The sequence below is a fragment of the Artemia franciscana genome, unplaced genomic scaffold, assembly GCF_032884065.1.
Source record: "Artemia franciscana unplaced genomic scaffold, ASM3288406v1 PGA_scaffold_47, whole genome shotgun sequence".
NCBI classification, from domain to species: domain Eukaryota; kingdom Metazoa; phylum Arthropoda; class Branchiopoda; order Anostraca; family Artemiidae; genus Artemia; species Artemia franciscana.
The window spans coordinates 1-225,766 of record NW_027062688.1 but is presented as its reverse complement, the minus strand read 5'-3'; the positions used below and the strand labels follow the sequence as shown (position 1 = coordinate 225,766).

General features: G+C 34.9%; 1 protein-coding gene and 1 long non-coding RNA gene across 3 annotated transcripts; one reads left to right on the top strand and one right to left on the bottom strand.

Annotated features, from left to right (window-relative positions):
- Positions 1-4,896: 4,896 nt before the first annotated feature.
- On the bottom strand, positions 4,897-8,840 carry LOC136041857 (uncharacterized). The gene is made up of 2 exons (XR_010621117.1): positions 5,410-8,840; positions 4,897-5,319 (listed from the first exon to the last, which is right to left on the bottom strand). It is a non-coding gene; the product is annotated as an uncharacterized LOC136041857 (long non-coding RNA).
- A 7,954-nt stretch (positions 8,841-16,794) lies between these two features.
- Positions 16,795-162,451, top strand: LOC136041859 (mitochondrial adenyl nucleotide antiporter SLC25A23-like). 2 transcript variants are annotated; one of them, XM_065726634.1, is made up of 12 exons: positions 16,795-16,908; positions 32,617-32,821; positions 47,257-47,465; positions 59,227-59,353; positions 67,002-67,089; positions 84,768-84,879; positions 142,714-142,875; positions 146,147-146,407; positions 151,387-151,554; positions 152,795-152,942; positions 154,618-154,763; positions 162,242-162,451. In XM_065726634.1, exons 3-12 carry the CDS (start codon positions 47,265-47,267, stop codon positions 162,314-162,316), a joined length of 1,488 nt encoding a protein of 495 aa, XP_065582706.1. In that variant the 5' UTR covers positions 16,795-16,908; positions 32,617-32,821; positions 47,257-47,264; the 3' UTR covers positions 162,317-162,451. The 2 variants fall into 2 exon arrangements, with proteins under 2 accessions (XP_065582706.1, XP_065582707.1); XM_065726635.1 differs by lacking the exon at positions 32,617-32,821 and having other exon boundaries at positions 16,850-16,908.
- Positions 162,452-225,766: the final 63,315 nt, after the last annotated feature.

Here is a 225,766-nt window from a genome sequence, read left to right as displayed (position 1 = left end):
AGGGACACAACTACAATGGCGCGTAACCAATATGGCGCGTAACGACTTACGCACCTGGGGGGCTTGGGGGGCGCGAAGTGCCGCCTCCAACTAGGTGTTGGGGTAAAATGTAAAGACTTGGAATTGCATATATATTTCGAAATAGTTTGACAATAGATTAAAGTAATTCGAAAACCTTAAAACAGATACTTCAATATTAAGGTTTATTATAAATTGTTGAGCTTTAGCAAGCTTAGCACGTAAAGAGGAATTTTTAGTATAGATCTTAAAATGACAGAAGAAACAGCCGAGGAAACTGCTCAAATAGTTAATTCAAAGAGAAATTTTAGTATAAATCCTACAATGACATAAGAAACAGCCGAGGAATCTGCTCAAAGGGTTAATGCCAAAAGGCTTGCGGCTAAAGAACGCAAAAACGCGCAGTTAGATGAAAATCCACCTGGACAGCAAGAGTCAAAACGTATCAAAACTGAAAATGATAGCGATGATGATTGGGTTTGGGATTTTGACTTGGATAAGGTCATCAATGCCTACCAGATTTTAGTTAAAGAAACAAAGGTTCGGCGATATGTATTTCATAATGACGCCGAAAAATAAAGAAGAAAAAGAAAACTGAAAAAAGAAAAGTGGTAAAAAACTAAAAAGAATAAACTAAAAAAAAATAAAAAATAAAAAAAATTTAAAAAAGAAAAAACCTAAAAAGAAAAAACGTAAAAAAATAAAAAGGTAAAAAACTAAAAAGAAAAAAAAGAAAATAAGCTAAAAAACTAAAAAGGAAAAAAACTAAAAAAACTGGGAATCGCACAAATATTTCAATATAATTTGACAATAGACTAAAGTAATTCGAAAACCTTAGAACAGAACCCAAAACTTTATTATAGATTGTTGGAGCTTTAGCATGCTTGGCACGTAAAGATTTTTCCAAGTGTCAATCTTAGAATGAGCATTGACAAATTAAGGAAAACAAATCAATAAAAAGAAGAAACTAAAAAAAGAAAAACTAAAAAAGAAACTGTATCTATATATGTATAAATAAGTTGTATACATGCATGTTTGTTTGTTTGTGGGTTTGCATTTGACGTCATTATAAGCATATAAGGGTTTGTATATGACGTCATTTTAAGATGACACTACAGACTGGTACACCGGGATACAAATGACGACTGGGACACAGGGAATATAAATGACGACCGGGGCACTCAAAGAGAAATTACAGACCGGGACACGGGGACACAAATGACGACCGGGACACAGGGAATATAAATGACGACCAGGACACAGGGACACAACTACAACGGGGCACCAGGGGCACAGGAGGATATATAAATGACGACGGGGACACAGGGAATGTTCGATTAGCAATCACCATCAACAAAGCTCAAGGGCAATCATTAGAAAAATGTGGTATAGATCTGAATACGGATTGTTTTCCCATGGACAATGTTTATGTTGCATGTTCAAGAGTTGGTAAACCTCACAATCTATTTATATGGACAGACAATGGGACAGCAAAGAATATTATATATTCGCAAGTATATATATATATATATATATATATATATATATATATATATATATATATATATATATATATATTCACAGGTGGGACACAGGGACACAACTACAATGGCGCGTAACTAAAAAAAACTACAAAAACGTAACTAGAGCGCGCGGGGGGGGCTTGGGGGGGCGCGAAGTGCCCCACCAACTAGGTGTTGGGGTGGCGCGAAGCGCCACCCTAATAGCTAGTATATATATATATATATATATATATATATATATATATATATATATATATATATATATATATATATATATATATATATATATATATATATATATATATATATATATATATATATATATATATATATATATATATATATATATATATATATATATATATACTAGCTGTTGGGGTGGCGCTTCGCACCACCCCAACACCTAGTTGGTGGGGCGCTTCGCGCCCCCCAAGCCCCCCCGCGCGCGTAAGTCGTTACGCGCCATATTAGTTACGCGCCATTGTAGTTGTGTCCCTTTGTCCCACCTGTGAATAGAGATAGATATAAATATATGTTTTTAACTACGTAAAACATGCGAATATACAACATTCTTCTCTGTCCCATTGTCTGTGCATATAAATAGATTGTCAGGTTTACTGACTCTTGAACATGCAACATATAATTGTCCATGGGAAAAACAATCCGTATTCAGATCTATACTTCATTATTCTAATGATGTGTCCCTGTGTCCCGGTCGTCATTTATATTCCCTGTGTCCCGGTCGTCATTTGTGTCCCGGTGTCCCAGTTTGTAATTTCTCTTTGAGTGTCCCGGTCGTCATTTATATTCCCTGTGTCCCGGTGTCCCGGTCGTCATTTGTGTCCCGGTGTCCCGGTCTGTAATTTCTATTCGAACAATCCCTGTGTCCCGGTCGTCATTTATATATCCCGCCTGTGCCCCCGGCGTCCCCGTTGTAGTTGTGTCCCTGTGTCCCGGTCGTCATTTATATTCCCTGTGTCCCGGTCGTGATTTGTGTCCAGGTGTCCCAGTCTGTAATTTCTCTTTGAGGTTCCCGGTCGTCACTTATATTCCCTCTGTCTCGGTCGTCATTTGTGTCCCGGTCTGTAATTTCTCTTTGAGTGTTTTTTTCTTTTTAGTTTTTTTTTAGTTTTTTACCTTTTTTCTTTTTTCAGTTTTCTTTTTCTTCTTTATTTTTCAGCGTCACTATGAAGTACATATCGACGAACCTTTGTTTTTTTAACTTAAATCTGGTAGGCATTGATGACCTTATCCAAGTCAAAAACCCAATCATCATCGCTATCATTTTCAGTTTTGATATGTTTTGACTCTCGCTGTCCAGGTGGATTTTCATCTAACTGCGCGGTTTTGTGTTCTTTAGCCGCAAGTCTGTTTTCTTGCTGTTCTTGTGATTCCTCGGAACGCTTTCTTTTCTTACTTTCTCTATCAGCAGCAAGTTTTTTGGCATAGACTCTTTGAGCAGCTTCCTCGCCTGTTTCCATTGTAGGTTCTTCAGTCATTTTACAATTAAACACTTTTCCGTGAACGCATGTCTTAAATACCATTAATGACGTCACCGTCATAGCAAAAATGACGACAACTAATTTCATGACGTCAGTCGACACAGAAACATGACGTCACCTGATCCACAGACAGACAGACAGACAACTTATTTTTATATATATATACTAGCTGTTGGGGTGGCGCTTCGCGCCACCCCAACACCTAGTTGGTGGGGCGCTTCGCGCCCCCCCAAGCCCCCCCGCGCGCGTAAATCGTTACGCGCCATATTAGTTACGCGCCATTGTAGTTGTGTCCCTGTGTCCCACCTGTGAATAGAGATAGATATAAATATATGTTTTTAACTACGTAAAACATGCGAATATACAACATTCTTCGCTGTCCCATTGTCTGTGCATATAAATAGATTGTCAGGTTTACTGACTCTTGAACATGCAACATATAAATGTCCATGGGAAAAACAATCCGTATTCAGATCTATACCTCATTATTCTAATGATGTGTCCCTGTGTCCCGGTCGTCATTTATATTCCCTGTGTCCCGGTCGTCATTTGTGTCCCGGTGTCCCAGTTTGTAATTTCTCTTTGAGTGTCCCGGTCGTCATTTATATTCCCTGTGTCCCGGTGTCCCGGTCGTCATTTGTGTCCCGGTGTCCCGGTCTGTAATTTCTATTCGAACAATCCCTAAGTCCCGTTCGTCATTTATATATCCCGCCTGTGCCCCCGGCGTCCCCATTGTAGGTTCTTCAGTCATTTTACAATTAAACATTTTTCCGTGAACAAATGTCTTAAATACCGTTAATGACGTCACCGTCAAAGCAAAAATGACGACAACTAATTTCATGACGTCAGCCAACACAGAAACATGACGTCACCTGATCCACAGATCCACAGACAGACAACTTATTTTTATATAGATAGAAGATAGATATATATATATATATATATATATATATATATATATATATATATATATATACTAGCTGTTGGGGTGGCGCTTCGCGCCACCCTAACACCTAGTTGGTGGGGGCGCTTCGCGCCCCCCCCCCCAAGCCCTCCCGCGCGCGTAAGTCGTTACGCGCCATAATAGTTACGCGCCATTGTAGTTGTGTCCCTATGTCCCACCACCTGTGAATATAGATTATATATATATATATATATATATATATATATATATATATATATATATATATATATATATATATATATATATATATATATATATATATATATATATATATATATGGTTTTAACTACGTAAAACTTGCGAATATACAACATTCTTTGCTGTCCCATTGTCTTTGCATATAAATAGATTGTCAGGTTTACCGACTCTTGAACATGCAACATATAATGGTCCATGGGAAAACAATCTGTATTCAGATCTATACCTCATGATTCTAATGATTGCCCTTGAGCTTTGTTGATGGTGATTGCTAATCGACCATTCCCTGTCCCGGTGTCCCGGTCGTCATTTACATCCCCCTGTTTCCCCCGGTGTCCCCGTTGTAGTTGTGTCCCTGTGTCCCGGTCGTCATTTATATTCCCTGTGTCCCGGTCGTCATTTGTATCCCGTGTCCCGGTCTGTATATACATTCGTTTTTTAGTTTTGTTTTTCTCCTTTATTTTTTTCCTTTTTTTTTCTTTTTTAGCTTATTTAGATTTTTAGATTTTTTAGTTTTTTTATTAGTTTTTAGTTTTTTTTTCTTTTTAGTTTTTTTGTCCCGGTCGTCATTTATATCCCCCTGTTTCCCCCGGTGTCCCCGTTGTAGTTGTGTCCCTGTGTCCCGGTCGTCATTTATATTCCCTGTGTCCCGGTCGTCATTTGTATCCCGGTGTACCGGTCTGTATATACATTCGTTTTTTAGTTTTGTTTTTCTCCTTTATTTTTTTCCTTTTTTTTTCTTTTTTAGTTTATTTAGATTTTTAGATTTTTTAGTTTTTTTATTAGTTTTTAGTTTTTTTTTCTTTTTAGTTTTTTTGTAGTTTTTACCTTCTTTTTAGTTTTGTTAATTTTTTTTTTTACTTATGTCCTGGTCGTCATTTATACTCCCTGTGTCCCGGTGCTTTGTTGATTGCTAATCGAACATTCCTTTTGTCCTGGTCGCTTTCGCTTTGAGTGTCGTCATTTATTTTTTTCTTTTTTAGTTCTTTTAGTTTTTACCTTTTTTAGTTTTTTTTAGTTTTTTAGATGAAAATTTTTTTTAGTTTTTTCCTTTTTTTCTTTTTAGTTTTTTATTGGTTTTTACCTTTATGTTAGCTTATTTTTCAGTTTTTTCCTTTTTTTTAGTTTTTTTTATTTTTTATTTTTTTTAGTTTTTTACCTTTTTTTAGTTTTTTTAGTTTTTTTAGTTTTTTAGCTTTTTTACTTTTTTTTATTAGTTTTTAGTTTTTTTGTAGTTTTTGCCTTTTTTTAGTTTTTTCAGTTTTTTTTTTAGTTTTTTATTGGTTTTTACCTTTATTTTAGCTTATTTTTCAGTTTTTTCCTTTTTTTTTAGTTTTTTTAGTTTTTAGTTTTTTTAGTTTTTTACCTTTTTTTAGTTTTTTTAGTTTTTTAGTTTTTTAGCTTTTTTATTTTTTTTATTAGTTTTTAGTTTTTTTTGTAGTTTTTGCCTTTTTTTTTAGTTTTTTTAGTTTTTTAGCTTTTTTATTAGTTTTTAGTTTTTTTTTGTAGTTTTTGCCTTTTTTTAGTTTTTTTAGTTTTTTAGCTTTTTTATTTCTTTTATTAGTTTTTAGTTTTTTTTGTAGTTTTTGCCTTTTTTTAGTTTTTTCAGTTTTGACGTCACCTGATCCAGTTTTTTCAGGTGACGTCACCTGATCCACGATCCACAGATCCACAGACAACTTATTTTTATATACATAGATAGTTTTTTTTTTTTACTTATGTCCTGGTCGTCATTTATACTCCCTGTGTCCCGGTGCTTTGTTGATTGCTAATCGAACATTCCTTTTGTCCTGGTCGCTTTCTCTTTGAGTTTCGTCATTTATTTTTTTCTTTTTTAGTTCTTTTAGTTTTTACCTTTTTTAGTTTTTTTTAGTTTTTTAGATGAAAATTTTTTTTAGTTTTTTCCTTTTTTTCTTTTTAGTTTTTTATTGGTTTTTACCTTTATTTTAGCTTATTTTTCAGTTTTTTCCTTTTTTTTAGTTTTTTTTTCATTTTTTATTTTTTTTAGTTTTTTACCTTTTTTTAGTTTTTTTAGTTTTTTTAGTTTTTTAGCTTTTTTACTTTTTTTATTAGTTTTTAGTTTTTTTTTGTAGTTTTTGCCTTTTTTTAGTTTTTTCAGTTTTTTTTTTAGTTTTTTATTGGTTTTTACCTTTATTTTAGCTTATTTTTCAGTTTTTTCCTTTTTTTTAGTTTTTTTTAGTTTTTAGTTTTTTTAGTTTTTTACCTTTTTTTAGTTTTTTTAGTTTTTTTAGTTTTTTAGCTTTTTTATTTTTTTTATTAGTTTTTAGTTTTTTTTGTAGTTTTTGCCTTTTTTTAGTTTTTTTAGTTTTTTAGCTTTTTTATTAGTTTTTAGTTTTTTTTTGTAGTTTTTGCCTTTTTTTAGTTTTTTTTAGTTTTTTAGCTTTTTTATTTTTTTTATTAGTTTTTAGTTTTTTTTGTAGTTTTTGCCTTTTTTTAGTTTTTTCAGTTTTGACGTCACCTGATCCAGTTTTTTCAGGTGACGTCACCTGATCCATCCACAGACAGACAGACAACTTATTTTTATATAGATAGATATATATATATATATACTAGCTGTTGGGGTGGCGCTTCGCGCCACCCCAACACCTAGTTGGTGGGGGCGCTTCGCGCCCCCCCCCAAGCCCCCCCGCGCGCGTAAGTCGTTACGCGCCATAATAGTTACGCGCCATTGTAGTTGTGTCCCTATGTCCCACCTGTGAATATAGATATATATATATATATGGTTTTAACTACGTAAAACTTGCGAATATACAACATTCTTTGCTGTCCCATTGTCTTTGCATATAAATAGATTGTCAGGTTTACCGACTCTTGAACATGCAACATATAATGGTCCATGGGAAAACAATCTGTATTCAGATCTATACCTCATGATTCTAATGATTGCCCTTGAGCTTTGTTGATGGTGATTGCTAATCGACCATTCCCTGTCCCGGTGTCCCGGTCGTCATTTACATCCCCCTGTTTCCCCCGGTGTCCCCGTTGTAGTTGTGTCCCTGTGTCCCGGTCGTCATTTATATTCCCTGTGTCCCGGGTCCCGGTCATCATTTGTATCCCGGTGTCCCGGTCTGTATATACATTCGTTTTTTAGTTTTGTTTTTCTCCTTTATTTTTTTCCTTTTTTTTTCTTTTTTAGCTTATTTAGATTTTTAGATTTTTTAGTTTTTTTTATTAGTTTTTAGTTTTTATTTCTTTTTAGTTTTTTTGTCCCGGTCGTCATTTATATCCCCCTGTTTCCCCCGGTGTCCCCGTTGTAGTTGTGTCCCTGTGTCCCGGTCGTTATTTATATTCCCTGTGTCCCGGTCGTCATTTGTATCCCGGTGTACCGGTCTGTATATACATTCGTTTTTTAGTTTTGTTTTTCTCCTTTTTTTTTTTCATTTTTTTTTCTTTTTTAGTTTATTTAGATTTTTAGATTTTTTAGTTTTTTTATTAGTTTTTAGTTTTTTTTTCTTTTTAGTTTTTTTGTAGTTTTTACCTTCTTTTTAGTTTTGTTAATTTTTTTTTTACTTGTGTCCTGGTCGTCATTTATACTCCCTGTGTCCCGGTGCTTTGTTGATTGCTAATCGAACATTCCTTTTGTCCTGGTCGCTTTCTCTTTGAGTGTCGTCATTTATTTTTTTCTTTTTTAGTTCTTTTTGTTTTTACCTTTTTTAGTTTTTTTTTAGTTTTTAGTTTTTTTAGTTTTTTACCTTTTTTTAGTTTTTTTAGTTTTTTTAGTTTTTTAGCTTTTTTATTTTTTTTATTAGTTTTTAGTTTTTTTGTAGTTTTTGCCTTTTTTTAGTTTTTTTAGTTTTTTAGCTTTTTTATTAGTTTTTAGTTTTTTTTGTAGTTTTTGCCTTTTTTTAGTTTTTTTAGTTTTTTAGCTTTTTTATTTTTTTTATTAGTTTTTAGTTTTTTTTGTAGTTTTTGCCTTTTTTTAGTTTTTTCAGTTTTGACGTCACCTGATCCAGTTTTTTCAGGTGACGTCACCTGATCCACGATCCACAGATCCACAGACAACTTATTTTTATATATATAGATAGTTTTTTTTTTTTACTTATGTCCTGGTCGTCATTTATACTCCCTGTGTCCCGGTGCTTTGTTGATTGCTAATCGAACATTCCTTTTGTCCTGGTCGCTTTCTCTTTGAGTGTCGTCATTTATTAGTTTTTTCCTTTTTTTTTTAGTTTTTTATTGGTTTTTACCTTTATTTTAGCTTATTTTTCAGTTTTTTCCTTTTTTTTAGTTTTTTTTTATTTTTTATTTTTTTTAGTTTTTTACCTTTTTTTAGTTTTTTTAGTTTTTTTAGTTTTTTAGCTTTTTTACTTTTTTTATTAGTTTTTAGTTTTTTTTTGTAGTTTTTGCCTTTTTTTAGTTTTTTCAGTTTTTTTTTAGTTTTTTATTGGTTTTTACCTTTATAGTTTTTTTGTTTTTTAGCTTTTTTATTTTTTTTATTAGTTTTTAGTTTTTTTTGTAGTTTTTGCCTTTTTTTAGTTTTTTCAGTTTTGACGTCACCTAATCCAGTTTTTTCAGGTGACGTCACCTGACACATCCATCCACACATCCACAGACAGACAGACAACTTATTTTTATATATATAGATATATATATATATATATATATATATATATATATATATATATATATATATATATATATATATCTATATATATAAAAATAAGTTGTCTGTCCGTTACGCCAGATTATATCTTCTATATGTATAAAAGAAAACAAACTAGAATGTAAAAACTGGAAATTGCATAAATATTTCGAAATATTTTGACAATAGATTAAATTCGAAAAAAGAAAAATGGTAAAAAACTAAAAAAAAAACTAAAAAGAAAAAACTAAAAAAAAAATTAGAAAAATTAAAAATAGAAAAAACCTAAAAAGAAAAAACGTAAAAAAATAAAAAAAGATAAAAAACTAAAAAAAAAAACTAAAAAAAGCTAAAAAACTAAAAAAAACTAAAAAAAGGTAAAAAACTAAAAACTAAAAAAAAATGAAAAAACTAAAAAAAGGCAAAAACTACAAAAAAAACTAAAAACTAATAAAAAAACTAAAAAATCTAAAAAACTAAAAAAACTAAAAAACTAAAAAAAGGTAAAAAACTAAAAAAAACTAAAAACTAAAAAAGAAAAAAACTAAAAAAAGGAAAAGACTGAAAAATAAAAGAGAAAAAGAAAACTAAAAAAATATGAATAAAAATACAAAAAAATAAAAAAGATAAAAACTACAAAAAAACTAAAAAGAAAAAATGAAAAAAAACTAAAAAAGCTAAAAAAATAAAAGAAGCAAAAATCTAAAGAAGGTAAAAACTACAAAAAAAAGTAAGAAAACAAAATAAAAAAATCTAAAAAAGCTTAAAAACTAAAAAAAACTAAAAAAAGATAAAAAACTAAAAAAAAAAACTAAAAAAAGGAAAAAACCATAAAATAAACTAAAAACTAATAAAAAAAAAATAAAAAAAGCTAAAAAACTAAAAAAACTAAAAAAGGTAAAAACTAAAAAAGGTAAAAACTAAAAGAACTAAAAAAGAAAAAAAACTAAAAAAAGGAAAAAACTGAAAAATAAAGGAGAAAAAGAAAACTAAAAAAATATAAATAAAAATAAAAAAACTAAAAAGATAAAAACTTCAAAAAAAACTAAAAAGAAAAAAGAAAAAAACTAAAAACCTAAAAAAAGGTAAAAACCAATAAAAAAAAAACTAAAAACAAAAAAAGGGAAAAAATTAAAAATTTATTTCATCATAAGTTTTCAACTGACGAAATTACAGACCGGGACATCGGGACACAAATGACGACCGGGACACCGGCACATAGGGAATATGAATGACGACACTCAAAGAGAAAGCGACCGGGACAAAAGGAATGTTCGATTAGCAATCAACAAAGCACCGGGACACAAATGACGACCGGGACACAGGGAGTATAAATGACGACCAGGATATAAGTAAAAAAAAACTAAAAAAACTAAAAAAAAGGTAAAAACTACAAAAAAACTAAAAAGAAAAAAAAAATAAAAACTAATAAAAAAACTAAAAAATCTAAAAATCTAAATAAACTAAAAAAGAAAAAAAAGAAAAAAGGAAAAAAATAAAGGAGAAAAACAAAACTAAAAAACGAATGTATATACAGACCGGGACACCGGGATACAAATGACGACCGGGACACAGGGAATATAAATGACGACCGGGACACAGGGACACAACTACAACGGGGACGCCGGGGGGCACAGGGGGATATAAATGACGACCGAGACACCGGGACACATGGAATATAGATGACGCCCGGGACACTCAAAGAGAAATCACAGACTGGGACACCGGGACACAAATGACGACCTGGACACAGGGACAAAACTACAAAGGGGATGCCGGGGGGCACAAGGGGATATATAAATGACGATGGCGACACAGGGAATGGTAGATTAGCAATCACCATCAACAAAGCTCAAGGGCAATCATTAGAATCATGAGGTATAGATCTGAATACGGATTGTTTTCCCATGGACCATTATATGTTGCATTTTCAAGAGTCGGTAAACAATCTATTTATATGCACAGACAATGGGACAGCAAAGAATGTTGTATATTCGCAAGTTTTACGTAGTTAAAAACATATATATATATATATATATCTATATTCACAGGTGGGACATAGGGACACAACTACAATGGCGCGTAACTAATATGGCGCGTAACGACTTACGCGCGCGGGGGGGCTTGGGGGGGGCGCGAAGCGCCCCCACCAACTAGGTGTTGGGGTGGCGCGAAGCGCCACCCCAACAGCTAGTATATATATAAATAAGTTGTCTGTCTGTTTGTCTGTCTGTCTGTCAGGTGATGTCATGTTTCTGTGTTGACTGACGTCATCAAGTTAGTTGTCGTCATTTTTGTTATGACGGTGACGTCATTAATGGTATTTAAGACATGCGTTCACGGAAAAATGTTTAATTGTAAAATGACTGAAGAACCTACAATGGCAACAGCCGAGGAAGCTGCTCAAAGAGTCTATGCCAAAAAGTAAGAAAAGTAAGAAAAGAAAGCGTTCCGAGGAATCACAAGAACAGCAAGAAAACAGGCTTGCGGCTAAAGAACGCAAAACCGCGCAGTTAGATGAAAATCCACCTGGACAGCGAGAGTCAAAACATATCAAAACTGAAAATGATAGCGATGATGATTGGGTTTGGGATTTTGACTTGGATAAGGTCATCAATGCCTACCAGATTTAAGTTAAAAAAACAAAGGTTCGTCGATATGTACTTCATAGTGACGCTGAAAAATAAAGAAGAAAAAGAAAACTGAAAAAAGAAAAAAGGTAAAAAACTAAAAAAACTAAAAAGAAAAAACACTCAAAGAGAAATTACAGACCGGGACACAAATGACGACCGAGACAGAGGGAATATAAGTGACGACCGGGAACCTCAAAGAGAAATTACACACTGGGACACCCAGACAAAAATCACGACCGGGACACAGGGAATATAAATGACGACCGGGACACAGGGACACAACTACAACGGGGACGCCGGGGTCACAGGCAGGATATATAAATGACGACCGAGACACAGGGATTGTTCTAATAGAAATTACAGACCGGGACACCGGGACACAAATGATGACCGGGACACCGGGACAAAGGGAATATAAATGACGACCGGGACACTCAAAGAGAAATTACAAACTGGGACACCGGGACACAAATGACGACCGGGACACAGGGAATATAAATGACGACCAGGACACAGGGACACATCATTAGAATAATGAGGTATAGATCTGAATACGGATTGTTTTTCCCATGGACAATTATATGTTGCATGTTCAAGAGTCAGTAAACCTGACAATCTATTTATATGCACAGACAATGGGACAGAGAAGAATGTTGTATATTCGCATGTTTTACGTAGTTAAAAACATATATTTATATCTATCTCTATTCACAGATGGGACACAGGGACACAACTACAATGGCGCGTAACTAATATGGCGCGTAACGACTTATGCGCGCGGGGGGGCTTGGGGGGGCGCGAAGCGCCCCACCAACTAGGTGTTGGGGTGGCGCGAAGTGCCACCCCAACAGCTAGTATATATATATATATATATATATATCATATATATATATGTCATATATATGTCATTTCTGTTTTTCTGAAAAGCAGAAACACTGCCGATGCTTAACGAGAATTCAATGTTAGACTCATTTCTGCTGTGTAAGGGCTTGAAACCATAGAAGGTATATATATATATATATGTATATATATATATATATATATATATATATATATATATATATATATATATATATATATATATATATTCACAGGTGGGACACAGGGACACAACTGCAATGGCGCATAACTAAAAAAAAACTACAAAACGTAACTAAAGCGCGTGGGGGGGGGGGGGGCTTGGGGGGCGCAAAGTGCCCCCGCCAACTAGGTGTTGGGGTGGCGCGAAGCACCACCCCAACAGCTAGTATATATATATATATATTTCATTTCTGTTTTTCTGAAAAGCAGAAACACTGCCGATGCTTAACCAGAATTCAATGTTAGACTCATTTCTGCTGTGTAAGGGCTTGAAACCATAGAAGGTCTACAACTGAAGCCTCCATGATCGAAAAGCCTTACACTGATATCTAATATCCCCTTCCCAGTCGCCTTTTCAAGAGGAGAGCAAAAAAAAAAAATTAAAAAAACTACCAAGTGAAAAAAAATCATTTGAATACAATGCTGATTTTTTAATAATAGAAGCTAATTATTTTATTTCAACATTAAAATTAATCACGAAATAAATTCTTGGAAATTACGAAAAAGTACTTAGTACGAAAAAGATACCCAAATATGTGTCCTTCTTCTCTTTCTTTTTCTCCAGCAGTAGCCGGTCACTGTAACATTATAGGGGCTTTCACGGAATTAGTTTTTTATTTCCCTCACCTTATAAAGGTTTGCTTTAAATGATGACTTGTTTGCATTAATAGCGCTAATATATACTCTCTGTTGACAAAAAATTATAGCTTTGGATACAAGACAATGTTATTTTAGGTATGATATCATATTTGAGTGACCATGATGTTTCATTCCCAGGGATTCGTCCTTTACACTATTCAGCAATGCGATCTCTCTCACGACGAATGAGTTTGATAGTAGAGTAATGATGGTGAGGTAAAGTTGACAGCACTACATCATAGTCCAAACCCTTAGGACTGATCTCTATTTAATGGTTCTTTAGCCAAGAAGTGTAAATGGAGGCTGGAGACCAGCCATCCAGAACTTTTGTAAACGTGTTTTATAACAGAACCTTTACACGATAAATAGTTATAATCTCTGTTGCAACATTTACCATTTTCTTTGCCGCATAATCCTAAAGTGTAAATGAATCGCAATTAGTTTTACAAACTTCTAGAAATATAGTAGTCTATTTTACTTTTAAGTTAGCTATTTAACTATTAATAATTTGGAAAAAGTTCAGCATCATGCAGAAGTTTCAGAATGAACTAATACAAATGCTGCTCGAATGTGTCCAATAAACTGAGCTAAAAATGAAGGAAATTAAAAGTTTTGCACAAAACCTGCCTTGTGAAAACCCGTAATCTGCTAGAAACTTCCAAAATGAAATACATTCTGAGACATCTGTAGTCGAAAGTTAAGTCTCGAAACTCGACTACAATTTCTTTTGTAATAGCTTCAGCATATGAAGTGGGCACAACATGACTGGAGGAGCAAATGCACCACGAGAGCTGCCATGGGGAAACAATGTTATTGCTAATATCCTTGGAGATGAAATTTATACACAGACGCTTGAACAACTGAGGTCTCATCGTAACAAATTGAAATTGAGAGGAACAACAGGTTATCACCAGCAGCAAATTGAGCAAGAGAAGGTGCAAATAGACAAATATATCAAATTCATGGTCAAAAATAATAAGGACTGATGGCATACAGACATCTGAATGGATAAGTTTTTGGTTTAAATGCTGTGGGCCATACCTGCTTTTAAGTTACTAAACCCATCTGACGAAAAGGAAATGAAAGCCTTGATTAATAATTCCTGTTCACAAAATATAGAACGTCTAGTGCATCAAGAGTTTCCAAACCGAAAATCAGATTGGATCAATCTACGAATACTGAGAATTCACGCCGAGCAGATATTAGCAGAAGATGAAAAATTTGAATTTTTGGAGGCAATCAAGACTGAGGTTGGCAGTACTTTTGAAAAAAGTATAGGAAACTTGCATAGACAGCATCCAAGTCTAACCTACTTTGAACTAAAGGTCGGCCCTGGTCAATTCCAAGACCGTGTGAATAATTTAAGGAAAAATATGAAATGCACAATAGTAAAACATACAGCACAGTTGTCTTATAAACAAAGTTAGGTTTGTTCGAATGTATCCAATGAAGTAACTGAGCTAAAAATGAAAAAAAAATAAAAATCTTACACAAAACCTGCCTTGGGAAAACGAGGTCTTCGCTAAAAAAATCCCAAAAGGCAAGACTCGGTAAAACTGCTGCGTTTACCGACCAAGTTCAACTTCCGATAAATGATATGTCAGTATTTTTGGAGTCGTTATATAACCGAAGAAAGAATTTTAGCAGCGTTAGGAAAATCATGGCGCTCCGTATCACGATTTTACCGTATGTTTTTTGTTACCAATTGACCAAAACATGGAGAGGGGGTTTCCCTCTCGCCCCATACTCCAAGGCCCTGGTGGTGCCTGTTCGTTTAGTTTGACAGCCTGTTTAGTACTTTTTAAAATTTTCAAATTAATACCTACAGCTGTTCCTTAGACATCGCAAATACACGCTTTTGACACAGAAACACGTGATGTCTTCGCATTTAGTTTAGCATTCCCCTTAGTATACACTGAAAGTTAAAATTTTACGTTTATTGCTGCTCTTGCTATTTCGCTCCAGTCCATTTTTTTCACAATAAAACATTTGTTGAGACATTTGCTAATTTACAATGTTTATGACCCTTGCCACAGGGCCTGGTGTGTCTTGTCATTCCCTAAGATATATTTTTGAGGCCCTTTGACTATTTTTAACAAAATTTTTCATTCGGAATTTTGAGTGAATATCTTTTGAAGAAAGTGGCAAGCTAGAAAAAAAAATAACTTAGGATCAATTACTCTCTGATTACTTTTAACTCTGAAAAGAGGATCTAGAACTATTAATTCCGGATCGTTTCCAGTCAACTAAGTCCCTCCCTCACTTCCTGAAAAATTTTAATAACTTCAACATAAAGCAACCCTTGAAAAACTGGACAAAAATATATTGCTTTATAATAATATCGACGCAAGTGTATTAAGAACCAACTAATGTTCAGTTAAGCACTGGAGACGTAATTGCATTATAATTTAAACATTCCATTTATCTTTATTAGTCGTTTCCGGACATTTTAACTATTACACTGATTTAACTTTATGTTACATTGGCTAATGTCTAAAAATTAAAGCACACTTTTCGATTTACATTTGGTTTTAAAGAAAACACAAATCACGCAATAGCAATCAGAATGTTTAGAAATTTTAGATTATAGAATCTATGCTATGAATTAAAATAAAGGTACGGTGAAGCCACGATGTAAACTGAACAACACATTAGAGCAAAGTTCAAAAAATATTGTTTTTCAAACATTTTTGAAATGATTAAGGACCTTTCTTTAAAATTTAAGATTATTGATATATACTACAGGACTTCAATTTTTTTTTCTAGGGATAGACGATAAATTTCTTTTTCTCTGAATGGAATGGAACCTTCTGGCCAAGTCAACAGAAAAATATGGGATCTTGGTGAGGAAATAAATTATTAAAATATAAAACTGTTTTGATTGGTTTGTGACATCCCAATGAAACTTAGATTTGTTTTGGCTAAGATCAGATTGAAAATTACAGGACATTTTTGGAGGGCAATACACTAGATTGATCTCTAAAATAAAGGGACGACAATACTTTAAAAAAAAATTGAATAAGGTTTGGTCCGTGGCAGAGGCGCCATTTGGGGAGGGGGTCAGGGGTGGGTAAATGCCCACCCCAGATTTTCCAGGGGGCCCAAGCTTCCACCACAAAGGGCCCTTTTCCGGCCATAATTATCCATTATCTCCAACATAATCCATTCTGTTCAAATGATTTGAACTAACTTAACGCCTATTAGCCAAAGAGCGTAATTCCCTGACGACCCTTGGGGTAATTACGCTATTTGCTATTAATCATTGTAAACTTTGAAAGTAGGTTAGATTCATAATAAAAGTCTCAAGTTCTGTCAAATGCCTCATGTCCACCCCAAGATTTGGCCCAAATGGTGCCTCTGTTCCGTGGCCCAAGATCAAAAGGGAAAAAAGTATAAAGGGAAAAATGAACATATAAGGAAAATAGTACTCTGATAAAAATTAGATTGTATCAATTCGTGAACTATTTTCTTTGATTGGAATGAACCTAAATTTTAGATAACTGAACTTCGTTGAAATTGCGGTTAACAGGCCTGCAATTGGTCAGCCAACATAGATCATTACCCATTAAAATCATTCAAACTTTAATAATCGTTATAATTTAAATTTTTATCTGAAATGCACCGTTCCCTAAAGTAAGTTGTATAACATCACTTTTAGAAGAAGGAGACCAAACTAAAAAATAAAAAGGAAGAACTGGGACCCCTGTCTTATTTACAGTCCAAATAGTGACTAGTAAATCTTAATAAGGTCTGTTTTTAAGACTATAGTAGGCGTTGACTAATTATTTATAATTGTGCTTTAAGACTCCTTCCAAGAAGAAAACTTGGCTTTATGCAAGAATTCCTTGTCTGTTGGCAGGAATTCCTGCATAGGTATCCATGAAACTAGATTCTCAGGCTAGCTTAAATAGCAAATTGAGAATGGGCTATAATAATAAAATAAGTTACAATTAAATTGTCATAACCCAGAAGAAATATTCGTGCTAAATGAATTATGAGAGACAGTTGTATTTGCAAGTGAACTGATTATCATATTTGGAAAAGGTATATTTATAGGTTTCAACAATAATTTGGCTAGGAGTAATTTGAATACGTCTTTAATATGTGCTTTTTTTAATATGGTAATCAATTGAATTTTTAGCCCTTAATAGAGCCCCAAAAAGTGCCAGTCCTTAGTAACCTAAAGTTTAAAAACATGTTTCTAAAAAATATTCTAATGAGAGAAAATTGGCATTTGTAGCTGACTCAGGAATGGTAGGCTAATTAATAGTAAATTGTGGTAAAGCTTTACTTTTGTCACAAGGTTTTTGAAAATGTTACTGCACATAGCAAGATTTTCATGATTGCATATTGTTTCTTTGACATTATTACAGAAGCACATCAATTTTTAGCTATCTTAAATCCTCTTTCACAAAACTAAAAAATGTGGAAAGTGGGCAAGGTTTTGAAGCCAAGGGAAATGTTGGGGTTGGGCAATATGAATGAATAAGGACATAAAAACAATATGGAATCATCAGAATCTAGCAATATAGAGTAATTCAGAAAAGTAAAAAGTAACAAAAAACTAAAATATCCTCCCTTCAAACTTTTAACACCACAGAAGCTTGCCCTTGACTAACTGTAATTTTCGGGGAAAATAAGGGTTCAGTGATGAAAGATGACCAAAACAAACAAGATTTAACCAATCAGACCTTACCCCATTACCTGCAGGGCTCATGGACTAATACACTTTTCTCTATAAGTAATTTTACCTGTAAATTAAATTGGATGTTGCACTGCCTACCTTTCATAATATTTCTCTAATTGCTCTAATTTACTGGTTCAAATTTGTCACAGGCCAATGTCACAACAGCTACTATTGCAATTATTCAGAAATAGCTGGCTCATTTAAACTTGAAAGTGAACCATTTTGGACAATAGCATTAATGGAAGCATGGGTTTTTGAATTATCTTTAGACTTCCTACTATACCAAAATCTCCAGTGATGACTGGAATTGGTATTCAAAATATAATTTAATTCATATTGTATAACCCCAACTTTTCCCTTGGCTTCAATACCCTGCCCACTTTCCATATTTTTGGTTTCTCCTATGGAGAAGGAGGGTCAACCAGAAAGGATACATTTATAGAATTAGCATTTCTAAGTGCTATAGTCCTTATTTTCCAAAGGCATAGCTATTGGGTCTTTCAACTAGGGCTATGATGAACAATATGATTATCTCAAAATTTTTATTGGACAATTTTTGGGAAAACAGGGAAGGGGGCCTAGTTGCACTTCAATCTGTTTGGTCATCTAAAAAGAGCACTAGAACTTTTTATTATCATTCAAATGATCCCTATCACAATGTTCTAGGACTAATGAGTCAATACAGTCACCCCAGAAAAAAAAATGAACATAGTTTGTTACCACAAACTGTTTGATAAAAATAAAATCCTAGGATATGAAGTCTAAAAATGAAATAAAATAACAAATGGACAAGCTTTGGTTATAATATTTTTGTAAATTATCCAATTAAAAAAAAAAAACTCATTTTGGAGGTTCTACCCAAACCCTGTCTACAAGTGAGTCCCTTTTCAAGGTCCCCCTTCTGTCTTGTTGAAGACAGATTAATCAGATATTCCACCAATCTCCCATATCGATGTAGTACAAAGTTGTTCCTTACAGTGTAATAAAATTAAAATGCTAATACATGAAGGCTCCCAAAAAAAAGGCATATTCAGGGGGAGATTAGTTTACCAGGTTTGATTCTCCTCCTTCCCCCTGCCAAAATAATCCATCTGACTCATCCAAAAATAACAAAAATGCAGAAATTTTTTTTTATGAGTTTTGTAAATTTTTTTGTACCTCTCCCCCCCCCCTCTGAACAAAAACCCTGGATACATTCTTGCTCCAAAAACAAGAGACATTTGAAAACTTCCAATTTAATGGTTTATTTATCTTTGCCCCAAGTTTAAGCTTTTAATTGATTAAATTAACTTACTTAGATTAATACTGATTAAAATAAAAATTGGTTTATTCAAACTTACTTTTGAGCTTCTAACTAAAAGCTCATGCATGTGTAAGATTTCTTTTTCAATGACAGTCTGTCTTGGTCCAAATTTTGGCAATAATTTACTGATTGACTCCACATACCCAGATGAGGTGTCCCTATGTGATGAAGTAGGAAAATTACCAAGTTTCCTTTCTTCTTGAAATGCATTCTTTCTTTCAAATGTTCATAGTGACTAAGCTGATGTCTTACTGAGGTCCTAGGTCCTACTGAGGTCTTCTCTTCAGATATATTTGTTTCTTCTTTTTATCTTGTTTCTGGCATATGAGTTAATAGAGAAGAGTGATCTCAAGGTGAAGCTTTTGAACATAGCATTCCAGGTTTCACTATTTTATCCACAAGGTTAGTCAGTAGATGAACTTTGTCAAGCTTAAAAAGAGAGAAATTTATTTTTTGGCTTAAAGGTAATGGCAAAAAAAAAAAAAAAAACAGTAGGGAAATGGGAATAGCAAAGTAGGAAAATACTCACTAGTTTCACCATATTATCTACAAGGTTTATCAGTGGATGAACCTTTTCAAATTGGAAAAAGAGAAATCAATATTATGACCTAAAGGTAAAAACAAAAAAAAGGAAAAAAAAAAAACAATAGGAAAAAGGGGAAAAGGAGTAACAAAGTAGGAAAAAGTTTCTGACTTCACAACATTATCTAGATGATCAGTTCTGATCATTATCTGATCAGTGGATGAACTTTGTCAAGCTGGAGAAAAAGATAAATAATTTTCACCTTAAAAGCAAAATGGAGAAAATAATAATAGGAAAAAAAGAACAGCAAAACAGGAACTTCTAGAAATCAAAGTGGAAAATATTTTTGTTCAATGTAACTTAGTGAGTTTAATCAAGTTAAACTTAGTACAAACCCAGGATATTATTTTCTGGGAGGGGAGTATTTTTTTGGAGGGGATTACAAAATTTTGTCAAAAACATATCCAAAATTTGTTTATTGTCATTTTGTTACTTTTCTACAATCAGATAAAAATTCTAGAGAGCAAATTCAAACTTGGTAATCCCCTCCCCTGGGTACAGCCTTGGCTGATACACAAGAAAGGTAATGCCAGTGACACCTTGTCTACCTTCAGATCAATGTTCTACTTTACACTCATGTTCCCAATTACATCTCTGCCCATTCAATGAATAGGTGGAGACTTCCTGTGCCAAAACTTGTTCAAGAGAAACTCCATAACTTCCATTTTGCCTTTATTTTTGAATGTCATTTCAAGGCTGTATCCAGGGGGTTAGGAGGTTTGACCCCTCCCACCCCCCAAATGTGTGTCTGACTTTTTTGCTGTGAGTAAAAAGTTTTGAGTAAGAAAAGTTTGTTAGTTAAGGTTAAGAACCCTGGCTGTTCAGAACAGTGGTGACAAGCTAGAACAAACAGAGAGGGTTAAATTTGTAGTTGAATACTTTTTGTCAATTGATCCTCCCCTTTAAGTATTCTCCAAAAGATTCAACTTAATACCTGAATCAATTCTTGAGATACACCCTTGGGACAATCTACCTATGCATCGTTTGTTTTGATTTAGTTCAAATTTCCCCTCAATATTCAGTCAAATTTTCACCTTCATATGTATAGCCTTAATTGTTATAGCATCCTGTGGTAGCATGGTAGTAGTGGGAACAGTAGTAGTAGTAATAGTGTATAATTATTAGTAGTAGCAGCAGTATTAATAGCAGTAGGAACAGGTTGGCTGCATTTTCCCTTTTGGTCAACTGAACATCCCACTCACAATTCTGCTGAAGTTTCCTCTTAGTATGATAAGCTGTTCCAAAATATTGCTGATATGCCCATGTCAGTAATCTCTATATGCATAGTATGTTTTGATTTAGTTTAAATTCCCCTCTATGTTTCCTCGGATTTTTTTTTAATATCCTCAATCTTAGTTATACTTGCTACCTCTTAGTTTAGTGATAGTAGTGGCAGTAGTAATAGTGGTTGAGGTAGCAGTAGAAGCAGCAGTAGTTGTAGTATTAGTAGCATGCAAATATTGCCTTTTTGGTCAATTGATCATCTCCCTTATCATATCCTGAAAATTCCAAATTAATGTACTCAGTCATCCCTGAGGGACACTCTTTTGATAACCCATGTGTGCATAACATGTTGTGATGTAGTTCAAAGCTTCCTTCAATATTCCCTGAAAGACTCATCTTAATGTCCTTCACATTTTGGAGCAGTACATGCATTCCTCTTCTCAATAACAAATACTATATGTAAAGAAATGCATAACTTGCAGCCCTTGCCTTGAAGCCTCAGGGGGGGGGGGCATCCCAAAACACATAATTACCGAGCTTTTCAACAATGCTGAAAAAATTGATGTCTCAAAACTTTGTTTGGATGTCTGTCATGGAAAATGATAGGCATGGGGGGGGGGGTCTCTCAAATTACTTTGACTCTGAAAAAGGGCTCTATAACTTCTAATTTAAAATCGAGATCATTCTGAATTTAATACAACCACCATTTCCATAACAACCCTATATGCTCTGAGTGCATCACTTAAAGCACTTGCCCCAGGGCTATGATGGGTTGTTCTAACCTTGGAGACATTGTTATGTGTTCTTTGGACTATTTTAAACAGAATTGCCATTACACAAATTCAATCAGATACATTTGGTAAAAATAGGGGAAGCTGGGGGTGGGGGGAAGGCTAGTTGATCTCCGTCACTATTGACTCTTAAAAGGGAAGTAGAACTTCCAGTTTAAACCAAATGAGCCAAGTAAAAAGTTTTACAGCTATCCTTTTCATTATAACCTTAAATGCCATAGGGCCATAATTTACAACCCTTGTCCTTAGGCTCTGATGGTTTGCATCAACCTTGAAAGCCCTGTTATATGATTTTTGGACTATTTTGAATAAAAGGCCTGTCTCAAATTATTTATTGGGTGCATCTTGGGAAAACATGATGTGCTTTTGTGTGTGTGGGGGGGGGAGTAGCTATGCTTTGATCAGTTTGACTCATAAAAAGGGCTTATTTTAAATCCTGACCGGCATTAAGCCTCTGATTTTCCTTTTAAATCAACCTATTGATTCTTAGAATTTAGTTAGAGCTCTTACCATTTGATCTCTTGGCTCTTCTTGCCTCGTCACAAGTGAAATATGAGCTCTTAGCTCTATTAACTTTTAATTCCACCATTTGAACATTGTCAATACTTTGTAATAGGACTTCTCTGATATATTTAACACAGTCACAAATTCCTATGGTTGTACAAAGTTGACAAGAAATAAGCCAAATTATAATTTACTTTCAAATGAATAAATGGAATAAAGTGAAAGAATATTGAAAATAAAGAAATGTTAGTGAAAAAAAAAAAAAATCAGAATTAATACTGCATTTTGCATCAAGTGGAATGCTTTTACCTTAGATATTTCCACTTAGATCTAAGTTATGAATAACTTAAAAATAAGAATTAAGGTGCCACTTTAAGGGTTTCTTTTAGGTCCCATAATAGAATATAGAAGGGTGGTAGCTCATATAATTTGAAAAAGTGATTATAGCTGTTTAGTTGTACATTCATATCTAGGAAGCAAATCAGTCAAGACATTCAAAAAATTACCAGCCTAATGTGTTCTTGCCTTTCCATTTTGGCTTTGATCATTGCACATGACACCTAAAGTGATTTGTGTATAATTGCCTTTAGTAATACATGTATTTAATACTTTTATGCATTATTATTATTATTATTATTATTATTATTATTATTAATTTATTACCTGTCAAAAACAGATTAGATGGAGTATATAAAAGAAAAAGAAAGAAAAGCACAAAAATTTAAATTCACTTCCACTACAAATATGATAAAATAACACTAGTCCAGAGGTGGTTGGCTCTTAAAACATTGGTACTGAATTTGGAGATTCTTCTCTCTATGGCCATGGAAGGGTTGGTGACCTTATATTTCCTCGAGATGTCGCCATTGCTGTGACTCAAAGGGAGATGCAGGAGAAACTTAGCATATCTGTAAAATGCGCTGAAAATGGCTTTCTTTTCGGTAGCTGTGAATATTTTCCAGAAGGGAACCAGAGCAAGCAGATGGGGGGTAGTAAAAGCATTGTATAGCCGGGCAAGGAGAGGATGGTTAAAACAATACTTATTGGCAACAAGTAATCTGTAAGACGTTCGTAGATGGGAACAGAGGTGGTTTGTCAGTGCTGAGCGTGTGTCCTTCAATTTAGAAGAAACGGGAAGGCCAAGATACGCAAGGGACTCGCAAGGCTTAATCAGAGTGTCGCCAATTTTAACGGAGAGGTTGATTGAAAGCTCATTTTTTGAACCATTGAAGAAAAGAAGTTCTGTTTTAGATTCGTTGAAGGAAAGTCCGATCTGCTTGTATGCTGCTGCAAGTGAGTCGTAATTTTGTTGAAATAAAGATATCGAATGAGAAACATGAAGAATGTCATCAGCAAAGTTGAGCAGCAAAAGATTAATCCCACGGAAAAAGCACAAGGGATTCATTACTTGTTGTGCTTTGATAATAGCGTTATTAAACAGTGATGGAGAAGTTTTGCCACCTTGACGTACACCCTTCTTGACACTCAGCATTTCTTTAGAAGGAGAAGCCGGACTGAGAGGGGACCAGGATGACAGCCAAGAGCTTGTTGTACATACTGTAAACAGGGGAAAGGATGCAAGACGAAACACCTCGCTGAAGGGCTTTGAGCAGAATATGGCCATGTATGCCAGAATCGAAGGCTCTACTAACATCAAGTGCTCCAAAGACAAGAAGATCACCATTTTTATCTGCATCAATAAGGAGATTTGCAAGAACGCTGTGAACGTGTTCCCGTCCTGAGTGCTTTTTGAACCGAACTGGTCGTCTGGAGTAGTGCATCAAAGTGCAATTGCATCAAAAATAAGGGATTTGAATAGCTTACAAAAAGTAGTTGAAACAGTGATCGGACAATATGAAGCGCACTGGTCAGCTGGTTTACCTTTTTTGAGAATAGGATGGACCAATCCAACACCAAAGCTGTCTGGAACGATGCCAGTAACGAAAATCATTTGAAATAGCAGAGAAAGGTTCTCTAGGAGAAGATTGCTGGCAAAGCTTAAATGGGTACCAGATATACCATCGATGCCCTTAGATTTCTTTTTTTTTTAACTTATCAATTTTGGAACGCATCAAGGACGGAGTGACCAGGACACCAATATCCTTAACTGCAAACTGAAGCTCCTTATCGATGGCCTCGCAAAAGGTGTTATCTAGGTAGGAATTAGGGGCTGAAAATTGGTCTCCGAAGTAGTCGCACCAGTCTTTTTCTTGCATGCAGGGCGGCCATTGGATGATTTGTTCTTAGCTCGAAGATGCCATAAAGCAGGTGCGAATTATCGACAATCTCGCTGGTACGGGCAATTTCGTTAGCCTTACGCTGTGCAATGGCTTTGGAAAACTTACGTTTTGTGTAAATACGAACAGCGTTGACTACTTCGGAGCGCGGCTTCCCACAATCTGCCCATAATTCTAGCCAGAATTTTGCTGAATCACATGCGGCCAGGAGATTAGGATTATTCCGCCAGTTACGCACTTTCGTGCCGTGGCGAATTTCGCGGACCGGAACTGCAGTTTTCTCAGCTGTATGGATAGCATGCGTTATGTCAGAACAGTAGATGTTTAGTAGGATGGTTTTTTCTGAGTCTGCTGTCATGTTCGGACAACAGAGAAGTGCGAAAGGAATTCGGATCTTCGACAGTTTGTAGTCACATGAACTCTGGTAGGAATCGATTTACTTTAACTTTTTATATCCTCTCCTAAAGCATGACAGTGCAATTATTACTAAAAATTACCTAAAATTTGTTGTCCAACATATAGATAGTAAGCCAAAATATGAATTCTTATTGAGAAAAACTTACAATTGTACATGAAAAGGTGCAATATTAAAAAAAGTTTATCTTAGTTAATCAAGATAGTCTGTCTGTGCATTTAGAACAGATGACTATGCAATGTCAAATTATCAATGAATGTTGAATTGAGTGGAGGGTTTATAGTTATAAATACAGAATAATAATAAAAACAACAAAAATGTGGACCAAGGTTTTAAAATTGAACATGTAATGGTGCAAACTGTTTTGGAAAGATTACTGATAATTATATCAAATGCTATGTTTACCTTTTAGCTTGTAAAGTAATATGGGATACATCTACTACTACTACTACTTACGCAAGGGGTATTAAAGGGAAATTTTTAAGGGAACATTTAGGAGGATGTTCGACTAAATGAAAAGCACTAAATGCAGGTTGTTTCAAAAGGGGTGTATCAGTAATATCCCAGCAACAGCCTAGGAATATTAAGTTGGAAATTTCAAAGCATATTATGGGGGTTGCTGAACTAACCAAAAGGCACTGTGTCTGTACCACTACTGCTACTGCTACAACTGGTACCATTACTACTAATTACAACTGCTACAACCACTGCTAGAACTACCGCCACTAATGAAGCTAAGAGTTGTAAGGTGAACCTTCTGGAGAATGTTGAACCAAATTGAAACACTATTTTGGTGTAGGTTATCAAAAGTTGTAGCAACTATATTCTAGGAACAGCTTTGAGTTTGAACCTGACATGTTCAGTGCAAACTTAGGGAAATATTGAACCAACCTCAGTGTACTATATACAGGAGCACAGCTCCAGCATTTTTACAGGGGGGGGGGTCAAGATCTGGAAAGTCCAGGGGCATGAGCTATATGGTAATTTTTTCTCCAGTTTATTGCGGGGAACTGTCTTCTTCCCCTCAAACAACGCCACTCACTATACACATACTGCTACTGCTACCGCCACTACTGCTGATACTGGGGCCACTATTAAGGCTAAGGGAATTGAGGTGAAATTTTCAGGATTTGTTGATGAGTCTGTTGAGTCAAAACATGTTGTATGTATCCAGGTTGTCAAAAAGACATATCAGCAATAGCTCAAGAATAGCCTAGAGTATGAACCAGAAACTTTCGTTGCATGTTTAGCGGAATGTTGAACTAACCCAAAGGTACTACATGCATACTAAAACTACTTCTTCCACTAGTACTATGGCTTATACTATTACCACCATTCAGGTGAAATTTTCAGGAAATATGATGGGGATACTGAATTAAATCAAACATGCTATATGTATTTAGGTTTTCAAAAGGGCATATCAGCCATTAATCAGAAACAACTTGTATTATTAAGTTGAAACTATTAGGATGTATCAAGGGGATATTGAGCTAACAAAAAAGATGCTATGAATACTACTACTTATATAAAAAAAGGGCACATTTGCAGTATGTTAGGAATTTATGTTCAACTTGACAAGAAGTGGGAGAAATAGTAGTGGAGATTCGACTGGCAGTCATCAACCCAAGAGCACTACAGGTCTGGAAGACCCTAAAGCTCTCAGATGGATTAAGGTGATATAGGTATTAACTCAAATCTATCAGGAACTGTTAATTGGGACATTTTAAACTAAATATGGATATTAAAAGAGGGTATCTGCTCTATATGTGAAATGACCTAAGACATTAAGATGAAAATTTCAGGAAATGTTTTGGTATAAGTTGAACAATATGATAATGCATTATATGCATGCAGGTTGTCCACAGGGTGTATTAGAAATATTTCAGGAACTGCTGAGGTTATTAATTTGAACCTTTCAGGGGTACTACTACTGCTACTTCTTTTTCTATTACTACTACTACTTCTTATACTACAGTTACTCCTACTGCTACTATCGAACAGTTCGTGGTAACGAATCAAACAGTTCATGGTAACAAACTGTAGCAAGGAGCGACCTGGCTCAATAGTAAATGAAACTCTAAAAAACGGAATTTTGATGCTAAAACATACATCAAAAGAATCGGATTATCCATCAAATTTAGTCTTTGTCATCAAAAGTTACGAGCCTGAGAAAATTTGCCTTATTTCGGAAAATAGGGGGAAACATCCCTAAAAGTCATAGAATCTTAACAAGAATCACACCATCGCATTCAGCGTATAAGAGAACCCTATAGCAAAATTTCAAGCTCCTATCTACAAAAATGTGGAATTTCGTATTTTTTTCCATCACAGGTGCGTGTTTATTTATTTTTTTTTCTTTCTTTCTTTTCCCCAGGGGTCATGGTATCGACCAAGTGGTCCTAGGATGTCACAAGAGGGCTCATTCTAAAGGAATTGAAAATTTCTAATGCCCTTTTTAAGTGACCAAAAAAATTGGAGGGCACCTAGGCCCCCTCCCACGCTCATTTTTTCCCAAAGTCAACGGATCAAAATTTTGAGATGACCATTTTGTTCCGCATATTCGAAAACCATAATAACTGTGTCTTTGGGGATAGTAATGGTTATTGGGAAGTGCACAGACGTTTTCAGGGGATTTTTTTTTGGTTTGGGAGGGGGCTATGTGGGAGGATCTTTCCTTGGAGGAATATGTCACGGGGGAAGAGAAATTCAATGAAAAGGGTGAAAGATTTTCTAGTATTACTATAAAAAAATAATGAAAAAATAAACATGAAAAAGTTTTTTTAATTGAAAGTAAGGAGTAGCATTAAAACTTAAAATGAACAGATATTATTACGCATATGAAGGGTTCTTCTCCTCCAAATACCTCGCTCTTTATGCTAAAGTATTTTTTAGCTATTTCAACTATTTATTCTACGGCCTTTCTGATTCAGGGGTCATTCTTAAAGAATTGGGACAAAACTTAAGATTTAGTGTAAAGAGCGAGGTATTAACGAGGGGACAAACACCCTCATATACATAATAAAAATATAAGAATATAGAAGTTTGTTACGTAAGTTAATCCTTAAGTTACATATATTTTTTACTAATAAAAACGTTCGTTAAAAATTAAAAGTTCTAGTTGCCTTTTTAAGTAGCGGAAAAATTGGAGGGCAACTAGGCCTCCTTCCCCACTCCTTATTTCTCAAAATCGTCTGATCAAAACTAAGAGAAAGCCATTTAGCCAAAAAAGAATTAATATACAAATATCATTTTAATAATTTATGTGCGGAGAGCCAAAACTTGTGACTACAGATACAGGCAACTTTGACAACTTTATACTGCAACTATGACTACTTTCTGCTGCAGTTATGACTACTTGCGACTGATACTACTGCTAATATTACTTTTGAACGAAATCAAAAGAATTTAGGTTCATAATTTTTTATAGAAGAAAAAGTGCATCCAGGTTGTCAAAATGGTACAGATGCAGCATCTCAGGAATAGAAAACGGTATTAAGTTGAAACTTTCAGAGAAATTTGAGGGGTATATGAAACAAAATCTTTATAAACACTGCGTATTCGGATTGTCAAAAGGGTGTATGTCTAATATCTCAAGAAAGCTCAGAATATTTTGTTTGAGATTCAAGGTGCATTTTTAGGCATGTCACATTGAATCAAAAGACACTATGTGCGTTCAATCTTGTCCAAAAAGTATATCTGCAATATCGCCAAACAGCTTATGGTTTTAGGTTAAAATGGTTTGGGTATGTTGAGTGGGGAATGGAATGAATCGAAATGCATTATATGTATCCAAAAAAACTTAGGATAATTGTTTATTTCGTTATGTCCATTAAAATGAACAAAAACAAAATTCCACAAAAGAAGCTTTTCAAAGAAAACTATACAGTTGCATTAAACCAAAGATGAGCATAAACCAAGTTGAATAATCATTCAAGCACAAAACCTGGACAAATAATCTGTCAGTAAATAAATGATACCCAAAATGAATAGAAATTATAATAAAAACCAAGTAAAACTCAAAGCAGAAGGAAGCTAAAGCCATCTCTACCTTCTAAAGACCTGAACATAATTTTGCACATAACTGAAAATTAAATACATTTTTTACGTTTTTCTCTTTTATAACTTCAATAAACCAAATTTTTAAAGACTTTCATGAATGAATATCAGTATATATTTAACTTGATGGACATCCTCAATAGGCAATTTACATTGATATTTACTAGTATACTAAGACTTCAACAAGACCACCAATCCTTATAACTTACACCCAAGACTATCTAAGAAGCTCCCTAAAGAAACCGTACTACTGCTATTTAATGTATTCTAAGTATTGCTTGACTTAAAGCAAGGTACCTATAGACTGGAAGCTGATCATGTTACCCCAATGCTCAAGAAAGGTGACCATACTAAAGTAAAATTGCAGACCCATCAGTGTGACCATAGTGGTGACTCATCTCCTCAATAAACACAGTGTCCCCTGACCAACAGGGCTTTTGAGATTTATCTTCTCAAGAAATACAACATCATAATAGATTTTTTTGGATAAAGGAATGTCTGCTGTAGATCTGATTATATTGGACCTTGTCTAGGCTTTTGATAACGCAACAATCTCAGGTTGAAACTCCTGGCAGCCTGTATCTATATGGATTGTGTCATAGATTTTTTGACTTGTCAGACTCAGCATGTTCAACTCATAATTGGTTCCTTGTGCATGTGCTTTTGTTTTATTTGTTTGCTTGTTTTTTCCTCTTTGCTTTTTTCTCTACTCTGTCTTATCATGTTATGTGAATTATGGGTGTTCAATAAATAAATGATGACATAGTTTTCTTCAGGCTATGTAATCTTTGAAGTGGAGTCCCCCAAGGCACTGTTTTGGTACATCGTTTTCTGTTTCCATCAACAACATGATGAACCAAACAGAAAATGGTTTTTCTTCAGGCTATGTGATGTTTGAAGTGGAGTCCCCCAAGGCACTGTTTTGGTGCCTTATTTTCCGTTTGCATCCACAACATGGTGAACAAAACAGAAAGTGAGATCACTCTTTATGCTGATGATTCCAGGCTGTTTGGTTTCCACAAATCAACAAGTTCTGAAGTGTAACCTTCATGAAATTAAAACATGAGCAAATGATTGGGTGTTTTAATTTAGTGTACCAAAGGAATATGTCCTTCACTTTGGTCCCAATAATCCCCATCACCAGTACATCACCTTCGATCCTAATTCTCTGTCAAACTCAGTAATAAAAACAGGCTCTACAGAAAGAGATATAGGACTGTTGATTAATGAGTAATAGAAGCTTCATGACCACTGATAACAAGCCTTTTCAAGAGTAAAATCAAAGATATGGTTTTTCAAATATACATGATATAGACACTCCTCTGCAGTCTTTCTAAGGTTATAGTCAGATCTGTTTTGGATTTGAAAGCCTTGCTTACCTCTCCTTCTGTGAAGAAGAATGCTAGCCCTTTAAAAAGGGGCCAACATCAAAGCGTATAGCTGCCCTACAAGATCTCTCATACCACAAATGCCGGGAATGTTTGCAGCTGTCACCGCTTATCTTCAGATGCTGGTGTAAAGACATGATGCTGACTTACAAGTATAATATACAAATAATTAACGTCCTCTTTACCAAACACTCAAGGCAGTATCAAGGCCCCTCTGTTGCCAACAGGTGGCCCCTATGAAAGCTACCAAAACTTCCTGTCAATACACGAACACTGACAATATTCGCTATCCAAGCATGTTGTCAACAACTGGAATGTCCTCAAAGTGGAAACAGTGACTTCACCCTAGATTGCATCCTTCAAGTTTAGACTTGACAAAGAGTGGGACAACAAGTCATGACAATGTGATTGGGACTGTCTGTTCCATTGAACCATCTACTGATGTGACTATTTTGAAATCATTGTCATGAAGGGACAGAAAAGACATAATATGAAGCTTACTTTTCACTCAAAAGGTGAAAATAAAGCAATTCAGCTACAGTAACAATATTAGGCTTCTACGTATAGTTTCCCCTCCCCTTCTGAAGGTCACTGAGCTTTGTCAAACTTTGTGAGACAAAAGTAAACGTTTCAGAACTTTATTTGTAGTACAAGCAAGGCACAAGGAAAGTGCTTAGGCTTCATATCTTGACCAAGTCCTGATTTTTAAGGCTTTAAGGAAGCCTTAAATTTAAGGAATTTCCCTGTAAATTCTTACATTGATGCAAGTCCAATTCAAATTATTAAAAATTGTGTTTCTAAAATTAAGAGCTAAAGAAAAGAACATCAAAGCAAAAGTCAATGAATTTGTTGTTTTTATGGTTAAAGCAGGGAAGTAGAGCTTTAACAACCTTACTAATGTATAATTTAGGCTCTCAATTTATTCCTGAAAGTTCTAAGTTCTTTTGAGTCCTACTCAAAAACTTTTAAAGATGTGAAAAGTGTATAGGACCGAATTTTTTTTTTCAACATAGTTTAAAATTTTCATATTCGTTAACTATCGTATCAAACATTATTAACATTATACCTTTACATTATTTTTAAAAAGTGTAAACAATATTGAAGACACATCAACATTTTAAGCAATTTAATGGAATCCTAGAATTAAACTTTGATTAAATATAATGCAGCTATTTAAGAACATGAATGAAATTGTGGTAATAAGAATTAGTTGTCTTGGATTTCTTAGAAAAAATTACACTGTTTCCAATAATAAGTAAGATTTTTTTTTCATTTCATGTTTTAGAAAATGACTGTAAAATTACTTGCAAAAATATCTTTTGTATTATATCGGATTAACGACGCTTCTTGACTACTAAGGTCCCTGCGTCGGCCCTGCAGTGCATTCCTGCAGCATGGTTCGATCTCTGGGTCCCATATTACCAAGCTAAGGTCAAACCCATTTCGCCACCACAGGACTTGCAAAAATATCTTCTCATCTCCTATTTCATGCTCAAGAATTATGCCAAAAGTATTTCGCCTAGGCTACTTCAAAAGTCTTGATCGCATTTGATGTTCTTCAATCACAATGGTAAGTTCATCAACTGATAAAAATTTATAAAACTGTTTTTAATATATTCGAAAAACACCAAGGCTTGGGTGATTTATTTGGTTTTTAGTCTATGAAATATCAATTAAAACAAGCTTTAAGCGAGAGATGCTTCTAAACAAGGGCAGTAGATCTACAATCTAAATATAGCTCGCAAGAAGTATTTTTACCCTTAAACATCCTAACTGTTTCTATTTTTAAGGTTTTAACTATTTCTTTGAAAACAGATCTGAACTTTTTGCAAAAACCGGAAATGTATTTCTAAACCTAGTTCCTGAATTGTCAAGACCTATAGCCTAAAAGGAGCAGGATCCACAGTCTCATTCACAATGATTTAGCTTTCAAAAGCTGCCTCATTCATAAAAGTCTAAGATGAAGTTGAATTTGTTTGTTAGGAAAAGCCAATTTGTTGGAATTTAAAACTTTACCCTGCTCTGCCCTTAATCTGACTTTCACCATCAAATTTTTATCCCCAACTAAGATAACTTGGATAGTAAATACCGTACGGTACTAGATGAGCTAGAAAAAATAAATGTAGACTTTTACTTGAAAAGAATTTCACTTTAGTACAGAAAGATATAAGGAATTTTTTAAGTATTATCTTGTTCGTAATTTTAACCATTCATTTTATTGCTTAATATGTTATAGATGAAGGCTAATTTAGTCTAAACTGTTTCCAGGAGATCATTGTTTATACCTGTTATCAACAAAAGTTAATGAACAAGGGAGAAAGAAGAAATTAGAGACAATATATTATTTATAAGGCTGAAGAAAACTTTTAGAGACATTTGGAGAGACAAACGTCAGAAGAGACATTCAAGGAAGAAATTGATCAGCAAAGTCAGAACTAGGTCCTAGCATTTTATTTGGCCAGAATCTTGAAAAGTAAGTATGTTGCTATGATGTAAAATGCATAATCTATATCAGCCAACTGAATTGCTTTTTCAATAGGTTTTACTCCTCCCATAAAGCATGAATTTTCATCAGTGCAAATTGTGTAGCATAAGGAGAAGTGGGGTCAGGGATGGGTAATGCTGGCTTATAGAATGAAATATGTGTTATGAAAGCTCGTGTGTGCTTTAATCTGAGGAATTACTGTGGAAAGTTACTATAAGTAACGATACTGTGGAAAGTTACTGTATGAAATGAACCGTATTTTCAGGAATAGATTCACAGGCTGACCAGGATTGACCAGGGTTAGCTAATAACTTGCTTTTTGAAATTTAGATTAAAATGTGTTTTTTTCTGTCCTTATTTTTAAATTTCACAGGGGTGTGGTATTTGAATATATTTCTGCAGTTTGATATAATGAGATAATATATTATAAGTGTATATATATTAATATCTTTATAAGCGATTAAATAATTATGTATTTATTTATTTTTCTTGAAAACGGCTCCATATTTTTTCTGGAAAATTTATATCCTGGGAAATTTTGAAAAACCGATCTAAATAGGTTAGAAATTTGAAAAAATTCGTGGAGAGCCTTACTTTTGGAAAAAAAAATCATGTGACTAATGTTATTTTTGTATACGTAAGTATTGCAATGAGCCCCTGGGCTGAACAGCAAGAGGGGAGTCGACGTCAAGTATTGCAATGAGGTTGCTACACTTACGTGGAAAAATTTACGATTTTCATGCATGGAGAAGTTTGCATGTCTTAAAAGAGCAAAACATTGGTAAGGGCAAATATATTTGCCTATATTTTATCAAGGGGTTACAACAATTCAAATACCTTAAAAAAGAAAAACAACAGTTTGAAACTTGGTTGAAAATCGATGTTAAAATCTGAACTTCCTTTAATAATCAAATATCTTTGAAAAGACATATGTATGAAAAGATATATCAATGTGAAAAACTTGTCTAGAGTTAGACCCAAAAAACGAAAATTTACAAGTTTTATAAATGATTATTCTTTGGAAGAAAAAGAAAGTTTTGTCCTGAACCTGAACAATTCATAAATATCTAACCTGGACCATCATGTAACACTAAATTTATGAGGACAGCTAAAGCAAAGGTTATTGGCATCAAATTCATAATGGGTGAAAATCAACAACTTGAACTATCAAATGAGGCAAGATCCCCAAAAAAACAAACATTTATAAGTTTTATAATTAATAATTTGTTGGGAGAAAAAAAACACTTGTCTCACCACCTGAACAATTAGTAAATCTGCAACCTGGATCATAATGTCAGACTAGACCAATTAGGGCAGCTAAAGCAAAGGGCATTGGCAAATTGTCTGAAGTAGTGAAAAATCACAAAGAAGAAGAAAGGTTAGGTTCGGAAAGTGACAGCAAAAACCAAACGTGTCAAAATTGGAAATAATAGTTATATTTAGTGGGTTTTTGATTTTGACATGGATAGGGTCATCAATGCTTACCATGTCTTTGTTAAAAAAAGAAGAAGAAAAACAAGGTTTGGCGATATGCATTTTATAATGACAAAAGACAGGCCAAGCCAAAAGTTAAAAGTCCAATAACAGTTTTTTTTTCACAAAGTTGCTAATTATGTTTTATGTCATTTAGAATGTTTAAGGGGTTGATTGATGAAAGTGAAGCACCAATAAATGTGATTAAAAAACTAGTGAAAGTGAGAATTCCAACAGTTAAAGAAAAAAGTATGGAAGAAATGACAGCAAGAATCACATTCAAGTGTAAACGAAATTCTTAACAGTGACTTTTGGTTGGAAACTGAAAAAGATGTCTTTGTTTATCTGTGACGTCTTAATAAATTAAATGAGATGATATATGAATACAAACTGCTAAAGCAAAAGGTGTGGGCTTGCTTCCAAAATGATCTAACTAGGTCAGGACTTTGAGGAAGAATTTGTATTTTTCTCATGGTATTGTAACGAACCTTTGGTGACGTCATGACATCAAGAAGAGGCTCACGTCTGTGGTTAGAAGACAAGCCTGCTTGTCTTCTAACCACTACCACAGGCAGGCGCAGGCCTGCCAAGTGCCAGGGTCCTGCGGTGAAGCCGCAGGGCTCCTATTACTATAGTATTGTGCATTTAACATAATAATATAATGTATTGCAAGGTCTATGCATAAACATACAATTATAATTTTTCTTTATGGGAATTCGAAACTAACAACATTGTCTACATTAATATATGCAAAAACCATGTCACTTGTAATTGAACAGAAATCAAATATTAACTAGACCTACGTTGCCTAAGCAACGCGAAGCGTTCCGGAAACCTCTCTCCGGCTTCGCCTATTAAATTATTGCGAGAGCAACACTTTGGTTTTGTTTCTTTGCTATCGGTTAAACGCTGAAGTTGTCAGCCTATCGAAGCTTTTAAAACTTTATGTTCAAAGAAGAACTCGATCAGTAATCACATGATCAAAGGCTATTCCTCAGCGTTGAAAAAGCAACAATAACAAAAGAATATCGAAAGAAGAGAGTAAATTGATTTTGCAGCCATTTGAACTTTATCCTTTTCAATCGTAGACATCGTGACGGATGAAAACTTGGAACAATATCTTATATAATCTAGTTGGTATTAAAAAGCTATCCGTCACTTTTCAGGATTAAAATACCATAGGTGACACTAATTATTACGAAACTACCTCATTGTTTTACGTTATCGTTTGTACCCGTTGCGTAAACACTTAATTATAGGTTATAGTGAGTATGGGTAACCTATACAAACTAGCAAAATTTACAAACCCCCGCTTCACTGAAGATGATTATAGCCTAACAGACGATTATTACTTACAAGTCCCCTGCATGTCTTATCACTGGAACCAAATTGGTCTTACCATCAAATACACCAGAAACAAATAATAGGTATACCAACTAGCCAAAGTTGCAAACCCCTTATTGACGAAGATGATTATGGTCTAACAGCCAAATGTTGCTTACAAGTCCTCTACTTGTCTCACAATTGGTATCGGCCTATTGTTGGTTTCAGTGTGTACCCTACTATTGAAGTTATCAACCCCTTGTAACTTTTCGTCCATCTTCAATTTGAAAGTGGTCCCTGCCTGCTTGACTGCTAGAACGGAGCTTTCCACTCGAAAGCAGAAACATGGTTTGATGAAACGAAAGCTTGGCTGCACAACTTCAGATACTCCTCTCTGACAGGCTATATAACTCCACTTCACTTCGCACACCATAGGCTCTGGCTCGTGGACAAGCAAAATCCATCCTTTTTGGCCCCAGGCAAGAGTTCTGCAGAGCTTTCCAAAATGTAATGTCATATTCATCAATCCGGTTTGAGGTCCACACTTTCCGTAAAAACCGCATAGGTTAAACCCTTACCAGTTTCCAGGAATAAGCCGAGATCGGAGGCATAGGAAAAAAAAAAAAATAATAAACCGGGACAAAACCAAAGTGTTGCTCTCGCAACACCAAAACATGGCTTTTCGGAAAAAAGTTAGGGATCAAATTTTAAACGTAATTAGGGCTATAGTACCAAAGCTTCATTGGAGTAGCTAAGTAATGCAAGCAATAATGTTTAGTAGGTTTAACTCATACCATCCGGGTGCTACCGTGCTAAAACCTACCCAATTAGAGTGAAATCCCAATATATGCATGTTGATTGATAGATTTTTAGCTCCTGGTCGTTTTTGTTAAATTAATTTTTTCCAGCCTAATTAGTAAGTTGGTTGATGAGAAGAGATTTTGATTCACCTTGCACCCCTATCCCCTCCTCTAAAGGAGTGAAGTGGTTCTGGACTCCATAAATAAGATAAAAGGACAGTAGTTATTCTAACTGCATTTAGGTATGACACCCTCTACTGAAAGAAATCTTAATGAAAAAGATAAAGGTTGTCCACAGGGTTTAAATCAGACCCTGACCGAAAAGGCTTGACTGATAACCTGATAACAAAGGCTTTATAACCAGGCTTGACTGAGCACCAAAATCCTCTCTCAAAATTCTCTCACCTGAAATAGAGAACCGCCTATAGAGTTGAGGCTGATTGTTGATCTCAAAATGAAAAACGAAATAATTCTAAAAGTGTACCCAGGACAAGAATTTTAACTTCCCATATATTTAGTTAAACTTGATCACATCTTCTGTTGAATGCCCTGATGACAATAATTTATAGACCCAAGCATCCCTTGTAGGTTGGCACTAATAGTAGTACTAGTTGTAGAAGTAGAAGTAGTAGTATGTACATAGTAATTCTTGGTTAGTTCAGCATCGTGCTTAACATGCCCTAAAAGTCAGCTTATACTCTTGACCATTCCTTGGATATTGATGAAACGTCCTCTTGACAACGTTCATGCGCAGAGTGTGTTTTGATTTAGTTTAACATCACCTTAAAGATTCCCTGAAAGTTCTATCTTCATTCTCTTAGCCTTAGAAGTAGTCGCTGTAGTTAAATTATTACTGGTTGGGGTATCAGCAGTAGCAGCTCTAGTAGTAACAGCAGTAGTAGAAATTGTGTGCAGAGTGCCTATTTATACATTTTGATTAGTTTGACATACTTCTCAATAGACTCTGAAAGTTTCCACTTAATATGCTTTGGCATTAAAAAGAAATTGATCTTAGATTCTATTGGCAGCCTGAATGCGCGTAGTACTTTTGATTTAATAAACATTCCCCTAAATCCCCATGTAAAATTTCATTTTAATTCTTCTATTCACAGTAGAAGTAGTATTTGTATCAATAGTAAAAGTAGTGATAGTGGTAGCAAGCGCATAAACTTTTTCGTTTTTTCAAAATCCACCTCGGCATACCCTTGAAATTTCAACTTATTGCTCTAAGCCACTCATGAGAGATTGTTGGCACACCTATTTAACAATCTACACTTTCAGAGTGTGTTTGGGTTAACTCAACATCTCCCTAAATATTCCCTGAAAGCTTCACCTTAATACCCTTGGAAATATCAACTTAATAGCCCAAACAGTTCCTATGAAATTGCCGATACTTTTTTTACGATAATCTTCACTCACATCATGTGTGTATTTATTTAGTTCTACGTCCTCTTTACATCCTCTAAAATTTTCATCTTGATGCTATTTGCTTTAGTAGCAGCAGTAGTATTTGTAATAGTAGTAGCATGCAAATATTGCCTTTTGGTCAACATCCCCTACAATAAGCCCTGTAATTTTTAACTTCATACTCTAAGCCACGTCTAAGAATTATTGATGCGTCCTTTTGCTATCTATATGTTTTAGTTCACTTTCCTTTTCATTATTTGCTTAAATTTTCACCTTAAGACTCTTAACCTTAATGGTAGTAACAGTCACAGCAATAGGAGTAGGAGTATCTGTTGTAGTAATAGTAATTGCATAGTAGTAGTACTAGTAGCTGTACTAATTTATCCATAATGCTTTTTGATCGGTTGAACGTCTCTTTCATTATGTCCTGGGGGTCTCAACTTAATGCTCTAAACCATTCCTGAGACATTGCTGTTACTCCTTTTGAACAACATCTATGCAAACCGTGTGCTTTAATTTAGTTGAACATCCCCCAAACATTTCCTGTAATTTTCAACTGAATGCCCTTAGCCACAGTAGTAGTCTAAACAGAGGTAGTAGTTGAAGCAGTAGCAGCAACGGGCACATATTGCCTTTTCGTTAATTTATCCCCCTCCCCTCCCTCATCATTCTCATAAAGTTCCAACTTACTATCCCCGATCCATTCCTAAGATGTGTTTATTTGACAACCTGGATTTTAAGATTTTGGTTTGATTCAGTTCAACGTTCACCTTAATATTCCGTGAAAGTTTCACATTCATACTCATACCCGTAGTAGTAGATGCCATATTAGTTGTGGTAGTGCCAGTAGCAGTTACTAGCGGAAGCAGTAACATTAGCAGCAGTACTAGTATCCATAGTTTCAATTCAATACCTTAAGCCGTTCCTAAGATGTTACTGACACGCCTTGTATAAACCTTTATGCACATAGTACATTTTAATATAGTTCTACTTTTTCCTCAATATTTTCTTAATTTTAACTTTATTACCCTTAGCCTTAGTAGTAGGCAAAAAAGAGTTAGTAGTTGGAGTAAAAGTAGGAGTATAAGTCGTAGTATTAATATTACAAACAGTAGTTGTAATAGTGGGTACATATCGTCTTATCACCGGCAGACCATCCTACTAATCAATCCCTGAAAGTTCCGACTCAATACCCTTAGCCATTCTTGAGGTTATCGCTTTTGACAATCTGCATACACAGAATGTTTCTATGGCACTTGGTATTAACCAAGTGACATATAGCAATCGCAAATTCTGTCGGTCTGTCTGTCGGTCCCAGTTGTGCTACTTTAGGCACTTCCAGGTAAGCTAGGACGATGAAATTTGGCGGGCTTATCAGGAACTGGACCATATTAAATTAGAAATAGTCATTTTCCCAATTTGACCATCTGGGGGGGGGGGGAAGTAGGGGGCCGGTTAATTCGGAAAAAATAGAAAAAATGAAGTATTTTTAACTTACGAACGGTTGGTCAGATCTTAATGAAATTTGATTTTTGGAAAGATATCGTGTCTCAGAGCTTTTATTTTAAATCCCGACCGGATCCGGTGACATTGGGGGGGGGGATATTTGGGAGGGGAAACCTAAAATCTTGGAAAACACTTAGAGTGGAGGGATCGGGATGAAACTTGGTGGGAAAAATAAGCACAAGTCTTAGATACATGATTAACATAACCGGAACGGATCCGCTCTCCTTGGGGTAGTTGGGGGGGGGGTTAATTCTGAAAAATATAAAAAATTAGGTATTTTTAACTTACAAACGGGTGATCGGATCTCAATGAAATTTGATATTTAGAAGGATATCGTGTCTCAAAGCTCTTGTTTTAAATCCCGATCGGATATGGTGACATTGGGGGGAGTTTGGGGGGAACTAAAAATAATGGGAAACGCTTAGAGTGGAGGGGTAAGGATGAAACTTGGTGGGGAAAATAAGCACAAGTCTTAGATACATGATTAACATAACCGGAACGGATCCGCTCTCCTTGGGGTAGTTGGGGGGGGGGGGTTAATTCTGAAAAATATAAAAAATTAGGTATTTTTAACTTACAAACGGGTGATCGGATCTCAATGAAATTTGATATTTAGAAGGATATCGTGTCTCAAAGCTCTTGTTTTTAATCCCGATCGGATATGGTGACATTGGGGGGAGTTTGGGGGGAACTAAAAATAATGGGAAACGCTTAGAGTGGAGGGGTAAGGATGAAACTTGGTGGGGAAAAGAAGCAGAAGTCTTAGATACGTGATTGACATAATTGGAAAGGATCCGATCTTATGGGGTGGAGGGGGGCTAATTGTGAAAAATTTGAAAAAATGACGTATTTTTAACTTACGAAGGAGTGATCGGATCTTCATGAAACTTCATATTTAGATGGAACTCGTAACTCATATCTCTTAATTTAAATTTCGACCAGATCAAGCGTCATTGGGGGGTAGTTGGGGGGGGAAATCTTAGAAAATATTTAAAGCGGAGAGATCAGGATGAAACTGGATGGGAAGAATAAAAACAAGTCTATAATACGTGAGTGACATAACCGGACCGGATCCGCTCTCTTTAGTGGAGGGGATGGGGGTAATTCGGAAAAATGAGGTATTTGTAGCTTACGAACGGGTGACCAGATGTTAATGAAATTTGATATTTAGAAGGATCTTTTGCTTTAAAGCTCTTATTTTAAATTCCGACCAGATCCTGTGACATTGGAGGAGTCGGAGGGGAAAACTGGAATTCTTAGAAAATGTGAAAATTGGGGTATTTTTATCTTACGAATGGGTGATCGGATCTTAATGAAACTTGACTATAGAAGGATCTTATGTCTCAGATGCTCCATTTTCAACTCGAATTGGATACGGGGACATAGGGGGTTCGAGGAGGGAAACAAAACGCTTATAGTGGAGAGATCGGGATTGAAATTGTAACAGATCTGTTGTCTTTGGAGGAGCTGGGGATGTTAATTTGGAAGAATTTGAAAAATTGAAGTATTTTTAACTTAAGAAAGGGTGACCGGATCTTATTTAAATTTGATATTTAGAAGGAATTCATGTCTCAGAGCTATTATCAAATCTCGACCAGATCTGTTGGCGCTGGGGGCAGTTGGAGGGGGGAATTGGAAATCTTGGAAAACGCTTAGAGTGGAGGAATCGGGATGAAGCTTGGTGGATAGAATAAGCAAATGTCGTAGATACGTGATTGCCGTAACCGTGCTGGATTCGCTCTCTTTGGGGGAATTGGGGGGAGGGGTTCTATGCTTTGGCGAGTTTGGTGATTCTGGACGTGCTAAGACGATAAAAATTGGTAGGCGTGTCAGGGAGCTGCACAAATTGACTTGATAAAGTCGTTTTCCGAGATTCGACCATCTGGGGGGCTAAAGGGAGAGGAAAAATTAGAAAAATGAGGTATTTATAACTTACGAGTGGGTGATCGGATCTTAATGAATTTTGATATTTAGAAGGACATCGTGACTCAGAGTTCTTATTTTATATCCCAACCGGCATTAAGCTTCTGATTTTCTTTTTAAATCAATCTATTGATTCTTAGAATTTGGTTAGAGCTCATGCCATATGAGCTCTTGGCTCATAGCTGTTCTTGCCTCGTCACAAGTGCCATATGAGCTCTTAGCTCTTGTTTTTTTTTTATTATTTTGTTCAACTTTCCCCTCAATATTCTTTTAAATTTTTACCTTCACACTCTCAGCCTTAATAGTAATAAAAGTCATAACTTACTAGCAAAAAAAGGGGTAGCAAAGTAGCAAAGCTACTTGGCAGTTTTCAAATTTGTTAGCAGATTTTGCCTGAAAATACCATTTTTGCATATGAACAAACTTTGCTCAAAGAAAAGCTGTCAAAACACAAGTTGTGCTACTAAAGTGTCGGCAGCTTTTTGAAGTCTATCGAATTCTGCTACTGCTAGGCAGCAGCTATGGAACTTTTCCCTACCTGAACCCCCCCCTCCCTAACGCTCAAATATATAACCCAAATTATATATTTCCCATTATCTTTTCTGGTTCTTGATTTGTCACAGTTGGTTCAATTTATAGTTACACGGTTCTAAACAAGAGTGATGCTAACAATGTTTTAAATATGGCAATTTTGAAAAGATTTATAAATTGTTTTTTTAATTGGGTCAAGATGAATCAATACCTCTGAATTTAAAAAATTCAACAGAATGGAATTATAACCAAATAGTGATACTTGAAACGATACTCGAAACGATACTTGTTGTTTAAACGAAACACATTCAAGAATTTTGCTTATGTATCTTTAGAATCTTCTTATACAAAACCTACTTTTTTTCTGTCTACATCCCAAATATGGAATGTTTTATATTAAGTACTATTTGAAATTTCAAAATTTCAAAATTACCCCCCCCCCTCCCGACCCACCCTAAAAGGAAGATGCACATTCACAATAGATTACAGATTTTTAGCTAGTAAAACTGTCTTGAGGAATTCAACTAATTTTTATCCAGGTCGTTGCTTTCAAAGTTTGTCAGTTCATCGAACTTCTAACTAATGTATTTCAAGGTCTGTGCTCTTGTTACTTTTTGATATACTTTTTGTTTCCCAAGTAACTTTTTTCGCTCCTCTCTTTGAGGATTTGTGCTGTTGACAACTTACGAATATTGCCACTTTATTTAACTTTATTTACGCTCTTTTTGTATTTAATGTAGCTCTACTTTTCTTTGAAAAACCTTTTTTTTGGTAAAATTGAAAAAAAAACAAAATTTTAATTGTTCCAAAAACTAAATGGATGCTGTATTTAAAAGCCAGTTTGTCAGAAACTTTTCATAACATTTGTTCATTTCTAGGCATTATAGTTTTCAATTTTTAGTTTTTTTTTTCTTCAAAAGATAATAAAAAATCTCAGCTTAAATGAAATAAGAATTGTCGCATTACATTGAAAAATTCAATAGTATTATTATTTTATAATAGTATTAAATTGAGTATACCAAATAAAAAAGTATACCAAAAAGTTACTCAGTGAACATAACCCCTTATTTTAATTTTTAATTGATGATATTTTACTTATCAGAGAAAAATGGACTTCTATAAATACAAGCAACTGATCCTCAAAGCAACTCCATAGCCTGTAAAGGAGGGGGAAATACCCATACTGTTTAAGCACTAACTCATTTATGGTAAATAAAAATAAACAAATGAAAAAATAAGAGTGAGAGGGGAATGGAAAGGAAAGGGAGATAGGGAGGAATTATGGGGCAAAATTTGGTATGGAACAGGGAAAAAGTGCCCTACAGAACCCGGTTTTACACCCAGCTGAAATTTATGTGTTTCTTTACACATTTGATATGTGTTTCTTTTTTGTTTAGGCTAGCCTTTTTTTGTATTTTTTTTTTCGTTGATATAAGCTTCGAGATTCAAAGCCAAAATATTCGGAGCTTTCGTTATTATTTCAGTACTAAAAAATGGCCACACAAAACCAGTTTCATAGCATACAAGTGACTGGTGGTAGAATGTATTGGACTTATAAACTCTGGGCTATATACTTGCACATTGGGGGGAAGGGGTGTAAACAGTGGAGTAAAATACTAACAATGCTACTTGGCAGTTTTCATGGCCTAGTAAAATTACCTAAGTTCATTTAAAGTAAATAAGTAAGCTGATCTAAAGTATTGGTTCCCGTTGAAAACCTTGTTTTATTTCTCTCATAGACCCTCGAATTGCATTCTAACTCCCTTACAACTGGACTAACCACTTCTTTTTTGCTTTAAGTAAGACATACATCCAGCTTCAAAGTGTCCTGTTCATTGCGGGTACTGCAAGGTATCTGGCCAGTACGACACATTTAAATACCATATTTCCAAAAAACGCCCTAATCAGCCTTTCAGATTAAAAGGGGAACAATAAATTCCTAGTGCTTTCACTAAATTTGCAGTCACTTATTCTGGTAGCATACCTGGTTCGACTCTACCACCCAGTTCAGCAGTTGAGTGCTCATTGTCTGTACTTACTTCCTTCACATCAGCCAATCCCAAGAAACGACCCAGAGCCAATGTCATGAATTCTGCAGTGACAGTTGCGTCAGACCAGCTAGTATTCGTATGATTAAAATACGATATAAGCATGATAAAAGCTCTTCCGCAAAAGCTCCAGAACGAAGGAAAATATCTATCTAGCTCCGTATTAGAAAACTTCAAACCTAGAAGTATTAACGATTTCAAAGCTTTGGTGATATTGACACATAGCACCAAAACGACAGCATGACTTCAGACTCTTTTAGATGACCAGTTTAAGTTTCTAATTTTTTTATAAACTGACTGAGCTTCGGACACAGTGTTCACCAACACTTATCCAATCACTTTCAATTTTTTACTTGGAACTACTTCAACCGACTCAAATCAACCTAGAGAGTTCCAAAATCTTAAGACGAAAATATTCCGGCATCTAGAATCGTCAGCTCAAAAGCAAAGTTTGCTAGATGACGCTACCAAGAAGTCCAAAGCAGATCAGCTTATGTGTAGAAACCATCGAAGTGGGTCGTTCTATGGTCTGAATGCTTATTGACAACTTAAAGTGGGTCATGGTTCTAAGCTCCAATTCGAAGGCGATTCAATTATTAATAGCTTGAAAGGCGTTCCTAATGGTGAAATGAACCACAGTGGCGTTTGTGTCGCAAATCTTACTCCCATTTTTGCCAAACTTATTGACTCCCAACTGCAAAGATGCCTTAATACAAATCTACTTGCTACTAAATGGCCACCATCATTTACTATTATTGCCAACGAGATTTACCACATGAATGGTGATGTTTACTACCTTTTGATCTTCCAAATGTGGCAGATGTCTGGGATTTTTGGCGTCACTTCGCTTCTATAAAAACATCAAATGTTACTCAAAGGTTCTCTAACATAATCAGTGTTGTCCAATATCTCCTGGCCTTGCCATTTTCGAACGTTGTTGTAGAGCAGTTCTTTCCAACCTTGAAACGTGTTTAAACAGATCATAGAAACTCTCAAAAGTGTGACCCTTACCTCTCATTATGTAGGCTAAATTTGGCATGAAAACATAAAGACATGTGCCCCATGATTTAGATATCGATCCTCCCACTTAAACTACTCGAAACTAAAAATCAACGTGACGGTGTTCAGTTTAGTTTAACAATAAAGTGCAGCTGAAAAAAGAAAAAAAAATAAGAAAGTTTATTTTGTATTTGTGGAAAAAAGGGTTTTATATTAATTTATTTAAATGCATGAGGTGAAAAAGAATAAAAGAGAGCGTGAATAACGTGTGATTTTTTTGGAATGGTAAATATATATATGTTACCATTGAAGGAGGAGGAGGTGTAGGACAGACATTGTTAATGTTCGTTTTGTGAAAAGAAAAAAGATGCCAATGCGAAGAATATTGTCAGATTTTTCGGTTGGAGTCGGAAATTTGTTGGATTTTAGTTCAGTGTGATGTCGGAAAGAATGTCAGATTTTATTTGGTCGGGTGTCGGAATTTTCATATTTTTTAAACTGACCGATCGTAAATCTGGTAGGAACAAATTAGAAGCACTGAGTAGCGTAACTGTTCTGTAACTTCTTTTATTAGCGGGTATCTAAATCTTTTATTAGCGGGTATCTTTTATTAGCGGGTATCTAAATCTTCTAGAAAAAATGAAGGAGAAAAGTAAAGGACGAGTAAGGAAAAGGGGTCAGATTGTAAAATGATTCAACTGAAATAATCTCACCCAAAGGACAATCTTAATTCAAAATCTACAAATTTTTATATAAAATCCAAAACTATTTACATTGTCAAACAGTTCGTGGTAACGAACTGTAGTAAGGAGCGACCCGGCTCAATAGTAACCAAAACTGTAAAAAATGGAATTTTGGTACCAATAGCTACATCAAAATAATCTCATTTTTAAGCTGATTTTAAATATATAAGTTTCATCAAGTTTAGTCCTGCCCATCAAAAGTTACGAGCCTGAGAAAATTTGCGTTATTTTAGAAAATAGGGGGAAAAACCCCCTAAAAGTCATAGAATCTTAACGGTTTTTACTGTTTTAAAATATAGAGTTAAGAGAAAGAGTCAAACTTTAGCGTAAAGAGCGGGGCATTGAGAAGGAAAAGCCCCTTTCATATACGGAGTAATTTCTGTTCGTTTTAAGTTTTAATCTCGCTCCTTACTTTCATTTAAAGTTTTTTTTATTTAATCTCAACAAGAATTCCACTTTTTGAATGGAAATTACAAAAGTGCAGGAAAATTTGGAAATGAATTATAACATAGATAACTTTAAAATCAGGTGCATTCAAGTCTCAGGGTTTTATTACTCCAAGCAAACAGGTCCAGGGCACAAAATGGACCTCAGAGCCACTGGCTTGAGCTTGTAAAAGGACAGAAGTTAAAACACGATGGGCATGCTAGGAACCAATACGCCGCCTGAATCTACACTGATTTTGACTGTCATTCATAATTTCTGTTACAAAAAGGTAACGAAACGTACTCCAAAACTTTACTAAAATTTCACGCCAAAGTTATGGGTTAGGTTATTCTACTAGAATAGCACTTAATCAAAGAAGCCACCGGAATACCATCACTAGAAGCAGAAGGTTCTGGATTTGAGGAATTGATCAGTTGTCTCCATTGAGAAGCAGTTTCGGAAATTTCTGAGCTATTATACCGTGCACTACGCAGATACCGTTTGAATTCTTCTTTGGTCTTCTTTTTAATATAAAAGACTATAAAAACTTACGGAAATAGACTATACAAATTTATGGAAATAGACTGTACCAACTTATGGAAATGTACTGTACAAAGTTATGGAAATAGACTTTAAAAACTTATAGAAATAGACTGAACAAACTTATAGAAATAGACTGTACAAACTTATGGAAATAGTCTGTACAAACTTATGGAAATAGACTGTACAAACTTATGGAAATAGGCTACTTTGCTGTGTTTTTTACGGGGACAAGTAGCAAGCTTGTCAACCAAACTTGCTGCAGCGGGGATCGAGCTCTGGTACTCCATATTGCCAAGCAGAGCATCAATCCACCGTGCTACAACAGGTTAGGATATTCCTGAATATCCTAACCTGATATCCTGAGAATATCAGGATACAGAATATCCTGTTTCACACAAATAAATAGTTGCAAATAAGACTAGTGTTCTCATTGCTTTTTCAACCATTGTGATATATGAGAGAAAAAGTTCGATAAGAATGAATATTTAATTGCACATTAACTAGGTCACTAGTTGACAAATGAAAAACACACCTCACAAAGAAATTACGATAAATATCTTTTGTCTGAAAATAAAAGTCTATTCGCAATCCTTTTAGGTATTCTAGTATAGTATTTAGTGGCCAAATTGTTATGATATTGTGGATTGGGGGGGGGGGAGAATTTGAAGCCAAAAATATAACAAAATTTGCTATTATTCCAGTTTATTGAATGCCTGGCAGCTATAAGAAAGAAACAGAAATTCCAACACTCACCCCCAAACTGCATCATGTTTACGAATTACCAACTGATGATGAACTCCGGTACAAGCGACTTTTTAAGCAGCTAGATCAGAATAGTGATGGAAGAGTTTGTATCGAGGATCTTGTCTCAGTGTTTCAAAAATATGGAATGTCTTATGCAGATGCTGAGGTATTTCTTTTTTGTCACGTATTGTAGCCAGTATTCGTTGTTTTGTTATTAAATTTCATCTTCAGCTGTCTCGAAAAAAATTGAACGGTCATTTACTACATATATATATATATATATATATATATATATATATATATATATATATATATATATATATATATATATATATTAATTTATGGATTAAATACTGTTACTACTCTAAACTGAATCGCAACACCGAGCCAAGCAGAGTCTACGCAACTTTGCACGCTCCTTCTCCACCTTATTATTGTCATATGTTATTTTATTATCAACTCTTCTCACGCCATTCAATGTCCTTCTTTTATTTTTCCCCCATATAGTTCGTGAAATGATTTCCAGCCACCTCGTGATTTCCTTTATTCGTATAAAGTGAAGTTCTAATGGGGAAAATCTTCCTTTATCGCTGGTATAGAGATGATCATTATTATTTCTTTTTATGTATGATGAATTTCTATTATAGATCCCTATACTTATTATAAATGTTAGCATTAAAATGGTACAATAAAAAGAGATTTATAGAAATTTTGAAAAAGAGCCTGAAACCCTTAAAAAATGGCGTCGGTTCAAAATGAAAAGCGCACCAAGAATCTTAATGGTCAGAAACTATGTATTAGAGAAATTTCACCCCATCACCTTGAACAACAGGATAAATCACTTTTTACATGGGAAGCATTAATTCCACCTACCATACTCCCCCTCCCAGCCCCTTAATTGATTTCGAAAATCTTCTGATGAGTAACAAAACCAGACTATTTCTAGGTTAAAACGTCAATTCAAGAAAATTTTGGGGGAGGGTGTAGCATTTATTTTTCAATATCTAGGGAGGGGGCAGAATTTATTTTTCAATTTCTGGTGGGGGTTGCGGGTTTTTTTCCTTTCTTTTCGATGAAAGCCCAAAATAAAGCATTTTTTTTTAAAGTACCCCCCCCCAAAAAAATGTTTTTTTTTAATTTAAATAAGGAGGAACTTAGGGGATCCCTTCAATTTTAGCCATTGGATCAAGCAGGTAACTGTAACTTTCTTAAAAACTGAGATCAAAGCTCTTGATCATATTAAGCGGGCTTTCTCAGGCTTAAATTTCTAGAGCATAAAAAAGGCGCATTGAGTGATAACACGAACTAACCAAAAGGCTTACGGCATTAATTCGACTTTTGGGGCATGTTCAGGGGGATGTTGAACTAACAATAGTTATAAGTACATTATACTTTGACTATTTATTTTTTATTAAATAAAAAACACATTTTTTTTTTAACTGCAAGTAAGGAGCGACATTAAAACTTAAAACCAACAGGAATTATTCTGTATATGAAAAGGGCTATCCCCTCCTCAACGCCTCGCTCTTTACGCTAAAACTTGACTCTTTGACAACTTTTGACTCTTTTGACTACTTTTTAAAACAACAAAACACTGTAGCGGAAAGAGTGAGGCGTTGAGGAGGGGACAACCTCTTTCATATACGGAATAATTTCTGTTTGTTTTAAGTTTTAATATCGCTCCTTACTTGCAGTTAAAAAAAACTTGCGTTTTTAATATCTAATTTCTGAACGTATTTGAATTAATGTCTGTTTTGATTTGGTTCACCGCACATGAGTAAACAAAGCGAAATTTAAATTTCGTCAATACCTCGCTCTTTACACTAAAGCTTGAATTTTGTTCCAAATCTTTAAGAATGACCCCCGAATCACAAAGGCTGTAGAATAAATTGTTGAAATTACTAAAAATACTTTAGTGTAAAGAGCAAGGTATTGTTGAGGAAATGAACCCTCTTATATACGTAATAGTTTATGGTCGGTTTAAGTTTTAATATAGCTCGTACTTCCAGTTGAAAAAATGTATTTATTTTATCATTGTTTTTTTTTTTAAATACTGTTAGAAAATTGTGCACCTCCTTCATGGAAAGATCCTCCCACATAACTCCCTTTTCCTGACCCACCCTTACCTCAACGTGGAAAAGTCCCTCTGGAAACGTATGTATACTTCATAATAACCATTACTATATGTAAACAATGGTCAAAGTTTGTAACTTGCTGCCACTCCCCCGGGGACTCCGGGGGATTAAGCTGTCCCGAAAGAGATAGTTATTAGGTTTTCGACTAAGCTGAACAGAATGTCTATCTCAAAATTTGTATCTTACTACTTTGGTGGAAAAATGCGTAGGAGGCAGCCTAGGCATCCTCCAATTTTTTGGTCTCTTAAAAAGGGCACTAGAACTTCTGATTTCCGTTAGAATGAGCCCTCTTGCGACATTATTGGAAAACTGGGTCAATGCGATTACCCGTGAAAAAAACAACAAATAAAAACGTATCCCTGATCTGTCTTCTGGCAAAAAATACAAAATTAAGCATTTTTGTAGATAGGAGCTTGAAACTTCTACATTAAAGTTGTCTACGGCAAATTAAAATCAGCATTAAAATACGATTCTTTTGATGTAACTATTGGTATCAAAATTCCGTTTTTTAGAGTTTTGGTTACTATTGATCCGGGTCGCTCCTTACTACAGTTCGTTACCACGAACTAAAGACTAAAGGTGAAACTTTTAGAGAATATTTAGGGGATATTGAGCTAAATCGAAACACATTATGTGCATTTAGGTTGTCTTAAAGATGCATCAGCAATAGGTCATTAACGGTTTAGAGTATTACGCTGAAGCTTTAAGGGCCTGTTAAGGGTGATGTAGAACTACTTTATGTTTAAAAACCTAGAGATGAAGAAACATAGACACAGATCCATCAATATTTGCCGGTGTATGCTGGATTCGTCAATAGAGCTAGCAAGTGCGATCTAAGGTGATTTATGGTAATATTATTGTTTTATATTATATCAGTCATTTAACTGCCAAAATTAATAGAGGGATCATTACAATTCAAAAGGTTGTATGTGCCTTTTTATATTATTATATCTGGTACTGCTGCTACCACTGAAGCTAGGTGTATTAAGGTGAAGCTTTCATGGAGTGTTGAGGGACATGTTGAACTAAACCGTATCACATTATATGGATGCAGGTTACCAAAAGGTCTTAACAGCTTTATCCTAAGAACAGCTTCAAGTATTAAATTGAAACTTCTATTGCGGAATATTACATAAAGTTTTTTGAGTATCGGAATGAAGGAACGAGACCTAAGGGAAATTGCCACATGGGGATAGGGTAGTCAAAGAAGTGAAATGCGGGTTAAAATATCAGAAAGTTCAGGTATGGAATAAGATAGAGTCATCAGATTCCCTAAGCAGTCATGCCTAAAAGGTGCAAGGATAATTTTTTTAATTCCCTATTTTGTCAGATCAACTAAATTCCCAAGAGTTTAAGCTCTCTCTCTCGATCATTTGGATTAAAAGTATGTTTGGGAGAATTTAATTTTGATGTCTCGCTCTTATTTTGTTCTAGGTTGTCTGAGGTACTCTTAGCATTAGCAATAGTAGTAGTAGAAGCGTTAGTAGTAGTGGGATCAGTTGGAGTAGTAATGGTGATATCAGTAGCATTAGTAGAAGTATGCACATAGTGCCGCTTTATTAGTTCAACATGCCCCTTGACATGCCGTCAAAGTTTCAACTTTTATGCTCTAAGCTGTTCCTGAGGTATAGCTGTTTTGTCCCTTTGACAGCCTGCATACAATTCTGTTTCATCTAACATCTCTTTCATCATTTCCTGAAAATTTCTCCTGAATACACTTGGCGTTAGTAGTAGCAGTAAAAGTAGTAGTAGTAGTAGCAGAATGCATGGTACTACCAATTTGGTGATTCATACCATTTTACTACTGTTTTTCCTTCAGTGGTGTCTCAATGAAAATTAGCTTGTTGCCACATTTTGTAATCTGGCCTACAACCCCTCTCTTTCAACTTTTGTGACCTTTTATGGTAGCTCTGTTCTTATTTGCTACTACTTCTGCTTTATTTAGCCTGAATAAAAAATTCAAGATAAATAAATAGAAATTAAAAAGTCAAACACTTCTCTTAAACGGTTTGACAAACTACTAGTTGTCATCCATAGGAATAAATTTGTTTATGCTGTTTGGAGCCAACATGACGTCTAACAGTAACTATAGCCGTACACAACTGGAAAAATTTTCTGCTCCTGCACTTGTTGTCTGCAACGGTATAACTTGTCTTGCCAAAGCTGCAATCGATGGCACCTGAGTTGAGTGTCTTTCCCCAAAGTCAACGGTGGGATTGATTGCATCAACCAAGACAAGTCCAACGTGGGCAACGGAGCTGAGCCATAAATATACCTGACACAAAGTCAAATCTTTATTTTCATCCTGTTCGGCATTATAGGCAAACTTCCTCGACACACCATCTGAACAAGTAGCTTCGATTTCTTCCCTATATGATCATAAGTAAATTTAGAGCTGCTGCTCTTTTGAGATAAGCCACTAGCCTTGTTCACGCGACTGATTGGAGTAGCTTAATTACTGACAGCATCAGAGATTACAGCCTACTCTTCGGCTTCGACGTGGCCCCTTTCATCTTTGCACGAAAGAATTTCTGCTACATTAGCATGCTCAGTACAAATTGAAGTGGAGGGACGGGATCTCTTCAACATGACTAAAAATTTGGTTTACAGGCGAAGTGTCTCTAATACTGAGATCTTGACCAGTTTGGACAAGAACTCCCTTCTTGTCAGAGAACCATCAAGAAGGTTTAGGGGCTTATCAATTTCGTAGAACTTTGATATTTTAATATCCAAAAGCACAGTTGTCACCATGAGATTATCACTTGGGAAGCTAAAGTCAAACTTAATTTTCATCTTTTCTTTCAGAAGCCTAATACAACTAATCTGCGTGACCTTTCCTCTCAACTGTCAAATTTTTCTGCTGTGGTTGAGCATATTAAGGGAGAATTCTTTCCACCCTGAACGTTGCTCTACTCTATCGAGGCCTCCTAAAAGCATATCTTGAGGAACAACCAACCGATTTTAGCTGTCTTTTGCTTCTGAAAGAAAACGTGAAAAATAAGTTTGACTTTAGCTTCCCAAGAGATGCTCTCATAGTGATGATTGCACTTTTGGATATTGAAAGTAGAGCATACAAGTATATACACTAAACACTAGGCTCTCAAATATAGCATATATAAATGTAGAATTGCTGCTTTTACAGAGGCAATTCTAATTTCGAATATTTCATTTACATGATGTGGAAACTGCACTGTTTTTCATGGCCGTTTGGAAATCTTAAATACCTACAAAAATGTTCGTATTTTTATTTAAAATGAAAAAAGAGATTTAAGGAGAATTGGAAAGAACAGTCTTTTTTCTTTTAGTATTAGAACGTGATTATCAAAATCTGACAAAAAAAGTAAAGGGAATAAACAAAATCTGATTGTTAAATAGTTGACGTGCATATTTATTAATACTGCAATAAACAGGTTGGAGCTGCCAGGATTTTTTTTTTTTTTGGGGGGGTACCAGGAAGTTGGTTTTGCTAGGAATTAAATTATAATATTTTTCGCTCTTCTATCTTTGTACATATTTTATGGCTTCATCTACCCTGGGATGGGGTTTTCCTGTTGGGTAGATGGCTAGATGACAAACCATAGACAATTCTGGTATCAAATTTTCCATCATTTTGGTATGACCTTGGGATTTTTATTGGATTTTTTTTATCTATATTCTTTCGCAAGGTTTTTCTTCAGTACAAAACAGTTTGAACAAATTTTGTTGTTTAGAGGAAATATGAAAAATTACTGCGAATTGATTGGGCTAGTGCAAAATTCAAGATCAAGACATACGGATGGGTACATTTTAACTTGTGAGGCTAGTTGAATCTACCATGTTTAGTCTGTGTTTAGCCTTGTAATAGTACGTCCACTAATACAACAAAATTAGGAAATATTTGTAAAAAAAAGAAATTATGACTTAAAATACTTTTTATTATGTCCAGTTACTTCAAATCCGTGTTGCAGCTGTAGCTAGCAAACTAGTAAGAGACGATTATTTCATACAGGAGAGCCAAACAGGTGGATTCTTCTGACTGTCTCGAAATTTTCTGATTAGGAATGCCAGAAATACAACTTACTTAGTGTCTTAATTGGGAAATAAAAGAATTATGACTGGCGGGAGTGAGTGAGGCTCAGATTCCTATTTTATACTGCTGTTGTAAATTTTAAATGAGAAATTTGTCGCGGTGCAATTAAGCACCAATAAAATGAATACCCACCGGTAATAGTTTTTAAAAATAGGGGGGGGGGGGAAGGAGCGAATCTTCGCTATAGTCTATAATCTTTGCATTGCTATATTTTCTTGGTATCTCTCCCGCTCCCCCTTGCATTTAATTTTGCTTACAGGTTTTTTTTATGGAAAACCGTTTTTTTTTGTGTAAATTTTCCAATTATTCATTGCAATTCTTGCTGAATTCTATCTATTTGCCTTGTTCATTTCTCTCTCTTTTTTTTTTACAAATTTGTAAATTCTGGTGGGGTAAGTGAGCAAAATATTTTCTCGCTAATTGCTAAGATTAAAAAAAATCGGTTGTGGCAAAAACTGTCATAATTCAGCGACTTGTAGTTTTTTGGTTTCCCAACGGGAGCCACTATTCCGTTTTTATGATAATAAAGTTTCTTAAACATCTCTCTAAACTTCAAGGTACTGAAATTTCTCTATCCATCAATAAAGACCGAAAAAATATACTCAATAATACTAGTAATAAAAATGTCTTAAATAATAACAAAAGGAAAAAGTCAACAATATGTGTTTCTAGATTTCCATTTTTCTTGCTACAAATCTGTGAAAAAGCTACATAGTACATGTAGGAGGAAATTCACAAGCTCTTTCGCAATATTTACCTTCATCTAGAATCTTATACAATATTTTCTTCCCGAAGAAACATCTTTATCCGGGAAGTTTAGGAAGCCAAACTAACTCCAAACTTCTAAAAACCTTAGTCTGCCGTAGCATATTTTCGAGCTTGCTCAGGGGAAAACAACCTAATTATAAGAGGAAAATATTCAAACATGTGCTTCTAGTTTTCCAGTTGTAACTATGAAAAAGCTATATATATATATATATATATATATATATATATATATATATATATATATATATATATATATATATATATATATATATATATATATATATATATATATATATATATATATATATATATATATCTATATATATAAAAATAAGTTGTCTGTGTGTGGATCTGTGGATGGATCAGGTGACGTCATGTTTGTTCGCATATGACGTCTGAATTATTTCACACTAATACAAAAGAAGAAAAAAACTAAAAAAGGTAAAAACTACAAAAAAAAACTAAAAAGAAAAAAACTAAAAAACTAAAAAAAAACTAAAAAAAGGTAAAAATCTAATAACTAAAAAAAAACTGAAAAAAATAAAAAAAGGCAAAAACTACAAAAAAATAAAAACTAATAAAAAAACTAAAAAAGCTAAAAAACTAAAAAAACTAAAAAAACTAAAAAAAGGTAAAAAACTAAAAAAAACTAAAAACTAAAAAAGAAAAAAACTAAAAAAAAGGAAAAAACTGAAAAATAAAAGAGAAAAAGAAAACTAAAAAAATATGAATAAATATATATAAAAATAAGTTGTTTGTGGGTTATGTCTGTCTGTCTGTCTGTCGAGTGACGTCGTGTTTGTCCGCATATGACGTCTGAATTATTTCACACTAATACAAAAGAAGAAAAAAAACTAAAAAAGGTAAAAACTACAAAAAAAACTAAAAAGAAAAAAAACTAAAAAAGCTAAAAAACTAAAAAAAACTAAAAAAAGGTAAAAAACTAAAAACTAAAAAAACTGAAAAAACTAAAAAAAGGCAAAAACTAAAAAAAAACTAAAAACTAATAAAAAAACTAAAAAAGCTAAAAAACTAAAAAAACTAAAAAAAGGTAAAAAACAAAAAAAAACTAAAAACTAAAAAAGAAAAAACTAAAAAAAAGGAAAAAACTGAAAAATAAGAGAAAAAGAAAACTAAAAAAATATTAATAAATATAAAAAATATAAATATAAATATAATATAAATTAGCAATCAACAAAGCACCGAGACACAAATGACGACCGGGACACAGGGAGTATAAATGACGACCAGGACATAAGTAAAAAAAAAACTAAAAAAACTAAAATATGGTAAAAACTACAAAAAAACTAAAAACTAATAAAAAAACTAAAAAATCTAAAAATCTAAATAAACTAAAAAAGAAAAAAAAGAAAAAAGGAAAAAAATAAAGGAGAAAAACAAAACTAAAAAACGAATGTATATACAGACCGGGACACCGGGATACAAATGACGACCGGGACACAGGGAATATAAATGACGACCGGGACACAACTACAATGGGGACGCCGGGGGGCAGAGGGGGATATAAATGACGACCGGGACACCGGGACACAAGGAATATAAATGACGCCCGGGACACTCAAAGAGAAATCACAGACTGGAACACCGGGACACAAATGACGACCGGGACACAGGGAATATAAATGACGACCGGGACACAGGGACATAACTACAAAGGGGACGCCGGGGTGCACAGGGGGATATATAAATGACGATGGCGACTCAGGGAATGGTCGATTAGCAATCACCATCAACAAAGCTCAAGGGCAATCATTAGAATCATGAGGTATAGATCTGAATACGGATTGTTTTCCCATGGACCATTATATGTTGCATGTTCAAGAGTCGGTAAACCTGACAATCTATTTATATGCACAGACAATGGGACAGCAAAGAATGTTGTATATTCGCAAGTTTTACGTAGTTAAAAACATATATATATATATATATATATATATATATATATATATATATATATATATATATATATATATATATATATATATATATATATATATATATATATATATATATATATATATATATATATATATATATATATATATATATATATATCACCGGGATACAAATGACGACCGGGACACAGGGAATATAAATGACGACCGGGACACAGGGACACAACTACAATGGGGACGCCGGGGGGCACAGGGGGATATAAATGACGACCGGGACACCGGGACACAAGGAATATAAATGACGCCCGGGACACTCAAAGAGAAATCACAGACTGGAACACCGGGACACAAATGACGACCGGGACACAGGGAATATAAATGACGACCGGGACACAGGGACATAACTACAAAGGGGACGCCGGGGTGCACAGGGGGATATATAAATGACGATGGCAACTCAGGGAATGGTCGATTAGCAATCACCATCAACAAACCTCAAGGGCAATCATTAGAATCATGAGGATAGATCTGAATACGGATTGTTTTCCCATGGACCATTATATGTTGCATGTTCAAGAGTCGGTAAACCTGACAATCTATTTATATGCACAGACAATGGGACAGCAAAGAATGTTGTATATTCGCAAGTTTTACGTAGTTAAAAACATATATATATATATATATATATATATATATATATATGTATATATATATATATATATATATATATATATATATATATATATATATATATATATATATATATATATATATATATATATATATATATCTATATTCACAGGTGGGACATAGGGACACAACTACAATGGCGCGTAACTAATATGGCGCGTAACGACTTACGCGCGCGGGGGGGCTTGGGGGGGGGCGCGAAGCGCCCCCACCAACTAGGTGTTGGGGTGGCGCGAAGCGCCACCCCAACAGCTAGTATATATATATATATATATATATATATATATATATATATATATATATATATATATATTGGAAAATGCTTAAAGTGGAGAGATCAGGATGAAACTTTGTGGGAAGAATAAGCCCAAGTCCAAGGTACGTGACTGACATAACCGAACTGGATCCTCTCTCTTTGGTGGAGTTGGGGGGAGTATTTCGGAAAAATTAGAAAAAATGAGGTTTTATAACTTACGAACAGGTGATCAGATCTTAATGAAATTTGATATTTAGAAGGATCTTGTGCTTTAGAGCTCTTATTTCAAATCCCGACCAGATCTGGTTACATGGGGGTGGGGAGTGGAGGGAGGAACTGGAAATCTTGGAAAATGTGAAAATTGAGGTATCTTTATTTTACGAATGGGTGATCGGATCTTAATGAAACTTGATATATAGAATCATCTTGTCTCAGATGTCCCATTTTCAATTCGAATCGGATCCTTGGACATAGGGGGTTGGAGGGAGGAACCGGAAATCTTGGAAAACGCTTGGAGTGGAGAGATCGGGATGAAAACTGGTGGGAAGAATAAGCACACGTCCTAGATACTTGATTGACATAGCCTGACTGAATCCGCTGTCTTTGGGGGAGCTAGGGGCTGTTAATTTGGAAAAATTAAAAAAAAATTGCCGTATTTTTAACTTAAGAACGGATGACCGGATCTTAATGAAATTTGATATTTAGAAGGAACTCATGTCTCAGAGCTTTTATTTCAAATCCCGACCAAATCTGTTGACATTGGAGGAGTTGGAGGGGGAAATCTTGGAAAATACTTGGAGTGGAGGAATCGGGATAAAGCTTGATGGATAAAATAAGCAAATGTCCTTGATACGTGATTGACGTAACGGGACTGGATCCGGTCTTTTTGGGGGAGTTAGGGGGTGGGGTTCAGTGCTTTGACGAGTTTGGTGCTTCTGGACATGCTAGGACGAGGAAAATTGGTAGGCGTGTCAGGTAGCTACACAAATTGACTTGATAAAGTCGTTTTCCCCGATTCGACCATGTGGGGGCTGAAGGGAGAGATAAAATTAGAAAAATTGAGGTATTTTTACCTTACGAGTGTGTGATCGGATCTAAATGAATTTTGATATTTAGAAGGACCTCGTCACTCTGAGCTCTTGTTTTTAATCCGGACCGGCATTAAGCCTCTGATTTTCCTTTTAAATCTTTTTAAATTGTTTTTTCTTAGAATATTGCTAGAGCTCCTACCATATGAGCTCTTGGATCTTGGCTCTTCCGACCTCGTCACAAGTGCCATATGAACTTTTAGCTATTGTTGAAATATTTTAGCTCAAATATTTAATAGTCACTTTCCTTCCTTCGTGTTTTATGGTCCATCCCTATCCCTCTTATTTCTTTTCTTTTTCATAATATGGCTTTTTTTTCGCCTTGCATAAATCACAATTTCTTTTAACCACCATCCATGTGTCCCTGACTGTTTTTAATTCCGAATACGTTGTCAATATGTGATAGTTCTAAATGATTTCCAGATATATGTTAATTTCTACCCGCTCTACTCAGACGTGGTTATCAGTGCCCGTAAAGAGGAGATACAAATACTAAAAAGGGTGATGCTGATGAGAAATTAAATCTGCTGATTGATTAAATCTGCTGATGCTGATGAGAAATTAATGATGAGATCATTCAGCATATCTAAGGAAAATTTTACCAGAAGTTCTGAGCTCATTTACGCAAAAACAAAACTTGCCATTTGGCCTCGAGCCCTCTCTCTGCCAAATTGGTTTTTTATATTGAAATTATGTAGTAATAAACAGAACTTGAACTTGAGAACTTGAACCGTTTCAAAAAGAAAGAAGGGCCTAGAAACGAGCTTAAATATTTTTTTTTCTTTGTTCTTTTTTTAGGGGTTTTCCTATCAATATCTTGCTCGTGAAACATCTAGAAAGGGACTGTTTGGAGGGAAATCCAAATGTCAAGCGTTTCCTCGAAGTTTTGAAGCATTTTAGCTGAAATAATTAGAAGAGTTAAAGCGATTGTTGCAGCATCTCAAATATAAGTTTCGGGAGAATAGAACTGTGTATACTTTTAAGTGTCAATAACTTTCGTTTTAGGTATTCATGAAGCGTTCAGATAAAGATAGAAGTGGGGATTTGTCAATGGCTGAATTCATTATCTATTTAAAGGAACATGAGAAAAATCTAAAGCTTGTGTTTTCGTCTATTGATAAAAATGAAGATGGTGAGTATGCTAGCTTCGTATTTTAATGACACATGACTCTATCTAGATGGGTTAAAATCAATTGTTTCCTGTCGATTTTGGGCTATACCCCCCCTAGGCGTTTCTAAATCCCGATGTTCCCTTTGTGATATTCAAATTTTGTTGCTCAAAAGTTCAGGCATGTTCACGTGGACGCCTGAATGGACTTGAACTTGACATCGTTTTCGGCTTGTTTTCTAGGCATATTTTGTGCTAATGAAAAGTACTGCCAGTATATGCATGGTGTTAATGCCAAATTATCTCGTATCTTTTTTGCTCTTCTAACTCATGTGAAGACATCATTCAAATGACCCACCGGAATATTCCCATGTTCTAACTTGGGGCTTGTGCCCCACGTTGGGAATCTTTGGTCTAAATCAAAAGGAAAAAAATACATGATGGCCATTACTTTTCAATCTTACTAGAAAAAGTTGAGAAAATACCCCTTTCGTTTATTTAGACGTACTATATGCCAGTTGTAAAGAGGCCAGTTTTATAAAGATAAAAGAGTACAGAAGGCTAGTTGAATTTTTTTTCTTCACACATATTTTTAGAAACTTGGTTTTTATAACGTTATTGGTTTTATCTATGATCTTTCAAATCTGGAGAGATTTTGCAATAAACTTTAGAAATATTGAAATTATCTTCTGTTTGATAGTTTTTCTAATAATAATAATAATTATTTAAACCCTCTTTACATACATAAATGCAATTAGAGGAGTACAAAAAATACAGAACAATAAAATAAAATGGAAACAATGAACAATAAAAAACTCACAAAAGAAAAAACAAACAACGTCTCTGCTAGTTTCGCAACACAATTGAGCTAAACAATCAATTGGAAAGTCAACAATATTTTCTCGACCTATCCACATGATGGAACCTATCCACAAGATGGTCCATTCTTGAGGAAATAACAAAAACGCCATATCTACTCGAAATGTACCGGTCGTGAGTCCAGAGTTGCAATTGCAGAAGATATTGGCAATAACGAAAAAATAAAGATCTAATTATGTTATGTTTTGAAATAAATTCGGAGATTAAGTAATGTACTTAGTGTATTGAATTTGTACAAGGTTAAGATATTAGGCCTATACTATCGTTTTAAAGAAGATAGTGCTGTCTTAAGCGGTCGATGTTTTTATAGTTAGGTCAGCATTATCATGCCAAGAAGCACCTCAGATCAACCGCTCAATTTTGTAATCACATAAATGAAATGAATAAAATCGTATGATTAAAGATAAACAAGATTAGTACCAATCCGCTCAAATTTTGCATATGCTGAAATTTGATCTGCTAATCTGGTATAGTGACAATTTTCTTATGGTCATTACCCTCGTTCTTCATATACAACTCATGGCTTTTTCTTCGTTTGTTATTGCTATAAAATAACAATAATAAAAACAATATCCCAAAGAGCTAAATGACCCGTTATTTGGGAAGCGACATACAATAAATAAAGAATCATAAAACTTGTCATAAACATACTAACCAACATCTAAATATAAATATATAAGGAAAAGAAATCAACTCACCGGCAGTCCCCACGAAACAGCGACCCTCACATCACCCGACAATAAAATACAAATTAAAATTTTCTGCGTCATCGAGGATACAACACCAACAAAACAACAACCCAAAAAAAGCAAAAAAAAACGTAAGACACATTTAAGAGAAGCCTTTAATAAGAAACTTTTCATCTGTCTCTTAAAGGAGCCAAGTGTTCGTGACTGCTGGATCTCAGCGGGAACCAAGTTCCAAGCACGCCCCACGGTCACAGCCAGGCCGAAGTCTGAACGAACCGAGGGATTAGCTGGAATTATCACATCCTCCCGGTTACAAACCATATACAAATTTACTTCCCCTACTAGTTTGAACAGTCCCGAAAAAACAACATGGGAGATCTCCCTGGAAGTATTGATATGCCAACGAAGATAGAGATAAAACATAAATATCTTTAATCTTGAGGAGGTCAAGAGGAGTGTGTGTAGCCGACTGGAGAAATCTCGCCGCTTTCTCATGACGATGGTGAATAGGAGCAAGTACCGAGGGAAATGTGGACATCCACACAGACGAACAGTAACATATATAATGGTAAATCAGAGAGAAGTATAAAAGACGGAGGATAGAGAAAGGGAAAAAACGCTTCAGTTTTCGGATGACCCCAAGTTCATGGGAAATTTTCACTCTTATTATTTGCACATGGCACTTAAACTGAAAGAATTTAACTTTTTTCGTCTTTAACTGAATTGCCAGTCTTTCGTCAAAGTCTTTAGAATTTGATAATGATTCAACGCAGCACTTCTATGAGGTTGAACTTTACGATTTTACTAGATATCTTGGTCATTACTAACAGCTGGGATTGAGTTTGGCAGAAGATAATAGTTCATCCAACTCCATGAAGAAAGAAGCAATTTTATTGGTCAAATGAACTTCTTTTTATTCGAAGGAAAATCAAGAAAAAGAGTTTGTTTTAACTACCTGGAGGAAGAGGAGAACCTGATTTATTATTCAGGTGTTCCGAGACTAATCAGTCAATGTAATATCACCTAAGACAAAGAAGGATGGAAGTTGTTTATAGGTTCATCGGAAGAGAGTCTTAAAGTCGTCATTTTTCATTATGAAAGCAAGTATATATCTAAGGCAGAGTTTTCCAACTTATTTTGGGTCAATGAAGAATATTGTCTATACAAAACCCCTTTTATATGTGCATAACTTCATTGAAATACTATTATGTATATTTTTTGTTCTGATTTGCGTATGAATGTAACGTCATTCACATATTTTTTTTTATTTCCTTCAATTAAGGCTCTGAAATATTGTCGGACAAAGGGTGCACGTCCTGCCCATGAACCACTAAAACATTGTCATGCCCAACCGGAGGGGCCTTCACCCCATGCTGGGAACCATGGATATAGAGTAGTGTTTCGATCTTGTAAATCTACCGACCCTGGTTGCACCATTTGTGGTATTGTTTGTTATACCCTTACTTCTTGGTGTTTTATCGGATATGCACAGTTCCAGTAGCTCATTTGTGAGTGGGACAACCATATAAAGTTTCAACATTTGATTAGATAATAATGGGCAAAAAACTAAATAATAACCAAGAAGGTAAAATGTTAAACCAGGTACCCAAAATATGATTAAAAACAAATTAACTGATCCTAAAAAGTATTGGTACTTGGTTATAGCAATGTCAGTCCTCAAAGCCAATCCATGAGGTCACAGTTGTTTCAAATATCTCTGTGGAAATTCTCCAGGTTTTCTAACAACAAATTTTTGGATAGATCAAGGTTAATTCTCTAAATGTAAATTCGGAAGAGATTGTAAAATAGAACAATTGGGCCGTTGTTGAAAGAAAAATAGCATTTTCAAACAGATTTTCCTGCTTATTATTCAAAAGCAACAAACAAATTTGGCTCTTTTCCAAATTGAAAACAAATCAAGCCTGTCATTTTCCAAAACAAAAGGGAAAATTTGTTGAAGTAGGTTAAAGATGACATTTATGGGAAAAAATCAGTTATTTTTGGCCAGTATGTTAATTTGTTTCCGTCAATTATGTAAATTAATTTGGCATTACGTAGTAATCCGTGGATATTATTGATAGGTCATGCTCTGACATAAGATATGATAATCTCTTCGTTTCTTTTTCAATTTTGATGCAGTCTTAAGCTAATTTGAAGTATCTTCTTTTTTTTACTACGTTTCCCTAATTTCCTTGTAATTTTTTTCTTTATCTAAGGGTTTTCCCAATATTTTTATCTTGTTTTTTATTCAATCAAATATGATATATAGCTGTAAGCCGATAATAAAGCTTTAACTAATCATTTGCAAAATTGATCTTTACAAATCATAAAGGAAAACAATTCGGGTATAGAATTTTTGGTAAACCAAATTGTAATATTCTTGGGTTAATTGTACACTGGTGCAGGGCTGTCAACTTTTTGGTCCATGAATTTGTTCCCTGAGTATTCAAAAATATATAATTTTTGGTTGAAATATACCCACCTTGAAATATATAAAAAAACAGAGGTTTTTTTACCAGTTGTATTATTGACCAAAAGACACTTTATAAACCTCTTTCAAAGCGGCCTGTTAACCCAAAAAATTAAATGAAAATGAAAAACCCATATAAAACATTTATACAAAATGACTTGTTTTGAAAGCACGAAACTCATGTAAAGATGTGAATCCCTTACTTTGGAGAAAAGCCCTTACTTACGACATTTCCGGCAAAACTTGGATGCTCAGAAAAAGCACTATTGTGAATTTTTTTTCTGCTGCAATATATATCCAGTTGGGGAGCGTTTTGTTTTATGTCATAAGTTTGCAAAATGTGTCCCTTTTATAACCTAAATTCCAAAAATGTGTCACCTTTTTCGCCTTTTACGTCATTGTGTCCCTACACATAGGAGTGTGTCCTTTTAACATAAAATGTGTCCAGTTGGCAACCCTGCATTGAGTTTGGTTTTTAAACAGTTTCAGGCATTGCAGCATATAGCTCCCGCGGTTCTGTACTAAATTCTACATAGTCAATAAATAAGCAATAAATCGAAATTATTTTTGTCCGTTCATGGTGACTGATAAATGAAACTCGTTGAAGTACGCAAAGGCCCCAAATTAAAAACTAAACATTTTGGCTCTCTTGTTCCCACAGAAAATGACTCATGTGGCTTTTTCTTGATCCTGAAAATGTTACTTTTTTGGTTACTCACTTCTGGGACAGAGGGTCTTACGCGTTTTTTGTGCTCCTACTACGCTTAACTGCCTACAGCTATGTGACTATCTCTTGCTGCCACTAAGCGTAACTCTTGCACCTCATTCTTACTTCGACGCGACTCATATGTCTCTATCCCTCTCGAAAAACCTGATGTTTGTGGCTCTTGCTCCGACAAAACATGTCTTCCTCAGATCTCTTGTTTCTGCAAAATATGAATCTTGTGGCTCTTTCTTGCTCCTTTCAATATTTAATCAGTGGCAGCTTTTTTTCTAGTTTAGTTTATTTTTTATTTTTTTTTTAGTCTGCCAGTATCCAATAGACTAACGTATTAACCATTCGTGATAAGATTTTTGCAGCTCCTTGCGAAAAAACTGGCCTTACTTGCACGCACATATTTCAAATAGAGGCCCATTGGCCAGTTAAGTTGCACAAACCACTCTATACACATAAAAAGATGTATTAAAATGTGAAAACAGCAAAATGGTCTCCTTACATGAATAGACATTGAAAAACTAGTCCAAATTCTTTTAGTTTTCACATCAGTTTATCTAGTAAGAAAGCAGAGAAGGAATGTGCACAGCTATGTTGATCTCAAGTGACATGGTATTGTAACCAGTTATTAGTAGTAGTATAATATTTAGATTTTATCAATGAAAAACACTAATAAATACGTTTAAATCAGCTTCTTTAAAAAAATATTAATACTATCAACTCATTGCAGCACGAAGCTGCCTAAGGCCAACACAGCTACGTACGCGCCTCCTCCATCCCAATCTATTCAAAACCTCTCTTTACACTCTCCCAAGAAGTTCCCATTTCTCTTAAATCTTTCTTTATAATATCCTCCCACCTCAACCGCGGGTGGAATGAAATGGCAAGAAGTAGGTTTGAAAATCCTGTATGAACAGTAATTTTCTACTAATACTGTGTTTTTGTATCTTTCGACAATTTTAGCATAAAAAGGGAATAACTGTTTTTTCAAGCTCGTATGTCAAATGACTTTAACCCCAAGTTTATCGTTCAATCGTAGAAATTTCATTCTAAAGTTCTGCAGATGTCTGAATATGGGAATCACGACATGGATCAGCTCGATCCTACTTACGGGTCCAAATAGAACTATCGATGACAGCTCCGCCAGTTATGTGTTTTGTATATAATTTACCGAGTTGGGTTGTGTTGAACTTTCCAGTGAAATCTCATTTGTAAATTTTTTGAAGTTGAAAAATATGGTTTAATTTACCAACAGAAAAATAATTTCTGCTATTTACAAACGCTGCACATATGTAAAAAGTAACGTTTATGCTTGCATGTAACATAAGATATTAACCAATTTCTTATCGCAAAGAAAAAAAAAAAGAAAGACTGAAAAAGAAGAAGAAAATGGCCAAGCAACAAACCAGACTCTTTCATCAATATCTTTCCCATATCTAATCCATATCACGCACATCCTGCATTCCTGCAACCTCAACTCCGATAACTTCGAAGACCATACTGCCTTTCCATGACTTTACTACTGCTGATGGACACTGTATATATGTCCGAAATATCCAGTTGAAAAAAAAATTATTTGTTTTGCTGTCATTTAAAAGGATTCATCCTTAGTCAAGTATTAACTTTAACTCCCTAGCACTCCTCCTCTGTGCAACCCCACCTCCCCAGCACCCGTCCTCCCTACTATCATCAATCATATCAAACCGTCAAAATCAACCTTCAAAATAGCCATATTTCCCTATAAAGCAAATCAAATTGCATATCTTTCAATAAATACTGTTTTAGTTTCCTTATGAATTCTTAAGGATTTTAATTTTCATTGGTAGCGAATTTAACATTGAAGCTCCAAGAAAATGCAATATAAACCTGGACCATGTACTGCTCCTATGCTCAACTACCAAATTATCATTAACGATGAATATCACAACTAGAATGATGAAAAAAAAGAAGAAAATTCTCAAAGTTGATTATTTGTTCACTGGAAATATAAACCAGAGCTTGATAATCTCCACGAATGTTAAGCTATCCCAAAAGCTTACCGTCAGGACGTCCTTGGTCGTATGTATAGCGCTGTTGCTCTGCCTCACGTATTTTTTTCATACCCCCTCTTCCGTAATTTCCGACTTTTTGATTTTTCGCCTATTAAAGTTTGTTATTTTAAGTTTTTTAAATTTTTACTTGGTTTTCCTCTTACTTTTAGTAACACTGTGAGTGTTTTAAATTTTAAAGTGAAGGATCCTGTAGTTTGTATAAAGAAAAAATATAAAACGTTTGAAGACAAGGCGAAAAATGTTCTTTTAGGCCACAATTTATTTCTGTTTTTTAGTAACAGTTCTGGCTCTTGATGATTTACAGATCAAAAGCAAGTGTTTTTGCATCTTTTTTTTTTTCTTTTTTAAGCTTTTGATCAATACTTGATATTTTTTAATTGTAAGCGTTATCATTTGTCTTTTTTTATATTTATGTTGTAGCCACTCCTCATTTTTGAGGGAAATAAAGAAAAAAAAATAAAGTAAGTACAAGGACTCTTCAATTTTTACATATTTACCTATTATCTCTATTGTTTAGTTTTGCATAATTTGCACTCTTTTGAAATCACCCTGAAAATTACTGCTCCAGGCGGGACTGCCGCAATAGATATACGTGTGTGTAAATAGATGTATTTCATCAGTAGAATTCGCTTTGGTAAGAAATGCTGCAGTCTTCATGTCATTCCAACTTCTCTAGCAATCTCGGAAGAAACAGCATCAGTATAATGCATTATGAAAGATTAGAACCAATTACATAACAAGAAAGTTGGTATCAGCAGGTGTTCCTACCCTGGAAGATTATGAGGAAACTTTTAATCACGTTGATGCAGAGTAAACTAAGGTTCAAAAAAAATATCTACTAATGTTCAAACTTATTATCCTATTCTAGGTCTCGTCGATGCCCAAGAACTGAGAGAAGCATTTAAAACAATGGGAATTAGGATTGAATACATTGAAGCCGAAAATCTGATTAAACGGTAGATCCATCTGTTTTTCTGTTTATTAGTTTTCCGTTACATTTTGTCTATCAAACAGTTCGTGGTAACGAACTGTAGTAAGGAGCGACCCGGCTCAATAGTAAACGAAATTCTAAAAAACGGAATTTGATGCTAAAAGATACATCAAAAGAATCGAATTTTCACGCTGATTCTAAATATATAAGTTTCAATTAATTTAGTCTTTGTCATCAAAAGTTACGAGCCTGAGAAAATTCGCCTTATTTTGGAAAATAGGGGGAAACATCCCCCAAAAGTTATAGAATCTTAACGAGAATCACACCATCGCATTCGGCGTATCAGAGAACCCTATAGTAAAAATTTCAAGCTCCTATCTAAAAAAAATGTGGAATTTCGTATTTTTTGCCAGAAGACAAATCACGGGTGCGTGTTTATTTTCTATTTATTTATTTTTCCCCAGGGATCATCGTATCGACCAAGTGATCCTAGAGTGTCGCAAGAGGGCTCATTCTCACAGAAATGAAAAGTTCTTGTGCCCTTTTTAAGTGATCAAAAAAATGGGGGACACCTTGGCCCTCTCCCACGCTCATTTTTTTCCAAAAGTCAACGGATTAAAATTTTGAGATAGCCATTTTGTTCCGCATAGTCGAAAACCATAATAACTATGTCTTTGGGAATGACTTACTTCCCCACAATTCTTGGGGGAGGGGCTGCAAGTTACAAACTTTGACCAGTGTTTACCTATAGTAATGGTTATTGGGAAGTGTACAGACGTTTTCAGGGGGACGGTTTTTTGGTTTGGGAGGTGGGGTTGATGGGAGGGGGCTATGTGGGAGGATCTTTCCTTGGAGGAATATGTCATGAGGGAAGAAAAATTCAATGAAAAGGGCACAGGATTTTCTAGCATTACTATAAAAAAACAATGAAAAAATAAACATGAAAACGTTATTTCAATTGAAAGTAAGGAATAGCATTGAAATTTAAAACGAACAGAGTTTATTAGGCATATGAGGGGTTCTAAAAATACTTTAGCATAAAGAGCGAGGTATTTAGGAGGAGATAAATACCTCGCTCTTTATGCTAAAGTATTTTTAGTAATTTCAACTATTTATTCTACGGCCTTCTTGATTCAGGGGTCATTCTTAAAGAATTGGGACAAAACTTACGATTTAGTGTAAAGAGCGAGGTATTAACGAGGGTACAAACCCCCTCGTACACATAATAAAAATATAAGAATATAAAAGTTTGTTACGTAAGTTAATTCTTAAGTTACGCATATTTTTTACTAATAAAAACGTTTGTTAAAAATTAAAGTTCTAGTAGCCTTTTTAAGTAACCGAAAAATTGGAGGGCAGCTAGGCCTCCTTCTCCACCCCTTATTTCTCAAAATCGTCTGATCAAAACTAAGAGAAAGCCATTTAGCCAAAAACAAATTAATATACAAATTTCATTTCAATAATTTATGTGCGGAGAGCCAAAATCATACATGCATTAATTCAAAAACGTTCAGAAATTAAATAAAAAAAAACTAGTTTTTTTAACTGAAAGTAAGGAGCGACATTAAAACTTAAAACGAACAGAAATTACTCTGTATATGGAATGGGTTGTCCCTTCCGCAATCCTTCGCTCTTTACGCTAAAGTTTGACTCTTTGCCACAATTCTGCTTTTTAAAACAATTAAAAGCTTTTAAAACTTTTAACATCTTCACTGCTCCCACCATCTTTACTAATAATAATACCAAGGTCAGTGAAGCTACCAACTTGATCAATCTTTTCGTTCCCTAACGTCACCTGTTCATCTTCACTTATCCCTAGCCTTAGTGACTTCGTTTTTTTAACATCAATTTTTAAACCTATCCTAGCACCCGGAACTCGCAATACTTCTACAAGTTCATTTATTTATCTCACACCTCCATCCAGGATGCTTAAGTCGTCAGCATAATCTAAGTCCGGGAGAATTTTTCATCCCCATTTGATTTCTTGGTCTCAATAGGGATCTTTTATCCCTATTGCTTATGTTTATTCGTCATAGAATGGCAGTGCGGTCTTGGAAACTACCTATATCCTATTTAAAGAGATGATGAGACCAAACAAGTATATAACAATAAAAACTCTTAACCATTAAAACCATAAAAACTCTAAAATTATAAACCATAATAACTCTAAAACATGAAACCATAAAAGTAAATTCAACAACATTTCTTTTGTAATTGGAAGAATATTGAGCCACCTCCTTTAAAAATTTAATTTAAATCTAGGCAACATTAAAGAAGTGAAGTTATCAACTTTAAGACATTGAATGAACCCTCCCAGACAAATCTGACCAGCGCAACGGAAGCTATAATCTGGAAGTAATTGTTTTGTTCTGCATAAATATCGTTGCTTTATTTGTAATACTTTAGTTTATCTGCTGATGACAATCATTTTGTATGTGATCGAAATAGCCATGTAACTGTTTTCACTGTCTAATAAAAGAATTATACCTATTGAAATGTTATGGGTTTGTTAAACTGGCACTACATGAAACAATAAGTTTTACGGAAAATGTAGTTAGGTTAGGTTCCCCCTATTTTCTAAAATAAGGCAAATTTTCTCAGGCTCGTAACTTTTAATGGTTAAAACTAAACTTAGTGAAACTCATATATTTCGAAAACGCGTAAAAATGCGATTCTTTTGACGTAACGACTGGTATCAAAATTTCATTTTTTAGAGTTTTACGGATGAAGGTTGTCAGCTTCCCAAAAATTGTATTTTTGGCCCATCCATCTGGTCTAAACGAAAAACAGGTTACCCCAAAATATCGTAGGAAAAAGATAATCAGAAGGTATTTAAGGGATAGTAGCTTCATGGGAGGGAGCAAAGAGCGAAACTTTTGTAGCTTTCTGCTGAAGGTATCTGTTAGCAGTATTCATAGCAATAGTCAGATAATTGCAATGAAATTTGGCCGCTTTTCATTCACTATGTTTCATGGCAAATTTTGCCCATTTTTCTAAGGCTTTATTCTGTTTTGAGGCTCTGAAAATTGAACTAGTACAAATAACTGGTAATAAATGGGGATTCCGCCGTATCAGTTAAATACCTAATAGCAAAAGAGTTTGTTCAACTGGTTGCAACTGATCTAACTCAGGAAGAGTGAAAGATAACCATGGTTGCCGCTGAAAATTTACCAATATCTTTAAATTTGCTTAAAAGACAGAAGCCGCCAAGTTCTTCTGGATAGGCAATATCCAAGCTCGACCGTTTATTTTACTTTCCATATGACCCGACCTAGCTCGGCTAGTCGGTAACTCGGACCTACCCCAAAACTTACAGATTTAAAGACACTTTGTTTTAATTATAATCTAAGGCCTCAAATATACACGGAAAGAAATGAATTAGCTACCAATATCTGTAATATCCAAGCTTATTCAGTACACGTCATTCCAGCCGAATATTCTTACTCAATTAAAAACCTACAAATCAAGTGTTCATTTCAAATTGTATAACACGTATTACTAGGGACGGTTGGGGACAGACATGCAATGGCGAAATTACAATTCTGGGGAAAATGAACAGAAATACAAAAGGGGAAAATTAAATCTTCATTATATCGGCGATTCTTTTTTTGATTTTTTGTGTTTTCTTCCCTTACACCTCAGTCTAATCTACAAGTTGCAGGAGCGTGCATAATAGCTAGAAAAATTGGTATTAGTTCCTCCAATTCATATGAATCTTTTTTTTTTTTTTTTTTTTTTTTTCTTTTTTTTTTTTTTTTTTTTTTTTTTTTTTTTTTTTTTTTTTTTTTTTTTTTTTTTGTCTTAGACGAGGGCTCTTCGTATTGAAGAACTTTTCCGTAGGAACTTTAAAAAGGACTTATTAAGTTAGATTAAATTCCCGAGGGCTGAAAGTGATTGGAGTGAAGGAGACGAAAGTGATTGGACGACAACCACACCCACTATATCCCCAAAGACATCCAATCGAAATTTGAGATAACCATATTGCTCAGTGTAGTTAAAATATCTGGATATTATGTCTTTGAGGATGGCAAACCCCCCCCCCCACACACACACAGCCTTCGGGGTGACCGCCGAAGATTCTGGCATGTCTTGATTGCCAAATAAACCATATCTAGCAAAAGCTATCAAGTGACTTTCAGAAATTGATATTACTGGGGGAAAACTTAATCTTACTTGCACCTACGTCGTAGATGGGGGTCGTTTGCGTCACAGGATTCCCTGGGTGAAGACAGAAACATGATCGGAGATCAGAGACCGACTCCGGTACTGGAACTGCGTTTCGGCCAAATTTCCAAACGCCACGATTATCTTTGATGGCTAGAAAATCACTGTCCGAAAAACAACTTGAATCATCTTAAGTGGAACCGTGTCATTGAACGGGAAATACTGTTTAGCCCAGAAGTGAGACTGCCAACCGAAGAAATGAGGAAATTCTTTCGTGAAAAAAAGAAATAAAGCCTGTTTCTTCAATAGACTTTCTTATTATTTACGAGACAAATGTCTGAGAATCATATTAGCTCAAGATGATCCTGACTACAGCGGTTGAGCCTTCGAAGACTTGAGAAAATCTAGTTATCGGTAACGATACTGACTTGTTAGTGTTGTTACTTTATCATTGTATTACTGAGCAACACAAGGTATAAATTGGCATTGACACGACTTCTTTTCTGCTGTAGCAGTCCATTTTTTCTGTATGAATTCAACTTCGTGTAATATTGTTCTCAGACCTATAATGATAATTGATCTGTGGACGGGAGGGGAGGGGGTACGGAACTTGAGCGTTCAAAACATAAGCAAGGTGTATATTCTTGATCTATGCACCATATTTATCTATTACAGACTTTCAATACGTGCAAATTAAGTTGTTTTTAAAAAAATCATTTTATAACAGACGATGAAAAAAGGTCAATTTTGCCTCGTCTGATTTTTACCAATTTTTCATGGCACTTGGTATTTACCAAGTGACATATAGCGGAGGACACATAATTAGAAGGACCTTGTGTCTCAGAACTCTTATTTTTAGTCCTGACTGTATCCGGTGATATTGTGGGGGGTTTGAGGGGGAAACGGGAAATCTTAGAAAACGCCTAGAGTGGAGAGATCTGAATGAAACTTGATGGGAAGAATCAGCACATTTCCTAGATATATGACTGGCATAATCGGTCGAAATCAACTCTCTTTGGGTGAGTTGGGGGGGGGGAGGTTGTTAATTCGGATAAATTAGAAAAATTGAAATATTTTCAACTTACGAACGGGTAACCGGATCTTAATAAAATTTGATATTTAGAAGAAATTCATGTCTCAGAGCTCTTATTTTAAATACCGACCAGGTCTGGTTACATTGGGTGGTGTTGGAAAGATCGGGAAAACGTCTAGAGTGGAGAGATCGCGATGATACTTGGTGGGTAGATTAAGCAAATGTCGTAGATACGTGATTAAAGTAACTGGATTGGATCCGCTCTCTTTGGGAGAGTTAGGGGGGGGGGTTCGGTGCTTTAGTGTGTTCGTTGCTTTTGGACGTGCTAGGACGATAAAAATTGGTAATCGTCACAAATTGACTTGATAAAGTCGTTCCCCGATTCGACCATATGGCGGGCTGAAGGGAAAGGGAAAATTAGAAAAAAATGAAGTATTTTTATCCTACGAATGGCTGATAGGATCTTAATGAATTTTAATATTTAGAATAACCTCATGTCTCAGAGCTCTTATTTTAAATCCTGACCGGCATGAAGCCTCTGTCTTTCCTTGTAAATACATCGATTAATTCTTAGAATTTTGCTAGAGCTCATGCCGTATGAGCTCTTGGCTATTCTTGCCTCGTCACAAATGCCATATGAGCTCTTAGCTCTTGTTATTTGTTGTGGACTATTGTTTACCAGTTCAAATGGTACAAAAATCAAAAGAGTTGCAATCTGTTTGAGGTTAAAGACTAAAGCTTAGATTGACAGTACTAATGGACTGATGGGTTATCGAAGTGATGTATCTACAATATCTTGGGAATACCTAAGGGTATTAATTTGAAACTTTCAAGGGAGACTTTTTCAAGTCAAATTTTTAAGCTAATTTCAATACACATATGTAATCTGTATTGTATACTATCAGGGGTGAGTACACCATTGTATACACCACCTAGTTTACTTTATTTCTGAGAGAGAAATACACCTCCCCTATGGCGTTTTACGAATATACTCACGGTTCAAGAGTATGCAATGGCTAAAGAATTCTGTCGAATGAAGAAGTACGCGAAATTTCGTATGGACTACTTTATCTTGAGTACCTAATGATGTAGTTCAAGCTCTTCAATTGAACTGATTGGCAAGCATAATTAAATATCTTCCTTTGTTCTTAACAACAGCAATTTGGTTCTGCCCAAGGGCCAGGACAGAAATTCCATAACAAAACATCTTTACTAGCCCTTCCTTTTTCTTTTAAGCATTAGATCATTTCTATCAGAGGATCCCTGACGGATATTTCTCTCAGATTAAATTCCTGGTCCAGAAAGTAAAATAGACTATCAAGGATGTATCCAGAACTTAGTTTGGGTGGGGTGGGAGCATAAAAACTGCTATACAAATCTGTTTGTATTTATTTTTGTTGCTTTTTTACAAACCGGAAAAAAATATTGGGAAGGAGAGGCTCAAACCGGGTTTTCCCTTCCCCGGTTATGACTGCTGAGCTAACACAATACACTTTCTTTCTTCTTTTTTTTTATCAAAATCTGGACATACTACCAGCTTATTGTGGGAACTCCTAAAAATTATAATTTGTTTTATTGAATTTATAGTAATTGTTTAGTGCTTGATGAGTTTGATGTGTATTAATATTTTAAATGTTGTTTTTCGTATCGATATAGACATTTTGGTATTCAACATCGGTATAGACATTTTGGTATTCAATTTGGCTAATATATTGATCTTGACACGTCAATATTGCATATTCGTTGTATTTTTACTATCAGTATGTTATTAAAAACAAGGACCAGACTTACCTTCCAAAGTTAAAACCTATTCTGTACCGATTTGTTTTATTTATAGGAAATGCGTTATTCGATTTGTTTAATTAGTTATGGCCAAGTCAGACCTTTGTAACATGCAGGCTTCAGGCCAAATGTCTTAAATTTTTCAAATAACGTAATTACTCTGGGAATAATACAGAGTATTTTCAAATAAAATAAATTTTTATTATACTTTTAAAGTTATTAATATTTTTAAAGTTTGACCCAAACCAATTGGCTAAGTAGTTTGTTTCTAGAAGAGCTCAAAAATAGGTAAAATGGAAGAATCCTCCGATCCATCCCGGGATGAGAGGAGGAATAAAAAAAAATTGCATACTCGCAATAAAGACAAGGTTAATATTTTAATATTTTCAAGAGTTATTTTTAAAGTTTTACAGGCCATTGTTTTTTTTCTAAGAAATAAGTATCTTATTAGTGTCAGACATGAACTCTTGTCTATGACACTAACTCTAGAAAATTACAGATTTCATTTTACAAGGGCTACAAAAATTTGAGAGGTGCAAGCTACGAAATTCACCATGTGCGTTCAGGCGACTTGTTGGCCATAAGTTTTCAACCTGCAATCTATCTCATCGACCCACAGTTGACTCCAGTGGGCTTTTCCAATTGGCAAAACTCAGTGTGTTTGAAAAAAATATCACTTACTGGCTTGCCTAGACGTCCACCGGACATAATCAGTCATGAGTCTACCGAAGAATCTTGGTTTCCCCTCTGCAATTCCTCTTAACTTTCCCAGTAGGCAAAACCAGGGGCGTCACTATGAGGGAGAGGGAGGGGACCCCCCCCCTTAGTGTCTTAGTGCCTTAGTGTCTTAAGAATACACTTTCGTCGGCGAAGCCCGGCGAAAGTTCAATAGATTGTCGGCGTCTAGCACCGACAGGCACATAATAAACCAATTTTTTGCCAACTTTTGTCGGGTAATGCTCGAAAGTTTACACATCTGTCGGCACAGAGTGCCAAAAAACATATAAAAACCAATTCTGTAAGTGTTAGTCAGGCAACACTCGAAAGTTTACTATTCCGTCGGCACAGAGCGCCAACAAACGCATAAAAAAGCTAAATCGGTAAGCTGTCGTCGGGCTGTGCTCGAAAGTTTACTTGTCAGACAGCATACAGCACCAACAAACAAAATAAAGCAAATTCTTTACAGCATATAAGAAACAAAAGTTCGTCAACTTTCGTCCGATAACGCTCGAAAGTTTACAGGTCTGTCGGCGCAGAACGCCATTAGGAAACATAGAATGAACCTAATTCTGTCAACTTTCATCGGGAAAGCATATAAAAAAACATACATAGCGCCGCGCTATTAGCGCCAACAAACACATAATGAAAGTCGGGCGAATCCCGGTAGCCATCTCTGTTCTAAACGTAAAAACAGCTGTCCGGAAATTGCAGCATTTTAGAATGTCAGAAATAAAGCATCGGGTATGAAACCGATGCAGGTGAAGATCTCGCGGTAAATAATACATTAAGTATATTCGTTCTTATTCTAAATTCGAAAGAGAATATTGTCCGATCCATATAAAACCTTAAGCAAATTTTCGATGTTGATTCGAAATACAGAAAATGCTATTTTGCTTTTAAACCAAGCCGGTTTATTGTGAACGAGGAAGCTCAAATTAGGCCACCAGTTGTATCAAGTTCCAAAATGTCAAATTAAGTGTGATTTTGAATCAGTGCGACATCTAGAACCATAAGATATTAAAGTTTAGCATATTGTATTTTGTTGCGTTTCGATAAGGAAAAATGTTAGTAGGACAAGGAAAAAAAGCTAGACTGGGACGAAGCTTGCTTGTGAAGTGCGGGAAGAAATATAAGAAAGATGAGAGATATTTTGAATTTGACACAGATTATCGAGCTACCCACTTGCAAAAGCATCATTCCGAAGAACTGAACTACGGAACTGAGGTGAAGATTAAGCCAAAGAAAGTGCAAAAGACGACCCTATTTGACAATCTGAAATGGCTTTGGCCTGGTGGATCGCAGAAAACCCCAAAAGAATCTGTGGTTGGCGAAAGTTATTTTGAACAGCAAGATGCAAGCTTGAGTCAATTTAGTGCAGCAAAAAGCATTTAATCAGTTTTTAATTGTGCCTCGTGTTTTAGGGCTTCTGATTCGCAGCATCCTCGCGTCCTTATTGATATTAAGTGTATAATTATACACTTAATAGTTAAGGAGGCAAACCTCCCAAAATCTGGACACTAAACGTGTAAACTAGCTGTCAAAAACTTGACCGATTAACTAATTTTGGTAAGTCTTATCGTCAAACAGAGCTGAAAAATACATTATTCCCTAAAGAGGTAGTTATTGCCTTCCGAGACAATTTGAGTTGTACGTAATTAAGGTGAATTACATGGTAAAATGAAGGAGTATTAAGATTTTCAGGTAGGGAGAAAGAATAATAATTTGATGTAGAACTGGAATTCCCAGAAAGGGCGAAATGGACAAAACTTTGGACTTTCAAATAAGAAATAATTAGCAATTCATTTAGCTGAGCAGTTGCCGGTTATTCGGACACAAAAGATAGTCCTGTGTATGAGGCAGCGATTGTTCTGTTCCAAATCTTGAGCGTCTTATACTGAAACATTTTTTTTTTTGTACAAGAGACTGAATATAGAATATGATCAAGCTATACTAATCTTTCTCGGGGCCCTTTTTTAGAATCAAACTCAGGAATTTACTGCAGAAACAGGTGATGCTAGCGACTCGCCCACACAGAAGCACACGGACATTTATTTTTCATCTTGTAGCAGTTTTCTTAGCCTATTTTCACATGAAAGCTTCTGCATAACGCGGATGAAGCATTTCAAATAAGCTGTATAGAGGGATTACGGTCTAGTGCTTTTAATATGGTCCTTTAGCGCGATTTTCGGATTTGTAAGGAAAAGACATAGATTTTAGGCATTACCCATTTTGGAGAATAAGCAGCTGCCAATAGAACATGTCTGTTTCTGTTTATATATGGCTTCTATTCACACAAAGTGTTCGTTGACATCGGTCTGACCTGTTTCGCGGTTATTTTTTTCTTGTTTGTAATGTGCAAAGCAGCGTAATATAAAATTGACTACGGCCTTTGGAAGAAACGTCTGATAAATATGAGTCGTTTATTGCAAGATTCCAGAAGTCTTGGGGCTTCCGTCAATGATCATGAAAAGACATTTTGCTTAAAAAAAAGCGAAAGTTAATGGGAAATATGATGTGATTCAAAACTATCCACATGAACATGAGAATTTGGTGACTAAATAATACACAATGTGGTGGGGCCTGACAAAGGAGTAGATAAGAATGATGCTGGCATGGCCACTTTAAACGTCCAGATATGTGCATCTCTATACTGCTATAACTTTTGTGACCAAATTAGAACTGATTCGATTGAAACTTTTACGCGAAATAGGCTAAGCCAGTGGTGTAGGACTGTGAAATAATCAGTGTAATTTTTTAGACATTGTTTGAAAATGTTCTTCCTGGATCATCCGCTTCACATGCAGCAACCTCTGTAGAAGAAAATACTGCCGAAACAATCGGAGCTACTTGTCATCTGCTAACTGTTACTGTGGATTCTGCTGAAAGTGGAGGAGGCTTTAATTTAGAAACTGACCAGGAAGAGACGTTTGGAATCGGCAATGTCTTCGCTCTTCTTTCTTTTATTATTGAAGGTTCGGAGGCAGCTATACTGAATATAGAAATAGACTTATTAGCCAGTCTGAGAAAGTCACTGCTCAAAAAGGAAAGGGAAGTGAATCAGTCGAGTCAGAGGCCGAAACTCTACATTGGGTTGGAATTGTAAGAGTCGAGCATGATCCTGGGTCATTTTGTTTTCAGCCAAAGGCTCAACTTACCAGTAAACGAGGCAATCCACAGAGTTCTAAACACCAACTGCGCTTTGTTAAAAGCTGGTATAATGAGTACCCGCACTTAGAGTATAGTGTGGAAAAGGATTCAGCCTACTGCTTTGCTTTTTCTATGTTCTCAACTGGACATGGACGCAAATACAGGAACAAAGATGCAGCTATCGTTGCCGGAATTATAAACTTGCAGAAGAAGCGTAGCAAGTTTGTCAAGTCTGGAATTCTCGTCACTCATTTCTAATCAAATGGCCATAAAGCTTCTGTTGGTGACCTCATTTTTGTTGTAGCGAGATGCAAGTCTTTGCCCTACTTAGTTGACAAGGAGAAACTCAAAAAGAATATAGAGTCAAAAAAAAAGAAAAGGAGAGAGGACGTCACATCAAACGTATGCTGCTCGACAGCACCACCGCGCTAGGTAAACACGGTCTTGCATTTCGTGGCAAAGATCATGAAGGGGAAAACTACGTTGAGCTACTCAATCTGCTTTCGAAGCATAACACTTAAATGAATCAATGAATGAGTAAGCAGAACAAGCCACATGTCACCAGCTATCTATCGGGACGTAGTCAAAACCAATTGATTGCCATTGTTAGAACAGAGCTGGTTCAGAGAATTGTAGCGGAAGTTAATGCAGCTCACTTCTTTGGAGTGTTTGCAGACGGAACACTGACTGTCAGCCACAAAGGATGTTTAGCTGTAGGTGTCCGATACGTTGATTTCGAAAGAGCCGGTGAAGAGTGCTTACTCACCGGTGTTGATTCTGAGTCGAAGAAAGGACTCGATCATTCCTAAGAAATTCTGTAAGTTATGAGGAACCTTGGTGTCAATAAAGACAAACTGGTATTTCAATGCTATGATTTTGCCAGCAACATGAGTGGCTGTTTTAAGGGAACACAGACTAACATTTCAGAGAAGCTCGGAAGAAATGTTCCGTACCTCAGGTGCCTCGCCCACAGAGGGAACATTATAGTGGAGCATTGCTGTGAGTCAAGCTCCTTTACCCACAACATGTTTGGTGTCTTACAGCAAACCTATAACATTTTCACCAGAGGATCTAAGCGCTTCAATTTGTACCGCAAGGCTGTAGAAGAAATTGAAGGCAAGCTTCATCTAAAGGAAATGTCAGAAACAAGTGGGTCTGCAAGATCGGAGTCGCTTGAAGCGCTTTGGAGTGTTCTGCCAGAAGTTGTTGGACTGCTGAGAGAAATGACAAAGACAGGCTTCTCTGAGAGTCCGACGGGCTTCTTAATGCCATTACTAGATTCGAATTCATAGCACAACTGATGTTCATAAGGGCATTACTTTCTTGAACAAACGTCCTGATTCGTGAATTTCAAGCAGTAGAGCTGGATATCGTCAGTGGATGCAACTTGATGAAAGCAACGATGACTGTCATCTAGCAATCCGTAAGCAATGAGAGTGAACTCGCTGGTCAAGTAACGACATCGGTCAGTATGGCGAAGCAATTAATTTGCAGAGAAGAGGACGATGATTGTCCCGTGACAGACGAAGAATTCTACTCTTAGTTGGAGAGGGAACATAGACGGCACCACCATCAGTGGTAGCTTCCTCGAAGATACGCCGATGGCGACAGAACAAGTGAAGGTTTGCAGATATCGCTTGCCACATTTTATGCTACTGAGTTTAAGAAAAGGTTAACAGTTATTGGTGATAAATTGTCCGTAGTATTCGAAGAAACAAAGGAGCTGGTAATTCCTGTCTTTGATTGCCTCGTGAACCTTGAACCAGTCATGCTTTCAGTGCCGTGTTTCCAATAGTAGATATGACTGTCCAAGCGTTCCAGTCCGAAATGGAAATTTTTGCAGAAGTTTGCAAGAGTGAAATCGACTAAGTTTCTGGAAGCGAAGTTGAATTTGCCCAGCTATTCTCTCTAGCGAAGAATAATAGAAGAGGATTGCCCTTACAGAGCATCCATATTTGCAAAAACAATTCCGTTAACATTGGTCAAACGTAAGCTAATATTCAGTAAAATGAAGATCGTGAAGAACAGATTGAGGTCAACAATGGGAGACAAAAGACTTGACCATTTCATGCTTACGATGTCAGAAAAAGACATACTGACTAAGATGAACCTCAATCCTTTTGTTGACAAGTAGAAATTTGTAAAACAGTGCCGGTTTAAAGTTCAGCTGAGTCATTTGTACGTTTTTGATCATGTGTCTCATTTTTTTTAATTATTTTAAACCATAATATATGACATGTTTTTTTTTCGAGCTTAAGTTTCAGCAAAGGGTACCGACATCTGGAGATTTTTTTTGGTCAGGACTTGCCTAAGATTCGTCGGCATATCTCAGGCGTCCCCGCTCCCAAAGGTGAAAGGCTAGTGACGACCCTGGGCAAAACTCAGAGTGTCTTGCTTATAGTGTGAAAATATTTATGTCAACTGTTTCGCTTTCAAGTTCACTGGACATTGTCTGTTATGATTCAACCCAGAAAATTCACAAAAAAACGGTTAACCACAAATATTTTAATCAAAAACAAGGAGTGTAGAATTAAGATATATTACTAGATGTGATTTTATAAGATAAACAGAGACAATGATCAGATGGGGTAGCGTTTTAAAGTCTAGAGTTTCCTGATATGTAAAGTAAGCTAAATTTAGGGTATCTTTTGCAATTATGTACTCGAGGAATAATTAGCCTTTGTCTATATGTACATCAGTCGAAAGCTAAACTTTAGGAAACAGAATGGTTGCTTTAACTGCTCAGCTATTTGAAGACTGAAGAAAGTGAAAGAGTCTACTGTAGTTTTACTCCGGGCAATACCGGCAGCAGTTTTTCTGGCACTGGTGCCAGATTTTACACTGGCAGGGAACATCAACATGACATATAAGACTGAAGAAATTGAAAGTCTGCTATTGTTTTTACACCGCGCAATAACGGCAGCAGTTTTGACGGAACCAGTGCCAGATTTATACTGGCACAGAACATCAGCATGACATATAAGACTGAAGAAATTGAAAGAGTCCGCTATTGTTTTTACACCGGACAGCACCAGCAGCAGTTTTGACGGCACCGGTACTAGATTTTACACTTGAACCGGACATCAGCAGGACATAAGGTTAAGTAAAGTGAAATAGTCTACTATTGTTTTTACACCGTGTAACACCGGCAGCAGTTTTGCCGACACCGATGCCAGATTTTACACTGGCAACAGATATCGGCGTGACATATAAGACTGAAGAAAGCGAAAGAGTCTACTATTATTTTTACACCAGGTATCACAAGCAACAGTTTTGACGGCACCGGTGCCAGATTTTACACTGGCACCAGACATCGCAGGGCTGCTAAAAAATCCACAAAGTCTCTGGAAGTCCCTAAATCTGGCTTTGGTCGTTTTTGGTCCCTATTGGTCCCTAAATCAGTGCTCAGATCCCCTAAGATTTTTTCTGATCATCATTCTTCGAAATTAGCTGAATATATTATCTTTAAATAATGGAAGCCCCTATGCAAGGTATAGTGTTTCAGTTTTGGTTTCATGTAAGTCATTTTCAACATGTGTTCTTGTAACCATAATCCTATTTCATGATTACAGCGTTACTGTCTGAATGAAATAGACTATAAAGTAGCGAAAAGGATTGACGCCCTTTGCCCCTGGAGTCATCTTAGGATATTTTTTTATCCTAACTATCAAGAGAGTTTGATTGTTTTTGTCAGTGTATCGCCAGATATGTGGTCCAGCCTTGGAGTTAAGGAAGTTGATGGGTAATAGCCTCTTGACATAAGTGCCCATAATCTCTCTGCTTTTGTCAGGCTTAACAGTGACTGCTTATAACTGAATTTAAATGGGAAAGCGCAAATTTAAGAATATTTGGCTTGAGGAGAAAGACAAAACACGGCACCACATGAAAGAGCGGCGCAGAGCAGTCCCAGGAGATGTACAATTGTTCTACTGTGTCATTTGCAATTCATCACTTGCTTGTCAGAAAGGCTGTTACTCTCGACTGCAGCACTCTCGGACTGGTGAACATAAGAAAAACGTCCAGACTAATCTGAAACCCAATCAACTTCGCCTAAATTCAGCCTCCAGCTGCGCCCTGAAAGGTAATCAGACTGGGAATTATATTTACTCTATAAATGATCAAACAGTGCTGAAATTACATGGGTTCTAAATATGATTGAATCTGACAACTCTTGTAATTCGGCAGATGGAATAGCAGAAGTCTTAAAGAAAATATTCAAGGACCGAGTTCTTAATTTCTCCATCGGGCGAACCAAGTTTACATACCTGTTGAAGGAAGCGCTTGGACCATATTTTCAGAAGATTATCTTGGAGGAAATTGGTAATAGTTATTATGTGGATAAAATTTGATGAAACTACCAACAGCGAAAGCAAAAAGGAGATTAGAATCCGTTTCTGGTATGAAAACATGAATCAGGTGGTAGAGCGGCATCTGAAGACTTTTCCTTAGGTCATGCCACTGCAGAGGATTTGAAATCGGAAATTTTGAGTGCAATTGATTGTAGCAATTTGTTCCTGTCTAAGGTGCTTACGATGAGCAGTGACGGCCCGAATGTGAATAAAAAACTGTTCAGACTGATAGACAGTGGGAAATGTAAGGTGATAAATGATGACGGACTTTTAGACATTGGAAACTGTAGAATCCACATTGTATACAACGCCTTTCGCAAAAGCCTAGAAGAGGTTGAGGAGACTTGCTCTGATTTCATTGTGAAGGTGCGGTACTTTCATCGTAGGTGGCCTGCACAGCTAAAAGACTATCCAAGAATCCAGCAGAAAACTGGCGTTCCAAGGTCGAACTTTGTCATGCATGTACCAACCCGATAGCTATCGATTGGTCCTGCTACTGCTAGGATGATTGAGCTGTGGCCAGTTATTGTCGAGTATTTTATCGTCTTCATTCCGAAGAAAAATGCTAGTTTGATGAGGTCGAACGCATACAAAGAGATTGCCAAACTCCTGAGGCAGTTCACTTTGAAAGCGGAGTTTCAGTTCATTAGTGACAGTTCTAGTCTTTTTACTCGGTTCACTTTGAAGTTCCAGCGCGAAGAACCGTTGGTACATGAAATTTTTATGGGACTGGAGCTTCTTGTTCGGATGGTTGCTGAGCGTATCTTGAAAGCCGAAGTCAGCTCAGAAAGTGTTAGAAGACCAAGACTGTCACTAGTCCAAGACCGTTCGAAAATGACAAAAATTTGCTTCCTCTGTTGGAAGTTTCTGCCTCTCTAAGTGACGAAGTTCAGACCTGTCTCAGAGCAACTGACGAGCTTTCAAAACGTGGGTTTTTGCTGAGTGTACAGAAGCAGTACGCGTCGGCTGCAAAGTACATTTTAAAGCAAGCTTTATACGGAGAATCTTTGTTGTTCCTGAAAAGCTTGTTTTTCTTGCACCCAAACCAGTTTTCGAAGTCAAATTTTATTTAGGATTTATTGTATTTCACCCGAAAACTGCCCGCCCCAGCAAAAGCTGATTTTTTGCTAGACGAACATAAGCTAGTTCAGATGAGTCAATTCCCATCTGTGTCGGTAAGAATAGATAAACGATGGAATATACTCATTGAATATGGGAAATACCCAAATTTGGCTGTCGCGATGAGGAATAAATTGATTATTTCTCATAGTATGGTCAGTGTCGAGCGCAGTCTTTCACTGTCTGGGAGGATTCTCAGAGAGCATCCATAAGTGATCGCACATTGAATTTCAAGCTTTTTGTTGCTGACGGGTTGCGTCGACTTGGCAGGAGTGCTAAAAAGGTGTGTTTGTGAAGATTTGATAAAGCTTGCCAAGTCAGCGTGGAAGAGCTATCAAGACTATCTGGAATGGGAGAAAGAGTTGAGAAAACATGACGAAGAAGAACGGCACAAGTTGGAAAAAGAAGAACAGCAAAAGCAAAAAGGAAAAAGAAGAAGCTAATCGCTAAAAGTCGCCGAACAGACATGATGAAGACTCTCGAGGAGACTTCGAAAGAGAAAAAGGAAGCATTCGGGACTAAGCAAAAAGCAACTGATTAGATGCTTCAAGAAGCAAGGAATCGACTGAAGAAAGGAATTCTGAAGACAATGAGGTAGAAATCCAGCTTGCTCAGGCAATGCTAGATGGATCATTAGCACTCCGCAACGAACAAAAAATTTCCGTATATGTTGAAAGCAGACGGCAATCCAGAAGAACAAGCAGCTACTCATAAATAATCTTTTGAAATAGTCAGAAAAGTGAGGAATGTGTTTCATCCGGTTTCAGTTTTTTTATACTTTATATTTTTTTATGTATATATCTGCAATAAAAATGCAGAATCAAAATTAAAAATGAAGAAAAAGACTGAAAGGTGTTGGGGAAGGACAAATAAGCTCTATAACCCATCTGGGATGTAATGAGATTCCAGATGATCGATTTTTTTTTAGCATCCCTGGCCTCTGTTCTTAGCTTTCAAAGGGCATACGGTAAATCTGTATTATAGGTTTGGTAGTAACGACCGTAGGTCCCTAAAAGGCCCTTTTTCGGTTCCAAAAAGTTCCTAAGTCCCGTTTTTCTGCTGCCAAACCTGTGGCAGCCCTGACATCAGCATGGCATATAAGACTGAATAAAGTGAAAGAGTCTGCTATTGTTTTTACACTGGGCAACACCAGCAGCAGTTTTGATGGCACCGTTGCCAGATTTTGCACTGGCACTGGACATCAGCATGACATATATTGAAACACAAAAACGTAATAAAAAGAAAGTATTATGAACGGCAAGGTTTCATGTTATCCAACGTATCTGACAGCCTAAAGACAAGGCAGTGAATTCAGGTTGCATAGATTTTGAATAATAAGTCCTAGAAACTTTAACCGTTAATATTTTCAATTTAATTTAATTATTTCAGGATAGACAAAGAAGGAACACTCGAAATTACGTTTTCTGAATGGAGAGATTTCTTCATGTTCAACACAAGTTCAAATATATCAGAGATTCTGAAATTTTGGCGCCATGCCACGGTAAGTTCAGTTTTTGGCTAGATTTATCATTTAATTTTTAGATTAATAATTTTTATTACTCTTTAAGCAATACATTATATCTCCCCAATAACATGTTGTAATTTCTTGCATTAGCCTATTTGAGGGCTTTAAAAAATTTTTAAAGTAGGCATGTTGCACCTCATCTTAATTGAAAAATTGCAACAATTTTGATCTTCTTTCATTTGACTAAAAGTGTGCCTTTTAGTGTTCCTTTGGTTCAGTAGGACGCAAAAATTAATATTTTCAGCTTCTGCGTCCTTTCTCTATTCTGTCCGTGGAAGTTCTCAGAATTTCATTAGTTTATAATATTCAAAATTGTTCAACATATCTGCTGGAACATATTTCAATTTGAAATACACAGCTTGAATTTGGATCTTCTTCTGCTTCTTCTTTATAAAACGAATACCTGAATCTCCCCAAGTTATCTTTTGGCTGCTTGAAGGATTGACAAAATACCGTGAATTTTTGTAAAAAAAAAAATCGAATTTATCAATTAGGGACATATTAAATATACATTGTTTATCTCTAATAAGTCTAGTAGTTAAGAGTATTGCATCGAAGCTTCAGTTTTTATGACAGCACGTAAAAGTGAGAAATCGTTTTTTGTAAAGCTCCCCCCTTCAATTTCGATCCGGCAATATATTAGCAGATACTGCTCTTCCATACTACAGAGCTGCTTTTTAAAATTATTCATAGTTCATGATCAATTTTCCTGCAGTTTTTTTTCCTTTCTTTTATGCTCTTTAGTGTCACCATGCAGATTAGTCTATCCTAGTACTCCCTTTCATCATTGTTATTTTAATTGCCGGGATTAAATTTTATTATTGTTTTTCGAATATAATCAATCATAATATTACTAGATATACTATTATTAATATTATTGTCTGTATAAATTAATATTATCGTTATTTTAATGAATATTATGATTGTAACTCTATAATATATACATTATTTTAATATTATTGTTATCAATAATAATCATTAATACTTACTTTTTATTGATATTATAAATTGCAACAAAAATAAACAAGTTTACCTGTAATACACTGTTCTTCAGTAAATGAATCCTTCTCAATTCAAAATAAAATTTACAAATGATAGGTAAAACAATAAACTATGAAGTTTTAGACAATATCACAATTTCTTTAATATTTCCATGGTGAACCGTGAGAATAATTGAGCAAAACTAATTTGTTAGATTTGACAACGATTTTCTTTCTTAAAGATTCATACATTAATTGTTTGTTAATTTCTAAAGACTACTACACCTTCAAGAAAAACTTCTTTTTATGCACAGAAAGTAGAGTAAATTTAAGTGCAATAGATTAAAAAAAAAACAGGTTCCATTTCTGCTGTTTTTGATGCTTCAGTATTGAATCCCATGCCATTTTATCAGCAGTACAAATAAAATATCTTTGTAAATTCTTAGCATAGATTTTTTTTTTCGTAGTCGATGGGACTGCGGGGAAATCCCGGTTCAAGGGACTTAATCGCTCAGAATATGCCAAGTCCTCTCGTTTTGTCTGGTCCTACTCGTCATTTGTCATTTCTAGGGAAGTAAGTATCCCATCAATGCACACTGTTGCTTCTTCAATCCCTGGGAACCTTGTCTTCTGATCCTCGACATCTTTTTTTGGCTATTGTATAACATCTTTCAGCAGTATAATCACCTTACTGTTTTTATTATTTACTCTTGGTTCTAATAACAGCCTACCGCAAGGTCAAGTCACCTGAAGCCAACACAGCTGTGCACCTTCCCTGTCGGTAAACTGTCGGAGCATCGCTCCCCTCCACGATCTCTATTTTTTTAAATCCTTTCTTATAAACCCCTTCCGCTCCATTGGGAGATGGCCTGCAGCTCGTTTGGCTTCATATGAATGGCCAAAAACGCAACCTTTATCAATCGGTCATCCTCTAACCGTGAGACGTGTCCCCATCCTCTATCCCCTCTATCATATAGCCTTAAAAAATGATAATCTTTGATAATATCCATATTTGTATCTTGTGACAAATTTGTCTTCCGTTAAAAACTCCATCTAGCCTGATCATTGCTCTGTATAATTCTCACATTAAATAAATTTCTGAATGTATTTACCCTATTTTTAAGTCTATTCTAGTTTGTTGCTTCTGTTTGTCATTAATTAAGAAAAAAATCCAAAAAGAAGTTTTTCACAGAAAATGAGTTTGTTTAAATGAAAAGTGAGACAAAATTTTATCAGTGAATAATTATTCCCATTACCAACAGGAATTTTCAGTGAATAATAAGTTTGAAGTGATTAAATATCACATCAAACGGGAGGACCTAAGGTTTTTTTTAGGAATGTGTTTTATTTGTCACAACATGAAGAAAACTTGTCATCAACAATCCCTGATTTAAGGGGAAATCAAAGGCAATTTAACATATTCTTATGTAAATGGCTATGGAAAACTTGACGAAGTAGTGAGATTCTTACCCTGCAAATGTGTAATGGAAATATTGGAATAGCTCATAGCTTTCTTTCCATGGGTTGTAAATCAACGAGCTTGTGTTTAAAAATAATGAAAAGAAGCTTAAACTAGAACTACGTTGCCCTGGCAACGTAAAGTGTTGCGGCAACCTTTGTCCGGCTTTGCCGACTAAAGTGATGCGAGAGCAACACTTCGGTTTTGTTTCTTCGCTATCGATCAGTAATCACATGATCAAAGACTATCCCTCAGCGTTGAAAAAAAACAACAGCAAAATAGTATCGAAAAAAGGGACTAAATTGAAATTGAAGCCAGTTGAACTTTATCTTTTTCAGTCGTAGACATCGTGACGAATGAAGACTCGGAACAATATCTTATATGATCCAGTATTATAAAGCTATGCCTAACTTTTCAGGATCAAAATATCATAGATGACACTCCATTAATTATTACGAAACTGTCTCATTGTTTTATGTTATCGTCTGTACCCGTTGCGTAAACACTTAATTCTGTCAGATTTAAAGAGATCGAATACAATGTGCACCAATTTGCACAAATTTCTACCCCAAATTGAACAAATTCTTACTTACAAGTCCCTCTCCCGTGATACAAATCAAGTTCACCGGAAACAAATAATTGGGTACACCAACTAGCAAAAATTTTAAACCCCTCGTCTCTGAAGATGATTGTAGCCCAACAGCCGATTGTTACTTACAAGTCCCCTACATGTCTTACCACTGGAACCAAATTAGTTTAACCATTAAATACACCGTAAACAAATAATAGGTACACCAACTAGCAAAAGTGGCAAACCCCTCATTGCCGAAGATGAGTATGAGCTAACAGCCGTTTCTCGCCCAATGTGAACCGATTCTTACTTATAAGTCCCTCTCCCGCGATATGCGTCAAGTTCACCGGAAACAAATAAATGGGTAAACCAACTAGCATATTTGCAAACCCCTCATCGCTGAAGTTGACTTTAGCCTAACAGCAGATTATTACTTACAAGTCCCCTACATGTCTTACCACTGGAGCCAAATCGGTTTTACCATCAAATACACTGGAAACAAATAATACATACACCAACTAGCAAAGTTGCTAACCCCTCATTGCCGAAGGTGATTATTACCTAACAGCCGACTGTTGCCTACAAGTCCTGTATATGACTCACAATTTGTATCAGCGTAGATTTCGTTTCAGTGTGTACCTTACTACTGAAGTTGTCGACCCCTTGAAACTTTCAAACTGGTATACCTCATGAAGAAATTTTTGTACAAAACAATGGATGTCTTATACTTTGATCAGCTCGTCAAGAGCTATCGATTGTTGTCGAAAAAAAATTCTATCTCTCTTAGTTCTAAAGTTGATTTTTTTTTTTGCCATAGGCCAACTTTCTAACGTCACCACTTAGAAAGGAGCAAAGGATAAGCTCCAATTTCTTTAGCAGTGAGAGAATTTTTAAAGTTTATTAGGCACATCTGATACCATTTCTCTACTGCAATCCCAAGTCCTAAAAACCGAATGATAAACTCAGCTGAAATCACGAACAGAAATGGGTAGAAACAATAGATGGCAGCACTTTCGGACCCGTGGGAAAATGCCACATTTTGGCTTCTGTAAATTTTTCTATTTATCACTCAAAGAAGATATATTGGCTGTGGGGCCGGGTAACTGCCGCATATATGTAACACTTATAGATTTTAGTCCATCTTCAATTTGGAAGTGGTGCCTGCCTGCTTGCCTGCTAGAACGGAGCTTTTCACTCGAAAGCAGAAACATGGTTTGATGAAACGAAAGCTTGGCTGCACAACTTCAGATACTCCCCAGACATAGGCTTTATAACTCCATTTCACTTCGCACACCATATGCTCTGGCTCGTGGACAAGCAAAAGCCATCCTTTTTGGCCCCAGGCAAGAGTTCTGCGGACTTTCCAAAATGTTATGTCATATTCATCAATCCGGGCTGAGGTCCACACTTTTCGTAAAAACTGCACATATTAGACCCTTACCAGTTTCCAGAAATAGGCTGAGATCGGCAGCATAGGAAAAAAAATAGGGAAAAAACGGGAATAAACCAAAGTGTTACTCTCGCCACACAATTCAATCTCTCCTCGAATTATATTTACCCTTAATGAAACTTGGAACAAGAAAAGTCTGGTTTTAAGCCCAATTTACAAACTTGAGAATTTCAATAAAACGTAATTAAGAGAAACGACTATCGCTTGTATCTGTTTTCCTGATGGAACAGTCCAGCTCATTATGCGAAATTAATTAAGCCCCAAAATGTGAGAAGTAAAATATGATTTGGGGCTCTATAGTATCTTTTAAGGACCCTGCACTCAGTCCCCCGCAAAAAAGTATTTCTGGTGAGAATTAGGCTCCTTGCATTTGTTAACAAGTTAAACCGGGATAAATTCTTTGTTCGGAAACTTTAAATTGTGACTTTTACTGTAGAAAAACAAGGGAGTAAGAATAATTAATGTGTTGTCGAGTAATATCAAGCACCAAACTTATATTTTATAAATAAAAAAAAACTAGTTTTTTTTAACTGAAAGTAAGGAGCAGTATTGAAACTTAAAACGGACAGAAATTACTCCGTGTATGAAGGGGGTTGTTCCCTTCTTAACACCCCGCTCTTTATGCTAAAGTTTTTTACTGTTTTAAAAAGTAGAGTTGAGAGAAAGAGTCAAAGTTTAGCGTAAAGAGCGGGGTATTGAGAAGGAAACAACCCTTTTCATACACGGAGCCTGTTCGTCTTAAGTTTCAATATCGCTCCTTACCTTCAGTAAAAAAAAACTATTTTTTCTATTTAATTTCTGAACGTTTTTGAATTAATGCATGCTTGATTTTGGCTCGCCGTACATAAATTATTAAAATGAAATTTGCATGTTAATTTTTTGGGCTAAATGGCTTTCTCTTAGTCTTGATCAACGATTTTTGAAAAATAAGGGTTGGGGGAGGAGGCCTATTTGCCCTCCAATTTTTCGGTTACTCAAAAAGGCAACTAGAACTTTTAATTTTTAACGAACGTTTATTAGTAGAAAATATACGTAACTTAAGAATTAAATTACATAACGAACTTCTTTATTCTGATATTTTTATGCCACTTGGTATCTACCAATTGACATATAGCGATCACAAATTCTGTCGGTCTGTCTGTCCGTCCCGGTTTTGCTACTTTAGGTACTTCCAGGTAAGCTAGGACGATGAAATTTGGCAGAAGTATCAAGAACCAGACCAAATCGAATTAGAAATTGTCGGTTTCCCCGATTTTATCATCTGGGGGGGTGTGGGGGGGGACGGTTAAATCGGAAAAATTGAAAAAATGAGGTGTTTTTAACTTCGGAACAGGTGATCGGCTCTTAATGAAATCCGATAATTAGAAGGATATCGTGTCTCAGAGCTCTTATTTTAAATCCCGACCGGATCTGATGACATTTGGGGGAGTTGGGGGAAGGGCACCTAAAATCTTGGAAAACGCTTAGAGTGGATGGATCAGGATGAAAGTTGGTGGGGAAAATAAGCAGAAGTCCTAGATACGTGATTAACATAATTAGAATGGATCCGCTCTTTTGGGGGATTTGGGGGGAGGACTAACTCTGAAAAATTAAAAAAAATAAAGTATTTTTAACTTCCGAAGGAGTGATTTGATCTTAATGAAATTTCACACCTAGAAGGACCTCGTATCTCAGATATCTCATTTTAAATCCCAATCCGAGCCGGTCATTGGGGGGGGGGGGGGGTTATGGGGAACCAGAAATCTTGGAAAACACTTATAGCGGAGACATCAGGATGAAACTTGGTGGGAAGAATAAAAACAAGTCCAAGATACTTGAATGACATAACCAGAACCTATCCGCTCCGGATCCAGTGACATTGGGGGCAGTTGGGGGGACCTAAAATCTTGGAAAACGTTTAGAGTGGAGGAATCGGGATGAAACTTGGTGGGAAAAATAAGCAGAAGTCCTAGATACCTGATTGACATAATCGGAATGGACCCGCTCTATTTGGGGGATTTGGGGGAGGGTTAATTCTGAAAATTAGAAAAAAGTAGATATTTTTAACGTACGAAGGGGGTATTGGATCTTAATGAAATTTTATATATAGAAGAGCTCGCAACTCAGATCTCTTATTTTATATCCTGACCGAATCCAGTGTCATTAGGGGAGAGTTTGGGGGGGGGAATCTTGGAAAACACTTAATATGGAGAGACTGGGATGAAACTTGGTGGGAAGAATAAAAATATGTCCAAGATACGTGACTGACGTAACCGGACCGGATCCGCTCTCTTTGGCGGAGTTGAGGGGGGGGGAGTAATTCGGAAAAATTAGAAAAAACAAGATATTTTTAACTTACGAACGGGTGATCAAATCTTAATTAAATTTGATATATAGAAGGATCTTGTGCTTTAAAGCTCCTATTTTAAATCCCAATAAGATCCGGTGGCATTGGGGGGAGTTGCAGGGGGAAATTGGAATTCTTGGAAAACGTGAAAATTAAGGTATCTTTATCTTTCGAAAGGGTGATCAGATCTTAATGAAATTCAGAGTATATTATTCGTGTTTATCCTTGCAGATTTTTAAAGGTTGGTGTTTTTTCTGTTTAGCTTAGCCTTTATAGAAAGCAATAACTATAGCCAATTATTCAATTATTCCCACAAGCTGACCCTTTTTTTATGTCTTGCTAAGTCTGTAGAGAAAGCAATAGCTGTAGCTAGTTATTCCCATTCACTGTATATTACTCATGTTAATCCTTGCAGATTTTTAAAGGCTAATCTTTTTTCTGTTTAGCTAAGCCTATATAGAAAGCAATAACTATAGCCATTTATTCCCCTTCCACAGTATATTATCTGTCTTAATCCTTCCATATTTTGAAAAGTTGGCCCTTTTTATGGCTTGCTAAGTCTGTAGAGAAAGCAATAGCTTCAGTCGGTTATTCCCATCCATAGTAAATTATCCGCCTTAATCCCAGCATATTTTGAAAAGCTGGCTCCTTTTGATGGCTGGGTAAGCCTGTATAGATAGCAATAAATGAAGCAAGTTATTCTTATTCACAATATGTTGTCCGTGTTCATCCTCGGATATTTTGAAAAGTTCCGTTCAGTTCGTACTGGTTTATAAAAAAAAAAAAATATAACAGTCATGACATACATAATCTCTCATCTCTATGCAAAAAATACATACGAGTCCTTAATCACTTCAAAAATAAATATGTACTATGGCTCTCCCTCTACTTATCGATACAACCATAGCCCCTACCAACAAAAACATCCTTACAAGTCCCCACCTTTTCATCCAGGAGCAAACCACCCCAATCCCCACAAAATAAATACTCAGTAATGGCTAATCAATTCCTCAATTCCTGTTATATCTGGGTAAAGAGTTCTTACCCTAGAAACTAATAGGATGCAAGATTTTTCGACATCGATGACAAGTTTGTTGGCATCCATCCACAGAATGGTCTCTTCTATGATGTTTTAAAGCTTCCACTGGAGTGAAGGCATGTCGAGTCCACAGCAGGTCGTTGTATTGTCGTCAGCAAATGCTATAAGTTCATCTTGTTCGTTAGTAATGTCCTCAGATGTTTGATCAAAGTATAGGTTACAGCATTTTGGATCGTCATGATTCTGGTTAAGGATACGAGTTAGGTCATTTACATGGACTAAAAACAAAAGAGGACCGAGGATCGATCCTTGGGGCACACCGAATTTCACATTAGTGTCGTTCTTCGGGTCGTCACCAATGTAGATGGACCTATTTTGAAAGTAAGATTCAAACCACTGAAGGGCTATCTCTCTCACTCCAATATGTTTCAGCTTTTCCAGTTAGATTGTATGATTAATACTGTCAAATGCTTTCTCGATCTCAATCAGTATAGCAGCTGGCAGAAGACCCGAGTCAAGTCCCCTGTTGATAAATATGCTTAAGGATGCCAGAGCGTTTTCTGTTGAATGACCAGGTCGGAAGAAGAACTGACGACTATTAAAAAATCCTTTTTTTCTAGAAACTGGTAAAGTAGTGTTTGCAAGGGTTTTACAAAAACTTTTGAAAAAAACAGATAATATTGATATGGATCGGAAGTTTGATGGATCGTCCTGAGGGCCACCTTTGTGCAGAGGGATTAGTTTTGATTTTTTCCAGCATCGAAGCAAAAACACCGCTTCTTAGAGACAGGTTTATCAAATAAGTTAATGGCTCTGGGACAGAAAGGAGGACTGCTTTCAGGGCTTTAGCGTGTATCCGGTCAAATCCGGATGCTGATGTGCCTTTCAAGGTCTTCACAATTAGCTCTACTTCAGTTGATGTATTGCCATTGGTTTGGCGCATGCTGAGCCAAGGTAATGCTTGTAGGGTTTCTGGGGACTTATCGTAGAATTAGATGTAATTCCTCCTATCCCTGCGAAAAATGTACTGAGTTCTTTTGCAGCCTGAATGGGTTCCGTAAAACCCTCCCCGTTGACAAAAAGTCTGGAAGACAATTGTGCTCTCTTATCATTTGGTCGCAAAATCGAATTAATGACCTTCCAGAGTTTTCGTCCATCTCTCCCACTTTCCGATATTTTGTTATCCATATAATCTCTTTTTGCTTACCTCAGAACTGAATGAAGGCATTTCTTATACGTCTCATATCTCTCTAGGTTTTCTCGGTTTTGGTGGTTTCTGTAATTTATTTATAATTTTTATGGCACTTGGTATTAACCAAGTGACATATAGCAATCGCAAGTTCTGTTGGTCTGTATGTCCTGGTGTTGCTGTTTTAGGCACTTCCAGGTAAGCTAGGACGATGAAATTTGGCAAGCGTATCAGGGACCGAACCAGATTGAATTAGAAATATTTTTTTTCCTGATTTTACCATCTAGAGCGGGGGGGGGGGGATGGTGGCCGGTAAATTCGGAAAAACAGAAAAAATGAAGTATTTTTACTTACGAACGGCTGATCAGATCTTAATGAAATTTGATGTTTGGAAAGATATCGTGTCTCAGAGCTCTTAGTTCAAGTCCCGACCGGATCTGGTGACATTGGGGGGTGTTGGGAGGGGAAAACCTAAAATCTTGGAAAACACTTCTTGGGATCGGGATGCTTGGTGGGAAAAATAAGCACAAGTCCTAGATACATGATTGAAATAACCCGGAACGGATCTGCTCTCTTTGGGGCAGTTGCGGGGGAGGGTTAATTCTGAAAAATGAGAAAAAAGAGGTATTTTAAATTTACGAACGGGTGATCTCGATGAAATTTGATATTTAGAGGGATATCGTGTCTCAAAGCTCTTAGTTTAAATCCTGACCGGATCTGGTGACATTGGGGGGAGTTAAAATCTCCAGTGATTTTAGGCCCTTCAGTTTTGCTACTTTAGGCACTTCCAGGTAAGCTAGGACGATGAAATTCGGCAGTCGTATCAGGAACCAGATTAGATTATAAATAGTCGTTTTCCCGATTTGACCATCTGGGGGGGGGGGGAGTGGGGGGCCCGTCAATTCGGAATAGATAGAAAAAGTTAAGTATTTTTAACTTACGAACGGTCGATCAGATCTTAATGAAATTTGATGTTTGGAAGGATATGGTGTCTCAGAGATGTTATTTTAAATTCTGACAGGATCTAGTGACATTGGGGGAGTTGGGAGGGGGAAACCTAAAATCTTGGAAAACACTTAGAGTGGAGGCATCAGGATGAAACTTGGTGGGGAAAATAAGCAAAAGTCCTAGATACTTGGTGGGGGCCTAAAATCATGGAAAAAGGTTAGGTCGGGATGAAACTTGGCGGGAAAAATAAGCAGAAGTCTTAGGTACGTGATTGACATAATTGGAACGGATCCACTCTATTTGGGGGAACGGGGGTGAGGGGGGTTAATTCTGAAAAATTAGAAAAATGACGTATTTTTAACTTACGAAGGAGTGATTGGATCTTCAATAAACTTCATATTTAGAAGGACCTCGTAACTCAGATCTCTTATTTTAGATCTCAACCGGATCCAGCGTAATTGGGGAGGCCAGTTGGCGGGGGGGGGAATCCTAGAAAATACTTAAAGCGGAGAAATCAGGATAAACCTGGAAGGGAAGAATAAAAAAAAGGCTAAGATACGTGACTGAATTAACCGGACGGGATCCGCTCTCTTTGGTGGAGTTAGGGGGGGGGGGGTAATTCGGAAAAATTAGGTATTTGTAACTTACGAACGGGTGGTCAGATCTTAATGAAATTTGATATTTAGAAGGATCTTGTGCTTTAAAGCTCTCATTTTAAATTCCGACCAGATCCTGTGACATTGGGAGGAGTTGGAGGAGGAAACCAGAATTCTTGAAAAACGTGAAAATTGGGGTACTTTTATCTCACGAATGGGAGGTCGGATCTTAATGAAACTTGATATATAGAAGGTCTTACATCTCAGATGCTCCATTTTCGACTCGAATTGGATCCGAGGACAATGGGGCTTGGAGGAGGGAAACAGAAATCTTGGAAAACGTTTAGAGTGGGGGAATCGGGTTGAAGCTTGGTGAATATAATAAGCAAATGTCGTAGATACGTGGTTAACGTAACCGTACTGGATTCGCTCTCTTTGGGAGAATTGGGGGAGGGGTTCAGTGCTTTGACGAGTTTGGTGCTTCTGGACGTGCTAGGACGATGAAAATTGGTACGCGTGTCAGGGAGCTGCACAACTTGACTTGATAAAGTCTTTTTCCAAGATTCGACCATCTGGGGGGGGGGGTAAAGGGAAACGATAAATTAGAAAAATGAGGTATTTATAACTTACGAGTGGGTGATCGGATCTTAATGAATTTTGATATTTAGAAGGACATCGTGACTCAGAGGTCTTATTTAAAATCCCGACCGGCATTAAGCTTCTGATTTTCTTTTTAAATCAATCTATTGATTTTTTGAATTTTGTTAGAGCTCGTACCATATGAGCTCTTAGCTCTCGTTTATTCTTATATGTGCACATGAGTAAGCTTTCAGTAACCCCTGGACATATTGGTGTTTTTTTCTTCCACGGTTTCTTGATTTATCTTTAAAACAGCATGTTTTATATGCAGCTATAAACGCATTGTGGAAAATTTCAAAACCTTCGTTCACATCTTCATTTACTAGGACACTGTCCCAAGAAACTTTTTTTAACTCCTCATTTAACAGTTTAAGATTCTCCTCTTTAAGATTAATTACTTGTAGATCCTGATTAGTTTTTACAATCGGAGTTGACACCCTTCTGTGTTGAAGACAGTGTGTATAGGAAATTGATCAGATGTGTCGCTGGTACTGACGGATACCATCGCCGGACATAACGTAGAAAAAGATGTTTTCAATCAGTGATTGTGTATTTTCGGTTACTGTGGTTGGAATTGTAGTTGAAGGGTAATAGTGAGAAGATCCACTGATCTGTTTGTTAAAGGATAGGCTAGATTAATGTTAAAATCACCCATGATGATCACGTCTTGGTTCTGGCTTCCTATCAGCTATAAAATCTGAGTTAGTATTTCCATAAAAGCAGAAACAGAACCAGATGGTGAGTGATATATTTCTCCAATCAATATCTTTTTCTTAGAAGGTCCATATAGCTCAAGGAAAAGTGATTCAAAAATGCCTTCAATATTCCGGCTCAGTTGGTTGTTGATTTGCACAGCATATTCATTCCACGCATAAATAGCCAATCCTCCTCTGCGAGCTTCTTTTCTATGTAGAAACTTTGATGTATAGCCCGGGATATCTAGGAGGCTATCCGTTTGTCCTGTAAGGAATGTTTAACATAATCTAATTATGCTGGGTTGCAGTTGGTGGCGCATTGAAGTTAACTCCATAAACGACTAACATTATCATTGACAGTTCAGTTGAAGCACAGAGAACTGAGATTCAGAGCGTCCCTTCGTCAAATCTATTAAATAAACATATTTACTACTAGGAAAATTACTTTCACTAAATAACGGCAAATCGTCTTCATTACTTATTTTTTCATAAAAATTTTCTCCAAATCCAAGAAAGAATTCTCTAATTGTTTTAACCGGTTATAATTTTGTGGTAATGAAGAAGAGATTAGCCCCCGGGATGAAGAATAAGAACTCACTACTTGCCTAATAATTTTCAGGGGACAAGGGCATATCATGGAGTGAAGCAAAAGCCATGAGAAATACACACACCCGTAGGAACTTTTTTGAACTCTGGAAGAAAAAAACAAAGAAAATGCAATAACATGGATTAAAAGCACTGAAATGCAAATTTTAGACAGAGAAATGTAAGCAAGCGGCAATCAACTTCTACTGACAACTACTTATGAAGGAGAAAAAATATAAAATATATCGAAAAATTAAGGAAGGTTCAAGAACTTAATCAGCATCCAACCGCTGGCAATGATGGGGGAAAATCAACATAGAAATCAAATCAATTGGCAATCAACTTATACTGACAAAATTTATGAATGAAAGGAACACACGCAATTATGACTCTGAGTCTAACTCCTCAGGTTGGATAGTTGGCAGTTTAACTGGGTCAAATCATTCATCTAGATATTTCGCCCACAGTGAATTTTTAGACTTTTTAACATCCAAGCAGATTCTGATGCCTCGTTGGACAAGAAGAGTTTCTGCTACTTTCCAGCTGTCACTTTAGATGTTTTTAGCTTTTACCTCAACGACAAAAGTTCCTTTCTTCTTTCTAAGCTCTGCCGGTAGGTCCGTCGATATACTGAACCCCGTCATCTTAAGTTTTCCACACTCCTTCATGATCACCGACCGGTCGAAGCCATCTAGGCTTACAAAAATAGGCTCTACAACTTGTTTTCGCTGTGTCCCACTTTGAAGGCTCAGAACACTCCCTGGTTCTGGTCGACTAGATTTCTTTGAAATACGATAAATGCCACTCATACGTACTTGGTTAGCGTTTGATGTTCCAAGTTTAACCTCAAAAAATGAGGCTACAGTCTGCCAAAGATTTTCTGAGCCTTGTGACGCTTCAATTCCGTGTTTAATGATGTTATTTTTTCTTGCGTATAGTTCTGTTCGCAAAGTAGAAGTCTTCAGTTGGACGTGAAGCTGGTCCTTTTTTATGGCTTGCTAAGTCTGTAGAGAAAGCAATAACCGTAGTTAGTTACCACCATTCACAGTATATTATTCGTGTTAATCCTTGCAGGTTTTTAAAGGCTGGTCTTTTTTCTGTTCAGGTTAGCCTATATAGAAAGCAATAGCTGTAGCCAGCCGATCCGCAGCATATTATCTGCCTAAATCCTTGCATATTTTGAAAAGCCGACCCTTGTTATGGCTAGCTAAATTTATATAGAAAGCAATAACTTCAGTCGGTTATTCCCATCCACAGTACATTATCCGCCTTAATTCCTGTATATTTTGAAAAGCTGGCCCTTTTTATGCTATCTAAGTCTGTATAGAAAGTAATATATGTGGCCAGTTATTCCCATCCCCAGTATATTTATTAATCCTTGCAGATTTTTAAAGGCTGGCCTTTTTTTAGTTTGTTTATGGAAACAACGATTGCAATCAGCTATTCCCGTCAACAAGATGTTATCGTTGTTAATCCTCACAGGTTTTTAAAGGCTGGACTTTTTTTTATTATTGAAATTAGTGTAGGAAATCCCATTAACGAGTGTGTTTTAGATGCTAATATCGTCTATTCACCTAATCTCTGATAAGAAATTTAGGAATCTAAGTTTTTTTGGTTTTTAATTTGTTTGCATTCAAGTTTGGTTGCCACGAATCTGTGACTTACTTGTTGTTGAGTGAATGGATTCAGAGGATTGTAAGAGTGCCGACAATGTATGTTTACTAATTAGAATAAAAAAAATGTTTTTTTTTTCTGATGGGTGGAATTAAAGAGCAATGTTTAAACTCAAGTTGAATATAAATGATTTCTTCCAGGCTTTGTAGCATTCATCTAAAAAAAATGTTTCAAATAAACTGGCTTGTGGTATTTACCTATATTTGTAGAATTTTGCAAAAATTAGCTATTCATTTAAAACAGATCTTGCTTGAATTTGTAGGAGATTAGGAATGTATAGAAAAAAATATTGGTTTTTTGGCCGATGAAAGACTGTGAGAGCTTTACAACTTAGTTTTTGTTTTCGGAAGGCAATTTAACGATTGTGCTGCTCATGACCCTGTTTGGTTGCGTTGTTTGTGTGCTTTGAGCAAAACACCTTATTTGTCAGAATTCTACAAATATAGTGAAATATCATTAGCCAGTGTATTTAAAACAGTTTTTCAGATATATGTGTCAAGCAATAATTTTTGTTCACTTTAAGTTCAACTTCACTCTTTACTTTCATTAGATTTTTTTATTATTATTTCTTGATTATTTTTTAGGATTCAAGAACATATAGGCCTACTCAACAGACATTACGAAAATATCCTTTCCCAGCTTAGCCCAAGAAACTATAGAAAAAAACATTGTTTTTTGTTAAATAAGACATTAAGCATAGGTTTTGCTTCGCGTCTTTCCCAAATTAAATAAAAAAAAACTAGTTTTTTTTAACTGAAAGTAAGGAGTGACATTGAAACTTAAAACCTACAAAAATTACTCGTATATGAAATGAGTTGTCACCTCTGCAATCCCTCGCTCTTTACGCTAAAGTTTTTAATTGTTTTAAATAGTAGAATTGTGGCAAAGAGTCAAACTTTAGCGTAAAGAGCGAGGGATTGCGGAGGCAACAACTCATATCATATACGGAGTGATTTCTGTTCGTTTTCAGTTCCAATGTCGCTCCTTACTTTCAGCTAAAAAAAAATAGTTTCTTTTTATTTAATTTCTGAACGTTTTTGAATTAATGCATGTTGGATTTTGGCTCTCCGCACATAAATTATTAAAGTGAAATTTGCATATTAATTCTTTTTTTTTTGGCTAAATGGCTTTCTCTTAGTTTTGATCAGACGATTTTGAGAAATAAGGGGTGCGGAAGGAGGCCTAGTTGCCCTAAAAAATTTTCGCTTACTTAAAAAAGCAACCAGGATTTTTAATCTTTAACGAACGTTTTTGTTAGTAAAAAAAACATATGTAACCTAAGAATTAACTTTCGTAACAAACTTTTATATTCTTATATTTTTATTATGTATATGAGGGGGTTTGTCCCCTCGTCAATACCTCGCTCTTTACACTAAATCTTAAGTTTTGTTCTAATTCTTTAAGAATTGAACCCCCTGAAACAGAAAGGCCATAGAATAAATAGTTGAAATTACTAAAAATACTTTAGCATAAAGAGTGAGGTATTTATCTCCTTCTAAATACCTCGCTCTTTATGCTTAAGTATTTTTAGAACCCCTCATATGCGTAATAATATCTGTTTGTTTTGAGTCTTAATGTTACTCTTTACTTTCAATTGAAAAAAACTTATTCATATTTATGTTTTCATTGTTATTATGGCTCTTGGTATTAACCAAGTGACATATAGCAATCGCAAATTCTGTCGGTCTGTTGGTCCCGGTTTTGCTACTTTAGTCACTTCCAGGTAGGCTAGGACGATAAAATTCGGCAGGCGCATCAGGGACCAGATTAGATTAAATTATAAATAGTCGTTTTCCCGATTTGACCATCTGGGGGGGAGTGGGGGCCCGTTAATTCGGAAAAGGTAGAAAAAGTTAAGTATTTTTAACTTACGAACGGTCGATCAGATCTTAATGAAATTTGATGTTTGGAAATATATGGTGTCTCAGAGCTGTTATTTTAAATTCTGACCAGATCTAGTGACATTGGGGGAGTTGGGAGGGGGAAACCTAAAATCTTGGAAAACACTTAGAGTGGAGGCATCAGGATGAAACTTGGTGGGGAAGATAAACAAAAGTCCTAGATACATGATTGACATAACCGGAACGGATCCGCTCTCTTTAGGGTAGCTGGGGGGTAGAGCAAATATTAGGTGTAATAGGTAGTTGGTAGGTAGTATTGGTTGGTGGGTAGGTAGTAGGTAGTTGGGGTAATAGGGGGGGGGGGGTAGCGCATGGTAAGCGCAAATATTGCGCTTACCATCTAGTAGCAAAGTTGTTGTTTTGTGGGCTAAAAAAGAAATACACATCAAGTTTTGTCAGGATGAAACTTGGTGGGAAAAATAAGCAAAAGTCCTAGGTACATGATTGACATAACCGGAACGGATCCGCTCTGTTTGCGGTAGTTGGGGAGGGGGATAATTCTGAAAAATTAGAAAAAACGAGGTATATTTAACTTACGAACGGGTGATCGGATCTCAATGAGATTTTATATTTAGAAGGATATCGTGTCTCAAAACTCTTATTTTAAATCCCGACCGGATCTGGTAGCATTGGGGGGATTTTGGAGTGTAGGGACGGAAATCTTAGAAAATACTTAAAGCGGAGATATCAGGATGACACTGGAAGGGAAAAATAAAAATCTGTCTAAGGTACGTGACTGACATCACCGGAACGGATCTGCTCTCTTTGGTGTAGTTGGGGGGGGGGAGGTAATTTGGAAAAATGAGGTATTTGTCACTTACGAAACGGTGACCAGATCTTAATGAAATTTGATATTTAGAAGGATCTTGTGCTTTAAAGCTCTAATTTTAACTTTCGACCATATCCTGTAACTTCGGGGGGGGGGGGGTGGAGGGGGAAACCGGAATTCTTGGAAAACATGAAAATTGGGTATTTTTATATTACGAATAGGTGATCGGATCTTAATGAAATTTGATATTTCAAGAAATTCATGTCCTGGCCGAGTGGGTTGGTGCGCTGGATTCGGGATCCCTTGTCTGATAGGACGCGGGTTCGAATCCCGGTGTCCCCAATTCTTCAGTTTGGGACGGGAGTCAGTGGCGTGACTCTGTAAGCTTAGCCAGAGTCGACCCAGCTCTAAATGGGTACCTGGAAAAATCTGGGGAAGGTAAACAGGAAAGGTGTGCGAAATCACAGGATGGCTGGCCCCCAACCCCCCATTGCACTTCCTGGCTGAAGGGCCAAGAAACGGAAATCAGCACCGCCGGTACGGACTGTAAAGTCTAATGCCGTATCATTTACCTTTTTACCTTATGTCTCAGAGCTCTTATTTCAAATCCCGACCAGATCTTTTGACATTGGGGAGAGTTGGAGAGGGAAATCTTGGAAAACACTTGGAGCGGAGGAATTGCGGTGAAGCTTGGTGGATAGAATAAGCAAATCTCCTTGATACGTGATTGACGTAACCGTACCGGATTCGTTCTCTTTGGGGGAGTTGAGGGAAGGGGTTCAGTGATTTGGGAAGTTTGGTGCTTCTGGACGTGCTAGGACGATGAAAATTGAAAGGGAGAGGAAAAATTAGAAGAAATTAGGTATTTATAACTTACGAGTGGGTGATCGGATCTTAATGAATTTTGATATTAGAAGTAAATCGTGACTCAGAGCTCTTATTGTACGTCCTGACCGGCATCAAACCTCTGATTTTCCTTTTAAATCAATCTATTGATTTTTTGAATTTTGTTAGAGCTCATACCTAAGAGCTCTTGGCTCTTAGCTCTTCTTGCCTCGTCCCAAGTGCCATGTGAGCTCTTAGCTCTTCTTTTTATAGTAATGCTAGAAAATCCTGCGCCCTTTTCATTGAATTTCTCTTCCTTCATGACATAGTTATCCAAGAAACATCCTCCGACATAGCCCCCTCCCCTCAACCCCACCCCCCTAACCAAAAGAATCCCCCTGAAAACGTATGTACACTTCCCAATAACCATGGCCAAACAATGGTCAAAGTTTGTAACATGCAGCCCCTCCCCCAGTGACTGTGGGGGAGTAAGTCAGCCCCAAAGACATAGTTTTATGGTTTTCGTCTATGTGGAGCAAAATGGCTATCTCAGAATTTTTATCCGTTGACTTTGGGAAAAAATGAACGTGGGAGGGGGTCTAGGTGCCCTCCAACTTTTTTGGTCACTTAAAAAGGACAATAGAACTTTTATTTACGTTAGAATGATCCCTCTTGCGACAATCTAGGACCACTTGGTCGATACGATGGCCCCTGGGGAAATAAAGAAAAAAATAAAATAAAAAATAAACACGCACCCGTGATCTGTCTTCTGGCAAAAAATACGAAATTCCACATTTTTGTAAATAGGAGCTTGGAATTTTTTATGGAGTTCTCTGATACGCTGAATGCGATGGTGTGATTTTGGTTAAGATTCTATGACTTTTAGGGGATGTTTCCCCCCTATTTTCCAAAATAAGACAAATTTTCTATGGCTCGTAACTTTTGATGACAAAGACTAAATTTGATGAAACTTATATATTTAAAATCAGCATAAAAATCCAATTCTTTTAATGTATCGTTTAGCATCAAAATTCCGTTTTTTAGAGTTTCGTTTACTATTGAGCTTGGTCGCTCCTTACTACAGTTCGTTACCACGAACTGTTTGACAATGTAACCTTTAAACAATCTATAATTCATCACAAATATCATCCAAGGGGTATATCATACTTCGTTTTGTTTGAGAAGTTATAGAATAAAAATTTAGTTTCTTATGAGATATTGTTCATATTATAATTTACATGGATTTTAAAAAACCGAAAGACATTAAAAGAATTTAAGATTGTTATGAATAATTAATATTATTTTCGGACATTTATGTGATTATTGTTCCAATTAATCTGCTGCTATTCTGCATTGAAATTTGAACTTTTCAGAAGAAAGTGTACTTTCATTTTTTTCGCTTCTTGTGCTTTAAGATTTTTGAAGAAATAGTCTTAAAAACCATGCTATTAAAAAAAAAAAATTAAGTCAAAACAAGAAAATTCTCCATATTTAGGGATTGTACGTTTCCCCTGCCTCCAAATAACAGATCTATCTGTGACATCAAAACCAGTGACCTGTTCACACCGACTTTGACTGGGTGGAGGATGTAGACCCTAATTCTGGAAACTTCAATATTGCGCATTTCAACGCTTTTCTTATGCCCCAGTCTTATGCCCCAGGCCACTATGAAAAAAAGAGGCATGTCAGGGTTTGAAGCTCTTTTTCAAAATTCCTGAAAATATGTTTTAGTATTTAAATTTTACTGGTAGAATAAATTGGTAAAACGAACCGGCACTGTGAGAAAAGCGGCACGTCAACGTTTCAAGCTAGTTCTCCAAATTCCTGAAAATGTTTTCATATTTAAGTTTTACTATTAGAATAACTCTGTAAAAAAAACGAAGGGGCATTGTAAGAAAAGCGGCATGTCAAGGTTTCTTTTTCGAAATTCCTGAAATCATGTTTTAGTATTTAAGTTTTACTGTTAGAATAAATATGAATGTATTTATCATTATACCTGAATAAATTGAGAGTTTATGTGAAATATTTCTTTCACTACACAGTTTTTTTCGAAATGCGTTTTTTCAGTTTCATTATTAAGGGGACTGTGAGGGTACAACCTTTCAATAGGAAGATTTTGAGCATCCGGATAATGGTTTTTGGCCTTAATTTCAGTAGTATATGATACAAAGAGTCCCCTTTTGGGTGTCTTAGGTCACTATTTACTGGTACTATAAAAAAAATATCCTAAGCAATTATTAGCCTTTAAGCACGCTCTTAGACAGTCATCAACATTTTTAGGTTCGTCACAAGTGCTGGAGATATAAAAGAATTTAAAAACGAAACATTAGTGTTTCAAACTATTTTTCGAATTTTCCCCAAAAAAATGTTTTTGGAATTAACTTTTACCGTTCAGATCAACATTTGTGGTTCCCAAGATAATTTTACTTTTTTTTATTCTGTAGCTTTATCCAGTCCATGTTTTTATAGCACTTCGTATTTACCAAGTGACATATAGCGATCGCAAATTCTGTCGGTCTGTCTGTCGGTCTCTCCCAGTTTAGCTAGTTTGGGCACTTCCTGATAAGCTAGGACGATAAAATTTGGCAGGCGTACCAGGGGTCAGACTAGGTTAAATTAGAAATAGTCTTCTCCCCGATTCGACCATCTGGGGGGAGGGTGTTGGGACACTCAATTCGGAAAAATTTGAAAAAATGAGGTATTTTTAACTTACGAACGGGTGACCGGATCTTAATGAAATTTTATATTTAAATAGATATCGTGTGTTAGAGCTCTTATTTTAAATCCCTACCGGATTCAGTAACATTGGGGGGAGTTGGAGTGGGATAGACATAACTGGAACGGATCCGCTCTCTTTGGGGGAGTTAGGGAGAGGGTTAATTCTGGAAAATTAGAAAAAAATGAGGTATTTTTAACTTACGAAGGAGTGATCGGATCTTAATGAGATTTCATATTTAGAAGGAGCTCGTAACTCAAATGTCTTATTTTAAATCCTGACCGGATCTAGTGTCATTGGGGGGAGTTCTAGGGGGAACTAGAAATCTTGGAAACGCTTAGAGTCGACGACATCGAAAGTTTCGGATGAAACTTGGTGGGAAGAATAAGCACAAGTTCTAGATATGTGATTGGCATAACTGGACCGGGTCTTCTCTCTTTAAGGGAGTTTGGGGGGGCCTAATTCGGTAATTCGGAAAAATTAAAAAGTGAAGTATTTTTAACTTACGAACAGATGATTGGATCCTAATGAAATTTGATATTTAGAAAGATATCGTGTCTCAGAGCTCTTATTCTGAATCCTGACAGGATCCGGGGACATTAGGGGGAGAGTTGGAGGAGGAAACAGGAATCTTGGAAAACACTTAGAGTGGACAGATCGTGATGATACTTGGTTAGTAGAATAAGCAATTTTCGTAGATACGTGATTGATGTTAATTCGGAAAAATTAGAAAAATTGACGTATTTTTAACTTACGAACGGGTGACTGCATCTAAATGAAATTTGATATTTAGAAGGAACTGATGTCTCAGAGCTCTTTTTTTAAATCCCGACCAGATCTGGTGAATTTGGGGGGGTTAGAGGGTGAAACCGGAAATCTTGGAAAGCGCTTAGAGTGTAGGGGCTGGGATGAAACTTGGTGGGTAGAATAAGCAATTGTCGTAGATACGTGAATGATGTAACCGGACTGGATCCGCTCTCTTCGGACAAGATCTTTCTAAATATCAAATTTCATTGAGATCTGATCACTCTTTCGTAAGTTAAAAATACCTCATTTTTTCTAATTTTTCTGAATTAGAGAAGTAGGAAATTTTCCAATTTTACGTCAATCACGTGAAAACTTACCTGATTGACGTAACCGGACTGGATCTGCTCTCTTCGGGGGAGTTAGGGGGGTTCGAGTGCTTTGGTGAGTTCAGTGCTTCTGGACATGCTACGACGATGAAAATTGGTAGGCGTGTCAGGGACCTGCACAAATTGACTTGATAAAGTGGTTTTCCCCGATTCACCCATCTGGGGGGGGGGGCGGATGGGAGAGGAAAAATTAAAAAAAAAATTATTTTGAATTTATTTGTGGGTGATAGGATCTTACTGAATTTTGATATTTAGAAGGACCCTGCGTCTCAGAGCTCTTATTTTAGATCCCGACCGGCATTAAGCTTCTGATTTTCCTTTTAAATCAACCTATTGATTCTTAGAATTCTGCTAGAGCTCTTGTCATATGAGCTCTTAGCTTTTCTGAACACGTCACAAGTGCCATATGAGCTCTTAGATCTTGTCTAGCTTTCACTTATTAAGGGGCTGAAAGGGGATTTTTACAAGAGAAGCAGTTGCGAGTCTTCACCTAAGGATTTTCAGCAATGGAGATTATGATAATACAATTTATGTTCCCCTTGCTCTTCAGCTCAAGAAGTGGTACCAATAAGTGACATTTTTGGGGCCAGTATAGCATTAACGATAGTTTATCTAGACAAATTGACAAAAGCACAGCTTTGAATTGAGCCTCTAAGGAGGCCCGAAACGGTAAATCATTTTGATCAAAGCTTCCGTCAATCGCCCTTCAATTGACCCTTCAATCTTGAGCAAAGTTAATTTCAAGTTTAATTTCAACTCCTGGCCAGATTTTTAGTTTCAGTCCAGAGTCGGGTAGTGGTGTATCTACCTACGTGAAATGCACTCTAAATGGATTTGGCTTTTCTTGCATGTACATCGGTTGCGCTCAAGCGAAAACAAAAAGAATGCAAGGTCATTGTAGTACCACAGGGAAGGTTGTGGGATGTCATCTGTTGACGTTCCAGACTTCTTTTTCTACTCGATCGCCTTGTAATCGCGGTTGAAATTTGTTCTTAAAAATGATTTATTTTTTTTCTAGCCGCAATATCCTGCCAAATACCATATTTTTATTTCTCCGGTTTTAGAAGTCTCTACTTTTAACTTTCCGTAACTTAGGGTGATCCTGGTGTAATTCCATTAATAAACAGATTAAAAAATAATGTTCCACATTTTTGCTTGCTTCCGATGCGTCTTTAATCCTTGTTGGAGCGTCACTGACGCAATACTTTAACAAAACTAGTCTTAATGGTCAATCACCCTCGCAACATTAGGTTTCATTGAGACACCTTTTTTATTCAACCTTTTAATATATCTTTGTAATTTATAAATTAATTGGTCTTTGTCAGTTTTTCAGACACAAAGTACACGGTGCAGTTATGAAAGTTCCAAAAACCAAGGAAAAAGGGGTACATACGTAAACATTTTTCCATTACCTATTATGTATTCCATGTTCTAAATACTATATTTTGCCTTTTAACCTTGTATTGCTTACTAACGTCAATGCTTCGTGCTAAATTTGACGTTTTAATCGTCAATGCTTCGTGCTAAATTTGACGTTTTAATCGTCATGATTCGTGCTAAATTTAAGGCAGACCTATTTGAGGTTTTAATCGTCATGTTTCATAATTCAGTGCCAGAGTGATTTTGTACAAAGCAAGGTTGCTATGATTAGTGGGATCTGATTTGTAGAGGCTACGTTTGCCCCCTAATATTTTTTCATAAAAAATGTAGTATTTTCATTGGAAAGTGCCTTGTTTGTTATTTCCATTGCCAACATTGTAAAAACAGCCAAATCGTCTCTCCTAAATTTTGATAAGTACAACCCCCCTTTATTTAGTGAACCAGCGCTACTGTTCGAAGCGCATTTTCAATTCTAAATATTTGGATTTTGAAAATTTTACCTTTATTTCAAATAATATCTTAATAACTACAGATTTTAGGACTATTATTGACAAGATTTATGACTATTTGGTAGGTGACAAGGCTGCTGACAAAAAGTGCATTTTGGATAAAATCTCTAGATGTTTTTTTAGCTTATTTTTAGAAACTTTTTTATTATTAGAAATTTTTAGAATATTGAAGTATTTTTGCAGGAGGTGAAGCTGCTGCGAAACGCCATTTAAGTTTAAGTACGTGAAATTTTTAAAATTTCGCTTTATTTTGATATTCAAATTTTTTGGATACATTTTTTTTAACGTCGAATATTCTAACATCAGCGTAGCAAATACAACAAACTGTAAGTAAGGAGGGACGCGGCTCAATAGTAATCGAAACTCTAAAAAACAGAATTTTCATATCAAGATCAAAAGAATTGACTTATCGTTTATCAATTAATATATCTTTATCGTTTAATACGTCTTGTAGCAAGATTTTTGGATTCGTAAATTAAAATAGAAGAAGACAAGAATCAAGCTAAAATGCCGAAATAGAGTGGAGAATCAAAATATCAAAAGAAACTTAATTTTTCTTGCGGTTTCGATGCTTCAATACTCCTTTTACCCCAAATATCTATATTTTTTTTTGTGTTTCATACCCTTTCGTTTGAAAGAAAGGGGACAAATTGCCGACGACGGTAATTTCTGAGAAAACACTAATCGCCGATATCGAGACCCGATACAAGCATACATATATATATATATATATATATATATATATATATATATATATATATATATATATATATATATATATATATATATATATATATATATATATATATATATATATATATATATATATATATATATATATATATATATATATATATATATATATATATATATATATATATATATATATGCTTGTATCGGGTCTCGATATCGGCGATCAGTGTATATATATATATATATATATATATATATATATTGACCAGAGTCATCGTTTTGCAATCGGACACGCATATTTGTAGTTAATTTTAATATTTTTACGTGTGCCCATAAATTAGAATTTTTCAGGCAAGCATTCATTTCGTCTGCAGGAGTTAAACTACGTAAAAATTGCGAATATACAACATTCTTGGCTTTCCCATTGTCTGTGGATATACAAAGCCGTATGTACTAATAATGACGTCATATGCAAACGCTCTTTTTACAAACAAACAAACATGCATACACACAACCCGTTTTTATATAGATAGATAGATAGGTAGATACAATACAAATTAACTGCGTAAAACTTGCGAATATACAACATTTTTCTTGGCTGTCCAATTGTCGCTGCATATAAATAGATTGTCAGGTTTACCGACCCTCGAACATGCAACGCACAATTGTCCATGGGAAAAACAATCAGTATTAAGATCTATACCACATTTTTCTAATGATTGACCTTGAGCTTTGTTAATGGTGATTGTAAATGCTAATCGAATTGGGAATTGCAATCTTTTAAATTGAAAAGGCTGATCCGTTGGAATCATGGGAATGCGAGGAATAAGAACAGCCTCACTCTCAAAAGGCCCTGTCAAGATTGTGTCCTCTATTAGGTTTTCCATTGTTTTTTTTACGGCAAGTCGCGTGCCATTGCAAAGCTTTGGTGGGTTGATATTTCTTAAAAGTATTATTGGTACGCCTATTTTTAGTTGTAGCACGTGTGGTGGAAACCCTGAAAGATCTATGGAATTTAAAAATTCAGATGGATAATTAACCGCTTCATTTGGTTCCAAAACTGTGTCGACTGACTTGTAAAGGACTGCCTGGTCTCGAATCTTGGTCAAAACAATATTGTCGATTTCGTGGACGTCTATATTTTTGGGTGCGAGAATCGCTCTTTCACTTAGCCATTTATTATTTTTATAATTTTTTAGAATATTCGGAAATACTTTTTCAATCAATTCATTTTTGGACGTCACTAAATTACAGAAATCAGCAGGTAGTTGTATACGTCCTGAAATCTAGTCTATCGTATCATAAATGTCTTTTTGTTCCGATGTTAACTTGGAAATGTTATTTTGTACATACGACAATAGATCATTCGTACTGTAACTTTTTTCACGATCCAATTCTACACATGTCGAAACAGCAGCGATACGGTTAGGTGAAGGCATTCCCAAATCCTGAAGAGGTTTGTTTGCCATGCGTACGCACAAATCTTCTATAATAACTAAAGTGTAGTTATAAATTTCTGATGTAAAATCAAAAGTCATATCTGACTTCTCTAACTGTTTTCGATGAAGTATATCTTCGGACATTTTTGACTTACATTTTTCCCATAACTCTGTAGGAGCTGATGGAGAGCAAGTTGTTAAAATGATGCCAAACAATGCACGAATTTGACTTGGGGTTGACGTTTCGCACTAATGGGGAATATGGAACAACCCACTGGTTATCTACTTCGATGGTGGTACCGTTGCCATTGTAGGTTCTTCAGTCATTTTACAATTAGAAATTTCTCTTTCAACGGTCTTTTTACAATTAAAAATTTGTCTTTGAACGATATTCTTAAATACCTGTGTCCTGGTCGTCATTTATATTCCCTGTGTCCCGGTCGTCATTTGTGTCCCGGTATCCCAGTCTGTAATTTCTCTTTGAGTGTCCCGGTCGTTATTTATATTCCCTCTGTCCCGGTCGTCATTTGTGTCCCGGTCTGTAATTTCTCTTTGAGTGTTTTTTCTTTTTAGTATTTTTTAGTTTTTTACATTTTTTCTTTTTTCAGTTTTCTTTTTCTTCTTTATTTTTCAGCTTAACTATGAAATACATATCGCCGAACCTTTGTTTTTTTAACTAAAATCTGGTAGGCATTGATGACCTTATCCGAGTCAAAATCCCAAACCCAATCATCATCGCTATCATTTTCAGTTTTGATATGTTTTGACTCTCGCTGTCCAGGTGGATCTTCATCTAACTGCGCGGTTTTGCGTTCTTTAGCCTCAAGCCTGTTTCCTTGCTGTTCTTTTGATTCCTCGGCACGCTTTCTTTTCTGACTTTCTCTATCAGCAGCAAGTTTTTTGGCATAGACTCTTTGAGCGTCTTCATCGGCTTTTGCCATTGTAAGTTCATAAGTCATTTTAAACTTAAACATTAATAGATTTCTACGTGAACATATATGTCTTAAATATCTTTAATGACGTCACCGTCATAGCAAAAATGACGACAACTAACTTCATGACGTCAGCCGACACAGAAACATGACGTCACCTGATCCACAGACAGACACACAGACAGACAACTTATTTTTATATATATAGATATATATATATATATATATATATATATATATATATATATATATATATATATATATATATATATATATATATATATATATATATATATATATATATATATATATATATATATATATATATATATATATATATATATATATATATATATATATATATATATATATATATATATATATATATATATATATATATATATATATATATATATATATATATATATATATATATATATATATATATATATATATATATATATATATATATATATATATATATATATATATATATATATATATATATATATATATATATATATATATATATATATATATATATATATATATATATATATATATATATATATATATATATATATATATATATATATATATATATATATATATATATATATATATATATATATATATATATATATATATATATATATATATATATATATATATATATATATATATATATATATATATAAAACAGTCAGACCAACGTTTTCCAAAATACAAGATTTGGCTAGACTTGGAAAGCATATACTGGCTGCTTATGGAAAGTATTCTTGACAGGGAATTCTTAGCGCCAAATTCAAATCAGTGCTTCCTTGACTTCCAAAACAATCTGCATTTTCTATTGTTTTCTTTATTTTTTAATTAGTAACTTCGTGAAAGAAATGTTATTTTTGAAAAATTTCAATAATCATAACTGAAACCCCAATGCCAGTTTACGAGAAACCCAATAACACCCCCATAAACCCCAACACCATTGCAAATGCCAGTTTACGGAGGCATTACGAATTTTCAAATAATTGTCTATTTTTATTCTCATTCTTTCTTTATCATCGTCTATTTTCATTTAAATTAAAATCAAGTAGATGTGGGCAGCAAGTAATGGCTAATTGTAGAAAAAGACAGATAGTCCAATTGAGTGAGAGGCAAACTTGGCATTAATCCTCCTCCCCCCCCCCCTTATTAGGATTGTATAAAAATGATGCATAAGTATTATATACTCCCATAAAAAAGCAATTTGGTTTTCCTTTATTTCTATAATATTTTTTTTTCTAACAAAAGAAAACTTTCTCCCACGAAAATACTCCAAAAGAAGCACATTACAAAATATGCGATATAGAAGGTTGACCAAGAATTTAGAATTGGTATATGACCGTGACACATTAATCCTATAAATCTGCAGATTAATTATATCAATCATCAAATTTTCTTTGAAATTTCCTACTTTTTCTAATAATGTGAGCAACAGATAGTTAATTCCTTTTGGACAGTAAAGAGCTACTTCCTTCGACTGAATGGATTATCTTAAGAGGTGAAATAAATCGTGCAATCGAAGTTGAAGAAAATAAACAGCAGTAAAAAAAATCTACCCTGCAAACCCTGAAACCCTGAAACGGCGAATATTCTTTTTTTTTTAAGTCCTTTACAATGATACTCATCAAAAATAGTTTCGAAACAAAATTAATTCAACTCATTTCAGCACACAAAAGGTGTTGTTCCAGGAACTTGTCCCAGCCAGGGAATCGATTAGTCCCCATTTCCCCCATAACTTCTCTCATAAATGTTGTTGTTGCAGGTTGTGTAAATTTTCACTGTTCTCTAGGGAAGTTGCACAAAAAGGTTGAAAACATTAAACTTGAGACTGCTGCAATGAAATACACAAGGTTTGCGTACATATATGGGACGGAATATAATGATTGCAGCAGTATATCAAACCTATTAAATCACGTCCAAAGGTCGTAACGCACGTTCTGACAAATCTGAGGTATAATAGAATTATTTTGCTGTGTTGTTCACAGAGGGAAAAAATATGGCTATGTATGTTAAATTATACTCTTTCAACTGATTGTGCCTTTTCCTGTGGATTCTCTCTTCGAGAATGGATTTTTTTTTTTAATTTTTGGTAATTATCTCAGAAATAACATATTATGAGATACGACCTTTTTGCATAACTGTCACTACATTCATGATGTAGAAAACATCACGAGTAACACATGTTTAGAACGGATTGGAAAAAGATTGTCCGGAGATGGTTCATCTGCACGGCTATTGTGAATCGCGCCCCTTCCCCTCCCCCATTTCCCTTTTATTCTCTTTCGGATTTTTTGTCAAGTTTCCAGTACCAATGTTTTCGCTCCATAAACTACTTCTATAAAAGAATATCATTTGCTGCGATGTCTCTACTCCTTATTCCGAACCTCATACATGACGTACGATGATATTTTAGTGTGGGGGGGATACCAGAGAAATTTCTTACATAATGTCTTGTGTACCCGATTGACTGACCGTGTATCAAATAGTTCACGGTGACGAACTGTAAGTAGGGAGTGACCCGGCTCAATAGTAACCAAAAGTCTAAAAAATGGAATTTTACACCAACAGATAAATCAAAAAATTCAATTTTAATGCTGATTCCAAATATATAAGTTTGATCAAGTTTAGTTTTGCAGTTTTGAACAACCCGTCAAAAGTTATAAGCCTGTGAATATTTGCCTTATTTTCAAAAAGAGAGGGAAACATCCCTAAAAGTCATAAAATCACACCATTCGATTCAGCGTATCAGAGAACCCTATTATAGAGTTTTCAATCTTTTATCTGTGAAAATGTGGAATTTTGTATTTTTTGCAAGAAGAAAAGTCACGGATGGGTGTTTATTTGTCTTTTTTTCCAGGGGCGATCGTATCGACTCAGTGGTCCTAGAATATCGTGATAGGGCTCATTCCAACAGAAATTAAAAGTTATAGCTCCCTTTTTAAGTGACCAAAAAATTGGATGGCAACTAGGCCCCCTCCCACGCTCATTTTTCCTCAAAGTCCCCCGATCAGAATTTTGAGATAGGAATTTGGTTCGGGTAGTCGAAAAAATCTAATAACTATGTCTTTGAGAATGACTTAGTTTCCACAGTCCCCAAGTTGTGAACTTTGCCCATTGTTTACATATTGCATTGGTTATTGGGAAGTACGCAGACGTTTCTAGGGGATTTTTTGTTGGGGGGAGAAGGTTACGCGGGAAGTTAATTCGTAAGTTACGTATATTTTATTACAAATAAAAACGTTTGTAAATAAAATTAAAAGTTCTAGTGACCTTTTTAAGTGACAAAAAAAAAATTAGAGGGCTTATAGGCCCACCCCGTCCCTTTTTTCTCAAAATTTTAAGATAGCTATTTAGCCAAAAAAGAGAGTAAAATTAATGTGCAAATTTTAGTTTAATTATTCATGTACGGTAAGCCAAATTCAAAATCTGCATCAATTCGAACTCAGTATATATATATATATATATATATATATATATATATATATATATATATATATGTATATATATATATATATATGTATATATATATATATGTGTGTGTATATGTATATATATATATATATATATATATATATATATATATATATATATATATATATATATATATATATATATATATATATATATATATAGGGATGTAGCCCTTTGTGCGAACCTTTTGTAATCAGAAGTAAATAGCAGAGCGATAAGGAAGAGGAGTAGGAAGAAGAATCATGCTAGATTTTTGTGGAGGACAACAGATAGGGGAAAGCCCTATAGATAGGTAGAGTAGCTCCATAGGAGGCTTAGACCAAGTAGGACCTTGTCTCAGTGGGGCCCATAATAGAAACTGGGAAACCCTCCCCTGGGGGTCATAATTTCAGGTGGAGGAGGAAGAAGGCCCCTCAAATGTACACTCAGCAGGGCCAACTGCCGTGTTCACGCGTCAGATGAGTTACAAACCTTCTCCCAGTAATGGGTTAAATTGCATGGTGAAGCAGAACACCATCGTGGGAGGATCCTCTATAGGAGGACAACTGCGGCAGGGAGTAAGATCCAGATTTATGGACAACGGCCTCTGTAAAGGGCTGCCTCGACCTTTCGGGGTACCTGCAAGACTGGGAAACTTGCGGTCAATTTTTCCCACTTGAGGAGTGGCGCCCCTCGAGGAAATTATAGCCTAGTAAACAACACAGCACTCGTACGGGATTCTGATTATTGGATAATTTTCTGGGCTTGGTTTGTTTTGATGGGCGTTTTCGGGCTGAAAAACCTCTTCCTAGCTAATTTATCTACTATGGGCTGCCTCCCCGTAGTAGCATAATATTTGTAGGCATGAATATATAATGAGTCGGAGGTAATAGGCTTGGGACTGTCTGTGCAGGATTTCGACTCTTGTTGATAGAAGAGCATCGCCAAGTGCTGAAAACCATGTTGTGACCAAGATGGGCCCAGGATTGCACAAAGCCTCCAACTTACTGGAGGTCCCAGGGACTTCTTGCTGTCCGGTTCTAAGCCGGCTTAAGCGCTTCGGTGTAGACTTGAGAAGATATGTTGGTCCCCATCCTGCACTGGTATCCGGGATCACTGCTTTTCTTGAGGCCAAAATAATTTCAAAGATTTAAAGAACATGAAAATTGGAACTTGGAATGTTACGACGTTAAAAAATGACTATCGCATCGACATTTTGACTGACGAATTCAGACGGTTTGAACTGGATTTATTAGGAGTTTCAGAAACTCATATCCCAGGGGTAGGAAGCATGAAATTAGGTGACATAGAATTTGTTTACTCAGGAAGGAAGGATGGGGTACATAGACAGGGAGTAGGGCTCATGATGAATAAGGAAGCTGCTAAGTCTTGTTTAGGCTGGGAAGGTATTAATAATAGAATACTAATTGCTCATTTTATGACTAAAAAGTTTAGGGTATCAGTTATAGTAGTATATGCCCCCATTGAACCAACTGATGGAGATACTAGTGACTCAGATGAATTTTACTTACAGTTACAGGAGCAAATAGACAGGGTACCAGGTAGAAATATGGTGTTTTTGCTAGGAGATTTTAATGCCCAGGTTGGTAGAAATAGGGATAGATGGTATCCTAGCCTAGGTAAATTTGGTATAGGAAAAGAAAACAGTAATGGCTATAGGCTTTTGCAATTTTGTAGGTATAACAACCTAGTTATAACCAATACGGTGTTTGGTCACAAAATGGCCCATAAGTTGACATGGTATTCACGTGATGGTAAGACAGCAAACCTTATTGATTATGTTATTGTAAACAGAAGACTAGCAGGATCAATACAAGATACTAGGGTGTATAGGAGTGCCGTTATTGACGTTAAAAGTAAAGATCACCATCTAGTAGTGTCTAAGGTTAATTTAAAGCTGAAATTTCGGAAGAGTAACTCCCTCCCGGAAAGTTATGATGTTGGTAGACTTCAGGATGAAAATTTGAGAAAAAAATTCCAGGAACAGTTGAGTACTAAACTTGAGGGTTTAAAATTTGACAATGTGGAAGATGGATGGAATAATTTCAGAAAAACAATTTGTGAAGTTGCTGATGGTGTCCTAGGGAAGAGTGCTAAGACAGCAACTAGGAATATTAGTGAAAAAGCTTTAGGTTTAATAGAGAGTAGAAGGGGTTTGTATAAGAATTATCTGAGCGATAGGTCGTATGAAAACAAAAGGAATGTAAAGAAAGTGGAGAAAGCATTAAAATATGAACTAAGGAGATGTGAAATGGAGGCGATGGATAAAATTGCTGAGGATCTGGAAGATGCGGCTAGACGGCATAATAGTAAAATATTATACTGGCATGTTAATAAATTGAAAGGGAGTAGCCGATCCGGACTAGTCCCAGTTAAAGATAGAAATGGGGCCTCAATTAGTGATAAGGAAAAAGTTAAAGAAAGATGGGTGGAACATTTTGAGAATGTGCTAAACCGAGATACAGTTGCAGGAAAAGATATAGATAAAAATGAAAAAGTTTGTGATACCTTTGATGTGAAGGAAGATTTGTTTAGTGAGGAAGAATTAGCGACAGTACTAGAAGGATTAAAAAATAATAAGGCCCCAGGTGCTGATAGTATGATTAATGAGTTCCTTAAATATGGTGGCTCTGAGGTTAGGAATAAGCTACTGAAGATTATGAACATGATTTTTGAAAAAGGGGAAGTACCTAATGATTTTAGGAAAACCTTAATTAAACCACTGTATAAGAAAGGTGACAAGAGTGAATGTCGTAATTATCGAGGCATTAGTCTGGTCTCTGTAGGTAGCAAATTACTGAGTAATATGATACTTTTTAGACTGAGACATGCTGTAGACAAAGTTTTAAGGGAAGAACAATGCGGTTTTAGAAAAGGTAGAGGATGTGTCGACCATGTTTTCACTCTTAGGTTAATAATTGAGAAGTCCCTTCGTTGTCAAACACCTTTGGTCCTTAGTTTTATCGATTATGAGCAAGCTTTCGATTCTGTTGATAGAACAGCGTTAACAAAGGTCTTATCGTTATATGGTATTCCAGAAAAATACATTAAAGTGATTTGCGCTATGTACGAGAATAATACTGCTGCGGTTAAGGTAGGAAATGAGGTTAGCAACTGGTTTTGTATTAAATCAGGAGTTAAGCAGGGTTGTGTTCTATCCCCCTTTATATGGATCATTTTGATGGACTTCGTCTTAAGGAGCACAGGAAAGGCAATTGGAGACCATGGAATCAAATGGGGAGGAAGAACGCTCCTGGACTTAGATTATGCTGATGATTTAAGCATATTAGATGAAAGTGTGAGCAAAATGAATGAATTTTTAGAGGTTTTGCGAGTTCAGGGTGCTAAAATAGGCTTGAAAATTAATGTTAAGAAGACTAAGTCACTAAGGCTAGGAATAAGTGAAGATGAACAGGTGACCTTAGGTAACGAAAAGATTGATCAGGTTGGGAGCTTCAGTTACCTTGGTAGTATTATTAGTAAAGATGGTGGGAGCAGTGAAGATGTTAAAAGTAGAATAGCTAAAGCTCAGGGTGTTTTTTCACAGTTAAAAAAAGTTTGGAAGAATAGAAAGATAAGCCTACAAACCAAGATTAGAATATTGGAAGCTACAGTGATGACAGTGGTCAAATATGGCTCTGAAGCATGGACACTCCGAAAAGCAGATGAAAATTTACTAGATGTTTTCCAGAGAAATTGCCTACGGATTGTTCTGGGTACCCGGCTGACTGACCGTATTTTAAACAGTAGGTTGTACGAAAAGTGTGGTTCAATCCCGCTTTCTGGGGCTATAATGAAAGAAAGGTTGAGATGGCTAGGCCACGTTCTACGGATGAAGGATGACAGATTACCGAAGATTGTCCTTTTTGGCCAACCGTCTGGGGCTACACGGAAAGCAGGTCGTCCTTGTCTGGGTTGGGAGGATGTCATAAATAAGGATTTAAAGGAAATGGGAACTTCCTGGGAGGGTTTAAAGAGGGAGGCTTTAAATAGATTAGGTTGGAGGAGGAGCGTGCGTAGCTGTGTTGGCCTCAGGCGGCTTGGTACTGCAGTGAGTTATTAGTAGTAGTAGTAGTAGTAAATAAAAAAACAGATTTTTTTGAATTAAAAGTAAGGAGCGACAATAAAACTTAAAATGAACAGAGATTGTTCGTAAAAGGGGCTGTTCCCTTCTCAGTGCCTCACTCTTTATGCTAAAGTTGGACTCTTTCTGACAAATCTACTTTTTAAGACAATAAAAAACTTTAGCGTAAAGGAGGGGACAGCCCTTCATATGCGGAATAATTTATGTTCATTTTAAGTATTAATTTCACTTATTACTTTTGGTTAAAAAAAAACTGTTTTTTGTTTAATTGAAGAATAGGCTGTACGAAAAGTGTGATTCAATTTCGCATTCTAGGGCTATAATGAGAGAAACTTTGAGAGGGCTAGGGCACTTTCTGTGGATGAAGCATGATATATTGCCAATGATTGTACTTTTTGGCCAACTATGTAGAGCTAAATGGAATGCGGGTCGACCTTGGGTAGGATGGAAGGATATCGTTAGGAAATATTCAAGGGAAATAGAAACTTCCTGGGAGGTTGTGAAGAGGGATGTTTTGAACAGACTGGGAAGGAGGAGGATACTGCGCAACTGTGTTGGCTTCAAGTGGCTAGGTGCTGCGGTCAGTTGTTAGCACTAATAGTTACATTTGGCCTCGAAAAGAATACGGAAGTAATGTGCATTACACGGAATGTATGAATGTGCATTACACGGAATGTATGTGAATTTCTTACAGAATGAAACAAAAAAAAACATTTTTTTTTTAAATGAAAGTAAGGAGCGACATTAAAACTTAAAACGAACAAAAATTACTCCGTATATGAAAGGGGCTTTTCCTCCTCAACGCCCCGTTTTTTACGCTAAAGTTTGACTCTTTCTCTTAACTCTACATTTTAAAACAGTAAAAAACTTTAGCGTAAAGAGCGGGGCGTTGAGGAGGAAAAGCCCCTTCATATACGGAGTAATTTCTGTTCGTTTTAAGTGTTAATGTCGCTCCTTACTTTCATTTAAAAATGTTGTTTTTTAATTTCTGGACGTTTTTGAATTAATACATTTTTTGATCTTGGCTCTCCGCGCATAAATAATCGAAACGAAATTTGCATATTATTTTTTTTGGCTAAATGGCTTTTTATAGTGTTAATCGGAAGATTTTAAGAAAAAGGAGCGAGAGAGGAGGCCTAGTTGCCCTCCAATTTTTTGATTACTTAAAATGGCAATTATAACTTTTAATTTTTTATGAACATTTTCAGAAGTAAAAATATACGTAACTTACGAATTAACTTACGTAGCGAACTTCTATATTCGTATATTTTTATTGCGTATATGAGGGGGCTCAGCCCTCGTCGATACCTCGCTCTTTACACTAAAGCTTAAATTTTGTCCTAATTCCTTAAGAATAACCCCTGAATAACAAAGGCCGTAGAATAAATAGTTGAAATTACTAAAAATACTTTCACGTAAAGAGCGAGGTATTACGAGGAGGTAAACCCCTCATATGCGTAATAATTTCTGTTCGTTTTAAGTTTTAATGCTGCTCCTCATTTTCAGTAGAAAAAGCTTTTTATATTTATTTTTTCATTGTTTTTTTAATAATGCTAGAAAATTCTGCGCTCCCTCCATTGAAAGTCTCTTCCCCCATGAGAAGTTCCTCCCACGTAACCCCCCTCCTCAAATCTCCTCTCAAACCGAAAAAATCCCCCTGAAAACGTCTGTACACTTCCCAGTAACCATTACTATATGTAAGCCTCCATGTGTTGATAAAAAGATATTTTTTAACGGCAGGCCTCTGTCACAACTGCATGAAGTGCGTTATTTGGGGTTCCAGCTTGATTGTAATCTATCTTGGAAGAACCATAGTGATCTTGTTGCAGCTAAAGTTGCTAGAGGTTTGGGAATTTTGCGTCGATTAAAGAATGTTTTACCATTACCAGTTCTTTGATTATTATACCACACCATTGTTGCGCCTTATATTTCTTATGGTTGTGTCCTTTGGTCTAGTAATTTCTATGCAAATTTTAAAAGAGTGCTGATCCTACAAAATAAAACAGTACGTCTTCTTGGTAATTATGTAGAAAATGTGAATGATACTGCGTCATGTTTTAAGAAATTACGAGTGCTTAACATTGGTCAGATTCGAGATTATCAAGCTGCTATTTTTGCGTATCGATGTTGTAATGATGTATGTCCTCCAGTTTTTACCAGTTTTTTTCGAGTAAATCGTTCACTCCATGGGTATGAGACTAGAGAGGCAGATAATTTTATTGTTGAGTACCGAGACACCACACGTGCAGCTTTTGGAATTAGGTATTTAGCTCCGGCTATTTGGAATGATATCCCAGCTGCCATTAGGGAGGCGAACATATTGGGTTGTTTAAAGTAAATTTAAAAAAAAACATTTATTGGAAGTGGGGAGATAATTCTTTTTTTTTCTTTTTCTTCTTTTTTTAATTATTGTTAGCTTTTGTTTATTTATATTCTGGTATTAAGGAGTAATTGAGTGAGAGTGTTTTGTCCTTCTTTAGTTTCCGTTTTTTTAGTTTCTGTTTTTTGTTTTGTTTTTTCTTATTAATTTAGGTTGAGAATCAGAGGATTGCAGCCGTCCAACATCAGGCTCTTTGAGCCTTCCCCAGGGCGGTTGTGTGTATTTATAGTTTTTGTAATTAGTAGTTAATAAAGAGAGTTCTTAGTTAAAAAAAAAAAAAACACAGGTCAAAGTTTGTAACTTGCAGCCCCTCCCACGGGGACTGCGGGGGAGTAAGTCGACCCCAAAGACATAGTTATTAGGTTTTTCGACTATGGTGAATAAATGACTATCTCAGAATTTTGATCCGGTGACTTTGGGGAAAATATGAGCGTGGGAGGGGCCTAGTTGCCCTCCAATTTTAGCCAATTAAAAAGGGCACTAGATCTTTTACTTTCCGTTAGAATGAGCCCTTTCGCGACATTCTAGGACCACTGAGTCGATACGATCACCCCTGGGAAAAGAAACAAAAAATAAAAAATTAAATAAACACACATCCGTGATTTGTCTTCTGTCAAAAAATGCGAAACTGCACATTTTTGTAGATAGGGGCTTGATTTAACTTCTACAATAAGGTTCTCTGATACGCTGAATCTGATGGTTTGATTTTCGTTGAGATCGTATGACTTTTAGGGTGTATTTCCCCCTATTTTCTAAAATGAGGCACTAAGTTTTGGTTACTATTGAGCCGGGTCGTTCCCTACTGCAGTTCGTTACCACGAACTGTTTGATAGTAAAAATTATCAAGATTTGATGGAGAATGCACGGTAGTACAACAGACCATTCTCATTATGCGTTAATTAGTAACTTTTCTTAATGCAATGGCAAGTTTCTAAAGTTTCTGGAATTTTTCATTTTAATTTTTCAAAATACGAGTCCCAAAATTGTTAATTGACAAGGAAAGTAAACACTTATTTAGATTAATTATATGGAAAATTCTGGGAAAAATATTGGCATCGAGGGGAGGGCTGGAGAACAAAACTGGTGACAAAAGTCACCAGTACCTGCCTTGTGTTGAACAGAGGCTCTGTCAAAAATTGACAAATCGTCTAAGGTTTGGAACCATTTTGTTTAAAAAAATCTGAATTCTTAATTATCTAATTACTATTGAAAAGCAAACATTTGCTCGAATTTCTTGTTAAATTTTACTGTTTCTTTTGATAGTTCTGTTGTAGGAAGTTTTGTTTTATCTGCAAAGAAAAGCATTAATATGCCAGAGCAGTTCATCCGTAGAAAATTCGGGACTCATTGGGAGGATAATTTAGAAGTTGACTAGCCTAATAATAGAACTATAGACTTTATATCATGTCTATAGCTTAGCCTTATTGACAAAAAGGAAGTGTCGACTAGAAGGAGCTACACCTTGCTACATTATTAACAATTCAGTCATTGCAAGATTCATTAAGATATCTCGTGGGCAATTTGCCAAGGGCCAATTGAAGCTGATTCTTTGCATTATTCAGATTATTTTGTACTTTATGTAGGTCATCTGAAGCGAATTTTATGCTAGTGTCAAACAAGTCTATCGTGTACACGTGTGATAATCTGTAACCATGGTAATGTGTTCCGTACAATCTCGTGCAGGAATCTTTATTTTTATTTATTTTTTATTTTTTTATTATAGTATAGTTGTATTAGTATATATAATAGTATAGTATAGTAGTTTCATCCTTGGAGCAAGGCATTCATGAATTTATTAACAAGAAAGTAAATGGAAGTATTTATTTCTTATCTCCTGATAACGATGCTTGTCGTTTATTATATTTATCAAATAACAAATATATTTAACCAAGTTATGATCTTTTGGTAAATTAAATGAATAAAAAGTCGTTTCAACTGAAAGTAAGGAGTGACATTAAAACTTAAAACGAATATAAATTATTCCGTATATGAAGGGGACTGTTCCCTCCTCAACCCCTTGCTCTTTGCGCTAGGTTTTGACTTTTTTACAACTCTTGATTTTACTAATACAAAAGTAATAAGAAACTTAGCGTAAATAGCGAGGTGTCGAGGAGGGGCAATCACTTTATATACTGAATAAATTCTGTTCGTTTTAAGTTTTAATGTCGCTTTGAGCTTGAAGGCCGTGTGGCAAAACCAGTCTATCAAGAAGAAATTTATAAAACTATTTTTCACTATGAAGGGGCTTGTACAAGAATAATCTGAGTGATAGATCTTATGAAAACAAAAGAAACGTAAATAAAGTGGAGGAGGCGTTGAAATATGAACTCAGGAGGTGTGAAGTGGAGGCCATGGATAAAATTGCCGAGGTAAGACTTGTTTTGTGAGGAAGTGTTAGCGAAAGTTCTGAAAGGATTAAAAGATAATAAGGCTTCAGTTGCTGATAGTGTGGTAAATGAGTTTCTTAAACATGGCGGCTCTGAGTTTAGAAATAAGCTGCTGAAGATTATCAACATGATTTTTGAGAAAAAAGTTGTCAAACACCTTTGATCCCAGAGCCCTATTCCTTCGAATCCCTGTCCACACACTTTTTTTAAAGACCAAACAGAAAGAGGATTCTCCCAATACTGCCATCATATTTTTTTAGCTTTTAAGCACTTTTCTATTGATGTTATAAAATTCATTTTGACGTTTGAATCGAATATGAGACCCATTATTTCCTATGGTAAAAGAACAACACGTTACTCGACGGAGCTAACAAGTCGTTGGTGATATTATGCTCATAGAAGCACATTCTAGACAATCAATGTACTGTTTTTGGGATGCTGACCAACTGATTTTAAGCGTCGTAATATCGTAACAAGTTATTTACGCAATCCATTTCTCCATTAGATTTTTGGTAAGTCTTATCAGTGATCTGTTTCCGGACACCTTTTTCGGCATCATTCCGAGCATATGTATACCAAGGTGATTTGAGATTCTTACTGGACAGACATATTGTCCTTTCCGACCGGGAAGATAGTCATCCTTGTCTTGGGTGAGAGAACACCATGAAGAAAGATTTAAAGGAAATGGGAGCTTTCTGGGAGGGTGTAAAAAGGGAGGTTGAATAGATTGGGATTAAGGAGGACCGTTTGTAGCTGTGTTGGTCTCAGGTGGCTTGATGCTTCGATGAATTGTTAGTAGTAGTAGTCTTTCGAACTAGGGTAATATAATAATTTATAAACTCATCACAATAATCTTCTAAATCATCACAAACTAACTCTCCATAAACATAAAATATGAAATAGAGTAATGGGTTTCTTAAATATGGTGGCTCTGAGGTTGGAAATAGGCTATTGAAGATTATGAATATGATTTTTGAAAAAGGGGAAGTACCTAACGATTTTAGGCAAACTTAATTAACTGTATAAGAAAGGCAATAAGAGTGAGTGTGGTAATTACTGAGGCATTAGTCTGATCTCTGTAGGTAGCAAATTACTTACCAAGTTACCAAGTTCTATTTTATTTTCATAAAATAACAATAACAAAAACAATATCCCAAAGGGCTCAATGGCCCGTTAGTAATTGATACTTCTTAGACTGAGAGATGCTGTAGACAAAGTTTTAATAAAGAACAGTGCGGTTGTAGAAAAGGTAGAGGACGTGTCGACCAAAATTTCACTCTTAGGTTAATAATTGAGAAGTGCCTCAGTTGTCAAACACATTTGGCCCTCAGTTTTGTAGATTATGAGTAAGTTTTCTAGGGCTTAACGTACAGCAGGTCGTCCTCTGGGTGGGGACGTAATAAAAAAGATTTAAAGGAAATGGAAACTTCGTGGGAGGGTGTAAAATGAAAGGCTTCGAATAGATTGGGCGGATGAGGGATATGCGTAGTTTTGTTTGCCTCAGTGAGCTTGGTGCTGTTGTGAGTTGTTGTTAGTAAAGTAGTAGTAGGTAATGGAACTAACTTTTTATTCTTGAATTTTGAATTAACTATGTGCCTTTGGTTGTTTTTCTTCCTTCTTTTTACAGTCAAGGACTATAATATTCTGTAATTTGATGTATTTTACATTACATTCTGATTGTTTGATCACATACACTGCTTTTAAAATATTCAAACATGACTTAATAGTTTTCTTATTCTGGCATCGTAACATAGTTTAAAATTGATAAAGGTTAGACCAGCTAAGTAAATTTAGGAGGAAAGCTTTCATTTCCCTATACTTTACCCTCTGCCCCCTTTTGCCCATGTATTTTGCCATGTGTAATTCTTGTTTTCACTATGTAGGCCTACCCATAAATTAAATCAGTGATAACAAAATCAAGAAACAGAAAAAACAAGAGGTAAGAGCTCATATGGCACTTGTGACGAGGCAAGAAGAGCCAAGAGCTCATAAGGTATGAGCTCTAACAAAATTCAAAGAATCAATAGATTGATTTAAAAGGAAAATCAGAGGCTTAATGCCAGTCGGGATTTAAAATAAGAGCTCTTACTCACGATGTCCTTCTAAATATCAAAATTCATTAACATGGATCACCTACTCGTAAGTTATGAATATCTCATTTTTTTTTCTAATTTTTCCTCTCCCTTTAGCCCCCCAGATGTTCGAATCTGGGAAAACGACTTTATCGAATCAATTTTTGCAGCTCCCTTACACGCCTACCAATTTTCATTATCCTAGCTCGTCCAGAAGCACCATACTCACCAAATCACTGAACCTCTCCCCATCTCCCCCAAAGAGAGTGAATCCAGTACGGTTACGTCAATCACGTGTCAAGGACATTTGCTTATTCTACTCACCAACCTTCATCCAGGTTCCTCCGCTCTAAGCGTTTTCCAAGATTTCTGATTTCCCCCTCCATCTCCCCCCCCCCCAATGTTGACAGATCTGGTCGGGATTTGAATTATGAGCTCTGAGACATGAAATCCTTCTAAATATCAAATTTCATTAAGATCCCGTCACCCATTCTTAAGTTAAAAATACTTCGATTTTTTCTAATTTTTCCAAATTAATACCCCCCAGCTCCTCCAAAGAGAACGGGTCTGTTTCAATTATGTCAATCACGTATCTAGAGCTTGTGCTTATTCTTCCCATCAAATTTTTTCCCGATCTCTCCACTATAAGTGTTTTCCAAGATTTCTGTTTCCATTCTTCCAAGATTTTTCCAATTATGAAAAAATACTCTGGGAATTGGCTATTTTACTTTTAACATCTTCGCTGCATCCTCTATCTTTACCAATCATCCTACTTACGTAAGTGAAGCCTTTCATTTGATGAACCTTCTCGGTACCCAACATCACCTCTTCACCTTCTATTACTCCTAGTACTAGCGACTTAGTCTTATTAACATTAATTTTCGATATTATTCTTGAACCGTGAGCTCTCCCAGAAATCAATTAATTTTACAAACATTTAATCAGTATAATCTAATTTTAGGATAGTTTTACCTCCCTAATTGATTCTATTCCCACCCATAGCCTCTGCTGTGCTCCTTAGGACAAAGTCCATCAAGATAATCCATATAAACCCTAGACTACATACAAAACTAAACATTAAAAGGGATTAGGCCTAAGTTCCTACCTTATGATGTACAACAATTTTCAGTTTAAAACATTTTCATATTGTTTTTCCTTTTCATTCACGTTTTTAAGTAATTTTTGATAATATAAGTTCTTTTGATTTTTTTATGGAACAACTTTACCAGAACAAGAAAAATCACGCTATTCACAGTGGCAGGATTTGCCGGATTTGCTATATTCGATGGATATTATAAATTAAAAAAAAAAATTCGTAGATTTTATTCGAAAAAATTTCACAAGAAAAACTTTTCTGAGAAAAAACCTTTTCTTAAGCGTTTATTAATTTGGATAGCAAATGTTTATACAGTGTCATTTTTCCAATCTGTTAGCTGTTTTTACTGTACAACCTAATCAAACATCAAAAACAGATTTAGAAACATGTATATAAATAAACATGGGCAATACATGGGAGCAAATGGTGACAGACAGGGTCGTATCCAGGGGGAGAGGGGGTTTACCTGGTTTGATCCCCGTCTCCTTGAAATTTCTGTCGGATTTGTAAAAACGTAACAAAAATGTATATGAACAAATTTGTGATGCTCTTTTAAGTTTTTTGTAAAGTCCCCCCTCCCCCAACAAAATCCTGGTGACGCCCTTAGTCATGGAAGAAAATGTGGTATATAATTCTGTTTTTTTTTTTTGTTTTTTTTTTTGTGCGTGTTCGTACTGTTGTTAATTTCCTTGCTTGTCTGTTATTTATTTATATTTTGTGTGTATATGGCCCACGGGTTTTTGAAATACACTTATCTATCTATCTATCTATAGTGGCCACACTGTTGCTCTTGATCTGTAATGAAACCGGTTTTCTGTGTCCACTATAATCAGCATAGCCTGAGCGAGATAAAGATACTATGCCGAAGTATTCAATATATAGAGGTGGTTAGGTATTTAATATAATGTGTTCTAGGGGGCCTGTTTTCCATAATTCCCTGTTGTATTTTCCATAATTTTGTTATGTTTTCATCATATTTTGGTATATTTCATTAGGGTAAACTTCTTTTCACTTCTTCGTTGCAATCGCTAAAGACTTAAGTACAGAAAATCCTTCTTAAATTATCAGTAGTTAATGGGGAGACTGGATACTTAGGGAGAGAAAGAAAGCTTATCAGCGTGTATGAATGAATTTATTTAGTGATTCAACTTACAAAAAGTATTTCACTTTCTATTCTAAAGCTAAACACTATGGACAAAAAGAAAAAGAAAAAAAAAAAAAAAATTAGCCTTACGGCATTTCACGACTAACAAAGAGACAAAACTAAACATCTAAAATAAACTACAAAACACATAATTTTGTACATACAATCTAACTAAACAAGAGAAAACAAAAACAAAAAGACAAACTAAATAATACACAATGAATTCCGTTATCAGACATAAAAAAAAATCCACATATTTTTTTTAAAAAATAAGATTATAACCCCAAATCCAAACGTTTAGTTTTTCTTATGTATTTCAGTAAAATATTTCTAACATTCCTAAATTTAAAAATCAAATCAAGATTAAACGGAAAAGGAACATTGATACTATAAAGGTGAAATATTAATTCTAAACGTTCACGAGCATAAATAGGGCACTCAAAAAGAAAATGGGAACAAGTTTCATTTACACCGCAAAGGCACAACTCCGTATCAATTTTGTTTATTCGGTGAAGAAAGAAATTTAGCCTGCAATGACCCGTAATAATCTGCGTTAGATGGTAGGAGGGCTGAACTTTGCAAACAGCTAATAAATCTTCTGTTGAAGCAAAAAAGCGAATTGACCAAGATCTAACTTTATTCTTAAATTCTTCATACCATCGTCCGTAAAGTATATTTTTCAATGCCTTTCTATTAATATGAAAGGTTGAAGTATGGATTTCTCGTACTGTCGAAAGGCCTAAGATATCTACTAATGATTCATCAGTGAAAGTACCATGATTGGATGAGCGTTTAGAAAGGGGGAATTCAGGAGAAGTGAAATTTGGCCAGTGACTTGGACGGCCTTTTTTCGCATAGCGCAATGTCGCTAGCTCAGTCGCTCGGAAAGAAATTGGCAGTACCCCAGCAATGGCCGTAATTACGTCATTTTGGGCAGAACGGAAAGATTTTGAGATTATTATCATTGAAGTTCTTTGAGCAGACTGTAGCATTTGTAAAATATTTTTCTTTCTAAGAGCTGAAAACCAAACTGATACCCCATACAAAATTGTACTTTCTATAACTGATTTATATAATTTTCTTAAAGCTTGTGGTTTGAGACCCCATGTCATCTTCGCTGCACAAAGGAGTCTCGTCGAATACTGCTTTGCAGCAGTAACTCGGGAAGAGACATGATCAGTCCATAAAAGTTTCCTATCTAAAATAATTCCTAAGTAACGGACTTTTTGTTGTATATTAATTTTTTCTCCTTCAAAAAAAAATATTTACAACAGGAACTTTGTGTTTGTTTGTGAACAATACAGCTTCTGTTTTACGTTGGTCGAAAGTAAGTTTGTTTTCTGCAGCCCACACTTCAAACTTCTGAAATATTTTTTCCGCCAAATTTTCTAAAAACAGAATATTTTTACCTGTTAAAATTACAGTGACATCGTCAGCATATGCCTGAATCGTACAATTTTCACCAAAATCCATTTCTAAAAGGTCATTTATGTTGATTAACCATAAAAAAGGAGACAAAATTGATCCTTGCGGACAAGACTTTTCCAACTTCCGGGATACATCTTTTCCATATGATACCGTCCTATCTGATAAAAAACTTTTCACTAATCTTAACAATTGAGTTGGGCATTTCTTATCCTTGAGCTTTTTTAAAATACCTGGATGCCATGCATTGTCGAATGCTCCTTTAATGTCAAAAAAAAGGCAAAGTGTGAATTTCTTTTCCTCTTTATTTTTCTCAATAACGCTTACCATATTGTCAACTGCATCTATTGTACTTTTACCCTTACAAAACCCAAATTGTCTTTTAGAAACCCAACAATTATCCAAACTAAGTTTATCTAATCTATTCATAATAATCCGTTCAAAAATTTTTCCGATGTTTGACAACAAGCTAATCGGGCGATAAGAACCGGGGTTACCATCATTAGTTTTCCCTTTTTTAAGAATTACTATAATATTTGCTTGTTTCCAAAGGACAGGAAAATATGATGTCTTTAGGCAACTATTAAAAAGCTTCAACAAAGTAGGTGATAAAACATTAATATTTTTCTTTATAGTAAAATTCATTATACCATCAGGTCCCGGAGCCTTCATGGGTTTGATTGACTTAATAACATCCTGTAAAATTTCCATGGTAATAGGTTCCATTTTATCCTGATTTTCACTAGAGATATTTTCTGTTTCATTTCTTATCAACTTTTGAGCAACACTGTCATTAGAATTATCATCTGACGAAAACCATTTACCTAGAAGTTGTTCTCCAGCCTCTTTAGGTGAATCTGTCATCGACCCATCTTGTTTTAAAATATGAACTGGGAGAGTTGCAGAGCCTTTTAACTTGCAAATTTTATTTATAGTGTTCCAAGGGTCCAAACTAGCTTTTTCTTCGCAAAACTTTTTCCAATCTTCCTTTTTCGCTGCCAAAATTTTCGTTTTATAATCTAGATGTGTTTGATTCTTTATTTGCTCGCTTTCAACGGTACCAAGTCTCTTATAGACCCTTTGAGCATGTCTGTACTTCTTTCTTAAATCTGTCAAATCTTGGTTCCACCACCTTGCATATTTGCTTTGTTTGTGACTATTTTTAAGAGGGGTCGATTCCTTAGTTGCTTTTTGCATTAAATTCTTAATTTCATTAGCAGCACAATCAATTTCCTCCACCGAGGACATAGGTAGAGAATAAATGTCATCGATTCCACGTAATAAAGTAGCACTAAAAGTATCCCATTTAGTTTTCTTATAAATGTATCTTGGCTCTTCAGTTTCAAATATGGGAAAATTAAACTCCAAAGTAAATAAAATATACGAGTGATCCGAAAGAGAAGGGTATTCATCAAGAACTTTCCAACACCTTACACTTTGAACAAGATTAGTACCTACAGCAGTAACGTCTGGGCTAGTTGTATTGCGTAGCCCATACGTTGTCTCACTAGGATCATTCACTACTAACAATGATTTACTAGCAAAAAAATCTTCAAGCTCCTTGCCTTTCTTGTCAGTTTGACTGTTACTCAGCCACAAAGGGCTTTTAGCGTTAAAATCCCCCCCAACAACGTAATTAGCAAAATGTCTGACCTTGTCTAAACAACTGATATTATCTGTCAATCGCTGCACCGAAGGAGGACAATATACCGAACAGAATGTCAAAGTTCTACTGTTCAAATAAACTGAGACTGTCACACATTCATTAGACGAGAGGTTATGGTGTACGTCAGCTTTTAGACTATTTTTCACTAATACGGCAGCACAAAAAAATTTCTTATCTGTGTCAATTTTAGAGAAACACTTGTAACTATATGGAACACATGATATTTTACAGAATTTATTTACATACGGTTCTTGCAACAGAACTATATCCGGTTTCAGTTCTTCTATTGTTTTTTGCAACTGTAGGGCTGCTGAATAAGAATGTTGCAAATTAATTTGAAGCACTGTTAAGTTATTCTTATCAATATTCACATCTCGAGATTGAGTCAATTAAACTGGATATTATTCTTTAAACGAGCAGTTAACTTCTTTGCAACCGGGCATTTGCTTAACTCATAGGCAGCATGCCCATCTGACTTAAGTTTGTTTTTTTCGCAAGCCCGGCAATTTGGGCGGGACGAAAAGGACTTGTCGCAATTTTTATAAGTGTGCGGGCCCATGCACCATGAGCATACTTCGTCCGCTCTACAATCTGTCTTCCGATGACCGTATAAGCAACATTTGCTACATCTTGTCAAGTGTACATAGTCGTCGCAAGAGGCAAGGATAAAACCGATCCGTAAGCCTCTTTGGGACAGTATAAATTGGCGGATCTTTGGACTCACTTCCACAACAACTTTCCTTTTCGACGCGTTTTCAAGAATGGTGATGATCCTGAAGCTTTCCCCTTCGTTGGCCATCCGCTGAATTTCTGGGTTACACTGCAGCAGGTATTTTTCACTTTCGTCTTTGACCTGAGGGGAGGGAGCCCCATTGACTAACATTCTTGGAAAGTGCTTTTTCACCTCTTTCGGTTTGTACTTCGTGTCCGACACTTTCTCTGTCAGTACTGACATGGCTGCCTCTAGCTCCCTTTTCGACCCCAATTCCAAGATGACTCTACCTTCCTTCGCCGGAACAACTTTCTTCACGGAAAAATCGGAATTTTCTCCTTTGACAACTCTGCTGATTGATTCCGTAACTTGCATGGCTTCGTCAAAATTCATACGGTTTCGTTTTTCCACAGATACAGGCTCCAGAATCACAGAGAATGTTTCAGGACCCTTGAGCGCTTGGGCATAAGACGCCTGCTGGGGTGCGGGTACATAAATCTGTCCATTTTTTTGCGATTTTATCCGCTCAAGCTCTTTCTGGAGATTCACAACTTCATTCAGACGGGAATTTTCGATTCGGAGGAGTTCAATGTTCTCTTCGATTGTTCGTTGGTGAAGATATTGGATTCTGCTGCATATTTGGGAGGCATTAAATTTGCCACCGGGGACTTTGAATGACCCTATTACGTCCTTCAACATATCCAGCAGCACTGCAACACTTTTTTCATTCATGACAGTAAGAGACTCCAACGATTCGTGATCAGACGTCTCTAGGGACGATTTTACTTTGGACATCTTCGAGTAACAAACTAGGTATCCCGATCACGGTATCCCGTTCACGGTTCAGCGTCTAAATGAACGCCATCTATAATAACTGAAATTAGTAAGAATCTAATAATGTCAACGCCAAAAAAAAATTAGTTAGTTATTTCAAAAGATAGCTTCAAACAAATGCCAACTTTATGGGCAGATCTTAGTAAGGTAGGTTTAACCTAGCCCACTTAAGCATCCACAGATACACTGTATCAGTCAATCCAAGAGAATCATTGTAATCCAAATTTAATAATTTTCTCACTGTTTACATTCAGACAAACTTACTAAACTGATTATCAGCGTGTATTTGTGCGATCAAATGCAACCGTTTTTGCGGAAATTTAGACCATTAGTTGTTTACATAGGTGAGGGGATGCAGCGCTTATTGTCAGTAGATTGCTAAAATTTTTGGTTGCAATCACTGCTGCCTCCAATATGCAAGTTCAAAGTATAAATACGTTATTCACGATTACGCGTCTTGGATTTGCCGGCAAACGCTGACTGAACCTTGCAACATCTTTCGGACGAAAATCCCTCTGTTTACATAATTGTTAACGGACGGCAAATCTCATCAGTTGAATCATCAGTCGTCTAGGGAGACCCGTAGAATGAAGTGTAATTTGATGTTTGTAGGATTAAACGGTAAAATAGAGCCAGGGGATGTGTTTTGCTTTGTCACCTTTCCCTGTCCAGCCTCGTCTGCAAGAAAGGAAAAAACCCACTCAGGTAGGCAGGGTTTTGAATAATTAGCGAGCTACATAGAGATGCATCAACATCTCCCATTGGTAAAATGACAGAACAGAGGCATTTAAAAAAATGGCATGGGGGATTGAAACTCTCTGGAATGCTAAGTTAAGGTCATTAACACTGTTAGGGAGGGACCCAGTAAGGAAAAACACCTGGTAAAATTCTAGTTAGTTGAATTCTTGCTATCTCAGAAACGGTTTAGGTTGGGAAAATGAAACTTTCAGGGATGAATCTACAGACTAAAGTATGTCCCGGGAAGGTATTTTGAAGCAACTACCTCCACTCCTTCTCCCTCTAGAGGGCCCTGACCTTTGTTGACTTTTAAAAAATATGTGTGTTATAAAAGTGAAACCTTGCAAAATACATCTTCTGCTTAATTGAAGTACAACAAAATTGTTGTGAGCTTCATAACTTTGCTCAATTCCATTTTATAAGGTTTTAAAGATATGCAAGCACATTTTCCTAAATTTTGAAAAATTAACATTGATATGGCTCAAAATTCTACTCAAATACCAGGAATTGCATTTTCAGAACTATAGGCAGAGAAAAAGCAACTAGTAACTGAAAATTAAGGTAAAATGTTGTTTTGTTTCAAAATTTCCTGTCATGCAGGCAAATTTCAGGACCCTCTAGAGGGAGAAGGAGTGGAGGTGGGTACTTTAAAATACCTTCCCGGGACATACTTTAGCCTGCAGACCCATCCCTAAAAGTTCCATTTTCCTAACCTAAACCCTTTCCGATATAGCATGAAGATTATATGCAGCAATTTCAATCTTTGTATTATTATTGCTGTGATTCAGATTAACAGGTCTACTTTTATCCCAAATATGGTTTTTAGAATGCTTTGGATAAATCCTCCCGCCCCTCGAAATCAAGTGTCTGGCTGATGTCCTCCAACCCGCCGCGGATAATTCCCCACCAGACAATTATCCCCAGAAAATTTGCCCAACATGTAAAATTGAGCAGTCAAATGAAAACTAAGATAACAAAACGAATGGAGAGAAAGGATTTTGGAAATATCTCCCTGTATTCCAAAACTCGTAAAAAAAATTATAGTTTAGAACATCCTATTGTATTTTTTATTTTTGTTGCGTGTTTGGGGTTGATTTGTCATAGCAGGGTAAGACAAAGGTCAGAGAAAATGATTTGCTTGTTTATTAGAAATAAGGAGTTATGTCCGTCTTGTATTTTTTTTTATTCTTATAATAACTTTCTGGGGGTGCTCTGATTAATCTCTAGACCCCCTAGTTGTGGAACAAACTATTTGTATGAGAAATGAGTCTTGTCTAATTCAAAAATTCTTCAAATGACTTGACAATACTCCAGCTAGGTATCTACATATCATGCCCGTCACCCATTGATTAACTACGCTGCTGGAATACAAAGGTGATTCCATTGCCCCTATAGCAGCCTGGTTTGAACCCTGGACCGCGTATCTCTTGTCAAGTTAAATCTATAGGTCAGTCAATCGTAACCTACTGTGGATCCTTCCTCAGTTTTAGAAATATGAGGGACATGTCTACATTGAAATGGCAATTCACGGCTGATTTACATGTATTTTAAAATAAAGGATGATGTATGTGTTTATAATTTGTTTGTTACTAATAGTTTTTTCATATTATCAGTTTACTATTTGCTTTAATTATGCTGATTAACAGTGTTTTTCGTTCATAACAGTAATTGATACTGAACATAGGTCATTTCTTTCGCATTTTACTGTAATGCTTCTGATACAAATTTAAATAGGGTTAGCAAAAATAGTTACGATTATTTACTTCGTCAAAACGAGATAAGTAGCCCTTAAAAGTATGTAGCATCCTGTCGGATTCAGGAGCCAAAGAGAAAGTAAGGCAAATAAAAAGAATTCTGCATATGAGTGCCAGAAGTTTCCCCTGTATAAAATTCCCCATAGAAAATCCTCCGAGAAACATCTCTCCGCGGAATGGTCTCTCCGTGGAAAATCCCACCCCTGCCGCAGGAAATAATTCCCCGAGGTGTTTGAATATATCCAAATAACTTGCTATGTGTAAACAAAGGGCAAATTGCGTAACCTATAGTCCTTTTTCGAGGGACTTTAGGGGGTTATGTTATTGGATGTATGGTTATTGAACCTTTCAACTCTTCTGAACCAAACGGGTATCTCAAAATTTTGATTGCTTGTCTGTCTTTGGAGGAAAGGGGGGTATTTTCCCTCCATTTTTGAACTACTTCAAAAGGGCAATAGAAGTTGTAATTTCTGTGTGAATGAGCCATCTTCCGATCTCTGATCGTTTGTTTAATGCTATCACCCCTGGTAAAAATTATATAAACATGCACCCGTGACCCCTCTTTTGGCAAAAAAGAAAAATACAAAATTCCATATTTTTGTAGATATGAGCTTGAAACTTCTAAAGTGGAGTTCCCTGATATTATGGATCTGATAGTGTGATTTTCATTAAGATCAATTTACTTCTTGGGGTTTTTCCTCCCTTTTAGGAGAATCTGGCAGATTTTCTCAGGCTCATAGCTTTTCATGTGTAACATTAAACCTAATGAATCTTATATATTCAGCAGGTGCATAAAAAGCGAAATTCTTTTGATGCATTTATTGTTATCAAAATTTCTTTTTTTTGAGTTTGGGCTACTGAGTAGCACTTTAATTACAGCTTTTGCCCCAAATTTGTATCACGACTCCTGGGTCTTATAGTGGTCGGATTGGTGATTTTGGAAAAGGCTATTTTCAAGGGGGAAAACTAAAAACGAAGCTTAGGTAGCTAAGAATTTGAAGGGTAGTAGTCCCAACCATTTCTTGTTATTTGGGTACCCTTGAAAGCCTAATCTTCGGTTAAAGTAATTAACTTATAGGAAAATGAGACTTTCAGGGATGGGTTTGTAGGCTAAAGTATGTCCCGGGAAGGTATTCTGAAGTACCTACCTACATTCCCTGTCCCTCTAGAGGGTCCTGACCTTTGATGACCTTTAAAAATATGTTTTATAAAAGTGAAACCTTGCAAAATAGATCTTCTGCTTTAATGAAGTACAACAAAATTGTTTTCGGATCCACAGCTTTGCTCAATCCCAATTTATAAGCTTTTAAAGATATGCAAATACATTTTCTAAATTTTGAAAGAGAAAAAAAATTGATACGGCTCAGAATTCTTCTCAAATAACAGGAATTGCATTTTCAGAACTAAAAGCAGAGAAAAAGCAAATGGTAATTGAAAATTAAGGTAAAATGTTGTTTTGTCAAAATTTCAATAGGCATAGACCTGTCATGTAGGCGAATTTTAGGACCCTCTAGAGGGAGAAGGAGTGGAGGGGTACTTTAAAATCCCTTCCCGGGATATATCCCGGGGGAGGATGGGTCTTTAGACCCATCCTTGAAAGTTTCATTTTCTTAACCTAACCCCTTTCCGAGATAGCAACAAGTCACTAAACTAGAATTTTACTCGCTTCGCTCTATAGGTAGTGTTATCTGTAAGCAAAATCGTTTTGTTCAGATACGGCTGGCTAGTTTAAACTCGAAAGTGAAACTGAACGATCTTGGATATTAACGTTAATGGATGCGTGAGTTTTTTTTACTTATATTTCGACCTCCTACTCTACAGAAGTTACCAGCAATAACTGGAATTAGTGTTATAAATATAATTTGCACAACCCCAACTTTTCCTTTGGCTTCAAAACCCTGCCCACTTTATGCATTTTTAGTTTGCCCCATGGAGGAGGAGGGTCAACCAGAAATGGATGCGCTTGTAGAAATAGCATTTCTAAGTGCTATACCATAGAAACAATGCTGCTTCACAGCATAGTTGCCAGTTTAGACAGCTTGTGACGAAACTAAACATTTACCTTTCTACAATTACCAACGTAATACGTTCTTTATAAATTTTCTGCAAAGTGCAAGTCAAACATCATCGTAACAAAGTGGTGGTGGCGGTACTCAGTAGAAGTGTTACCTTCATTCAACACTAGCTTTCGTTTTCCTGGTGGCGTTTTCCTTTTTCTTGTCGCTAATCCAATATCTTAGGAATCCTGGTACATGTTCTTTTGACATCCCGGCACATGTTTCTTCAATATATTATGTAATTAATTTTTTTTTGAAGTCACGTTGTTTCACTTTATTTCTCCTTGTCTTTGGGTTAATGAAGGTCTTAATTTTCTTTGAAAAACCCTTTTTTTTTAATTTTTTTTTTAATATTTTCTTCCCATTTTGATTGACAAGTTGTTTAAGAAAAAAATATGTTTAAATCTGTTCGCTTTCCTCCATAAGAATTACGATTCTGACATATCTATTTATATGTTGAACAAAATTTGGCAACATATTGTAATAATAGTTGTATCATATTTCTTTGGATGAACGGGTACGGGGAGTAATATTAAAAAAAAAGAGTTGGAAATCTGCATAACCTTTTCAGCCTTATATAGCTCAAAGAATCCCCAATTCCATCGTAATTCAGCTTTGAGTATAATAATAATAATAATAATTTATTACAAACCCGCTTATAAAAAAGAAGCATGAAGAAGCGGAGCAAAACAAAAGAAAAGAGAAATTAAAGACGAAAACAAATCAACCGAACATAATAATCACTAAATACAAACAAATCACACTTCAACTATCAAGCAAAAAAGTCGCTGGGAAATCAAATAATAGTGCCCTGTGTTTCACGAGAGCTTGTTTTTCAAAATTCGGCATGAACTCAACAGGATCAGGTATATGATACTTTTCTAGCAGACCAGTGTTACGGAGGTAAAGTGGCAGACCAAGCAGAAACTTTAAATATTTGCAAAAGCCTGAACGGATTCGCAACATATCCGAATTCGATAGCCAATGCCAAACGGGTGAGATGTAGTGAGCAAAGGGAAGAGCGACGGCACGATACAACCTAGCAAGAATATGCTTATTAAATTTAAACTTCAGAGCTGCAAGTTTAGCATACCCAGACCGAAAACCCGACAGAACCTGGTCAACAAAAAGAGCACGCGAGCTTCTGAGGTCGCTTCCATATGTGATACCTAGGTACTTCAACTTGCGGCTTGGAAGTACTACTTGCCCTGCAACGGTAACACGGGTAGCCTCGCGACGGGCAACTTCAGACGGCGCACGCGGGGGTTCAAATACAAGAAATTCTGTTTTAGCAGGGTTAATAACCAGACCAATATTAGTATAACCTCGACTTAGGAGATCGATATTAGCTTGAAGGTTACAAAGCGATGTGCTCACCAGTAATATGTCGTCGGCGTAGCACAGTAGGCTCACATCCATACATTCAGTGTTAAAACCACCGTTAATCTTTTTTGTTACCGGCGAGGTTAGTGAATTGAAGAGTACAGGGCTTAAAACCGACCCTTGACGCAGTCCCCGGTGAAGCTTAATCGGTTTCGACAGGAATTCACTACTCAACTTAACACGGATAAGGCTACTCGAATACCAGTGCCATAGGACGGCCGCTACATGTGGGTTCACACCTTGGTGCAGCAGGTTCAAAATTAACTTTGAATGAATTACCGAGTCGAACGCCGCGGACACATCTACTGCACAAATTAAAAGAGTCCGTGATTGATTCTGAGCTTTCGATACTATACGCGTAAGGAGGCGATGTGCAAATGCACAACCGAGGTGGCGACGGAACCCGAATTGTCGATTGTCAATTTTACACTTGCGTAACAGCTCAGGTAACAGAAGTCTCTCTAACACTTTGCTTAATGTACTAGAAACTGTTATAGGCCTATAGCTAGAGCAGAGGTTACGATTTTTTCCCTTCTTCAAGACGTTAGACACAATACCTAGGGCAAACGACTTAGGGACTGCACCAGAATCAAGGCACATTTGATATAGCAGCGTCAAGTGCTCAATGAGCAGAGGTGAGCTACAGCGGAGGTGTTCAGTCACAATTCCGTCGTGCCCGGGAGCCTTGCCCTTTCTCAGCTGCTTAATAACCTGGAGCACTTCGCCTATTGAGACGGTAAAATAGTTCCGTTGGCTCAAGAGGGACGCAAAAGCTCGTGAGAGCTCGCTATCACTTTCGGTTGTTAGTTGGGCATGTTTGATCCCAAAAACTTCACTATAGTGTTTTACCCACTGCTCCTCAGGTATGTTACTAGCAGGGTTTGTCACTGGTTTAGACTGTCTAAAAGACTTCCACATAGATACAGGATTATTTGCTGCTTCTTGGGAAGCAAGTTCGGCTTCGGTAGCTTTAAGATCACTTACAGACTTATTATAAGTTTTTTTCGTGTTGCGGAACTGCTCAAACACTACACCTGACCTAGGCCTCTCGCAATCGCGCCATAATCTCAGCCAAAACTTAGCACGAGCTTTGGCTTGCCTTACTTTAGGAGAGCGACTCCAGCCAGGCTTGCTGATTCCAGGTTTAAAACGGCGAGTGGGTACAGAAGCCTGCTCAGCCGTTTTCATTGCATGTATAATCTCAGTACAATAAATGTCTAGTGCTACCAAATCACTCGAGCCATGCATCAAGAGCTGAAAGGGAACTTTTATCTTTCCGAGAATCTCATCACATGTCTGTTTATACTGGTCGGCGTTTATTTTATTCCACTCAGTCTTGGTAGCATAAATTTGGGGCTTATTCGGCCTACACGGGAAGAAGTTAGCCTTAAAGCACAAGCCAAGGTGATCACTTACTGTGTGCTCAGAGTCCACGGTGACTGGAGCACCTAGAGAGAAGTTACATAGCACATGGTCAATGTTTGTCGTTGAACCGGAATTATGGATGTACGTATATGCGTCAGTCTTTTCACAGAGATCATACCCAGCTGGGATTACTGAGAAGAAGATTTCGGAGAGCTTATTTGATGGGTTCGTTAAGTCGCACTGAAAGTCACCGCAGACTAGCACTCTTCGATTGCCCAGCCTAATAAGTAAGCGCGAGAGGCGGCCACAAGCTTCCGAGAACCGTTTTTCGGAAGAGAGGGTGTTTAGGTTTGTTGGTAGATAAACCGTGATCAGAACAAAACCCCCGGGGCCAGGAAAATCTACAGCGAGGAAGAACTCACACGATTCCAGCTTTTGACATTCAAGCGAACTGTCCGTTATGATAGCAGTGCCCCCACTAGGTCGACCGCGGAGGTCTAACCTAAGTCTAACCTAGGTCTAACCTAACCCATATACACATGTTTGGGACAAAAAGGGATTCACATTGTGTCTTGATTGTGTCTTTCGCTCAACACAACATGTCGTTTTTGTTATTTTATTCCTATTATGTGTTTGTGGGGCTGGAGTTTGCGGTATCTTAGCAGGGTAAGATAAAGTTTAAGGAAAGTAATCTGCTTCCTTATTCGGAATTAGGAAATCTTTTCATGTTGAACTTTCTTAGTTTTGACTAGCCTTCTACAGTAACCACTAATTTTATACTTTATTAATATTTTCTCTCACCTTTGTCTTACCCTGGTATGATACTCAGCCCCCCCCCCCCAAAAAAAAAAAACACAAAAGAAAGAATTCAAATTAATGAAAATGTAAAAGTTATCACTACAGGATATTCTGCACAATATATTCTTCCTACATTTTAGAATATAAGTAGAATATCTCAAAATTTTTTAAATACAAGCATCAATATATCTCATTTTTTTATTCTATTTATTTTTTACTTTCTCTTTGACCTTACCTTAGGACCTTAGATCCTCCAGAGCCAGGGGTGGCTCATAGGGCGTCTACGAAACCTCGCCAGACATCTCGGAGCTGAGCTGCAGCCATGACGTCCTCCCACTGTGGTTGAAGAGACAACTCCGCATTTCTCAGGTCTCGGTCGTACTGTCGTCGTAAGGTGTGTCTTGGTCGACCTCTTTTTCGCCTCCCCTCGGGACGCCAATCATATACTGTATTCGGGAGTCGATCCTCTGGCATACGGAGGACGTGGCCAAGGTATGTCCATCGCCTACGTTTCAGAAGGTCAGTAACCAATGGCTGACCGGTTCGCCGGCGAACTTCTATGCTGGTAACCTTTCCCTGCCACGATATATTCAAGATTCTCCTAAGGCACATGTTTTCAAAGGCTAGGACACGTTTTCTCTAGCTGGGTGTTTAGTTTCTAGCATTCACTAGCATAGAGGAGGATGGACATCACATTGCTATTCAGGAGGCGGAGCTTCAAGCGCATAGAGTATTTACTACTGCGCCAGACTGGTTTTAACTTGCTAAAAGCCGATGTCGCTTGTCCAATTTTCCTCTTGATTTCGTTGGCTATTTCACCATCGTATTCGATCCAACTCCCAAGATATTTAAATTCCTTGACCTGCTCAATAGTTTTATTTTTGCATTTTAATATGAGTGGGGAGTCAGATGTGGCCAATTTTACCCCAATTTTACCTCTTTGGCTGTTCAATTTTACCCGAGGAAGGAATTTTTGGGAGCAATTTTCTGTTGAGAGGAGGGGGGATGTAGTGGTATTTCATTGTCTACATTATCACCCCCCCCCCCCATTTGTTCTACACGCTCTTATTTCGCCCATTGTGCCGACCTAGAGTCAAGCCTCAACTGTGTCATTTATCCCCGCTGACGCAACAGAGCTGTTCCCCTCGCACTAGGCTCATTTTTTCCGGAGGTAATTAACTTAGAACCATATCTACTTATCTCTCTTGTTATGATAACTTTTGTTTAATTTGTATCATCCCATTACTATATATTTTTTCAATATACCCAAATTCACGAGCTCTGCTCTTTGCTGGGGGATTAATGTTTCTTATTTTACAAAACTGTTTGTTGAAACAGTTGGAACCCTTATTGTAATCTCCGTAGAAATGGGGTCAAGATCTTGTTTTTGTATTAAATAGGCAGCAAAAGATAAAATAGCAAATAAATCCGTGTAAAAATTAGATTGTGAAATAAATGACATAAAACATTAAAGCTCAATTTACTTTTTTCATTAGATTGTTTTATTTTATGAAATTTTCATTCTATATTCGAACTTATTAGCTTGGGTGTTTTTATTTTTCAAATGTAGTTCCTTAAAAAGGTTGGCAAGTGTCAATGAAATTGAATGAATGATTCAATTTAGTTTAAATTAGCTTTGAAAGTGTCAAATAAATCGTACCAACTAGAAATGACTAATCCCGAGTTCGGTTAAGCTTATTGTAAGTATTTTTTCAAGAATTTAAAGGATTTTTTTAATAAATAAAAAAAAATGACTTAAATAAGCTTAACCGAACGCGGGGTAAATGCGTGTTATAGAACGCTGCAGAATTTCTTATTGTTGCAATACTGGTATTAGTTCTTACTAATTACGAACGAGAAATTAATGGTGAATTAATTTTCACCTTTTCCACATTCTCACATTGAATTAATTTCCACATTCACCAAAATCATTAATAATACGTTCTTTTTCTTTTAGAGTTTGGATGTTTCACTTGACAGCAACGCAGTCCCAGATGACTTCACCAAACAAGAAATGGTCACTGGAATGTGGTGGAGGCACCTTGTGGCTGGAGGAGTTGCTGGAGCTGTCTCCAGAACATGCACCGCTCCACTTGATAGGATGAAGGTTTTTCTTCAGGTATTTAAGTTTTTACTGTTGCATTATTATATAAATGTTTTTCTTAACGCGGACAAATTCGAAGCCAACCAGTCAGAGAAGCTCATCGGTAGATGCAACGAAGCTCTCACTTGTTTTTTTATTTTATATATCAGGTTCTCAAACTCATAGCGTTTTTAAGTACATAGCCTATATCAAACCGTGGATTATAATTAATATAGATAAGACTTAACAACTGAATAAACTAAGAAAGATCCTGCGTAACTCACATTGAACTTAAACATGACTTATTACCGTGGCCTACTCTTTGAAAAAGAAAAAAAGCTTATATATGATTCATTTTGGGGTTATTTTATGAAATTTTAACAAAGGAAAATACATGTTCTTAAAGCATGCTCTTAATCCCTCTTTGGTCTGCTCTTAATCCCTTTATCCCTTTAGATCCTCCTCTTAATACCTCTTTTGGTTCCAAGTTTTAGGTCTGCTCTTAATCCCTTTATCTCTTTAGATACCTGCTCTTAATCCCTCTTTTAGATCCGATGTTGTAGGTCCGCTTTTTATCCCTTTATCCCTTTAGATACCCGTTCTTAATTCCTCTTTTAGGTCCCATGTTTTAGATCTGCTCTTAATACCCTTATCCATTTAGATGCCTGGTCTTAATCCCTCTTTTAGGTCCCTTATTTTAGTTCTAGGCTAGTCAGTATCAATTAGATGTCAATGATAATTTTCAAATAGCTTACTGTGTATCCCATTGGCAAAATAATATTATTTTTTTTTAATTCCTGTATTTGGGGCGGTACGTTATTTAAATATCTGATTTGCCGTTTGTCTTTAACTTCGGTTCATAACAAGGCTTTAGATGACTCATGATGAATCATCTTTCGAAGGAGTCGACGAAGAAACTCTCAGAGATAACATCCCCAAGAGGATCGCTCCAAATCAAAGTGTAACGTCGAATGAATCTGCTCCTCAATTACTCTGTTCTCTCCCACTCACCCTTGAGATGATGGACCGAACTGTTTGCCTTCGTGTGTGTCTTGGTTGTGGGGGACAGTAAGAAACAGCTGTAGAGGAGGGGAATCTATGCACAGAAAACAGCTGACACTGGTGCATCAAACCTTTCACTAACAGACAGAAAAGAATCGTGACGAACCAACAAACCTGTATTATTAGCCCTATTCTGGATCTTTTGAAGCTGTGCAACAACGTTTTGAGAAGTGGATTCCGAGAAGACCAAGGTCCTTGACTCTTTATGCCTTCATTTGCAAAGAGGAAAATGGAGTGTAGCTTAGTTTCTAATATGATATTAAAAAGATGTTATAATAAGTTATTAAAAATATATCAAACCTTATAAAAGCATTACAATACCACAATACTACTGCTTTTTAATGCCGGAAAAAAAAATATGACATATGTTCTCGTATGTTGCGAAAATGCAAGTTTAATTGCATCTTCGAGTCTTTCTTTTTGGCGTACAAACAATACCAGGTACAAACACGGATTTTTTTTTATCATTCAAGACAAAACCATGAAAATATAACTACGAGTATATTTGAGTTTATTCCTTAGTTTTTTTTGAAGTTTGAAAGTAAATATGCACCAGCAGTATCACACAGCAAAAGTTTTATTATTTCTGTTCAGTATTTAACTGATATTGTATACATGAGTGCTTTTTCTTAAAAATGTTTTGCTATTACGTAACAATCGTGGAACAGTTCTTACAGTTTTTCCTCATTGAAATTTGTGTTGGATCTTTAAAAGCATTGTAAACGATTTCTCCTAAAAAACAATTAAAAACATGCTTTTGCAGTAAGCATTACGAGGAGAAGTTTGTGTTTTTTTTTATATAGGGAGGACTTGATCTAGAGGAAGAGAGAAGGTTTTTTTAATATTTAGTAACCACAAGAGGCCTTAAAATGTTAATATTGTCCATAGTTAAAGTTCCTCAGTTCCAAGGTTATAAAGTTTCAGCGTGGCCTTGAATGTGAATGAAGTTTTCTAACAATACCTTTACTCCCCTTAAAAGACCAAACATATTACATGGTAGAAAACGTTTCAATATTCAAAAAATGAAATATGAATTTTCTGGTAAAAAAGGTTTCTTGTTTTTTCTTAAGACTGTTTTAAAATCCCTCTAAATTTAAATTTTTATTGTTGGCTGAGGGTTAAATTTTAAGGGAAATTTACTTAGTGGTCAATCTTAATGTATCGCAAAATTCATTAGAAAATCTAAAATCAACACAGATATAAATAAAAACTTTCTTTTCTTTAGCTCAAAAATTATTTTGTTTTGTTTTTTTGAATGCATCAATTCATCCCCTCTCCCCCCTCCCCCCAAAGTAGTTGCTGTAATTCTGATCATACAATTCAGTTTTCAGTTGAAAAATAGTAACAGCCAGTTAGCCTTATTCATCTATTATTGGTAATTAGAATACTTTTGAAAGTGGTCGCTACCTACATTGGTTTAAAAAAATTTATAGATGGTGATCGATGTACCTCTAATTCAAAATTTAATGTTTATAAGATTTATGACGGAGCCACCCCATGGCCACCACCGCTCCCGCCTTTGGGCTTTTTGTTGATATTCTATGGGTTTGGGCTGTTTTACTTACTGCTGGTCCATCTTGCAAGGGTGTGCTCACATACAAGTGTATCTTTCTGGAGAGTATCAATTATGGAAAAAGATTTTTTTTTCTCTTCTTGAAATCCTCTTTTTTTAAGATCCTTTTTTACTATTAGTTTTTTCTCTTTTACAATTTTTAATATTTGACAATCTTCAACGATTAATAAATATTTAGTCTCACAAATACCTCCTAAAAAATGCTAGTCACAAAACGCTTGGGAGTATACACCGCTGCTACGTTTTTTGTGGTAATTTAACATTTAATATTTTTTAAACACAGTCTCAATCAATCAATTTATTTAAAAGAAAAAATTATAAAACTTTAGACCCCCACAAAGGGTCTTTGGCCTGTGAGAGTGGGAGACTAAACATAACATTAAATATTAGCAATACAATTTAACAGATGAACAAGAAGATGAGAAACAAAGGAAGAAGCTAAAAAAGAAAAGAAAGAAGAAAAAGAAAAAAACAGACAAGCCACATTAACAAAAATTACCATGCCAGTCAAAATAAATGAATTAAACAAATAAAAAGGAAAGATAGAGGTGGAAAAGAGAAGGGAAGGGAGAACTACTTCTCTAGGCATAAAGTGTGGTCAGAAATACTTTCTTATTATATTTATTTTTGTATTTATATATTTTTTGCTTACTTCTGAGTTTTTATTTGTAGGTGCACGGCTTGGATAGATTTGGATCTCTGGCTGCCTGTGTAAGGCACATGTTAGTTGAAGGGGGTGTCATTAGCCTGTGGCGTGGCAATTTTATAAACGTGCTCAAAATAGCTCCTGAATCGGCATTGAAATTTGCAGCTTATGAACGTGTAAAGCAAATTATACATCAAGATACTTGCAAGGAACTAGGGATGTATGAGCGATTTGCTGCAGGCTCTTTTGCTGGTGGGTTTGCTCAGTCTGTGATTTATCCAATGGAGGTATTTATTTCCCTGAGTTCTTTTTTTTTCTTTCATTTCGGGTAGTCTGATTTTTTTTTTAAGAGTCCAAGTAAAATAATAAGATAATATAATAAAATAATAAATTATAATAATAATGAAATAATGAATAAATAATAATAAATAATAAAATAATATAATATCCTTGGTTACATATGGTGAGTTACATATATGGAATATGGTGTATGTATATGTATGTATATATATATATATATATATATATATATATATATATATATATATATATATATATATATATATATATATATATATGTATATATATATATATATATATATATATATATATATATATATATGTATATATATATATATATATATATATATATATATATATATATATATATATATATATATATATATACGTACATATTGTATATACCTATTACCATAGGTATTCTGTGGTAGGCACGACACTTGACTGGGTAGAGAATTTAAAGTGCCGAAACCCTATAGGCAAGTGTGTATTCTCCTGGTGAGCCCTTGTGTTGGGTTGTTGCCTCTAAATTGTTTGTCTTTAATGTTTTTATTGTTTGGTAAATGACGACTTATACTTAATGACGACATGACTGCCTGTCCATGGATTATTCTTTATGGTTGATTGTGTATGGCTATGCTGTTTGACCTATGTGATTGTATGGATGAGTAGGGTTAAGGCCTCATTCAAGTGCTGGTCTATATTAATCACTAATTTAGGAAAACAGTCTTCCTTTTCTCCTTCTGTCTTCCTTTTTTTTTTTTTTTTTCAATGTGTTTGTGTTGTTGCATTGGTGATTTCTCTTTTCGTTATATATTCCTGTTAAAAACTTTATCAGTCACTTTTTTATGGCACTTGGTATTTACCAAGTGATATATAGTGATCGCAAATTCTGTCGGTCCCGGTTTTTGTAGGTTAGGCACTTCGAGATAAGCTAGGACGACGAAATTTGGCTGGCGAATCGGAGACCAGAACAGATTAAATTAGAAATAGTCTTTTCCCTTATGTGACTGGGGGGGCAGTGGGGGGATGGTTAGTTCGAAAAAATTAGAAAAAATGAGGTATTTTTAACTTACGGACCATGGGATCGGATCTTTTTGAAATTTGATGTTTAGAATCGTGTCTGAAAGCTCTTATTTTAAATCCTGACCGGATCCGGTGACAGTGGGGGGGAGTTGGAAGGGGAAACCTAAAATCCTGGAGAACGCTTAGAGTGGAGGGATTGGGAGGAAACTTGGTGGGAAAAAGAAGCACAAGTCCTAGATACGTGATTGACATAACCAGAATGGATCCGCTTTCTTTGGGGGAGGGTTAATTTTGAAAATATAGAGAAAATGAGGTACTTTTAACTTACGAAGGAGTGATCGGATATTAATGAAATTTCATATTTAGAAGGAACTTGTAACTCAGATCTCTCATCCGGTAACTCAATGACCGGATCAAGTGTCATTGGGGGGAGTTGGAGGGGGACTGGAAATCTTGGAAAAGGCTTAGAGTGGAGAGATCAGGATGAAACTTGGTGGGAAGAATAAGCACAAGTCCAAGATACGTGACTGACATAAACGGATCGGATCCGCTCTCTTTGGGGGAGTTGGGAGGAGGGTGATTCGGAAAAATTAGAAAAAAATGAGGTATTTGTAACTTCATTTCAAATTTAGATGGATCTTGTGCTTCAGAGCTCTCATGTTAAATCTCGACCAGATCTGGTAACATTGGGACAATTGGAGGGGAAACCGGAAATCTTGGAAAACGTAAAAATTGAGATATCTTTATCTTACGAATTGGTGATCAAATCTTAATGAAACTTGATATATAGAATGATCTTATGTCTCAGATGCTTCATATTCAATTCAAATGGGATCCAGGGACATGGGGGCTGGAGGGAGAAACAAAATCCTGGAAACCGGTAATCTTGGAAAATGCTTAGAGTATAGACTTTGGGATGAAACTTGATGGGAAGAGTAAGCAATAGTCCTAGATACGTGATTAACATAATTAGAACGGATTCGCTCTCTTTGAAGGATTTGGGGGGTGGGGGGTATTTCGGAAAAATTAGAAAAATTGAGGTATTTTTAACTTAAGAACGGGTGACCGGATCTTAATGAGATTTGTCATTTAGAAGTAACTCATGTCTTAGAGCTCTTATTTTAAATCCCAAACAGATCATCCCGATCAGATCTGATGACATTGGGGGGAGTTGGAAGGGGAAACCGGAAATCTTGGAAAACCCTTAGAGTGATCGGGATGAAACTTGGTGGGTAGAATAAGAAAATGGAGTAGATACATGATTAACGTAACCGGAATAGATTTGATCTCTTTGGGGGAGGTAGGGTGTTCCCGCGCTTAGGTAAGTCTGGTGCTTCTGGACGTGCTAGGACGGTGAAAATTGGTAGGTGTGTCAGGGACCTGCACAAATTGACTTGAAAAAGTCGTTTTTCCCCAATTCGACCATCTGAGGGGCTGAAGGGAGAGGGAAAATTAGAAAAAATTAGGTATTTTTAACTTAGGAGTGGTAATCGGATTTTAGTGAGTTTTGATATTTAGAGGGACATTGTGTCTCAGAGCTTTGATTTTAAATCCCAGCTCGCATTAAGCCTCCGATTTTCCTTTTAAATCAGTCTATTGATTCTTAGAATTCTCCTAGAGCTCAAGCTCTTGGCTAATCCGACCTCGTTACAAGTGCCATATGAGCTCTTAGCTCTTGTTATCCGTTGGAATGAAAAGATACGAATACTCTTCTGACAATTACGAGACTGCTTACAGATGTCTTAAGCTTAGGATTCAAATTGAGGCTTGACAAGTGACGCTTTGTCTTGTCAGGCAGGGAATCACGCACTATTTGGCACAGGTGCTTGAGAACCACATGGCCTACTTTTCGTTCAAATACTAAGGTAGATAATCGGCAAAAATTTTAGAATAGTAGAAGAAATTTTGGTAATTCGTAAAGCCTATGGCAACCAATAAAATTTTGGATAAAATCTATTCCGAGAGAATCTGTTGTAGGAAAGTATTAAAGTATGGAATAGATGGGGGGGGTAACCTGTATTTTTCAATTGATTTTTAAAATCAATTTGGTGAAAGTGACTAGAAACTTGGGAATTAAAGTCTCAGACGGACGACCGAGTTTTTAAAAAATCCGCAATATAGTCTTTAATTTCGTATTTTGAAGAGCTAAGAGCTGGCACTGGTGACGAGACCGGAAGAACCAAGAGCAAGCGAACAAAGACTAACTGAAAAGACCAATTAAACGTAAAACGGGTAGAAATTGCCAGGAATATGAGTAGGGCTACCGCCCCCTAAATCTTTTAAAGGTCAGAGCGTCATTTGCCGTTTACCGAAAAGATTTATATTTTGAAAAGTTTTTTTTTGTCTTTTTGTCTTTTGTTAGTTTTTTTTTGTCTTTTCATTAAATACAGCACAAATACAAAGTAATGTCACAGGGCTTATTAAAGTTTACAATTAAGACATACTGTTAAAAGGGTTGCCCTTTTCCCCTGCCTTGTCAGCCTATATGATCGACTTGTCTTTTTGCAATATACTGGATTTTTTTTTGTATTTTAAATACTGGTTTTATTATGTAGGAAAGATCCAATAATTGCTTGAAATATGATATATTAATGCCTGAAATGAAAGTCCTTCTCATGTACTTACTCTATTTTTTCTATTTTGACTTTATGACTTAGGAATAAGTTCAGTTTTGCATTGTTAGTAAATTCAAATTACCACAATTTGAATTTGTGCTATATTTCCACCAGCTGAAAATCGTGTAGCTTTCTTCTACGTTTCTCTAAAGTATGTGTCAAGAACAGATCACATTTCATCACACAGGTTAATCCCGAGATAAAATTCAGCAAATCCCAAGAATTATGTTGAAACTATAAAGGAAGAGAATTGTTTTGTTATCACATACCAATCATCCTATATATTTATAGAGAAAAGCGGATACAAAAATAGAATATTCAGAATACAAAATATAAATATAGAATACAAAATACAATATTCAGAAAATAATTAAACATAATTAATTTAATAAAATCAGCGAAACTGGAATGGACCAATTGAATGCTTATTTTGATATAATTCACAGCAACATAACAAATAATGTGCTCCACCTTGCACAATTCCAAAAAACAAAGTCGTTTTTGCGTGATAACTTTGCACATTCTGTATAGATTGCAAAGATATGCTATTGCACATAGAGTTTAAACATAACTATCTACTACAGCCTTTCCATATGAATAACGATTACATAGGTAGGCCTACGTCAACTCGCAAACAGGGGCTGATTGCTCCCTATCCCTGATTTTGACAATGCTCTTTTTCGGTATTTTCATCGAAAAGAAAATTTAATTCTTCCCCGCCCTAGATTTTAAAAGAATATTTTGCAATAGATGAAGTAGCGAATTTTTATTAGTGAGTTAAGTACTTCTGTTTTTTTTTTTTTTTTTTTTTTTTTTTTTTTTTTTTTTTTTTTTTTTTTTTTTTTTTTTAGTAATTTTCAGTCATAAAAATATAATGAATATAAACTTAGTTATCTCTTTAATTTAAAAACAATACTCATAGCCGATCACTTTTAAAGACAAAATTAATAGAACAAAACAAAATTAACCTCGTTTGATGACGGGGAAATTTTACTTTGTAATTTCTTATATATTTTTTTTATTGTTATATTTGGAATTTGCCATGTTGGAGTAGCCTGATTTATCCCTCTTCTGCTCTATATTATGTTATCTTTTTTTTCTTTTTTTTTTCCTTATGTTTTTTATCTTTATATTTAGTGGATATGAAATTAAGTTAATATTAGATAGCCTTCTTTTTGAGCCTAGCTCCCTGTTGGCTTTATTCAGTTATTTGTGTTTTTTTATTTTGTGTGATATAAAAGATTTTGAATCTTGAATAAATTGAACTCACTTCAATTCATATGTGCTCTTTAATTTGCCCTTTTATCAAAACCGAAACTTCTTAGGTGCTGAAGACACGGTTAGCAATTCGTACAACAGGGCAATATAAAGGGATCATCGATGTAGCCCAGAAAATATATGTTGCTGATGGTGTTAAAGGCTTCTACAGAGGCTATATTCCAAATCTTCTTGGTATCATTCCATACGCTGGATTTGACCTAGCTGTGTACGAGGTAAATTGAAAAACAGAAGTTTCAATTAATAAAATATTGAGAGCTAGTAAAATCTATCATACTCATTTAACAGTTTTTTTTTAATATTTTATTTCAATGCTGCATTTATTGCTTTAATTTATCTATCTTAGTCATTCTTTGCAACAAATCGGACGTTCTGTAACTTTAAAATTGCCTTTGAAAGCACTTTTAAATATCCTTTGTGACGTAAAGTGTCTAACAAAGTATCATAGGATCTATTAACGCGAACACTGACCTTAGCTTTGGGGGGGGGGGCTTAGTTATGAATAATTCAATAATACCAGTTTTAAAACCATTTAAAATAAGTTTAGTCTAGGGCCATTCCGTTACTTTTCAATTTATTTGACCATCCATTTTTGTCTATTTATATTATTTGCTTGTGTTTCTACAATTAAAAAAAAAAAAAAAAAAAACAAAACAAGCTTTGTCAAGAATCAAATAGCTACTATGATCAACAGTCTTGAAATCTCGCCTGGAAAACTGTGTCCTAATAACGAACTTTTTGAAAATCTTGCTTTTTTCTACAGATAAAATCCTCTGGTTTGGGGTTTAACCCCTTCCCTTGTCATAATAAATTTTTAAACTCTTATTTTTTCTACCTGTCTCGACTACTTAAACCCTAAGTTTGAATACATAATTTTCTGGATAATTGAAGTGTAAATTATATTAAGTTTTTTTTATGCATTATATCCAAAATTAAATCCCATTTTTTTGTTAAAATCTTCATATACTTAAATAAAACTTAGCCGCATTCCTTCTTTTGAAATTCTAGAAGTGCAATAAAGAGTAATGGATGGCTCATAATATTGCCTCTAATGTGGTGAAACTGATTTGGAACTGCTTCACTTTATGGCCCTTTGTCCCAAATTTTAAGAGGGAATTATTTTCAAATCGTTTGGGGTCAAATGACTGGCTCATTTCATTAAATCAAATGATCGGATGACGTTGGGACAATGAAGGAAACAAAGTAAAAGATTAATGGCGAATAGAGAAAAAAAAATTTTTTTGGGGGGGAGGAGTTGAGTGCTTGATAGATTGTTGAATATGTTTGAATTGTTTTTTGTATGTGTTTTTGAAATGTTCGTTTATGTGTGAAGAGCTTAGATTATTTTGCTTGTTGTCATGGCTCTATGGCCTTTTTACAACAATTATCTGCATCTATCCATAATGTGTTTTTCGAACACAGTCATTATTTTCAGTTTTTTCTTCTATTTCACAGACTTTGAAAAAGCGGTGGCTCAAGTCGCACGGCAATGGCGACAGTCCAAGTGTTATAGTCCTGTTGAGTTGTGGAATGGTTTCATCAACAATTGGCCAGCTCGTTTCCTACCCTTTGGCTCTTGTGCGAACTCGTCTGCAGGCTGCGGGTAATTAGATATACCGGTTGTGATGGTGTCGGTTGTGATAATTAAAAGTGCGACATGTGCTATTTTGGTTAAAAATACGTCATGTAATAGTAAACTAACCACGAGGAATCGAATGGCACAGTCAAATTTGTCCTGTCTTGAACCGTTGCAAAGATAAAAAAAAGGCACAAGCCTTTAAGTGACGTCTGTCCCTTTTTGATCAGGTCTTGTTGCATTCAAAATGAAGGAAGGAGATTGTCCTGTGGAGCTATTTCATGGGAACCTTGCATTTGTCTCCTTTTTTTCCAAGGGAAAAGGAGACATACGCCATAAAATGGAATAATTTTGAATCTCCCATTAGTTTCATCCTTCAGATTCACCACAGTCAGTAAACTTTTTTCCGTTTCTTGGCTCTCTTGAAAAGTTACAAAATGGTATATGTCGCACTTTTGATTATTACAGCATAAATAGTAACTGAGACTGTCGGTTACCAATTGATAGTAACTTGGCATATACCAAGTGACAAAGACTAGGCATTCAGTGCAAGACAAACTGGAGTTAATCACAAATCGGATAGAAATTTTTGAGAGAGAAAAAAATCAGTTTATTCAGCGAATTAAAGAAACCAGATTTAAACATAATGCCTGTAGAAATTGCATTTTCAGAAAATGCTTTTAGAAACTCCTAGGTTTGATAGCCCAAAATTAGACTGTCATGCTTCGATGTTTTTTTCTGTGGCCCTATGGAATTTATACTTCTCTAAAAACAGAGAAAGTATCATATTAGGCATCATAAGGGTAAAAAATTTTTTAATCTTATACGATTTTATAATCTTTCCGGATTGCTTCTTAAAATGAAAAATTAAGAAATAGAAGACGTTCGTTGTCGTCTGATCTACTTAGCATTATGCTTATTTTTCATCAACTTCCACTTCTTTTTTTGTTTTGTTTTAAAACCTATCCAAATTCTTTTTTCTTAATTCAAATCTTCAGTCTGTGTCAAGGTTTGTATTTAGTGGTTTTACTTTTTTTTTCTGGAATTCATTTTTTGTTTCTTCTTTTTTCAGTTTTCAACTTTTTACTTTTCTTTCTGGTTATTTCCTTTCTTTTTCTTTGATATTAAATTTCATTTTATCTCTTCCATTATTAACTCATCTCTATTTAAACTTTTTTCAGACTACTTTAAAAACTAAGTCATAATGGAACTACGCTCTTTCTTTGTTTTATCTTACCAAATTTGTATTTCATCCCTCTGACCTATTGTTTTAATCCCAATCACTCAGATGACCAAGTCCAAATGGGATTTCTGTATTCTCGTCTCTTTTTTTCTTTTCTAGTCGTCTTTGTTTTCCTTCTTTCCTTAAAAGCAAAATTTTGTTTCAAGGCTTAAGTCTAAGTAAAATACATGTATTTCTTTCCTTTTTCTTTATCTCTTTTTTTCAGTTACATTTTTCTTCTCTCTTTTCTTAGCTGCTCTGAATACTGATCATTCCTGCATTCATCTTTCTTCTTTCTTCTTTGATCGCTAGTTTTTCGTTTGGGTTTCTTTTTTTCAGAAATACAACTTCATCTTTCTTTCTCATCTGTTCTGAAGGCCTTTAGCCATAAAGGGATATTAGGCCTTTATTCTTCTTTCTTATCAAATCCTTCTTTCATCTCTTGTATGCTGTAGACTACATTATTTTTTCTTTTATCAGCTGCCTTAAATACTGTGTGTCCAAATGGAACACCACCTCCACAAGTGCCACAAGAACTCTTAACAATGACAGGACAGTTGAAACACGTTGTCAATACAGAAGGTATTCCAGGCTTATGGAGGGGCATTGTCCCGAATTTCCTGAAGGTAAATTTCCTACTATTGATGATATTAATTTAGAATTTTGGGTCCTTTTTTAGGTTTTGAAGAAATTCTTAGGTCGTTTTTATTTATTTGCTCCTTTTTATGACACTTGGTATTAATCAAGTGACATATAGCAATCGCAAATTCTGTCGGTCTGTCGGTCCCAGTTTTGCTACTTTAGGCACTTCCAGATAAGCTAGGACGATGAAATTTGGCAGGCGTAACAGGGACCGGACCAGATTAATTTAGAAATAGTCGTTTTCCCGATGTGACCATCTGGGGAGGAGTGGGGGGCCCGTTAATTTGGAAGAAATAGAAAAAATGAAGTATTTTTAACTTACGAACGGTTGATCTGATCTTAATGAAATTTGATGTTTGGAAGTATATTGTGTCTCAGAGCTGAAAGTTTTAATCCCGACCAGACCTGATGACATAGTGGGAGGGGGGGAGTTGGGAGGGGGAAACCTAAAAACACTTAGAGTGGAGGGATCGGGATGAAACTTGGTGGGAAAAATAAGCACAAGTCCTAGATACATGATTGACATAACCGGAACGGATCCACTGTCTTTGGGGTAGTTGGGGGGGGGGGGGGTATTCTGAAACATTAGAAAAAATGAGTTATTTTTAACTTACGAACGGCTAATCGGATCTCAATGAAATTTGATATTCAGAAGGATATCGTGTCTCAAAGCTTTATTTTAAATCCCGACCGGATATGGTGACATTGGAGGGAGTTTGGGGTGGGGGAACCTAAAATCATGGAAAACGCTTAGATTGGAGGGATCGGGATGAAACTTGGTGGGAAAAATAAGCAGAAGTCTTAGATACGTGATTTAAATAATTGGAACGGATCCGCTCTAATGGGGGGGGGGGGTTCGTTAATTCTGAAAAACTAGAAAAAATTACGGATTTTTAACTTACGAAGGAGTGATCGGATCTTCATGAAACTTCATATTTAGAAGGACCTCGTAACCCAGATCTCTTATTTTAAATTGCAACCTTATTTAAATCTCAACCGGATCCAGCGTCATTGGGGGGGGGGGGGCGGAAATCTTAGAAAATACTTAAAGCGGGGAGATCAGGATGAAACTGGATGGGAAGAATAAAAACCTGTCTAAGATACGTGACTGACATAACCGGACCGGATCTGCTCTCTTTGGTGGAGTTTGGGGGGGGGGGTAATTTGGAAAAATGAGGTATTTGTAACTTACGAAAGGGTGACCAGATCTTAATGAAATTTGATATTTAGAAGGATCTTATGCTTTAAAGCTCTAATTTTAAATTCCGATCAGTTCTTGTGACATGGGGGGGGGGGGGTTGGAGGGGGAAACCGGAATTCTTGGAAAACGTGAAAATTGGGGTATTTTTATCTTACGAATAGGTGATCGGATCTTAATGAGATTTGATATTTAGAAGGAATTCAAGTCTCAGAGCTCTTATATCAAATCCCAACCCGATCTTTTGACATTGGGGGAGTTGGGAGGGGAAATCTTGGAAAACACTTGGAGTGGAGGAATCGAGATGAAGCTTGGTGGATAGAATAAGCAAATGTCCTTGATACGTGATTGACGTAACCGTACCGGGTTCGCTCTCTTTGGGGGAGTTGGGGGGAGGGGCTCATGGATTTGGCGAGTTTGGTGCTTCTGGACGTGCTAGGACGATGAAAATTGGTAGGCGTGTCAGGGAGCTGCACAAATTGACTTGATAAAGTCGTTTTCCCAGATTCGACCATCTCGGGGGCTAAGGGAGAGGAAAAATTAAGAAAAATTAGGTATATATAACTTACGAGTGGGTGATCGGATCTTAATGAATTTTGATATTTAGAAGGAAATCTTGACTCAGAGCTCTTATTTTAAATCCTGACCAGCATTAATCCTCTGATTTTCCTTTTAAATCAATCTATTGATTCTTAGAATTTTGTTACGAGCTCATACCATATGAGCTCTTGGCTCTTAGCTCTTCTTGTCTCGTCACAAGTGCCATATGAGCTCTTAGCTCTTGTTTATAATAATGAAGTTCGTTTAAACTTTTAGGTTCATTTTATATTGATGAAATCTGTTTAGAATTTAGGTCTTTTCTATTTTTTAGCTCCTTTTTCATATTGATGAAATTTATTTGAAGTTCTAGGTTCTTTTTATATTGATTAAACTCACTTAGAATTTTAGGTCGTTTTTATATTGATGAAATTCGTTTAAAATTTTAGGTCCTTTATTATATTGATGATATTCATTTAGGATTTTGGTCCTTTTTCTTAGGTTCTTTTCTATTTTGATGAAATTCATTTAGAATTTTAGGTCTTTTTTATTTGTTAGCTCCTTTTTATATTGATGAGATGTGTCTAAGTTTTAGGCTTTTTTTTGTATAAATGAAATTTTAGGTTCTTTATTATATTGATGAAACTCGTTTAGAATTTTAGGTCTTTTCTTATGTTTTAGCTCCCTTTTTATATTGATGAAATTTCTTTAAAGTGTTAGGTTCTTTTTATATTGATAAAATTCATTTGGAATTTTAGTTCTTTTATTTTTTAGCTCCTTTTTCATCTTGATGAAATTTGTTTAAAGTTATAGGTTCTTTTTATATTGATAAAATTCGTTTAAGATTTTAAATCTTTTTTTATGTTTTAGGTCCTTTTTTTATTTACAGAAAGAACGTGCTCTTAGCAAATCACCTTGTTTCTCATCCCCCTTTCAAGTTACTGATTCTTTTTGTAGTGTGTCTTTTGCCGAGCACGCGTCCTATTACCACATATGCTCTTGACCGCTTGTAGCAGTGCTGTGTTTATTTATAATTTTCGTATTCTATATTTGGCCATTATTTGTTATTTTAAAACGTATTTTTATAGAACAAATTATTCTTGACGATCTGCACAAGGGCCACATTCATTTTGAAAATGTATTATTTCTGTTCCTGTTTCTATCAATTTTTTTTTATTACTTGAAATTCTCGTCAATTAATAATAGGTCAAATAAAAGAAATAGAATCTAAAATAAGTAAAATCGTAAAATAATAAAGCCTATCAAAATTAATATATAAAAATTTTGATAAGCCTATTCTAAGCTGAAAAGATTATTTAGTGCTAGCTACTGTAGAAAGGCAGGTATATTAATTTCAACCCCAGTAACATGAAGATTTTAATTGAGGTATCAAGGAAATTATAGAAACCTTAGATTGTTATAATTGTTGAGGAGGACAACTTCTTTCGAACGTGCAGTATATTAAAGATAACTAAGGTCCAAACCTGTGGTGCTGATCTACGTTTCATGGCCGTTTCATATTAAAGATAGCGATTGTAAAATGCATGAATAATATTATTCTAAAGCAAGACAAGAGAAATTCTAAATAAGAACGTCAAAAATTAGATCTTAAGACTTGAAAGCTATTTTATAACAAAAAGGATAGGTCTGTATGTCTTTAAATTGCTTCAACTAGTACAGCAACAACAACAAACTTAATCCACCTTAACTTACAGTCATAAATCCGCTTGTTCTTTTTCTTTTGTTCTGAGTTTTTTTTTTTTTTTTTTTTTTTTTTTTTTTTTTTTTTTTTTTTTTTTTTCTTTTTTTTACTGAATATGTCGTGTTTAGTTAGGAGTTAGATAAATAAAAACGAGTTTTTTCAATTGAAAGTAACGAGCGACATTAAAACTTGCAATAAAGAGAAATTATTTTGTATATAAGGCGTACTGCCTCTTCTTCAACGCTCGTTCTTTCGCTATGGTCTTAAAGCTCTTCAAAAGTACTTCCCGTTCGAAACCTAGGGCCCTTATCTTTGAGTAGTCCTTCCTTAACAATCAGGACAAAAAGTTGAATTTTAGCGTAAAGAGCCAGGGCTGAGAACGTGACAATCCCCACCCCAAATACAAAGTAATTTCTGTTCATTTTAAGTTTTAATATTGCTCCTTACTTTCAGTTGAAAAAACTTGTTTTTATTTATTTAATTTCTGCCTGTTTTTGCAATAAGGCCAGGAATTCCTCTTCTCCCCTCCCCGTGTAATATTTCTCTTGGAAAATTCACCCGGAAACTCTCCTACCACGGAAAATTTTGCCATGGATAATAACCCCCTCTCCGAAAAATTTCTATATATTCCCCAATAAAGAAAAATTTTGTATGTGAATAGTATTCACCCGAAAAACTTCTTTCGAACGTGCCGTATATTAAAGATAAGTAAGTAAGTAAGACGGCACTAGACCCTTAAGGTCCGAATCGGCGGTGCTGATCTCCGTTTCATGGCCGTTTCATATTAAACATAGCGATTGTAAAATGCATGAATAATATTATTCTAAAGCAAGACAACAAAAATTTAAATAAGAACGTCAAAAATTAGATCTTAAGACTTGAAAGCTATTTTATAACAAAAAGGCTTTGGTCTATATGTCTTTAAACTGCTTCAACTAGTACAGCAACAACAACAAACTTAATCCACCTTAACTTACAGTCATAAATCCGCTTGTTCGTTTTGTTTTGTTCTGAGTTTTTTTTCCTTTTTTACTGAAAATGTCATGTTTAGTTAGGAGTTAAATAAATAAAACAAGTTTTTTCAACTGAAAGTAATGAGCAACATTAAAACTTGCAATAAAGAGAAATTATTTTGTACATAAGGCGTACTGCCTCTTCTTCAACGCTCGTTCTTTCGCTATGGTCTTAAAGCTCTTCAAAAATACTTCTGGCTCGAAACCTAGGGCCCTTATGTTTGACTAGTCCTTCCTCAACAATCAAGACAAAAAGTCAAATTTTAGCGTAAAGAGCCAGGACTGAAAACGTCACAATCCCCCCTCAAATACAAAGTAATTTCTGTTCGTTTTAATATTGCTCCTTACTTTCAGTTGAAAAAACTTGTTTTTATTTATTTAATTTCTGCCTGTTTTTGAAATAAAGCCACGAATTCCCCTTCTCCCCCCCCCCCCCGTGTAATATTGCTCCTGGAAAATTCACCCGGAAAACTTTCCTACCACTGAAAATTTTGCCATGGATAATAACCCCCTCTCCGAAAAATTTCTATATATTCCCCAATAAAGAAAAATTTTGTATGTGAATAGTATTCAGCCGAAACTTTCCTCCCATGGAAAATTTTGCCATGGAGAATAACCCCCTCTCCGCAAAATTTCCATATATTTCCCACTAACAAAAAATTCTGTATGTGAACAAATCGGGCAAATTGCATAGCTTACACCCCTTTACCCAGGGACTTAGAGGGTCATGTCATCACCGATGCATAGATATTGGACATTTCATCCATTCTTAATTAAACGGTTATCTCAAAATTCTGGTCGAATGAATTTGGAGGAAAAAATGGGCGCTGGAGGTAGCTAGAGGTCCTCCAATCTTTTAAGCTACTTAAATCGGACAATATAACTTTTGCTTTCTGTTCAAATGAGCTATCTCCCGATTTGCTAGGACCCTTTGTTCGATACGGTCATCCCTGGAAAAAAACAACACACAAAAAAAAACAAAAAAGAAAAAATAGAAAATTCTCCTTTTACCTGAATATATGCACATGTGACCGATTATTTCGACAATTTTCTATGGAAAACAATAAAGGACTTGATTTCTCTTTTAAATCGTATTGAACTCCTGTTGTTATACTTTTTTTGATAGTTTAGAGTGAAAAATATTTCTAACCGCTAACAACAGAACCGGAATGTTTTTCATTATTATCATTGAATCTATACTGACAGGTGCTTAGTTATAGTCAATGCCACTGAAACATGCTTTGGTGCAGTGATTTGTAAATTATGCCATTGTCCTTTGGTGGGCAATACAGTGATCCAAATGGACGTGACGGCCCGCATTTTGGGATGGTGAATAACTGTTATGGGCAGTGAATTACAAAAAAAAAGAAGAAAATGGTTAGAAAAGAGTATCTATATATTCCTGTCATAACATATAATTTATCTTTGAGTAAGATTCTTAATATTGACTTAACGTTAGGAATCTTTACAAGATTCCTAGCATTGGGTTAGCCCACGTAATCTCCCTCACTGACACTGGCATGAAGTTTTATCATCAGCTACTATCTTTTATTTGGTGCAACAAAATTACCGTTCCTAAGTACGTGAGCTCCGAGTATCCTAGATTCCTAGCATTGGGTTAGCCCTTTTAATCTCCCTCACTGACACTGGCATGAAGTTTTATCATCAGCTACTATCTTTTATTTGGTGCAACAAAATTACCGTTCCTAAGTACGTGAGCTCCGAGTATCCTAGATTCCTAGCATTGGGTTAGCCCTTTTAATCTCCCTCACTGACACTGGCATGAAGTTTTATCATCAGCTACTATCTTTTATTTGGTGCAACAAAATTACCGTTCCTAAGTACGTGAGCTCCGAGTATCCTAGATTCCTAGCATTGGGTTAGCCCTTTTAATCTCCCTCACTGACACTGGCATGAAGTTTTATCATCAGCTACTATCTTTTATTTGGTGCAACAAAATTACCGTTTACCTAAGTACGTGAGCTCCGAGTATCGCGGTGAATAACTGACTCTTTAAGGATTGATCAACGACATGGCTAAAGCACAGGATGATAGTGGGAGTACTGACAGTTTATCAGCAGATTTTGGAGCATGGTCACTACCTCTACCATCCCTGATTTTGTAAAAGAAATTGCTGAGACTCATGTTTTCCTTGATAGAAAATTCAGGTTTTCAGCGTCATCCATTATGAGTTTGTACTTGCAAAAAACAAATTAGTGCACACGTACTCATACATTCCCCTGTGTAATTATAAATATCTTTAAAATATCTGCACAATGGCTGATTATTTCGAGAATTTTCTATGGAAATCAATAGAGGACTTGATTTTTTCATTTTAATGTATGAAGCATTAACATACATTGTGTAATTGAAAAACTGAAAGGTTTTTTTTTCTTTTTTTGCAAAAAGTAACCTACTTTGATACTGAGAGGGGAAAAGGAAGAAACTGATTGTTTTATTGTTGGAACACAGGAAGCTAATCGGGCAAGAGCGATAAATGTTTCTAAGTGCTAGGGCTTTTTAAGAGGAGGTGGGGGCATAAATAATTGTATTTCCTTTGGAATTTTACGTGCTTGTTTCTGATGATTTTTTTTTTTTTTAATTTGGAGATTCATTCGAAACAAAATAACATGAACTATGTTACTAATAGCTGCCCACTCCCGACCCCTCGAAAAAACCTGCAAACCACTGATATGTTGTTGGCAACTTAAACCTAGCTATTAAATAAATGATCAATCATAATATTGCAGGGCCGACGCAGGGACCTTAGTAGTCAAGAAGCGTCGTTAATCTGATACAATTCAATAAATCATCAAAAGAAAAAATAAGAAAAAAGAGTTAAATATAAAAAAATCTTTCATATTTCTTTTATTGCGTAATAATGAAAGTGAAAAATTTTCACAAAAAAACGCTTATTTATCTTTTAATCATCCCTGGAGGCTGTATTAGTATAATTTATCTTATGCTGACTTACAATATACAATTATATGTTTATATAGTTTTTTTTTATAGGTTGCACCTGCGGTGTCAATCAGCTACGTCGTCTACGAGCATGTGCGGCAAAAGCTAGGGGTGAAAATGACATAACTATAGTACCGTTTAGGAATTTTGGGATTCACATTTTAGGGTGTTTTATTATAATTTCATAAGAGTACAATGAGTCTGGCACAGCAGTCCTACCGATTCTTGAAGTGTGTTAACTCGTTAATTTGTGATTATATATATATAATATATATATATATATATATATATATATATATATATATATAAATATATATATATATATATATATATATATATATATATATATATATATATATATATATATATATATATATATATATATATATATATATATATATATATATTGGTTGCATTCATTCATTAGGCGATGTGTGATATATATTTTGAGGGAGGGCAATAACTGAAGCATTTTGCCTAATTTTATTATTTATGTTCTTGTTCTTTTCTGTTCCACTGTTTTAATAGGTGTCATTTTATTCTTTAACCTCTGTCTGTTGTTTTATTTTCTGTTTTGTCTCTCTTTTTTTCTTTTTTTTTCTAAGTTCGACCTCACGTTCAACCAATAATAAAAAGATTCATATTCATTTTGTGCAATGAGTAAAAGAACTTGGAAGAACAAAAACAAAAAATATTGCCTCTTTCTATCAAGAATTTCTACCGGGCTCAGAAAAATAGCTAGGGTTTGTACCCTTGACGGTTGAAATGGAATGGCTAGTGCAGAGAGTATGGGTAACTTTTAAGAGTGGATACTGGTGCTAGTGTCTATAAAAAAAAACCTATCAATGTCATCTTTTGTTGGCGATACTTGGCATTTTCAAGCTCTGTAATCGTTTTTCTGCCAGGAACATTTATCAGACACTTATTGCTGCCCTTTATTTACAAATTACACTAATTAAATTGTTTATTCTTACTAATACAGAGGGGAAAATTCCAGGTGACGACAAACGCTAGATGGTTTTGATAGTTTTTTCGTCATCACTGGCACCACTCTTACTCTTATCAGTTACTCGTGCTCTTTGAGCTAGAGGCTAATAACCGTAATCCCGAGTAATCAGAACCAACCGGTTCTTGGAAACTTGCCGCAGTCAAATCGGGATGGCGTTTAATGTATGTTTTATAGATTCTTTCTGTTCTTGGGACATCTCATGCCGTATACGCTTTAATATCTCAGCTTTTCTCTCTAGACCACAGTAAGGATTTTGTTGGAAAAAGTATAATTTTTTTTTAAATAGTTTTGCTTAACTGTATTTTGCGTAGGTATCTAAAATTGAAAAGTATGATGGTTTCAAAGATCGCTGTTATAAGAGTGAAAGGCTTCGGCCACTGCCTGTGAACTAGTGCCGGGCTTGTATCTGGTAAACTCCATGCCAACGTGATCATCCCCTTTGCTCTGTTGTTGCATGATGTGCTGTATTCCAGTTTGTTCAATAAACTATTGCTGGCATTTGAATTGTGTTGTATTTGTGGCGAGCCAATTTAGATAGATTTGACTTAGAAAATTTACTTTTAAAGTAAATCGTAGTTTTGTAATTGAATTTACTACAAAATGAACTTTTATGAGTTCAGGATGTAACGATATTATGCCTTCTCATATGAACATACTTAATCATCAATTAAAATCTCTTAATTAGCCCCTCTCCCCCTTTCAAGGTACATTGCCATTCTTGGCAGGCAAAATATGAACGATGTTCGTTGTAGGCGATTAGTGAATTCTTTAAATATTGGCTTATTAACTTAAATATGTTCAGGGGCTGATGTAGAATTAATATTCGGGAGGGAGCACCTAAAAAAATGGCTTATTAATCAGTATTTTTCCCCAATCCACTCCTGAAAATAGTTTCTTCAGAGAGAACTTTTGGCCTTCAGAGGGGAGGACACGTGTCCTCCGTTTTTGGGTTTCAGGATGCAAGAATAGGTAGAAAAAAATTTTTTTGTTAAGAAGACTTTTAGGCGGTCTCTTGGAAAGCTGATCCGGAATCACTTGTCATGTGTTTGTGTGGTTATAGACCGACAGGAAAATCTTTCCGTTCAGGTTTTTCGTGACTTGAACACGCTTTCAGCGCAGGTAGCGGCTATGAAACTTTTTCAGTAGTTTTCGTGCTCCAAGCGTCTTCTTCACTTTCCAGTTTGGCATTTTCCCTTTCCAGAAGATTCCGAGACGTGCATCCAAGCTGAAAAGTTTTTCCATGAATATCGCGAAAACTCCCTTGTCGCTTAGAAGTGTGGCTTTGGAAGGGCGCGTCGAAAGGTAGAGGAAGACTTTTAAATGTTCTCTGTAGGAACTGCCTAAGGCTTAGTCATAGGTACCCATTTTAGTGGTCATATTTAATAAAAAAAAAATGAAATATATCGTTCGATCCTACTTCCTAGGGTGAGAACGAATGAAGGATTAGGATTCGTAGGTCGCGCTTGACAAATGAAGGATGACAGATTATCAAAGATTATGTTTCTTGGCCAGCAAATTAGGTCCAACTGGTAGAAAGAATAACGAAGGATATTACGGAAATTGGAACTACCGTGGGGGACAAAATGCGGAAATTTGAATAGATGGGGCTAGAGTGGACAGTGTGCAGCTGTGTTGGCTCCAAGTGGCTAAGGACTGTGTGAGTTGTTAGTAGGTTTAGCTGATCCTTGGGTTTCCATATAAATTTACGTTAAGGTAAATTAATATTTACCTTAAGTATACTTGATACACTTGTAGTATTTATCCCCAATGTAAATTATTTGGTTGTAACAAAAAAATAATGCGTAAAAATGTAAGCAATGAACAAAATGGCTTAATCAAAATTTTAAGGGGCCTTAGACATAAATGACTAAATTTATTTAATTGGCCGTTCCGTGAATGGAAAAAAACTTTTGATTTCCAAAGTTACGGATGGCTTTATAATACCAACTAGATTATATAAGATATTGTTCCAAGTTTTCATCCGCCACGATGTCTACGATTGAAAAGGATAAAGTTCAACTGGCTGCAAAGTCAATTTAGTCCCTTCTTTCGATATTATTTTGTAGTTGTTGTTTTTTCAACGCTTAGGAATAGCCTTTGGTCATTTAATAACTGATTGCGTTCTTGTTTGAACATACCTTTTTAAAAACTTCGATAGGCTGACGACTTCATAATTTAACCGATAGTGAAGAAACAAGCACAAACGAGAATTTAAAACAATGAGATAGTTTCGTAATAATTAATAGAATGTCATCTATGTTATTTTGATCCCGAAAAGTTAGGGATAGCTTTATAATACCAACTAGATTATATAAAATATTGTTCCGAGTTTTCATCCCTTCAAGATGTCAACGATTGAAAAGAATAAAGTTCAACTGGCTGCTAAGTCAATTTAGTCCCTTCTTTCGATACTATTTTGTTGTTGTTTTTTTAACACTGAGGAATAGCCTCTGATCATTTGATTACTGATCGATAGCAAAGAAACAAAGTGTTGCCACCAAAGTGTTGCTCTCACAGCACTAGCCGGCGAAGCCGGACAATGGTTGTCGCAACACTTCACGTTGCCCGGGCAACGTAGGTCTACTTTGACTCCAAGATGGTAAGATTCTCGGTTTCTCTGCTTAATTTTCTCCCATACTTAATTAGTTCTTCAGCCTAAGGGAGACGAAAATTGAAAGCTAAAGTATATTTTTGTTTTTGGAAGGCTAACTTGTATAGTACACAATAGAACACAAAAGAACGGTTTCATTAAACTTGTACCGGCTTTTCTCTCTCATTTTCTCTAAAATCATCGGAAAATTAAGTGTATTAATTGCAGTATGCTATAAAGTAAATTCTATTACTTTTCTATTTGGCTAAGACTTTAAGTACCGCCCATTTTTAATTCAAATGACAACTAGAATCAGAAATAATTCTATTATTCCATGTGCACAAAAAATTGTTCGTTTTTGTATGTCAAAAAGTTGGTTTAACAAAAGTGGAAATTAACTTGAATGTTTAATACAATAAATGGAAAAATGTGTTTACATTTCAGCTAAAACAAAACTGCATCGCAAAAAAACGAATTTTGAATTGTCATACAGTAATGTCACATTCGCTGATTCTAGAGAATTTAAGAGAGAAAAAGCCGGTATAATTTTAATAAAACCGTTCTATATTTTTCCATTGCTTTATTTAAAATAAATTCTTTTTCCCTTATGAATTCTGTAATGCAAAAGCAGTGTGGTCTAAGATATTATGTAGCTGATTTTGTCCCAAACTGGCTTATTTTGTTGCCAACTGGCGTAAACTTATTTGGAAAAGGCTTGTGGTTTAATACTTTGCTATTTTCATTTCTGTCTTTCTTTTCTTATAGGGGGGACCTGCTTTTTAGTCTTCGAACCCGGTACCTTTAACACCATAAAATAAAGCTGTAATCTCTATGCACACGAAAGATCGATATCAAGATCACCTTACCACCCAAACTCATCGGTCAAAATAACAAATAAACTACAGCAGAGTTTTTCAGTTTTCAGACATGTGTTTTAGTCTTATATGAATTTTCAGACATATAGTTACGGGTTATGGCTAGTGAAAAAGTCAGTCATAAACTAAATTGTGTTATTATAAGTAAAGGTACAGTATATTACCACCCAGACGTCCTAGCCGAGAGGTCAGCTTGCTAAACTTGAAATCCTTTGTCTATGAGGATAGGGGTTCGAGCCCTGGTGTCACTGGTTATTTGGTTTGGAATAAGGGTTAATGGTAGGACTTAGTAAGCTCAGACAGAATCGAACCAGCTCTAAATTGGTATTGGTTCTTCTCCTCGTGAAACTGATTTTGTTCATGAAACTTGTTGCGATTTTTTGTTCATGGAACTTGTTGTGCTCTGATTTTTGTTCGTGGAACTTATTGCGTGCTGATTTTGTTTGTGAAACTTGTTGCATGTTGATTTTTCTCTTTGTGAAACTTGAATATTTTTTTTCCTCGCGAAACTGATTTTGTTCATAGAATTTATTAAGTGCTGATTTTTCTTCGTGGAACATATTGGGTGCTGATTTTTTTTTCGTGAAACTTGTATATTAATTTTCTTAACGTAAAACCGATTTTGTTCATGGAGCTTGTTGCTTGCTGATTTTTGAGGGTTTTTCAAATTTTATATCTCTAAAAATAAATTTTAAACTCAAAAGTGACCATTGTCTTTATTGGAACTTGTGGCGTGCTGACTTTTGCTCGTGAAACTTGTTGCATGTTGTTTTTCTCTTTGAGAAATTTTTACATTGATTTTTCTTTTCGTGAAACTGATTTTGCTTGTGGAACTTAATGCGTGCTGATTTTGTTGATGGAACTCTTTGTGTGTTGACTCTGTTCATAGAACTTGTTACGCGCTGATTTTTGTTTGTGAAACTTTTTGCATGTTGATTTTTCTCTTTGTGAAACTAATACATTTATTTTTCTATTCGTGAAACCGATTTCGTTTGTGGAACTTATTGTGTGCTGATTTTGTCGATGAAACTTGTTGTGTGTTGAGTTTGCTCGTGAAACTTGTACATGGATTATTTTTTTCGTTAAACTGATTTTGTTCATGGAGCTTATTGTTTGCTGCTTTGTTCATGGAACTCGTTGTGCTTTGATTTTCCTCGTGAAACCTGTTGCGGGGTGATTTTTTTCCTGAAATTTTTTGCATGTTGATTGTTTCTTCGGTAAACATGTACATTGATTTTTCTCCTCGAGAAACTGATTTATCCATGGAACTTGTTTTGTGCTTATTTTTGTTCAGTAAACCAGTTACATGTTGTATTTTCTCTTTGTAAAGCTTTTACAGATTTTTTTCCTCACAAAACTGATTTTTGTTCGTGAAACTTGTCGCGTGCTGATTATTGTTTCTGAATGTTGTTGCATGTTGATTTTTCGCTTTGTTCAACTTGTACATTTGTTTTTTCTCCCTACGTAACTGATTTTATTCTTGGAACCTATTGTGTGCTGATTTTTTTGGAAGATTTTAGTCACTGCTAATTTGTTTTGCTCGAGAACCTTGTTGTATATTTATTTTTCTCTTCGTAAAACTTGTACATAGATTTTTCTCCTCACGAAACTGATTTTGTTCAAAGAACTTGTTGCGTGCTGATTTTTGTTTGTGGAACTTGTCGCGTGTAGATTTTTATTCCTGAAACTTGCTGCATGTAGTTTTTTCTCTTTGTGAAACTTGTACATTGATTTGTTTTCTCTTCTTGAAACTGATATTGTTCATTGAACTTGCTGCGTCCTGATTTTGTTCGTGGAACTTGTTACGAGTAGAATTTTGTTTATGAAACTTTTTGGACGTTGATTCTCCTTTGTGAAAGTTTTAGATTCATTTTTCTCCTTGTGAAACTGATTGTGTTCATGGAGCAAAATCAGAACCCAATAAGTTCTATGAACAAAATCAGTTTCACGAGGAGAATGATCATTGTACAAATTTCACGATAAGGAAAATCCACATTGAATAAGCTATACGAACAAAATCAGCATGCGAAAAGCTCTACGAAAAAAGTCAGCACGCAACAAGTTCCATGAATAAAATCAGTTTCACGATTAGATAAATCAATGTATAAACTATACAAGGAGAAAAATCCAGATGCAACAAGTTTTCCTTTGATAATTAGTACACAACAACTTCCACGAACAGAAATAAGTATGCAACAAGTTCCATGAACAAAATCAGTTTCACGAGGAGAAAAATCAATGTGCAATTTTTTAAAGGAGAAAAATTGACATGCAGCTAGTTTGACGATCAATAATCAGCACGCAAAAATTTCCACGAATAAAAATTAGCACGCAACAATTTCGATGAATGAAATCAATTTTACGATGAGAAAAATCAATATGTAAGCTTCACGAAGCAACAAATTGAAAAATCAGCGTTCGACAAGTTTTAAGAACATAAATCAGCACGCAGTAAGTTCCACGAACAAAAATCAGCACGCGATAAGTTGTATGAACAAAATTAGTTTCAAGATGAGAAAAATCTGTGTACAAATTTCACAAAGAAAAGAGTAACGTTCAACAAGTATCACGAGCAAAAATCAGCAAGCACCAACTTCCTGAGCAAAAATCAGCACGTATCAAGTTCCACGAACAAAATCAGTTTCACGCAGAAAATAATCTATGTAAAAGATTTACAAAGAGGAAAATCAACTTGCAACAAGTTTCACGATCAATAAACAGCTGACAACAAGTTCCAAGAACAAAATCAGCACGCAACAAGTTCTGTAAACAAAATCAGTTTCCCGAGGAGAAAAATCAATATACAAGTTTAACTAGGAAAAAATAAATATGCAACAACTTTCACGAATGAAAAATTGGCAGGATACAAGTTTGACGAACAGAAATCAGTGCGTAACAAGCTCTATGCAAATAAATCAGTATGCAATAAATTCCATAAACTGAATCAGTTTCACTAGGAGAAAAATCAATCACAAGTCATACGAAGAGAAAAATCAAAATGAAATAAGTTTCACGAAGAAAAATCAGCATCTAACAAGTTCCACGAAGGAAAATTAGTATGTAGCAAGTTCCATTAACAGAATCAGTTTCACGGGGAGAAAAATGAACATACAACAAGTATCATGAACAAAAAGCAGATCAATACACGAGTTTCATGAATAAAAACTGATGATGAAACAAATTTCACGAACAAAACCAGCACGCGACAAGTTCCAAGGAAAAAATCAGTTTTGTGATGAGAAAAATCATTGTAAAAGTTTCACGAAAAGAATAATCAGGATACAACAAGTTTCATGAACAAAGCACGCAACAAGTTTCACGAACAAAAATAAGCGCAATACAATGCCCATGCTCAAAATCATTTTTTAGCGGAGAAAAATCAGTGTAAAAGCTTCACGAAGAGAAAAATGAACATGCAAAAAGTTTTTCAAACAAAATTCAGCTCACTGCGAGGACTAAAGTTAGTTTTACGAGGAGAATAATGAAGGAAAAAGTTCAAGAAGAGAAAAATGAACATATAACAAGTTTCACGAACAAAAATAAGGAAGAAACTGGTTCCACAAACAGCAATCAGCCTGTAACAAGCTCCTTGAACCAAATTAGTTAAAAGAGGAGAAAAATCAATATACAAGTCACCCAAAGTAAACACCAACATGTAAGAAGTTTCATGAACAAAAGTCAGCATGCAACAAGCGCCATGAACCAAATAAACCCGGTAAGATTCCATGAACAAATTTAGTTTAACGAGGAGAAAATCAATGTTCAAGCTTCTCGAAGAGAAAAATTGACATGCAACAAGTTTCACGAACAAAAATCTGCACGTAACAAGTTCTAAAATTAATACGCAACAAGTTCCACGAGCAATATCAGTTTCATAGTTAGAAAAATCAATGTACAAGGTTCACGAAGAGAAAAATCAATCTTCAACAAGTTTCACGAGCAAAAATCATCACGGAACACATTTTATGAACAACATTAGTTTCGGGAGGAGAAAAATAAATGTACCAGTTTCACGAAGAAAAAATCAATACGCAAAATGTTTCACGAACAAAAATCAGCTCGCAACAGATTCCATGAACAAGATTAGTTTTATGATACGAAAAACCAATGTAAAAGTTTCAAGAAGAAAAATCAGCATTCAACAAATTTCAAAAACAAAAATCAGCACGCAACAAGTTCCATGAACAAAATCAGTTTTACGATAAGAAAAATCAATGTACAAGTTTCAAGAAGAAAAATGAACATTCAATGAGTTCTAAAAAGAAAAATCAGCACACAATAAGTTTCATGAGCAAAACGAGTTTCACGAGGTTAAAAATCAATGTACAAGATTCATTGAAAGAAAAAAATCGTGCAACAAGTTTCACTAGGAATAATCAGCACACAACAAGTTCCACGGATAAAATCAGAACGCAACAAGTTTTACGGATTATTTTGCTTTTTTCTATTTATTTATTTTTGACGTCATATTGAACATGATGTCAAATATAAATTTATATAGTTTTTTTTAATTTTAATTTTTTATGTTCTGTTAGATATGGTGTCATGTATAGTTCTTTTTTATTTTTTTTTCTGTTTTTAGTTTTTTCTTTTTCCTTTTTTCTTTTTCTTTAATTTTTGTCTCTTTTTACTTTTTTCATTTTTTAGTTTTTCCTTTTTTCTTAGATTTTTTAATTTTTTTCTTTTTTTCATTATATTTTTTTCTTATTTTCAGTTCTCTCCTTTTTTAATTTTTTTCCCTTTTAGTTTTTTTTCTTTTTTTGGTAATTTTTATCTTTTTAACTAATTTAGGTTTTTTAATTTTCTTCTTTTTAATTTTTTTTTCTTTTTAGTTTCTTCTTTTTTATTTTTTTTCTTTTTCTTCAGATTTTGTCTTTGTTTTTTTAGTTTTTCCTTTTTTAATTTTTAATTTTACTCTTTTGTTTTTTAGTTTCTTTTTTCTTTTTTAGTTTCTTCTTTTTTTAGTTCTATTCTTTTTTTCTTTTTTTGTTTTTTTATATTTAATTTTTTTCATTATTTAGTTTTTTAGTTGCTGAAAAGCAACTAGTCAATAGATGCTGGTGTTAACTTGTATTGTGTTAACTTTCACTTACTATAGACTGTTGGTTGTTCTTTACTAAGTTCACATCAGCTATCTCAACAACCTTGATAGCCTTATAAACCGTACTTGATGTGAAATTTATTTCAACAGATTGACTTAAACTTTGATTCCCCTTACCCATAATAGTCATGTTTAATGTGCTATAAAGTAGCTTAAAACTTGACAAGACACGTTTTTTCAAAGATAATAACAAATAGAATAAAACTCATGGCTTTTCTTAGTTGTATTAGTAAATAACTACTTCTACTACGACTAACTACTCACCACAGCACCAAGCCACCTGACGCAGGTTGGTAATAATAACATGAAAAATCATAAACAAGATTGTACATAATTATAAATACCTTGTGATAGTAAATTGGATTAGACCTTATGTTAAAAGCATAGGTATTCATGTTCAAATCTTACTGTTGCAAGGAAACTGATCACAATGCTCCAACTATCGACGAAGTGGCAATCATTATGGTCATTGATCAGTTTCTACCTCGAGATATTATTCTTCATAAGCGAAACGCTCGGTTGTTAAGAATTGCTTAAACTCATCGATGCCGCGATGCCCAACAATATCCTATCATTTTTTGAGATGGAGCCGACGGCAATTACTTTAATAATAAATTGATAGATCTATCCAACAATAAACAAACGGATAAGAAATGCAGCGCAATGAATAACTATTCCTATAGACTAATGATTCGGCAGGATGAAGACAATTATATTTTAAAATGCCGTCAATTGTTTCACCAATATGTCGATGATATGTATACAAAAATTGAATCAGAACGTTTGCTATATATCCGTCTAATTCAGACCAAGCTCCGCTCTGAACAATACATTCATTTGCGAGATGCAGGTGTATATGACGGTAATACCACAAACGTTGGAAGATTAACGATTTTACCTTCGTCATATGCAGGCAGTCCCCGTCATATGCATAAATATGCTTAAGATGCTATTGCGTATGTTCGTCTCTATGGTCGTCCGGATTTATTTATGACATTTACATGTAATCAATCTTGGGACGAGATACAGCAGCTTTTACTTCAAGGACAATCGGCGGTTCATAGGCATGGCATTACGGCACGTGTCTTCCGGCAAAAGTTGAAATCACTGATAAACTATATAGTAAAACTTGAAGTGTTTGGGTCAGTGCGATGCTGGATGTACTCAGTGGAATGGCAAAAACGAGGTTTGCCACATGCACATATACTAATCTGGCTACATAATAAAATTACTTGTAACGAAATTGATGATGTGATTTCCGCTGAAATACCTGATGAAAATGTCGATAAGGGGTTATATGATTTGTTGTACAAAATATGATACATGGACCTTGCGGTGCACTGAACGAAAATTCACCATGCATCGCCAAAAGAAAGGTGCACAAAGCAATATCCTCGACTTTTAGTATCCAACACAATTACTGCAATGATGGTTACCCACAATATAGAAGAAGATCTACTGAAGATGGCGGTAAAACATCAATATAAAAGAAGCGTAACGGTACCACCATCGAAGTAGATAACCAGTGGGTTGTTCCATATTCCCCATTATTATCAAAAACATTTAATGCACACATAAACGTTGAATGTACTCAGTAAACATAACGTTGAATTTTGTAACTCAGTAAAGGCAATCATATACATATTATAAAATATGTATTTAGCCCAAATATTTATTTGAGACATATTTATTTGGGCTAAATGGCTTTTTCCCAGTTTAATCGGAAGATTTTGACTCTGATTTAGACGTGGTATAGCTTAAAATGACCTATGTTAACGATGGGTTGGATGGCGTAACTCTAAAGATGCAAATATGACTGGAAGGGACATTTTCATGTGATAATGTGCATTAAATCCAATAATAAAAGTTAATGATGCATCATATAGAACGTTTAAACACCACAATAAGATTTATACATTCTCCTCCGTTATCAACTTATTGCACTTAGGCTAAAATCTGGTGTATAGCTTTGATTTAGATTTTGTCCAGATCCATATCTTCTGGAAATATCGAAGCTACTGAAAATTTTTCAAAGTCTTGTAATTCTAATAAATATTCCCTGTTTTTCGAAAGCACATAATATTTTTTAATCGGCCCTCCTTCTAAAATGCTACCAGCCTCTGCCAAACAGAACTCTTTCCTAGTTTTATAACCCTGGTTTGACGAACTCGGACAAATTCACTGAACAAACGACTCAAATTAAAGACTGACAACAATGATAGCAAATTTATGGCCTTTTTTTTGTATACGAAACCCTCAGGGAAAAAAACAGCAGCAAACAAATAAACTTAAATTAATCAATTTCAATCAGTACTGTCATCAGTACTAACTAATTTTTGGGTTTTTTCTTGCTATTAAAAGGGAAAAATTAAATTAAAAAATTAAAAATTGATTAAAAATTGCTTGATTTGGCATATAATTGTACATAAGTTAAATAATGAGTCTTGTCATATGTTCGGAACTTTTTGATTTTGACAATTTTTCACTTATATTCCTCAGATTACGAAAAAATCGGGTTTTATAATTACATCGGCTTTACAATTCACGACATTGGAAATAAAAATTAGTAGCATCAAGCCATTTAGCCCAAATAAATATAAAATATGTCAACAAAGGCAGTGACATGGCAGTTTTTGGCTTGCAGTCCGAAATCAAAGATATCGACGAAATCGTACAATATCAGTTTGGAAGATACATAAGCAGTAATGAAGCTGTTTGGTGAATTCTTTCATTTCCGATACATGAACGTAGTCCAGCTGTTGTTCACTTAGCGGTACATTTACAGAATGGTTAAGGTGTTTATTTTTCGGAATTCAGCGTGCAACAAAGAGCCCTGAATCCACCGGATACAAAGTTATCTGCTTTCTTTTCGCTATGCAAAAATGATTCTTTTGCAAAAAACTGCTGTATACTGAAATGCCTTCCTATTACACGTTGAAAACTAAAAATAAAGTATTTGAACCTCGAAAACAGGGTAAGTCAGTCGACGGCCAACCTACCATCTTCAAAGATACCACGATAAGAAGACTCTACACCGTTCACCCCAATCAACATGAATGCTTCTTTCTACGCCTGCTTTTGGTGAATGTACCCGGTCCGACGTCCTTTGTGTATTTGAGAACTGTAAACTGTAATATATATGACACTTACCGTAGTACATGCCAAGCTCTGAATTTATTGGAGAATGACCAACACTGGGATAACTGCCTCAATGACGCGTGCGAAACGTCAACTCCAAGTCAAATTCGTGCATTGTTTGGCATCATACTAAAAACTTGCTCTCCATCAGCTCCTACAGAGTTATGGGAAAAATATAAATCAAAAATGTCCGAAGATATACTCCATCGAAAATGGTTAGAGACATCAGATATGACTTTTGATTTTACATCAGAAATTTATAACTATACTTTAGTTATTATAGAAGATTTTTGCGTATGTTTGGCGAACAAACCTCTTCAGGGTTTGGGAATGCCTTCAGCTAATCGTACCGCTGCTGTTTCTATATGTGTCGAATTAGATCGTGAACAAAGGTACAGTACGAGTGATCTATTGTCGTATGTAAAAAACAACATTTACAAGTTAACTTCGAAACAAAAAGACATTTATGATACGATAATGCATTACGATACGATAATTGTGTCGATAACAACGTTGGAGAAATTTTCTTTTTGGATGCGCCAGGAGGTACTGGTAAAACGTTTGTGATAAAACTGATTCTGGCATCAATTCGATCAAAAAATGATATAGCGTTGGCAATTGCGTCGTCCAGAATAGCCGCAACGTTGCTGCCTAATGGAAGAACTGCTCATTCCGCTTTGAAATTGCCTCTGAATTTGCATTCTACAGAAACTCCCACGTGCAATATTTCCAAATCATCTGGGATGGGTACAAGTATTGCAGCAATGCAAACTTATTATTTGGGACGAGTGCACAATGGCAAACAAAAAATCGCTCGAGGCTCTATATCAATGTTTGAAAGATTTGCGAGGGAATTCGAAACCCTTTGGCAGCACATTAATATTGCTTGCGGGAGATTTCAGGCAAACATTACTTATAATACCTTGATCAACCCCTGCAGACGAAATGAATGCTTGCCTGAAAAATTATAATCTATGGGCACACGTAAAAACATTAAAATTAACTACAAATATGCGTGTTCGATTGCAAAACGATGACTCTGGTCAAACATTTTCAGATCAATTGCTGGCAATTGAAAACGGAAAGCTCCCAGCAGACTCAATTTCAGGACGTATACATCTACCTGCTGAATTTTGTAATTTAGTGACGTCTAAAAATAAATTGATTGAAAAAGTATTTCCAAATATTCTAAACAATTATAAAATAATAAATGGCTAAGTGAAACAGAGATTCTTGCACCCAAAAATATAAACGTCCACGAAATCAACAATATTGTTTTGATCAAGATTCGAGACCAGGCAGTCCTTTACAAGTCAGTCGACAGTTTTGGAACCAAATGAGGCGGCAAATTATCCATCTGAATTTTTAAATTCCGTGGATCTTTCAGAGTTTCCACCACACGTGCTACAACTAAAAATAAGCGTACAAATAATACTGTTAAGAAATATCAACCCACCAAAGCTTTGCAATGGCACGCGACTTGCCGTAAAAAAAAAACAATCGAAAACGTAATAGAGGCTACAATCTTGACAGGGCCTTTTGAGGGTGAAGCTGTTGTTATTCCTCGCATTCCCATGATTCCAACGGATCTGCCTTTTCAATTTAAAAGATTGCAATTCCCAATTCGATTATTATTTGCAATCACCATCAACAAAGCTCAAGGTCAATCATTAGAAAAATGTGGTATAGATCTTAATACTGATTGTTTTTCCATGGAAAATTGTACGTTGCATGTTCGAAGGTCGGTAAACCTGACAATCTATTTATATGCAGCGACAATTGGACAGCGAAGAATCTTGTATATTCGCAAGTTTTACGCAGTTAATTGTTAATTATATGGCGTTTAACGACTTACGCGCGAGGGGGCCTGGGGGTGCGCGAAGGGCCCCCACCAACTAGGTGCTGGGGTGGCTCGAAGCGCCACCCCAACAGCTAGTATATATATATATATATATATACATATATATATATATATATATATATATATATATATATATATATATATATATATCACAAGAACAGCAAGAAAACAGGCTTGCAGCTGATACAGAAAGTAAGAACAGAAAGCGTGCTGAGGAATCACAAGAGCAACGCGAAACCAGACTTATGGCAAAAAAACAGGCTTGCGGCTGACAAAAAAAGTAAGAAAATAAAGCGTGCCGAGGAATCACAAGAGCAACCTGAAAATTATCTCCTGGCATTCAGGTACAGCCGAGTCGATGATTATAGCTTGAGTAGATGTGTTCAAATCGGGACTATGTCTAAAATTTGTCCCTATTGTAAGGCCATGAAATTCAATGGTGAAACAAACAGAGCCATTGAAGACTTTGCTTACTGGAACTACGTCAGAATCTATGCGTATTTCATCACAGATCAGAAAATATAACTCATGTTTCCAAGCGACGTCGTTTGGTGCCCAAATCGAAAACCCAGATCAATTTATGCCTACTTTCAAAGTAAAAGGGCAAATTTATCTTAGAGCAGGGTCCCTTCTACCATTCTCAGGTAAGAATCATACATTTTTACAATTGTATTTCATCAGTGATAGAAATTCTGAATTGAATGCACGTTGTGAAATTTCTCCCAACGTTGAAAGGACAATCGTTTCCCAATTGCAACATCTTTTCCACGAAAATAATAATTTAGTGCGTCTGTTCAAAACAGCCATCGATTTGATGCCTACTGATACGCATAATATTGTTATTTCCGCTGACAAAACGCCTCCTGGCCATTATGTGCGTAGATACAATGCTCCAACTATCGACGAAGTGGCAATCGTTATGGTCGGTGATCAGTTTTTACCTCGAGATATTATTCTTCATAAGCGAAACGCTCAGTTGGTAAGAATTGCTGAAACTCATCGATGCTACGATGCCCTACAATATTCTATCATTTTTTGGGATGGAGCCGACGGCTATCACTTTAATATTAAATTGATGAATCCAGTCATTAACAAAGAAATGAATAAGAAATGCAGTGCAATGCATTATTATTCGAGATAACAGATAGGTTTTTCTTTTTTTAGTTTTTTTTTCTTTTTTTTAGTTTTTTAGTTTTTGACATTTTTAGATTTTTTAGTTTTTTAGTTTTTTTTAATTCTTTTTAGTTTTTTACCTATTTATCTTTTTTCTTTTTTTAGTTTTCTGTTTCTTCTTTATTTTTCATATGTCATATGCGTCGTTTTTTCTTTTTTTTAGTAGTTTTTAGCTTTTAAATTAATTTAGGTTTTTTATTTTCTTCTGTTTAATCTTTTTTCTATTTAGTTTCTTCTTTTTTCCTTTTTTTTCTTCAGATTTAGTCTTTTTGTCTTTTTTTAGTTTTTCTTTTTTCAATTTTTTCTATTTACTTTTTGTTTTTGTTTTACGTCATATGGAATATGACGTCATATTTAGATTTTTTCCTTTTTTAAGTTTTTTTCTTTGATTATTTTGCTTTTTTCTATTTATTTATTTTTGACGTCATATTGAACATGATGTCAAATATAAATTTATATTTTTTTTCAGTTTTTCCTTTTTATTAGTTTTTTTTTAATTTTAATTTTTTACGTCATGTTAAATATGGTATCATGTATAGTTCTTTTTTAGTTTTTTTCTGTTTTTAGTTTTTTCTTTTTCCTTTTTTTCTTTTTCTTTAATTTTTGTCTTTTTTTACTTTTCTCATTTTTTTTCTTTTTCAGTTTTTCCTTTTTTCTTAGATTTTTTAATTTTTTCTTTTTTTTCATTTTTAGTTTTTTCTTATTTTCATTTTCTTCTTTTTTTAATTTTTTTCCTTTTTTAGTTTTTTAATTTAGGTTTTTAATTTTCCTCTTTTTAATTTTTTTTTCTTTTTAGTTTCTTCTTTTTTATTTTTTTTTGTTTTTCTTCAGATTTTGTCTTTTTGTATTTTTTAGTTTTTCCTTTTTTAATTTTTTAATTTTTCTCTTTTTAGTTTTTTAGTTTCTTTTTTCTTTTTTTGTTTCTTTTTTTTTGGTTCTTTTCTTTTCTTCTTTTTTTATTTTTAATTTTTTTCATTATTTATTTTTTTAGTTGCTGAAAAGCAACTAGTCAATAGATGCTGGTGTTAACTTGTATTGTGTTAGCTTTCACTTACTATAGACTGTTGGTTGTTCTTTACTAAGTTCACATCAGCTATCACAACAACCTTGATAGCCTTATAAACCTTACTTGATGTGAAACTTATTACCACAGATTGACTTAAAATTTGATTCCCCTTACCCATAATAGTCATGTTTAATGTGCTATAAAGTAGCTTAAAACTTGACAAGACACGTTTTTTTCAAAGATAATAACAAATAGAATAAAACTTACGGCTTTTCTTGGTTGTATTAGTAAATAACTACTTCTACTACTACTAACTACTCACCACAGCACCAAACCACCTGACGCAGGTTGGTAATAATAACATGAAAAATCTATATCTTCCAGCCTGATATTGTACGATTTTGTCGATATCTTTGATTTCGGGCTGCAAGTCAAAAACTGCCATGTTACTGCCTTTGTTGACGTATTTACATATGTATTTGATTGCCTTTACGGAGTTACAGTATTCAACGTTTATGTTTGCATTAAATGTTTTCGATAATAATGGGGAATATGGAGCAACCCACTGGTTATCTACTCCGATGGTGGTACCGTTACGCTTCTTTATTATTGCTGTTTTACCGCCATCTTTAGTAGATCTTCTTCTATATTGTGGGTAACCATCATTGCCAGTAATTGTGTTGGATACTAAAAGTCGAGGTTATTGCTTTGTGCACCTTCCTTTGGCCATGCATGGTGAATTTTCGTTCAGTGCACCGCAAGGTCCATGTATCATATTTTTTACAATAATATCATGTAACCCCTTATCGACATTTTCATCAGGTATTTCAGCGGAAATCACATCATCAATTTCGTTCGAAGTAATTTTTTTATGTAGCCAGATTAGTATATGTGCGTGTGCCAAACCTCGTTTTTGCCATTCCACTGAGTACATCCAGCATCGCACTGACCCAAACATTTCAAAATTTACTATGTAGTTTATCAGCGATTTCAACTTTTGCCCGAAGACACGGGCCGTAATGTCATGTCTATGAACTGCCGATTGTCCTTGAAGTAAAAGCTGCAGTATCTCGTCCCAAGATTGATTACATGTAAATGTAATAAATAAATCTGGACGACCATAGAGACGAACATACGCAATAGCATCTTGAGTATATTCATGCATATGACGGGGACTGCCAGCATTTGACGAAGGTAAAATTGTTAATCTTCCAACGTTTGTGGTATTACCGTCATTTATAACTGCATCTCGCAAATGAATGTATTGTTCAGAGCGGAGCTTGGTCTGATTCAGGCGGATATACAGCAAACGTTCTGATTCAATTTTAGCATACATATCAACGACGAATTGGTGAAACAATTGACGGCATTTTAAAATATAATTTTCTTCATCCTGCTGAATCATTAGTCAATAGGACTAATAATGCATTGCACTGCATTTCTTATTCATTTCTTTGTTAGTGGCTGGATTCATCAATTTAATATTAAAGTGATAGCCGTCGGCTCCATCTAAAAAAATGATAGGATATTGTAGGGCATCGTAGCATCGATGAGTTTCAGCAATTCTTAACAACTGAGCGTTTCGCTTATGAAGAATAATATCTCGAGGTAAAAACTGATCACCGACCATAACGATTGCCATTTCGTCGATAGTTGGAGCATTGTATCTACGCACATGTTGGCCAGGAGGCGTATATACCAGGAGGCGGAAATAACAATTTTATGCGTACTAATCTGGCTATATAAAAAAATTACTTCGAACGAAATTGATGATGTGATTTCCGCTGAAATACCTGACAAAAATGCGATAAGGGGTTACATGATATTATTGTAAAAAATATGATATATGGACCTTGCGGTGCACTGAACGAAACTCGACTTTTAGTACCCAAAACAATTACTGGCAATGATGGTTACCCACAATATAGAAGAAGATCTACTGAAGATGGCGGTAAAACAGCAATAATAAAGAAGCGTAACGGTACCACCATCGAAGTAGATAACCAGTGGGTTGTTCCATATTCCCCATTATTATCAAAAACATTTAATGCACACATAAACGTTGAATACTGTAACTCCGTAATGACAATCAAATACATATGTAAATACGTCAACAAAGGCAGTGACATGGCAGTTTTTGGCTTGCAGTCCGAAATCAAAGATTTCGATGAAATCGCAGAATATCAGGCTGGAAGATACATAAGCAGTAATGAAGCTGTTTGGCGAATTCTTTCATTTCCGATACATGAAGGTAGTCCAGCTGTTGTTCACTTAGCGGTACATTTACAGAATGGTCAACGTGTTTATTTCACGGAAACCAACGTGCAACAAAGAGTCCTGAATCCACCGGATACAACATTAACAGCTTTTTTTTCGCTTTGCAAAAATGATTCTTTTGCAAAAAAACTGCTGTATTCTGAAGTGCCTTCATATTACACGTGGAATACTAAAAATAAAGTATTTGAACGTCGAAAACAGGGTAAGTCAGTCGACGGCCAACCTACCATCTTCAAAGATACCACGATAGGAAGACTCTACACCGTTCACCCCAATCAACATGAATGCTTCTTTCTACGCCTGCTTTTGGTGAATGTTCCCGGTCCGACATCCTTTGAGTATTTGAGGACTGTAAATGGTACTATACATGACACTTACCGTAGTGCATGCCAAGCTCTGAATTTATTGGAGAATGACCAACACTGGGATAACTGCATCAATGACGCGTGCGAAACGTCAACCCCAAGTCAAATTCGTGCATTGTTTGGCATCATTTTAACAACTTGCTCTCCATCAGCTCCTACAAAGTTATGGGAAAAATATAAGTCAAAAATGTCCGAAGATATACTTCATCGAAAACAGTTAGAGACGTCAGATATGACTTTTGATTTTACATCAGAAATTTATAAATACACTTTAGTTGTTACAGAAAATTTGTGCGTAAGTATGGCAAACAAACCTCTTCAGGATTTGGGAATGCCTTCACCTAACCGTATCGCTGCTGTTTCGACATGTGTAGAATTGGATCGTGGTCAAAGTTACAGTACGAGTGATCTATTGTCGTATGTACAAAATAACATTTCCAAGTTAACGTCGGAACAAAAAGACATTTATGATACGATAATGCATTGTGTCGATAACAACGTTGGAAAAATTTTCTTTTTGGATGCGCCAGAAGGTACTGGTAAAACGTTTGTGATAAAACTGATTCTGGCATCAATTCGATCAAAAAATGATATAGCGTTAACAATTGCGTCGTCCGGAATAGCCGCAACATTGCTGCCTGGTGGAAGAACTGTTCCTTCCGCTTTGAAATTGCCTCTGAACTTGCATTCTACAGAAACTCCCACGTGCAATATTTCCAAATCATCTGGGATGGGTAAAGTATTGCAGCAATGCAAACTTATTATTTGGGATGAGTGCACAATGGCACACAAAAAATCGCTTGAGGCTCTGGATCAATGCTTGAAAGATTTGCGAGGGAAGTCGAAACCCTTTGGCAGCACCTTAATATTGCTTGCGGGAGATTTCAGGCAAACATTACCTATAATACCTAGATCAACTCCTGCAGACGAAATGAATGATTGCCTGAAAAATTCTAATTTATGGGCACACGTAAAAACATTAAAATTAACTACAAATATGCGTGTCCGATTGCAAAACGATGACTCTGGTCAAACATTTTCAGATCAATTGCTGGCAATGGGAAACGGAAAGCTCCCAGTAGACTCAATTTCAGGACGTATACAACTACCTGCTGATTTCTGTAATTTAGTGACGTCCAAAAATGAATTGATTGAAAAAGTATTTCCGAATATTCTAAAAAATTATAAAAATAATAAATGGCTAAGTGAAAGAGCGATTCTCGCACCCAAAAATATAGACGTCCACGAAATCAACAATATTGTTTTGACCAAGATTCAAGACCAGGCAGTCCTTTACAAGTCAGTCGACACAGTTTTGGAACCAAATGAAGCGGTTAATTATCCATCTGAATGTTTAAATTCCATAGATCTTTCAGGGTTTCCACCACACGTGCTACAACTAAAAATAGGCGTACCAATAATACTTTTAAGAAATATAAACCCACCAAAGCTTTGCAATGGCACTCGACTTGCCGTAAAAAAAACAATGGAAAACCTAATAGAGGCCATAATCTTGACAGGGCCTTTTGAGGGTGAGGCTGTTCTTATTCCTCGCATTCCCATGATTCCAACGGATCTGCCTTTTCAATTTAAAAGATTGCAATTCCCAATTCGATTAGCATTTGCAATCACCATTAACAAAGCTCAAGGTCAATCATTAGAAAAATGTGGTATTGATCTTAATACTGATTGTTTTTCCCATGGACAATTGTACGTTGCATGTTCGAGGGTCGGTAAACCTGACAATCTATTTATATGCAGCGACAATTGGACAGCGAAGAATGTTGTATATTCGCAAGTTTTACGCAGTTAATTTGTATTTTGGAACCAAATGAAGCGGTTAATTATCCATCTGAATTTTTAAATTCCATAGATCCTTCAGGGTTTCCACCACACGTGCTACAACTAAAAATAGGCGTACCAATAATACTTTTAAGAAATATCAACCCACCAAAGCTTTGCAATGGCACGCGACTTGCCGTAAAAAAAACAATGGAAAACCTAATAGAGGCCACAATCTTGACAGGACCTTATGAGGGTGAGGCTGTTCTTATTCCTCGCATTCCCATGATTCCAACGGATCTGCTTTTTCAATTTAAAAGATTGCAATTCCCAATTCGATTAGCATTTGCAACCACCATCAACAAAGCTCAAGGACAATCACTAGAAAAATGCGGTATAGATCTTAATACAGATTGCTTTACCAATGTACAATTGTATGTTGCATCTTTGAGGGTCGGTAAACCTGACAATCTATTTATCCGCACAGACAACGGGACAGCGAAGACTGTTGTATATTCACAAGTTTTACTTAGTTAATTTGTATTGTATCTATCTATCTATCTATCTATATAAAAACGAGTTGTGTTTATGCATGTTTGTTTGTTTGTAAAAAGAGCGTTTGCATATGACGTCATTATTAGTACATACGGCTTTGTATATGGACAGACAATGGGAAAGCCAAGAATGTTGTATATTCGCAATTTTTACGTAGTTTGAAACACATATATAAATCTATCTATATTCACAGGTGGGACACAGGGACACAACTACAATGGCGCGTAACTAATATGGCGCGTAACGACTTACGCGCGCGGGGGGGCTTGGCGGGAGCGAAGCGCCCCACCAACTAGGTTTTGGGGTGGCGCGAAGCCCAACAGCTAGTATATATATATATATATATATATATATATATATATATATATATATATATATATATATATATATATATATATATATATATATATATATATATATATATATATATATATATATATATATATATATATATATATATATATATATATATATATATATATATATATATATATATATATATATATATATATATCGCAAGAACAGCAAGAAAACAGGCTTGCGGCTGATACAGAAAGTAAGAACAGAAAGCGTGCCGAGAAATCACAAGAGCAACGCGAAACCAGACTTGCTGCTAAAAGATAAAGTGAAAAAAGAAGGCGTGCCGAGGAATCACAAGAACAGCAGGAAACAGGCTTGCGGCTGATAGAGAAAGTAAGAAAAGAAAGTGTACCGAGGAATCACAAAAGCAACCTGCAAATTATCGCCTGACATTCAGGTACAGCCGAGTCGATGATTATAGCTTGAGTAGATGTGTTCAAATCGGGACTATGTCTAAAATTTGTCCCTATTGCAAGGCCTTGAAATTCAATGGTGAAATAATGGGAATAGGTTGCGCCTCAGGAAAAGTTAAACTTCCTCTATTGGCTGCACCACCGGAGCCATTGAAGACTTTGCTTACTGGAACTACGTCAGAATCTATGCGTTTTTTATCACAGATCAGAAAATGTAACTCATGTTTCCAAGTGACGTCGTTTGGTGCCCAATGAAATAAGAATTGCTGAAACTCATCGATGCTACGATGCCCTACTATGTTCTATCATTTTTTGGGATGGAGCCGACGGCTATCACTTTAATATTAAACTGATGAATTCAGTCACTAACAAAAAAATGAATAAGAAATGCAGTGCAATGCATTATTATTCGAGATAACAGATAGGTTTTTCTTTTTTTATTTTTTTTTCTTTTTTTTTTTTAGTTTTTTGACATTTTTAGCTTTTTTAGTTTTTTAGTTTTTTTAATTCTTTTTAGTTTTTTACCTTTTTATCTTGTTTTCTTTTTTAGTTTTCTGTTTCTTCTTTATTTTTCATATGTCATATGCGTCGTTTTTTTCTTTTTTTAGTAATTTTTAGCTTTTAAATTAATTTAGGTTTTTAATTTTCTTCTGTTTAATCTTTTTTTGTATTTAGTTTCTTCTTTTTTTTCCTTTTTTTCTTCAGATTATGTCTTTTTGTCTTTTTTTAGTTTTTCTTTTTTCAATTTTTTCTATTTAGTTTTTGTTTTTGTTTTACTTCATATGGAATATGACGTCATCTTTAAATTTTTTCCTTTTTTTATTTTTATTTCTTTGATTATTTTGCTTTTTTCCATTTATTTATTTTTGACTTCATATTGAACATGATGTCAAATATAAATTTATATAGTTTTTTTAATTTTAATTTTTTATTTCATGTTAGATATGGTGTCATGTATAGTTCTTTTTTATTTTTTTTTCTGTTTTTAGTTTTTTCTTTTTCCTTTTTTCTTTTTCTTTAATTTTTGTCTTTTTTTACTTTTTTCATTTTTTAGTTTTTCCTTTTTTCTTAGATTTAAAAAATTTTTTTTTTTTCATTTTTATTTTTTTCTTATTTTCAGTTTCTCCTTTTTTAATTTTTTTCCCTTTTTAGTTTTTTTCTTTTTTTGGTAATTTTTATCTTTTTAACTAATTTAGGTTTTTTAATTTTCTTCTTTTTAATTTTTTTCTCTTTTTAGTTTCTTCTTTTTTATTTTTTTTATTTTTCTTCAGATTTTGTCTTTTTGTTTTTTTTAGTTTTTACTTTTTTAATTTTTTAATTTTACTCTTGTTTTTTAGTTTCTTTTTTCTTTTTTAGTTTTTTTGTTTTTTTATATTTAATTTTTTTCATTATTTAGTTTTTTAGTTGCTGAAAAGCAACTAGTCAATAGATGCTGGTGTTAACTTGTATTGTGTTAACTTTCACTTACTATAGACTGTTGGTTGTTCTTTACTAAGTTCACATCAGCTATCTCAACAACCTTGATAGCCTTATAAACCTTACTTGATGTGAAACTTATTTCAACAGATTGACTTAAACTTTGATTCCCCTTACCCATAATAGTCATGTTTAATGTGCTATAAAGTAGCTTAAAACTTGACAAGACATGTTTTTTCAAAGATAATAAAAAATAGAATAAAACTTATGGCTTTTCTTAGTTGTATTAGTAAATAACTACTTCAACTACGACTAACTACTCACCACAGCACCAAGCCACCTGACGCAGGTTGGTAATAATAACATGAAAAATCATAAACAAGATTGTACATAATTATAAATACCCTGTGATAGTCAATTGGATTAGACCCTATGTTAAAAGCATAGGTATTCAGGTTCAAATCTTACTGTTGCAAGGAAACTGATCACCGACCATAACGATTGCCACTTCGTCGATAGTTGGAGCATTGTATCTACGCACATGTTGGCAAGAGGCGTTTTGTCAACGGAAATAACAATTTTATGCGTATCAGTAAGCATCAAATCGATGGCTGTTTTGAATATATCAGATAAATCATATAAATCAGAGGTCCAAATGACGTCGTTTGGTGCCCAAATCGAAAATCATGATCAAATTATGCCTGCTTTCAAAGTAAGAGGGAAAATTTATCAGACAGCAGGGTCCCTTCTACCATTCTCAGGTGAGAACCATAAGTTTTTACAACTGCACTTCATCAGTAAAAGCAATTCTCAATTGAAAAAAAACGTTGCGAAATTTCTCCCGACTTTGAAAGGACTATCGTTTCCCAATTGCAACATCTTTTCCACGAAAATAATGATTTAGTGCACCAGTTCAAAACAGCAATCGATTTGATGCATACTGTTGCAAATAAAATTGTTACTTCCGCTGACAACACACCTACTGGTGAACATGGGCGTAGAAACAATGCTCCAACTATCGACAAAGTGGCAATCATTATGGTCATTGATCAGTTTCTACCTCGAGATATTATTCTTCATAAGCGAAACGCTCAGTTGGTAAGAATTGCTTAAACTCATCGATGCCGCGATGCCCAACAATATCCTATCATTTTTTGAGATGGAGCCGACGGCTATCACTTTAATAATAAATTGATAGATCCATCCAACAATAAACAAACGGATAAGAATTGCAGCGCAATGAATAACTATTCCTATAGACTAATGATTCGGCAGGATGAAGACAATTATATTTTAAAATGCCGTCAATTGTTTCACCAATATGTCGATGATATGTATACAAAAATTGAATCAGAACGTTTGCTATATATCCGTCTAATTCAGACCAAGCTCCGCTCTGAACAATGCATTCATTTGCGAGATGCAGGTGTATATGACGGTAATGCCACAAACGTTGGAAGATTACCGATTTTACCTTCGTCATATGCAGGCAGTCCCCGTCATATGCATAAATATGCTTAAGATGCTATTGCGTATGTTCGTCTCTATGGTCGTCCGGATTTATTTATGACATTTACATGTAATCAATCTTGGGACGAGATACAGCAGCTTTTACTTCAAGGACAATCGGCGGTTCATAGACATGACATTACGGCCCGTGTCTTCCGGCAAAAGTTGGAATCACGGATAAACTATATAGTAAAACTTGAAGTGTTTGGGTCAGTGCGATGCTGGATGTACTCAGTGGAATGGCAAAAACGAGGTTTGCCACATGCACATATACTAATCTGGCTACATAATAAAATTACTTGTAACGAAATTGATGATGTGATTTCCGCTGAAATACCTGATGAAAATGTCGATAAGGGGTTATATGATTTTGTTGTACAAAATATGATACATGGACCTTGCGGTGCACTGAACGAAAATTCACCATGCATCGCCAAAAGAAAGGTGCACAAAGCAATATCCTCGACTTTTAGTATCCAACACAATTACTGGCAATGATGGTTACCCACAATATAGAAGAAGATCTACTGAAGATGGCGGTAAAACAGCAATATAAAAGAAGCGTAACGGTACCACCATCGAAGTAGATAACCAGTGGGTTGTTCCATATTCCCCATTATTATCAAAAACATTTAATGCACACATAAACGTTGAATACTGTAACTCTGTAAAGGCAATCAAATACATATGTAAATATGTCAACAAAGGCAGTGACATGGCAGTTTGAAGAATGATATCTCGAGGTAAAAACTGATCACCGACCATAACGATTGCCACTTCGTCGATAGTTGGAGCATAACAAAAATGATGACAACTTACTTCATGACGTAAGTCAACTCACAAACATGACGTCACCCGACAGACAAGCCCACACATCCCAACTCTAAATAGAACTCTATATATATATATATATATACTAGCTGTTGGGGTGGCGCTTCGCGCCACCCCAACACCTAGTTGGTGGGGGCGCTTCGCGCCCCCCCCAAGCCCCCCCGCGCGCGTAAGTCGTTACGCGCCATAATAGTTACGCGCCATTGTAGTTGTGTCCCTATGTCCCACCTGTGAATATAGATATATATATATATATATGGTTTTAACTACGTAAAACTTGCGAATATACAACATTCTTTGCTGTCCCATTGTCTTTGCATATAAATAGATTGTCAGGTTATCCCCCTGTTTCCCCCGGTGTCCCCGTTGTAGTTGTGTCCCTGTGTCCCGGTCGTCATTTATATTCCCTGTGTCCCGGGTCCCGGTCATCATTTGTATCCCGGTGTCCCGGTCTGTATATACATTCGTTTTTTAGTTTTGTTTTTCTCCTTTATTTTTTTCCTTTTTTTTTCTTTTTTAGCTTATTTAGATTTTTAGATTTTTTAGTTTTTTTTATTAGTTTTTAGTTTTTATTTCTTTTTAGTTTTTTTGTCCCGGTCGTCATTTATATCCCCCTGTTTCCCCCGGTGTCCCCGTTGTAGTTGTGTCCCTGTGTCCCGGTCGTTATTTATATTCCCTGTGTCCCGGTCGTCATTTGTATCCCGGTGTACCGGTCTGTATATACATTCGTTTTTTAGTTTTGTTTTTCTCCTTTATTTTTTTCCTTTTTTTTTCTTTTTTAGTTTATTTAGATTTTTAGATTTTTTAGTTTTTTTATTAGTTTTTAGTTTTTTTTTTCTTTTTAGTTTTTTTGTAGTTTTTACCTTCTTTTTAGTTTTGTTAATTTTTTTTTTTACTTGTGTCCTGGTCGTCATTTATACTCCCTGTGTCCCGGTGCTTTGTTGATTGCTAATCGAACATTCCTTTTGTCCTGGTCGCTTTCTCTTTGAGTGTCGTCATTTATTTTTTTCTTTTTTAGTTCTTTTAGTTTTTACCTTTTTTAGTTTTTTTTTAGTTTTTAGTTTTTTTAGTTTTTTACCTTTTTTTAGTTTTTTTAGTTTTTTAGCTTTTTTATTTTTTTTATTAGTTTTTAGTTTTTTTGTAGTTTTTGCCTTTTTTTTTAGTTTTTTGTCCTGGTCGCTTTCTCTTTGAGTGTCGTCATTTATTAGTTTTTTCCTTTTTTTTTTTAGTTTTTTATTGGTTTTTACCTTTATTTTAGCTTATTTTTCAGTTTTTTCCTTTTTTTTAGTTTTTTTTTATTTTTTATTTTTTTTAGTTTTTTACCTTTTTTTAGTTTTTTTAGTTTTTTTAGTTTTTTAGCTTTTTTACTTTTTTTATTAGTTTTTAGTTTTTTTTTGTAGTTTTTGCCTTTTTTTAGTTTTTTCAGTTTTTTTTTTAGTTTTTTATTGGTTTTTACCTTTATAGTTTTTTTAGTTTTTTAGCTTTTTTATTTTTTTTATTAGTTTTTAGTTTTTTTTGTAGTTTTTGCCTTTTTTTAGTTTTTTCAGTTTTGACGTCACCTAATCCAGTTTTTTCAGGTGACGTCACCTGACACATCCATCCACACATCCATCCACACATCCACAGACAGACAACTTATTTTTATATATATAGATATATATATATATATATATATATATATATATATATATATATATATATATATATATATATATATATATATATATATATATATATATATATATATATATAGGAATCACAAAAGCAACCTGAAAATTATCGCCTGGCATTCAGGTACAGCCGAGTCGATGATTATAGCTTGAGTAGATGTGTTCAAATCGGGACTATGTCTAAAATTTGTCCCTATTGCAAGGCCTTGAAATTCAATGGTGAAATAATCGGAATAGGTTGCGCCTAAGGAAAAGTTAAACTTCCTCTATTGGCTGCACCACCGGAGCCATTGAAGACTTTGCTTACTGGAACTACGTCAGAATCTATGCGTTTTTTATCACAGATCAGAAAATGTAACTCATGTTTCCAAGTGACGTCGTTTGGTGCCCAAATCGAAAACCCAAACCAATTTATGCCTACTTTCAAAGTAAAAGGGCAAATTTATCTTAGAGCAGGGTCCCTTCTACCATTCTCAGGTAAGAATCATAAATTTTTACAATTGTACTTCATCAGTGATAGAAATTCTGAATTGAATGCACGTTTTGAAATTTCTCCCAACGTTGAAAGGACAATCGTTTCCCAATCGCAACATCTTTTCCACGAAAATAATAATTTAGTGCGTCTGTTAAAAATAGCCATCGATTTGATGCCTACTGATACCCATTAAATTGTTATTTCCGCTGACAAAACGCCTCCTGGCCAACATTTGCGTAGATACAATGCTCAAACTATCGACGAAGTGGCAATCGTTATGGTCGGTGATCAATTTTTACCTCGAGATATTTTTCTTCATAAGCAAAACACTCTGTTGGTAAGAATTGCTGAAACTCATCGATGCTACGATGCCCTACAATATTCTATCATTTTTTGGGATGGTGCCGACGGCTATCACTTTAATATTAAATTGATGAATCCAGTCACTAACAAAGAAATGAATAAGAAATGCAGTGCAATGCATTATTATTCGAGATAACAGATAGGTTTTTCTTTTTTTAGTTTTTTTTCTTTTTTTGTTTTTTAGTTTTTTGACATTTTTAGCTTTTTTAGTTTTTTAGTTTTTTTAATTCTTTTTAGTTTTTTACCTTTTTATCTTGTTTTCTTTTTTAGTTTTCTGTTTCTTCTTTATTTTTCATATGTCATATGCGTCGTTTTTTTCTTTTTTTAGTAATTTTTAGATTTTAAATTAATTTAGGTTTTTAATTTTCTTCTGTTTAATCTTTTTTTGTATTTAGTTTCTTCTTTTTTTTTCCTTTTTTTCTTCAGATTATGTCTTTTTGTCTTTTTAGTTTTTCTTTTTTCAATTTTTCCTATTTAGTTTTTGTTTTTGTTTTACGTCATATGGAATATGACATCATCTTTAAATTTTTTCCTTTTTTTATTTTTATTTCTTTGATTATTTTGCTTTTTTCTATTTATTTATTTTTGACGTCATATTGAACATGATGTCAAATATAAATTTATAATTTTTTTTTAATTTTAATTTTTTATGTCTTGTTAGTTATGGTGTCATGTATAGTTCTTTTTTATTTTTTTTTCTGTTTTTAGTTTTTTCTTTTTCCTTTTTTCTTTTTCTTTAATTTTTGTCTTTTTTTACTTTTTTCATTTTTTAGTTTTTCCTTTTTTCTTAGATTTTTTAAATTTTTTCTTTTTTTTCATTATTATTTTTTTCTTATTTTAAGTTTCTCCTTTTTTAATTTTTTTCCCTTTTTAGTTTTTTTTCTTTTTTTGGTAATTTTTATCTTTTTAACTAATTTAGGTTTTTTAATTTTCTTCTTTTTAATTTTTTTTTCTTTTTAGTTTCTTCTTTTTTATTTTTTTTCTTTTTCTTCAGATTTTGTCTTTGTTTTTTTGAGTTTTTCCTTTTTTAATTTTTTAATTTTACTCTTTTGTTTTTTAGTTTCTTTTTTCTTTTTTAGTTTCTTCTTTTTTAGTTCTTTTCTGTTTTTCTTTTTTTGTTTTTTTATATTTAATTTTTTTCATTATTTAGTTTTTTAGTTGCTGAAAAGCAACTAGTCAATAGATGCTGGTGTTAACTTGTATTGTGTTAACTTTCACTTACTATAGACTGTTGGTTGTTCTTTACTAAGTTCACATCAGCTATCTCAACAACCTTGATAGCCTTATAAACCTTACTTGATGTGAAACTTATTTCAACAGATTGACTTAAACTTTTATTCCCCTTACCCATAATAGTCATGTTTAATGTGCTATAAAGTAGCTTAAAACTTGACAAGACACGTTTTTTCAAAGATAATAACAAATAGAATAAAACTTATGGCTTTTCTTAGTTGTATTAGTAAATAACTACTTCTACTACGACCAACTACTCACCACAGCACCAAGCCATCTGACGCAGGTTGGTAATAATAACATGAGAAATCATAAACAAGATTGTACATAATTATATATACCTTGTGATAGTAAATTGGATTAGACCTTATGTTAAAAGCATAGGTATTCAGGTTCAAATCTTGCTGTTGCAAGGAAACTGATCACCGACCATAACGATTGCACTTCGTTGATATTTGGAGCATTGTATCTACGCACATGTTGGCCAGGAGGCGTTTTGTCAGCGGAAATAACAATTTTATGCGTATCGGTAGGCATCAAATCGATGGCTGTTTTGAATATATCAGATAAATCATATAAAATGACGTCGTTTGGTGCCCAAATCGAAAATCATGATCAAATTATGCCTGCTTTCAAAGTAAGAGGGAAAATGTATCAGAGAGCAGGGTCTCTTCTACCATTCTCAGGTGAGAACCATAAATTTTTACAACTGCACTTCATCAGTAATAGCAATTCTCAATTGAAAAAAAAACGTTGCGAAATTTCTCCCGACGTTGAAAGGACTATCGTTTCCTAATTGCAACATCTTTTCCACGAAAATAATGATTTAGTGCACCTGTTCAAAACAGCAATCGATTTGATGCATACTGTTGCAAATAAAATTGTTACTTCCGCTGACAACACACCTACTGGTGAACATGGGCGTAGAAACAATGCTCCAACTATCGACGAAGTGGCAATCATTATGGTCATTGTTCAGTTTCTACCTCGAGATATTATTCTTCATAAGCGAAACGCTCAGTTGGTAAGAATTGCTTAAACTCATCGATGCCGCGATGCCCAACAATATCCTATCATTTTTTGAGATGGAGCCGACGGCTATCACTTTAATAATAAATTGATAGATCCATCCAACAATAAACAAACGGATAAGAAATGCAGCGCAATGAATAACTATTCCTATACACTAATGATTCGGCAGGATGAAGACAAGTATATTTTAAAATGCCGTCAATTGTTTCACCAATATGTCGATGATATGTATACAAAAATTGAATCAGAACGTTTGCTATATATCCGTCTAATTCAGACCAAGCTCCGCTCTGAACAATACATTCATTTGCGAGATGCAGGTGTATATGACGGTAATACCACAAACGTTGGAAGATTAACGATTTTACCTTCGTCATATGCAGGCAGTCCCCGTCATATGCATAAATATGCTTAAGATGCTATTGCGTATGTTCGTCTCTATGGTCGTCCGGATTTATTTATGACATTTACATGTAATCAATCTTGGGACGAGATACAGCAGCTTTTACTTCAAGGACAATCGGCGGATCATAGACATGACATTACGGCCCGTGTCTTCCGGCAAAAGTTGAAATCACTGATAAACTATATAGTAAAACTTGAAGTGTTTGGGTCAGTGCGATGCTGGATGTACTCAGTGGAATGGCAAAAACGAGGTTTGCCACATGCACATATACTAATCTGGCTACATAATAAAATTACTTGTAACGAAATTGATGATGTGATTTCCGCTGAAATACCTGATGAAAATGTCGATAAGGGGTTATATGATATTGTTGTACAAAATAGATACATGGATCTTGCGGTGCACTGAACGAAAATTCACCATGCATCGCCAAAAGAAAGGTGCACAAAGCAATATCCTCGACTTTTAGTATCCAACACAATTACTGGCAATGATGGTTACCCACAATATAGAAGAAGATCTACTGAAGATGGCGGTAAAACAGCAATATAAAAGAAGCATAACGGTACCACCATCGAAGTAGATAACCAGTGGGTTGTTCCATATTCCCCATTATTATCAAAAACATTTAATGCACACATAAACGTTGAATACTGTAACTCTGTAAAGGCAATCAAATACATATGTAAATATGTCAACAAAGGCAGTGACATGGCAGTTTTTGGCTTGCAGTCCGAAATCAAAGATATCAACGAAATCGTACAATATCAGTTTGGAAGATACATAAGCAGTAATGAAGCTGTTTGGTGAATTCTTTCATTTCCGATACATGAACGTAGTCCAGCTGTTGTTCACTTGGCGGTACATTTACAGAATGGTTAAGGTGTTTATTTTTCGGAATTCAGCGTGCAACAAAGAGCCCTGAATCCACTGGATACAAAGTTATCTGCTTTCTTTTTGCTATGCAAAAATGATTCTTTTGCAAAAAAACTGCTGTATACTGAAGTGCCTTCCTATTACACGTTGAAAACTAAAAATAAAGTATTTGAACCTCGAAAACAGGGTAAGTCAGTCGACGGCCAACCTACCATCTTCAAAGATACTACGATAAGAAGACTCTACACCGTTCACCCCAATCAACATGAATGCTTCTTTCTACGCCTGCTTTTGGTGAATGTACCCGGTCCGACGTCCTTTGTGTATTTGAGAACTGTAAACGGTAATATACATGACACTTACCGTAGTACATGCCAAGCTCTGAATTTATTGGAGAATGGCCAACACTGGGATAACTGCCTCAATGATCCGTGCGAAACGTCAACTCCAAGTCAAATTCGTGCATTGTTTGGCATCATACTAACAACTTGCTCTCCATCAGCTCCTACAGAGTTATGGGAAAAATATAAATCAAAAATTTCTGAAATTATGCTCCATCAAAAACGGTTAGAGACATCAGATATGACTTTTGATTTTACATCAGAAATTTATAACTACACTTTAGTTATTATAGAAGATTTTTGCGTATGTTTGGCAAACAAGCCTCTTCAGGGTTTGGGAATGCCTTCAGCTAATCGTACCGCTGCTGTTTCGATATGTGTCGAATTAGATCGTGAACAAAGTTACAGTACGAGTGATCTATTGTCGTATGTAAAAAACAACATTTACAAGTTAACTTCGGAACAAAAAGACATTTATGATACGATAATGCATTATGATACGATAATTGTGTCGATAACAACGTTGGAGAAATTTTCTTTTTGGATGCGCCAGGAGGTACTGGTAAAACGTTTGTGATAAAACTGATTCTGGCATCAATTCGATCAAAAAATGATATAGTGTTGGCAATTGCGTCGTCCAGAATAGCCGCAACGTTGCTGCCTAATGGAAGAACTGCTCATTTCGCTTTGAAATTGCCTCTGAATTTGCATTCTACAGAAACTCCCACGTGCAATATTTCCAAATCATCTGGGATGGGAACAAGTATTGCAGCAATGCAAACTTATTATTTGGGACGAGTGCACAATGGCAAACAAAAAATCGCTCGAGGCTCTGTATCAATGTATGAAAGATTTGCGAGGGAATTCGAAACCCTTTGGCAGCACATTAATATTGCTTGTGGGAGATTTCAGGCAAACATTACTTATAATACCTAGATCAACCCCTGCAGACGAAATGAATGCTTGCCTGAAAAATTATAATTTATGGGCACACGTAAAAACATTAAAATTAACTACAAATATGCGTGTTCGATTGCAAAACGATGACTCTGGTCAAACATTTTCAGATCAATTGCTGGCAATTGGAAACGGAAAGCTCCCAGCAGACTCAATTTCAGGACGTATACATCTACCTGCTGAATTTTGTAATTTAGTGACGTCTAAAAATAAATTGATTGAAAAAGTATTTCCAAATATTCTAAACAATTATAAAATAATAAATGGCTAAGTGAAAGAGAGATTCTTGCACCCAAAAATATAAACGTCCACGAAATCAACAATATTGTTTTGATCAAGATTCGAGACCAGGCAGTCCTTTACAAGTCAGTCGACAGTTTTGGAACCAAATGAGGCGGCAAATTATCAATTTGAATTTTTAAATTCCGTGGATCTTTCAGAGTTTCCACCACACGTACTACAACTAAAAATAGGCGTACAAATAATACTGTTAAGAAATATCAACCCACCAATGCTTTGCAATGGCACGCGACTTGCCGTAAAAAAAAACAATGGAAAACGTAATAGAGGCCACAATCTTGACAGGGCCTTTTGAGGGTGAAGCTGTTGTTATTCCTCGCATTCCCATGATTCCAACGGATCTGCCTTTTCAATTTAAAAGATTGCCAATCCCAATTCGATTATTATTTGCAATCACCATCAACAAAGCTCAAGGTCAATCATTAGAAAAATGTGGTATAGATCTTAATACTGATTGTTTTTCCATGGACAATTGTACGTTGCATGTTCGAAGGTCGGTAAACCTGACAATCTATTTATATGCAGCGACAATTGGACAGCGAAGAATCTTGTATATTCGCAAGTTTTACGCAGTTAATTGTTAATTATATGGCGCGTAACGACTTATGCGCGGGGGGGCCTGGGGGTGCGCGAAGCGCCCCCACCAACTAGGTGCTGGTGTGGCGCGAAGCGCAACCCCAGCAGCTAGTATATATATATATATATATATATATATATATATATATATATATATATATATATATATATATATATATATATACTAGCTGTTGGGGTGGCGCTTCGCGCCACCCCAACACCTAGTTGGTGGGGGCGCTTCGCGCCCCCCCAAGCCCCCCCGCGCGCGTAAGTCGTTACGCGCCATATTAGTTACGCGCCATTGTAGTTGTGTCCCTATGTCCCACCTGTGAATATAGATAGATATATATATATATATATATATATATATATATATATATATATATATATATATATATATATATATATATATATATATATATATATATATATATATATATATATATATATATATATATATATGTTTTTAACTACGTAAAACTTGCGAATATACAACATTCTTTGCTGTCCCATTGTCTGTGCATATAAATAGATTTTCAGGTTTACCGACTCTTGAACATGCAACATATAATGGTCCATGGGAAAACAATCCGTATTCAGATCTATACCTCATGATTCTAATGATTGCCCTTGAGCTTTGTTGATGGTGATTGCTAATCGACCATTCCCTGATTCGCCATCGTCATTTATATATCCCCCTGTGCACCCCGGCGTCCCCTTTGTAGTTATGTCCCTGTGTCCCGGTCGTCATTTATATTCCCTTTGTCCCGGTCGTCATTTGTGTCCCGGTTTTCCAGTCTGTGATTTCTCTTTGAGTGTCCCGGGCGTCATTTATATTCCTTGTGTCCCGGTGTCCCGGTCGTCATTTATATCCCCCTGTGCCCCCCGGCGTCCCCATTGTAGTTGTGTCCCTGTGTCCCGGTCGTCATTTATATTCCCTGTGTCCCGGGCGTCATTTGTATCCCGGTGTCCCGGTCTGTATATACATTCGTTTTTTAGTTTTGTTTTTCTCCTTTATTTTTTTCCTTTTTTCTTTTTTTTCTTTTTTAGTTTATTTAGATTTTTAGATTTTTTAGTTTTTTTATTAGTTTTTAGTTTTTTTGTAGTTTTTACCATTTTTTTAGTTTTTTTAGTTTTTTTTTTTACTTATGTCCTGGTCGTCATTTATACTCCCTGTGTCCCGGTCGTCATTTGTGTCTCGGTGCTTTGTTGATTGCTAATTTATATTATATCTATATTTATATTTTTTATATTTATTAATATTTTTTTAGTTTTCTTTTTCTCTTATTTTTCAGTTTTTTCCTTTTTTTAGTTTTTTCTTTTTTAGTTTTTAGTTTTTTTTTGTTTTTTACCTTTTTTTAGTTTTTTTAGTTTTTTTAGTTTTTTAGCTTTTTTAGTTTTTTTATTAGTTTTTAGTTTTTTTTTAGTTTTTGCCTTTTTTAGTTTTTTCAGTTTTTTTTAGTTTTTAGTTTTTTACCTTTTTTTAGTTTTTTTAGTTTTTTAGCTTTTTTAGTTTTTTTTCTTTTTAGTTTTTTTTGTAGTTTTTACCTTTTTTAGTTTTTCTTCTTCTTTTGTATTAGTGTGAAATAATTCAGACGTCATATGCGGACAAACACGACGTCACTCGACAGACAGACATAACCCACAAACAACTTATTTATATATATATTTATTCATATTTTTTTAGTTTTCTTTTTCTCTTTTATTTTTCAGTTTTTTCCTTTTTTTTTAGTTTTTTTCTTTTTTAGTTTTTAGTTTTTTTTAGTTTTTTTCCTTTTTTTTGTTTTTTTTTAGTTTTTTTAGTTTTTTAGCTTTTTTAGTTTTTTTATTAGTTTTTATTTTTTTTTGTAGTTTTTGCCTTTTTTTATTTTTTTCAGTTTTTTTTTAGTTATTAGATTTTTACCTTTTTTTAGTTTTTTTAGTTTTTTAGCTTTTTTAGTTTTTTTTTCTTTTTAGTTTTTTTTGTAGTTTTTACCTTTTTTAGTTTTTTTCTTCTTTTGTATTAGTGTGAAATAATTCAGACGTCATATGCGGACAAACATGACGTCACCTGATCCACAGATCCACACACAGACAACTTATTTTTATATATATAGATATATATATATATATCACAAGAACAGCAAGAAAACAGGCTTGCAGCTGATACAGAAAGTAAGAACAGAAAGCGTGCTGAGGAATCACAAGAGCAACGCGAAACCAGATTTGCTGCTAAAAGATAAAGTGAAAAAAAAGGCGTGCCGAGGAATCGCAAAAACGGCAAAAAAAACAGGCTTGCGGCTGATAGAGAAAGTAAGAAAAGAAGCGTGCCGAGGAATCACAAGAGCAACCTGAAAATTATCTCCTGGCATTCAGGTAAAGCCGAGTCGATGATTATAGCTTGAGTAGATGTGTTCAAATCGGGACTATGTCTAAAATTTGTCCCTATTGCAAGGCCTTGAAATTCAATGGTGAAACAATGGGAATGTGTTGCACCTCAGGAAAAGTTAAACTTCCTCTATTGGTTGCACCAACAGAGCCATTGAAGACTTTGCTTACTGGAACTACGTCAGAATCTCTGCGTATTTTATCACAGATCAGAAAATATTACTCATGTTTCCAAGTGACGTCGTTTGGTGCCCAAATCGAAAACCCAGATCAATTTATGCCTACTTTCAAAGTAAAAGGGCAAATTTATCTTAGAGCAGGGTCCCTTCTACCATTCTCAGGTAAGAATCATACATTTTTACAATTGTATTTCATCAGTGATAGAAATTCTGAATTGAATGCACGTTGTGAAATTTCTCCCAACGTTGAAAGGACAATCGTTTCCCAATCGCAACATCTTTTCCACGAAAATAATAATTTAGTGCGTCTGTTCAAAACAGCCATCGATTTGATGCCTACTGATACGTATAATATTGTTATTTCCGCTAACAAAACGCCTCCTGGCCATTATGTGCCTAGATACAATGAACCAACTATCGACGAAGTGGCAATCGTTATGGTCGGTGATCAGTTTTTACCTCGAGATATCATTCTTCAAACTGCCATGTCACTGCCTTTGTTGACGTATTTACATATGTATTTGATTGCCTTTACGGAGTTACAGTATTCAACGTTTATGTTTGCATTAAATGTTTTTGATAATAATGGGGAATATGGAGCAACCCACTGGTTATCTACTCCGATGGTGGTACCGTTACGCTTCTTTATTATTGCTGTTTTACCGCCATCTTCAGTAGATCTTCTTCTATATTGTGGGTAACCATCATTGCCAGTAATTGTGTTGGATACAAAAAGTCGAGGTTATTGCTTTGTGCACCTTCCTTTGGCCATGCATGGTGAATTTTCGTTCAGTGCACCGCAAGGTCCATGTATCATATTTTTTACAATAATATCATAATAATACAAAATATTATTATTTTATATTAATAATATTAAATATTATTACAAAAATATCATAAAAATAATATTTTTATGTAGCCAGATTAGTATATGTGCGTGTGCCAAACCTCGTTTTTGCCATTCCACTTAGTACATCCAGCATCGCACTGACCCAAACACTTCAAAATTTACTATGTAGTTTATCAGTGATTTCAACTTTTGCCCGAAGACACGGGCCGTAATGTCATGTCTATGAACTGCCGATTGTCCTTGAAGTAAAAGCTGCAGTATCTCGTCCCAAGATTGATTACATGTAAATGTAATAAATAAATCTGGACGACCATAGAGACGAACATACACAATAGCATCTTGAGCATATTCATGCATATGACGGGGACTGCCAGCATTTGACGAAGGTAAAATTGTTAATCTTCCAACGTTTGTGGTATTACCGTCATTTATAACTGCATCTCATAAATGAATGTATTGTTCAGAGCGGAGCTTGGTCTGATTCAGGCGGATATACAGCAAACGTTCTGATTCAATTTTAGCATATATATCAACGACGAATTGGTGAAACAATTGACGGCATTTTAAAATATAATTTTCTTCATCCTGCCGAATCATTAGTCAATAGGAATAATAATGCATTGCACTGTATCTCTTATTCATTTCTTTGTTAGTGGCTGGATTCATCAATTTAATATTAAAGTGATAGCCGTCGGCTCCATCTCAAAAAATGATAGGATATTGTAGGGCATCGTAGCATCGATGAGTTTCAGCAATTCTTAACAATTGAGCGTTTCGCTTATGAAGAATAATATCTCGAGGTAAAAACTGATCACCGACCATAACGATTGCCACTTTGTCGATAGTTGGAGCATTGTATCTACGCACATGTTGGCCAGGAGGCGTTTTGTCAGCGGAAATAACAATTTTATGCGTATCAGTAGGCATCAAATCGATTGCTGTTTTGAACACACGCACTAAATTATTATTTTCTTAGAAAAGATGTTGCAATTGCGAAACGATTGTCCTTTCAAAGTTGGGAGAAATTTCGCAACGTGCATTCAATTCAGATTTTCTATCACTGATGAAGTACAATTGTAAAAATTTATGATTCTCGCCTGAGAATGGTAGAAGGGACCCTGCTCTATGATAAATTTGCCCTTTTACTTTGAAAGTAGACATAAATTGATCTGGATTTTCGATTTTGGCTCCAAACGACGTCATTTGGAAACATGAATTATATTTTCTGATTTGTAACAAAAAACGCTTAGATTCTGACGTAGTTCCAGTAAGGAAAGTATTCAATGGCTCTGGTGGTGCAGCCAATAGAGGAAGTTTAACTTTTCCTGAGGCGCAACACATTCCCATTGTTTCACCATTGAATTTCAAGGACATAGTCTGAATTTCAAGGACATAGACATAGTCTCGATTTGAACACATCTACTCAAGCTATAATCATCGGCTGGACTGTACCTGAATGTCAGGCGATAACTTTCAGGTTGCTCTGATTCCTCGGCACGCTGCCTTTTCTTACTTTCTCTATCAGCAGCAAGACTGATTTCTTGCTGTTCTTGTGATTCCTCAGCACGCCTTCTTTTTTCACTTTCTTTTTTAGCAGCAAGTCTGGTTTCATGTTGCTCTGGTAGTTCCTCGGCATGCCTTGTTTTTTCACTTTCTCTTTTAGCAGCAAGTCTGGTTTCATGTTGCTCTGGTAGTTCCACGGCACGCCTTTTTTTTCACTTTCTCTTGTAGCAGAAAGTCTGGTTTCGCGTTGCTCTGGTAGTTCCTCGGCACGCTTTCTGTTCTTTCTTTCTCTATCAGCCTCAAGCCTGTTTCCTTGCTGTTCTTTTGATTCCTCGGCAGGCTTTCTTTTCTTACTTTCTCTATCAGCCTCAAGCCTGTTTCCTTGCTGTTCTTTTGATTCCTCGGCACGCTTTCTTTTCTTACTTTCTCTATCAGCAGCAAGTTTTTTGGCATAGACTCTTTGAGCATCTTCCTCGGCTGTTGCCATGGTAAGTTCATCAGTCATTTTACAGTTAAACATTGATAGATTTCTACGTGAACGCATGTCTTAAATATCTTTAATGACGTCACCGTCATAACAAAAATGATGACAACTTACTTCATGACGTAAGTCAACTCACAAACATGACGTCACCCGACAGACAAGCCCACACATCCACAGACAACTTATTTTTATATATATAGATATATATATATATATATATATATATATATATATATATATATATATATATATATATATATATATATATATATATATATATATATATATATATATATATATATGTATATATATATATATATATATATATATATATATATATATATATATATATATATATATATATATATATAATATATATATATATATATATATATATATATATCTTCTATATATATAAAAATAAGTTGTCTGTGGATGGATGGATGGATGGATGTGTCAGGTGACGTCACCTGAAAAAACTGGATCAGGTGACGTCAAAACTGAAAAAACTAAAAAAAGGCAAAAACTACAAAAAAAACTAAAAACTAATAAAAAAAATAAAAAAGCTAAAAAACTAAAAAAACTATAAAGGTAAAAACCAATAAAAAACTAAAAAAAAAACTGAAAAAACTAAAAAAAGGCAAAAACTACAAAAAAAACTAAAAACTAATAAAAAAAGTAAAAAAGCTAAAAAACTAAAAAAACTAAAAAAACTAAAAAAACTAAAAAAACTAAAAAAACTAAAAAAAGGTAAAAAACTAAAAAAAATAAAAAATAAAAAAAAACTAAAAAAAAGGAAAAAACTGAAAAATAAGCTAAAATAAAGGTAAAAACCAATAAAAAACTAAAAAAAAAAAGGAAAAAACTAATAAATGACGACACTCAAAGAGAAAGCGACCAGGACAAAAGGAATGTTCGATTAGCAATCAACAAAGCACCGGGACACAGGGAGTATAAATGACGACCAGGACATAAGTAAAAAAAAAAAAACTATCTATATATATAAAAATAAGTTGTCTGTGGATCTGTGGATCGTGGATCAGGTGACGTCACCTGAAAAAACTGGATCAGGTGACGTCAAAACTGAAAAAACTAAAAAAAGGCAAAAACTACAAAAAAAACTAAAAACTAATAAAAAAAATAAAAAAGCTAAAAAACTAAAAAAACTAAAAAAAGGCAAAAACTACAAAAAAACTAAAAACTAATAAAAAAGCTAAAAAACTAAAAAAACTAAAAAAAAGGCAAAAACTACAAAAAAACTAAAAACTAATAAAAAAAATAAAAAAGCTAAAAAACTAAAAAAACTAAAAAAAGGTAAAAAACTAAAAAATAAATAACGACCGGGACACAGGGACACAACTACAACGGGGACACCGGGGGAAACAGGGGGATATAAATGACGACCGGGACAAAAAAACTAAAAAGAAATAAAAACTAAAAACTAATAAAAAAAACTAAAAAATCTAAAAATCTAAATAAGCTAAAAAAGAAAAAAAAAGGAAAAAAATAAAGGAGAAAAACAAAACTAAAAAACGAATGTATATACAGACCGGGACACCGGGATACAAATGATGACCGGGACCCGGGACACAGGGAATATAAATGACGACCGGGACACAGGGACACAACTACAACGGGGACACCGGGGGAAACAGGGGGATAACCTGACAATCTATTTATATGCAAAGACAATGGGACAGCAAAGAATGTTGTATATTCGCAAGTTTTACGTAGTTAAAACCATATATATATATATATATCTATATTCACAGGTGGGACATAGGGACACAACTACAATGGCGCGTAACTATTATGGCGCGTAACGACTTACGCGCGCGGGGGGGCTTGGGGGGGGCGCGAAGCGCCCCCACCAACTAGGTGTTGGGGTGGCGCGAAGCGCCACCCCAACAGCTAGTATATATATATATATATATATATATATATATATATATATATATATATATATATATATCGCAAGAACAGCAAGAAAACAGGCTTGCGGCTGATACAGAAAGTAAGAACAGAAAGCGTGCCGAGGAATCACAAGAGCAACGCGAAACCAGACTTGCTGCTAAAAGATAAAGTGAAAAAAGAAGGCGTGCCGAGGAATCACAAGATCAGCAAGAAAATAGGTTTGCGGCTGATAGAGAAAGTAAGAAAAGAAAGTGTACCGAGGAATCACAAAAGCAACCTGAAAATTATCGCCTGGCATTCAGGTACAGCCGAGTCGATGATTATAGCTTGAGTAGATGTGTTCAAATCGGGACTATGTCTAAAATTTGTCCCTATTGCAAGGCCTTGAAATTCAATGGTGAAATAATCGGAATAGGTTGTGCCTAAGGAAAAGTTAAACTTCCTCTATTGGCTGCACCACCGGAGCCATTGAAGACTTTGCTTACTGGAACTACGTCAGAATCTATGCGTTTTTTATCACAGATCAGAAAATGTAACTCATGTTTCCAAGTGACGTCGTTTGGTGCCCAAATTGAAAACCCAAATCAATTTATGCCTACTTTCAAAGTAAAAGGGCAAATTTATCTTAGAGCAGAGTCCCTTCTACCATTCTCAGGTAAGAATCATAAATTTTTACAATTGTACTTCATCAGTGATAGAAATTCTGAATTGAATGCACGTTTTGAAATTTCTCCCAACGTTGAAAGGACAATCGTTTCCCAATCGCAACATCTTTTCCACGAAAATAATAATTTAGTGCGTCTGTTCAAAATAGCCATCGATTTGATGCCTACTGATACCCTTTAAATTGTTATTTCCGCTGACAAAACGCCTCCTGGCCAACATTTGCGTAGATACAATGCTCCAACTATCGACGAAGTGGCAATCGTTATGGTCGGTGATCAGTTTTTACTTCGAGATATTATTCTTCATAAGCAAAACGCTCTGTTGGTAAGAATTGTTGAAACTCATCGATGCTAAGATGCCCTACAATATTCTATCATTTTTTGTTATGGTGCCGACGGCTATCACTTTAATATTAAATTGATGAATCCAGTCACTAACAAAGAAATGAATAAGAAATGCAGTGCAATGCATTATTATTCGAGATAACAGATAGGTTTTTCTTTTTTTAGTTTTTTTTCTTTTTTTTGTTTTTTAGTTTTTTGACAATTTTAGCTTTTTTAGTTTTTTAGTTTTTTTAATTCTTTTTAGTTTTTTACCTTTTCCTCTTGTTTTTCTTTTTTTAGTTTTCTGTTTCTTCTTTATTTTTCATATGTCATATGCGTCGTTTTTTTCTTTTTTTAGTAATTTTTAGCTTTTAAATTAATTTAGGTTTTTAATTTTCTTCTGTTTAATCTTTTTTGTATTTAGTTTCTTCTTTTTTTTCCTTTTTTTCTTCAGATTATGTCTTTGTCTTTTTTAGTTTTTCTTTTTTCAATTTTTTCTATTTTGTTTTTGTTTTACGTCATATGGAATATGACATCATCTTTAAATTTTTTCCTTTTTTTATTTTTATTTCTTTGATTATTTTGCTTTTTTCTATTTATTTATTTTTGACGTCATATTGAACATGATGTCAAATATAAATTTATATAGTTTTTTTAATTTTAAATTTTTATGTCATGTTAGTTATGGTGTCATGTATAGTTCTTTTTTATTTTTTTTCTGTTTTTAGTTTTTTCTTTTTCCTTTTTTCTTTTTCTTTAATTTTTGTCTTTTTTTACTTTTTTCATTTTTTAGTTTTTCCTTTTTTCTTAGATTTTTTAATTTTTTTCTGTTTTTTCATTTTTATTTTTTTTCTTATTTTAAGTTTCTCCTTTTTTAATTTTTTTCCCTTTTTAGTTTTTTTTTCTTTTTTTGGTAATTTTTATCTTTTTAACTAATTTAGGTTTTTTAATTTTCTTCTTTTTAATTTTTTTTTCTTTTTAGTTTCTTCTTTTTTATTTTTTTTATTTTTCTTCAGATTTTGTCTTTGTTTTTTAGTTTTTCCTTTTTTATTTTTTTAATTTTACTCTTTTGTTTTTTAGTTTCTTTTTCTTTTTTAGTTTCTTCTTTTTTTAGTTCTTTTCTTTTTTCTTTTTTTGTTTTTTTATATTTAATTTTTTTCATTATTTAGTTTTTTAGTTGCTGAAAAGCAACTAGTCAATAGATGCTGGTCTTAACTTGTATTGTGTTAACTTTCACTTACAATAGACTGTTGGTTGTCCTTTACTAAGTTCACATCAGCTATCTCAGCAACCTTGATAGCCTTATAAACCTTACTTGATGTGAAACTTATTTCAACAGATTGACTTAAACTTTGATTCCCCTTACCCATAATAGTCATGTTTAATGTGCTATAAAGTAGCTTAAAACTTGACAAGACACGTTTTTTCAAAGATAATAACAAATAGAATAAAACTTATGGCTTTTCTTAGTTGTATTAGTAAATAACTACTTCTACTACGACTAACTACTCACCACAGCACCAAGCCACCTGACGCAGGTTGGTAATAATAACATGAAAAATCATAAACAAGATTGTACATAATTATAAATACCTTGTGATAGTAAATTGGATTAGACCTTATGTTAAAAGCATAGGTATTCAGGTTCAAATCTTACTGTTGCAAGGAAACTGATCACCGACCATAACGATTGCCACTTCGTCGATAGTTGGAGCATTGTATCTACGCACATGTTGGCCAGGAGGCGTTTTGTCAGCGGAAATAACAATTTTATGCGTATCAGTAGGCATCAAATCGATGGCTGTTTTGAATATATCAGATAAATCATATAAATCAGAGGTCCAAATGACGTCGTTTGGTGCCCAAATCGAAAATCATGATCAAATTATGCCTGCTTTCAAAGTAAGAGGGAAAATTTATCAGAGAGCAGGGTCTCTTCTACCATTCTCAGGTGAGAACCATAAGTTTTTACAACTGCACTTCATCAGTAATAGCAATTCTCAATTGAAAAAAAACGTTGCGAAATTTCTCCCGACGTTGAAAGGACTATCGTTTCCCAATTGCAACATCTTTTCCACGAAAATAATGATTTAGTGCACCTGTTCAAAACAGCAATCGATTTGATGCATACTGTTGCAAATAAAATTGTTGCTTCCGCTGACAACACACCTACTGGTGAACATGGGCGTAAAAACAATGCTCCAACTATCGACGAAGTGGCAATCATTATGGTCACTGATCAGTTTCTACTTCGAGATGTTATTCTTCATAAGCGAAACGCTCAGTTGGTAAGAATTGCTTAAACTCATCGATGCCGCGATGCCCAACAATATCCTATCATTTTTTTAGATGGAGCCGACGGCTATCACTTTAATAATAAATTGATAGATCCATCCAACAATAAGCAAACAGATAAGAAATGCAGCGCAATGAATAACTATTCCTATAGACTAATGATTCAGCAGGATGAAGACAATTATATTTTAAAATGCCGTCAATTGTTTCACCAATATGTCGATGATATGTATACAAAAATTGAATCAGAACGTTTGCTATATATCCGTCTAATTCAGACCAAGCTCCGCTCTGAACAATACATTCATTTGCGAGATGCAGGTGTATATGACGGTAATACCACAAACGTTGGAAGATTAACGATTTTACCTTCGTCATATGCAGGCAGTCCCCGTCATATGCATAAATATGCTTAAGATGCTATTGCGTATGTTCGTCTCTATGGTCGTCCGGATTTATTTATGACATTTACATGTAATAAATCTTGGGACGAGATACAGCAGCTTTTACTTCAAGGACAATCGGCGTTTCATAGGCATGACATTACGGCCCGTGTCTTCCGGCAAAAGTTGAAATCACTGATAAACTATATAGTAAAACTTGAAGTGTTTGGGTCAGTGCGATGCTGGATGTACTCAGTGGAATGGAAAAAACGAAGTTTGCCACATGCACATATACTAATCTGGCTACATAATAAAATTACTTGTAACGAAATTGATGATGTGATTTCCACTGAAATACCTGATGAAAATGTTGATAAGGGGTTATATGATATTGTTGTACAAAATATGATACATGGACCTTGCGGTGCACTGAATGAAAATCCACCATGCATCGCCAAAAGAAAGGTGCATAAAGCAATATCCTCGACTTTTAGTATCCAACACAATTACTGGCAATGATGGTTACCCACAATATAGAAGAAGATCTACTGAAGATGGCGGTAAAACAGCAATATAAAAGAAGCGTAACGGTACCACCATCGAAGTAGATAACCAGTGGGTTGTTCCATATTTCCCATTATTATCAAAAACATTTAATGCACACATAAACGTCGAATACTGTAACTCTGTAAAGGCAATCAAATACATATGTAAATATGTCAACAAAGGCAGTGACATGGCAGTTTTTGGCTTGCAGTCCGAAATCAAAGATATCGACGAAATCGTACAATATCAGTTTGGAAGATACATAAGCAGTAATGAAGCTGTTTGGTGAATTCTTTCATTTCCGATACATGAACGTAGTCCAGCTGTTGTTCACTTAGCGGTACATTTACAGAATGGTTAAGGTGTTTATTTTTCGGAATTCAGCGTGCAACAAATAGCCTGAAGTCCACCGGATATAAAGTTATCTGCTTTCTTTTCGCTATGCAAAAATGATTCTTTTGCAAAAAAACTGCTGTATACTGAAGTGCCTTCCTATTACACGTTGAAAACTAAAAATAAAGTATTTGAACCTCAAAAACAGGGTAAGTCAGTCGACGGCCAACCTACCATCTTCAAAGATACCACGATAAGAAGACTCTACACCGTTCACCCCAATCAACATGAATGCTTCTTTCTACGCCTGCTTTTGGTGAATGTACCCGGTCCGACGTCCTTTGTGTATTTGAGAACTGTAAACTGTAATATCATGACACTTACCGTAGTACATGCCAAGCTCTGAATTTATTGGAGAATGACCAACACTGGGATAACTGCCTCAATGACGCGTGCGAAACGTCAACTCCAAGTCAAATTCGTGCATTGTTTGGCATCATACTATCAACTTGCTCTCCATCAGCTCCTACAGAGTTATGAGAAAAATATAAATCAAAAATGTTCGAAGATATACTCCATCGAAAACGGTTAGAGACATCAGATATGACTTTTGATTTTACATCAGAAATTTATAACTACATTTTAGTTATTATAGAAGATTTTTGCGTATGTTTGGCAAACAAACCTCTTCAGGGTTTGGGAATGCCTTCAGCTAATCGTACCGCTGCTGTTTCGATATGTGTAGAATTAGATCGTGAACAAAGTAACAGTACGAGTGATCTATTGTCGTATGTAAAAAACAACATTTACAAGTTAACTTCGGAACAAAAAGACATTTATGATACGATTATGCATTATGATACGATAATTGTGTCGATAACAACGTTGGAGAAATTTTCTTTTTGGATGCGCCAGGAGGTACTGGTAAAACGTTTGTGATAAAACTGATTCTGGCATCAATTCGATCAAAAAATGATATAGCGTTGGCAATTGCGTCGTCCAGAATAGCCGCAACGTTGCTGCCTAATGGAAGAACTGCTCATTCCGCTTTGAAATTGCCTCTGAATTTGCATTCTACAGAAACTCTCACGTGCAATATTTCCAAATCATCTGGGATGGGTACAAGTATTGCAGCAATGCAAACTTATTATTTGGGACGAGTGCACAATGGCAAACAAAAAATCGCTCGAGGCTCTGTATCAATGTTTGAAAGATTTGCGAGGGAATTTGAAACCCTTTGGCAGCACATTAATATTGCTTGCGGGAGATTTCAGGCAAACATTACTTATAATACCTAGATGAACCCCTGCAGACGAAATGAATGCTTGCCTGAAAAATTATAATTTATGGGCACACGTAAAAACATTATAATTAACTACAAATATGCGTGTTCGATTGCAAAACGATGACTCTGGTCAAACATTTTCAGATCAATTGCTGGCAATTGGAAACGGAAAGCTCCCAGCAGACTCAATTTCAGGACGTATACATCTACCTGCTGAATTTTGTAATTTAGTGACGTCTAAAAATAAATTAATTGAAAAAGTATTTCCGAATATTCTAAGCAATTATAAAATAATAAATGGCTAAGTGAAACAGCGATTCTTGCACCCAAAAATATAAACGTCCACGAAATCAGCAATATTGTTTTGACCAAGATTCGAGACCAGGCAGTCCTTTACAGGTCAGTCGACAGTTTTGGAACCAAATGAGGCGGTAAATTATCCATCTGAATTTTTAAATTCCGTGGATCTTTCAGAGTTTCCACCACACGTGCTACAACTAAAAATAGGCGTACAAATAATACTGTTAAGAAATATCAACCCGCCAAAGCTTTGCAATGGCACGCGACTTGCCGTAAAAAAAACAATGGAAAACGTAATAGAGGCCACAATCTTGACAGGCCTTTTGAGGGTGAAGCTGTTGTTATTCCTCGCAATCCCATGATTCCAACGGATCTGCCTTTTCAATTTAAAAGATTGCAATTCCCAATTCGATTATTATTTGCAATCACCATCAACAAAGCTCAGGGTCAATCATTAGAAAAATGTGGTATAGATCTTAATACTGATTGTTTTTCCATGGACAATTGTATGTTGCATGTTCAAATGTCGGTAAACTTGACAATCTATTTATATGCAGCGACAATTGGACAGCGAAGAATCTTGTATATTCGCAAGTTTTACGCAGTTAATTGTTAATTATATGGCGCGTAACAACTTACGCGTGGGGGGGGCCTGGGGGTGCGTGAAGCGCCCCCACCAACTAGGTGCTGGGGTGGCGCGAAGTGCCACCCCAACAGCTGGTATATATATATATATATATATATATATATATATATATATATATATATATATATATATATATATATATATATATATCACAAGAAAAGCAAGAAAACAGGCTTGCAGCTGATACAGATAGTAAGAACAGAAAGCGTGCTGAGGAATCACAAGAGCAACGCAAAACCAGACTTGCTGCTAAAAGATAAAGTGAAAAAAGAAGGCGTGCCAAGGAATCACAAAAACGGCAAAAAAAACAGGCTTGCGGCTGATAGATAAAGTAAGAAAAGAAAGCGTGCCGAGGAATCACAAGAGCAACCTGAAAATTATCTCCTGGCATTCAGGTACAGCCGAGTCGATGATTATAGCTTGAGTAGATGTGTTCAAATCGGGACTATGTCTAAAATTTGTCCCTATTGCAAGGCCTTGAAATTCAATGGTGAAACAATGGGAATGTGTTGCACCTCAGGAAAAGTTAAACTTCCTCTATTGGTTGCACCAACAGAGCCATTGAAGACTTTGCTTACTGGAACTACGTCAGAATCTATACGTATTTTATCACAGATCAGAAAATATAACTCATGTTTCCAAGTGACGTCGTTTGGTGCCCAAATCGAAAACCCAGATCAATTTATGCCTACTTTCAAAGTAAAAGGGCAAATTTATCTTAGAGCAGGGTCCCTTCTGCCATTCTCAGGTAAGAATCATACATTTTTACAATTGTATTTCATCAGTGATAGAAATTCTGAATTGAATGCACGTTGTGAAATTTCTCCCAACGTTGAAAGGACAATCGTTTCCCAATTGCAACATCTTTTTCAAGAAAATAATCATTTAGTGCGTCTATTCAAAACAGCCATCGATTTGATGCCTACTGATACGCATAATATTGTTATTTCCGCTGACAAAACGCCTCCTGGCCATTATGTGTGTAGATACAATGCTCCAACTATCGACGAAGTGGCAATCGTTATGGTCGGTGATCAGTTTTTACCTCGAGATATTATTCTTCATAAGCGAAACGCTCAGTTGGTAAGAATTGCTGAAACTCATCGATGCTACGATGCCCTACAATATTCTATCATTTTTTGGGATGGAGCCGACGGCTATCACTTTAATATTAAATTGATGAATCCAGTCACTAACAAAGAAATGAATAAGAAATGCAGTGCAATGCAGTATTATTCGAGATATAACAGATAGGTATTTCTTTTTTTAGTTTTTTTTCTTTTTTTAGTTTTTTAGTTTTTGACATTTTTAGCTTTTTTAGTTTTTTAGTTTTTTTTAATTCTTTTTAGTTTTTTGCCTTTTTATCTTTTTTCTTTTTTTAGTTTTCTGTTTCTTCTTTATTTGTCATATGTCATATGCGTCGTTTTTTTCTTTTTTTAGTAGTTTTTAGCTTTTAAATTAATTTAGGTTTTTTTATTTTCTTTTGTTTAATCTTTTTTCTATTTAGTTTCTTCTTTTTTCCTTTTTTTTCTTCAGATTTTGTCTTTTTGTCTTTTTTAGTTTTTCTTTTTTCAATTTTTTCTATTTACTTTTTGTTTTTGTTTTACGTCATATGGAATATGACGTCATCTTTAGATTTTTTCCTTTTTTAAGTTTTTTTCTTTGATTATTTTGCTTTTTTCTATTTATTTATTTTTGACGTCATATTGAACATGATGTCAAATATAAATTTATATTTTTTTTCAGTTTTTCCTTTTTATTAGTTTTTTTTTAATTTTAATTTTTTACGTCATGTTAAATATGGTATCATGTATAGTTCTTTTTAGTTTTTTTCTGTTTTTAGTTTTTTCTTTTTCCTTTTTTTCTTTTTCTTTAATTTTTGTCTTTTTTTACTTTTTTCAATTTTTTTTTCTTTTTCAGTTTTTCCTTTTTTCTTAGATTTTTTTTAATTTTTTCTTTTTTTTCATTTTTAGTTTTTTCTTATTTTCATTTTCTTCTTTTTTTAATTTTTTCCTTTTTTAGTTTTTAATTTAGGTTTTTTAATTTTCTTCTTTTTATTTTTTTTTCTTTTTAGTTTCTTCTTTTTTATTTTTTTTGTTTTTCTTCAGATTTTGTCTTTTTGTCTTTTTTAGTTTTTCCTTTTTTAATTTTTTAATTTTTCTCTTTTTAGTTTTTTAAGTTTCTTTTTTCTTTTTTTGTTTCTTCTTTTTTTGGTTCTTTTCTTTTTTTGTTTTTTTATTTTTAATTTTTTTCATTATTTAGCTTTTTAGTTGCTGAAAAGCAACTAGTCAATAGATGCTGGTGTTAACTTGTATTGTGTTAGCTTTCACATACTATAGACTGTTGGTTGTTCTTTACTAAGTTCACATCAGCTATCTCAACAACCTTGATAGCCTTATAAACCTTACTTGATGTGAAACTTATTACCACAGATTGACTTAAAATTTGATTCCCCTTACCCATAATAGTCATGTTTAATGTGCTATAAAGTAGCTTAAAACTTGACAAGACACGTTTTTTTCAAAGATAATAACAAATAGAATAAAACTTTTTTGGAAAGATTCTTGCGTTTGCTTTTCTTAGTTGTATTAGTAAATAACTACTTATACTACTACTAACTACTCCCCACAGCACCAAACCACCTGACGCAGGTTGGTAATAATAACATGAAAAATCTGTATATTCCAGCCTGATATTGTACGATTTCGTCGATATCTTTGATTTTGGGCTGCAAGTCAAAAACTGCCATGTCACTGCCTTTGTTGACGTATTTACATATGTTTTTGATTGCCTTTACGGAGTTATAGTATTCAACGTTTATGTGTGCATTAAATTTTTTTTATAATAATGGGGAATATGGAGCAACCCACTGGTTATCTACTCCGATGGTGGTACCGTTACGCTTCTTTATTATTGCTGTTTTACCGCCATCTTCAGTAGATCTTCTTCTATATTGTGGGTAACCATCATTGCCAGTAATTGTGTTGGATACTAAAAGTCGAGGTTATTGCTTTGTGCACCTTCCTTTGGCCATGCATGGTGAATTTTCGTTCAGTGCACCGCAAGGTCCACTTATCATATTTTTTACAATAATATCATGTAACCCCTTATCGACATTTTCATCAGGTATTTCAGCGGAAATCACATCATCAATTTCGTTCGAAGTAATTTTTTTATGTAGCCAGATTAGTATATGTGCGTGTGCCAAACCTCGTTTTTGCCATTCCACTGAGTACATCCAGCATCGCACTGACCCAAGTACTTCAAAATTTACTATGTAGTTTATCAGTGATTTCAACTTTTGCTCGAAGACACGGGCCGTAATGTCATGTCTATGAACTGCCGATTGTCCTTGAAGTAAAAGCTGCAGTATTTCGTCCCAAGATTGATTACATGTAAATGTAATAAATAAATCTTGACGACCATAGAGACGAACATACGCAATAGCATCTTGAGCATATTCATGCATATGACGGGGACTGCCAGCATTTGACGAAGGTAAAATTGTTAATCTTCCAACGTTTGTGGTATTACCGTCATTTATAACTGCATCTCGCAAATGAATGTATTGTTCAGAGCGGAGCTTGGTCTGATTCAGGCGGATACACAGCAAACGTTCTGATTCAATTTTAGCATACATATCAACGACGAATTGGTGAAACAATTGACGGCATTTTAAAATACAATTTTCTTCATCCTGCCGAATCATTAGTCAATAGGAATAATAATGCATTGCACTGCATTTCTTATTCATTTCTTTGTTAGTGGCTGGATTCATCAATTTAATATTAAAGTAATAGCCGTCGGCTCCATCTCAAAAAATGATAGGATATTGTAGGGCATCGTAGCATCGATGAGTTTCAGCAATTCTTAACAACTGAACGTTTCGCTTATGAAGAATAATATCTCGAGGTAAAAACTGATCACCGACCATAACGATTGCCACTTCGTCGATAGTTGGAGCATTGTATCTACGCACATGTTGGCCAGGAGGCGTTTTGTCAGCGGAAATAACAATTTTATGCGTATCAGTAGGCATCAAATCGATGGCTGTTTTGAACACACGCACTAAATTATTATTTTCGTGGAAAAGATGTTCTTTGTTAGTGGCTGGATTCATAAATTTAATATTAAAGTGATAGCCGTCGGCTCCATCTCAAAAAATGATAGGATATTGTAGGGCATCGTAGCATCGATGAGTTTCAGCAATTCTTAACAACTGAGCGTTTCGCTTATGAAGAATAATATCTCGAGGTAAAAACTGATCACCGACCATAACGATTGCCACTTCGTCGATAGTTGGAGCATTGTATCTACGCACATGTTGGCCAGGAGGCGTTTTGTCAGCGGAAATAACAATTTTATGCGTATCAGTAGGCATCAAATCGATGGCTGTTTTGAACACACGCACTAAATTATTATTTTCCTGGAAAATATGTTGCAATTGGGAAACGATTGTCCTTTCAAAGTTGGGAGAAATTTCGCAACGTGCATTCAATTCCGAATTTCTATCACTGATGAAGTACAATTGTAAAAATTTATGATTCTCGCCTGAGAATGGTAGAAGGGACCCTGCTCTATGATAAATTTGCCCTTTTACTTTGAAAGTAGACATAAATTGATCTGGATTTTCGATTTTGGCTCCAAACGACGTCATTTGGAAACATGAGTTATATTTTCTGATTTGTGACAAAAAACGCTTAGATTCTGACGTAGTTCCAGTAAGGAAAGTCTTCAATGGCTCTGGTGGGGCAGCCAATAGAGGAAGTTTAACTTTTCCTGAGGCGCAACACATTCCCATTGTTTCACCATTGAATTTCAAGGCCTTGCAATAGGGACAAATTTTAGACATAGTCCCGATTTGAACACATCTACTCAAGCTATAATCATCGACTGGACTGTACCTGAATGCCAGGCGATAACTTTCAGGTTGCTCTGCTTCCTCGGCACGCTGCCTTTTCTTACTTTCTCTATCAGCAGCAAGACTGATTTCTTGCTGTTCTTGTGATTCCTCAGCACGCCTTCTTTTTTCACTTTCTTTTTTAGCAGCAAGTCTGGTTTCATGTTGCTCTGGTAGTTCCTCGGCATGCCTTCTTTTTTCACTTTCTCTTTTAGCAGCAAGTCTGGTTTCATGTTGCTCTGGTAGTTCCACGGCACACCTTTTTTTTCACTTTCTCTTTTAGCAGCAAGTCTGGTTTCGCGTTGCTCTGGTAGTTCCTCGGCACGCTTTCTGTTCTTTCTTTCTCTATCAGCCTCAAACCTGTTTCCTTGCTGTTCTTTTGATTCCTCGGCACGCTTTCTTTTCTTACTTTCTCTATCAGCCTCAAACCTGTTTCCTTGCTGTTCTTTTGATTCCTCGGCACGCTTTCTTTTCTTACTTTCTCTATCAGCAGCAAGTTTGTTGGCATAGACTCTTTGAGCATCTTCCTCGGCTGTTGCCATGGTAAGTTCATCAGTCATTTTACAATTAAACATTAATAGATTTCTACGTGAACGCATGTCTTAAATATCTTTATTGACGTCACCGTCATAACAAAAATGATGACAACTTACTTCATGACGTAAGTCAACTCAAAAACATGAAGTCACCCGACAGACAAGCCCACACATCCACAGACAACTTATTTTTATATATATACTAGCTGTTGGGGTGGCGCTTCGCGCCACCCCAACACCTAGTTGGTGGGGGCGCTTCGCGCCCCCCCCCAAGCCCCCCCGCGCGCGTAAGTCGTTACGCGCCATAATAGTTACGCGCCATTGTAGTTGTGTCCCTATGTCCCACCTGTGAATATAGATATATATATATATATATGGTTTTAACTACGTAAAACTTGCGAATATACAACATTCTTTGCTGTCCCATTGTCTTTGCATATAAATAGATTGTCAGGTTATCCCCCTGTTTCCCCCGGTGTCCCCGTTGTAGTTGTGTCCCTGTGTCCCGGTCGTCATTTATATTCCCTGTGTCCCGCGTCCCGGTCATCATTTGTATCCCGGTGTCCCGGTCTGTATATACATTCGTTTTTTAGTTTTGTTTTTCTCCTTTATTTTTTTCCTTTTTTTTTCTTTTTTAGTTTATTTAGATTTTTAGATTTTTTAGTTTTTTTATTAGTTTTTAGTTTTTTTTCTTTTTAGTTTTTTTGTAGTTTTTACCTTCTTTTTAGTTTTGTTAATTTTTTTTTTTACTTGTGTCCTGGTCGTCATTTATACTCCCTGTGTCCCGGTGCTTTGTTGATTGCTAATCGAACATTCCTTTTGTCCTGGTCGCTTTCTCTTTGAGTGTCGTCATTTATTTTTTTCTTTTTTAGTTCTTTTAGTTTTTACCTTTTTTAGTTTTTTTTTAGTTTTTAGTTTTTTTAGTTTTTTACCTTTTTTTAGTTTTTTTAGTTTTTTAGCTTTTTTATTTTTTTTATTAGTTTTTAGTTTTTTTGTAGTTTTTGCCTTTTTTTTTAGTTTTTTGTCCTGGTCGCTTTCTCTTTGAGTGTCGTCATTTATTAGTTTTTTCCTTTTTTTTTTAGTTTTTTATTGGTTTTTACCTTTATTTTAGCTTATTTTTCAGTTTTTTCCTTTTTTTTAGTTTTTTTTATTTTTTATTTTTTTTAGTTTTTTACCTTTTTTTAGTTTTTTTAGTTTTTTTAGTTTTTTAGCTTTTTTACTTTTTTTATTAGTTTTTAGTTTTTTTTTTGTAGTTTTTGCCTTTTTTTAGTTTTTTCAGTTTTTTTTTTAGTTTTTATTGGTTTTTACCTTTATAGTTTTTTTAGTTTTTTAGCTTTTTTATTTTTTTTATTAGTTTTTAGTTTTTTTTGTAGTTTTTGCCTTTTTTTAGTTTTTTTCAGTTTTGACGTCACCTAATCCAGTTTTTTCAGGTGACGTCACCTGACACATCCATCCACACATCCACAGACAGACAACTTATTTTTATACCGGGACACAGGGACACAACTACAACGGGGACACCGGGGGAAACAGGGGGATATAAATGACGACCGGGACAAAAAAACTAAAAAGAAATAAAAACTAAAAACTAATAAAAAAAACTAAAAAATCTAAAAATCTAAATAAGCTAAAAAAGAAAAAAAAAGGAAAAAAATAAAGGAGAAAAACAAAACTAAAAAACGAATGTATATACAGACCGGGACACCGGGATACAAATGATGACCGGGACCCGGGACACAGGGAATATAAATGACGACCGGGACACAGGGACACAACTACAACGGGGACACCGGGGGAAACAGGGGGATAACCTGACAATCTATTTATATGCAAAGACAATGGGACAGCAAAGAATGTTGTATATTCGCAAGTTTTACGTAGTTAAAACCATATATATATATATATATCTATATTCACAGGTGGGACATAGGGACACAACTACAATGGCGCGTAACTATTATGGCGCGTAACGACTTACGCGCGCGGGGGGGCTTGGGGGGGGCGCGAAGCGCCCCCTCCAACTAGGTGTTGGGGTGGCGCGAAGCGCCACCCCAACAGCTAGTATATATATATATATATATATATAAAAATAGGTTGTCTGTCTGTCTGTGGATGGATCAGGTGACGTCACCTGAAAAAACTGGATCAGGTGACGTCAAAACTGAAAAAACTAAAAAAAGGCAAAAACTACAAAAAAAACTAAAAACTAATAAAAAAAATAAAAAAGCTAAAAAACTAAAAAAACTAAAAAAAGGCAAAAACTACAAAAAAAACTAAAAACTAATAAAAAAGCTAAAAAACTAAAAAAACTAAAAAAAGGCAAAAACTACAAAAAAAACTAAAAACTAATAAAAAAAATAAAAAAGCTAAAAAACTAAAAAAACTAAAAAAACTAAAAAAGGTAAAAAACTAAAAAAACTAAAAACTAAAAAAAACTAAAAAAAAGGAAAAAACTGAAAAATAAGCTAAAATAAAGGTAAAAACCAATAAAAAATTAAAAAAAAAACTGAAAAAACTAAAAAAAGGCAAAAACTACAAAAAAAAACTAAAAACTAATAAAAAAAAGTAAAAAAGCTAAAAAACTAAAAAAACTAAAAAAAACTAAAAATAGGTAAAAAACTAAAAAAAATAAAAAATAAAAAAAAAAATAAAAAAAAGGAAAAAACTGAAAAATAAGCTAAAATAAAGGTAAAAACCAATAAAAAACTAAAAAGAAAAAAAGGAAAAAACTAAAATAAATTTTCATCTAAAAAACTAAAAAAAACTAAAAAAGGTAAAAACTAAAAGAACTAAAAAAGAAAAAAATAAATGACGAAACTCAAAGAGAAAGCGACCAGGACAAAAGGAATGTTCGTTTAGCAATCAACAAAGCACCGGGACACAGGGAGTATAAATGACGACCAGGACATAAGTAAAAAAAAAAACTATCTATATATATAAAAATAAGTTGTCTGTGGATCTGTGGATCGTGGATCAGGTGACGTCACCTGAAAAAACTGGATCAGGTGACGTCAAAACTGAAAAAACTAAAAAAAGGCAAAAACTACAAAAAAAACTAAAAACTAATAAAAAAAATAAAAAAGCTAAAAAACTAAAAAAACTAAAAAAAGGCAAAAACTACAAAAAAAAACTAAAAACTAATAAAAAAACTAAAAATAAAAAACAAAAACCCAATAAAAAACTAAAAAAAAACTGAAAAAACTAAAAAAAGGCAAAAACTACAAAAAAACTAAAAACTAATAAAAAAAGTAAAAAAGCAAAAAAACTAAAAAAACTAAAAAAACTAAAAAAACTAAAAAAAGGTAAAAAACTAAAAAAAATAAAAAATAAAAAAAAACTAAAAAAAAAGGAAAAAACTGAAAAATAAGCTAACATAAAGGTAAAAACCAATAAAAAACTAAAAAGAAAAAAAGGAAAAAACTAAAAAAAATTTTCATCTAAAAAACTAAAAAAAACTAAAAAAGGTAAAAACTAAAAGAACTAAAAAAGAAAAAAATAAATGACGACACTCAAAGAGAAAGCGACCAGGACAAAAGGAATGTTCGATTAACAATCAACAAAGCACCGGGACACAGGGAGTATAAATGACGACCAGGACATAAGTAAAAAAAAAAATTAACAAAACTAAAAAGAAGGTAAAAACTACAAAAAAACTAAAAAGATTAACAAAACTAAAAAGAAGATAAAAACTACAAAAAAACTAAAAAGAAAAAAAAAACTAAAAACTAATAAAAAAACTAAAAAATCTAAAAATCTAAATAAACTAAAAAAGAAAAAAAAAGGAAAAAAATAAAGGAGAAAAACAAAACTAAAAAACGAATGTATATACAGACCGGTACACCGGGATACAAATGACGACCGGGACACAGGGAATACAAATGACGACCGGGACACAGGGACACAAATACAACGGGGACACCGGGGAAACAGGGGGATATAAATGACGACCGGGACAAAAAAACTAAAAAGAAAAAAAAACTAAAAACTAATAAAAAAACTAAAAAATCTAAAAATCTAAATAAGCTAAAAAAGAAAAAAAAAGGAAAAAAATAAAGGAGAAAAACAAAACTAAAAAACGAATGTATATACAGACCGGGACACCGGGATACAAATGACGACCGGGACACAGGGAATATAAATGACGACCGGGACACAGGGACACAACTACAACGGGGACACCGGGGGAAACAGGGGGATGTAAATGACGACCGGGACACCGGGACAGGGAATGGTCGATTAGCAATCACCATCAACAAAGCTCAAGGGCAATCATTAGAATCATGAGGTATAGATCTGAATACAGATTGTTTTCCCATGGACCATTATATGTTGCATGTTCAAGAGTCGGTAAACCTGACAATCTATTTATATGCAAAGACAATGGGACAGCAAAGAATGTTGTATATTCGCAAGTTTTACGTAGTTAAAACCAATATATATATATATATATATATATATATATATATATATATATATATATATATATATATATATATATATATATATATATATATATATATATATATATATATATATATATATATATATATATCTATATTCACAGGTGGGACATAGGGACACAACTACAATGGCGCGTAACTATTATGGCGCGTAACGACTTACGCGCGCGGGGGGGCTTGGGGGGGGGCGAAGCGCCCCCACCAACTAGGTGTTGGGGTGGCGCGAAGCGCCACCCCAACAGCTAGTGTATATATATATATATATATATATATATATATATATATATATATATATATATATATATATCGCAAGAACAGCAAGATAACAGGCTTGCGGCTGATACAGAAAGTAAGAACAGAAAGCGTGCCGAGGAATCACAAGAGCAACGCGAAACCAGATTTGCTGCAAAAAGATAAAGTGAAAAAAGAAGGCGTGCCGAGGAATCACAAGAACAGCAAAAAAACAGGCTTGCGGCTGATAGAGAAAGTAAGAAAAGAAAGTGTACCGAGGAATCACAAAAGCAACCTGAAAATTATCGCCTGGCATTCAGGTACAGCCGAGTCGATGATTATAGCTTGAGTAGATGTGTTCAAATCGGGACTATGTCTATAATTTGTCCCTATTGCAAGGCCTTGAAATTCAATGGTGAAATTATGGGAATAGGTTGTGCCTCAGGAAAAGTTAAACTTCCTCTATTGGCTGCACCACCGGAGCCATTGAAGACTTTGCTTACTGAAACTACGTCAGAATCTATGCGTTTTTTATCACAGATCAGAAAATGTAACTCATGTTTCCAAGTGACGTCGTTTGGTGCCCAAATCGAAAACCCAGATCAATTTATGCCTACTTTTAAAGTAAAAGGGCAAATTTATCTTAGAGCAGGGTCCCTTCTACCATTCTCAGGTAAGAATCATAAATTTTTACAATTGTACTTCATCAGTGATAGAAATTCTGAATTGAATGCACGTTTTGAAATTTTTCCCAACGTTGAAAGGACAATCGTTTCCCAATCGCAACATCTTTTCCACGAAAATAATAATTTAGTGCGTCTGTTCAAAATAGCCATCGATTTGATGCCTACTGATACCCATAAAATTGTTATTTCCGCTGACAAAACGCCTCCTGGCCAACATTTGCGTAGATACAATGCTCCAACTATCGACGAAGTGGCAATCGTTATGGTCGGTGATCAGTTTTTACCTCGAGATATTATTCTTCATAAGCGAAACGCTCTGTTGGTAAGAATTGCTGAAACTCATCGATGCTACGATGCCCTACAATATTCTATCATTTTTTGGGATGGAGCCGACGGCTATAACTTTAATATTAAATTGATGAATCCAGTCACTAACAAAGAAATGAATAAGAAATGCAGTGCAATGCATTATTATTCGAGATAACAGATAGGTTTTTCTTTTTTTAGTTATTTTTCTTTTTTTTGTTTTTTAGTTTTTTTTAATTCTTTTTAGTTTTTTACCTTTTTATCTTGTTTTATTTTTTTAGTTTTCTGTTTCTTCTTTATTTTTCATATGTCATATGCGTCGTTTTTTCTTTTTTTAGTAATTTTTAGCTTTTAAATTAATTTAGGTTTTTAATTTTCTTCTGTTTAATCTTTTTTTGTATTTAGTTTCTTCTTTTTTTTCTTTTTTTCTTCAGATTATGTCTTTTTGTCTTTTTTTAGTTTTTCTTTTTTCAATTTTTTCTATTTAGTTTTTGTTTTTGTTTTACTTCATATGGAATATGACGTCATCTTTAAATTTTTTCCTTTTTTTATTTTTATTTCTTTGATTATTTTGCTTTTTTTTATTTATTTATTTTTGACGTCATATTGAACATGATGTCAAATATAAATTTATATAGTTTTTTAAATTTTAATTTTTTATGTCATGTTAGATGTGGTGTCATGTATAGTTCTTTTTATTTATTTTTTCTGTTTTTAGTTTTTTCTTTTTCCTTTTTTCTTTTTCTTTAATTTTTGTCTTTTTTTACCCTTTGATAGTAAATTGGATTAGACCCTATGTTAAAAGCATAGGTATTCAGGTTCAAATCTTACTGTTGCAAGGAAACTGATCACCGACCATAACGATTGCCACTTCGTCGATAATTGGAGCATTGTATCTACGCACATGTTGGCCAGGAGGTGTTTTGTCAGCGGAAATAACAATTTTATGCGTATCAGTAGGCATTAAATCGATGGCTGTTTTGAATATATCAGATAAATCATATAAATCAGAGGTCCAAATGACGTTTTAGTTTTTTAGTTTTTCCTTTTTTAATTTTTTAATTTTACTCTTTTGTTTTTTAGTTTCTTTTTTCTTTTTTAGTTTCTTCTTTTTTTAGTTCTTTTCTTTTTTCTTTTTTTGTTTTTTTATATTTAATTTTTTTCATTATTTAGTTTTTTAGTTGCTGAAAAGCAACTAGTCAATAGATGCTGGTGTTAACTTGTATTGTGTTAACTTTCACTTACTATAGACTGTTGGTTGTTCTTATATATATATACAAACACCTAGTTTGTGGGGGCGCTTCGCGCCCCCCAAGCCCCCCCGCGCGCGTAAGTCGTTACGCGCCATATTAGTTACGCGCCATTGTAGTTGTGTCCCTATGTCCCACCTGTGAATATAGATTTATATATATATATATATATATATATATATATATATATATATATATATATATATATATATATATATATGTTTTTAACTACGTAAAACTTGCGAATATACAATATTCTTTGCTGTCCCATTGTCTGTGCATATAAATAGATTGTCAGGTTTACCGACTCTTGAACATGCAACATATAATGGTCCATGGGAAAACAATCCGTATTCAGATCTATACCTCATGATTCTAATGATTGCCCTTGAGCTTTGTTGATGGTGATTGCTAATCGACCATTCCCTGAGTCGCCATCGTCATTTATATATCCCCCTGTGCACCCCGGCGTCCCCTTTGTAGTTATGTCCCTGTGTCCCAGTCGTCATTTATATTCCCTGTGTCCCGGTCGTCATTTGTGTCCCGGTGTTCCAGTCTGTGATTTCTCTTTGAGTGTCCCGGGCGTCATTTATATTCCTTGTGTCCCGGTGTCCCGGTCGTCATTTATATCCACCTGTGCCCCCCGGCGTCCCCATTGTAGTTGTGTCCCTGTGTCCCGGTCGTCATTTATATTCCCTGTGTCCTTGTCGTCATTTGTATCCCGGTGTCCCGGTCTGTATATACATTCGTTTTTTAGTTTTGTTTTTCTCCTTTATTTTTTTCCTTTTTTCTTTTTTTTTCTTTTTTAGTTTATTTAGATTTTTAGATTTTTTTTTTATATTTATTAATATTTTTTTAGTTTTCTTTTTCTCTTATTTTTCAGTTTTTTCCTTTTTTTAGTTTTTTCTTTTTTAGTTTTTAGTTTTTTTTTGTTTTTTACCTTTTTTTAGTTTTTTTAGTTTTTTTAGTTTTTTAGCTTTTTTAGTTTTTTTATTAGTTTTTAGTTTTTTTTAGTTTTTGCCTTTTTTTAGTTTTTTCAGTTTTTTTAGTTTTTAGTTTTTTACCTTTTTTTAGTTTTTTTTTTAGTTTTTTAGCTTTTTAGTTTTTTTTTCTTTTTAGTTTTTTTTGTAGTTTTTACCTTTTTTAGTTTTTTTTCTTCTTTTGTATTAGTGTGAAATAATTCAGACGTCATATGCGGACAAACACGACGTCACTCGACAGACAGACATAACCCACAAACAACTTATTTTTATATATATTTATTCATATTTTTTTAGTTTTCTTTTTCTCTTTATTTTTCAGTTTTTTCCTTTTTTTAGTTTTTTTCTTTTTAGTTATTAGTTTTTTTAGTTTTTTTACCTTTTTTTAGTTTTTTTTTTAGTTTTTTTAGTTTTTTAGCTTTTTTAGTTTTTTTATTAGTTTTTATTTTTTTTGTAGTTTTTGCCTTTTTTTATTTTTTTTCATTTTTTTTTTAGTTATTAGATTTTTACCGTTTTTAGTTTTTTTTAGTTTTTAGCTTTTTTAGTTTTATTTTCTTTTTAGTTTTTTTTGTATTTTTTACCTTTTTTAGTTTTTTTCTTCTTTTGTATTAGTGTGAAATAATTCAGACGTCATATGCGGACAAACATGACGTCACCTGATCCACAGATCCACACACAGACAACTTATTTTTATATATATAGATATATATATATATATATATATATATATATATATATATATAATATATATATATATATATATATATATATATATATATATATATATATATATATATATATATACATATATATATATATATATATATATATATATATATATATATATATATATATATATATATATATATATATATATATATATATATATATATATATATATATATATATATATATGTATATATATATATGTATATATATATATATATATATATATATATATATATATATATATATATATATATATATATATATATAATATATATATATATATATATATATATATATATATATATATATATATATATATATATATATATATATATAAAAATAAGTTGTTTGTGGGTTATGTCTGTCTGTCTGTCTTTCGAGTGACGTCATGTCATCATGTTGTCATGTTGTCATGAAGTTAGTTGTCGCCATGTTTGTTATGACGATGACGTCATTAAAAGTATTTAAGAAAATCGTTCAAAGACAAATTTTTAATTGTAACAAGATCGTGGACGGAAAAATATTTAATCGTAAAATGACTGAAAAACCTACAAGGGCAACAGACACACAACTTTCGAGTTACGTCATGTCATCATGTCGTCATGTCGTAATGAAGTTAGTTGTTAGAGGTCATTAAAAGTATTTAAGAAAATCGTTCTTAGACAAATTCTTAATTGTAAGAAGATCGTGGACGGAAAAATGTTTAATTGTAAAATGACTGAAGAGCCTACAATGGCAACAGACACACAACTTATTTATATATATATATATTATATATATATATATATATATATATATATATATAAATATATATATATATATATATATATATTATATATATATATATATATATATATATATATATATATATATATATATATATATATATATATATATATATATATATATATATATATATATATATATATATATA

What these genes read in the sequence shown, in the direction of transcription:
- LOC136041859 (XM_065726634.1), top strand. Translation starts at nt 47,265, where the DNA reads ATGCCTGGCAGCTATAAGAAAGAAACAGAAATTCCAACACTCACCCCC. An exon ending in TGTCTTATGCAGATGCTGAG is followed by an intron (nt 47,466 to 59,226) that starts GTATTTCTTTTT and finishes CTTTCGTTTTAG; the next exon opens with GTATTCATGAAGCGTTCAGA. An exon ending in GGATGAAGGTTTTTCTTCAG is followed by an intron (nt 142,876 to 146,146) that starts GTATTTAAGTTT and finishes TTTTATTTGTAG; the next exon opens with GTGCACGGCTTGGATAGATT.